This window comes from Anas acuta, chromosome 1, assembly GCF_963932015.1.
Source record: "Anas acuta chromosome 1, bAnaAcu1.1, whole genome shotgun sequence".
Taxonomy (NCBI): Eukaryota; Metazoa; Chordata; class Aves; order Anseriformes; family Anatidae; genus Anas; species Anas acuta.
The window spans coordinates 1,266,806-1,537,726 of NC_088979.1; the positions used below are offsets into that span (position 1 = coordinate 1,266,806).

General features: G+C 50.2%; 9 protein-coding genes and 4 long non-coding RNA genes across 21 annotated transcripts; 6 read left to right on the forward strand and 7 right to left on the reverse strand.

The window, feature by feature from the left end:
* Positions 1-328: 328 nt before the first annotated feature.
* On the forward strand, positions 329-17,272 carry ARRB1 (arrestin beta 1). Its single transcript, XM_068685386.1, has 16 exons — positions 329-479; positions 6,937-6,967; positions 7,713-7,773; positions 7,914-7,958; positions 9,114-9,310; positions 10,192-10,251; positions 10,499-10,566; positions 11,947-12,082; positions 12,177-12,261; positions 12,363-12,435; positions 12,849-12,986; positions 13,087-13,170; positions 14,344-14,367; positions 14,819-14,889; positions 15,135-15,186; positions 15,825-17,272. The coding sequence occupies exons 1-16, from the start codon at positions 460-462 to the stop codon at positions 15,934-15,936; spliced, it is 1,257 nt and encodes a 418-aa protein (XP_068541487.1). The 5' UTR covers positions 329-459; the 3' UTR covers positions 15,937-17,272.
* A 2,308-nt stretch (positions 17,273-19,580) lies between these two features.
* On the reverse strand, positions 19,581-24,202 carry WDR73 (WD repeat domain 73). Its single transcript, XM_068685513.1, has 8 exons — positions 24,035-24,202; positions 23,843-23,910; positions 23,397-23,485; positions 22,671-22,759; positions 21,902-21,969; positions 21,031-21,195; positions 20,477-20,851; positions 19,581-19,976 (listed from the first exon to the last, which is right to left on the reverse strand). Exons 1-8 carry the CDS (start codon positions 24,151-24,153, stop codon positions 19,738-19,740), a joined length of 1,212 nt encoding a protein of 403 aa, XP_068541614.1. The 5' UTR covers positions 24,154-24,202; the 3' UTR covers positions 19,581-19,737.
* A 5,437-nt stretch (positions 24,203-29,639) lies between these two features.
* Positions 29,640-51,541, reverse strand: LOC137850043 (disintegrin and metalloproteinase domain-containing protein 21-like). The gene is made up of 21 exons (XM_068670277.1): positions 51,472-51,541; positions 50,782-50,900; positions 50,492-50,556; positions 50,335-50,413; positions 49,646-49,722; positions 48,857-49,049; positions 47,673-47,747; positions 46,779-46,850; positions 46,167-46,336; positions 45,263-45,338; positions 44,092-44,246; positions 43,002-43,170; positions 41,485-41,577; positions 40,660-40,852; positions 38,389-38,494; positions 37,445-37,628; positions 36,293-36,370; positions 34,721-34,892; positions 33,182-33,383; positions 32,108-32,162; positions 29,640-30,431 (listed from the first exon to the last, which is right to left on the reverse strand). The coding sequence occupies exons 1-21, from the start codon at positions 51,539-51,541 to the stop codon at positions 30,393-30,395; spliced, it is 2,442 nt and encodes an 813-aa protein (XP_068526378.1). The 3' UTR covers positions 29,640-30,392.
* Positions 51,542-69,974: 18,433 nt separating this feature from the next.
* SLCO2B1 (solute carrier organic anion transporter family member 2B1) lies at positions 69,975-116,767 on the forward strand. Its single transcript, XM_068685603.1, has 15 exons — positions 69,975-70,145; positions 80,495-80,598; positions 88,291-88,428; positions 88,570-88,732; positions 89,986-90,213; positions 91,373-91,471; positions 93,143-93,273; positions 101,093-101,201; positions 105,997-106,161; positions 107,665-107,857; positions 109,797-109,950; positions 113,488-113,657; positions 114,688-114,752; positions 115,191-115,311; positions 116,052-116,767. The coding sequence occupies exons 2-15, from the start codon at positions 80,518-80,520 to the stop codon at positions 116,224-116,226; spliced, it is 1,992 nt and encodes a 663-aa protein (XP_068541704.1). The 5' UTR covers positions 69,975-70,145; positions 80,495-80,517; the 3' UTR covers positions 116,227-116,767.
* A 31,207-nt stretch (positions 116,768-147,974) lies between these two features.
* Positions 147,975-149,563, reverse strand: LOC137858266 (uncharacterized). Its single transcript, XR_011097621.1, has 3 exons — positions 149,443-149,563; positions 149,014-149,156; positions 147,975-148,798 (listed from the first exon to the last, which is right to left on the reverse strand). It is a non-coding gene; the product is annotated as an uncharacterized lncRNA (long non-coding RNA).
* A 414-nt stretch (positions 149,564-149,977) lies between these two features.
* LOC137858231 (uncharacterized) lies at positions 149,978-152,782 on the forward strand. Its single transcript, XR_011097592.1, has 2 exons — positions 149,978-150,178; positions 150,845-152,782. It is a non-coding gene; the product is annotated as an uncharacterized lncRNA (long non-coding RNA).
* A 13,842-nt stretch (positions 152,783-166,624) lies between these two features.
* On the forward strand, positions 166,625-168,736 carry TPBGL (trophoblast glycoprotein like). The gene has a single exon (XM_068686054.1). The coding sequence runs from the start codon at positions 166,804-166,806 to the stop codon at positions 167,875-167,877; it is 1,074 nt and encodes a 357-aa protein (XP_068542155.1). The 5' UTR covers positions 166,625-166,803; the 3' UTR covers positions 167,878-168,736.
* Positions 168,737-171,391: 2,655 nt separating this feature from the next.
* Positions 171,392-212,447, reverse strand: PGM2L1 (phosphoglucomutase 2 like 1). 2 transcript variants are annotated; one of them, XM_068685926.1, is made up of 15 exons: positions 212,372-212,447; positions 209,636-209,637; positions 196,153-196,320; positions 189,242-189,348; positions 186,967-187,051; positions 185,969-186,052; positions 184,197-184,390; positions 183,042-183,231; positions 182,718-182,815; positions 181,768-181,948; positions 179,802-179,895; positions 178,833-178,962; positions 178,112-178,301; positions 177,883-178,016; positions 171,392-175,838 (listed from the first exon to the last, which is right to left on the reverse strand). In XM_068685926.1, exons 1-15 carry the CDS (start codon positions 212,421-212,423, stop codon positions 175,736-175,738), a joined length of 1,812 nt encoding a protein of 603 aa, XP_068542027.1. In that variant the 5' UTR covers positions 212,424-212,447; the 3' UTR covers positions 171,392-175,735. The 2 variants fall into 2 exon arrangements, with proteins under 2 accessions (XP_068542027.1, XP_068541954.1); XM_068685853.1 differs by lacking the exons at positions 209,636-209,637; positions 212,372-212,447 and adding an exon at positions 204,675-204,941.
* LOC137858652 (uncharacterized) lies at positions 200,597-204,072 on the reverse strand. Its single transcript, XR_011097906.1, has 2 exons — positions 201,984-204,072; positions 200,597-200,871 (listed from the first exon to the last, which is right to left on the reverse strand). It is a non-coding gene; the product is annotated as an uncharacterized lncRNA (long non-coding RNA).
* On the reverse strand, positions 210,690-212,506 carry KCNE3 (potassium voltage-gated channel subfamily E regulatory subunit 3). 2 transcript variants are annotated; one of them, XM_068686382.1, is made up of 2 exons: positions 212,372-212,506; positions 210,690-211,414 (listed from the first exon to the last, which is right to left on the reverse strand). In XM_068686382.1, exon 2 carries the CDS (start codon positions 211,331-211,333, stop codon positions 211,043-211,045), a length of 291 nt encoding a protein of 96 aa, XP_068542483.1. In that variant the 5' UTR covers positions 211,334-211,414; positions 212,372-212,506; the 3' UTR covers positions 210,690-211,042. The 2 variants fall into 2 exon arrangements, with proteins under 2 accessions (XP_068542483.1, XP_068542399.1); XM_068686298.1 differs by having other exon boundaries at positions 210,690-211,342; positions 212,368-212,502.
* A 195-nt stretch (positions 212,507-212,701) lies between these two features.
* LIPT2 (lipoyl(octanoyl) transferase 2) lies at positions 212,702-215,334 on the reverse strand. The gene is made up of 2 exons (XM_068686177.1): positions 214,740-215,334; positions 212,702-213,408 (listed from the first exon to the last, which is right to left on the reverse strand). The coding sequence occupies exons 1-2, from the start codon at positions 215,233-215,235 to the stop codon at positions 213,176-213,178; spliced, it is 729 nt and encodes a 242-aa protein (XP_068542278.1). The 5' UTR covers positions 215,236-215,334; the 3' UTR covers positions 212,702-213,175.
* Positions 215,335-217,602: 2,268 nt separating this feature from the next.
* On the forward strand, positions 217,603-223,769 carry LOC137858526 (uncharacterized). Of its 6 annotated transcripts, none has more exons than XR_011097875.1 (4): positions 217,603-217,914; positions 218,981-219,102; positions 219,232-219,338; positions 220,951-223,769. It is a non-coding gene; the product is annotated as an uncharacterized lncRNA (long non-coding RNA). The 6 variants fall into 6 exon arrangements; XR_011097829.1 differs by lacking the exon at positions 217,603-217,914 and adding an exon at positions 218,276-218,442 and having other exon boundaries at positions 218,483-219,102; XR_011097855.1 differs by lacking the exon at positions 217,603-217,914 and having other exon boundaries at positions 218,273-219,102; positions 220,895-223,769.
* A 9,324-nt stretch (positions 223,770-233,093) lies between these two features.
* POLD3 (DNA polymerase delta 3, accessory subunit) lies at positions 233,094-260,434 on the forward strand. 2 transcript variants are annotated; one of them, XM_068686805.1, is made up of 12 exons: positions 233,094-233,292; positions 234,558-234,613; positions 236,382-236,484; positions 238,856-238,895; positions 240,484-240,616; positions 243,349-243,613; positions 244,934-245,006; positions 247,366-247,528; positions 248,843-248,955; positions 254,234-254,334; positions 255,060-255,141; positions 258,401-260,434. In XM_068686805.1, exons 1-12 carry the CDS (start codon positions 233,233-233,235, stop codon positions 258,604-258,606), a joined length of 1,395 nt encoding a protein of 464 aa, XP_068542906.1. In that variant the 5' UTR covers positions 233,094-233,232; the 3' UTR covers positions 258,607-260,434. The 2 variants fall into 2 exon arrangements, with proteins under 2 accessions (XP_068542906.1, XP_068542954.1); XM_068686853.1 differs by having other exon boundaries at positions 233,224-233,292; positions 234,558-234,617.
* Positions 260,435-270,921: the final 10,487 nt, after the last annotated feature.

Genomic DNA, 270,921 nt, shown 5'->3' on the forward strand with positions numbered 1-270,921 from the left:
CGTGTGCCCGCCCCCAGCCCTCTGCGTGCGCGTGTGCGCGCGTGTGCACGCCCCTCCCCGGCCCCGTGCGCGCGCACAGCACCGTGCCCATGCACGCCCCTCCCCGCGCACGCCCCTCCCCACGCGTGTGCGCGCCCTGCCCGCCGTGCACGCCCCTCCCCGTGCACGCCCCTCCCCGTGCACACCCACGCGTGCCCGCGCGGGGGCGCCCCCCCCTTCCCCGTCCCCCCCCCAGCCCGTTTTTCCCCCCCCCCCCCCCCCCCCAACAAGCTCCGGGCCGGGCCGCGGCGTTGCAGCGGGCGCAGCGCGCTCGGGGCCGGGCCGGGCCGTGCTCAGCGCCCCCCCCCCTTCCCCAGTGACCCCCCCACCCCCAAGACCCCCCCCCCTCCCCGTGTCCCCCCCCCACCGGGAATTTTCCGAGCTCCGCCGGCGCTGCCCGGCCGCGGCATCCGCGGGGCCATGGGAGACAAAGGCACCCGGTGAGTGCGGATTTGGGGAGGGGGGCGCGCAAAGGGGGGGGGGCGCAGAGGGGGGGGGCACACGCGTGCAAACACGCGTGCACGCAGCGCGGTGACAGCCGGGGGGGGCCGCGCCGGCGCCGTTCCCACGCCCCCCCCCCCTTTCCATGCACCCCCCCCTCTCCGTGCGCCCTAGTTGGGGGGGGGGCTTTGACCCCCTTGGGGACCCCCCCTGTGGGTGTTTGGGGTTCCCCGGGGGGGGGTGCAGGCGCTGTGCCCCCCCCCCTGTGCTCCCGCATTGGGGCGGGGGGGGGGGGCGCACGCGTGGGTGCGCGCCCCCGGGAGTGCGCACGGGAATTTGGGGGGTCCCTGGGGATGGGGATGGGGGGGGGGGGCTCAGCATCGCCTCCTGTGCGCCCCCAACCCTGCTCCTGGGGGGGCCCCGCTGCCCCCCCCCCACCCCGCTGTGCTGCCCCCATTTCCCTGCCTGTCCTTAATTATTTAGGGCCAGGTGCTGGGGGGTTTGGGGGGGGGGGCTCGGGGCTGCCGCTCGCCCCCCAGGAGCGGTCGGGGACGGCCTCATCCTGCCCCCGGCCCCCCAGCCCCCGCGGTGAGGTTTTGGGGTCCCCTGAAATTGAGGGCACCCCCGTGCCCCCCAGCAGCAGGGGAAGCTGGGGGCTCGGGGGGGGGCTCGGGGGGGGGCTCGGCCCTGCTCTGGCAGAAGCTTCCAGAAACGCTGCAGCCATTTGGGGTGGCACTGGGGGGGGGGGGTTTTGGGGACCCCCCCCCAAGCGCCGGGGGGAGGACGCGCCGCGGGGACCCCTGCTTTGGTTGGGGACGGCAGCCCCCGCGCCCCCCACCCTGGGGACGTGGCCGTGCCCCTGGGAGCGCGGTGATTTTATCCCAAACCCCCCCCCCCCCCGTTTCCATTTGGGGGGGTTTTGGGGAAGCCCCCCCCTTTCCTACGCAACGGGGACGGGGGCACCCAAGGGACCCCACGGCGAGCTCGGCTTCCCCGGGGCGCTTTTGGGTACGGGGTGGGTGCTGCTTTTGGGGCCTGGCGGGGGGGGCTTTTTGCATCCCACCACCCCAAAACCACAGCTCGGGGCCCTCAAATGCCCAGGAGATGAGGGATTGGGATGACAAACCCCAAATCCCCCCCCCCTCCCCAGCCCTAAACCCCAAAACCCTCGTGCGCCGTGCGCGGCCGCTCGGGTTTCCCGGTGCGCTCCGGCGGTGGCCCCATTGTTGTTCCCGAATCCCTGCGGGTTATTAAAAGGGTCGGGATGGAATTAGGAGCAGCTGGAGGGTGTGGGGAGCAGCCCTATAGGGCCGCCCTCCCTCTGAGTCATTCAGTGGGGTTTGGTGTTCCCCAGGGACCCCCTGGGGGGGTTGGGGCACGGAGCTGCGGCCGCTTCGCCACCGGGCTCCGGGGATGCCCCAAAAGACCCTTTCCACCCATCCCAATGTCTGCTTTGTGGGGTTGGGGGGGGGACACCCCGCTTTTAGCACGGTTCCCGCACCCCATATTGGTGTCGCCAGGTTTGGGGTGCGCCTGGGATGAGCCCCTGGTGCAGGAGCCGGCCCTGCACCCATGGGTGCTCCCCGGCACCAGCAGCCGCCTCCCGATGAGCCCCCCTAAATCCCTGCCCTACAAGGAGCCCGGGAAGGTCTCTATGGGGTCAGCACCAGAGCCCTACAGCCGCTGGCACCACCGGGGCTGCCCTGACCCCATAAGCGGCCGAGCGTCGCCTGCTTCTTTGCAGCATCTCCAAAAACCCGTGCGTCCCCCGGCACCGGTGCCGTGGTGGTCGTGTGGGGGCAAAAACGGAGCTGGGAGGGGGCAAATATGGGATGGGCGTCCCCAAAACCTCACCCTGGACCCGTTCCTACAAAGGTGTCATCCTGGGACCACCCGCTGTGGGGGTTTTTGGGGTGCTGGTGCCAGGAGATGGCCCCTACCCATGATGGATAGGGGACCATCAGTGGGGTCCTAACCCCAAACTGCGGCCCTAAACCCCGGAGAGCCTTTTGGGGTGCCTCCAGGGTTGGTTATGGGGTCAGGAACCGGGCCGGGGACCTCGGCCACTCGACGGGTGCGGGAACGAGCCCTGGCCACCGGCCCGGGAGGGGAGACTTTGGCTTCCTGGACTTTGTTTGGAGAACAAACTCCTAAATAACAGCGGGATCCAGACATCCCGGATCCCAGCGCGCTTCCGTGCCAAGGGACCCGAGCGATTTTGGGAGAGGATTTTGGGGCCGAAAACCCCCCCTCCTTTATGGGGTCGGGGATCTTGGAGACGCGCAGGGGGACCCGGTGGTTATCGGAGACCCCCCCCTGGAGCGAGTGGGTGGCAGCAGCTTGGCCCCCACCCCTGGGGGGATTTATGGCATCGCTGGTGGATCTGGAGGAGCGGGGACCCCATTAATTAGCGGCCACCAAATGAAGAGGTTCGTTAGGGCCGAGCTCGTTAACGAGCTCGTTAAGGAACCCGATCGATGCGGACGATCCGGACACCCCGGGCGCAACCCCACAGCCCCATGGCAGGGTGCTGGGGTGGGGTGGGGGGGGTATAGGGCTGCTAACCCCACAGCGGGGGTCCCTCAGCCCCCATGGAGGGGGAAATAGGGGATTTATAGGGCCAACGGCAGCTTCCTGCTCACGTCCCCAGCTCTCAGCACCAGGAAGGGCCGGGGGGGGGAGGGAAGGCCTCGCGCTTCCTCTTCCCTCCCTCCCCAGCTCGGGGTGGGGTGGCAGCAGGCAAAGGGGGGGCCAAAATCCTATTGTGGGGTCTGGGGGAGCCCCCACCCCGTTCAGGGTGTCCCATGGGGTCAGGCACCCCATCCCTGGTGCTATTCCCTAAACGGTGCTGGTTTGGGGCAGGGAGATCCCCCCCTAGCTTGGGGGGGCTGTGGGGTGCTGCACCCCTAGGATGGGGCTTTGGGGTCCCTGCACCCACTGTGTGGGGCTGTGGGGTCCCTGTACCCGCAGTGTGTGTTTATGGGGTGCTGTACCTACAGCATAGGGCTTTGGGGTCCCTGCACCCACAGTGTGGGGCTGTGGGGTGCTGCACCCACAGTGTAGGGCTTTGGGGTCTCTGCACCTGCTGCATGGTTCTTTAGGGTCCCTGCACCCACTGCATGGGGTTATGGGGTCCCTGCACCCACACCATGGTGCTTTAGGGTCCCTGCACCCAAACCACCAGGCTATGGGGTCCCTGCACCTACACCATGGTGCTTTAGGGTCCCTGCACCCAGAGCATTGATCTATGGGGTGCTGCACCCACACCATGAGGCTATGGGGTGCTGCACCCACACCATGGTGCTTTAGGGTCCCCACACCCCCAGGGTGGGGCCACCCCACGTCCCCCCCACCCCCGGTGCCGGCCATGCCCCGGATCGGGGTGGCCCCGCAGCTGCGGGCGGGTGCCGTGAGTAATTATTTCCTGCTCTGCCGTGCGCCGGGGTTGTGGGATCGGGGCCACCAGGAGGCCGTGGGGACTTCCCGGCAGCGGGACCGAGCCAACCCCATTGGGGAGAGGGCACCCGAGGGACCCCGATGCGCGGAGGGACCCCGGTGCCTTTATGGGGTCACCCTTGGGTGCCCGGAGACGGGCGGTGCCGGCGCTGCGGCGGCTCCGTTTGCACCCGGAAGGTGCCTCGCCCCGGTGGCCCTGCACCCCCCCGGTTTTGCACGCCCGTAGCACACCCTTTTTGCTCGCCCTATAGGGCCGTGACGCTCTCTATAGGGCCGTGACACCCAGCCCGTAGCCGGGGTCCCATATCCACCCCGGTCCCGTGGGTGCTTTGCGCCCCAGAGCGCACCCGGGAGGTCCCCGGGGAGCCCCCAGGTTGTGGGTGCCCCTTTTGGGGGGGGGTTTCTCCGTGTCCCCATTTCCCTGCTGCTCTTATAGGGTCAAGGAGATGTCCCCCAGCCCCCGCACACCCTGCTCGCCATGGGGTGGCCTTGGCCATCGCCCTGGTGGCCCCGTGTCCCCGTGTCCCCATGTCACGGCACAGCGGGCACAGGGACATCGGGCACGGGGCCAGAGAGGCGCAGGGACATCGGGGCAGGGATGCAGGACCCAAAAACACTGGGACACGGCTGTAGGGACATGGGGACACTGGGACAGAGCCCCCAGGGGACAATTATGGGGACGCAGGGACACGGAGCCCCTGGGGACCGGGGATGCTGGCGCACGAGGCCACCAGGACGCTCGTGGTCCCCTGTGTCCCCACCCAGAGCCGTGGCCGGGCTCTGTGGGGTCCCCCCCGCACCCCAAAAAGTCCCCGGTGGCACAAGGGGACCTGAGCGGGGAGGTTTTGGGGGCGGAAACGCACTTTTGGTGTTTCCCCCCTTCTGGAACCAAATGAATGAACGGCGCTTCCTGGCAAAAAAAAATAATAAAAAAATATAAAAAAACGGCGCCTTTTCGCCTGCCCCAAAAACGCGGGGTTTCGGCTCTTTTCTCCTTCCTTTCTCCCGCCGTGGGGGGAGCGCCCGGCGTTCGTTTTGGGATGGTTTCGGGCCCGCTGCTAATTTTCCAGGGCAGCTTTAATAGGATTTCACGGCCAGCGCGGATTATCCGGGGAGAGCCCATTACGGGGTGGCCGTGCGCCAGGGGGAGGCGGGGAGGGGCGCCCCCCCCCACCTGCAAACCTTGTTTTTTTTTGGGGGGTTCCCTTCGGATATTTGGGAATCCTAAAAAGCTGGGAAGGGCGAGGAGGGCTCTGGGCGTCTGCCCCCTGCGTTTTGCTGCACAAGGGTTGCCCGGGGACCCCCCCACACCCCCCAAAAGGGACCCTGCCCCTCTCTGCCCCGCTGTTCCCAGCTTGCAGGGAGCCCGGCCGTGCGTGGCGTGGCTCCTTGCACAACTCCTTGCACAACTCCTTGCACAACTCCTTGCACAACTCCCTGGGCTGCACCTTGCACAATGTCTCATGCTGCAGGGCCTCCGCGTGGCACCTTGCGTTGCGGTGGTGCTTTGCAGAGCACCTTGCACAGCAGGGTCTGTGCACGGCGCCTTGCACGGCTCTGGCACCTTGCACAGCACCTTGCACAGCGCTGGCATCTTGCAGACACCTTGCACAGCAGGGCCTTTGCACGGCACTTTGCACGGCACCTTGCACAGCACTGGCACCTTGCACAGTACCTTGCACAGCAGAGCCTTTGCACAACACCTTGCACAACAGCTTGCACAGCACTGGCACCTTGCACAGCGCCTTGCACAACAGGGCCTTTGCACAGCACTTTGCATGGCACCTTGCACAGTGCTGGCGTCTTGCAAACACCTTGCACAGCAGGGCCTTTGCACAACACCTTGCACAACACCTGGCACAGCACTGGCACCTTGCACAGCAGAGCCTTTGCACAACACCTTGCACAACAGCTTGCACAGCAGGGCCTTTGCACAACACCTTGCACAACAGCTTGCACAGCAGGGCCTTTGCACAATGCCTTGCACAACACCTTGCACAGCACTGGCACCTTGCACAGTGCCTTGCACAACAGGGCCTTTGCACGGCACTTTGCATGGCACCTTGCACAGAGCTGGCATCTTGCAGACACCTTGCACAGCAGGGCCTTTGCATGGCACTTTGCACAACACCTTGCACAACAGCTTGCACAGCACTGGCACCTTGCACAGCACCTTGCTCAGCAGGGCCTTTGCACAACACCTTGCACAACACTTTGCACATTGCTGGCACCTTGCACAGCGCCTTGCACAACAGGGCCTTTGCACGGCACTTTGCATGGCACCTTGCACAGCGCTGGCATCTTGCACAACACGGCCTTTGCACGGCACTTTGCACGGCACCTTGCACAGCACCTTGCACAGCACTGACACTTTGCACAGCGCTGGCATCTTGCAAACATCTTGCACAGAACCTTGCACAGCAGGGCCTTGCGTGGCACTTGCACAACACCTTGCACGTTGCTGGCACCTTGCTCAGCATTTTGCACGGCAGGCTCTTTGCACAGCACCTTGCACAACGCCCTGAACGGCGGGGCCATTGCTTGGTGCTCACCATAGCAGGGTGTTTGCACAACCCCTTGCACCAACCCCTTGCACAACGCCTCGCACAGCACCAGCACCTTGCACTGCACCTCGCTCAGCTGGATGGGGCTGGGGGGGACCCGTTGGAGCCCCCCAAAACCCCACACATGGTGCTGCCGGCACCAGGAGCAGCGCGGTGCCCAGCCCCGAGCGCTCGCTGCGGGCCAGCAGCTGTAAGGAGACACCGCCGGCGCGGCCGGATTTATAGGAAAAGCTTCCCTGGGGGGGAATTAAGTGGGAAAAACCTCCGGCTGCCAGCTGCGAGGCTGCCAGGAGCCGGGAGCGAGGGCACTGGCTGGATCCGGCCCCTTTCCAGCCCCAAGGGGAAACTGAGGCAGGGGCTGGGAGCTCGGCACCGTGGCCCCCACCCCATCCCCGTGCCCCCCTAACGCCCCTTCCCCTTTGTTTTTTTTTTGTAGGGTGTTCAAGAAGGCGAGTCCCAACGGGAAGGTAAGCGCCGCCTCAGGGGTCCCCCTGTCCCCAGAAGGGAAACTGAGGCACGGCAGGGTCTGGGGGCGCGTGCCCATGCCCACGGTCAGGGCTTTAATTTGGGGCTGGGGGGGGGCTTCCCCTAATGGGATGAGGCTGGGGTCTAACGAGCTCCAGCTGGGGCGGCGCAAATCGGATTTTGTGGGGAGGGCTGCGGGGACGGAGCCAGGCAGCGGCTGCCGGGAGCTCCTGGGGTTGCTTCTCCCTCCGGCGTCCCCTCTGTGATTTCGGGGGGGTCCCGAAATCTTTGGGTACCCCCGGTGTGATGCTCGGCAGCATCCCGGGCTCGGCACCGCTCCCTCCTCGCAGCCTTTTGGGTGCGCGTGGCGAAAAAGGATTGGGGACGGCGGCGTCCCCATAGGGGCCAAACCACCCCAAATCTGCACCCTGCAGCCCCCATCCTCACCGCAGAGCCTCTCCCAAATTGGGGGGGCACGGTCCCTGCGCCAGGGGGCTTCAAAGGGTCTGGGGCAGTCCCCACTGTGGGGTCCATAATGGTGCGTGCGCTCGGGGACCTCCCCATTGCGCCCAAATTTCCTCCTCCTGCCCGGCTCCGGGTGATGCCCGTGCGCCCCGTGCCTCAGTTTCCCCCCCAAAAAAAAAGCGAGGTGGGGACAGGGATTTGGGACAGGGATTTGGGACAGGGATTTGGGACAGGGATTTGGGGCAGCCCCCTCACCCCGCTGTCCCTCTCGTGTCCCCGCAGCTCACCGTCTACCTGGGGAAGCGGGACTTCGTGGACCACATCGACGTGGTGGACCCCGTGGGTGAGTGGGGCCGGGGGTCCCCCTGCTCGCAGCGGTGCCGGTGGCCCCCAGGGTGGTGACAGGGACGTGCCAAGGGTCCCTGCGTGTCCCCCCCCCCCCTGCTGGCACGTCCCCCCCACCCTGCTGCTCTTCCCTTGCAGACGGAGTGGTGCTGGTGGATCCCGAGTACCTGAAGGAGAGGAAAGGTAACCTCGGGGGGGGCCCTGGCGCTTGGGGACAGGGGGGTGGCACCCATAGGGGACAACGATCCCCCCCCCCCCCCCCCGTGTGGTCCCAGCGGGTGTTGGGGTTTGCAGGGCCCTTGGGTGAGGTTTTCCAGCCCCCCCCCTGCTCTGCGGTGGCTGCCCCGAGGTCGCGCCCCCGTCCCCATCCCTGTGCCACGGGGACCCAACCGGTGCCACTTGTCCCCAGCTCCCTGTCACCTCCCGGCACCTCCTGGGTGCCACCGCTGCGTCCCGGTGCCACCTGGGTTGAAACTGGTGGGGTTGGGGGGAGCTGGGGTGTCACCGTGCCATGGTGCCACCATGCCGTTTTGTCACCGTGCCATGGTGTCACCGTGTCTTGATTCCACCGTGCCATGGTGCCACCATGCTGCAGTGCCATGCCACAGTGCCACGGTGCCATGGTGTCACCGTGCCTTGATTCCACCATGCCATGGTGCCACCGTGCCATGGTGTCACCATGCTGCAATGCCATGTCACCGTGCCATGGTGCCACCATGCTGTGATGCCACCATGCCGTGGTGCCAACATGCTGGGGTGCCACTGTGCCACGCTGTCACCGTGCCTTGATTCCACCATGCCATGGTGCCACCGTGTTGGGGTACCGCTGTGCCACGATGCCCATGCCCGTGGTGCCACCATGCCATTGTGCCACTGTGCCACGGTGTCACCGTGCCTTGATGCCACCATGCTGTGATGCCACCATGCTGTGGTGCCACTGTGCCATGATGCCTATGCCTGTGGTGTCACCGTGGCATGGTGCCACCATGCCACAGTGCCACGGTGCCATGGTGTCACTGTGCCTTGATGCTACTGTGCCATGGTGCCACTGTGCCGTAAAGCCACCATGCTGCAGTGCCATGCCACCGTGCCACAATGACACCATGCCACAGTGCCACTGTGCCATGGTGTCACCGTGCCTTGATTCCACCATGCCATGGTGCCACCGTGCTGGGGTACTGCTGTGCCACGATGCCCATGCCCATGGTGTCACCATGCCATGGTGCCACCATGCTGTGATGCCACCGTGCCGTGCTGTCACCGTGCCTTAATTCCACCGTGCCACGGTGCCACCGTGCCGTGACGCCACCGCGTCCCCCAACTTTTCCCACCCCCCAGTCTTCGTGACGCTGACCTGCGCCTTCCGCTACGGCCGCGAGGACCTGGACGTGCTGGGGCTGACGTTCCGCAAGGACCTGTTCGTGGCCAACGTGCAGGCGTTTCCCCCGGTCCCCGAGGAGAAGAAACCCCTGACGCGGCTGCAGGAGCGGCTGATCAAGAAGCTGGGCGAGCACGCCTACCCCTTCACCTTCGAGGTGGGGACCCCCTCCTCTTCCTCTCGCCCCCCCCATATGGGGGGAGAAATCGGGGTGGTGCCGCTCCCCGGCTCGTCCCTGGGGCGCAAAATCGCCTGTGTGGGTGCTGGGTGCTGGGGCGCGGGGATTTTTGGGGCACAGCATCCCTGGGGGATTTGGGGTGGCCAAAAGGGTGCTGGGGTGAGGACGTGGTGGCCTCTGCACGATGCAGCCAGTGGGGAAACTGAGGCAGGGGCCTGGTGGCGCAGGGGGTCCGTGGCCAGGCGGTGGCACAGCCCCAGGGGGGTCCCCCCCCTGAGCGAAGCAGAGCCCCGGGGAGCCCCAAATCCCCGGGGAGCCGCAGGGGATCGGAGCCGTTCCTCCCCGCCACGCTTTAATTGCGGCGGTAATTAGCTGCGTTAATTCCAGCCTGGTCTGGGAGCCGGGGAGGAGAGGGAGGAAATTTCCATCTCAGCCCTCCCGAGCTGGCGGCGGGGAGCAAAATTTGGGGTTTTGGTAGATAACGGGGGGCAAATTCCACCCCCCCCCGTGGCGAGGGGGCACGGGCACCCTGAGCCCCCCCGGGGGACCCCGGTGCCGTTTTCCAGGCTAAACCCCCCCCGGGGATCAACGGGATCACAACCAGGCGCGAGCCCTTGCAAAACAACCTTAATTCCTCCAAATCCCCCGGATTAAACCGAAAAAAAAATAAAAAATAATAATAATAAAAAAAAAAAAGCGCATTAGCACGGCTCGGAACTCCTCGGGGTTTGGGTCTCCGGGGTCTTTTCGGATTAACCCTGACGCCCCCCTGCCCGTCCCCTCCCCGGTGCCCAGGATGCCACAGCCCCCTGGGGAGGGGGTTTTGGGGCAGGGGTCCTCACCCCCCTTTTCTGTTTCAGATCCCCCCCAACCTGCCTTGCTCCGTCACGCTGCAGCCGGGCCCCGAGGACACGGGGAAGGTAAGGAGCACCTGGGGTCACCCTGCCGTGTCCCATGGGATTGTGACCCCCCTGGGTGTCCCCCCCAGCCCTTCCCAGCAAAGCCCGGCTCTTGAATCGGGGTAAAACCACCCCAGGGAGCCCAAAAGGTGATGTCCCTGGGCTGGGGACACGTTTGGGGATGGGATGCCAGGGTGTCGTGCACGGGATTTGGGGTGCAGAGGGGGTTCATCGGCCTCCTCCTCTGCCCCCCCCTCCTGCTTTGCAGGCCTGCGGTGTGGACTATGAGGTCAAAGCTTTCTGCGCGGAGAACCTGGAGGAGAAAATCCACAAGAGGTGAGGGGGGAGGACGTCAGCATGGGATGAGGGTGCCCGGACAGGGGGCATGGGGCTGACAGGGGAGGGGGCTCCTGGCTCTGGCACCCCACAGTGGGTGGGATGGGGCTGGGATGGAAACATCTTTTGGGATGGAGCAGGGGTGGAGATGTCCTTTGGGATGGGGTGGGGATGGAGGTGTCCTTTGGGATGGGGTGAGGGTAGAGGTGTCCTTTGGGATGGGGCAGGGATGGAGATATCCTTTGGGATGGGGTTGAGATGGAGATGTCTTTTGGGATGGGGAAAGGATGGAGATGTTCTTCGGGGTGGGACAGGGATGGAGATGTCCTTTGGGATGGGGTGAGGATGCAGATATCCTTTGGGATGGGGCAGGAGTGGAGATTTGGAGATGTCCTTTGGGATGGGGTTGGGATGGAGACATCCTTTGGAATGCGGTTGGGATGGAGATTTCCAATGGGATGGGGTGGGGATGGAGATGTGGAGATGTCCTTTGGGATGGGGTTGGGATGGAGACATCCTTTGGAATGCGGTTGGGATGGAGATGTCCTTTGGAATGGGGTTGGGATGGAGGTGTCCTTTGGGATGGGACAGGGATGGAGACGTCCTCTGGGATGGGGTTGGGACGGAGATGTCCTTTGGGATGGGGAAAGGATGGAGACATCCTTTGGGATGGGGTTGGGATGGAGACATCCTCTGGGATGGGGCAGGGATGGAGATGTCCTCTGGGATGGGGTTGGGATGGAGACGTCCTATGGGATGTGGTGGGGATGGAGACGTCCTTTGGGATGGATTAAGGATGGAGATGTTCTTTGGGATGTGGTGAGGCTGGAGATGTCCTTTGGGATGTGTTGAGGATGAAGACGTCCTTTGGGATGGATTAGGGATGGAGATGTCCTTTGGGATGGGGTTGGGATGGAGACGTCTTTTGGGATGGGGTTGGGATGGAGATGTCCTTTGGGATGGATTAGGGATGGAGATGTTCTTTGGGATGTGGTGAGGATGAAGACGTCCTTTGGGATGGGGTTGGGATGGAGATGTCCTTTGGGATGGGTTAGGGATGGAGATGTCCTTTGGGATGGGGTCAGGATGGAGATGTCCTTTGGGATGGGTTAGGGATGGAGATGTCCTTTGGGATGGGGTCAGGATGGAGATGTCCTTTGGGATGGGGTCAGGATGGAGATGTCCTTTGGGATGGGTTAGGGATGGAGATGTCCTTTGGGATACAGTGAGGATGGCATGGCTGTGGGGCTACTGAGCGAGCCCCTTGGTAGGGCCAACCTGGGCCGTGTGAAAAGAAGGATTTGACCCCAAACTTGCCCAAAACGACACGGGGAGAGCTGCCAGCAGCTGGACACCCGTACCCTGTCCTCGTCCCCGCAGGAACTCGGTGCGCTTGGTCATCCGCAAGGTGCAGTACGCCCCGGAGCGACCCGGCCCCCAACCCATGGCAGAGACCACCCGGCAGTTCCTCATGTCCGACAAGCCCCTGCACCTCGAGGCGTCCCTGGACAAGGAGGTGGGTTTGGGGTCGGTGGTCCTGGGGGGTCACAACCCCATTGGGGTGGCTCCGGGGAGGGGTACGGTGCGCTCACATCCCCCGTTCCCCGCAGATTTACTACCACGGGGAGCCCATCAGCGTCAACGTGCACGTCACCAACAACACCAACAAGACGGTGAAGAAGATCAAAATCTCAGGTGAGGTTTGGGGACGCCCCCGGGGTCCTCCTTATGGGTTGGGACCCCCCCCCATATACACCGTGACCCCCCCTCCCTTTGCTCTCCATCTCCCACCCCAGTGCGCCAGTACGCCGACATCTGCCTCTTCAACACCGCCCAGTACAAGTGCCCCGTGGCCGTGGAGGATGCTGAGTGAGTGATGGGGGTTTTTTGGGGGGTTTTGGGGGGCTTTTGGGGGACCCCGTGGGGTGCCCAGTTTTTGGGGGTGGTCTCCTGCCCGAACTCAATCATTTGGGGTCAGCGGGGGGATGGATCTGGTGTGCGCAGCCTGGTGGGACCGGTGGGGAGATGGAAATTGTTATTTTTTTTTTTTATTATTTTTTTTGGCAAAATCTGGCCATTTTTGATGGCAAACTCCACCCCATGTAGGGTGCTCATGGGGGGGGGGACATGGTGCTGCCACACCGCGCCCTCAATAAACGAAGCAGAGCCAAAACTGCAGCGTTTCACCCCATTTCCCAACCTGCCCCGACCCCATCAACCCCCAGCCCTTCCCCGGGGGGGTTTCGGGGCTGACCCCCCCGTCCCCATTGTCACCCCCCCAGTGACATGGTGGCCCCGAGCTCGACCTTCTGTAAGGTGTACACCCTGACCCCATTCCTCGCCAACAACCGGGAGAAGCGGGGGCTGGCGCTGGACGGGAAGCTGAAGCACGAGGACACCAACCTGGCCTCCAGCACGCTGTGAGACCCCCCCCTGTCCCCCCCCTCGGTGCCACCCCAATAGGGGCAGACCCGGTGGGACACCCCCATGCTGATGTCCCCCCCCATCCCCTTCCTGCAGGCTGAGGGATGGGGCCAACAAGGAGATCCTGGGCATCATCGTGTCCTACAAGGTGAAGGTGAAGCTGGTGGTGTCGCGAGGAGGGTGAGTGTGGGGATGGGATGGGGATTGGGATGGGATGGGATTGGGATGGGATGGGATGGGGATGGGATGGAGATGGGGATGGGATGGGATGGGGATGGGATGGGATGGGATGGGGATGGGGATGGGATGGGGATGAGATGGGGATGGGGATGGGGTCGGGATGAGGATGGGGATGGGATTGGGATGGGGATGGGATGGGGATGGGATGGGATGGGGATGGGATGAGGGTGGGGATGGGGATGGGATGGGGATGGGATGGGGATGGGGTTGGGATGGGGATGGGGATGGGATGGGGATGGGATGGGGATGGGGATGGGATGGGGATGGGATGGGGATGGGGATGAGATGGGATGGGGATGGGATTGGGATGGGGATGGGATGGGGATGGGGATGGGATGGGGATGGGGATGGGATGGGGATGGGATGGGGATGGGGATGAGATGGGATGGGGATGGGATTGGGATGGGGATGGGATGGGGATGGGATGAGGAGGGGATGGGGATGGGATTGGGATGGAGATGGGATGGGGATGGGATTGGGATGGGGATGGGATGGGGATGGGGATGGGATGGGGATGGGATGAGGAGGGGATGGGGATGGGATTGGGATGGAGATGGGATGGGGATGGGATGGGGATGGGATGAGAATGGGGATGGGATGGGATGGGGATGGGGATGGGATGGGTTTGGGATTGGGATTGGGATGGGATTGGGATGGGATTGGGGATGGGATGGGGATGGGATTGAGATGGGATTGGGATGGAGATGGGATGAGGATGGGATGGGGATGGGATGGGGGTGGGATGGGGATGGGGATGGGATGGGGATGGGATGGGGATGGGGATGGGGATGGGGATATGGGATGGGATGGGATGGGGTGGATTTGGGATTGGGATGGGATTGGGATGGGATGGGGTTGGGGATGGGGATATGGGATGGGGTTGGGGATGGGATGGGATTGGGATTGGATGGGGATGGGATGGGGATGGGATGAGATTGAGATGGGATTGGGATGGAGATGGGATGAGGATGGGATGAGGATGGGGATGGGGCTATGGGATTGGGATGGGGATGGGATGGGGATGGGATGGGGATGGGGATGGGGATGGGATGGGGATGTGGATATGGGACGGGGAGCGGTGACTAATTTCCCATCTCATTTAACCCTCCCCAGCCTGCTGGGAGACCTCGCCTCCAGGTAACGCCTGCGTGTGCCACCCCACTCACCCCACTGTGTCACCCCGTCCCCTCTGTCCCCTCCGTGCCCACCCCAATCCCCCCAGGACCACCCCCTGCACGCGGCAGCCCCTTCCCCATGGCACCCCATGCCCGCGCAGCATCCCCCATCCCCTGGGTTCAGAAGCAGAGCTTTGTCCTGCCCCATCTCAGCTGTCCCTATACCCATGGGGGTGCTCAGCACCCCCAAATCTCCCCCAAACCCACAGGATTTTAGCCCCAAATGCCACTAAAATCTGCTAAAGGGCAGATTTTTGGCGCTCACCTCCCTCCTGCCCCTTTGCGCGCGCGCCCACCCTTGGGTAGCCGCGCGTGGGGAGCTCCTGGGGGGGTCCCAAACCAGAGGGAGCCTAAAACCACAGCCCCCCCGCTCTGCCCTACAACTCACCCCATCCTCGTCCCCCCCCTCGCAGCGATGTAGCGGTGGAGCTCCCCTTCACGCTGATGCACCCCAAACCCAGGGAGGAGCCGGCGCACCGGGACGGTGAGTGTCCGCCCTGCCGGGGCGCACGGGGCAGCCCCCCCCAAAGAGGGGTGGGGGGTCACAGAGCTCTGCTGCAACCCATTGGTGTGAATCCCCCTGGGGGTGGGGGATTTGGGGACCCCGCAGTGCCCCGTTGGCACTCCTGGAGTGAAAATTTTTGGGGAGGGGGCTGAGTCCCTGAGGGGTGCTGCCGGCGATGCGCCCCCCCCTCACCCGCGGTGCCTAACCCATGTGCCTGTGTTCAGTTCCAGAGAACGAAGCCCCCATAGACACAAACCTGATAGAGCTTGACACAAAGTAAGAAAAAAAAATTTGGGGGGGTTTGGGGGGGGGGCTGTGGGGGGACGCGTGTCCGTGCCATGCATGGCCCCATGTTGGCCCCGACCCCACTAACGCGTGCGGCTGCTGCTGACTAACCCCGTGCACGTCCCCCCTAACGCATGCCCTGCCTGTTTTTTTTCCCTTTTTTTCCTTTTTTTTATTTTTTTTTATTTATTTTTATTTTTTTCTGCCCCCCCCTCGCCCTCCTTGCCACCTCCCTGCATGTCTTTCCGAGCAGGACACTCACAGTAAGAAAGCGCCCACCGGGACCGCGCGTCGCGGTGTGTCCCCGCCGTGTCCCCATCGTGTCCCCCCCCAAATCCCCAAGGGTGGCGATGCTGCACCCCCCGGGTTAACCCCCACTTTTGTGCCCTGGGGGCTTCGGGGAGGGGGGGGCTTTGCTGCGGGTTTGCTGTCCCCGGGGAGCGAGCGAACCCCGGGGTCCCCCTGCGTGCCGCGCGCACCCCTAGGGATGCACCGAATTTTTTAGGGGGTGCTTGGAGAACCCAGGGCTGGCTGCTGACGATGGGGGTGGTTTAAGAGCCCCCCCCCAAATGCTGCTGCAAGCACCCGTGCCCCAAATAAACCCCCCCGGTCCCTTGTGTCTCCGCCAGTGACGACGACATCGTCTTCGAAGACTTCGCCCGGCAGCGGCTCAAAGGCATGAAGGACGACAAGGAGGACGAGGAGGAGCGCACAAACTCCCCGCAGCTCAACGACAGATAAGCGGCCCCCCCTTTGGACCCCGGTCCCCGTCTCCGAGCCACTCACCCCCCCCTTTTAAACCCCCCCCTCCATCCCCGGCTGGGCCGGCGTGCGCCAGTAAGCCCCCCGTGCATTCGGCTTCTTCTCTTTTTGTATGATGATTTAATTTTGTTTTCTACCTGTACCGGGAGCCTATGGATCACCCGATCGCAATTATAACCTTCCAGCCCTGCCGTCTTGCTCACTCTTCATCCAGCTGCCTGTGGGCACATCCCCTGGGGGGGGGCACGGGGGGGGTCTCAGCACACCCCCAGCCCACCCTCTCCATGCCCAGCCCCTTCCCCGTGCGCCCCCCCCGGAGCCCTTTCCGATGAGCTGCCTTCTTTTACGCATTTTTTATCGTCCGCTCTCAACGCCCGTTTGCTACGGGGAAGGATGGGGGGGGTGCAGCAGAAACTGGGGGGGGGGGGCTTTTCTAAGCAGCCTGCTCATGGGAAAGGGCACCCCCTGCGCCTCCTCCATCCCCCCCCCCCAAAACTCCTGCCCGCAGCCTGGCCCCGCTGCATGCGTGTCCCCCCCCACCCTGGGGTGCCCGAGCCTGGTTTGGACCCTCGGGTGCTGCCTGGCGCAGGGCTGGGGGGGGCTGTAGGAGCGCTCCCCCCTGCTCCCCACCCCAAATCCTAAAGCGTCCAGCCCCGGGGATTTGGTTCTTAGGTGCCCCACGGAGCCGTGCCGGGGCTGGGGAAGGGACCTGCAGCTCCCGTGGGCTTCCCCCCCGGGGATGCTTTGCCCCCACATCGATGCTTCTCCCCCCTCTGTGTGCCTGCATGGGTTAAAGCACCTTTTTGGGGCTGGGGGGGGAAAGGGGGCACAGCATTCGCTGCCCTAACCCGCGTTTCACCACGTGCTTGTGCCTCCCGGGTTGGGGGTGCCGGTCCCGGGGCCCCCCCTTTCCCCCTTTTACAGGACCCCAAGGGGTCCCCAGGACGGATTGTGCCCGGGGACCCAGCCCGTGCCATGGTGTCCCCCCCAAAATGCTGGGGGCTCGGGTCTCCCACAGCTCCTGGGAGACCCTCGCCACCCTTTTTTCGTGCCAGTGGGGTCGGCGTTGGCACCGGAGAGCCCCAGGGTGTGTGTGGGGGGGTTGGGGGGGCACAGAGCTGAGCCCCCCCCCCCCTTGTTTTTGGGTAGAGCCGACGGGCAGCGTGGTACTTCTTTTTTGTAAAGTGGTTTCTTTGTACTGTTCATGGATACCTGCTTCTTTGGTTTCTCCACCGTATCTGTGATGTTTCTGTGTTCTGTCAAATAAATTATTCTAGTTTATTAAACTCAGAAAAACAAACAAACCAACAAAAAAACACCAAAAAAAAAAAAAAAAAAGAAAGCTGAAAAAAAACGCAGTCCCGGCGCCTGGACGCTTCTCTTGGCTCAGGACAGGGGACCCAGCCCAGTCCTGGGGGGTCTTTTCCAGCGTGGCACCCACTGGTGGTGCTGGGGGGGGGAATTGGGGGGCTCCCTGTGCGCATCAACACCCACGGAAACCTCCCGCATCCCATGCTCAGCCCCAGTATTCCCAGTTCCCTGCCTCTACACCAGTACTGGGACGCTCTTCTGGCCCCCCACACTCAGCCTCTCCCTCCGCTGCCCCCCCCAGCCAATTTTTTGGCTGTAGGGCTGACCTTCCCGCAGGCACGTGGATGTCGTGGTGGGACCCGTGCCAAGGGGGCTGGAGGTTTTGGAGCCAGCAGCGGGGACCAGGAGGGGATTTTGGAAGCGAAGTGCAAGGCCAGGCGGTGCCCTTGGAGCGCGGGGGGCTGCTGGAAAAAGGAGCTGGCGGTGCCCACGGGCACCAAGAGCGAGCTGGGGACACTCCAGAGCCACATCCCCAGGAGCAGGAGACGTTTCCCAGCCTCCAGCTGCTGTGGGGAAGCAGGAAAACCCCAGAACCAGCCGTTAAACCCAGCCTAGGACAGCCCCTGCCCCGTCTTCTCCCCACAAACACAACCCCGGCGGGGTGAGGGAGCGGCGCAGAGCCACAAATCGCCGAACAAGCACGCCCTAAAAACGCCCAGGCGCCCTCCAAAAGTGCTGCCAGCAGCAGTACTGCAAGCAGCAGCCCCGGTGTTGCACAAGACCCCAGCTGCACAGCCCCACACGTGACAATTCCCTGCGTGGCGCTGGGCAGGCGTGCTGCTGGGGGGGGCAGGAGGAAGCAGGACGGGGACACAAACCCGATAACCCCCCCCTAAAACCTTCCCCTGCGCAGCCCCAGCTGTTAGCACTTGACATTTTTGGCCGTCTCCAGGCCTCTGGCGGAGCTGGTTGAAGCTGGACGAGGAGGCTGAAGTTATTTTGGGGGTTAAAAAAAAAAGAAAAAAAAAAAAAAGAGAGGAAGTTTAGATGAGTAAACCCTGCTGTTGCTTAAGCACCATTTCCCTAGAAAGCCAAATTTGCTTCCCTCTCTGCACCAGGGTGACGTGAAGCAGGCTGGGCTCTGCTGCTCCACGACCCCGAGGAGGAAACGGGGAGGAAGAGGAGGCAACAGGGAGGAAGAGGAGGCTCAGGTGAGCCCCTCCGACGGGTGCCTGGTGTTGCTGAAGACCCCCCAGGGGTGGAGAGGAGGACGAGGAATCCCTGCAGGAGCTCTCAGCTCCACCTGAGCCCTGCTGCTGGTGATGAAACAACCTCAGAGCTCCAGCAGGGAACATTTTGGGTGGCACCAGCCGGGAAAATGGGATGGGCTGAGCTGGGAAAGAGCCCTCTGTTTCCTCACCGACACGGGAACAAGCTTCGGCGTTAGCACCTGCAGGGAAAAAGCTGTTGCCAGGACACGGCGCAGGTCGGAACATCGCATCCCCAACCTCTCCTCGGCCCCGGCTCACCTCCCCGTCCCCACCTGCCTCGCCTGTCCTCAACCTTCCTCTCGCTGCTGCGGGGCAGAAGCCCTTTGCACCCCTCCTCTGAGGATGGGGAGCGGCAATTCCTGGAGAAATAACCAAAAATGGGGGTGTTTAGGGGCAAGAGGGGATGGCCAGCGCTGTTGCCCGCTCCAGCGTGAGCATCCCGCAGGGCTGGGGGGCTGTTTTCCAGGTGAGCACCCCCTGCCCACTCAAAACATCCTGCCCTTGGTGTTCAGGCACCGCCTGGTAACACGCAGGGACTGTACAAATCACCACCCGGCCTCCTCAGGCCCCAAAAAAGCCACCCAAATTTAAACTTTTTGATGAAAAGCAAAGCCCCACAAGCTACAAAGGTCTTTTTCGAGGCCGGGTGCTCTCTGGTGACACAGGGGCAGGGCAAAACTCGCAGCAGGCCGGGGAGGAAAAGCTTTTCCTGTGCGCTGTCACCAGCGGGCTGCCTCCACGCTGCAGCTTCCTGTGGCAGAGGCCACGCACAAGTGCTGAAACACCACCACCCCGCGGGGCGTGCAGCCACCCCAGCGGTGCCTGGGGACGGAAACCGGGAGGTTAAACGTGCCCCCGAGCAGCCCGTTTCCTCAAATTGTACTCGCCCTTTTATTTTTTTTTTTAATATATCTCTTCCTCGTCTGAAGGGCACGGCGCAAACACGACGTGGGCGGGGGGATGAGCTGACAGCAGGATGTTCTCTGCTAGTGGACGCGGCGAGAACTACAGGCTGGTAAACAGGAGGACAAGTGACACAAGCAGAATTCTTGCTATTTTATATAAAAAAATGGTTCTTTATAGTCGTGTCCGTTAGCTACAGCTGTCTCAGGACGGTGACTTCAAGCAAACAAATAACCTCGTAACCTCCCGGCCCGCGCAGGCAGGCAGGAAACACCCAGCTCACCCAAAACGTGACCTACCCACAGCCCCCGCAGGGCTGAACCCAGTCCCAAACGTGCAGGGAGCCATCGCTGGCTGCTGACAGCAAAGTTCTGGGTTTCTGCGGGTGCCACGTGTGCACCGTGACCCGGGGAGGGCCCTCGCTGCAATCCAGGCTGCCGAACGCGTGGCCTCTGTGGACGAAGAGCGGCTCTGCCTCCCGGCCAGAGCGGTCCCAGCGCCGCGTGTCGTACACCTGCACGGTGCCGTCAAAGCCTGGAATGAAAGGAGAGAGATGAGGGAGTCACCAGCTCAACCCCGGGCTCGCAGCTGCCTCCCCACGGGGCTGGAAGAGCCCGGAGTGACAGCAGAGCAGCAGGAGTTTGTCTGAAGTTAACAGCGGGCAGGGAAAACACGGCCAGATCCCTGAGGACTGCACATTCCTGAGTCTGGATTTGCCACGCTCAGGCCTGATGGATGCACACCCCATGGTGGCCAGGCTCCCGCTGCCACTAGCCGTGTTTTCTAAAGCTTAGGGCAGAATTTCCTAAGGGTTTGGGGTCTTTTTTTTGGAGAAAGGAAGCTGCGAGCCCCCTCGGAGCTGATTTGGGCTTTGGGGTCCTGCAGCAGCTAAAGGTGAGCCGCGGGGGCTATCAGCTCACCTCTCTGATGCTCTGAACAGCCACTCCCTAACCAGGGGGGGTTAAAATACAGCTGGGCTTGATGCAAAGCTCAAAACTTCCAGAAAAGGAACGTCTCAGCCTAACAGCACCTACCTGAAACAGCCAGGCAGCCTTCCAGGGCAGGAGCCCAGGAGACGCACAGGAACTCGGCCCCGCAGCCTGGAGAGGGAACTCTGCACGTGGCCGAAGCCAAAGGCTCGGAGATTTTCCTCACGTCTGCTAGGACGAGGTGCCCCCCACTCGAGAGGAAAGCTACGGGCTGGGAGCTTAAATCAGAGCCGGGGGGTCCGTGGCCGACCCCCGCGCACCACCGCTCGCCACGCGGCGCCGAGGGGACGGCCGCAGCCTCCACGGGGCTCTGGGGGTGCCGCACGTCAGCCAGCCCCAGCTGCCCCCTCGTGCAGCACAGCAGCAAGGTGTTGCAGTCCAAAAACGCCACGCCGCTGAGCTCCTCGCTGCTTCTGGAAGCTGGAAAAGATAAGATTGTGGATTTCCAGCTTCTGGAAGGATTTTGGGTGTCGTGAGAGCACTGGCACGCGGCTGAAGGCACCCCAGCTAAGGAAATGTTTGCCACCCGAGCAGTTATCCTCGCCTCACCCAAAATTCAGCTCTGCAAAGCCAGACTCCCTCAGGCTTGGTCTGGATACCTGCCACGTAGACGTTTTTCTGCGATTCCACCTCCGTGATCCGGACATTGTCGATTCTGGAGCCGTGAAGGACCCACGGGGCTTTGGTCGAAATCGTCGCAATTTTAGCCCAAGCCTGCCCGGTGCTATTTTCTGCAGGTATGGCACTTACAGGTTTGATAACATCTATTTCAAAAGAGAGATAAGCAGCTGTAAAACACGCCAGGAAGCGAGAAATCCGCAAGACCAAGTTGCTTCACAGAGACACCTTGCAACCTGCTACACCAACAAAAAAATCAAATTACAACTTTCTCTCCAGAATTAAACTACGTTTTCCAACCCATCCAGCAAGGACCGCCACCAAACCCTGGGAAATCGAGGAAAACCCATAAAAAGCTGTGAATCAAGGTGTTTATTTTCAGCAGAAAAGAAATTTGAGTAGCACTTTGTACTTCCTTTTCTGGTGGTGTTTCACAAGAAGAGACAGAACAACGTCAATCCTCTCCTAGAAGCAGGCGTGGAGAGCTGAGCTGGCTCACGGTGCCCCCCAAAAGGTGACGTGTGGGGTAAATTTATTTCTTACCCCCGAGTTATTAAGGGAATCTCGTGCTAAGCACACAAGCGGGATTTTTATTTACGTAAGAGCTCGCAGATAAGAGAAGGTGGAAAGCCACAGCGCCAGGCCAAAACCTCCTGGCTCCCTTCTGAGGTTTGGGCTGTGGGGTGAACACCTTTCCAAGCCGTCGTGCCGTTCCCAAACTCTGCCACAAAAGGACGCTCACTCGCTGAGCAGGACGGAGATTTTTCTCCCCGTTTTACCCCCGAGAAGCAGAGGAAGCTAGAGATGTTGACACGCTGAGAAACTACTCACATCAGAAGCTTGTTCCCTTACCCGAGTCCTCTCCTGACACCTGCCAGACGTGGAGGGAGCTGTCAGGCGGGCCGCTCGTCACCAGCAAGCTGCGGGAACAAAAAGAACCCCACAAGGCTCACTGGGGGCAGAGAAAAGCCTTCCTCCCCCTCCCAAACAGCCTGGTGAGGCCCAGCCTGGCTGTGCAGGAGCCGTCAGGACTGCAGTTTCACAACTCCTCACACCAGGGCGATCTGTGCAGCCCAGCCCCAGGCGATGGCATTTAATTAGCACATTTCCCAAAAGCTCTAGACTAGGAACGAGGCAGAGAGCCCCGGAGCAGCACCGGGGGCTGGTGTAGGAGGTGAAAGCTGAGGAATTGAAATGAATCAGCCAGGGGGAAGCGTGTTTGCTACAACCAGCACCAGCCAAAGCCTCCTGAACCTGCATCTGCAGGAGCAGAGGCAGCCACCACCTGCTCTGCCTGCTGGGCACCTCCAAATCCAGAAGAAAATGACACAAAAAGGCAGAGCAGGGCAGCCACGCAGCCCTCCCCTGCTCACAAGTGAGGCAGGGAGGGATCCCTGGTGACCACCACGATGTCAGCAGCTCCTGCTGCTCGCTTCTTGTAACCCAGCTCCAACATTCCAGCGGCCTGAGCCAACAGTTTCAGCTTCCCTGCTACAGGGAGTGCTCTAAAAGCACCCAGGAATGAAGAGGGGCAAACATTCGCCAATATTCCTCCTGGCAGAAGTCACCAGGCTCCTCTCCTCCACTGTTTTTTTCCTCTGCTAGGACCCCGTGTCCATACCTGGTGTCTGGCACGTGCTTCAGGCCGTACACCGGGCGGCTGGAAAACCCACCACATTCCACCTTGAAGTCTCTCTCTGGACACAGGCCCTGGAAATCAAAGGAAAAGTCATTTTCTTCAAGTTAATGCAGCAAAAACCCTTACAGTCAGTTAACACAAAAAAAAAGACAGAGGCATGAGAGGCATTCTGGCATTTTAGAGCTCTTGTCTGTCCCCTAAACGCTTCTTCCAACAGGAGCTACAAAGCTGAAGGATCCTTGATGATAGGGGAAAAAAAATACAGATATAAAAGCTGAAGGATCCTTGATGATAGGGGAAAAAATACAGATAAAGCTTGCGCCAAGCACTCTGCCTGGGTTTGCTGCTGGCTGTGCGTGCCTGCCCAAACACCACCTCTTCCTTTAGCTCAGTTACCACCTAATCACGGGGCAATATCGCTGTTCAGCAGCACGGTTCCCCAGGCTCAGGCATCTCAGCCTGTCCCTTCTTTGTTTTCTTTGTCTCCTCACCTCTCCCCTTTCTCCAGGAAAAGCTTTCATTCACACATCTGGAGATGGAGCTTCCACGGCACACGCTGTCTGCAGGGCAGCAGGATTTCACAACCAGACTGCCACCGAGCTGGACGGCAGCCGGGTGGTCTGCGTGCTTCAGCTTCTGGTCCGAAATTGCTCCAGAGCTGGCCAAAACACTCTGGGTTTGGGATGCCACCCCAGCCACAGCACCCACCTGGGTCTCCTTCGCCTGCAGCGTCGGCGGGGGCAGCAGCTGCAGGATCTCATTTCTGACGGAGCTCCCGTACCCGGCCACACAGACACCTGTGGGGTGAGGAACCAGGGTCACAGTGAGCAATCCCCTCACCACACCCACCTTGGGCCAGGCCCCCGCATTGCAGCACAGCCCCAGGATGAACCTCGGTACGCCCCCAGCCCCTTGTCTCCCCCTTTTCTCCCCCCAGGACCCCAGTGCAGCCCCTCTCCCACTTCCCCAGCCTCTCAGCCTGGTGATACAGCCCCCATTCTCCCCTCAGGACCCCAGCACAGCCTGGCCATGCCTCCCTCAACCCCCAGAACCCCTGCCTGGCCCCCCAGAACCCCTACCCGGCCCCCCAGAACCCCTGCCCAGCCCCTCAGGCCCCCTGCCCGGCCCCCCCAGCCCCTCCCCCCCACACTCACGGTTCCCCAGGGCCCATTCGATGACGCGGGTGGGAGCCTGGAGCTCGAAGGTGTGGAGATCCTCGTACCTGCGGGGACAGGGGGCTGCTGAGGGGGGGGGGGGGGGTAGGCTGAGGCCTGGGGGGTGGGGGTAGGCCGGGGAGGAGGAAGAGGCCTGAGGGGAGGAGGCTGAAGGCCCAGGGCCCGTCTCACAGGCGCAGGGAGCTCAGCAGCCATTCGTCTTCTTCTTCTTCTTCTTCATCTTCTCTTTCTCTTTCTTCCTCCTCCTCCTCCTCCTCCTCCTCCTCACCACCAGCCCCCGCCGCCTCCATAGCAACGCCCGCCCGTCGCGGCCCTGTGACGTCACGCCCCGTCGCGCGGTAGTGACGTCACACCCCGGGGGGGGGCGGGAGGCGGGCGCGGGCGGTTGGCGCCGGCCGGGGTGGGAGGGGCGGGGGGGGGGGGGTCAATCGGTGCTGCTCACAAACATGGCGGGATCTGGAGTTTTGGGGGCTTTCACAGACACCGCAGTGCCCCCAGCTACGTGTCCTGGTCACAGATAGTGCAGTACCCACAGCTTTATGTCCCACCATGCCCGCTGCTATGTGTCCCTTCACAAACACATCAATATTCCCCTCTTAAATAAAACACCACAGTGCCCCCAGCTATGTGTCCCTTCACAAACACATCAATATTCCCTCTCACAAACATCAATATTCTTCACAGACACCGCAGTGCTCACAGCTCTGTGTCCCTTCACAGACACCGCCATGTCCGCTGCTTTGTGTCCCTTCACAAACACCTCAGTATTCCCCTCTTACAAACGCCACAATGCCCACAACTGTATGTCCTGTTCACAGACACCACAGTGCCCCCAGCTATGTGTCCCTTCACAAACACCTCAATATTCCCCCCTTAGAAACACAATGTCCCCAGCTATGTGTCCCTTCATAGACACCTCAATATTCCCCTTCACAGACACCACAGTACCCGTAACTCTATGTCCCTTCACAGACACTGCCCTGCCCACTGCTATATGTCCCTTCACAAACACATCAATATTCTCCTCTTACAAACACCACAATACCCACAGCCTTCACAAACACAATAGTCACAGCTATGTGTCCCTTCACAAACACCACAGTACCCACAGCCATGTGTTCCTTCACAGATGGTGAAGACGCTTCCTGCAGTGCCCCCAATATACGTCCCTTCACAAACACTGCAATATTCCTCTCTTACAAACACCACAGTGCCCACAGCTCTGTGTCCCTTCACAAACACCGCAGTGCCCACAGTTATATGTCCTGTTCATAGACACTGCAGTGCCAATGGCTATATGTCCCTTCACAAACACCTCAATATCCACAGCTACGTTATATGTCTGTCCCCTCTTTTAAACACAATACCCACAGCTATGTGTCCCTTCACAAACACCCCAGTGCCCACAGCTATGTCCTCTTCACTGACACTGCAGTGCCCACGGCTATATGTCCCTTCACAAACACCTCAATATTCCCCTCTTACAAACACCACAATACCCACAGCCGTCACAAACACAATACCCACAGCTCTGTGTCCCTTCACAAACACCCCAGTTCCCACAGCTATATGTCCTGTTCAGAGACACTGCAGTGCCCACGGCTATACATGTATGTCCCTTCACAGACACCTCAATATCCACAGCTTTATGTCCCTTCACAAATACCGGGGTACCCACAGCTATACGTCCCCTCTTCACAACCACCACAGTGCCCACAGCTACATGTCCTTCTCACAAACACCTCAATATCCACAGCTGTATGTCCCCTCTTCACAAACACTACAGTGCCCATGGCCGTATGGCCTTCTCACAAACACCATGGTATCACAGAATCCCCAAATGGCCGAGGTTGGCAGGGACCTCCGAAGATCATCAAGCTCACGTCCCCCCACCAAGCATGATCACCTAGAGCACCTTGCACAGGATAGCCCCAGGCGGGTTTTGAATATCTCCAGAGAAGGAGACTCCACAGCCTCTTTGGGCAACCTGTCCCAGTGCTCTGTCACTCTCCCAGTAGAGAAGTGCCCCCTCATATTGATCTGGAACCTCCTGTGCACCAGTTTGTGCCCATTGCCTCTCGTCCTGTCACTGGGCCCTACTGAAAAGAGACCGGCTCCATGCTCTTGCCACCTCCCCTCAGATATTTATACACATTAGTGAGGTCTCCCCTTAGTCTTTGCTTTTCCAGGCTAAGCAGGCCCAGTTCTCTCAGCTTATCCTTCTGTATCAAGTGCTCCAGTCCTCTCATCACCTTCATAGCCCTCCTCTGGACTCGATCCAGTAGCTCCATGTCCCTCTTGTACTGGGGACCCCAAAACTGGACACAAAACTCCCCACCAGGGCTGAGTAGAGGGGCAGGATCACCTCCCTTGACCTGCTGGCAACACTTCTGAATGCAGCCCAAGATACTGTTGGCCTTCTTGGCCCAAAACAACTTGTGGTCAACCTGCTGCCCACCAGGACTCCTAGGTCCCTCTCTGCAGAGCTGCCCCCAGCCCGTACTGGTGCTCGGGGTTATTCCCCTCTAGGTGCAGGACCCTCTAGGTGAAGGTGGGGATAAATTCAGAAGCCTGCCAAGTCCTTATGAGCTGCAAACCCAGCGTAACCTCTGCCCTTTACACCAGTTCCTCTGTGTGTAATGTGAGGGTTATGCACTGGTTTCCAGCCAGCACTTCCTTACTGGTGTTGCTGTTTTTGTTTTTGACAAAGACGTCAGTCACCGTTAAGTACTTTGCTATTTTCCTGCCAGAAGTGCTGCGTGTTACCACAGGTTTTGGTGCCCGTGCCAAGAGGATGCTGTCCGAATGGAGACGGCCTCGCCGTGAGCTGACTGTGTCAGAAGATGGTTGATTTCTCCCCAATAAATTCATTTATTCAAGCACAAGTTCCGATCAGATGCCAGGGGTTTGGAGCTCGCTTCCAGCTGTGGGCTCGCCGTCTGTAGCGGTGGTGCTTCGGGATCACTCGTGATAATTTGAAGCTTGTTGAGCATACCGATTATTGTGCTTTTTCAGTCTTCTGGCCAGGGTTTAGCTGGCACGCGTGGTGCCGTGAGGCAAACAGTGCCTATTTTCTGTAATACTGCAAGGTGGCAGCCTACGGCTTCGGAGGTGGCTGTGGAGTAATCAGATAAACACTGCTTCTACACAAATCCATCTGAAAGTGAACCTTTTAATCTGTACAGTGTCTCCTATATTATCTGATGTTCTGTTGCCATTTATTTTCCCCTCGCTTTTCAGCACGCCGTCAATGCCAGTCCTGCACCAGTTGTCAGAGGAAGAAGGATGATTTGGGTGATTTTCTGTCCTCGGAGAGGTGGCAGGACACCCTGAGCGACACGATCCCTTCAGTCTGGGTGAGATGTGCCGTCTGAACTCTGTGCTCAGGGCTAATTTGGGGCTGTCAGTACAGAATTGAGCAAGAAAGAAGCAACAAGAGCAGGTAGAAAGGCAGAAAAGCCGTGAAAACAAGGACCGAAAGCCAGACCCCTGCCTTTGGCCAAAAGGCACTGCAAGCAGGGAGTGGATCCCATCAACAATTCTCACCTGTGGTTACATTCCTGACATCTCCACTTTGTCACTTTGAGATACACTGGTATTTGTTATATTTTGTTTGGAGAAAGAGTGGCAAGAATTCTCATGTACAGAGGAAAAGGTTGTTCATTCACATTATTTTTTGTAAAATATCCAAACAGTCTCAAATTCGGTAAGAACCTTGTCTTACCTATTCTTTCTACATGCTATGATTCAAGAATAAAAATTGGATGTAGCGTCTTGTGAAGAATCTGAAAGAGTACTCTGATTTTTTTTTTTTTTTTTAATTTTATTTTTTATATGAACCTGCTTAGATTAAATTTCAGTTAAAGCTGTAATAATATCAGCTGCACTTGAGAATGCAAGAGGTGCGGCAGTCAGTGGGTTCAGAGCTCATCCCTTCATCACCTTGTCCTATTAACTTTCTTCTCATTTGCATTTATTTATTTATTTTTATTTATTTACTTATTTTTATTTGTATTTATTAGCTGCAGGACAGGAGCTTAGCCTGAGCTGGACAACTGCCCACGTCGGTGCACGGTGCAATTCCAGCAGGACGTGAGGGCAGAGAGGAGGAGAAATGGGAAAGGAAAAAAAGGTGAGAGCCTGGCAAAGTGAAGGAGACTCAGAGCACACACCAGCTTTATCTGCTTCTCCCTGCCCACAGACTCAGCACTGTTTCAGGGTTTGGGCAGCCTCGGAGACACGTAGGTTGGGGAAGAAAACTGTGAAAGGACCCAGGAATGGAAATGCTGAGCGTGAGACCTGACATACTCTCGAAATGAGATGAGGTGGTATTTGCCTGCTGGATGTCGGAGCCGTTTTCAGTCTGAATGGTGCACAGCAGTTATTCACAAGGATAAAAATACTATTTCCAGTTACTATTCCTATAGAAAAGCCACCCTCGGAAGCTTGAAAAGAGGCACAGAACATTATTTGGCCTTAATTCCTTAATTCCCTGTAGCTTTTCCACACAAACAGGGATCTGTCCCCACGTGGAGTGCACACATGTCCACATGGACTGCTGCTGTTGCTGTACCCCAAAAGTTGCTTAAATTGGAAGGAATTGTGAAGGAACAATGCTGCAGGGTAACACCTTTTCTATTAATGAAGTGTTGCCCACTTGTGTTCCAGTTTTGGCACACCTGAAGCAAGGACCTTGGTGGCAGTGCCACCAGAGGAGTTCGAGCCTGCTGTGCAGATCCCCAGATCAGCCCTTCCTCCGAAGTGGAACAGCACGGGGGGAAATCTTCAGCTTTCATGGCCAGGAAGAAACACTAACAAAGCCAAATGAGCAGCTCTTGAGGGCTGGGTATTTCTGGGAAAACTCTTCCAGAGCTCGAGAGAGAGCCCTGAGTCTGCAGGCACCGTGTGGGATTCTCTGCCATGAGCATTGCCCCAGATGGCGATGCAGAAAACGACACGCATATGTGGAAAAAATCCTCCCATCAGTTAAACAAGGCTTTCCTGAGAATTGCTACTGTCATGCACAAGTGATATCTGTGGGCAGATACTCGTTTTTATCACACTTTGAGTGCGCGGGGGGAAGGAGCTTGGCAATCTGTGATCCACGTGCAGGATGCCAGCTGACCTCGAGGGCCAAACTCAGCTGCTGGGAGCTGAGCCTGGCTGCTGAGCCCCACAAAAAAAAAGCTCAGCGAACCCCTCCTGAGGAGTCAAGTCCTTGGTTTTGTGAAATCTGGAGCCGCTGCTTTCAGCTCAGTTCTCTGAACTCAAATCCTCATCCTCATAAATCACCGTTGCTGATTTATGGCTGAAGCCACCCATAGGTGCCTCCTATTTGTGTTTTTTTATGACACGGTTGCTGTTGTTTTACTTGCTCCAACATCTTCTAGTAAGCAAAAACTGACTTTCTTATTTTATTTTATTTTATTTTATTTTTGTATTTATCCAACAGTTAAAGATTTTTTTTTCCCGTTTACTACCCAGGAACCTTAAGAACATCCATGATTTGGTGAAGAAGTTCCTAAATGCACAGATTTCTGGGGCGCAGCAGAGGTGATGGCCAGAGGGGTACCATGAGGTACCTGCTGAAGCGAGCTGCTCCTCCATCTGCAGGTACTCAGCATCCTTTCATGCTCCTGTGGGCTGCACACCAAGAGTCATCACCCCTCCTAGTCCTTTAGCAACCTCGTATAGATGAATTATTGGGAAGTTTGGTCCACCTGCCTATTTGCAGGCTGGTTTTGAAACCAGGGTTTAGGAGCGAGGGCTCCTTCCTCAAAAAGGAAAAGTATCCGAAGGATTTGGGAGAAAAAAAAGGCTGGAAATATAAAGAATGAGTTTGTAGGTGCTTGTATGCTTTGCTCAGGAGCCCAGCCTGCGGGGGGGCTGCCTTTATGGGAAGCTCATCGGGATGCAGGACTGTAGTTGGTCAAATCTTCCATTGCCTTTTTGGAGACTGAAAGTCAGAACAGGAATTGCTGCCAGCAGTTCGTGTTGGCTCGCTCGTGTGGGTGAGGTGCAGGAACAATATTGCTTCCCCTTCTTTTGTTCTCGTTCAGCTTTTGGACTCAGGAGACCTCGTGGACATCCCTGTGGCCGCAGCCCACTGCAAGGCAGACCCACGCAAGGCAGCTGTGTGTTCAGGGGTGAGTATTTCAAAGAGAAATGCAGCATTTTTTGTCTTCTTTTATGCCTATGGGGTCAAATAAATGGTTGTTCTTTCTTTCACCTTCTCCAGGTCAGGACCAGAGACGGCTGGACCAGAGCTGGAAACCTCTGAGGTGCCTGGAGCCCAGCTCCTAGCAGATGAGGGATTTACCATCAACAGAAATCGGAAGGAAAACTGTTTATTTCAGTGGAGGTAATGTTATTTAAAGCGGAACAAAACCAAAACTAACGTGACAGGTTTGGGAAGCACGGCCAGTTCCCACAAAGCCAGCGGTACGTGGGGCTGCTTTCAGAGCCCTCTGGAGGCTGTTTCCATCCTTCTTTCGGGGGCTTGTGTCCTGCAAAGAGGCCCTGCTCTGGCTTAATCCGTAGGACTTCTGTCTGCCTCTGCCAGGCTCTCCTGAAAAATAAAACGTGGATGTCAGCGCAATTTATTCTACTTATTGGAGGTTATTTTGTTAAAAATTTATTTTAAAATAATTTTAATTTTAATTTATTTTGATGATACAGAGCTCGGTGTTTATATTTTAAGACGTATATAATGGAGCAGTTGTGTTTGTTGGAAAGACACGCTTCAGAGAGTGAACAAAAACCTTTTTTTTGTGAATTTCACAGCCCTGGGATCCACGGGAGGAGGAGCAGGTTCAGAGTGGACACGTTTTGTGGAGGGTGGATCCAAAAAGACCTCTGAATGAAGCAAGCAGTGGCCATCGGCAGAGCTCCTTGGGACAAGGATCAGCTGTTAGTGGTGAGGCTTTCCCCAGGCTGTGCTCGATCTGAGCCAGTTCATTGCTGTGCTGCGTGTATAACTCTTTATATGAGAGGACATTTCTTGGGATATTGCATTCCTCAGAATATTACAGGATATCACCTGCCAGGCACCTCCTGTCTTCGCTTCTGTTCCCTGGGCTGCAGTTTCCAACCTCTTCCCTGGTGCCTCAGTGTTTTCCTGGTATTCTCCCGTGTTTAATGGCTTTTCTTTCTCATAGTGTGCAAAATTGGAGTGCAATTCTTACACTGCGTGTCCTCAGCAGAATTTATATACATGCATTTTATCAAATCTGTCGCCTCTAGACTCCTGTGACATGTTTAGAGTCCACGTATGATGGATTAGCAACAAAGACAGCAGGCAGCATACCTTCCCTAGCCTCCCTTTTCTGCTCCCCTCTTGTTTTGTAGGTCATGCTCACACTCTGCTAAAATTTTGGTTAATCGTGTTTTCTATCCAGTCTCCTTTGCGCTATGTCCAGGGCTGGATTTCATCAGCATCTCGAGACAACGACTGCCAGACTTTAATTAACTATCGACAGAAAAAAAAAGTAAGTTTTCCCATCTGTGTCAAAGTTTTGCTTGTTCTGTAAGATGTAGTGGACTCTTCAGTGCAATTTTAAAAGAAATTCAGCGTTTTTTTTTCACTTTTTCCTACCCGAAATATCACGTGGCAGTTTAGTCACATCACTCCTTGTTCTGCCCACAATAAACCTAAAAAGTCAGGCCTGAATTTTGGTTGCCTTGGATGTAGGTGGGGCTTAGTACCCGATATAATCCCCCCTCAGTCACTTCTTCAAATGATAGGACCAGCATCTTCCAGTTTTTTCCTGAAAACCAGGAATTTCTGACCCCAGGGCTCTTCTCAGCCTCCTGCACACGTGGCTGGAGTCGAGGCCATCATGATTTTTGTCGTTTCGGCAGAGATCTTGTATTCGCTCCGAGGTGGACATAATTCTTGTTTTCTGACAAGCTCTGGGATTTTGTTTGGGCTTTCTGCAGCTGTGTTGTGATGCTGATGTCAGCCCTTGAAGCAATCAGTCTGAACACGCTTCTATTTGGAGGAACTTGGTATTTTTACATTAAACTGCCTTTTGACCTGAACCAAAACAAATTTCTGCAGTTACGCTGCTGAGCTTTTGAGCTTTGTTTTTGTCCTCCCTGGCACCTTTCAACATGGACTGAGAGAAGAGGGGGAACAACGCTTACTGAGAAAGGAAAAAGATGTGAGGAGAGTATGGAAAAGCTACAGTGCTCCAAACCCCTTCACAAATGTTGTTTTTAACTGGGAATGGGAGGACCTCTTACCTCTTTTGAAGAAGGAGTTGTTTCACGTCTTTTTTCCTGTCTTCTGAGCTGCCACCTATAAGGGAAAGTCAAATTTCTCAGGGAACAGAGCTTTGGGCAGGGATTTCATGCAGAAAAAGGTGCAGATACCTCATGAGAAACGCTGGCTGTTTTCCCAAAATCACGTTCAATGGCATGGATACGTAAAATGACAAGAGAGGAGAAGTGTGAAGATAAACCCCATCTCCTCCCCAAGACCCAGAGACACCACAGATCACTGGGACAAGGGGGGAAGCATTTCTTAGAGCTGCTCTGGGGACTCCAGCATGGGGTGGAGATACCCAAACTGGTTGTACTGGAGGGTGGCTGGGTGCTAGGCAGTCCCGCTGCCAAGAGCGGAACGAACTTCTGTTCATCCTGCTTCTTGGCACCATAAATCAGCCCGGCAAATCTGAAGCATGTGGATGTGCAGAGACCATCGAGGGGAATGCCAGCTTTCGTTTTCTGCTGTGGGATTTGGAACATTCTCCCCGCCTGTAGTCACATTCCCATATTCTTTCAGTTAAGCTTATAAAGCCATTTGACCTGGGAAAAATGTGCAAACCAGTAAGAGGATAAGACAGCGTTTATCCTCTGCACACTATTTTAAAACCTTTCTCTTTTTTCAACTTTTGTTTGCCCTTTTTTTCTTTTTTTTTTTTTTTTCCCAAACCTCAAAGGAAAAAGTAAATGAATTGAACCATAAATTTCAAGAGAGAAAAAAGGAAGAGCCACTTAGAAAACAAAACAAACAGAACTATATGAAAAATTACCCTGAAGTTAGACAATGATTTTCATTTCAAAACTTCTATGGAAACCTTTTAAAAAATGCCAGAATGGATTAAAAAATGTTAAGCTCTTGCTGCCATTTCTGGATACGAGGCAGCTGTGACAAGGCTTTGTTCCCAGCCCGGAGCACTCCCGGTTGCATTCCTCTGCATTGTCTTTGAAGCAAGAGAAATTTGGTTCTCAAGAGAGGTGGCCAGTATTGTGCAGGGAACAAAGAAATGCCGAGAACCTTGGTTAGAAATTGTTAATTTTTGGAGTGTCACCTACCTTCGGATGTAGTCCGCAATTTCAGCCCTCTTGTACACCAAAATGCCCGAAACCAAGAAGAGTAAAACCAGTGTCCCAGTAGCTTTACCCATATTCTTTACAGTTCCCCCTGATTGGAAAGGAAAACAGAAAGAGAGAACGTTACCCTCTGCGCACACCAGACGTTTTTGGCACAAAAAGGGAAGAAATGGAGAAGAAAGGGCTCAGGTCTCCGAGGCACCTCCACCACTGCCTGCTTGGGAGCCACCAGCATTTGGACCATTCTCAGAAACAATCAAAAGCCTTGAGGTAGGCAGCACAGGGGGTAAAATAACACTACATGGGCCTGAAAGCAAGGATTCTTTTTGGGACTGCGTGGTAAGGAGCTCGAGGATAACCAGCGAGGTCGGAAAAAAAATGGAAAGCTTCCAAGGTTGTTCCATGATAAGGGCGCACAGATGAGGAAATACCGAGATATAGCGGATAAGAAATTTGAGCTGAACATCTACTTCTGCTAATGGCTGAGGCTCCAGCCTGTAGCTAGTGTCTGGAGGAGAATGGGAAGGTGGAAAAGGTGGAAAAGGTGGAAAAGGTGGAAAAGGTGGAAAAGGTGGAAAAGGGTTCGCTCCTCCCAGCACGCCTGGGCAGCCACCAGGAAGACTCCGGCAGGATCCTAAAATTTGGCGCTGGCCTTTCTCCATGAATTGAGAGGAGCACGACGTTGCCACTTGGGCATCTTCACCGCCACACCAGCGGGTGAGATATCACGATGGGTTGATGTTTCAGGAACAGCTGATTCAGCATAGAAGCTGTTAATTGCCCAGAAGAGCTTGATTTCTGTAGTGCCACTGGGCTCGAGCGACTTGCCATCAGCCCGGCCAAATAAGCAGCAGAAAAAATCTCATCATTCTTCATCAGCAGCAGAACTGATGAGCAAAGAGGGTCAGGGAAGAGCCTGAAAGCTGCCAGCAGTCGGGTTTTGGAGTGCTGCTGAGTGACTGTGGCGTTCTGCTCATCAGCAAGTTATTGCCCATAATATATAGGAAAGCAGAAGGGTAAATCTCAGGGGTACGTGCCAGGAAAATATTTATTTATGCCCCGTTCTCCCAGGATTGAAGCTCGGCTGGAGATCTCTGTTAAGAGGAAAGGAAGATTCTCCTAAGAGGGTTCTGATGAGCTCAAAAGACACTCCTCATCAGCTGCCTTAATGAACCGTGGGCTGGCTCGTTGGCCCCTGTGCTTAATGGAATCGATCTGCAGTTCCTCTGGGTGCCCTGGGAGTAGTCAGAGAGAGGCAGGCAAGGCAAGCACAACTGGAGGGGTAAAAAGAAGTGAGATAAGAGGAAAAAAAAAAATAGAATATATTAGAATAGAATAAATTAGAATAGAATAAATTAGAATAGAATAAATTAGAATAGAATAAATTAGAATAGAACAGAATAGTTCAATTGGAAGGGATCTACAAAGACCAGCAAGCCCAAATCTGATGTATTTAAATAGGAAGGGAGAAAGAGATGCCTGAACCAAGCCTGGAATGATTTGGAAATACAGGTGGGGAACTTCTGAGCTTGTTCAAGAGCAAATAATGCCAAGAGAGGCAGTGTGATGTGCAGGGCTTACAGTAGTACGAAGGAGGTGGACCGCTGTCGACGCTGCCTCCAAATCCTTCCTGCTTGCAGTCTGGAGGGGCCCACCCAAAATCGCAGTGGCAGTTTTTCTTGTTGTTGCACACCTAGAAGAAAATTAATCAATATTTTAGGGCACGAAAGAGAGAGAAACACCGCGTGGCAGCGAAGGGCAGGATGAGCTCCACAGCCTGGTTACTCGTGCCTTTTTGCCAGCTTGGTAGGAGTGCTTTGTGCAATCCTCAAGCTGTTTGCGCTGCAGATTTGGAAAGCACTTTCGTCGTCTTTATTAACTGCAGAGCTACCCTGCTCTTGCGAACGTCCCTATTTCTGTCATGAAATGTCACAAACACATCCCAAGTGATTTTGTCACCTCCACGTGACTCAGAAATCAGGGCTTTTGAGCCCTGAATGAGCTTTTTTAGCCCTCTTTAGATGCTGGCTGGCTGATTTTGCACGGTTTGCTGTTAGCCGTGATGCTGTTTGGCTGTACAGACCCAGAGCTCTACTGCCCCATCCCAAAATTGCTCGCTTTCCCAGGTAAAGGCACAAACACAGGGGCTGGGCTTCGAGTGACATTTCTCTCCCCTTCCCTGTGGTGGCAGGGTGGAGGTTTGCTTTCTTCACTCCTTTTCTTTGCAGCCTGAGCCATACAGAGCAATAATTATTACATTTCGAGGGTGCTTAATTTGGAGAACTGCTTCCCGAGGAAAAAGCATGTGTCTTTTAGGGTCATAAACCCTTTTTTCTCCAGGGACAGCAAAAAGACATGGTTATTCCAACTACCTTTTACCAAAAACATAACTAAGGGTGGACCCAGCTAGCTGCAGCTCGTGGTAACAGATGAAAAGGAGACAACAGATTCCTCCAGCTGTGGGTTTCCAGCGTGATTTTTCTTACAGATTCCCCCTGATATTACAGCTAAAGGCCCCACGACAGCAAATCTTCCCCAGACTTTCCCCAGACACATCTCCTGCTCGCCTACAACGTCTATCAGGAAAGAGGGATGTGCACCCTGAAAGTGACATCACAGAAAAAAACTGATGTGAAATAATTCTGCCAGTATCAGTGCCCGAAATGTACGTTTTATGGAAGATGAAGTGCAGCCCGTGTCGTACAAAATCTGCCATTTCTCTGCGACTTGCGAGGAAAACAGCGTTGTATAACCGAGCGTGCATCTTTCAGAGGATCTCTCCAAGCCCAGCTAATTTAAATTCAGCAGCACTGACAGGTGCAATGAAGGATGAAGCGTTACGATGTAGAAGTCAGCTTTTACAACATCCGAGGGAACAAAGAAGACAAGAGGTAGAAGTAAGCGATGAACGCTGCTATCAAGGGCTGCGGACTGTCAGAGCACGATCTGGGAGGAAACCATGGGTGAAAAACAAAATATTTTGTGTGCTGCTGATCCGGAAACCTTTATGGGCTTCCACTGATGCTTTTGAGAGACAAATTTACATTTCATATATGCTGCTCTTTAAAGGATGCTTGGAGGTTTTCTACTTACCCCTTTGCCGTTGCACTGTTTCTCTGTGCAGTCGCTGTTGAGAAAAGCTGCACTGACACACGTCCTGTTTATACATATCTGCAGAAGGAGACAGATTTATTGCAGAAAGAAACAAATCTACGTCGGTGAAAAGGTAAAATGACAGATGCCAGGAAAGGGCACTGACTGCCGAATTCGGGATAAAATTACTGAGAAGCGGCCCGGCAAGTCTTCTCACTCATTTCATTTCATCCGAGGCTTTTCATTCCCTCTCTCCAAACAAGCACCGGGGGAATATAAAATGAAGGTCTTGGCTTCCAGGGTCAAGACGAACCAAAGAGATGGAACGAAAGACAAACAAAAGGGAGGTGGAACAAACCCACCGAGGGCTACAAAAGGCACCGAAACCTCTTCTAGCTCAGGAGTAATTCAGAGCTGAAAAAAAACCTGAGAGTTGTGCCAATTTTAGTAGGCTCCTGTCTCATCCTGTCCAGTCCCTAGGACATGAACGAGGCCTTGGAAGTACAGAAGGGGTTTTGTTTGCTCACCTGGAGCATCCTCATATCTCCAGGAGGCACCCAAGTATCTCCTCTGGGCAGGAGGGGACCGGAGGAGTTACACTTTTGGCTTTTTGCCTTGCAAATTAGTTAGTTTTGGGAAAACTATTTGCATTTGGTGGGTGGTATGAGCCCCTTCTCTCCTGAAAGGGGAACTCTGCTGAAGCCAGCACTGACGAGCTCCTTCCCTTTTGGTGGAACTCAGTGCCTGGGCTTTTCTTAGAGGTATTTTTGCTGCCATATGACAGCAGGAAACCGATCCTTTAGTCTGTCACCAGCTTGACAGGTCTTCAGCTTTCTGTGTGGGTCAAAGGGAAGGAGTGAGCCCTGTTCTTGGAAGAACATTTGAAATTCTTTTTTTTATGTACAACAGATAAACTTTGACTTTGGTTAGTAGCTTCGAAAGAAGAGGAGAATCTTTCATGCCTGAGAAGACGAAGAAAAAAGCCAAGAACAAAAGCCAAAGTGACGTGCTGCGATTTTTCCCCCTCTAAAAGGAGCCTTTAACACTTTGGGGCTTATCTTGGAGATCATGAACATTTTATTTAGGAACAAATCCTTCCATTTAACCTCCATCCTATTCCATCCCTGTATCCCCCTGGCTATCCATGGGTACCTTATTCCTCCCGCACGACGTGCCGTCTTTCACCGAGCCTTCGTCAGGCGTGTCCAGGGGCAGGTGGAACTCCAGCCCCCAGCACAGCTCGTTGTTCACCGTGGTTTGCACCACGGTCTCGCCGTCTTGCCGGACCGGCACTCGTTTAATGTTGGCACACTGCACTCTTCCGCAGAGGATGTTCCTAAAACAGGCAGACGGACAGACGGACAGACTGCTGCAAGGTTTGTGAAGACATCCGAGGATGTGCTGACCCGTGCTGCTGGCTGGCTGAGCACCCTGCTATGGTTTTGGCCTCTTCCAGCTCACACCCTTGGAGCAATTTGGGCATGGGCAGAGGTTATGGCTGTCCAGGGTCAACCCCTGTAGGCAATTCCCATCCAACCAACCCTTTTTGGAGGTGTTTGAGTACCACTGACACGGATCCCATGCTACCCAGTGGTGTCAGTGCCATGGGACATATAGGTGCAGCCCTTGGGTCTGTCTCTCCAGAAGCAGCAGAGACAAATCTGTTTGTCTTTCTGACCCTCAAATTTCACGTTTTGCCATTTTTAAAAACACTGTATGAGAAATACTGATATTTATGCCAGGTAGAGTTCCTCAGAAGCTCATCTCTGCGCTCAGAGATGGCAACAGTGAAGCTCAACTTCTGCCTGTGCAGTGGGAAAATAAGAAATTAGCTCAAATTCTGAATTTGCACTCTAGTGTCTGCTCTGATGATGGCAATGTCCCAGTCCTGGGTGAACTGCCAAGTGCAAGCATGAGGAAAGGTCAGGAAAGAGGGGGCTTTGGAGATGCTGCGCACGGCAGCAACAAGACAAGAATTAAAGCTAAAAGGCTAAAAAAAAATGATTATCCAATGGAACAGGGTGCTGGGGCTGCACACCCCTTGCACGGGGCGATGTCCTGCTCCCGCTGAGCAGCCAGGTGCTGGTGGCACTCACTCCTCCTTGCACTTGGTGTAGTAGGTCCCGTTCCAGCCGCAGTTCCCGCAGCGGTCACCTCGGATGTTCACTTCCCTGAAGCAGCTCAACGGGGCACGTTGGGCGGCTGCAGAGACAAAAAAAAACAGAGATGTTCATGGCGAGGTGCAGACCTGCACCCCTAACCCCTCCTGCTGCTCCGTGGGATCGTCCTGAAAGGACCTGCCACGTTTTATGGATTTTTCAATTTATTTTTTTTCCCCAGTTCTTTTTATGAACCAGGTTGGTCAATGTGAGAATGAAGAGGCTACATGAACACATCGGCCACCAAGAGATCAACCAACAATCAAACCGTGGTCATTTATCCAGAACAACCCGGAGCACAAGATGGGAATACAGACTGCAAATCTTCCCAAATCTATTTTTTTTTTCCCCTTTAATTCTAACTTGCTGTATAACACAGAGAAGGCTGAGATGGCCGTATCAGCCCTTCACATGACAGTTCCCATGTCGAGATGATGACAGAAATAATCTGCCTTATCAATATCCTTGCCTTTTTGACGTGCCCTTCATGGCGCTACCACCTTCAAGTCTCCAAACTTCTCATAAACGTGCCCAAATACAGAGAAACCTGGCTTAATTGACATGCATAAGTTCATAACGAGATCTACAACTGAAATCCTGATGATTGCTGCTGCTGTTGCTGATGGGGAAGGACAGAACGGGGCATGCTCTGGGGAAGTTGGGCACTTCCTACAGAACTGAAATATCTCGGGGAGGATGTGGGCAGGCATTCAAAAATCGCTTCAAGTTGGAACTGGGGGAAATTTGGATGCACAAACTGGGGGTGCTGTTGCTTTCAGTAGCATAAGGGTGTTCCCACTGGCTGTTGCCAGCACACCTTTACTTCTGGGTCTCTCTACGGGCAAATATCAGCCATTCCCATGGGACACAGAGCACAAAGTGGTCCTAAATGGCACTGCAACCACTGCTGCCTGAGAAAACCTCTTTTTTGTTACCCTAACTATTAAAAATATATATATATTATAGTATATTTATTTACATATTGTTTCATCTATACAGTTATGATATAAGAGTTGGACTTGATGATCCTTAAGGGTCCCTTCCAACTCAGGATATTCTATGATTCTATGATATAAAATCACGGGGTATTTAAAAAGTATTCTGTAATATTTCATCCACCGGGGAGGTTTGGGTTGGATATTAGGAAGAACTTATTTACTGTCCTGGTTTCAGTTAGAATTAATTTTCTTCCTAGTAGCTGGTGGAATGCTGTGTTTTGGCTTAGGATGAGAAGAGTGCTGATAACACCCCGATGCTTTAATTGTTGCAGAGCAGTGCTTATACTAAGCCAAGGACATCTCAGCCTTTTGCTCTGTCCTGCCAACGGGCAGGCTGGGGGTGCAGTAAGAGCTGGGAGGGGACAGACCCAGGACAGGTGACCCAAACTAGCCAAAGGGGTATTCCATACCATCTGGGGTCATGCTAAACAATATATAGGGGTGGCTAGCCGGGGGGAGGGGGCCCGACTGCTCGGGGTTAGGCTGGGCATCGGTCAGCGAGTGGTGAGCAATTGCATTGTGCATCACTTGTTTGTACATATTATTATTATTTCCCTATTATCACCATATTATTATTATTGTTATTATTGTTATTATTATTTTGTTATTATTATTTTCCTGTCTTATTAAACTGTCTTTATCTCAACTCACGGGCTTCACTTTCCATTTCTCTCCCCCGTCCCAGAGAGGGAGGGGGGAGGGTGAGCGAACGGCTGCGTGGTGTTTAGCTGCCGGCCGGGTTAAACCACGACATTTACTGAAAGGGTTGTTGGGCACTGGGATGGGCTGCTCAGGGTTCAGTCCCCATCCCTGGAGGTCTTTAAAAGACGTTTAGAGCTCAGTGATATGGGTTAGTGGAGGACTGGTTAGGGTTAGGTCAGAGGTTGGGCTCAGAGATCTTGGAGGGCTCTTCCAACCTAGAAATTCCATGATTCTGTGATTTTTCTGTGCGTATTTTCATAGAAAAATTGCTTCCCCATCAGCAACAACAGCAGCAATCATCGGGATTTGAGTTGTAGATTTGGTTAAGATCACCTATATTCTTAGGTAACCCCTCCAGACACCTAAGCCTGCCTAAATCACAAAGAGCAAACAATGAATTTTCAGGGACCGTGAAAAAAAAATCAAAAAATAAAAAGGACTTTTTCAAAGCAGAGGGCAGGGAGAAGGGAGGAGGCAGGGGCTACTTCTGGCTCGGGCGATGCGCTACCTTTGCCGAACAAAGCCTTGCACTGAGCCTCGTGGCTGTGGCACTGCCCCTCGTAGCAGCGGTCGTTGTCCCCGCAGGGCGTCCCGTCCTGCTTGAACACGTCCTCGGGGCAGGTGGCCGAGGAGCCGTTGCAGAACTCCGGCAGGTCACACGTGCTCCTGTATTCCCTGCAGATTTTTCCTGCGGGCTGAAACTAGGAAAAAAAAAAAAAAAAAGAGAGAAAAAAAAAAAAAAAGAAAAAAAAAAAGCACACAAAAGTTTGGAATTGATTTTTTTAATTATTTTTTTATTTTTTTTTTTATTTCCACAATGGCTGGTCCAAATTATTCGAATCCACGTGGCAAAATCTTAGGGAATGCCCCAAAAGTGTAAGATGAAGAACGATTTAAATTTGCAAAACGTCAGACAGAGCGAGGAGTGGTTTTATTCACACATTTCGGGCCGAACAAGTCAGAGATGCCTCTAGAGGTACCCTGCTGCTAGATTTTCCCTAAAAACTCTCTTTTTGGCCACTCTTGTGGCCGTGGGATGTCTGCTCCGGGACTGCCAACGCCTGTGGCTGGCTGCTGGGTGCGGTGCTGTCCCTGCGCCCTGGTTTGCTGCTCCTGCTGAGGGTTTTCCTCGGCCATAATTTCACTGTTTCGGAACAATTTGTTCTCTGCGGGAGCACGGGCAGATTCCAATCATGCTTACGCATATTTTCAGACCAAATATACTGAGAAATATGGGGAATAAACACGATAGCACCGAACAAACAGCTCTGAGGAGCAGCTAAGGCATTAATTACCCTAATTTCTAGTAGCAGCAGGTCCTGCTGTAACTCACCTGGCACTTGTGACAGCACTCGCCCCTGTAACAAGAAGCCCCCGGTGCGAGCGAGCAGGTGGAGGAGAAGCAGCATCCCGACTCCAGGCATGCCTGGGGGTGAGACACCAAAACATCCCGCTGTTACAGATGCTCCTCTCTAGCTTAAGAGACGTGAAATTGCAGGGAATTCAGGAAAATCTCTGCTGTTTTTCTGCTGCTCCTTGCTTGTGGAGCTCTGTGTCGCAGGGAACTGTTTTATTAAGGAATTTTAATTATTTAAAAGTTCAGATTCCCTGCCCCGAAGCAGTCAAGGTGTTGATGAGCTTTGTCCCATAAAGAAAATTAATTATTGAGGTTTTAAGGGTACCTGGAAGGTAGGGATATCTGCTTTGTAAGAAGAGCTGATGGATGGCTTTCTAGCATAATAACAATAAAAGGAGACGGGAGAAGCACTGAATTATCACACAGGCACACAAACCCCCAAAAAAAGGAGGTAACGGACAGAAAATAAGATTTTCTTTGGGCCTTCTGGGGAGACCAGGCTTGGAATGAGTTATTTGAGAGGGAAGGGAGGATGCTGTAAAAATTATTGTGGGGTATTTTAAGGGGATTGTGGGGATGTGCAAAAAGAGATGGCTGGGAGTGGGGGAAAGGGAGAGCCTAGGGTGGATTGGGGAGGAAAAAATGTGGGAAATAGAGAAGAGAGAGGTTAAAGGGGGTGATAAGAGGGGTTTCTGGTCAGCACACTTGTATGGTTTAACCAGGCTGCAAAAGCTCTGTACAAAAAACAACTTTACAAATTAAAAATGAGAGTTCTTGATGGAAAACACAACCGTCCTGGTGAGCCACAGCTGCACGTCCTAGCGTTATGGCAGTGGAGACACCAACACGCAAGTGCTCTTAAAAGCACTTCTAGAAAACTCCTCCACTGATTTCGGGGTAAATTTAATAGAAGAAAGAACAGGAAAACTCTGGTTTTATAGACAAGAAGAGGGCAAGTGGCAATAGTTTGCCTATAGAGCTTGGTGGAGGCAAGGACATGCCCCTTTTTGGGCTTTGACTTCTGACTCAGGGAGTTTTTTTTGTCTGCAGACCCCCATTTTGAAGAAAATTAGCACAACCAGAAGGCAAAAACCCTTCCAGGTGGACAAGGTTTGGAGTCATCTCCCTCCCAGCAGCTCCTGGCCAGCCCCTGGTAGCCAGAGCCCCCCTACTGCACGAGCTCGCCCTTAGCTCTGCACAGTCAGCTGGGAAAGGTCCCTCCACAGCTAGGAAAAAAAAACATTAAATTACCTCTAAATACCTTCTGCATGTACAAAAATCACGCATTTTCTGCACACAAATAAAGCCATGGTTGGGTAAACCCCCACTTCAAGGGTGTCCATGGAAGTGGAAGCCAACGGGCTCATTTGGACACGTAACCCTTCGGTGTTTGCTCCTTCCCAGGAGCTGGTGAGCATTTATAGTTGCAAAAAAAACCACTTTATTAACCCCATTCTATCCCATAGATTGCAATGAAATATTTAATTACTGACCTCGTCACTGCCGCAGTCACATTCTTCGCCTTTTTCCAGGATGCCGTTGCCACAGAGTTCAAAAAGAAAAGGTTTTAAGGATGGTATGTTGAACAGACAAGGCTTATTTTTTTTGATTACTTCGTCGTAATATTCTCTCATAGTGCAGTTACTGAATGCCAAGCAAGATCTGCAAGAAAAATATGGATTATATATATATATAAAACCATGAAGTAATTGGTGGGGTCAAAGAATAACAGAGAGATTAAGTAACAATGAGGAATATGGGAAATTTTAGGGGAAACAAGGCTTTTTTTTCTTTTTTCTTCCTTTTTTTCTTGCATAAGGACATGGGAGACAGCAATAGGTGCCTGGAAGAGAGAAGGAAAAGGCTCAGGTAAATGACATCGAGTGGTGAGCCATGCAGGAGCATGGGCGTGAGGATTTCCAAAAGAGAAGCTAAATCATCTGGTGCAGAGGGTTTTATAGAGAAGCTAAACACAGTTTGTAATTTTTATCTTCGTTATGGCTATATAACGAGGGAGCAGGAAAGAGGAGCAGCTCCTGCCCCATGCAAGGCAACTTTTCTGGGAGATTTATTTTCAAAGGCAGCATCCCTACAGAGGCAGTGCAAAAGGAAGGGTGCAGTAACCCCTGGATCTGCAGGAGGCTTTCAAACCTGACACGAAGAAGCCAACAGCAAGGAGTATTTGGAGAAAGCAGATGGAAAATTAATAAAAAAATTATTATGTCACCAGTTGGATCAAGGACGCCGAGTTTGCTGTGAATTTGTGGCTCAGGGAGAGCTGGAGTCCCTTGTCTCACCTAAAAACCTATTCTCACAACCTTGTTAAGAACTTGATAAGGAATGGTAGAGTAATTAAAATTAGAAGGGATTTAAATTGGCAGCCCCTGGCCCTACAACCTGCACAACGCAGGGCCAGCTTGGATGCCAGGTAGATGCTGAAAAAAAGGAATTAAAATATATTGTGGAGGAATGGGGCAGATGCATGCCCCTAAAGCGACCCAGAAGCTGCTCAGAGCAGGGCAGAAGGAGGCAATGACCCGATTTTCACCCAAAATGATGTCGGGAGAACCGAGCCGTACTCACCCCGGGGACGAGCGCATGATGCATCCTCTGTGGGTGCAGTTGCAGTTGCAGAATTGCTCGTAGAATTGCCTCGCGTCGTCGTGGTCGAAGCCCAGGCTGTGGCCGATCTCGTGCGCCAGGGTCATCACGTCGCTGATGGTGTCCTGGCCAGAAAACTGCACCCAGGGAGAAAAAAATCTCAGGTCCACACTTTCCTAAGCAGGGGATGTTGATGCGGACAAGTTCATGCCCAGAATTCTTGAATTTTGCTCAGTAATTGTACAATTTGTGCTAGCTGGGGGCTTGCAGAGCAAACAACCAGTTAGGGAAAACAAAACCCCTAAAGAGAATTTTTTCTGGGGAAACACTGGGGATTTGTTCCACCTCTTCTTCAAGCAACAACAAAAACAAGACCAACATCACCTCCTTTTGATGCCCTTTTTAGATGTTATCTGCTGAAAAACCTGAACCCAGGAGTGACAAGGAATTAAATCCCAGGGTTCACTGTGAATATGACAAGTTTATTTTTCCTCTTTTTTTTTTTCTTTTTTTTTTTTCTTTTTTTTTTTCTTGCTGGAACTGTGTCTTTTTACATAATAACACTGAGCAGTGATCACCTTTGCTGTGTAAGTTATCTTGAGCCTTACACTGCATCTGTGTACACTGATAGGCATTAAAACAACCCCGGAAAATCCACGTGCCAGCTGCTGGATGGAAATCACCGAGCACCTTGAATGCCTGAACGTCTTCTTTGCACCCTAGGAGAGGTGTCTGCAATCTGCCCAGGTGTCCTGAGAGATCTACGTCCTCTGCTACAGCAAAATCTGGGCATAACTCAGGTTAATGCTGATTTCACGGGGAAATTTGTGAATGGAAGGTGCTCTCCTTTAGCCATGCAGATGGAGCCTGCGAACACCGTTCGGTGTTGGGCTCAGGCTGCAGGATCCTGAGCTGGGGGACAGCACCCAAAGCAGCCTGGCACTTGTCGTGACTCAAATCCCCAAAAGCTGCTGGGATGTGGTGCTGGGACCCTCTCCGGGTGTCCCTGCTGGAGAAGGGTGGCTCCGGATGGACCCAGAGGTGCCTCCAACCTCAAACCCTTCTGGGATTCTGGGGTTCGGTGACATTATAGCTGCTATGTGGGAGGATAAATTATGGGGGCAATGTTACAAATTGTGAGGTCTCCCCTTACCGAGACGACACCGACGGAGTTGGGCTGGCACATCATCCCCTTCCAGGTAAAGCCTCGCTCTGCGTAATATTGGCCGCTGCAGCAGAGAGGTTGGGGTGTTAAAGGAAAGCAACAGCATCATCATAACAACGGGATACCCTGCGGGAATTACAGCTGGAAAATTATGGCTTCAGGCTGCAATAAACTCATTTCTTGAAGATCTATGCCAATGGGGATCTCCTTCCTTGAAGGGATCAACGGGGATCCCTTCGGCTGCCCTCTGAGCTCTGGGGCTGCTCAGCAAGGTTTCCCTGTGCGCAGTGACTGTGTTATAGAGTAAATGCATATTTATACACATTTATCGGAGATTTTAGCATGCAGAGGGTTTGTTTCCCATCAAAGGGAAGTAAAAGGAGCAGTCAGAACAGAAACAATGCACTAGGTGTTAAAAAGGGAATAAATGAAGTCCTTAAGTGAGTGCATCGGCAGTGTGAGATCCAAATTCCCCCTCCTAGCAAAACAATTTAATTCAAATATTTTGCTGTAAACCACACGCCGACGAATTAAGACGTCTAAAAATGAACGGCTAATCTATACAAAATGGTTCACATTAAAAACGAGATTATAATAATTCAGTTACAGACAACGGCATGAGAATTGGAAATGCGATGCACGCTCCGCATGCCTGGGAAAATACAAAAGAGGACAAGGAAAGGGAAGGGCAAAGCACTTAAAATCCTCCTTGTACCAATTTACATGACAAATGGGCGCTGATTAAAACATGGTCTGATTAATCTGAAACATTTTCCTCCGTGAGATACCACCAGGACAGAAACACGCAGGGTGTATGGGCGCAAAAATTGGAAGGGGAATGGGGCTGGAGGTGCCCCTGCTCCTTCTTATCCCTTATCCCGCGGGCTCTTACAGCAGCAGCTCCACGTGGTCGTACTCGATGCGCACCGCGGCGTCTTTTTGGCACCAGCTGGTGAAGACCTGCAGCGTCTGCTCCAGGCTGTGGGTGGCCATCACCTGGTCCCCCTTGGTCCACATCTCCACGGCGCTGATGACGATCTGCAGCTTCATGCGCTTGTACACCTGGGGGTGCCCAGGGAGGTGGTGGGGTCCCCGTCCCTGGGGGTGCTCGCCGAAACAGCCGAGCATTTTCTTTATTTCCATCAATTATATCAATTTAATTGGGCTTTCCATGCAGCTCATTTTGGGATGGCTGAGCTGGGGGCTGATGCCCCGGCACCCTGCCCCTGTGCTCCTTCCTAGGGCTCAGAGCAGGGCGATGATGAAGTGGAGATCATAATGAGCCACCAAGAAGCACTTAGCACCAAGTTTAGGTGCTAAGGATAATTTAGGTGCTTAGGGATAATTTCGTAATAATTTTTACACTGGCTTCACTCACGCCCAAAGGGATTTTTTAGGGGGGTGGGAGTTACATCACTCGGGAGCCCATCATTTCCCCATGAGAGGCTGAGCACCCGGCCCTTCCCAGGGCACCCACCACCGTCGGGACCGCGTGGGTGCTCACCGTGTTGAGGAGGTTGCTTATGGAAATGAAGAGGTGCAGCATCAGGGTTTCGTTGTAGCTGTTAGCTTTGAACTGAAAAGGGGAGAGGGGATGCGTCACAGCCTCGCGATGCCCGCGTGGGGAGCTCCCCTTGCACCTTCTGCAGCCCCCCGTGGGTCTGCACCAGCCCTTCCCCAGCTGAAATCCTAATTAACCACGTCGGTCAGAATCACGGTGTGGGATTTCTCACCCCACTGACCCCACTGGGGCTCTGTTATTTCGAGAGGATGGCTCTTGGCACCGACAGGAGCCCAATTGAATGGGTCCCTGCTCATTCGATAGGATGGTGCAGGGAGAGGCGTACTTGCCTACCTGTTATCTGCCTTCTTTAAACAAAAATTTGGTCCCCACGGAGCAGAGCTGGTGCCTTGGGGTGGTGGGGAGGCTGAATCCCCACCTCTTTTGGGATTGGAGAGGGGGCACAGCTCCTGGGTTTTGCTGCCTTCCCAGGATGCGTATTCCCTTGGGACCATTTTGCACCATTTCATTTCAAATAAACACCAGAGTAGCTTTCAAAACTCTCCAATTATCCCAGAAATGGCTGCTTGGGTGCGTCCCTGAGCGTGTTTCAGCAGTCAGACCTCATCACTTATTTCAAAACCATTTCTTCTCCCGGCCTCAAATCACAGCAGCGCCCACACACGGGGTGAGCACCATCATCTCCTTCCCATGGCGAGAGGCACAGGAATGTGCTTTGGTTCCCTCAGGTGCTGAGAAGCAGTGCCCCCTTCTCCTCTAAACACAGACATTGGAGCCCCCTGATTTCAGAAGTGGGGCTCAGAGCAAAGAAAAGCCTCCAGCACTGAGCAGCTGGAGCAGTATCAAAGCCCCACGGCGCTGAGTTTTGGCACTTACCAGCTCCTGGTTGGCGACGAGAGCCAATTCCAGGTACCGGGTGGGCACGGGCAGGCTCTGGAGCCCGGGGACCTCCTGCAAAAGATCAAATGGCACAGGTCACACTCTGGGAGGTGCTTTTTTTTTCCACCACATTGCAAAAAAAAACGAGGTGCTGTTACTCAACCCGGTCCATAATTTCCCTGGTGCCCACAGTACGAGAACATAGCAAATATTTTGGAGAAGGAAAAGTGGTTGCAGTCGGTTACTGCATCGGTATAGAGTCAAGGAATCACAAAATCATCTAGGTTGGGAAGGATCAGGGTCATCAGTGGTAGCAATGTCCCATCTCTGATGGCATCAGCCTACAGCCAAGATTTCACTGCAGCACGGGGACTTCCCAACCCCAGAATGGCATTTTGGGGTTCAAAAATTTTTGCTTTTAAGAAATTGAATTTATTCGTTGGCATGCCAGAATACTGCAAAAGCCTCTCTCACTGCACGGGGCTGTGGGGACCACCTGGATTTAGTAATTCCCTGAGAGTGAGAGGAGGAGGAAGAGGAGGACGAGGACAAGGAGGAAGAGGAGGAGGAAGAAGAAAAGGAGAAGAAGAAAGAAGAAGAAGAAGAAAGAAGAAGAAGAAAAAATGGCAGAGTCATGCATGGCTACAAAACTTCTCTTGCTTAAGACCCATTTAAGCGTGGGGACTCATCTCTCTTCTCCAATGAACAGACACCACTTTATTATTATTATAAATTATCCTCTCTCTGGCGGGTTCTCGGTAAATTCAGTGAAATTGTAGCAATTTAAAAAACTATATTTTTTATATAGCTGGTAAGTAATTCTTTCACCTAAGTGTTTCGTATTGTTATCAGAAGGCAGCATCTCCGAACGTCGCTCTATTTCTTTCACCCAATGCAATCGGAGCACGCTGGCATAAATAATAAATAATCCACACTTGTAGGTACAGAAATAACACTTTATCTCGGCTCTTTTGACAGCAGGGACAGCAACGACAAAAGTCCTCGCAAGCCCTGGAAGCGTTGGCAAATCAAAGCAAATCATTTTTATTTTTTTTTATAACCAGGGTGTTTCCGAAAATGAGCACATCAGTGAGGTCCTGTAATAAATGAAGCCAGAGCAAACTGATTTCCTCTGATAATGTGGAAACTGGGTTTCTGAACAGCGGATGGGGAGCTCTTACCTCGATAACCAGGATTTTCCTGCTCCCGTTTGCGATTTCTCCCCCTGTGCCCAGGTCCTGGTGCTCCCTGGGCACCCGGCAGAGCGGGGGCGAGCCTCCTGCCAGCGCCTTTCGGAAAATGAGGTGCTGGAAGCTGGAGGAGTTCTCCACCGGCTGGATCTCGTACCTCAGGTCTCCGAACTGCAGCACTCCGCTGGTAAGAGACGTGAAGGAGACGGCTTCTTAAATTATTTAAGAAGTGCAAAAAAAAAAGAAGCAAAGTGATGGAGGTGCGGGGCAGCCCTCGGGAGCTTGTGCCATCAGCTGGGAGCCCCAGGAGCATCCTCAGGGGGTTCGGGGCTCTTGGGACGAGCCAGCATTTTACGTGGTTTTGGAAACAGGGGATAGAAAAGGTTCCTTTTAGCTCTGCCAGACATGAAAATATCCCCAAAAATACCCCAAATGTGGGGTGCACCTGAGGAGGAAGGTGTCCCCAGCAGCATCTGCTCACTGTGCGTTTTTTGAGTGTCTCTGCAGTGTTTTGGCACGTAAATCCTGCCTACAGCCTGCCAGAGGTGTGCAAAACACACTGCTTGGCCAAATATTTCATTAAAAACTGATTTTCTAACAGTTTTTTAACTCTCTCCCCAGTTTTCTTTGATCTATGCATCTTTTAGACCCCTACGTTAAAATTTGCTCCTGTAGTTTCTCAGATTTGGGCGCTACCCATGGGATGGAGCAGGAGGCAGGCAGAAGGGGGATCACCTGCTCTGAAAAAGGACAAAAAAACCCAGCCCCACAGCACCCTACCTGATCCCAAAGCAGGTGCTGACGGAGACGATGGAGCCTGGGGAGCCCTCCACGAACCCCTGGTAGAAGCAGTCGTCCTGCAAGGGGCAAGCGGGGCCTCAGCCATGGGAAAAGCTCCTGAGACAGGGCTCAGAAAATGCACCCATAAAGGGAAACACGAGAAAAGAACCTTAAAAAAAATCTGTCCTTTCATTTGGGGCAGGATCCTCTTGGGCGAAAATAAAAGGTGCGGGAGGTGAGCAGGGAAAAAGCAGGAGGATGAGCGGGGTGGAGGAGGCTGAGGGAGTGCTGATAGAAAAAGGAGTATTTGGATAATGATGATTTTGGGGTGGTATTTTTTTCAGATTCCTCAATTTTTCTTTTGGTGGAGTTAAATTGTTAAAAAAAAAAAAAAACAAAAAAAAAAAACAAAAACAAAAAACAAACAAACAAAAAAAAAACAAAACAAAACAAAACAAAACAAAACAAAAAAAAACCATTACAAGTTGGAAAGGAAAATCAAGCGTTCTAATCAATCTTTTTTTTTTTTTTTCTTTTTTTTTTCCAGGTTTTAGCAACTTTTTGTACAATTCCCTTCCTTTTGCAAACAAATAGTGGAAAAAAAAAGGATGTTTTCAGAAACAGCATCCCCTCGGCGAGCAGCACTGCTTCTGTCCCCTGGGGCACCCCGGGCAGACCCCAACCCTCACCTGAACATACGGAAACTCGGTTATCAGCTCCCCCTCGGCCCCGTAAGTGAAAACCGGGAGGTCCTTGGCCACCAGATTTCTGGAAAATGAAGCAAAATTTCTCAGGGTGGGGGTTGATCAGAGCTGTGCAGGAGGAAGGGGAATCGAGGAGCCTTACTTTGCCTGCGTCAGGTGGACGACGTGGTAATTTCCTTCTGCCATGATTAAGTAAGCCTTGTCCTCCTGTAACACAATGCGTGTTAAAATTTGGGGTATTTATTTGTTTTCCATGGTCCCTGCCTTCCCCAGGGAAGCCCTGTCTTTGGGCTGATTTTGGGATCCGGAGCCACCCCCCTCCCATCTCTCCATCCCCTATGCAGCATCCCCCTGGGCAGAGGCAGGGTCAGGGCTGGGGGCACCCAGGGGCTAAAAAGAGTTTCCAAAATCATTTCCAAAACAGCGCCCGACCTCTGTGTCAGCCCCGTGCCTCGGCTCCAGCTGCCTCGGCACCGTCACTTCGGAGTAGATGATGCTCGACGCTTCAGCAAACCCTGGAAAGGTTTTGAGGTTAGGGAGCTGGGACGTGGCTCACCCCAGGCTGGGAGGATTTCAGTGCAGAAGGAGGGTTTTAAGTGGGAAATTTTAAAAATTTGACGTGTAAAACTTCAGATTCTTCAACGAGAGGCATAAAAGAGTGGGTTGAGAAGTTCAATGCTAATGCCAACTTTTAAAGAAGTTTAGGTACAAGAAACTCTGGAGAACTCTTAAAAAGGGGAAAATTAGATGATTTCCAGAATTTCAAGATTCAGAACCTAGTGCACATCCTCCTGCTCACGACCCCAGCCCATGTCTATGTCCCCTCACCCCCATTGCCCATCCCCATCCCACATTCTGAACCTCATCTCCATCCCCATCCCATCCCCATCCCATCCCATCCCCATCCCATCCCCATCCCATCCCCATCCCCATCCCATCCCCATCCCCATCCCCATCCCCATCCCCATCCCCATCCCATCCCCATCCCCACCCCATCCCCATCCCATCCCATCCCATCCCCATCCCCATCCCATCCCCATCCCGATCCCATCCCCATCCCATCCCCATCCCCATCCCCATCCCATCCCATCCCACCCCTCTCCCTGCCTCCCTTCCCCTCACCTGGGCAGAGGAGCAGGATCAGTCCCGCGACCCCCGTGCCCCTCAGGGGTGGGCACAGCCCCGTCCCCATCCCTGTGCCCCTCACGTCCTGTGGGGACACAGCGTCAGCCAGGTCCCCTCCCCAGCTCCCCCAGCCCCTTGCTGGGCTCCCTGAGCTACCAGCAGAGCCCCCAACCCCCCCCAGTTGCCCCCAAAGCCCCATTCCCAACCTCTCCCACCACCAGCCCTCAGTGGGGCCTCTCCGTGTCCCACCCCACAGGGACCCATTGTGCCCCCACCCCACTGCCACCCAGCCCTGCCTCCAACTGGCACCTGGAGCCCCTCCGCCTGCCACCCCAACCTGTCTCATCCCAAAATATCCCATCCCATCCCCCTCATCGCCATCGCCTTGGCCATGCCTTCTCCAACTGCCATCTGGGCCTGTTCCCCCACCTGCCACCACCCTGCCCTCACCTCCAACTGCCACCATCCCCCCTCCACCCGCCACTTGTCCCCGTTCCATCCCTTTCCCTCCAATACCACCCCCTCCCCATTTCCCTTCTCCTCTCTTTTCTCCTCCTTTCACCCTCCCCATCCCCATCCCATCCCATCCCATCCCCAATCCCATCCCCATCCCCATCCCATCCCCATCCCCATCCCATCCCCATCCCCATCCCCATCCCATCCCATCCCATTAATTTCCATTTAGCCATTAATGCCCAAATTGTGGTTGTTTGAACAGAAACTTCCCATTTTACATTTCCACCCCCTGCTCTCATCCCTCCATCCTCCCAGGGGCACAGGTGCTGGGGGGCCCTGTCCAGATTTGGCACAGCCCACGGCAAGGATGAATTTCGGCAAATCTTCCCTTTTTATCATTTCCAGTGTGAGAAAAGAGCAGATTCACCCTGAAAACCCCCAGACAGCCCCCAGACAGCAGCTGCCAGAGCCCCAAACCCCATAAAAACCCAACCTCATTGTCCTTTCCCTGAGTTCCCCCAGGTCCCAGCCCATCCACGATGTTCCTCTCTGGGTCTGGTGGCTCCTTACCGAAGTCCTGCAGAGCCCAGCAAGGTGCTGGGCCAACAAGGGTCTCAGTTTCCCTGTGTTTGGTGCAAAATGGGGCCGTTTGGGGATGATTTTCAATGGTTTGGTTGTCCACCAACACCGATGCGCAAGGGCTGCTCCATTGCACGGGGATGCAGGATTGGGGTTTTTGCAGACTTTGTGGGACTCAAGGGCAATGCCTGGCTCTCTTCCTTCTGATTTCCACCCCTGGTTTATAGGAGAATTTCTTGTAACCCATGCTAGCTTTCTTATATATACAAATATATATATATTTATTGGATTTGGGGGATATTAAAAGACAGATGTTCCTTAACATCTGAAAAATTAAAAAAGTTGGTTTAAAATGAACCACGGTCAGCAAATCTGATGTTCGCATGCTGAGGACTCCGGCGCTTTTCCTAGATCTTGTTTTAAATTCACCTTCGTCCTCCTGCCTTGGCAATGAATTTGATAAATGCTAGCTGGTATAATTTTCACCCAAAAAGTGACTCCTAGAGCCATAACCAAGGCTACGAAGGAGAAACCTGCGTCACCAACAACCGTGTCCCTGCATTTCCATCCCTCCAGCCTGTGGCTGAAGGGAAGATTGCATTTTAATTGCAGACCAAACCAGCACAAGCACGTCTATCAAGCAGAGGGCTGGCACTACCAACACATCCTAAATACACCCAAAAACAAAGTGCCACAGACAACCTGGTCACAGAGGAGTGGCTGAGAAGTGGCACAAAGACAGGGCGAGCTCACAAAGCTCAAAAAACCCAAGAAATTGGGGTCTGGGTGGTTTTGCAGAGCAGTAATCCCCTGGCATGGACACCGTGTAGCAGGATGGCACCAAGCAATTCCCAGAGCAGCTACAGGAGGATGCTGCTACTTTTTCCTGATGTTACATTAAAAGATGCCCCAAGCCCCATCCTTTCCAACTGCAGACGTCCGAGGATCTGGTTTATGATGAGACCCCTTCCGTGGAAGAAACAAGGACCAAGCCCTGGGCACGGGGCGTCCCTGCTCCCACCAGCCTGGAAGGAATAATTTGCAAAGGCAAAGTAAAAATTACGAAAATTAAAATATGAAAAATGACCTAAAACCATCAAGATGAGTTCATTCTTGCTTGCAGTGCTCGTGTTTCTTTGGAGGCTTTTGGGTGTCCCAAGGGGAAGGAGGAGCGGGTGGGCACCCTTGGGTGCTTTCTCCACGGAGCACCGTGGTGGGCATGGAGAGGTTTCACTGGGTGCCGTGTAAAAAGAAATAAGCCAAAAAAAAATGTAAAAAAAAAAAAAAATAAATGTATTTGGAAGTTTTTGTGTTCAATGGTGAGTATAAAGGAAATGGGGAGAAACCATGGAAAAAGATCATCTTTTGGCTGGAGAATTGAGCCCACGTGAACCTCATGGTCAAGGGGCTGGAGCACCTCTCCTATGGAGAAAGGCTGAGAGAGCTGGGGGTGTTCAGCCTGGAGAGGAGAAGGCTCCAGGGAGACCTTGTTGAGGCCTTTCAGTACTTAAAGGGGGCTTATAAAAAGATGAAGAGTGGGTCTTTACTTGGGTAGATAATGATAGGACAAGGGGAAATGGTCTTAAACTAAAAGATAGATTTAGACTAGACTTTAGGAGGAAATTCTTCACTCAGAGGGTGGTGAGGCGCTGGCACAGGTTGCCCAGAGGAGCTGTGGGTGCCCCATCCCTGGAGGTGCTCAAAATCAGGCTGGATGGGGCTTTGGCCAACCCGATCTAGTGGGTGGCATCATTGCCCACGGCAGGGGGTTGGATTTAAATGATCTTTCAGGCCCCTTCCAACCTGAGCCATTCTATGACTCTATGATGATTCCATACACCTATAGGTTGTTTTGGGTGTGAAATTCATCCAAAATGTGCATCTTGTGGGTTTGGGTGATAACCAACCTATGGAAAAACATCTTCCTGCAGATCGTGTCTCCGTGCTGCACTTGGAGTGTAGCCCAAAATACAACCTCTCTCCACAGACCAAGTTGCCTTGAGCTTTTTAGCACGGCAGGGCTGCAAAACCTCCAAATTTCAGCATTTAAGCCCCTTGTGACCCCCAGAGCATCCCCAGGCACCCTGTGGCTCACCAGTCCCCATGCAATCTGAGGCTTGGGCACCCTGAGGCTTCACAGCACCCCAGCGCGGGTCACGCAAGCCCTGATTACACCAGCCCTGGGTATTAATTATGATGGAAAACATCAATAAAGCCCCCAGGAGCCGCTACCGCCGAGAGACTAATTTGTGCTGTTTTCATTGGCATTGCCACCCAAGCGTAAGAATTAGAGCTTCAAAACAAACACGTTTGGAAGTGCAACTTTCCCCGAATGCTTACGGGAGTATTTTTAACAAGGGCGCCCAGGAGCTCTGCCCTCAGAGGCCCCACATCTCTTCAGATGGGATCAGAAATTCAAGTGGGAAATTGCTCCGGAAGATGTAATTTAGGAAATGTGTGGAAATGAGCGGAGTGGCTGCCTGCCCTGTTTGCAGGAACCCACAGGAGCCCAGTGGGACTCACAGAGCCCGGAGGAGAAGGGGAAGGTGGGAGGGGAAGGAGAAAAGTTGATGAAAATGGAAGTCTTAAGGGCTGTAAGCATTAAACTGAGCTGAACCAGCACGGGGCTTGGCTCTTCCACCATCCCAGCACAGGGTCCCGGCCACGAAGGGCAGGAGCTCTCCAGTGAAGGGACATGGACTTCAAGGGATGCCGTGGTCTTTTTTGGGAAGCCTGGTTGGCTCCTGATGCCCCAGTATGGGGTGTGTGCCCACCCCACAGCTGGCCAGGTGTGCTCCCACTCTGCTGAAGGTATAAATATTTGGGATAGAGGACACAAACTCCTTGTCCTCGCCCTGCCATGGCCACCCCAGCTGGGACAACCACTCCATGGTGGTGACAGCACCGTGGTCCTGGGGGCTGGTGTCTGATACCACCAGATATTGGCGTGGTCAAGACCATACAACACCTAAATCTGCATCAGTTTTTAGCCCTGATTGTGTGGGTGCTTCCCAGAATTTGGGCAATTCAGTAAAATTGCCAACCTGGAGAAGGGATCCTTGTCCCGTAACACGCTTTTCCACTGATTTGTTGAGAGAGAACAGAGCTTCGATAACCCCAGGATCATCTGTAGTGGGTATATCTGAAGCTTTTTGTAATTAAAACTCAAATTATTGTTGACAAGATCACAACTTGAATGATTTAACATCAGCACTGAGTTCCTCTCCGTGCCCTGACAGACACCTGGTTACCTGTTTTCCAACAAAAGTATTGGGACTAGATTTCCGGATGACTAAATTGAGGGGAGATTTTTTCTTATCCATAATCAAAGCTCGGGGAGCCACAGTTCTGTGGGTTTGTCTGCTTGGAAATGTGCTCCCACAGGCTCCCAGTAGGGTCGGGCACTTTCCAAGCCCCCAGGGATGCTCTGCAGCCCCAATCTGCCCCCCCCTTTGAGGGTTCATCCCCAGGGTAGCAGACCCAAAGAATCGGTCCCAAACCTGCATTTTGGCTTGTTTTCTCTTCCCAGGGAGCGTCCTGGGCAAAGTGGCCTGGAGGAAACCCCACCAGACCCCTCCACCAGCACAGCTCTCCAGCTCTTTCATGTATTAAAGACATGACCCCAATTGGGATGAACAGATGGGGCTGACGAGGGCATGGTTTTTGTTTTTGTGGAGTGTCTCTACATGCTCCTGGGGTGCAGGTGGGTGCATTATTCAAGATAAAAATGCAATCAAATCTTTATTTTTTTCTGCACGTCACCCAAGGATGCATCCAGCGCTGTAGCCACCTTAGAGCCTCAGATTTACACAGGATGGGAAGGATTTACCCCTTTCAGATCGCCACCCAACAGCTTTCCCTTAGGGATTTTTAGGGACATTTGTGTAGGTAGGTGGTCTGTAGGCTCCCTGCATGGTCAGTGCAGAGAAAAAGGCCACGAGGTGGCCAACAGACCCATCTGCAGCAAAATACCAGTGGTGCTTGGGTTTCTGCCAAGGGGAATTAGGAACCAGGGGCTGACCTGCAGCAGGGGCACCGGGGTTGTGCAGGGGGGGAGAGGGAAATGTCCCAATTCTGCGCCCTCCACAGCAGGACCCAGGCATTGGGAAGGCAATGCCATCGAAAGGGCTGGTGCTGAACCAGAGCTGGGCAGGAAAGGCTGTTTCCATCAAGGGTCATGCCCCAAACCCACCTCCACCACGCCATGAATTTTGGGAGGCAAAACCTCCTGCCTTGTTGCTCCGAATTACACAAAATTACACAAATCCGTCGTTGCTCCGGATTGCACAAAATTACACCAATTTGTCGTGCGTAATTCCCGACCACTGCGAAGGGTGGCGAGCAGCAGGGGGGATTCAGATCTGCCCAGGGGGCTATCAGGAGAATAAACATGGAAAATCAGGTCTTTTAGGAGAAGAAATGTGGAGAATTGGGGCTACCAGGAGAATAAAAGCTAGAAAACAGCCCCCAGAGCATCACTGGGGAGAGGGCTGGGAGCGGGGCAGCGCGCCCGGTGCCAGCGGATTTATTGCAGGGCTTGTCACTTGTCACTGAGGATGACATTAAGGAAGGGGCAGACCTTGTTAGAGCTTCAAACTGCAAGTGAGTTATCGCTGATGTTACTCCGTTAACACGATAATATTTTTTTTTTCAGCCTAATTAAGTGTTTCGTGTTGATTTACTTTTTTTCTCGTGGAGCCCGGGATGGAAAAATATGATTGTAATATATGTCAACAGGCTGGGAAGAATGGGAATTTGATCTACAGTGTCTGAAAACAACTTCAAATCAATGCTAATTTTAAGGGCATTACATGCTGGCAATTTTAATTCGATGCAATATATTATGTAGCTTTTTTTTTTTTTTAAATAGCACAGAATTGTTTGTACAAATTATATCCTCAGAGCTTACCAGTTTGGAAAAAAAAAAATAATGAGAAGGAGAAATGGAGATGGGTAGATTAGATGAGAGGAGAGAGTAAGCAAAATATCAATTGTATTTAAATCTCAATGGGGTAGAAAATCTATTTATTTGTAATATTAAATGGATCTCTTCTATATGGTTATGGAGATGACTTTCTGGGTGAAAGGTAAAACTATCTGAAAATTACCAGAGATTTAATAACGTTAGGAAATTGCTTGAGACCAGCCATCACTCTCAACTACTTGAGGCTAAGCACCAAACATTTCCAAGAGAACTTTGTTTTTCCTTCTCTTAAATTGGGATAAAGAAACCAAAAAAAGGCACAAAAACTTAATTAAGCTTCATTTTCATTTTTTTCTTTTTTCTTTTTTTCTTTTTTTCTTTTTTTCTTTTTTTTTTTTTTTTTTCAGTATAAACCTAATGAAAACAAGGGTGTTTTTTATGTGTGGGGGTTTATTTATTTATTTATTTTCCGAACATTATTTTGAGCTTGATTTTCCCGGTATTAGACAAAACAGATGCGTTATAAAGGAATTTGTGCCTATGAACGTGAAGCAGCAGTTTTGTGGCTCGAGCAGAAGACACCAGAAGTTTCCAAAATGCTGTTTTATTTTGCCACAGCAAACGAGCGTATTCCATAGGGCAGCATCGTCTTTTCTAATCTGCATTAAATCTTTATGAGCAACCAAGGAAGTATTTCTGTTGAGAGGAAAAAAAGTCCCTGTAACTCAGAAACCTTAAAACACCTGTGAAATAAATGGAAAACTGTGGCACGCACCTCCTGGCCTTTCCTGGGAAAAGCCAGGAAGTGGCACAAGCTGATTTGAATAACGTAATTGTAGGGTTATATGATGTGAAATAGATATGTAAGGGCTGAAAGCTGTCACGTAGCGTGGGCCAGGCCATCTGAGATGAAGGCGCTGACTGATACTCGTTCCTAGCTTTTTATTATCTCTAAAGTACTTCTTACTATAGTAAAAGACATGATGCTGACCTAGATCAGCCAAAAAAAAAAAAAAAAGATTTGAAAATGTCCTTGGTTTTATATCCCAAGAAACAAAATCAAAATTTTGTTTTGATTTTGATTTTTTGATTTTAATTGTTTTGATTTTGATTTCCAAATCAAAATTTTGATTTGGAAATCAAAAGAAATTCTGCATTTTGATGTGAATTTCAGCAACAGCAGCAGAAACCAACTGCATGAGGAATGTGACGAGCTGCAAGCAGACAACCAGGGGTAGCAGAGGTGTGATGAGAGGTGATGAGGGTGACTTTTGGTATCAAACCTTGCAGCATCCTAGCAAAAGAGGGGCAGGTGCTTTACTGCTCTGTAACTAAGTCCCTGAATTCCCTTATGGGAGAAAAATGGGCATTTTCGTAACGGGGCTCATCTCCTCCTCAGCACAGAATGGGGCAGAGGAGCTGTGTCCCCAGAACATCCCCCATGGACCAAAAAGGAGCCCAAAAGGAGCAGTGCAGATGGAGACCACACTTATCTGGGTGAGACAAGTCCTGCCCTTCATGTCCATGTTCTGCTGATTCGGACGTGACCATCATCATCAAGGTATAATTCAAATCACCTTAATTGCAGGCGAGAGACCAGAGGGGCTGAGCTGTGTGCTCGGCTCTCTGTGATTTCCCCGGCGTGTGCTTTCCTTGCAGAACCTCTCAGAGCTCCTCAGAGAAATGTGATGTGTTCCTGATCCCTGTTTCCTTGCGTCCCCTTCGTCCTTGACCCAGCCCCACCATGGAGAGCTGCAGCAGCAACGCTTCCACTAAGGACTTTTTCCTGGTGGGCTTCCCGGCTTTCCAGGATTTCCAGACCCCCCTTTTCTTTCTCTTCTTGCTGTTCCACCTGCATGAGCAACGTTGTCTTCTGCATTTTGACCCCCTTGCTGAACCCCATCATCTACACCTTGCGGAACAAGGAAGTCAAATCTGCGGTTAGAAAGTGTATCTTTCCAAAACCGTCTTCCCTGTCTAAAAAAAATAACTTATTTGCATAAAATTTGCAGCTCTGCGGAAGCCTCATGCTAGTTTCTGTTTCATTCCGCTGGTTAATTAATAATATATCATCACTTTTAGAGTCTGTTTGGGTCCCCTGAACTGTGGTATATCCTATGTTAATGTATTTCAGCCTACTTCTGTGAAGTTTTTAGTGTTCTTGCATGCAGGATTTATCATTTTCGTTTGGTTTATATCCTTCAGTGACTAAATCACCGATGCACTAAATAAAGCTGAACTGGAGTGGCACCACAGTTCCTTACACTTTTTTTTTTTCTCCAGAGCAGGCGGACAGCCTGGTACAAATGAGCTTCTGACCTTCTGAGCCATGCCTGACTTTTCCCAAGATTAACACACCGAAATATGTGTCTTTCCTACAGCATCCATTTAACAGACCCCTTCAAAACTCACCAATACACTGGGGTCTCCAACAGATATTTGGGGAAGACCTGGGCTGTCTCCTCACTCACTCTTCCATTCAGATGTTGAACTCAAGACTTGATTTGACCCAGACTCAACCCATTGCTTTGATTGACCGGGCAAGATAAGAGGGTTTTTTTCCAACAAACATCTTCCATGAACATATTAAGAAAAAGGTGGGGAATTCTTTGTCTCCACCAGGGATCTGGCAGACACACCATGGAGCAGAAGTTCAGGTGCCTGAAGAGCTTTCCTGGCACCAGGAGGTCTCAAATCCATTTTTAGGACTTCCAGAATTAAAGAATTTAAGACTTCCCTCCTAACAAAGTGCATGGCAGAGAGGACCCCTTCACAGCACCCAGTTAAATATTCTCTTTGCTTTCATTACTCTTAACGTTAAAAACCTGAGCCTTACTTAATGTTGAAAGCCTAAGCCTTACTTTGACGTTACTCATTTCCAGTCATGAGATACATTTCTTTTTTCATTTATTTTTATTTATTTATTTATTTTTTGGTCTGGCACCAGCTCCCTGTTGGCCACGTAAATTCACGTACGAGATGATCAAACTCTTCCCTGTGAAACGAGTGCCTGGAGGCTCTCGCTGCAATCTGTATTTTCCGAACTTGTAACCGTTCTCACGACTCTTCTCCCGGCCCTCCCTGTTTTAAAATTCTTCAAGGATGATCATTAAAAAATGATATAGTCATCCTGTATTGGCTGCTCCATCATCAGATGCAGAGCTTATCTCTGCCTGATGCTGTGCCAGCATTCCCCTGCTGATATGCCCAGAAGCCAGTCCCACATCTCCCTGTACCTGCTTTCAGGTGCTGCTGGGGATTTGGGGCTAGAAAAGGGTCCAAACCCCATTGAAATCCAAAGGATGACCAAGCATGGTCTGAGAGGTTGTGGGTGACCTTGGCTGGTCAATGGGAAAAGAAAAATTAAGCCATGGAGAAAAGGTGCATTCGGTTTCCCCCATTACCATGGGTAGGATGTTGCCAGCTGCCATAATAATTTCATGGGGGTCTTGGGTAATAATCATGCTCATTATGATGAAGCATAGTGGGAAATCAGCCTGGTGCTGGAGAAAAAAACCACCAGAGCTGGAGGGATGAGACGCTGAGACCCACCAGCAGCACCACTCCTCCTCTGGGACCCCAACTGGGGTGAAAATAAATAAAAATAAAAATAGAATAGAGTAGAATAGAAAAATAAAATAAAATAAAATAAAATAAAATAAAATAAAATAAAATAAAATAAAATAAAATAAAATAAAATAAAATAAAATAAAATAAAATAAAATAAAATAAAATAATAAAATAAAATACCCAGAAAGGATTTTCCTGAGCAATGCAAGAGGATGCTCAAGGGGAAGCAGAGACCGGGGTCAGCCCCAAAGGCTCCCTGCAGTCACCCGAGCACCTGCATTTAGGGGAAAGATTGCAGAGAGGCTTGCAAGCAGCATTGGGAATAACATTATGGAAAATAACTGCGAAGATAGGATGCTAAAGCCTTCTGCCCTTCCCTCATTCATCACATTTGACAATATAATCATTCTGCCTAACAGCTAGAAACCATTTCCAGCTAATATTATTTGTTATCTGCAGCAATAGCATTATAATAGTATCTAGAGGGTTATGCAGCTGCCTTTTACAAGACGTTGTATTCACATAATACGTTTTCTGCTCCAAACCTTCCACTGTTTTTTGTTTTTTTTTTTTTTTTATAAAACAAAAATAAGAATTACGTCGAGCATAAGAAACCGCAGACTCTGAGCATCCCTTTTCCAGATGGACCTAAGGATTGCTGAGCCACGGGAAGAGATCTGCGAATGAAAATGAACCCAAATCCTCCCCAGACCATGCGCCCAAGTTGTGTGCCAGCCAGAACAGCGCTGCACAGCACTTTGCTCCTCATCCAACTTCTCTTACCCAGTGCCCGGTACTGCCATTAAATGGCTCCAGGTCTCCACACCTCGCCCTTCTGCAGCCCTACCAGGGGCTGGACTGCTCTCCTTCCTCTGCTACAGACTTGCAGGAAAACTTTTTCATTTTACTTTATTTATTTTATTTTATTTTATTTTATTTTATTTTATTTTATTTTATTTTATTTTATTTTATTTTATTTTATTTTATTTTATTTTATTTTATTTTATTTTATTTTATTTTTCTGTTTCTATGTTTCTATATTTTCTCTTTCTAATATTCCTTTCCTTTCCTTTCCTTTCCTTTCCTTTCCTTTCCTTTCCTTTCCTTTCCTTTCCTTTCCTTTCCTTTCCTTTCCTTTCCTTTCCTTTCCTTTCCTTTCCTTTCCTTTCCTTTCCTTTCCTTTCCTTTCCTTTCCTTTCCTTTCCTTTCCTACAAAAAAAAAAAAAAAACAGAAAACAGGCAAGAAGTGGAATCAAATCAATCAGAAGATCCCAGGTTTTGCATCCCTACAAAAATATAGGCACCCCAAGGAGCTTACCAGAGCCCACTTTTATTTCCTGGTCTCCTCCTCTCCCCCTTCACCTGCTGCTTCCTCCTGCCCAAGGTGTCCTCCCAGTCAAGAGCTCATCTCTCATGGAAATTCGGCTCACATGGAAACAAAGCAAAGTCCGGGTTGGTTCAAGTAATAACTGCAAAGGGCATAAGAGTTAAAGTAACCTATTGGAGAATCAGAATTCTTCTACTTAATGTTCCTATAAAAATGGTCCTCCTCTGGACCCCATCCAGCAGCCCCACATCCTTCTGGTGCTGGGGACCCCATACTTCAGGAGGGGCCTCAGGAGGGCAGAGCAGAGGGGCACGATCCCCTCCCTCCCCTGGTGATGCAGCATCTCTTTGGATGCCATCCCTGCCTTCTGCTGTATCAACTGCACCGCTCAGCTTGGTGTCACCTGAAAACTTGCTGAGGGGGCACTCAATGCCATCATCTATGTCACTGATGAAGATATTGAACAGCACCGGTCCCAGGACAGACCCCCGAGGGACACCACTTGTCACCAGCCTCCAGCTGGACATGGAGCCATTGAGCACCACTCTTTGGGTGCGACCTTTAATCCAAATCCTTATCCACCAGGTGGTCCTCCCTTCAAATCTGCATCTTTCCAATTTAGAGATTAGGATGCCATGTGGGACCATGAAAAAAGCCTTGCAGAAGTCCAGGTAGATGGCATCAGTCGGTCTTCCCTTGTCAACTGATGCAGTCACTCCATCACAGAAGGCCACCAGATCAGTCAGGCATGATTTACCCTCAGTGAAGCCATTCTGGCTGTCCTGGATCATCTCTTTGTCTTGCCTGTGCCTTGACATTGCTTCCAGAAGGACCTGTTCCATGATGTTCCCAGGCACAGAGGTGAGGCTCACCAGCCTGTAGCTCCCCAGATCCTCTTTTCTACCCTTTTTAAAAATAGGAGTGATGTTTCTCTTTCTCCAGTCACTGGGACTTCACCTGACTACCATGATTTTCCAAATATGATGGAAATTTGTCAGAGGCAACACACTCCCCTGAGTCTTCTGGGGACAATGTACCTGTAGAAAACCTTCTTGTTTTTCTTCTCATCCCTTGCCAAATTTAGTTCTGTCACTGCCTTGGCTTTCCTGATCCCACCCCTGCACATCAGGACAGCATTTCTGTACTCTTCCCAGGGCAAATGTCCCTGTTTCCACCATCTGTGAATTGCTTTCTTTTGCCTAGGTTTGACAAGCAAGTCCTTATTCAACCATACCAGCTTTCTCCCTTCCCTGCTTGATTTATTGCATATGGGAATAGAGAGCTCCTGCGCTCTATTTGAGTTTGGAATAACAAACTCAACCTGCCCCATTTATTTAAGAGACCCCTGACCACACCACAGGCTTCAAACATCGGAATTTCTGGGCGAGGAAATGCTCGTTTCCTTTCATGCACATAAAATGCTGGCCAGCTACTCAATTCCCCCCCAAGCATGCACAATCGATTCTTAATAAAGCAGCTTAATAAGGGGAGGTTAATAAAATTGAGGTCCTGGAGTGATAATGCCGTGGTTAGGTGGGCTTAAATCAATGGAAACATGAAGACTGTTATGGGGGGTGATGTGAGGTGCTCCGAGGGGTCCCACAGATTTTGGGACCTCTGCTATTCCTGGAGGGGCTCCATGGCCAACCTGCATCACTGGGACACCAAAACCCAGAGCAAAACCACTGCAGTGAGGTTCCAAGGACTGTGAATTCACTCGGCACCTTGTGAAACCAGGTGCCCGTGGGGTGGGATGCGGTGGGGACCCCTCTCCATGTGCGGTGCTCACTGGTGCCAAGCTCTGCGCAGCTGTTGGGTCCCTCCTTTTGCCCAGCTCAGGTTTTCAGGTGATTTTTTTTTAAATTATAATTTTTAATTTATTTTTTATTTCCTCCCTTTGCCCAGGGGTGCGCGAGGAAATTAAATCCATCCTGGGGTGCTCTGGAGAGCTGCGGCTGGAGGATGCTCGGGGCTTGGCTGGCTGCGCGCAGCGCAAGGCGCTTCGCCCTTCCCTGCTCTAACACTGCCACCTCGCTGCGCGGCTGGACACGGCTCCCAGCGTCTCCAGGACCTCTCCTCTTTGCTCACAGTGCAGGTTATATGTCCATCCATCCTTCCATCCATCCATTTGTCCATCCATCCATCCTGAGCTGCAGTGGTCGCCACCAGCTGACTGCTCCATCACAGCTCCTTGCGCTCCCTCCAGCTTTCCAGCAGGCAAACAGCCCCCAGGTACTTATTTTTTGGGGATGCACAGCCCAAGGGACTGGCAACCCCCTTGTCTCAGGTGGATTTATGACTTACAATGGGCTGAGACCCCATTTTTTTACCCTCTTCATGCTCCCTAGGGCAGTGCTAGGAGACAAGAAAGGATGTGTGGGAAGGAGCTGGGGATGAAGTCGTCACTGCTATGCCTGGGGAATGCACCTGGAGGTGGAAAACTCCACTTATTTGGGTGAATCCCAGCCCTACAATGAGTTGTGGGCAGGTCAGGGCTCTGCAAACCCCACGTTCAATGCCTGAATTCATACCGTGACTCTGGGGACACCCAAAAAGGTGCCAGGAGATGCTGCAAAACAAAAAGAAGGGTCTGCATGTGACACCCCTTCCCTCCACGAAACTCCCTCCTGTGGGGTACTGCGAGTGCAGAAAAGGTGACACACATTCAAAGAAGGACTTGGGAGAGAAATCCTGGAGGGTTTTTAAATATCTGAAGCTATTTCTGACCCTGGGGAGCACTGAGATGTGGGTGGGTGTCCTCCCAGGGCTGCCGTGGGGCCACCTCATGGGCAAGGCAAGCTGCCCATCCCTTCAGGGATTTTCACCCCTGAAAATCCCCCATTTCTGTAAGCTTCAGCTTGGGTGCCCATAAAAATTTCCTCCACCTGGTCCCGCACAGCAGCGTTCATTTTCCTTGCCCGTCTCCTCCAGACTTGCAGCCAAATTCCCCCCATGGTCTGAATCTCCAAACGAACCCTCACCTCCGTGGCGGTACAGGAACATCACCTCTGTGCCATCACAGAGAGCAAAATCCCTGAGTTTTTTTCATCACCTGAGGATTTTCATATCTCATTTACTTCTAGAGCTACTTGTTTCCACTGATTTTCAACTGAAATTATCCCAAATGGACTTTTCTGTTGTAATGTTAAAGTTATTTTTAAATCACCTTGCACCTCTCCGTGCTGGCCCCCACAGCCTCGCTGTCCTTCCCAGTGACTTTTCCTTTATAGAAACCAACCAAAATTATTTCTCATCCTTTTAGGTTTGGGCTCAGGGGGATTACATTTCAATCGCGAGGTGATAGCAAACATCTTCAAAAAAAAATTGAGGTAGGAAAGTGTGAGGATAGTGGTGAAAATGGGAAAAATATCAGAGCTATCCTAACATTTGGGTGCACAGCAATTTATTTAGCCTGCTCTAGTAAAGACAAAATGTATTATTATTATTCAGATAGCTCCGAGGGCTGATAAAGGAACAGCTCTGAGGGTTTGGGTACAAATCCATGTGAAGTCTCACTTCAATAACAGCTGCAAATTACAAAGGCTTCCAAGAAGCAGGAAGCCTTTCAATTATTAAGCACCCAGCGGTGCCCACGTCGGGCTCGGCTGCGCAATCTGGCTGGGTGACTAATTACTTTTCAGTAAGATCCTCCTCCTGAGGAGAAACTCTCCCCCCTCCGCGTCGAGTTGCTGTTGGTGTTCAGGTCATTAGGAGCAATTAAGACTAATTCTGGGATCTATGCTGGTGCTCACCCAGCTGACACCCTCCACGAAGTAAGACTTGCTCAGGCTCGTGTGATAAAATTCATGAAAGAAAAGAGAAAAACAGATATTTCTCTGTGCATACTTGGGTTTTAGCTACTTGCCTCTAGATCTCGACCTCGGGTCTCCTAATTAACACCTCAATTAACGTGGAAATCTGGACGGGATGGCGGAGGACCAATTTATTCTCCTGGGTGTCCCTATATTCATTCATGAAAATTCAAATTTCGGTTGAATACAAGCCCTGAGATTTCCCTCCTCTGCTCCTATAGAAGAATTTCTTATAGAAAATAATATAGAAAATTAATATTTTTATTTTTAAAATTAATATTATCGGATTAATATAGAAAATAAATCGGATTGCAATCTTATAGAAGAATGCAATCGGCGGGACAACGAGGACATTTCTCCTTGCACTTGCACAGCCCACAAAATTCCTCTTTAGGACAGAGAGGAAAGTCCCTTGCTCGAGGGACAGGAACCACGAGTTCAGCCTCTGGTTTTTCCTTTTGGTCCTCGCTTTGCTGAGCTCTGGGGGTGCTGCAATTCCAGGCTGTGAGCCCTTTGGAAAAGCCCAATTTCTTCATTTTTGGGCATTTGTAATCTCGGACACATGACATTTTACAACCTCTTTGTACAAGATAAGGTCTGCGATCGTTTGCTGCTCGATGGTTTAATTGTTCCTCCACCACATCCTCCGGAGAGTTTAACACCATTGAATTGTCTGCCACGAGACTTTTCATTTTTTTTTCTTCCAGCATTTCACGTAGCCCTTACAGGTCTTATTTAATAAGAAATATTAAATTAAAAAAAAAAAATAAAAAAAATAAGATACATTAAGCTCCGCTTTCAGAAGGATTTATCCTTTTTGCTTCCATGCACCCATGACCTGCAAAGCAATGTGTGCCCAAATTTCTGGAGGCAGAAGGCATGAAGCTGAGGGAGCTGCAGGAAGGCTCCTGGTCGGAGAGCGGCAGCAGCGGGCAGGAGATGGCCCCGTGCTGCAGCCTCAGGGCTGGGGCACCTGCAGGGATGCTCCAGCTTCGAGGAACCCTTTTTTCTTTTTCTTTTTCTTTTTCTTTTTCTTTTTCTTTTTCTTTTTCTTTTTCTTTTTCTTTTTCTTTTTCTTTTTCTTTTTCTTTTTCTTTTTCTTTTTCTTTTTCTTTTTCTTTTTCTTTTTTTCTTTTTCTTTTTCTTTTTCTTTTTTTTTCTTTTTCCTTTTCTTCTTCTTCATCTTCTTCTTCTTCCTTTCTTTCCTTTTTTTTCCTTTTCCTTTTCCTTTTCCTTTTCCTTTTCCTTTTCCTTTTCCTTTTCCTTTTCCTTTTCCTTTTCCTTTTCCTTTTCCTTTTCCTTTTCCTTTTCCTTTTCCTTTTCCTTTTCCTTTTCCTTTTCCTTTTCTTCTTCTTCTTCTTCTTCTTCTTCTTCTTCTTCTTCTTCTTCTTCTTCTTCTTCTTCTTCTTCTTCTTCTTCTTCTTCTTCTTCTTCTTCTTCCTTTCCTTTCCCTTCCCCTTCCCCTTCCCCTTCCCCTTCCCCTTCCCCTTCCCCTTCCCCTTCCCCTTCCCCTTCCCCTTCCCCTTCCCCTTCCCCTTCCCCTTCCCCTTCCCCTTCCCCTTCCCCTTCCCCTTCCCCTTCCCCTTCCCCTTCCCCTTCCCCTTCCCCTTTTTGTCTACATCCCCTCCCTGCACAGCACGATGTGAATTTGCAGCCCAAGATGTGAGCAGCAATTTGCAGCCGAGAGCTCGAGCTCAGAGAATCATCTCAGTGAAGCTGCATCATTTTTATCTGCAATTGCACTGGATGTGCATCCTGCAAGCAGGAGCGCACAGAAATGTGCCATCACCTTATCTCCCCTATTGCTGGATTCCTTTCCCCATTTTCTCACAAAGGGGCCATGCAACATGCAGAGGGGTTCAGGATCAGACTGAGAGTTTGCAGCCAGCGGTGTTCGTTCCCTTAGAGCCAAATTTTGGCACCCCACAGCTCAGCGCTGTGCTGGGGCTGCTTGCACCCCATAAGGGCACCGTGCTGGGGACACGACGCACGTCTCCAGCCGGGGGTGTCCCAGCAAATGGCCATATTTTGGGGCAAAACAGAGCAAAACTTGCTGCATCTCACCCCAGCTAGAGCAAGAGGAATCAATAGATGGTGCTCTTCTTTCGTGCAACGCTGCAGCCGTGGCTGCTGGCAGGGGTGTCCACCTCCGGGCATGGGGTTGAGACCCCCGTGCTGATTTGGGTGCCTGCCAGCCCCAAATTAACCACATTTTGTGGGTCCTGGGATGGGGCTGCCTGTGCCCTCTGCAAAGCTTCTCTGGAAAGATAGGACTTAGGCAGCTGTAAAATATTTATTTTTTTTTTATTATTATTTTTTTTAAGATCTAATAACTCCTTCCTGCGAGATCGCAGAGCCCACGAGAGCTGATAAAGTTTATTTTCTCCGCAGTGCATTATCTGCCTGATGCAGCCCTGCCTGGGAGGAGGACAGCTCAGGGTCACTCGGGCGAGGAGCATTTCTGAGCGCACCGATTCGGCCGTCTCCGACCGAGCAAAATGCATCTCTGCTGATAGGGCTAATGAGGCAGGCGTTTTAATTATTATTTAACGAGCTCGTGCACGGGCGGCGGATAATCTCTTGCTTTGGAAACATCGAGTCCCTGTGCCCTTTGCGCCCCGTTTCCAGCCTGTGGGACCCCAGAAGGAAACGCCAGAAGGAAAATGTGGTCGTGGGTCTCCTGGCTGCTGCTAAACCACAGCCATGGGCAGGGAAAAATCCACGTTGGATTTTCCACCTCTTGGCTCTGGGACCTTGCTGAGGGGGCTGTGGGCACCCAGCAAGATGCTGGTGCAGCATTTTGGGCAAGCAGCAGGAGAAGGGCCAGGCTGGGACATCCAGGGCTCTGAAATCTTTAGAAAAACAGTTTTTTGGGGGGTCCGAGATAACTTGTCTGGTGTAAAGCTTTGCCACCCATGCAGTGCCTGATGCAGCAATTCAATCTCAAGGTGCCCACAAATGATTTTTGTGGGGACTGTAAGGTGAACATGAAAAAAGTGCATGCAGGATTAGGGTGCACAATTCATCTGCTCGTGGTGTTTTGTGGCATTTTATCCTGAAAATGCCATCTCTGGAGGCCGTGGGTTATCAGTACGACACCTTCGATATTAATTGCCCAGACCCAGCATCTCTCAGCAGCCTTGCTTTGCCTTCTCCATCCCATCTGAAGCTCAAAGAAGCCGGTGGCTGCGGCAGGGCTGCCAAACCAGGGCTCCCCTGGACCAAGGGCATCTCCGAGCCTCGGAGGATTTGCCATCACATCTCTGTCCCCAGCCCAGGGTGATGCCAAGGTGGCCAGAGAGGGAACAAACCCCACAGTGACACCAAGGAGAGGGGATCCCCAATGCCCCCTTGCAGCCGTCCCCATCCCACAACCCAAAACGTGGACACCGCCAGGACAAATCCCCTTTGAACCGGGGCTGCCTGTGCATTAATTCCTCGGTTCCTTATCTGAAAATGCAGATTAGTGCAAAAAAAAAAAAAAAAAAACGGTGCCAAAAAGTAAATAGCACGGGGTTATAAAAGCTCCCGATCGCAAACCCCTGGGCAGCACCACAGCTTCAAAGGCAGAGGCTGGAATAAGAACATGAATGTAAAAAAAAATAAAATAGAAAAAAAGAAGCTTGCTAAGGATGGGACCCTTGAGAAAGGGGGAAAAAAAAAAAGCAAACCCAGCTTGCACCGTGACCATGAAGAGTTTGCAAAGCCCTGCATCAGCAAACCACATCGGCGGCTCCGTAATCGCTCGGATTGCAGGAAAAGGAAAATAAAATCCTAGCGAAGGAGCCGATTGCAAAAGTTTGGGTTAAAATGTGCTCCGGTTTTTGAGACGGAGCCCAAGCCCCACCTCCACACACCCATCCCCACCTCCGGGCTGGGAAGTAAAAGCACCAAATGGCCGGGGCAGCTGCTGCCAGAGCAAAACTTTTGCTCCCAACCCAGCGGGACGGGACTCGGGGACACGGGGACACGGGGACACGGGGACGGGGCGAATCCTACAACTGTGAGTATGGCAGCGGTGGTCGGGCTCTTCTTGCGCCTGCCCCGCGCCTCGCAGGTTGGAGGCTGCGAAGTTCCTCACGCTGCTGGTTTCTTCGCTGCCTTCTTTTGCACGGCTCCAGCTCCTTGGACATGTTCGGTGTTCCTGGGCTGGGTTTGTCTAGTGGGATTAAAAAAAAGAAAAAAAAAAAAAAAAGGAAAAGAAAGGAAAAGAAAAGAAAGGAAAAGAAAAGAAAGGAAAAGAAAAGAAAGGAAAAGAAAAGAAAGGAAAGGAAAAGAAAGGAAAAGAAAGGAAAAGAAAGGAAAGGAAAGGAAAAGAAAGGAAAAGAAAGGAAAAGAAAAGAAAAGAAAAGAAAAGAAAAGAAAAGAAAAGAAAAGAAAAGAAAAGAAAAGAAAAGAAAAGAAAAGAAAAGAAAAGAAAAGAAAAGAAAAGAAAAGAAAAGAAAAGAAAAGAAAAGAAAAGAAAAGAAAAGAAAAGAAAAGAAAAAGAGAGAAAGAGAGAGAGAGAGAAAAAGAGAGAGAGAGAGAGAAAGAAAGAAAAAAGAAAGAAAGAAAGAAAGAAAGAAAGAAAGAAAGAAAGAAAGAAAGAAAGAAAGAAAGAAAGAAAGAAAGAAAGAAAGAAAGAAAGAAAGAAAGAAAGAAAAAGAAATAGGGGAAAAAGGGGGAAAACAGGAGTGATTGCAAATGTTTTGCATTGCCAGCTCTCCAAGGGCTTTCTGCACATTATTTTTTTTTGCTCCCTCTCCGCTCCCACTTATTTGAGCCTCTTTTTCCAGTAACGCAGCTCCACTTTGCACTTTCCTTGTCCCTAAGGCTTCCACTTATTTCTTCTCACTTTCCAGGGATTTTCCCTGTCCCCTATGCTGCCAGGGCTCCTTTCTCTTGCAGCTTTGCTCTGGTGTTTATGGGAACCCCTCCTCTCACCCCCTGTCCTGGCTGAATTTTGGGGAGCACTGCCGGGCAGCCTGGATCCCCGAGAGCTGGTGACAGTGGCGGTGGCACTTGGGGACCTTGCCCAGCCTGGAGCTTCTCAGGTTGGGCATTTTTTGGGAGAGGAACCGCTCTGCACCAATTCAAGGCATGGGTGCCTGCAGACGGGGCACTGGCTGCATCCCTGCTGCTCGTGATGGGCAATTTTGGCTCGTGAGAGGTGCCTGGGGGAAGCCCTGTGGGTCCTGGCTGGATCCCTGCTAAATTGCTATGGGGTAAAACACGTTTCTGGGGTGAAACGTGCTTCTTTGTGGGCTTGCAAATGGTGGAGGTGGTTTGTGTGGTCCCTTAAAGCCTTGGAGCATCCTTGTTCCCAGCTCTAGCACCAGCCCTTGAAAACCCAAAATGCTGGGAGAAGGCATGGTGCTTCATTTTGGGGTGCTTCGTTTTGGGGTGCTGCTGCTTCTTTTCCATCCCAGGAAGGCTTCAAGCCGTGCGCTGCTGCTCTTAGTGCTCCGGGTCCGTGGTGAGAAGGGAAATCGCAATCAAGGACGTTGGAGTAAATCAAAGGACAAGGAGAAATAGGACAGAGAGAGATGCTCAGGGCTGGTTGCGAGCAGCTGGGCAGCACCCAGGCTACCCAGCAATACAAAAAGGCCAGGGCTGAGCTGATTCGGGAGCTTATCAGAATCCAGGTCTATATTTCATCCCACCAGCCGTGTGTGATAACCTCCCGGAGCATCCATCCGAGGCAGCGCCACGCAGCTGGTACCTCTCCAGCGGGCGATGGAGCATCCTTTATCTGAGCTCCCATCAGGATATGATTTCTCACCCCTGGTCCAAGCCGTATCGATCTGCTCCCGAGGGCTTTTTATCAGCTGTCTGCAGAAATTTCATGCCCACGTGTTTTTTATTATTTTTTTTTGTTCCCACTCTCTGCCCTGCTCTGGTCTACGGAGTCCTGCGCTCGGGTGGAAGACATCAGAAAGGTGAAAAAGCAGGAGAAGAAACATCTTCCCCTGCTGTGTCCACACTTCAGGTCCAAAAGGAGGATGCTTGTGGCATCCTCCTGCTTTGCTGTTCCCCGAAACACATCCGTGCAGCCCTGTTTGCAGAGGCACATGCAAAACCCTGCTCTGCTTTGGACAGTTTGCTCCAAAAGCTGGCGAAGGGCTGAAAGGGAAACCCCTGGCACTAAACTGGTTGTGAGAGCCCTCCTGTTTCCCATCCTACTGGCTTTATTGGGTGTGATTTAGTTGTTTCATAACGTGCTTTAATTTTTCCTGTTTCCTATTTTCTCCTTCCATTTTTCTCGCTTTTGGTTCCCTGGCTCTGAAACACCTCGTCCTGGCTCCCCTTAGTGTTCCCGACCCAGCCGTGCTGGGATGTGGGGTGTGCTGCCTCTTCTGCATCATCCAGGGATCTCTGGGATCCTGTTTGGGCCAAAACCGGAGCCCAAATTCCCTGCTTTGGTCCCAGTGCTGCACCAGGGTCTGCACCGTGCAATTTGGCAGCCCGTCCTGGTTGCATCCTGCACCTGCTGCATGTGCCACATCCTGAGCCATCCCCAAATTCTTGTTTTCCTTCAAATCAAATTCTTGTTTTCCTGAGCCATTAACTCGCTAAATGTAGACTTGAGGGGTGGCTGGGGAGCCTCATGACCCACCTCGGGACCTGTCGTTAACCTCCAGGCTTAATTTTGCCAATTTTGAGAATGAAATCATAGAATTTTAAGCAGCACCGGTGCCAATACTGACCCCAGAGGAACGCCACTCATTTCCAATCTCCACCTGGACATTGAGCTGCTGACCACAACTCTTCGAGAGCAACCACCCAGCCGATGCAGAGGTGGTGTTAGAGCGCTGCAGAGCAGGGAATTTCTGGCTTGAATCGTGATTCAGACACTGCAGCCCTACCTGCGATGGTGCTTGGCTCCTGACCAGCCATGAACGACCCACAGAGGAGAAGAATTTGAGCTGAAAACCTGTGTCCTGGAGGCAACCAAGCTGAGATGTGGCCTCAAGCTTCTGCAGAGGGTGTTCTGGTGTGAGCAGCCCTTGGACCCTTTGGGCACGTCCAGGAACTCAACCCCAGGCTGAGCTTTTTTCTCTTGGGCAATGCTCCCAGCACTTATGGAACCATGAAATCAGATTTGGAAAGACCTCCAAGGTCACCAAACCCAACCACCAAGCTGACCCATGGAGTCCCATCACCAAATTGTGTCCCTCAGGGCCACGTCCTCGTTTCTCTTAAATGCCCCCGGGGATGGGGACACCACCACCACCACCCCCCTGCTCCGGTGCTCCACCACCCTCTCCACGAAGAAATTCTCCCAAATGCTCAGTCCAAACCTGTCCTCGCACCACCTGAGACCAGAGGAGCTCTGCTGCCTGAGTTTGCCCAAAATATATATATATTTTTTTTCCCCTTTCCCAGACTGGTTTGCCCAAAATTTTATTTATTTATTTATTTTTTCCCTTCCCTGGCTGGTTCTAGCACTCAGTTGCTGCACTGGGCTGGGGCTGCCCTCGCCACCAACCCTGCCTTGCTCCAACCCTTGCTCCTAGTCCCATCATTGCCCCGTGATATCACCAGTTCTCCCCACCCACGGTGTTTCCTCCTGGGTATTTATAAGCAGCTCCTCTCAGCCTTGTCTTTTGCTGGCTAAGGACATTTCTCACTTCTCCTAAGCTCCACTCTCACTTCCCTGTTCTTCTTCTAGCAGCATTTCCCTGCGCCTACCCCCTGGTGAATCCCTTTGGCACCACTCTTGTTGCAATCTCCCCCAAAATCTGTTTTTTTTTTTTTGGTGGTTAATCCATGAAGAATGGGACCATGTGGAAATAAGAAGGATTTTCTCTTGAACATGCTAAGTCAGGGGGTAGGAAGCAAGTGAGCTGGAGTGCAGGTGCTCCTCATGCATTGGGCTTCAAATCCACATCCAACGATGGACAATTTGGGGTCACTTTTAGGAATTATAGCCAATAAAAAAGGCAACATCTGGATTGCTCGTGGAGGACTGCTCCAGGGAACCTCTGCTCGTGCTCATGAGGTGTGAGGTTTTGCAGCATCTCCAGCTTTTTTCTTCTGCAGCAGCTTCCCCTTTGCAAAGCCGAGTTTTCTCATCGGAACACGTCTGCATCTGGCAGATCCAGAGCCCCTCTGGATGCCGGCTTTTTTTTTTTTTTTCGTTTTCACGCATTTCCTCCAGATGCTGCTTGCAAATAGAAATACTCAGCTCTTCAGAAGTAAACGCTCAGCAAAACTTCATCCTTTTTCTCAGTCTTTCCTCCTGCCCAAGCCTCAGCGAAGCACAGGGGAAATAACAAACAGCAATATATAAATGGCTTAAAAAGCCCAAATTTGGAAAACTCTGGCTTGGGATCGCCTTCCTCCAGCCTGCTGTTGTGTTGGCAGGTGTTTCTCTGCAGATTTGGGCGCTGTGTTTGCAGGAGGAAAGGCAGCTCCCGGGTGGGAAAGGCTTTTCACACCTCCCTCCTTGTCTTTCCTCCTACCCTGGGGTCTCCAGCTGCTTGGCCCCCCCGTCTGTTTGTCTCCCTGCAAGGGATTGCAAAGCACCTTTGGTGTCTGGCACGATCCAGAGGAGAGCATCGATTATCCAAAACGCTGCCTAAAAATTTCCAGGGTACAAGTTAACCATGCAAAGCCTGGTGTGGTGATTGCCTTGCGTGTCCTTGAGCTGAACTGCCCTCACCCCAGTAAAACTGCCAGCACAAACAAATGCAGAGTTCACGTGGCTGATGTGATTTGCTGAGATTGGAGATCTGATTTGCTGAGATTGGAGACCTGAGGACCCCCTGTGCACATCAGAAGGGGCTGGGGCTCAAGAGCCCACCTGGTCCCTCAGCACCCCTGGTCACATCTCAGCTTTCAGCACAGATTTTCTGTTTGTTCTTCTAAATCCTGCGCTTCTTAGCAACGCGTTTCCTTTTCCTTTGCTTCTTGGGTGCTCCCTGCCATGTGTCATCCCTGACACATCCCATTACAAAGAATCCCTGGGCCGGGCTGATCTCATTTTCACTTTCTTTTAGCTCGGTGGTGCAAGATGGATGCAGCTTTGGGGCGCAGCCACGCATCTGTTTCCTCCCTCGCTCTTGTTCCAAGGAGGGGATGATGTGTACACAACGCCTTTTCCTTCTGCTCTGTTGTAAAGCATCTTCCCACCCACATTTTCTAAACTATCTCCTCTCCGACATGGGCACACTCACAAGCACGCTGACCCCGTTCCTGTTTTGCCGCTGTTGAATGTAAATCGTGTAGAAATTCAGCAGGAGGAAGACAAATAACGGGATATTTGCTGGCATTTGGTCTCCCCGCTGGGCTCTAATTTGCTGTGTTACATTTGCCATTATTTATTGAAGCTCTGTGCTTGCTGTCCCTCGTTCAGCTAACAAGAGCTGCGCTGCTATGAATAAAGGCATGGGGACGGGGTTATGTCCTCGGGAGCAGGACGTGACCGGGGTGCCACAGACCTTGTCCCCTGCTATCACAGCCCTTGTGCAATTCCTAGAGAAATCGGTCACGTTTGGGATGTTTGGGGGTACTTCTGCTGCCCTGGTGTCAAAAAAAAAGGATAGTTTGGGGATAGAGGGAACATCTTAAGCTGTGTTTCAGAGGTCTATGAGATAATCTAAGGAAGCTTGGTACAAATGGAGTTTATTCCCCAGAATATAGCCCCTGCTCTAACCCAGGATCCCAGTGCTTGAGTTTGGGGGCTCCTCTGGCTCCATCTGGTCCAACGCCCTTCTCGAGAAGGGACACCCAGAGCCACGCTGGCTTTTGGAGATCTCCATCAGGGAGACTCCAGCAGCTCTCTTGGCAGGCTCCACAACCCCTCTGCAGGTTTCTGGGGCTGCTGATGAGGTGTTGGGCAAGCAAGGCTGTAATGAATGGCAATTTTGTGGGTTCTGAGCACAAACCCTTCACCCAGAGCTGGAAGAGTATCAGCCGATGGATCTGCCCATCAGACCTGCTCACGCTTGCGCCTCGCTGGGCTCCTGAGCCCTGCTGCTGAGCACGGAAAGTCCCCGCGTGCTTTATGGAAGGAGCAAATTGCTTGCGAGTCTACTTGCAGGCGTATGAGGAAGCAATTTTCTGCTTCGTCAGGGCACAGCGCTGGCTGGAAGGTCTTCGTGCACCCGGGGTCCTTGCAGTGGTTTAATCTCCCTGGAAAACGAGTTGCACACTCTTGTGATTTGGGGGAAAAAAGGGGAAATGTGCCACTGAGAGCTCCAACGGAGCAATAAATATCTCGCTGGGCTGAGACAGCAGCTCTACAGTGTGCTGGGGGTGCAAACGTGTGCAGGGGCTGCAGGCACAGGCACAGCTCCTTCGGACAGCCTCCAGACAGCATCCCCAGCTCGCCAACAGCACTACGTGACACTCCTTAAGCTCTCCACATAAACACGGCTTGTTGTGCAAGCACAGCCCGATTGCTCCGGGATAAGTAACTGGGAGAGGTGGGATGGCTGTTTTTGTAAATGGTGTTGCTGTTCTGCATGCACAGCATCTGCCAGAGCCTCCTCCAGCAGACCCGGGGCTGTTTCCTTCATTGCAAGGCTGTGGACACGGCATGGGTGCTTGCAAAAAAGGCCTTGCAAAATGTTTTTCTGGGAAGGCTCTTACTCACCCCCCAAAGCCATCCCTGCTCCCATCACCACCAAAACCAAGCACAGAGGCTGCAGGCAAGCTGGGGACCCAAAGCACTGTGTGGAGGCAGCTGGTATCGGTTCCCTGGCTTGTTCTTGGGGAAACTGAGGCTTGCAGATTGGAGCAGCTCGCTGGGAGCTGGTCCCCGTCCTGTGCCACAGCTGCTCTGGGACAGCCTTTGAGTCAGCCCCTGCAAAATCACGGGGTGGCACTCTGGGATTTGCTTTTTCTCACCATTTCCCATCGTGTTGCCCATGCATGCTCCCGTGCAGAAGCCCATGGTTATGAGTAGGGCTACCTGCAGCAGGGCAGCAATAACAATTCCTGGCTGTGCATCCTCTTCCCGACCCCTGGAGCATGCTTGGAACCCGCTGGGTTTTGCCCTTTCTGCTTTCCCCTCTCCTCGCTCTGACGTGGGTTTGTCTTCTGCTGTTTGCTGTCCCTCCCCTGCCACCCCCACCTGCAGGATCACAGCACGCTGCTATCAGCAGTTTGGGCTTTCGGTTGTCTTATCTGCTTTCGTCTTTGGACTGGTTGTTGCCCTTTGGAGATAAAAAGTTTTTTTCTGTTTCACTTTATTCTTAGAGAGTCGTTATTGGCAAAGAGTTTCTAAATGAAATTGCTTTTTCTCATTTTGAATGGCTTGTAAACTTTGCAGCATTTCAGACCTCCTTCCCCTTGGGGGTCTCAGTGGCTCACCGTGTTTAATAGGCACACGCTGCAGGGGAATAGGGAAATGCTAGCGGGACACCTTGCTGAAGGTGAGATGAAGGTGTGCACGGTGGGATGGAGTCCGACCTGGCTGTGCATCTGCCAAAATACTTCTACAGACCACAGGATCCCCTCTTTGCAGGTAGATTGGAGTGGATCTTTGGTGATGTGGACTTGCAAAAGCATGGAGGTAGCCAGGGAACTCGTGCCCATTGCTGGAAATCTGGGCTCATCTTTGCCACCCTGGCACCCCATTTCATCCTGCCGTGTCGCCCTTGAGCTTTCGGGAGGTTCCAGCAGCAAATTCAGAGGCTCTAAATAATTCATCACCGTGCTGCTCCGTCAGACAGGCAATATTGGATGCCGTGGTCCGGAGACAGGCGGGTGCTTTTGCTCCTGCACTGCTTAACTCCCCAGGGGTTCGGGGGAGCTTTTCACGGATGCTTTAATTTATGATCAGATTTACTTTATTGATCCCATCCTGTATTTCGCTGTAGCAATATCTCGTCTCTTGAGAGGGGGCTGAGGGCAGAGATTGCTTTTTGCAGAGGATGCCAAGGAGCTTGTAAGTCAGTGGCATGCAGGTCCCGCTCTTGGATTTACCTCTCCTGTGCAGTGCATTTGAGGGCTGTATAAGCACTACAATTAAGACAGCTTCTCCTTGCTCGAATTTACATCGACCAGTACATTTGTTAATTTGTTTGAGGTTACGATGCCTGCTCCTTTGCTTCTCATGTCGGGGAAAATAGAATTACACAAAAATAATAATAATGTAAAGCCTTTCACCCCATTTGCTGCAGAGCTTGCAGATGCCACTCTCGCTGAGATGGAAACATCTATTAGGGTGTACTGAACAACAAGGCCAAGCCTAATGGGTTTAACATGCCTGCAAACAATGTAGCTTCCTGAGCAGGAAGTCTGGGTACTAAAAAACCCCCGCAAAGACATCAGCCTCCAGCACATCACTCACTCCAATGAGTGGGGAGGGTCTAGGAACTGGTCTGAAGGGAGAGAGGTCAGCGGCGTAGGGAGAGGGAGAGGGATTCCCATGGCTTTGTGTTGTTTTGAGCAGTTAGATTTGGGTGGTTGTGCAGCCAGAAAGCGAGTGTGGGAAGGATGCTCCCAGGTGTGATGCAAAAACACTGGGTGAAAATGAGAGGGAGGGGAGGAGAGGTTTAATCCAGCTGAGAGCCACCAAATGGAGGATGGAGCTGCCTGTGCCTCCTGCCTCTAAGCCCATAGAGGGGTCCCCAAATCCACCCTTTTTAGGCAGAAAAACGACTGTCTGTAGCTTGCTGTTGGGAAGGCAGTTCTGCAAAGCTGCCTGGGCTCTCGCACACCCCTCGGTGCACCTCACCTGCTGCAGGCAGAGGGAGATGAAACCAGTTTGAGGCCAGGAGGACGCTTGGCAGTACATCAGTGCTGTGCTGCAACCGGTGAGCCTGGTCTTGCCTTGCTGTGATAGTCGTGTCCAGGCAGGTCCCTCACGCTTGGCCAAGCTCTGCTCCGGCACCATTCAGGAGCTGAGACAAGGCTCACCCGTATTCTTCCTTTTCCTTTCCTTTCCTTTCCTTTCCTTTCCTTTCCTTTCCTTTCCTTTCCTTTCCTTTCCTTTCCTTTCCTTTCCTTTCCTTTCCTTTCCTTTCCTTTCCTTTCCTTTCCTTTCCTTGCCTTGCCTTGCCTTGCCTTGCCTTGCCTTGCCTTGCCTTGCCTTGCCTTGCCTTGCCTTGCCTTGCCTTGCCTTGCCTTGGGAGGTCTGGAGATTCAGTTACTAATTGGGATCGTTGATCAGGGTGTGTGGTGATGCCAGAAGAAAAACGAGGATATCTTGCAGAGGACAAATGACGCATGGAAAAGATTCCACAGCCATAGGGTTGTAAAGTTGGTGTACTTGATTGGGGTGCACTGGGAATAGCTTCCCTCAAAATGCTGAGAACCTGCCCGGTCATCTCTAACAATTTTATACATGAATTTTATACAATTTTATACATGAATACTGTTATATATTACATGAGCCCTAGTTTATTAATTTCCCCGAAAAGGCGGACCTCTTCCAAGTACTCATTTCCATACTCCCTGCCCTTGGGCTGCACCTCCCCGATGTAGCCTGGTGGTCGTGGGCAAGGTTTTTTTCAGGATGAAGGCAATGAGGAAGAGGAGGTTAAACGTTGTACCTTTCTGGACTTCGACCTTCTGTTGGACAGTATTTAGGCCTTTTTTTGCTTATCTTTACCTTGTTTCCTGCCAACAAGTTGTTCATTCTTCCCTAACGAGTTGTTCGTTCTTCCCTCATCCGTTGGCCTTGAGCGATTTCTTTTTACATCTGTTTCTCTCAAGGTTCTCATCTACATCCCTATAATTGGGATATTTTTAGGTTCTCATCCACATCCCCGATAATTAGGATATTTTACCATATATGTTGCTAAATAGTAATTCGGATAAGTTTTAGCATCTTCCCCATCTCACAAATATCTTAAGTGTGGGAGACAGTGGGATTTGGCCAACCTCTTTTCAGTGTTTTGTGGGGACAGGACAAGGGGCAATGGCCACAAAGTGGAGCCCAGGCAGTTCCGCACTTCTCCCCCACTTTTGTGTCACTCATAAACGTGCTGAGGGCTCCCTCTGCCCCTTCACCCAGGTCACTGATAATGATGTTAATCAGTACTGGCCTGGATAATGGTTAAACAGCACTAACCCCAGTTGCCCTCTGGTACCACTGGGATTCACGAGTACCAGGATCCTGGCCCAGCTCTCGTTGCTTAAGCTGTTTGTGCTTTGTTGCTTTGAAGTGAAACAATTGATAATTCTGAACCTCCAGCACGCCCTCGGGATTCGCCTGCTTGTGTTTTGCACGCCGCTCCGCTGCTTTGCAGAAGTGAAGCACGGAAAGAAACGAAAAACAGGAATAATTAATAACTGCTTCCCATGACCCGTGTGCCTGTTCCGTGGGTGTTTGCAAAGCACGAGAGGATTTTGCTGTGCTGAGCAAGGCGGATTCGGCCGGAGCACTTAGCATTGTGCCGCGTTGATTTATTTTGGCAGGCCGATAAAGCAGACCTGACGGAATGACGAGCACCGCTACAAAGAGCAGCTACCCGGATCGGCCCAGGAAAGCACTCTGCAGGAACCCATTTCTCAGTATCAAGGTAAATACCTCCTGCTTTCTGTAATCCCCTTTGTGTTGCTGGCTGGGAAAAAAAAAAAAAGGAGGTTAGGTTCCTGCAGAAGGCATTGAGAGGATTTCCGCTTATCAAATGCTTGTGAAAAGCACTGGGGGTGCTCCCTGCGGTGCACGTGCTGTTGGAGGAGCAGCCCTCTCTGCCCTAAAGCTCGTGGTGGGACGGTGATGCACGTTTTAGCTTTGAGGTCCTGCAGTGTTTTTGTTCCAGCACTGGAACTCCATGTGCCCACAGCGGGCCTCCAGGAGAAACAATTCCCACAGCTACGAGCCTGTCTTAATTAAAATAACTTTTTTTTGGTGCAATGCTGGGGCCCAAAGCAGGCAGCCAGCTGTGTAGCATTTCCTAAACCCTTTGGATAAACTCCAAAATTTAGGTGTCTGGTAGCAAGGTGTCCTCTACCCTGGAGCACCCAAAGGGTCGAGCCACTGGGAAGCCTGGTGGAAGGTGCCTTCCCCTCTCCTTCTCAAAGCTGGAAAGAGTGTGAGGTTGCAGAAGCCGAAATTTGGCAACGGGGCCTGTCACCCATGGCTCTGTCAGCATCTTCTCGGCTCCTATTTGTGAAGGTGCTTGAAGTTGTTTGTGCAAGGAGGAGCTGTGATCCTTGGCTCACGGAGGTGGTGGGGAATCCTCTGCTGTGTGTGGTGCTCATGGCATCTTTAAAAAATCCCATGGTGTTATCATACCACTTGTGCAACTGGTACGGTTAGAGAAGATCCCGTTGGAGAAGACAGTGCAAAGACACTCTAAAAAGAAAAAAAGGCATAAATGTTTAGAGAAGACAAACATCTGCAAAATGGAAGCAATAATCATCACAGGCCACTGTGATGCAGGAAAAAGTGAGATCATATCTCTATCTCCTTTTCTGCAAAAAGGACAGGTTGGAGGTTTTGTGCTCTTTTCTCATGTCAAAAGAGGCAGAGAACTAAAACCAAGATAGCGATTTGCCCAGCTGGATGGCAATTTCTGTGTTCGGTGGAGTGCATCATTGGGCTGGTGAAGATCAACTTCCAAGACGTTCTTGTTTAGACAGAGATGACAGGTACAGAGATTTTTGCTAGGGGAATAGACAACTACAAAATGGGCACGTGAGACACGGAGGCCTGGGGGAGCTGAAGTTGGTGCAGCATGGCAGCAGATGGAAATCTCTGGCTGAATAATTGCACCTTATTCTGGCTGAATAATTGCACCTTACTAATTATTCTGGCTGAATAATTGCAATAGTGATGGTGTTATTGCCAATTTAAGGCTACGCACAGCGTAGCTGGACGTCAGTTACCATTAGAGTCTCATCGGGCTGTAGAGCAAAAGGCAGCAGCCAGTAGTGCTGAAGGTTTAAGATCTCTCTGTCATTTTTGTGGGGAAGGTTTGTTTAGCTTTGTGGGTTTCTTTTCTTTTTTTTTTTTTTTTTCTTTTCATAAATGTGGGTGAATTTAACCCTGCTCCTCCCTTGTGGAAGAGGCAAAATGAGCTCAGAGTCCCCGAGGCAGTGGGTTACCAGAAATGCATGGGCTGGAGGCGCAGAGGAGGGGAGCGCTGCTTGCTCAGTGCCACGCAGCCCTGAGGTTTCTCTCCCAGCCTCTTCTGAGTCCCTGCAGTTTTATTTCTTACATGCCAGCAAGAACGTCTTTAAAAATAAAGTCCCATTGATTTTTTTTTTTCCCTGCGAAGGTATTTTAAAGTGGTTGGAAATGGCAAAGATTAAAGGCACCGAGGTGCAACGTCAGCACAGGGCTATGAGCAGCGTCCACATCTATTTTGCTGAGTGAGATGTCTGTGGAGGCAGACGGACAGGAGGCTCTGGGATCATTGCAAATTAAAACCTGGCCAGCTCTCAAATTGGCGACGTTTGCTAAAATATTCCTGGAGGGTGCCTGGAGCCCACCCAGAGAAGGGCAGAAAGTGAGGGATTTGGGTGGAAATGGGTGGAGGAGACCACTTCTGCTCCTCGTGGACACCGTAAGGATGGTTTTCTGCTTGGAAAGATCAGCAAGGAAACCCTGATGGACCCCTCAGGTCTGAGCAGCACCGCAGGAGGCTGCAGGGATGAACACAGATGCAATCACTGGACCAACCTCGACAAAGTCCCAGCCAGGCACTGCCCTGGCTGCAGCCTACAGCAAAGCCTCTTCCAATTTTATGCTCCGCACTGAGCTGCTGTAGGACTTCTTCTAACCCCTTTGGCAGAGCTGACCTGACCACGCATGTCACCAAGTACACAATTGTACTTAGCACAGGATGTTTTCCTCAGACCTCTCTCTGTTTTTTTTTTGTTCTGTTTAGGTTTTTTTTTTTTTGGCTTTCAAGAAGTTAAGTCACCCTGTCCGGTTTCTAAATGAATAGATGACTTCCTTAGAACAGATAACTTCAAGACCAGGGCTTGAATGGTTCTTGCAGAAACACAAAACAGTTGCACAATGTGCTTTATGCATTTGAAGTGGCTGAGGAATGCCTTTTCTAGATGTAATATAGATCCTGGGGCATGAAAACTAATCGCCATGTGTCAAAATGCAACCGAGAGGCATTAACTCAAACTGTCCTCCCGGGGAATGCTCCCTGGGCTGATGAGCTATGAGCCTTTAAAGCTATCTGACATTAATTCCTGCAGTCCGTCAGAACAGATAATATCAGGTCTGCTTCTGCTTCCATCGAAGTCCAGCGTCTTGCCTGGGCTCCGAGCAGCGTTTTGCACCTAATGCCAAATGCTCGGGTCGGGGACGAGCCACTCGGCTGAAAAGCTGCTTCCCTGCAGGGCAGCACAAAGTGGAGAGAAGCACATTGGGATCCTCTGAAAGGCTTCTTGGAAAGGCTGCTTGGATGTATTTGAAAGGCTACTCAGACAACTGGAAGGCTACTTGGATATTTGGGGGCTGGGGATGCTGATGTGGTCCCTGCTCGGGGGTCTCACCCTGCCCACGAGGTGTGTGTGCCCCCAGGCATCGTGCCCGTGGTGGTGCTGAGAAACCCCAGGGAAGGTGAGCAGCTCCTCAGGGACCACAGGGTCCCACAGCCACGTTTTTTCCCTCACCACACCTTCCTTGTGGCCATTCTGCACAGTGGTGGAGCCCTGCACCCACTTACAGGCCACTGGTTGTGATTAAACTGGAATGAGCTGATTCCTCCCAGTCCCATTTCCTCCTCTCCGCAAGGTCAGGTTATCCCACTGGTCCCAAAGCCAGGCATGGAGGGACCCAAGCCTCAAAGAAGTCCTTGAGAAAAATAACTAGATGGCACAGAAGGAGGGTGAGGAGCAAAGCTGAGAAAGCTGTAGGGTGTCATCCGGGTCCTCACTTGTCCAGCTCTGATGGGTTTTTGCACCAAAAAAAACATGAGAGACCCCAGAGGAGGGGGTGCATAGCCCACCAGCATCACTACGGCTCCGAGGAAGCAAACTGGGAACCAGACGCTGGCAATTACCAGCTCTGTTTTTCATTCACTAAAATGTTCCCCAGCCTAAAAGTGCCCCACGGTCAGGGTGGGTGCCCACAACGGCTCCCTGAGGAGCAAGAAGGAGACTTGGCTTTGCAGAGCTTTATTTGCACGGCCTCCCACTTTGCTGCTGCAGAAAAGTAAATCCCCATGGTGGAGAAATGGGAAGCACAGAAATTCTTGCTGATTATGCAAAAAGCCAAGTTTTCTGGAACTTTTTTTTTTTTTTTTTCCCCAGAACAATTTGACTCAAAATTGCTGCAAAAGTTGGAGAAATTGCAGACCACGGTCCTCACATTCCTCACATTCCTGCTTGATTTTTCCTTCTCAACCATTTCCACCTTGATTTTGACTTTCTGAATGTTTTGGGCAGCACCTAGAGCCGTTGCAATCGGGTATGCAGGTTTCTGTAAACCTCTTTACTTCAGCATACGGGAACGGTGCAGAAATGTTAGACGTGAGCACCTCTCATGTCCTTGTTAGCAATCACGTTAAAATAGGCAGGCGTTGAAGAAAAGGGGTTGAAATGTTTAATTAAAGACCAAAGGAGCCCTTCTGCTATCAATTCCTCCATCTCAGGAAGCTCTGCTGGGAAGCCCGCAGGGATTTCCTTCCCTTGGCTTCATCCTGCTGGCTCGTGCTGGGGGGGTCACCTTTGTAGCTCTTCCACGGCTCCTGCTCCCTCTGAGGGGCCTGGGGCTTGCTTTGGCCCCTCCAGCAGCTCCCACTGGGTCCCTTAAGCTGCTGAAACCCCCCCAGGATGTTCCTACCCTTGCACAGAGCCAGGACCTGCAGTACTGCATTTCTCCTGCAGAAAACAGAAGGAGAAGCCTAGAAAAATGCACCGTGGATTGCAGCGAAGGAGCTCTGTGCACTCCAAATCTGGCTCTCTGTCCCTCTTGGAGGACATCCCCAAGCCTGAGCAGACCCTGGGGACACACGTAGGGTTTGGTCTGTGGGCTGCAGAAATAGCAGGATACCTGAAAATTGGTGTTTTCCCAATGTTGGCAGCAGAGAATGGCCCCCAGCCTGTTTTATTTGCAAGTACAGACTTCGCCTTTGGGATGGGACCAAACTCAGGCTTGCAGCTGGATTGGAGGAGACACAAGGGCTCGGTGTCACACCCCTCCTTCCAGCCTGTGTTAGGCTGGTAATGAGCTCAGGAATCAGGGGCTGTTTTCTCAGAGGTGTGAAGGGATAGGCTAAGGCAAGATGTTTGTTTGCTGGGAGCTCGTAAACAGAAAGAATTGAATTTAATGCCGTTGCCTTCCTCCTTAAGAGCACTGCTCTCTGCAGCTTCTTGCTGCTTCTGCTGGCAGTATGAAGGCTCAGCCTCTGCTGGCAGGGGAGGATTTAGTTGCAAGCAGGCTTTGTCTGCAGGGATATCCCTGCTGAGATCTCCTGTGACAGGAGAAATGCATGTCAGCCTGCCTGTGCAGATGGCCCCTGGAAACTGGAGCTGCTGCAGGCATTGATGCTCAGGCTCCGGAGCAGAGCTGAGCTGATGCTCTGCAGCTGGTAGTGCTCGGGGAGATCTCTCCCTTACAAGGGTCACGCTGCAGTCTCTCCTTCCAGGCGTGAAGAGCATCTTTCCAGACCATACAATTTAGAGAGCCAGATGTCTTCATCGGATAAAGAAGTGTAAACAAGCGGCTGTTGCTGCAGGACAAAACGCAGCAGGGACGTGTCCCTCCAGCAGATCTGATGTCCACAAGCCCGTTCCTTCTCCTCCTGGCAGATCACCAGCTGTGCTGTGATCTGGTGGCTAACAGCAAAAGTCCCCAGGGCCAGCAGCACTGGAGTCTGTGCCCAGTGCTGTCACCAAGCCACCGCGAGTCCTGTGCAGGCTGCTTTTATTTTTATTTGATTTTCTGTGCTTTCCTTTGCCCATCTTCAGATAGGAGGTGATAAAATACCAGGTTCCCAGCCACTTTGCCCTCCTGGATTGAAGATGTGGGGTAGTGCTGAGGGGCTGCTGAGCAGGGAGCTGATGTCAGCCGTGCTGTGAAGATCCTGGATTCGGACACCCGCTGGGCCGTGTGCTGGAAACAAAGAATTTGGCCTCAACTTTCTCAGCTGAGCTCATGAATGCAGAAAACAGTGCCTGGACACAGACAGCAAGGCTTGTAGGAGTTTTAGTGAAGCTGTCTCTGGGGAAGTTTTCCTTTGGCTGGGTGACATCTTTTGAGCCCCAGCACGGTCATGGTTTGCACCCTGCTTGCAGGATGATAACACATCACTGAAGGTGGTGGTACCCATACCCTGGTGCTCTGGTTCCCAGGAAGCCAGGAGGGCCTGAAAATCTTCCTTTTCCCTTTTTGCACTGCAAATGTCAGCCATGGTTCATGGAGCAATCCAAATTGGCAGAGGCCCCGCTTCAGCCCTGGATCAGATGGAGACACAGCAGAAACCCAGGCCAGGCTGAGCAGCTCCTCCGCTGAAACTCCTGCCTGGTGGGAGCTGGCTGCAAAGCTGTCAGAGCCAGAGCAATGCACAGCTGGGAAAACGTCTGCCAAAAGCAGTACCCTGTGGCATTGAGCAGTGTCCAAGGCCAGAACAGCAGGTCTGGAAGGATCAGGGACACTCAGGCTGTCCTGCAGAGGGATGAGCAATCCGTCTCCTCGGGGCATTGCGACAGTGAAGGATGCCTGTGGTGAGCCATGTGGCAGCAGGGAAAGAACGCTTGTCATCTCCCTTCCCTTGCTGAGAACTTTGCAGAGATGTGGATGAAGGGCAGGGGGTCTCCGTTCCTCCTGGGCCAGCTCATTCGGTGCTTGAGAAATGCTTCTGCACGAGGAGCAGGACGAGGGGTGCTGCCCTCAGGCTGTGTGGCTCGAGCCGCACGTTAACTTGGGCATGCAAAAATATGTCCCTAACAATGGAGGAGATGAGGTCAGTGTTGTTTTTTTTTATTATTATTATTTTTTATTTTATTTATTTATTTATTTATTTTTCTGGGAGCTGACAGTCTTTGACAAATTTTCCTTCTGGAAGTGAAGAGCTCTCACATTTTCCAGTACAAGATAACATCCTTGCTTCCAGATCTTTGCAAAAGCTAATGAAAAAAAAAAAAAAAAAAAAAAAAAAAAAAAAAAAAAGAGAGAGAGAAAAGGAAACAGAAATCTGATTTTTTTCTCCCTGACCTTTTCTCCTGACTTTCTCTGGAGATGCTGTTTGTTGCTGTGTTTGGAAGAAGGGCTCGTTCCTATCCCAGCAGATCTGCCAGCGCAGGGCGGCTTCGGTCGGGCTGGACGGGAGCGGGGAGGTTGTGCAACCTTCCACTGCTGCTGCTGGATGTCAGATCGAAGCCAACACAAACTAGCAGCAAAGTGAAACGATTTGTTTATCCAACCGTTTTCTGCTGAAGGAACTACACTCTCCTTACAAGCACCAACCCTGTTGTCACTTTTGGCAGAAAGCTACTTAATGGTGTGACCTAATTTCAGATGACCACCACTGGCAGGAGCGTGGCTAGTATTTAAAAAGTTTGTATCCCATAACCATGCTTTTGTGTAAGGGATCATAGAATCCCAGAATCATAGTGTCATTAGGGTTGGAAAAGCCCTGCAGGATCATCTGCTCCAACCACCCCCCTACCACCAATGTCACCACCAAGCCCTGTCCCCAAGCACCACGTCCAAGCTCTCCTTGAACACCCCCAGGGACGGGGACTCCCCCACCTCCCTGGGCAACCCGTCCCAAGGCCTGAGCGCTCTTGCTGAGCAGAAATGTCTCCTCATTGCCAACCTGAGCCTCCCCTGGCACAACTCGAGGCCGTTCCCTCTGCTCCTGGCCCTGCTTCCCTGTGAGCAGAGGCCGCCCCCCAGCTCCCCACCCCTTCCTTTCAGGCAGTTGCAGAGAGCAATAAGCTCTGCCCTGAGCCTCCTCTTCCCCACCCCAAACCCCCCCAGGTCCCTCAGCCTCTCCTCCCAGGACTTGTGTCCCAGGCCCTTCCCCAGCTTCGCAGCCCTTCTCTGGCCACGCTCCAGGGCCTCGATGTCCTTCTGGGAGTGAGGGGCCCAAAGCTGAACCCAGCACTCGAGGGGCGGCCTCAGCAGAGCAGAGCCCAGGGGGACGAGCACCTCCCTGGCCCTGCCGGCCCACTGCTCCTGACACAACCAGGATGCTGTTGGCCTTCTTGAATGGAAATGTATTTGTGGGGTAAAACCCCCACAGGTGGTGTTGCAGCTTGCAGTAACCATGCTGGGTGCTCTCTTTTTGTCTTGGCAGTTCTTTGTTTTCTGCCATGGGCTCCTGCAGCTCTCCCAGCTCCTGGTCTCTGGCTACCTGAAGAGCTCCATCTCCACCATCGAGAGACGATATGGCCTCTCCAGCCAGACATCAGGGCTCCTCGCATCCTTCAACGAGGTGAAAACCTGCTTGATCCCCTTGTCCACCCAGCAGACGCCCTCCCCGCGCTCCTGTCATTCCCTCGCCCAGCATTTCTGAGGTCTGTGTCCCTCAAACCAGAAATATTCTGAGCCTTTCTGGTTTTGTGTCCCGCTGCAGGTTGGGAACACGCTGCTGATCGTCTTCATCAGCTACTTCGGGAGCCGGGTGCACAGGCCTCGCTTCATCGGCTGCGGCGCCATCCTGGTCTCCTTGGCCGGCTTCCTCATGTCGCTCCCTCACTTCATCACAGGGCCCTACGAGTACGACCAGTCCGTTGCCAGTAGGTACTCTAGGAACTGATTTTATGCCTTTTGGGACAGATTAAGGAACCTCTGGTCCCTTTTGTCTTCTGTGCCTCCGTGCTGCTGGCAAGCTCCAGGTGGCAGGATGGTTTTCCCGAGCCGTCAGGGCTTTCATTTCCCACAACCCGTGCCAAGCCAACCTCACTCACGTCAGCTTCTTCCTTATTTTCATTCCCATGACCTCAGTAAGGTGTGGTGAACATTATCACCCGAAACCTTTTGCAGGAAGGAATCAGAAGAGGTGTGCAAGGAGCCCCGTTTGACCCAGTGGGGCAGCAGAGGGGCACCCCTCCTGCTTTGGGGCATCTCCCCTGGCTGCCCTGTGCACCTGAGATCTCCTTGAGCTTTGAAGTTTTAGACCCCATCCAAAAATCAGCCCCTCGTGGGAGACACACAGGTGGATATTGCTCATGGAGAACAGGAGCAGGGTGGATTTGGGATTTTCTTCCTGAAAGGTGAAGCGATAAGAAGAAAAGAAAGAAGGGAGAAAACATCTTTCATGTTACTCCCCAAATCCTGCCACAAACCTCCAGCAAATCTTTTAGAAGCCTCCAACAAATGGCTTTTCTCTGGCTCATCAGAGAAAGCACAGCTGCTTTGCTCAGCTACAGCCAACAAAGGAAGATTTAATAGTGAATAATTCGCAGATACAAATGGGATCAGATGCTAACGACAGTTTGGAAACAATTAGCCATGTATTTTAGGAGTGGCTGGTGCTGGTGGCCCTGTGTCAAGCGCTCAGAGTTACAAGTGATTTGGGGTATAACCATGGAAATCCTGCTATAAACACTTCCCCTCTGTTATGTAAGGGAGATCGGGATGCTACATGATCCCTAATCAGCGCTATCTCTCGGGCAGTTTTGTAATACATTTCTGGGTAAAATGCAGTCTCATTTCCTGAGCAGTGAGTTACAAAACCTGTAGTTTTTCTCACTTTATTGTGAGAAACTGGAAGCGATCTCAGCTCTGCTTTTTCCGTGGAGGTAGCTTGCCATGGCACGCACATCTGTCTCGCTGCGAACATCTGCAGAGTAACCTTTGCGTTGGTGCCATTTCATTGTGACCCTATCCAGTTCCCCATCCATAAGCATCTATTTGGTTTGGGATTTCCTTTCACCAACGTTTCCCACCCGACATCTGTTGCGTGCACATCCACGTGCTTGCTGCTGTCTCCAGAAAACTTGCTCTCTCCTGACTGAGCCCCTCAAACCCTCTCCCCTTGTCCCCACAGGCATGTTCAGCAACACCACCGACCTGTGCCAGCCCGAGGGGCTGGAGTCCCAGGGGAACCTCAGCGACACCGTCTGTGCCCCCCACACTGCCAGGGAGAACCACGAGGTGCTCCTCGTCATGTTCATCGCCCAGGCACTGCTGGGCATCGGCGGCGTCCCCATCCAGCCCTTTGGGATCTCCTACATCGATGACTTCGCTAGCGAGCAGAACTCTCCCCTCTATTTGGGTAAGGCGGGGGACAATGGGGAAAGAATTAAAAAAAAAACAACAACAATTATCTCTCTATAGCAAGGCAGGACAGCATTCGTTTGCACTAATGAGAGCTTGTTCTAGCCCTTCTGCTCTTCCCAGTACCGGGAAGGTTTCTCCAAATTAGTGGATCTGCTTCAAGCTTGGACAGACTACAGACACCAGTGCTGGGAAATATGATTTAGGGGAGAGTTTGGGATTACTGGGATTTTTGGCCTGTGAGTGAAAGCCAGAGAGAGACACACAAAAAAGTTTCAACAAGGAGAAATTAAATAATTTCCCTCTGCTCACAGGAGGCAGCTGTGGGCTTAAGATGCAGAAATTAAAACTTTGTTTAGGTATAGGGTAAATGGTAGGAAGCTAAAGCAGGAGGATCAATCATCTGGGAGGTGGACAAGCATCCATCAGCATACGGGGTGCTGGAGAACAGCTTGGGCAGCCTGCAAGGGATGTCACAGAGAGGTGGGATGGATGAGATGGCCCTTGCAGGTCCTTTGAGCCCTTTTCCAGCTGCTATCTGTCCCAGATAGCAGCTGGAAAACTGGATGGGCCAGCAAGGGTGGCTCAAAAGCATGTCATTACCATCAAGAAAGTGGAAGTACCACATCAATTTTTGCTCCAGCATGCACTAGAGACCTGTTCAGCATATTTAAACAGATCATCTGTCAGATAGGAGTGGAATCCTCAACGTGTTTGATGTCTTCATCAGTAATTCACAGAGGAGAGTTTGCTGATAACTTTTATCTCCATTACCCTGTAATGGAGGGTCAGTAAACTGTGATACTGAAGAAAGTGATTCAGACAGCGTGATGAGTTCCTTGAGCAACTTCGTGTTTCCCAGATTTCTTATGTCAAGGGGCACATCTTGTTTCTGGGTGTATTTCAGCTTTTTTAAGGCGCTGGAGGAAAGTAGCGGGAAAGATTTGAGTTTTGCAAAACCTTTCCTGCAAAGGGAGCCTGGGAAAGCACAGGTTTGTTATCCCCATAGATAGGATAGATCCCCATAGGAGGCAGGTCAGAAAGCTGTTTGGGAAACAGCCTGCACTGGGGGAAGGTGTTGTGGACCCTGAGCCACTTTGTGTCCCCCATGGTTTCTTTGTGTGTGGCTGAGCCCCTCTCTGTTCTCATCTCCGCAGGCATCTTGTTCTCCGTGACCGTCATCGGGCCGGGGGTGGCCTTCATGCTGGGCTCTGCCATGCTGCGTTTTTATGTTGACATCGACAAAATCACCGAAGGTGAGTGAAGGCACCCCTGGAGAGCCACCCATCACCCTCCCTGCTGCGTCCCAGTGACTGAACCAGCAGCAGTCCAGCCCCTTGCTGGGCATCCCGACCCTCAAGGGCTGAGGGTGCAACCCATGGGACATACTCTGGCTCCCTTTGTTTGTTGTCTCACCTGGGAAGTCACTTCCAGCACCCAGGGATGCTCTGGAACTGGTCTCATCAAATCTGGGGTGGATGCCCCAGATTTGTGTGTCCTTCCCATCCAACTTGGGTTGCTGGAATCCCGTATTCAATCATCTCATTCTCCTTCAGACCTGGAGGTCATAGAATATCCCGAGCTGGAAGGAACCCAAAAGGATTTCTCAGCCCTGGGCTGCTGCCAGGTCTGGTTAGGGGGATGCTCATCTGCATTGTGATACTAGAACAGACCTCGTTTTCACTCTTCTACAATTTTTATACCATATGCCAGAAAGATAAGTGGGAGCATCTTGCCTCTAGCCAGCACTGGAGTGGAGAATGGGTTACCAGGACTCAGATGGGAAAAAGCAGAGGGAAAGGTAGGATGGGAGGAAAGTGAAAACAAATAGAAGAGAAAAGCCAGGTAGTGCAGGAGAGGAGCTTGGAAGGGATTTCCTTTACAACCTTTGTCTCTCCCTGAGGCATGTTACCAAGACATTTTGTAGTCATCTCCTTTTTGGCTGCTCTTGGATGCTGGTCTGGAGCACAAGTGGATCTTCCCCAGCTATTATCACAGCAAACTCACATTATACAGCATATCCTCACGTGAGAAAAAGGACAACTGACTCCTTTGGGTGGTGACCAGAGCCCCAGCGCAGGGGGTGGATGGGCAGTGGGTGCTGGTGCTGCAGGTGAAGTTTTGGCTCCTTCTTGGAGCCCCAGGCTCACTCCTGCTCACAGATTTCACCAGAGACTTTTTTTTGCCTGGACTTTGTCGCTGTATATTTTTATGATGTTATGTTTTTACGATGTTTACAAAGTAAGAACATGGTTTACAATGCCTCCTCCTATCAGACAACCTCCAAGCTTATTACTGCAGCAATCCATTCCCCTCACTGGCTCGTGAACCTCAGAGATGTCTCTGGAGTCCAGACAGGTGAAGACTCCCGACCATGAACCCCAGATGCACTAAGGAAATCTGTGCGAGGGAAAACAAATTTACTATAAGTCATTATCTTTCACTTATCCCTTGCCACCCTTACAAAGGTGCCTGGGCCTGTGCCATGCTCTTCGCTGCAAGCTCACCACCACAGCTGCGTGCTCCATCTCTGCAGAGGTGATGGATGAGCTCTCCCCAGGCCACGTGCAGCAGCAGGGAGTGGGATTCCTTCTGCTGTTGAGCTGAGAGCAAGAAGCCAGGATGGACTTCATCTAGATCCTCTAGAATCACCTAGACCAGCCTCTGAAGGGTGAAGAAGGGGGAAGCTCTAGGACATCCTTATCCCAGACACTCCCATCTGAAGGGCTGAGTGAGGTTTTAGAGACCCTGGTGACACTGAAAAACGAACTGAGATACAGCAGCATGCCCCAAAACTGATAGTCCTCAAGCTGGGAGCCACAGCTATGGAGCACACTGGTGTCTCGGGTGCCTGGGGCCACCCAGCACCATCCCTTTGGGGTCCCTCTGGTCACCTTTGACTAAATGCTGTTCTATCTGTGTTGCAGACGAGGTGCAGCTCACGAACAAGGACCCGCGATGGGTCGGTGCCTGGTGGCTTGGCTTCCTGGTGGCAGCCAGCCTGGTGGCCGTGTCTGCGGTGCCCTACTTCTTCTTCCCACGGGAAATGCCAAAAGAGGTAGGAGAGGTGCTGCGGGTTGCCCTGGTGGCATTGCGCTCAAACACGCCGTGCCTTAAAGCCTGCTGCGAGCTGTGCTTTGGTCTCATCTCTGGGATGTGGTAATTGCATGGTGGCACACCAAAATAGCACAAAACTGTAGGAATATTCAGCACCAGGCAAGCCCAATGCAGACGGACGTCCTGCCTTCTCCTGGCCCACGTGGAGCTGGGACTTCCCACTTCTCTGGGGAGGCAATGGTCCTGCTCCTTCTGCCTTGTCTCGTTTGGGAGCTGGTGGCAGCTGTTGCACTGCTGGCCCTCGTTTCCCTTCAGGAGGATCACATGTGCTTGAGGATCAGCCCCATTTCGTAGGAAATATGAATAGTGCATCACCGGCCCTTCCTTAGAAGTGGGTTGTGCCTGGGGGTGTTTGAAATACTGAGGCTGGTGGGCAGTTTGATTTGTTCCCATTGCAAAAAAACAAAACAGAACAAAACAAACCACAACCCTTTTCAACCCTTTTCTCACTTGTCCATGGGGCTCCACCATCCAGCTTTGCCCATCACCTCTGCGCTTTCTACCAGGGTCTCGATCCCTTTGGAGCCTTGCTGAGTGTGTCAGGGCCGGTGCCAGCACGTGAAATGGCTCGTGAGCTTCCCAAGCGCTTTGCTGGCTGCAGGTCCTGGCTTTCTGGCAAACGGCGTGTTGTGGGGAATAATTCAAAACAAATTGTTGTTCTAGAGAAGAAGCCTCCCCTTTGTGGGAAGGTTTTGAATGCTGTTGGTTGCTGGAGCTCCTTGGATGCGCTTAGTTGGTGAAATTGTGTTCCTCTCCATGCCTTGGCCATGCTCCAGCCTGTCTAATCGCCTTTCACATATATTTTATTTTGGAACACTCTCAAGCTTTCTTGTCTAAACAAGTACGTGCACTGCCTGGTGCGCAATAATTCCTCATTTCTCTGAAATTTCTGCGGTGATGAGCGATTCTTATAAAGGTTTAAGGTTCACCTGCTTTGTACAATGCAACCTGTTGTGCCGTTTGCACTTCAGGTGAATACAGTGATCCACCCCTGGGTTTTACACACTCTCAGGTTCCCCTAACAGCTGCAGTCCGGTGAGGTTACAGGGTGGAAAATCATCCTTCACAGGATGAAGGTGACACTGAATGCAATGGGCTCGATTTGTCCTTTTGAAGCTTGGTTCACTTTAAAATCATTACGGATGATCTGTATGAGCAGAACCTGCTCGGTGTGCGATGGGGGCGCGCTCCTTATCGGCAGAAAGCTTCTTTATTAGGGCTGATGAGAATATTAATCTCATTGATGGCTCTCGAGGGAAAATAATGTGCTTCATATTAAACCAACTGTACTTTTACGAGTGCTGCACTCTGATCAGCGTGATCAGTTTACAGAGTTTTACAGATTGGCTGGATAATGATATAAAAAACAAACAAACAAACGGGAGTTTTTTCTGTAGTTATTGCAGGAAACAAAAAAAAAAAAAAAAAGTTAATATTGTTTTCACTTGCTTGCCCCTGCAGTAAATCAGTGTTCAGCTAAAGGTAAAACACGAACACTTTTCGGTCGCAAAGGGCAGCCACCTTTCCTCTCCAGTGAGCTGGAGGCAGCGACGTTTCTGAAGCCACCCAATTAGTGCACCCACCATTGAGCTCATTAGAGAAAAACTTCCCCTACAAAAGAGCATCAGCCGGGGATGTACCGCAAAACCCTGCAGGAAGGATGGGCAGAGCTGGGAAGAAATGCAGCACAGGAAGGAAATGTGTGTCTCCAGGCAAAGCTCGATGCTAATAAAGCATTCACCCCAAGTTTGCCTTCGCCTACCCCAACCATAGCACGTTGCTGTAGATGATGAAGCTGCCTGGGAACAATTTCTTGGTACCTTTCCCCGTGGCAGAGCCCACCAAGCAAGATCACCGTAGCAAAAGCTGGCCCATGGCTCTGTCCTTCTCGCTGCTGGAAGTGCTAATTCTCTTCTCTGATTCCCACCCCACCTTCATTTTCTTTTCTCCCTCCTGGCTCACTCGTTGTATCTCAGCTCAGCTCTTGGTGGTCTCCCCAAACCAAGGTCTCCGTCCTCCTCAGTGGGCATCATCCAGCAAACTGAATAACAATTCCTTTGGAGATTTAGTTTTCTCTTCCCATCAGCCAAGACAGATCTGTATTATTTATTCTACAGCCACATTTCAGCTTTGCCTTTACCTTCCAGCTTCTTCCTTTGAAGTTCCTGCAATGACTTTTGCGCTTCACATGAACACGTTTTGCACTTAATGTGAACAGAGTTCAGTCTTTTTGATCTTTTCTCTCATAAATCAACCACTCCTTACCCCTCTCTTGATCTTTTCTCATAAATCGATCACTCCAGACCCCTCTTTTGACCTTTCCTCACAAATCAATCACTCCTGACTCCAAACATTTTTGTTCCTCTGCTTTGAAACCCGTCAGCAAGTTTCTAGCACCGAAATATCCTGAATAACACGACTTGAGGACAATCACAGCAAAGCTATAAAATTGTCAGGATCTTGGGTGGAGGATGAGGGGAACAGGCTTTTATTGGACAAACTGCTTCCAGTCAAAACCAGTTTTTCCCTAATAATTCCAGTTTAAAGCTGTTTCCATGAGCCTGAACCATTTCTCAGGGTTTTGTCCTGGACTGTGGGGAACGACAGCCTTTGAATATTTTCCTGTGTAGCCAGTTTGCTCTGTGCTCCATCATCTATACCTGGGTTTGATGAGGGAAAAAGTGCCATCTGGAGCACCTTAAACAAAAGCAGAGGCATTGCCCTTGTTCAGTACCTGTGGCGTGTTGTGTCCATGCCCTGGCAATTCTGGTTTACTGTCACTCAGCCCCCTTCAGATAATGGTCCATTACATCAGCCCTCTAGTTGCCTAGGTTTTCCTGCTTGGTTTACCAGCCCCTCCTGCACGCACAATTCCCATCTTCCTTCTCTGAAGATGAATTCTTCTTACTGTGCTAAGGGGATTGCTGAAAATAGCTGGGGGTTCTGCACCGAACCACTAAGGAAGCCACTGGCACCTCACAGCAGCCCAGTCCATCCCTCTGGGATGCTCTGTTCTCTTCTTCTATTTAGCAATGTCATGTTTAGTCTCCTAGTTTTCACGTTCTCCAGTTTAACTCTTGTTTTCCCCTATGGTGCTGCACGTAGAGACCAGACTTACTGGGTTCCTTTACTTATTTAAACACTGGTGCTGTTGAAGGGGGAGAACAGGCTGCTGAGATCCACCCACCCCAACCCAAGGTTGCCCATCCAGCTGGGGACATGGGGATGCAAACCAGAAGAGATGAATGGGATGGTGCCTCTCTCGTGTTGGGTCCTTCTTCATCTCAGGGCTTCACGTGTGGTGCTTTGGCTTGGAGAAGTGCAAAAACAGGGCTGAAAGGAAGCACAAACATGGAAAGAACCACGTCACCACGTCACAGGAAAGCCACCAAAGGGAACCTCACGGTACAGCTGAAGACCACTCACTGCACATCTGTGGAAACTCCATCTAGATCAGCAAATCCAGTGCATTTAGGAGCTGCTCAGCTCCACAGCCAGCTGTGTAGCACTGTGCTCCCTGGTTTCTGCTCAGGAGCCACCGCTTGTGTTCTCCTGCTAGAGATGGATGGAGCCACCGTCCTGCTGCCAGCAGGTTTATCCCCCGTAAGACAGGATGGAAATGGCCAATGGATGAAATCCTTTGCAGAATGGAACATTTTGGGGGGCATGCAGGATGGGGGAGAAGGGATGTGAAATGTAGGAGTGCTCAGGGCATGCTGAAACACAATGGGCTTTGTGGTGACCCCCAAATCCCATCTGCTGGGATTTCGACTCCGTCTCTAGGGCGGATGAGTCCCCTGTTGTTCATCCCTCCAGGTTTTGCTTTTAATTCCCCCCAGATAGTTTGAGGAGATGCTTGGGGACAGAAGAGAGCACAAAGATGGACCTGCAGCCGCAATCTGAGCAGGGGGTTAGGAAGTCACCCCCATCTCCCATGGATAAACCCATCCATCTAGCACCTCACACCACGGGGCACAGAGCTGGCAAACCCAGGACAGCAGCCCGCAGACTGCATCAACTTGTTTCATCCCCAAAAAGCACCTGCTGCGTGGTGGCAAAAGCAGGGGGTGCATGGAGAAACCCTGAAAATGTGTCCTGGCTACCATATACCTGCAAGAGCTTGGGGTGGCATTGCTTGGCGAGGTTTGGGAATATCTGGCCCTCAAGTCCTGATGCAGAAGGACCGTGATGAGGAGATGTTCCCACAGGTAGAACACTGCCCTGAAGATGCCCCATGGGCACTGGTGCTGCTCTGAGCCATGCCAGGGAATCGTACCAGTGAGTTCAAACCTTCAAGGAGCTACAGCCTCGTGTCCTGCAGGCTGGGAGCTCCCCAGCCCACCGAGGGTACCTGCAGGGTGCAGACAGCCAACAGCTCTGCCTGGCGGTGGCCTCGGGCTCCGTGTGAACTTCCCAGGTCCCGTGTGGTGGGGTGGCAGTCACTCATCGTCCCTTCTGTGCAGCAGGGACGTTGTGCAACAGCTCCAGGGGAGGGGAAGTGAAAATAACTTCTCCAGCTTCTGGCTTGGGACAAATTGTCCTCGTTTATTCGGACCCTCCCACGTTGACCCAGCAGCGACCTGGCGTGCTCCCAGGGCGCACGGAAAGCCAAAAGGAAAATATCCCACAGGGAACTCTTAGAAGTTTGCTCCTCTTTGTGTTGCTGCCCGTTGGAGAACGGTGAAAGAAGCTGGGGTGGGGAAATCAAAGGGTTTGTCAGAAAACTTTGTCCCCAGAGCCACGGGGCTGTGCTGCTCTGAGGCTTCCCTTTAATAGGGAAACCCCCAAAAGCACCAGCAAAAACAGCTTGGAAAGACAATCTGGGGAGCATCCGGAGGCCAAGTAGCACTGGCATGCAGGTGCCTGCCTTCCTGGAACAGGTCGGGCTCAATGGTCGGATTTTCCCCAGGGAGCTTTAAAGACAGGCACAAATAAATGGCAGCTAAAAACAGCCAGTTTTGCCCGAGCGAGGCTGCGGGCTGGCTATTTTAACACAATAGGTCCTGGCGGGACCCACACGTGCTGGGAGAGGCATAAAGGAGCGTTTGTAGGGAGCACAACCTTGTCGGGAGGGAAATCAGTTTTTTTTCCGTCTACGAGGTTTTACATTTTGTTTGTTTAACGCAAAAATGGGTTCGCTGACCTTGTTTTTCACCAAGCCTGGAGCACGAGGCTCTGCACAGCCGGAGGGGAACTCTGCAGAATCTCCAAATTAAGCAAAGAATATTTCTCTATCACAGAGCAGACCTTTTATCCCTTCTGCCCGTGGTGTACATGAATTAAACCATGCTCCCCTTGTCGCAGGTGCCATATCCAGGAGCCCGGCTCGCAGCAGAGCCACCTTCATCCGCCTTTCCTGCAAAGCAGGTCCTGCTCCTCCCCTGGCTCCCAGCCCTGCTCCATTGTAGCTGATTTATTCAAGTCTGTGCTTGGAAGTGGAGGATTTCCCCCGGGCTCAAGGTCAGGCTGGGGATGCTCTTCCTAATGCAAAGCCCCCGGTGCTTGAGGAGCTGCAGGAGGGGATCTGCTCTGGGAGGCTCTGCTTGAGCACGGGGCTTCCAGATGATCCCCAGAGGTGCCTCCAATGTCAAAAGTGATCCAGATGTGATCACAGCCTTGCAGATCGGGGCCCTGCTGGGCTCTCGCCACCAGCTCCAGGCCTCTCTGGCCCCAGGAGCACCCCAAGGGGGGGCAGGATCCTCTCCATGCCCCTGCGGGTGCTGCTTTGCCCCATGCACAAACATCAGCTTTGTCTGGTGCTTCCTTGGGGTCCCAATTAAAGCCTCCCCGAACCCAGTGTGCCTCCTCCACCTCCCTAAATGTATACAGAAAGCCTTAGATAAAAAAGGCTTGCAAAAACCAGGAATGCAGTGCAGGCCCCTTCACTGAACCCTCCGAGGAACAATGCTGAAAAATCCAAGCGCGGGGGCGTTTTGCAAGGCGCTTCCCACACTCATTTGTTTTTTTTTTTGACAAGACGCTGCCGCAGACGGCTGGGAAGCCACGCACAACCAACCCAGTGCTGCTATTTCACCTGCCGACTCCGGTGTGCCAAACCACCAACACAGAGCAATGCCAAAATCCCCAGCTGCAGGAGCGCAGCGTGCCGGTGCCCGGCGAGCGGGCAGGATTTACCCTGTTCCCTCCTCCGCTTGCTTTCCCAGCATCCAAACGTGCCTGCTTCACCCTGCAGGAATGCATTTCCCGATCCATTCAGGCAGCAGAAGCGGGGCCAAGCCTCTGTGGGGAGAGGATTTTGCCTTCTCCTCGAGGGCTTTGCTTTGCGTTGCGGGGAGCAGCTGCTGCTCGGTGCTAAGGCAGCAGATGCGCACGGAGATGTCCTCCTCGTGCCGAGGCACCCCAAGCTGGAGGGTTTTGTCCTGGGGATTTGGGTTTTGTTCTGCATGTGCTGGCAGTGCCCAGCAGGCTGTTACCTCTCCAAAATGCCAGCAGCTGGCATCTGAGGATGCCACAGTCAGTAAGAGCTTGAATGCATTTTTGGAAAGCTCTGCAGTTTTAGCACCTGCGTTTCTGGTCCTATGAGACACCCTCGTGGAAAACCAAAAGGAAGCTGGATTTTGTCTTTGCCTTTGAAAAAAATAAAATATGAATCTCCAGGCTCCATCAATGACAACCAGGAAAGGAGCTATAAAAATCCCACCGCTGCCTTGCAGAGGCTCTTGAGAAGAGATTGTGGTATTCACAGCACGGGACATTTTGACCTCTCCAGTGTTTAATAATCATTCTCGTTTTCGGAGAACTAGAGCTCATTTTAGCTGATGAGCTGTCCAGTTCTTTGGGGGAATGAAGAACATCTAGTTTCTACTGAATTAACTCATTCATCTGACTCACGTTAAGTTTGTGTCAGGAGCTGCAGCTGAGCAGTGGCTGAGCTGATGTGGGATGTCAGACAGGGCACTGCTGGCTCAGGGCTTCTGGCTAAAATTGCACTGTGGGTTTTCTTTTTTTTCTTTTTTTTTTTTTTTCCCATGAAAACTACACTACCCTTGAGCACTGTATGCAATTATAGTTGTGTAGCATCACTTCTCATCTACTTAGCACCCTCCGAACAGTGAGTCCCCTAAAAGCCTGCAGAACAGGGGATCGTGCATCCAAAAAACCTCCCCTCCTGGCCTCCCACTTGCTGGTGCTGGAAGGTTGGAAGCTCCCCTTCCAAACGTCCTTTTTCTGGTGTCTCTGTGCCAGCGTCTCCATCCCAGACCCTGCACCTTTTTTCCTTGTAATTGCAGGCTGCTCTCCTTGCTGATACCAGGGGCAAAGGCATTTGCACAGCTCGGTAAGCACCGAGACTCAGGGGAAATGCTCATCCTCCATCCAAAACCGCAGTGTCCTTCACCTGCTTTAGGTGGACCTTCTCCCGCGCTCCAGGTGCATCTCTCCTGGAGTTTCTGCGTCCGTGGGCATTTCTGAAATGTGATTCAGTGCTGTGTGGGAAGGGGAGAAAGTTGCCTTTTACCCCTGTAACCCAGACGTCTGTGTGGATGCTCTCATCCTGATGGCAGGACGGGAGGGAGGACATCTGCCTGGCTTCTCCCAGCAGCCACAGATGCTGCTGGCAGAGCCCAGGACGTTTTAAGCTCCATCTACAAGAAGTGTGGGCTGCTGCCCGTCCCTCTCCCTTCAGCAGAGAGCCAGGCCATGATTCAGGAGGGGGATTTTCCCTTCTTTCAGCAATGCAGCTGCGGAAGAAGCGAGTTCAGTGGGAAGGCTGACAGTGACAAACTCTCTTCTGTCCCCAGGTGACGAATGGGAAGGAGAGTGGCAGCAAGAAGAGCGAGGATCTGCTCAGCCAGCTCAGGTCAAAGTCTGAACAAGTGCAAAACCTCTCTCTAGCCAAGTTCATCAAACGTAAGTCTGTGCATCCTCCTGCTTCGCTGGGATTTTGTTTAACATTTTGGTAATGATCTGGGTGAGGGAATTGAGTGCACCCTCAGTAAGTAAGGTCAAGCACCAGGACGAGCTGCCCGGGGATGTGGTGGAGTCCCCATCCCTGGAGGTATCTAAGAGATGTCTGGATGTGGCACTGAGGGACATGGTTTAGTGGTAGGACTCGGTAGGTCAGGTTGTTTGATGGTCTTGATAATCTCAAAGGTCTTTTCCAAGTGAAATTATTCCGATTTCTCTGCTCGCACACCCATCCATCCTGGCAATGGTCAGGTTGCAATACCAGCCTCTTCCTATACAAGCCCTCGGGACCACCCCGTGCTGATCAAAGCATCCTTCCAGGGGATCTCAGCACCATCTCCCCACCTGGGAGCAGTGCCTCATGTGGGCAGTGGGAAATGGGAACAAAAACTTAAACCAGAACCCAAAGCCAGGCAGGAAAGTGGGGCCCAAGCAGGGAGCCATGGGAAGGGAAAGAGAGAGAATCTCTGATAGAATCACGGAGTGATTCATGTTGGAAGGGACCCTAAAACCCCCTCAACCCCCCTGCCATGGTCAGGACACCCTGTCCCCAGCCCAGGCTGCCCCCAGCCCCATCCAGCCTGGCCTTGGGCACTGCCAGGGCTGGGGCACCCCCAGCTCCTTGGGTTAGCCTGGGACAGTGATGATCCTGTTCCAGATACACGACTAGAGCAGGGTTTGCAGCTTGGGTTCAATGAGATACTATTTCTCATCTTCCAGGCAATCACAATCCCACCCCAGGTGGCTCTTAGTCCCCAAAAAAAGTCTCCCCAGGTCCCATCCTTCAAGGCTGGTGACAATACAACAGCCTGGCTGCCCTGCCCGTCCTGCTGAGGATGGCCAGCGCTGCCTGGAGCCAGAGTCAGAGCAACTAAAAAACTAAAATCAGCTGCATCTTTGTGTAGAGTGGTGTTAATCCAGTGCAATGAGCTTGTCTGGAAATGAGGGGGCTGAGGAAGCCTCTTAGAGCTGAAAGGAATCAGCTGGGCTTTGGTTTGTGTAGGCTACGGCTAAGGGTCACATTTGTTTGAAAGAAATACTTGGATCTCTGGCAATTACTTAAGGCAAGGAGCCCTACAAAGCCAACCCATGTCGGCTTCCTCCATATTCCCTTCCATTTATTAGGAACTCCTTGTTTTAGTAAGGTCAGTGGAGGGCAGGCACAGCCAGACGAGCGTGGGCAGGTTTCGATCTTGCTCTTTGCGCCCTTTGCTCATCACAGCCTGATGCTGAGTTCGAGGAACAAGCCAGGGGGGCTGCTCCCCTGTCGAGCTTGCACCATCATTTAGCAAACCAGTGATTTTCACACCAACACTCTGCTCTCTGCCACTGAAAAAAAAAAAAAATGAATAAAAATGAGCTCTCCGTGCCTGGGTGCAGAGAAGGAAATACCTGCGCTCAGGGTTTGCATCCGGGCTGTGCTAATAAATTTGTTATTTCTGAGAATTTATCCCCTAAATCCCAGTCCGGAAAATGATGATGTGGCTGCAATTTTGGCCAGGAGAGCAACCTTGCTGAAATCCCTGGGGTTTTCTAATAGCAGCAATGACAAATCTCAGGGCTGGGACTCACCGAGACATGGACAGAGGCATAAAGGAGCAAATGTTTGTCCCAGGGCTCTAGAGGGCTGCCAGCATTTGTCATGGCAGGGCTCAGGCTTTGTGCCCACCAGAGTGGACTGCAGAAAGGAGCTTTTTGACCCAGGATTTCTTCACGACCCAAGGCTGAGGAAGCTCCAGGTGAGGCAGCCGCTGCCTGTTCAGGCTGTGATTCAGCAGGGCACTTGAAACTCCTCCTGGAGCAGTGAAAGGATGAGGAATGCCTTTTCGACTTCCTCACTTTCTTAAGGCTTGGCAGAGGCGAGCACTGAGTAACTAAGTTGGCCTGGAGGAGAAAGATGTTCAGAAATGCTGTTGAGTCACTTCGTTCGGCTTAAATGATGCAAAATGGAGCACGATTGTGGAGAAGGAAATGCATTTTGTCATTTGTTCTGTTGCTTCAGTGCACAGGGAGATAACAGAGCAAAATAAGGCTTCAAGGATTTTTTGCCACTTGTATTATCGGGAACAAAGCGAGGATGGGTTAGAGCCCATCCCGGGGGGTGCTTCGTGTTCTCCGTTTCTCTGCAAGCCACTGGGCTTTAAATTTTTTCTGGGACAAGGTGTGATGAGCAGCAGGACTACTCTGCAAAGCCCTGGGAACTGTGCTTCAAGGACAGGAAGAGCTTTTCCCCTCCGCAACCAGCAATAACAGGATGGAGCCGTGTACAGGATAAACACTCAGGCAAAGCACTGGGGACCTTTCCTAACAATGAGGTCGATTACCCGAGGAGTGAGCAGGCTCCGCTTGCTGGAGTGATTCAAAACTAGGAAAGTCAGAGCACCGTGGGGAATGGGCTTGGCTCCTGCACAGATGCGCCGGGTGACATTGGGTTGCACCCTGCTCCTCGCACTCACAACGTGCTCCTTCTGCAGCCCTGCTCACAGCAATCAGGAAAGTGGGATTTAGCTAGCTAGAAGTCATTTCCATTGCTAATTTTCAGGCTTCTGTTGAAAACACCTGGGAGGATGTTCAGCTTCTGTTGCACACACTGGGAATTAATCCATTAAAGGTGATCTTCAAAGCAATTAAAACCCGGGGCTTGCGACTTGTTTGTTTCTCTAGGATGCCTAAAGAAGGTTTCAAGGATTTTTTGTTCATTATTTTAAAGTTTTTTAGAACTTTTTTTCCACTTGTTTTTAGTATCTGGCCAGCTTCCTCCCTGGAGCTATAATGCAGACCAAATTTGTAAGGAGAGGGTGACGGCAAAGGGCAGCAACCTTACTGCCTCCCAACGTGCCGTGGGAGACCTGCCGGCTGTCCCAGCCTTACAGCTCTGCCCTGGTGACCACAGGGTAAAGACTGGAGAACTTTAGGTAAAAATAAATCCTTTTGTAGACGATTCTTCCGCAAAGAAAGCTGGATTAGCTCTTGGAGATCTTTTCAGCAAGAAAGTGGTCTCATATTTGCAACAGATTTTCCAAGTAAGTTAATTTTTCAACTAAGATTTTCCAGTATGCAAACTAGGCACAAATATGCTTCAAAAAACAAAGATTTCATTGATACTTCAGAGCAAATCACCTCCTTTTTTTGAGGTCCACATTGGTCCAGCACTGGGATATTGTCACGACCCCTTCCCTCCTTGCAGCCACCAATGGGTCTCTGCTCTACGTGTGACTTTTTGGGGACGAAAAGAGCTAAAACAAACACGCAGCTTGGGGCAGTTCCCAGGCGAGCCCCAGATGGTTCTCCCTGCCGCAGCCTCTGCTGGAGCAGCTAGAAAGATCGTCCCGATTGTTTGTGAGCTGCGGAGAATTAACGCCATTAATTTACGGCAGGCCCTCGCATTAATCCTCCCCGTTAATTCCTTATCTCTGCTCCAGCATATTGGCTTCCAGAGCCCTCGTCTGGGAAGCTCATCCGCTGTTTGTCTGGAAGTTGCCTTTATGCGTGCCCTTTGCTTGCGTGCTGCAAAGCCAAAGGAAGAGCACGGAGGAGGCACAGAATGAGGGGGAGCAGAGGCACGAGCAAAAAGGGGGCTCAGGCTCTGCACGAGGGAGAAATCTCTCCAGCTTGGAGAGCTGCAGCTGGCGGGTGTCAGAGCTCAGCAGCCTTCATCCCACGGGGTGGATGCCTTTGAGCAAAGAGGTCTTTGCTTAAGCAGCGAGGGTTCAGCCACAGGGGAATCTGCTGGTGTTTGTCTTGCCTGTAATCCCAAAAATGCGTCTTTGCCACTGAAACTGAAAGGACATTAAAACTGCAACCGCAGCAAAGAAATAAATTAACTCCTAACGACCTCCCAGCTCCTTTTCATTTTTTTTTTAATTTTATTATTTATTTTTTTTTTACAAGAAGCCATGCCAGAAAGTTTCCAGCCCAGGACTGTCCATCCTTTGGAGGCAGGAGATGAGCACAAAGATTCATCTGAGGCTGAAAAGCTACCCCAGAGCCACTTGGTTTCCTCCTAAGGCATCCCAGGTCCCTGGCAGCTCTAAATAAGAGCCCAGCAGGAGGTGATGCTACAGATTTGTCCTCTGCATTAGCAGATGCTCAGGGTTGCTCGAGCACATCGCCCAGGTGTCGAGGCCAGCTATCAGTTTTCTTGGGTCAGGATGCTTCACTCAGAGCTTGCTGACGCCTCCAGGACTTTTCCACAAGACACGTCTTGTTAGATGGCTGCTGATTACTAGAAGCAGCCAAAAATGCTCTGATGGGAAGAGTTTTCCCTTAGAAACTGCTCATTTGTTTACCCCAAAATGCCGTGCAGGACAGGATTTATTTTATCAACATTTTCAACATTTCCACATTTTTTGTTTTGCAGTGCTTGGGCGTTTGGTTTCTGTAATGTCCTGATGCTTTATCCTGACTTCTTCATGTCCACTTTGTCACACAAGCCTGAAATAGCAAATCCTGAAAGCACACATTCTGACCTTTATGAGTAAAATCTTTGGAAGAGCTCACTCCTCCCAAGTAGTTAATTCTGCACAAAAATAGGAATAGGAATAGGAATAGGAATAGGAATAATAATAATAATAATAATAATAATAATAATAATAATAATAATAATAATAATAATAATAATAATAATAATAATAATATAAAATAAATAAAAATCAGGGAAATTCGATGCCTTACCACGAGTAATACTTTGCCATTCGCCTCTCCTGGATGCAGCAGATTTCTCCTTTTCCTTTTTCAGACTTTCCTGTGGTCCTGCTGAGGAACCTCCGCCACCCCGTCTTCCTGCTGGTGGTGCTGGCTCAGGTCAACCTCTCAGCCATGGTCGCTGGTTTGGCAACGTTCATGGGGAAGTTCCTGGAGAGACAGTTCTCCCTCACGGCCTCCTTTGCCAACATGATCATCGGTAAGCGTTGCTGTCACGCTCAGGGGCTTGCCAGCTTCTGAGCTCCTCTTTGAAAATCATCTGGAGATGATTGAAGGAGCAACTCTCCCTCCAGAGCTGCCAGTCTCCTTCCATCACCTCCAGAGGGACACAGCACGAGGTCCCTGCCAGTTTCACTTCTCAGGCACTAGCTACCTTCTTTCCTTTACCTCCCACCTGGCCTTGCTCAAATAAAACCCGTTAAGACCTGGGAAATGCTTATCAAAAGCAGCTCACTATATTCAAGGAGAGGAGACGAATTCATTGCATTAAAGGAGCAAAGAAACATCGTGTGTGAATTGTGCACATTTCTATGGAAGGGATTACTTTGCGTTAATCATTAGCTATGGTTCTTTTCAAAAGTAGAGAGCAAATAAAATGAAAAAGAGCAAAAATCCACGCTTGCATTCTGGAGACACCTTGCAGCAAGAGACCAGCCTGGTTGGTGTGCTAATCCTCTCTAAGCTCTTCAAAATGTTTACTATCGTTGGACTAATTGCTCACAAAAGTTGGGCTAATTTCTTGCTGTTGGCATTGTTACGAAGGAAAGGGAGAAGTTGTAAGCAGGATATGCTCTCCTGAGACCAGACTGCTTTAACTTGCATTGCAATACCCAGAATGTTCGGACCTGCCTGTGCAAGCTTGTTGTGGTAACACAAATATGAAGCTTGCAATCCGCTGGAGCATTCTGAGGTCTAGACAACAGACAAAGAAATATTTTAAATGTATTTTTAAACAATGCATGCTCAGAGTAAGTATCTCCTAAAGTCTCTAACAAATAAATCCGAAGAATGTAAGCAGATTGGAAGATTACATGCTGCAGCAGTGGTTCCCAGGCTTGATTTACCCTTTAAAGGGTGTTACTTGTTAAAGATGTGCACTGAATTTCTCATGTGGATCTACCCAGTAGCTCTCCCAGCTACTGCTTCATCATTCTCTGTTATACAAAAAGCTTTCTGTAGCTGGAAATCCTTTCCTTCTGTGGGTATTTATGGGCTGCAGGCAACCTCCCTGTTGATTTTGTGATGAATTAAACACATTGCACCTTTTTAGTATCCCAATATAAGGTGGGTTTTTCAAAACTCCAAGTCCATCATGGAAACGTTCACAGTCTTCTAATGATGACAACAGAAGCAGCCCCATTATTATATCAATGGTTTCATTATGCAGAAATTAAATATCCTCTCTGGGTTTACTTGTTATTTCCTCCTGTCTGAAAAAAAATCACGTTTGCTGGATTAATTAATCACAGCTTTACACTAGCTCCTCCATCTCCTCCATGCACCGACACAGAGCCTGTTTGCTGCAGGAGCCAACTGTCCTTGCAAAGCTGCTTTCTGACCTTAGCATTACTCCAGCAGTCTCTCTGCAAAACCCTTGGTCCCCTCCAGATCAGTGATGCTGAAAAAAATAGAAATCCCACGATAAACCCTCTGGGCCTGAGACGGCTCGGAGGATGGACACCAAGGACCTGTCTTTTCCCAGGTGCCGTGAACATCCCTGGGGCGATGGTGGGCATCGTGGTGGGTGGTGCCATCCTGAAGAGGTTCCAGGTGTCCCTGAAGCAGTGCAGTGCCATGTGCGTCCTGGGCATGCTGCTCTGCCTGCTCGTGGCCTTCCCCCTTCTCTTCCTCGGCTGCCCCACGCAGAAGGTCGCCGGTGTCACCTACGGTGAAAGGTACTGATGGCACCAATGGGGCTGGGGTGGTGTGGTGTAAATGCCTGAAGTAACTAGGAAAATAGAACTAACATTCACATTTTAAGGAAAAGGTACAGCTTTGAAGAGGCTTTCAGGGTAGGGCATAACTGCATTATCTGAGCGTTCCCTAGGCTCCCAACCTTAGATGCTATCGCGCTGGGGAAACTTGGTGTGCTAGCTCTAAGGAACACCACGGAGCATGGAGTGGAGTGGAGACACCACGGCTAGGCTCTGTAATCAGGTGGGGCCTCGATTGTTCTTGTGCACAAAGCTGCACTTTTTGCCACCCTAAGCCAAAGACCTGTCATGTTTTGACAAATGCTGTACCCTAGTGTACTTTTTGCTCATTATAATATCATTATAATACCAAAACACACCTCCATCCCAAAAGCTACCCGCCTCCAAGGTGCGACCACCCCTCACTGAGCATGCGCTCTGAATTTCTCGGAGCCTATTACTTTAAACGGAGACGGGAAAACTTTACACCAATCATAACTAAGATATGCTTGACTAGAGCCACTCAAGCTCCACCTAAAAGATAGAAAATAATATAAATTGGCCCAAGAGAGAGGGGATGTTAGGGAAGATACCATCGTCAGGGGAGATACCATCCCGAGGACATACAACATCCTTAGGACCTCCTGACTCCTGGGATCAGTCAACGGGCTGAGCCTCTCTTCCCCCCCCATTGGGACGCCTTTGGGTGAGATCTGAATATTTGCTTATAAATCTCTATAGAGTCTTTGATCCTTTTAACGCGTTTATTTCTAGGCTGCGCACCTGTAACACCTGTGACACCTACAACACCTATAACACCTGTATAACATCTGTAACACCTATAACACCTGTGTATTTCATGCATACCAGCTTGCTTTTGCAGATAGTCACTATCACCGGCAATCCAAAAGAACCTGATTATCTGTTGCTGTAATAAACCATACTTGATTGCATTGTGATAGCTCTCATTAATGCGACTAGGGTGAGGGTGGTTATCCGTGATAGTTCAGTGTTCTGAATCTAACCAGACCCCCAGGTGGTTAATACGTTTTTGGTGAATGTCCGAACGGACCCCCAGTTTTGGTGAATGTCCGACTGGTTCAGTACTCTGAATCCAAACGGGCCCGTGACGGTTAATCAGCTACACCCCTTTAACGCGACAGGTGGGTGGCTGCTGGTGGCGGGGGCATCACTGTTGGACCCCCCAGCTGCATGCTTGGGGGCTGAGACGGGAGTTAAGGGTTATATACACCCAGGGCTGGGGTTATTCCCTCTGCAAAACGCTTAACAAGCTAGGAAATTTACAATTTTGTGAATAAAGCCTGCATCTGCTGTGTCCTTACTTGTTCTAGCTTCATTGATGGGTTGTGAAACCCGAGCGAATGCTTTCTTTGGCACAAATAGTGCAGGATCCAAATTTCATCCTGGAAAGCCTGGCGTGCTGCTCATGAGGCCAGTAACGTGGCCAGAGGCCAGCTTCAGGAGCGTGCCCTCAGAGCCAGGGCTTCTTCCCTGCACTGCCTGCCCTCTCAAAAGGATTGATTTGGGTTTCTACAAGCTGATCCGTGCACATCCCATAGTGAGAGCTGGCTCGAGCCCTGTGCTCTCCACCTCCCACAGCCAGGCATCGCAGCCCTACACCCTGCATTTAGGGCTGGGAATGCAGAACGAAGGAAGTGGGCGACTCCCACGACTATTGGTGGTCAGGATGTTTTTCCTGGGCATTGAGCAAAGGATCTGTGGCTTATAGTGGAATTTCTATGCATCCTTTTTTTTTATGGGGGAGCATTAAACAATCAATGTTTCTTTACTAATCCCCAGGTAATACCTCCAAGTAATAATCCCCCAAAATATCTCCCATATAAGATGCATGTTAATGATGCTCAGTACCACGCATTTATATTTATTCTTTCTGTTGTAGCTCTGACTTTGGGGTCCATGCCTTGGAGTGCAGCTTCCATTGTAACTGCCCCGAGAAAGCCTACAACCCCATCTGCGGCTCTGACGGTATCGAGTACATCTCGCCCTGCCAAGCTGGCTGTGAGGTCGTGAATATCGACAGCAATTCAGTCCTGGTGAGTTATTCCCACCGAGCCAAGGCAACAGGCAGAGAGCTTCCAGATATTCAGCCTCTGAGGACATCGAGGTGTCTGTCCCCATCCACTGCTTCACCCCAACTTGGGTTCTGCACCAGGAACCCAGCTGCAAAATCTCCCTTGTTATCCAGGAGCTTGAGTGGACTTTTTGCAGATGACACAAGGACCTTCTGCTTTCCCTTCATCCTAAATTGTGACCAACAAGGTCACCTCCTTTAGCTGCGTGTCCTGCACTGAGCGAAGGGCTGAGCACTTTGGTCACCCGGTGTGACACCTCTCATACTCAAGGGACGCTTTCTCCATGGGGTCAGCTGCCCCCACTCCACCAGGCTCCTGCTGTGAATTGGCTAATCCGCGTTCCTTGAGTAGGGACCTATGGAAACCAGGCTCCTAATTCAGGCATCAAGTTCTCTGAAACAGGTCAAGGTCTGAGTGCTTGCATTTTTGCAAGGTGTGAAGGCAAAATATCAATGCAGGTGGCACAATTTCCTGTGAAATATTAGCCAAAACCACACAGCTGAAACCTACACTGGGGAAAAATGACCCAAGTGTTTTTATCATATAGCTTATTTTAGTGGTGCTGCACACCACACCATACATCAGGCGTCTGTAGATTGTGTATAGGGATGAAGAGAGAAGAGGTAAATCTTACTTTTGGGGACTCTTTTAGCAATTCTGTATGCTCTGGGAAAGCCAAACCTAGAGGGACCATTGCTCCAGCTCACACACCGTTGACATTTAGCATGGTTTCTCTCCCATTTTCAGGCCAGGAAGACTTGTCCCAGGGCTGGGCTTTCACTGAGCCCTTTGCCTGTTGGGTCTCCAGGCAATACGGCTCAGCGAATGCATAATAAGGAAATCTCTGCCAGTTCAAAAACCTAGCTGAAAATTGTTAGCAGTGCATACAGGGTAAATGGGTTTCCGCCGTGTTCTTGGCACAGGATATATTAGCAGCGTGGGACCGCCTGGGCACTTTTTAGCTGCATTTTGTTAATTAACAACACTTCATTTTAATAACATTTACATTTTCTGCCAGAGCTTAGTCCCCAGTGTGCTTTTATGCACTCCCGTGCCTGCCTTTTGTGCAGCAGATCCTTTTCAACTGCTTCTTCCTTGGGAAAGACATCTCCAGCCCTTTGACATCCCCTGCTCCTGGACATCGCCCAGTCCTCTGGTCATTTTAGGCATTGTTGCATACAGCCACAACAAAATAAGGGCTCCCTTTACAGTGCCATGCAAACACTTTTTTTTTTTTGGAAAACCAGCAATATTCCTTCCTTTAGCACTTAGCCCATTTGCAAACAGAGCAAACCTCAGTCCTGGGCACCTGCAGCCTCCCGCAGGGTGCATCCTGCCCTGCCATCCAGGTCGTTCATGAATGATACCCAGGACTGAGGGTACCTTTGTGCCATGGGGTTTGTCTTTCATAAAACCCTTTTGAACCCCATCACGAATGGCCGTGGGTGGCGGCAGGGACATCCCTCTGCTGCCAGCTGGTCTGTGGACATCCCAAAATGAGAATGGCCGCAGGGTCTGAGCTGGGAATAAAGAAAAGCGAAGGGAAATTCATGCACAGTTGGATGGGAGCCTCTCTGCCTCTTAAGAAAACAATTGCCTGATGTTTTTTTTGGGCACACCGCCCTGACAAACCCGGGGCTGGCCGCCTGCCATCCAGCAGCCCCTTCCTGCCCAGATTCACCGCCCCGTTGTGGGGATGCTCTCGGTTTTCCTCCTCATCCCACTGCTCCGGTGGTTGTCCCAGCAGACAGAGCATCCTCGTGGCACCACATCCCAGACGATGACTCTCATGGGGATGGGCCACCCATGGCTTTGTGGTTTCTCCCCCCTGCTCGGGGGGTTTTGCAACTGGGCTCATGTTCCCTGCTCTGAAATCCTCCAAGAGTTCAGATGAGAGAAGCAGAGCATGGCTTTCAGGCTCCACTCCAGGCATCTACAGCCCTTTTTCTCCGTTTATATTTATGCAACTGCCCTAAATGTTGTGACTGATTCTCTGGAAAAGGTGGTGATCACACAGATCAACAGAGCTTTAATTTATCTAATTGCTTTTTTTTTTTTTTTTAATGGCTTTGGCCCAAACTCATCTCTCCTATCATGGGCACTTATCTATGGAGGGGTTGGATCATCCTCTTGAGACCCACATCTCCTTCGATGACTGCAGAAGGAGCCTGGTTTGGTTTAGCTCGCTTCAGATGTCTGGAAGAGATAAATCCTGGTCTTAATTTGAAATATTAAATCCTCTTTCCTGGAGGTGGGAGGAGGGGCTGCATCCCCTTTCATCCCAAATCTTCCCCCTGCTCTCGGCAAGGAGCAGATCATTGTGGATCCCTTGTACAAGAATCGGTCACGCTGCTTCCCTTGGCAGTGATGGGGAACGGGGAAGTCTGTCCCCCTCAGGGAACTCCAAGATCACACCCTCTTTATTTAAAGGTCTCCTCCAAATAATGAGTTATTCAGGGAAAATAAACAAGTAAATAAAGAATAAAAAAAAAAGAACGAGAATTATAACTAAAAGCTGGGGAAATAGAAGAAAATCTCATGCTTTGCCCGGGGCATCCTTCCTTTGCAAACAGAGTGCCGCTTATTTATGACCCTCTCTCAAAGGTGAGGTTTTGCATTTTCTCCCAGGAGCTGTTTCCTGGTTTAACACCCTGGTTAAAGCTCCCAGGTGCTGCAGGGGGGCTGCTCCTCTGCCCGTTTTGGCTGCCAGCCCTGCCCAGCATCACCCTGGGGTGCAGGATCTCGCAGCCAAACCCCCCTGCAGGAGACAAGCTGGGGATGCAGGATGGTGCCCGGCTGCTCCCCTGGAGATTTCTGCCCCCAAAATATAACGCAAGCCAGCGAGCTCACGTCAGGTTCGAGTGTTTTATCAGCTGCTGGTGAGACTGTTCCGTGCCAAGAATCCAGATTTACTCACGATGCCGGAGCATTCAGCTGACAAATGATGGCATTAAATAAACCCGTGCCCAAGCATCCTCGGTGCACAGCAGGCAGGGATCAAAAGGACTGGGAGCACAAGCCCAAAAGGATGGCTGCAGGGGTAGAGAGGCATTGCCGGGGCTCATGTGGACAAGGCAAGGATGTGTCAGGGTTGGGAGCACGTCCAAGTGTCCCTGGAAGCACAGACATGGAACTAAAACCCCACCGTGGGCCCAGCTCTGCTTCCCCATCAGCCAAATGAGCTCACACGTGCGACATCCTAGTGATGCCCATGGGATCTGGTGGGACTGGAGCTCCTTCCAGAGGGGACAGCGTGTTGGGAGCTGGATGTGGGGATGGAAAAATATGTTTCCTCATCCGCTCAGCCTGCTACCCTCTGTCAGATTCATTATTTCTTTTTATTTCCCAGCTCCCAGTAGTGTTGAGTGCTAATTACCGCTAATTATTTACAGACAAAACCCAAACACCCGCCCTCCCTCTGACAGCTGGCAGCGATCCCTGGCATCCCCACTGCCGTGATCGAATGAGCAGCCTCTGGTTTTCCTCTCCCCTTTGCAGAACTACACCAACTGCAGCTGCATCTCCAAAAACGGGCCGGGGGGCTTCGCCAAGCCCGGGACCTGCGGCACCGACTGCTCCCACCTCCTCCTGCCCTTCGTGGTGCTCTCCTGCGTGGCCGGGATCCTCGCCAGCACGTCCCACACCCCGTCCTTCATGCTCATCCTCAGGTGGGGACACCGGGGTGGCACGGGGCTGGGTGAAACCCCTGGGTGCTCCTCTGGGGGCGTGGAGAAATTGGGGAAACCGAGGAGCGGAGAGGAAGGGTCTCTCTGGGGGACTGGAGGGTCAAATCACCCCCATGCTGAGCCTCGTGCCCAGTTCCTCCTGCTGTTTTTATGGGGTTTTAGCACAGGGGGCTTCCCTGCCCCTCTCCTCTGGCTGTGCACGTGGCAGTCCATCTCCCCCTTTTGGTCCCGCAGCCATCCTGCTCCTTCTCCCCACCCACGGCTGATACTTCAGTAACGAGCCATGCCATTAATTAATCACTTTTTAATGCAGCTCTGTGTTAAGCTAGGAGGTTTAATTGCACATCATATATAAATGATACCTTCAAGCCCATTTCCATGGTTAATGCACTCAGAACAGTTGCTTTTCAGGGAGGAGCTGTGGTCAAAGCCTATTTTTACCTCGACCCCCAGGCAATATTAAATCACTATTTATGCTACAAGTGAACTCTGCAAATGCCAGAGAGAAAGGAAAAGGTGTACTGCCGCTTGGGGTCCTCTTGGTGTGACCCCAGCAGGAACCACAGCCCAAAATGGGCTGAAAAACCCTGGGGTGCCACCAAAATATACCCTGGGACAACACATCACAAAAAAAAGTCACATCCTCAACGGGTAAATCACTTGTTCAGTTACAGAAAGCCATCCTTGTTCGGCAGAGCCAGCAGCTATAATGTTTGGGATTTACTCATACAGACTCTTTAAATTAAAAGCAAAAATACTTGGCTGAGCTCCTCCCTGTTTCCTGCGGGGCTGGGTAGGTTTTCCAAGCCAAGAAAAGACTGCGGTGAGCTTCCAGCCCTAGTGAATGAACTGACCTCAGTGGGAACTGCCCCGGGTTCCTGGTGGTTGAGCTGGAGGGTGACTTTCTGGGTGGGGGTGCGATGCCAGGGAGGGAAATATCCATCCTTGCATAAGAGCAGCAGGGCACGCTTTCAATTTTATTTATTTTATTTTTTTTATATTTTTTTTTCAGGAGCATCCAGCCCGAAGACAAATCCTTTGCCGTTGGGATACAGTTCATGCTGCTGAGAATTTTAGGTAAATTAAAATCCGTTGAAATGCCACCCTGGAAAATCATGGCAGGTGTTTGGAATTTATGTGGGTTTCATCCCCGAGCTGTCCCAGGGCTGCAGAAATGTGCTCTGTGCAGGGTTTCACACTGTTGTAAGCCTCCCAGGCTGTGCGTGGTGGGGAGGAGAGGAGGCATCTCCATCGGGGTGCATCCGTGTGGCTAAGTGAAGGAGGGCAGGGAGTGAATTTGGGTCCAGGAGGACAGCCTCTGGCTGGGTACCAACACTCCCATGTTTGCCCTGGCAAATTGGGGTGGCTGCGAATCACATCCCCCAATCCCACAGGATATTTTTCACGTGGTGGGAATTCCTTTTCACCCAGAGGCCCCCAGAACTGCAGCCAGATGGGCTGGGTCTGTCCCAAACAGATGTTCCCGTGCCATAACAAAGCCCCCTCTGCTTGCAGCGTGGATGCCAGGACCCGTTCTGTACGGCAGCGCCATCGACACCACCTGCATCCTCTGGGAGAAGAAGTGTGACAGGAACGCAGCCTGCAGATACTACGACAACAACCTCTTCAGGCACAGGTAGGGCTGGTGGTGGGGGCGAGGGATGGGGGGAACGTGGCCCTTTATGCCATGGGATTGCCTTTAATAACGTGCTCTTATGGTCAGCCCTGAAGTGGTCAAGCAGTTGGACTTTTTATGGTCTTTGTAGGTCCTCTGCTAATTCACAGTGGTGTCCAGGAAAGGCTTGGAGGGAAATCTTTGGCAAGAGCCAAAATTATGCCAAGGACCGTGCCTGTCCCAACCCCTTCGCCACCACTCAGCACTGCATCACCCCCCAACGCTACCCACAAGCTGGTGCGGGGTCCCTGTAGGATGCTTTGCACCCTAGGGTCCATCTTCCCACAGGGAGACACACAGAGGACACCAAAACTGATTTGTGCACCCTGGAGGGGCTGGAAGGGAGCTGTAGGTGTTTTTCCATTCCCACTGCAAATTCATCCTTGCTAAACGAGTCCCTGCCCGATAGCTGCAGCAAGTCCTATTCACCCTCAGCCCCAAGACATATTTTTATCTGCCTCCTTTTTACCAGGAGATGTGATCTGTTAACGCAATACCAAAGAGAAGGGTTTGATGGCTATTCCTCTTCTTTTTGCCATCCTCCTTAGGAGCCCAGCTTGCAGCTGAGTGGGGCCAGCTCTGCCCGAGCAGCCCATCCCCATGCTCGGAGTCTTCTGGGTGCCTGGGGATGTCGAGTTTTGGTGCTTGGTTCACACAGCAAAGCCATTCCTGCCCTGATTGATTGTGTTTCCACACCACAGGTATCTTGGCCTCCAGTTTTTCTTTGAGGTGGGCGCTTTCCTGTGCTTCGTGACCGTGTACATGATCCTCAGGAGGCAGGAGATGGAAGCCAGAAACGCACCAGAGACAAAGACAGACCCGGAGAAGAAGAAACTGGCAGAAAGCACCACAAAGGGCCCAGAATCCAAAGTCTGATGCCAAAAAATGTGAATTGTCATCCGTGCCCAGGGAGGCGAAGCTGTGTGAATCACCCTGGACTCGAGCTGTGAAGGATGGATGCTCGGAGTGATGGACAATGGGGCTGCTTCCCACTTTTCCTCTGCAGTGCCTCGGGAGCCCGTCCACGCATGAGTGGTGCAGGTGGCACCTTCACAGGGGGTAGTCCACGCACATTAACCTTTGGACATTCCAATTTTCTGGATTTTTATCCTCCAAAGTGTTTGTTCCTGCTGACAGTCTCAGCGACGCCAGCACCGACCATAAACCAGAGACCTGAGAGTTGTTGGCTTTTTTTTTTTTTTTTAAATAAATGGTTTTTACAAAAAAAAGTGTTTTGTAGTGAACCCTTGAATGATGATCTGTCCTTGCTCCCCCAAAATGCTAATTATTCTTGTTCCTTCTGCTCTTGTAAGGTGTTCTCTATCCTTGAAGGCTTCACCCAGCTGCAGGCTTGTAGCACCTTGGCAGCATAGCCACATTTTGCAGTAATAACAATAACAACTTATTTTTGCCTTGTCTTGCCACAGTACCTTATTGAAGTACATAACGTTAAGGTTCCTTCCCATATTTTTGTTTGGGAAAAGCAAAACTTTTCCCAGGGGAGCCCGGCCCTTTTGCAGACTGAGCAGAGCTTGTGGTTAATGGGTTTGCCCACAGAGCAGGCAGCCTCGCTGTGCTCCTTGAAGGGGCTGCTGTCAGAGGCAGCCGTAATTACGAGGCAAAGGTCGAGCCTGGTATTATTTTGGTGCAGCTTCCCCTGTTTTCTGCATTCTTTCCGTCTCAGGGCTCCTTTCCACCCGAGTGTAGATTGTGTTGGTGGCCTCGTCCCATCAGCGTGCCATCACAGACCATTGGTACCTTGTAATTTTTGGCTCCAGAGTGGAATTCAGTAGCAAAACCAAAACTTCTAAGTTCACCCCAAACATGCAGAGGAAAAAAAAAATAAATAAAATACACCGTGGAGAAAATCCATTAACTCCTCACAGCCTGGCAGCTGGTCCTACAATAAGGTTTGGGGCTTAGCCCTCGCTTTCCTGCCTGGTTTTGGGCTCTGGTGAGGTTTTGTTCCCCTTTCCCACTGCCCACGTGAACCACTCCGTGACTCTGACCATGAGTATCAAAAAGCCAAATTTGGGGACTCTGCACTGTTCTTGGTTTCCAAGTCATGACCAGGTAAAATAAGCTTCCAAACCAAAACTGTTGGCAGGTGTGGAATAGGAATGAGGTTTTTTTTTTTGGACAGGAGGGAAGGGGCAGACCACGACATACCCTCCCTGCACCCAGCAGAGAAGGGTCTTTCCTGGCTAAGCACAAGTCCTCGGCTTGCAGGCGGTTTCCTGCCTCGTTCAGCCCAACCTCAAGCTGCTCCAGGGTACTTTCCAAACCAGAGCAAGCTAACGACAACACCATTTGTTTCATACAGCACCAAAAGCTGAGGGCTGCGGTGTGCTGAGCCAGGATTACCCCTGGACTGGGGCAGGCAAAAGGCACCCACACGATGGCCATATCCATATTTATCCATATCCATATTTATCCATATCCATCATATCCATATTTTCACATCCTACAGAGATTTTTTTCTCAAGCAACGCACAGTACAGCACAAATTCTGACTTTCTTCATAACCCCTTTATCAGATGAGAGCTCTCCATGGGTGAGCAGCCAAGGCACTTGCAAACAGCAGCTCTTAACTTTGTGATCAGCTGTAAGTCTATTATTAGTTTGTGTTTGTTTGGTTTTTTTTTGGTTGTTTGTTTTCTTTTTTTTTTTTTCTGCTGCAATTTCCATTAATTAGGGCTGGAGGTTCTATCAAGAGAAATGAAAGCACTTCTCCCCTTCTTCTCTTCTTTTAAGAAACGTGTTGGAAGTGGCTCTCCAGATTGTCCCCATCCCTCTTGAATTGGGAGCCCCAGAACTAAAATAAACCCCAAATTGGGTTTATTTTAGCCCAGGTAATGAACTTTATACCAATTTCTGGCTTGATTGCCTACTTGTCCGTGAGATGAGGCTGACCAGCCTGCTCAAATCTCTGTTGCAAAATTAACACACTTCCTCCTGCCCTTCCCTGGGGGACACAGGGGAAAACCTGGTTGTTCTCCTCTTGACAACAACTTTATTTTTATTTATCTATCACCCTTTGGCCTTCCCCTTTTTTTTTGGAGTCAGCAAGCCCAACAGATCCAACTTCTCGCTCTGGCTTGTGTTTCCTGAACCTTAATAAATTAATTTAAAAAATTAATAAAACCTTAAAAAATTAATAAATCCACCACTGCCACCTCGGGGCTCCCTCTGGTTCCTTCATGCGCAGCACCCAGCTGGGCACAGCTTCGCCTCCAAGCCCCCAACACCACAGAAACTCAGTAATCACTCCAATTTGACCCAATTTCACCGTAATTAAAGCCTTTGCTTGCGGCAGAGGAGCCCACACCCCAAACCTCCACCTCCATGAGGGTTTCCAACAAGTTGCATGCTGTGGACAGCAACACTGGTGCACTAGGCACGATGCTCATTCTTCTGGAAAAGAGCAAAGTTGGAGCTTTTAAATAATAAATAATAGCTTTTAAATTTTTTTTAAATAAACAAAATAATGGTTTTCTCCCCACGGTGCTCCTGGCCACCTCCCCGCGGCAATCAGAGCCCCCCAAGGGATTTCTCCTTCTCGCCTGCTGCTGTTAGAGGAGGGGGTTTTCCATCACGGGGGATACAGAAGGTCCCATGTGGGCTCACAAATCACATCAAACTTGAGAAAATCACATCCAACATTTAATTTCTCACCTCGCAGCTGGCCCACCTGGGGAGATATCTTGACTTCAGCAAGGATTTTGACCCTACCCCCAAAATATCCTTATAATTACCAGAAAGAGAGGGGGAAAATAATTACCAGCCATGCAGAGAGGGGGGAAAAGAGCAGGCGTAATTGGGAAGCTTCCCTTCCAGTCTCCTGCCTACCCAAAGGGATTTATCTGGCAGAATCTCACAAGGGTCCGTCCTGTCTCTGGCACTGATCAATAGTTTAATTAACGACTTGGATAATGAGGCAAAGAGGAGCTCATAAAACTCCTGCCTGAGGTCACCGGCGCTGCAGATGGCAGGATCAGCATTCAAATCATTCGTGGCGAATTGGAGAAACCTCCCGAAATCGATGGGCTGGGATTCAGCGCGGAGAGCAAACGGGGAAGGAACTTGATTGTAACCCCCCCCCTTGAACATGTCCATGGGGGGGGTTACAGACCCTGCGGTCCTACAGCAAGCAGAGGATCACTGAATCCCACCTATTTGGATGATCTGGTGCTGCTTCCCAGGTCTCGGGTTGAGGTCTTATAAAGAAATATTGTGAAGAAGGGGTCAGCTGCCTTTCCTGGCATCCCAAATGAGAGAAGGAGATAAGGGATTTGTGGCTTTGGGAAGGGTCTGAGCTGCTCCTCCTGCACCAACCCCAAATCTGTGCTTTCTACAGAGTCTCTAAAGAGCTCCATCTTCCCAAGGGAAAATTCCATCAACTAATTTAACGTCGATTAAATTAAACTGGCATTCACCAGAATTCACTTGCTGGGCTCTGCGGAGAGAAAAAAAAAAAAAATCCCTTGCACCTTGGGACAGAAAACTTAGTCCCAGTATTGCCAAATTGAGTGCGTTTCCCTACTTATTTCTGAGTGCCCTCCCTTCTTTTCTTTTTTTTTTTCCAGCTTTGCTTACTTGAAGGTCCAAGACAAACAGAGCAGAATAAATCAGGAAGCCTCTTCCGTGTTCGGAGACAGGTTGAGTAATGATTACTCTTGAAATACGAAATTCATCTTTTGGGGCTTAATGCACTCATAACAAACTCGTGCGGGAGCTTCGTGTCGAAGGCTTTGAAATCACTGCGGCGAGAGAACAACGTCCCTTATCCCCCAGATCTGATAAGGGCTGACACTGCGTCATTGAGAATATTCCCAGCTTCGTCCTAATCTGTTGCTTTCGGGGCGCTGAAGGACACGAGTGCTTTCAGACGGCGCCGATAAAGGCTTGTCATAACATTTTTAATCCCTCTCACCTCACTTTTCTAGTTAAAATGTCGTTTGCTAAGGAGAGCGGAACCTGAGATGGTTCCGAGCTCTGCACACCGTTATAATTTTCCAAGCAAAACTCAGGGGGAAAAAATAAAATAATAAAATAAAATAAATAAAATAAAATAAAATAAAATAAAATAAAATAAAATAAAATAAAATAAAATAAAATAAAATAAAATAAAATAAAATAAAATAAAATAAAATAAAATAAAGTAAAATAATAAAATAAAATAAAATAAAGTAAAATAAAATAAAATAAAATAAAGTAAAATAAAATAAAATAAAATAAAATAAAGTAAAATAAAGCAAAATAAAATAAAATAAAATAATAAAATAAAATAAAATAAAATAAAATAAAATAAAATAAAATAAAATAAAATAAAATAAAATAAAATAAAATAAAATAAAATAAAATAAAATAAAATTCCCCAGCTCAACTTGACTTTGAAATCTTCAGGCTGTTGTACGAGCTGTTAAATAAAGGTTTCCCTCCTCTCCATCCCCATCTCCTGCTTCTCCCAGCACCACGACCTCGTTGCACGTTGGGACTGGCCGTATCCAAAAGGCACCCAGGTGGAGAAAAAAATGCAAAGATTTGCAGAGATTTTCTAGCGGGCAAACTTTGGGTGCACCCTTGTGCCTCCACGGGGGTCCGTGGTGAGGATACAGGCAGCTCGGAGGATATTACAGCTTTATTTTTTTTCCAGGAAGCTGGAGAAAAACTGCAATTAACGGCTCAGCGTGCCAACGCCGTTTCCCGAAATCCCGGCTGCGAAGTGTCCAGGATTCCCCGTACCTCTGGGGAGCGATTGCAGAAAATATTCTGGGAACAGAGGGCCCAGAGCTGAGGAGCAGCTCAGAGAGCAGCAGTCAGCAGTGATTTGAGCTCGGTGCTGGCTGCAGAGAGCAGGCAGCCAGGCCAAAATTTGTCCCCACGGCACCCGGCCCCTCTGCGGTCCCCAGTGCCCCATTCCCAGCCCCACCAGTTTCAAGCCACGAGCATCTTTACTGGAGCTGGGAGGTGATTCAGCTTGTCCAATAAATCCCCTAGAGATGCCCAAAAAAAGTCTCCTAGTGGGAGGCGTCCCTGCCCATGGGATGATTTTGAGGTCCCTTCCAACCTTTCCATGCTTCCATGTCTCTGTGTGCTCCATTTTTGTTCTTTTTAAAGTCAATTTTCCTGTATGAATGTCGATGTGCAGTGTCAATTAAGACTTAATTAAGGTCTGAAATTTGTTCCATCCACCAAGGGCATCCCATGGGGACAGGCACGAGCAGCTCAGGGGAAGACACCAAAGGACCAGGCTGGTTTCTGTCCATTTTTCCCTGTGGAAGAGGGAAAAGGGAAGGCTAAAAAGGGTTAACGTGGAGCTGCCCTGCCTCCTTCCACCAAAAAAAATTCATGTTTATTTTCCTCCAGAATCCTATAATCATAATAAGGATTGTCTGGGTACCTGGGGGGAAGCCGCTCCTTCCGCTTGTTGATGGGCTGGGCAGCGAGAAAATTGCGCAGGCGATGGGAAAGGCAGGGGAAGGGGATGTTCTCCAGCACATCCCTTTCCGACCAGGAAAATATATCCCACTGCAGGGTGCCCCGAGCCCATAAATTGGAAAAAAAATTCATTATTCTTCTGCGTGACTCCTCCAGGAAGAGCAGCCAGCACGCGGTCCCCCTGCCTGTAAATACCCCGAGGAGCACAAAGGCTCTGCAGGCAGTGGGATTGAACCTTTCCAAAGACAACAGCACTGAAACGCTGCTTGTGAAATAAACAGCCAAGTCCCAAAAAGCAGGGTTTGGGAAAACACGTCAGATCCTGAGCGCCCTTCAGGTCACAGCACGCCAGGGGTGCTGGGGAGAAGTTTTGGGGCTGATCCCAGCCCTGGAGGGCAATGGGGGGCTTTCAGGCTCAGCTCTGATCCCTTTGGGTCCATGCAGAGCTGCAGCTTTAATTTAAAAACCCTTAATTAAAAAAATTAATTTAGTAGTAGTAGTAGTAGTAGTAGTAGTAGTATTGATATTATTATTATTTTTATTATTATTATTAAATTAATAATAATTACTATTATTATTAACTTTAATTATTAATTTAATTTTAATTATCATTGAATTAATAATAATTAATTCAATTATTTAAATATTTATGATTATATGATTAAATGATCATATAATTAAATTGATATTTATAAATGAATAATTGTAATTAAATAAATAATAATAAATAAATTAATAATTATATAATCAATTTATTATAATCGTGTTATTTAAATAATTATAATTATTTAAATACTTGTATTATTATTATTATTATTATTATTATTATTATTATTATTATTATTATTATTATTATTATTATTATTATTATTATTATTATTATTAAATTAATTAATTAATTAATATTAAATTAATAAATAAATTAAATTAATTTTTAAATTAAGGGTTTTTAAATTAAAGCTGCAGCTGTGCGTGGACCCGAAGGGATCAGAGCTGAGCTTGAAAGCCCCCCATTGCCATCCAGAGCTATAAATAATAAATAAATAAATAAATACATTTATTAATAAATTAATATAATTAATTTAATAATAATAATAATAATAATAATAATAATAATAATAATAATAATAAAAGTCAGCAGCAAAAGGATCAGGGGGAAGGGGAAGGGGAAGGGGAAGGGGAAGGGGAAGGGGAAGGGGAAGGGGAAGGGGAAGGGGAAGGGGAAGGGGAAGGGGAAGGGGAAGGGGAAGGGGAAGGGGAAGGGGAAGGGGAAGGGGAAGGGGAAGGGGAAGGGGAAGGGACCCAGCCAGCTGTGGAGGAGACGGCTCCAGCTCCTCCTCACCTTCATCTTCACAAGCAGTGGGGTTTCTGGCCCCATTTGGGGCACTTTATCCCATTAATAACCTCCACGTGCTGCTGGCTGACTGAGCACACCCATCCCTGCAAGGCAGAGATCAGAGATCTCTCTTTTACAAAAACCAGGCAGAAATGGAAGTTATCAAAGCCCCGGTGTGCCTGCATCAGGATTTCTGATGGAATTTCATGGAATCTCGGATTCCATGACTGGGGCTCTCTGCATTAAAAAATAAATAAATAATGAAATGAAATGAAATGAAATGAAATAAAATAAAATAAAAATAAATAATAAAATAAAATAAAATAAAATAAAATAAAATAAAATAATAAAATAAAATAAAATAAAATAAAATAAAATAAAATAAAATAAAATAAAATAAAATAAAATAAAATAAAATAAAATAAAATAAAATAAAATAAAATAAAATAAAATAAAATAAAATAAAAAAGCCACAGTGCTTTAGTGGGGTAGCAGAGTTACTGATAACGTGATAACCCCTATCATGGGACAACCCAGGGGTATGAACAAGCCTTGCCCCAGGACACCAGCACTGTACAGAGTGAAGGGATTTGGCTTGGACATCTTGGAGAGGAAAAGGTTGGGAAGAGAAACCCAGATGGCCAGGACCCTATGAGCCATCGTGCCCCGTTCCCTGGGATGGGGACTCGGAGATCTGCTGAGTTTGTGCCCAGAGAACAACAGTAAAGTCACCGCCAGGAAAAAAAAAAAAAATAAATAAAATAAAATTAAAAAAAATAATAAAAAAAACGCCAACCTGTGCCACAGGAGGAGCCTGACTTTCCTGTGCTGTGTGAAGCTTCAGCTATGTTAAATATTCAAAAAAAAAAAAAAAAAAAAAAAAGCTCTCAGGATTCAGCTTGGATCTTCCCAGACATCTCCGGGAAGCTCTTTTTTTGGTAAGCTCTTTTTTTTTGCAGGGGATGCTCTGCACTTTGCTTACCACCTGAATCCACCTGCATTGCTGTGGCCAGTCAGAGCCTCTGTGGCCAGGGCAAAAAGTCTCTTTATTTACTGCTTTCATCATATTCAGACTTTTTAATGAATAAATTCTCAGGGAAGTGATGACAATGGCTCTGCAATCATGGTATGGGTCGGGGCAGAGGATTTGCAGGGCTGGAGGCACTCACGGGCAGTAGCTTGCAATTTCCTCCCTTCCCCAAATTTCAGCTGTAGCCAACCCTAACCCTAAGTGCAGGGAATTTCTGAAGTGCTGTGGCTGCACAGAGCTCGGTGCTGTGGTTTATGCACGTGTGTGCGTGAAAAGCTTGGTGTAAATGCTGACCAGCCTGCTCCGGGGTGAATCCTCTGGCTCCTGGGACACGCAGTGATCCTCCTCGCTGGGAAATCCATCCTGAGAGAGCTTTTTTTTTTTTCTTCTTGCAACCCCTTTTGAAGTAGGAGCTGTGCTGGGACAGGGACACACGCACCATGAGTCTGATGCTCCCGGGCATTAAGGATGGAGAGAGAATCTGAAGATGCATTTTAACGCACACTCGAGTGCATAAAGCTGTCCTGCTGGAAAATTTCCAGCCTGCTAGCACAGGTTTTGGGGTCATTTTGCTTTGGGTCATTTTCACTGCAATACACTTCTCTGCTCGGGAACATCTGAACCAAATTGCACAGCAAAGGGTTTAATCTGCAGCAAAACCCCGGTGCGAGCGCCCTGACTCGCTGCTAAAGGCTGTGTCTCCGTCAATAAATAATGAGGGCGAGAGGCACAGCCTGGTGCTGGTAGCAGGGGGGAAGCTCTGGCCGTGCTGTCCTCCCAGCCACAAGCATGGTCCAGAAAAAAAAACAGAGAAGCAAAAAGGCAATAATTTATAATAGTTTATATCACTGGCAAAGCCCTGGCTAGCTGCTAGGGCAGGGAGAGCTGCGAGGCTTTGGCTTTGAGAAGGCAAATTTCACTTCCACATTTGCCTGCCATAAAGGGGAAGAAGCTTAAATAAATAAAAAATCTCTCTCTCTTTTGTACCATGGAAACACTGTGAGTTTTCTCGTCCTCTGGGATGCCAGGTCTGTTCCTCTGAGAATCACCTCCTTCCCCAAAGTAAGCTCCAGTCTCCCTCCAAATCAAGCAAAACCGGGTCTTTGGCCAAAAAACAAATCTTCAGGACTCTCAGCTGATGGCTCAAGCTCCAGACAGCCCTCACTGATCTTTAGGACTGCTATTATCGTTTTTTTATTCTTTTATTATTTTTTTTTCTCTCTCTTTTGAAACGGGGACATGAAAACCCCCCAGGAAAGACGTCCTCTTTCTCACTCAGATTCTCCTCATTTATCCTAGGGAGTGCAGGGAGGGCTTCCCAGCAAGCTGCTGACTCTCTGCTGCTTGTCTGCTCACAAAAGCACTAAAATATAATATAAAATATAATAATTTAATCTGGGATAAAGCTCTCAGCTGGTGCATCCACAGGGATAACTTTTGGGGGCTGCTGGAGAGGGGGATGCCACTCATTGGGGTGCTTTCCCTCTGTGCTCCAATCCTCCTTGCTTAATTCCTCTCAGATTTCCTCAGGCACTGAAATAATAGGTGGATTCACAGTCCCGAAGCCAGGAGTAAACCGTGGCATGGGGTGACATCTGTAATTGAGAGCTTTTTAATTGCTGTGCTTGATTAAAGAGAGCTGTTGGCTTTATACATAAAAGTTAGGAACTCCAGAAACCCGGGGGAGGAAGAAAAGAGGATGAGTTGATGGGACCAGAAAAAAAAAAATAAAGATAAAAATAAAAATAAAAAAAAGGATAAGAAAAAAAAACATCACAAGATCAAGGAGGAAAAAAGACACAAGAGAAATCTTGTTTAAGCACTAGAGATAAGAGGGGGACAGAAAAAAAACGAGTGCTTTCTCTTGTGACTCCCTCTGCCCCTTTGGGGCAGAAATACAGGGATTTGTGCTCTCCTGGAGTGAAGCAGCAGCTTTTTAACACCACAAAGCAGCAAAGATGAAGACAGCATATCAAAAAGAGCTAAAACTGACTGGGAAATCACTTTCCTATTGGGATAAAGACTCTCAGGAAAACCTTTTGCTAGAATTGTATGGCTGCGTTGGCAGGCAAGGCTTCTTGTTCAAACCCAGGGGGGAAAAACATCTCTTAGGGTGCCCCGTGTGAGTCCCAGGGGTGTCCCCTGGCCCCAAAGCTCCGTCCTGAAGGGGTCCATGGGTGGCTGAGGGACCCAAAGTGCCACCAGTTGTGGTGCTGGGGCCCTGCTGGGATGGAGCTGGGACGTCTCACACCAGCCAGTCCTTGGGATGGTGGCGAGGGCTGGGAATAAAAAAGAGCAGGAGCAATGGGGAAAAAAAATCATAAATAAATCCCATTTTGCAGGAGGTGGAAGAAATCTGTGTCCTTCACTCCCTGGGACCGTGTTATCCACCCATGTCAAGGCACGATGCTCTCTGCCAGCACACAGCTGCTTGCCAACCCCCAAGTGAGCTGATGGGAAAAAGGATTTTTTTTTGGTGTCCAACCTTAAGAAATGGATGGTTGCCACAAGAGATGAGACCAACCTGGGTGGAATTTGGATGCTTTTTGACACGACAAGAGGAAAAGTGCTCTGCTTCCTTCCACATTGGAGCCAACGTCAGCTATCACATTGGGGATTTCCAGAAATAAAAGTGCAGCGAGACCTAGAAACTAACCCAGCACAGGAGTGAAGGAAAATTATGGAGAAAATTATGGAAAAAAAAATATGGAGAAAAACAGCACTCAGTGACCCCTCAGATGTTTTTTTTTTTTGTATCTGATGACACCGGGACCTTTAACATATAGCAAATGCACCAAAAAGAGCTTAGAGTTTGGGTGTAAACGTTGACCCTTAGAAATATTTGTCTCAAGTAAAATCACTTTAAAATTGGGGGCAGCTTGTAAATACTTGTGTTTGTTTTTTTTTTGTTTGTTTTTTTTGTGGCTTTTTTTGTTTGTTTGTTTGTTTGTTTGTTTGTTTTTTGTGTTTTTGTTTTGTTTTGTTTTGTTTTGTTTTTGTTTTGTTTTGTTTTGTTTTTTGTTTTTTGTTTTTTGTTTTTTTTGTGTTTTTTTTGTAGATGTTTTGTTTTGTTTTGTGTTTTCTCCATTAGAATACTCCAGATATGAGACGGGGTTATCATGACAAATAGCGCGCCCTTCCCCACTCATCACTCTCCTCCGGCAGTCGCTCATAAAACTCCCGGATTCATTAGTTCCTTCCATCATCACCAGCAAAAAACTTCGGTTCAGTGATTCCTAATGGCTTCCCCCCGCGAAGAGAGAATTGAATCTGACCTGCATCATTTGTACAACTCTCAATCGCTTCTCACAGATGTTTTTTCTCCTCCGGGTCAGCGATGCCTGATTCTCTTTAAGCTTTGATAAATGCCAGGGCTTTTGGCACAGACGAATGGCACCTCACCCTCTCAGATAGCTCAGGAGCATCTTAATTGCCTTCCTTCCAGTCCCAGTAATTTCGGGACTGTCACCACAGCTCCCCGAGCGAAACTCGGTCCGGGAGACCCACAAGCATTTATCTCACAGCACCCAGCCTTGCTGGGAAGCCTGGTGGGTGCAGTCCCAGAAGCAAGATCCCCTTGCGAGCACCTGGAGCCTCACCCCCGGCATCCCCCAGGCCACTTTTTGGGGCTGGCACAGCGAGGAGGTGATGACAAAAGTGGCACTTTGCCTCTTCTCCGCTCACAGCCCGCTGGTTTCGACATCTCCCTTCAAGGACAACCCGAAGAGCGCTGGTGTGACAGCAGCGAGAAGAATCAGAGGCTGGGCAAACACGAGCTGCTGGGTGTCATTTAGTCCGGAAAAAGGGCGGCTGCCAGGAGACACAAGAGCGGTCTTCAATTATTCAAAAGGTCACTGCAAAGAGGGGGAAAATAGAGAGCTCCTCCAGCGACAGGGCAGAAGTCGGGGACTGAAATTACAGCAAGGGAGAGCCAGGCTAAGGCAGATTTATTTTATTTTTTTTCTGGAGGGAGAGGGAGGAAGGGTCTGTTGGTGGAGGTTTTTAGCCAAGCGTCATCCAGGAATGGTTTTGTTGCTTTCTTTGGGGCAGCACACATCTAGCTGAGCTCCCCCAGTCCCTCCCAGTCCTGATTTCTCCTAATCGGGCAGCTGACTGGGTCTTGCACACTCATAATGGTTTGCACCAAGAGCAGCACACCAACTGAGCACCACAAATTTGGGGGGGACCCAGCTCCGGGATGCGCTAAGGGGAAGTTGCGCAGGGACCAGGAGGTGCCACCAGCTGTGGCTGCACTCCCTGGGAAGTCCTTTTGAGGTGATGGGTCTGTTCCTGCACCCAGGGTCCAAAAAGGTTTAGAAATAAATGGGAGAGACTTCAGGGAAGGGGTACAAGGATGATTCAGGAGCTGGAAAAGCCTTTGCTACAGCAGGAGACAAAACGAGCCCTGGCTACGGAGATAATTATGGCAAAGGTTAAGAGGCTGTTAAATTGCTGCCCGTGCTTACCAAAAAAGATAGAGAAGGGCTGATACGAGGGAAGATTCCCTCTGGCCAGCTAGGGCCAGCAGACAGCCAGGGCCAGACGCTGCAGGCTAACGCCAGCAACATCCAAGCTGCAAGAAGGCACAGGGAGCAATTAGCACGGAGAGCAATTAGCCCCTCGAGCGGATCACTGGAGGAGGTGGAGATTTTCCATTGCTTCGTTGCTCTCAGAAAGCCACAATCGGTCTCCTTGTGACCCGTGCACAGCAGCGGGTCACACACCGATGGTTCGTCGTGGGCTGGAGGAAATATCCGAGCTCAGGCGCAGGGCTGGAAGCTCCGGGTTGAAAAAGGGGATTATGCTAAACCCTGTGGGGTGGCAGCATCACATGGAGGTGTCCACGCTGCTGAACCTCCTCCATGCCCAGACCTGAAGGATTCACCCACTTTTTTTCAGAGGGAACAGCCCTGTGCCACCCTGCCCCATGTCCTGGCATTATTTGGAGAAGATCTGGCTGGCACAGGCTGGGGGAGAGCCAGCAATTAAGCAGGGCAGTTAATTGCAGGTTGCATTCCTGAGAGGTCCGTGCAGAAAATGCTTCTTCCATCCAAGTCTGTTAGCACTCACTAAGCCTGAAGGAGTCGGGTATTTCAGCTGCAGACCTACACAAGCCCTCCCTGCAGCCCCAAGGATCCTTCTCGAGCGTCTTTTTGGCAAGCGCAGACGTTGGAAGCTGCGAGCGATGGAAATCCCCCGTGGAGGAGAAGGGGGGATCTGCTTCTGCAGGGAAAACCAAGGGCCAAGAGGCAAAGGGGCAGGGGACAGGGACAGGGAACGGCGTGTCTCTGAGAGCATTTGGGGACAGCATCACTGTGTGCTTGTCCTCTTTTTCTGTAGATGTTGCTTTTTGGACACTGGGCTGGGGAGAAATTTGGTCCCAACCAAATTTGTATGTTGGTGGGGCAGGGAAGAAGAGAAGGGCCTGGGGATGTGCTGGGATGAAAAAATAGCTTGGGTGGAGAGCCAGGGCAGGAGAAAGGGGCCTGGGGATGTGCTGGGGTGAAAAAGGGGCTCAGATGGACGGAGCAGACAAGCTGGGCAGCTGATATCTCGGTTTTGAGTCACCCCAGCCACTTCTTTCCTCCGCATCCAAAGCCGAAGAGGATGGCCCGGCAGCAGAAGAGAGAACACAACTTTGCTCGCACCTTCCTCACCAGGTTTTGCCTGTGCCCATCATTAATTAAAACGGAGATGAGACCCGCCAAAAAAGTCATTAGCAGTTTAGCAGAGGGTCAGAAAACAGGGCATTGACTTGCTTTATCACAGCTCTGAAATTCTCCTAAGAATAGAGCACTTTAGATTAATTGGGGGGAAAATGGATTGGAAAGTTGCAATTAAGTTGATGTCATAATTCTGCAAAAATCAGGTGCTCTGCTACAGCTGTAGCTCTCCTCCCCCTGACTTTAATTGGTGTTCCAGTCCCAATTGGCTGTATTGATAAAATGCTGCCCATAAGAAAAGCATAATTAGCATCGGTTTAAGAGGCACAAACTTTTTAAAGGAAAAATGATTAAGGACTAGACTAGCAGCAACACTTCTTCTTCCTTTTTTTTTTTTTTTTCACTTTCTAGAAGCTTTGGGTAACGTAGCCGTTCTGGGCAAGAGCGAGGTCAGAAAAAAAAATGGGGAAAAGAGCAAAAGGACACAGGAACAGTTTGGCACTGACCTCTCGGCTACGTGGGCTTGCACCAAGGAGCTCATTAGCTCCTCTGAGCTGCCCCATCCCAGCAATGTCACCGCTCTGGGTGACACCGCCTGTACCTTTCAAAGCACTTTGCGCAGCTGTCAGAGTCTCCTTGGCCATCACTCACTCGAGCTTTACATATTTAACTCTTTTAATCTCCCATTGATAAATCGCTTCCTTCGAGCCCTCAATCACTTTCAACGCCGTCCTCGAAACGCCTCGCAGCGAGATGACACTCGTCAGGCACCGAGTTAATTAAGAGATGACAGATAGATGGAAAATGGTTTGAAAAGTGCAAAGGAAAGAGGTGGCGAGGTTTTAATGTTTGATGGGGCAGCCACACCTGCCTCGAGAGGGAAAAGTGAGGAAGAGGAGAAGGCTGTGCTCATCCACCCATGAAGGTGGATGACACGTGGGGGCTCAATTTCCTGCAATAACCCATCTTTGGCATAATTCCCCTTCTCCCACCTCTGCTTTCTTTAGAAAAAAAAAAAGCTCAAAGCAGGGCTTGACAGCGTGGCAAAGGAATAAGCGGGTGTCACATCTCCGTGCAAGGCCAGGAATGGGGTAAGGACACCAGCACACCTACAGCTCACAGGAAGATTTATTAACCTCTTGCTTCCTTTTTTTTTTTTTCAGAGCTCTCAAAGTCACCTATGTTCTTCTGTATCACTTCCAAAAAAAAAATTTGCAGGTGCTGATAACATCTGACATCCCTCTGATTTAGCCACAAACTGCTGGGGAAAGAAAGCAGAGATAAAGGCAGCCAATTCATCCAGATACCCTGGAGGCTTTACAGAGCCTCGTGCCCCCTGGTGTAAATCATCCCAGCAGCCCGTCCTGTGTCACAGATTTTGGGCACAGCTCTGTTACGGAGCCCGTGGCTGCGAGGAAAGCCCCCGTGCCCTAATTCAGCCCCTCCATTCCCTTCCTTAGGGCGCACCTGGGCAAAGAGGGTCTCCTGCCACCCCATGGGGGTTGCAGCATGGGGTGGGAGGCTGCAGATGGGCTTGTTCCTCACGTTTGTGCTACGTGGTTGTCTGCAGTGATCTGAAATCCATGGATCTGGCCTCAAATTGCTCAGTATCTGAAGGAGAGATCTGCCAGGAACTGAGAGCACCTCTCACGGCAGCAGAAACAAAAGGATCCAGGTTAAGAGAAACCCAGCCTCACTCCAAATGACCAAATGCTGCCGAGGACTGGCTGTCCTTGAGCCCCTTGGTGGACACTGCCCACACTTTGGACACGTCCAGGGCAGAAACACGCACACCTTCCTCCTCTCCAGACAATATTTAACCAGGACAAACCCTCCCTGGCTTCTGTCACGGATGACACCAGCAGGTCCACATGCTCTCAGCTGTTTGCCTTTGACCAATATTTGCAAATGTCTCCGTGCCATCTCATGTCTTTAACCGGTGACCTTTCCCAATCGGGGCTGTGTCTCCTGATGGTTTAGGTGCAGGGCTACGGCTTGTGCAGGGGCAAGACGAGAGGCAGAGGAAGGCAGAGATGGTGATTTTGTGCCAGCCTCCCTGGTTATGACACCTCAGAGGTCATCTGGTCCAACCTCTGCTCAAGCAAGGACACCAAGAGTTATCCAGGTCCGTGTCCAGACAGCAAACAACACCCAAACCTCCCTGAAACCTCTTGCACTTGGGTGCCCACCCCTGGTTTTTATTGCCTCTTATTCCAGCTCCTGGAGGCAGCAGAGGAGGATGCTGAAAGCCTCTGCAGCACTCACCCTGCCCCGGGCATGCAACACCCCTGCCTTGCTGAGCGCAACGCCACGCTCCCAAGCAGGTCGCTTAATCCTTATCAGCAGCGGCGGATTTCATCAAACAAGCAGCAGAAGCGAAATGGAAATGCAAGGATACATAATTCATGAGGGAGCGGACACGATTTAATTGGCCGGGCAGAGGCGGCGTGCTCGCAGGCTCGCCACCTTGTTCTCCACGCTGGGGATGATGTCAGGTCGCCACGGGATTAGCCAGATGAGGTTTTCGGCAGCCTTTTGTTCTCCCAAACCCTCCCTGCACACCCAAGTCCTCTGCAGGCGTGCAGGGAGAGCTCTGCGCTTGGGGTTGCTTTGCAGGACCTGCTCGGTGTCGGAGAGAAAAGGGCTTATTTACACATAAATGAGAAAGGCAAATCTGCACAGGACGCAAAGGAGCAGGGTGTTATTGGCAGTTTCTTTCCTTTGCAAAGGCAGCGATAACCCTGGGCTTCTGCTGGGACAGGGATGGCAAAGCAAAGCACCTAATTCCTATCCAGGCTTCCAAATTCCCCTTCCTGAGCTCCTACATAGCCTTCATCAGCCAAGCAGACCCAGCAGATGTCTCCTTGTCCTCCTCACATGGATGGGATGCGAAGAACCAGGCTCGCAAGCCCATGGAAATGTGAGTCCCAGGGGAGCTGGCCTTCCCAAATCCTGCTTGGAAACCCACCACTGCTGCTTTGGGGCATTTTTTTCTGCATTTGGGGAAGCAATCACAGCTTTTTAGCCAGTGGGGAACATGAGAAGCAAAGTGATTGCCCAGGGTGACCCAGGAGGGCGTTGACTCCAGCTCCTGGACCATCCATCAATTACTCCCTGCCCCTTCTGCTCAGCCTCATCCCACTTTCCCATGGCAGGGCTCTGCTGCAAGCAGTTTTCTGCAGGGAAAAGAGGCAGCAGGATAAAAAAAAAATGGGATGAAGGGAAACTCCAGCAGTGCCCAACAACCCCCCCAGTGTAAAAAACCCGGTCTGGTATCCCCCTGACTCCCACTCAAAATACCACAAAAACCATCCAGGTTCTTCCCAACCCTGCCTGAGGGAGGGGGGGGGGGTTCCTTCCGTTGCTCCGATTTGAGCCAAAAAAGAGATTATTTCGCATTCCTGCGAGGAGAGATGGTGGGATGGGAAGGGGAGGATCCAGCAGGGTCCTATCCCACCAGAGCATCCAGACAAGCGCTCTGCACAAGAGAGCGGAGCTGGCAGGGCTTTTTCTTTCTCTTTTTTCCCCCCTTTATTGTGGAAAGCTTTAGAAAAAAAAAAACAACCAGGTGGAAATGGACTCAGCAAGGAAACCTGGTCGTACTTAATCACACTGCACCTTTCTGGCAGCAACAGGGACAGCATTTCACCGGGGACTGTCTTCCTCCCCAGCAGAAGTAAATTCCTATTAGCACCGTTGCTATTTCAAGCCGCTGATTCATTGCAGCGGCCCAAATGAGTTTCACAGAGTGGCCAAGCGCACATTTAGCATCCTTCCAGCTGCCTGTCTGGGATTGCTGAGGGCTCGAGAGCCCTCTGCTGTCCGCCCATCTGGCCCCCTAGGCTTGTAGCATGTGGCACTGGGTGCACACTGCTTCCCATCGGCTCTGGTCACCTCTCCGGACCCTGAAAGTGAAGGTCTAGGTGGAGAACGGGGTGCTAGGAGAGGTTTATCAGCTCCTCGAGAGCACTGCTTTAAAAATGGGTTCGGTACCTCTGAGATTGGCCAGGATTTGGCAAGGCAGGGGTGGAAGGACAGCGATGGGGCTTTTGGGTGTCCGATGCAAAACCCCCAAAAGCCACTGAGGTCCAGGCAGGTCGTTCCCCATCATTCTCCCTTGTACCCAGTCAGTTTCCATCACCAGTCACCTGCATCAGCTCTGCTCCAGCCATGCAGGATGCCCTACGACAAAGAGCACATGAACCTTTCTGGGCCATTAAGCTCATCCTGGGCAATGCATTTCCCCTTCAACGTGGAAAAGGCTCCCTCCATAAAGCAAAAGTGCTTCTGGGCTCCCCACTGAGCCCCAGCCACCAAGGCTTTCGTGTCTGGGAGTCTGCCTCTAATGTCAAGACTCAGCTGGAGTACTCCCCATTTTGCCTCATGCTAGATAATCTCAGAAATGATGGGAACATTTAATGTAATAATATCTATAGCATAGCATACGTGTGCAAAATGCAGGTGTTGCATGCGGGGTGCTGTGAAATTTGGATTATCTGGACAATTACCAGCACAAAGCTCATCATTTCATTATAGTTATTATTTTAGCTTATCTATACAAATATACAGAAACCCTTTGAGGGTGATATTGCTGGGGTTGTACTGGTGTTACTGCATGTCTTCAGCAGCAGAGCTCGTGGCTAGCTGGATAGCAGGGCAGGTTTGACTGGATTCAATAATTCATATCTATATAAAACTGGCCTAAATGGTGGGAGGGAGGATTAAACACAAAGTTGTCCCCAGAGCCAAAATTATTTGCTCGTGCTGGCTGTGTTACCTTAGACAGCGATGAGACTTTTACTGGTTGTTTTATTAGTAGTCCATAAAAGCCTCATTATACAAGTCCACTGGTAATACATTATTTAGACGTGACACCTCCTCATTTGGAGTGATCGGCTCCCTTTTCTGCCCTGTTTCAGGTGTGTGAGGTCTCTGTCCCTCTGGGCTATGGGGTTGGGACGTGCTCCTCTATTCCCAGAGACTTGCAGCAGGACACAATGGCTCCAGCCTCATGGCCAGGACACTTCCAGAGACTGAGTCTCCCAGCATCACTGGGGGGTGACAGGAAAAGTGCAGGGACAGCCCCCCTGGGTGCCCCAGCATCTCCTTTCTCCCATCCTAAATCTGGGCAGGATGGAGTGAGAATCCTTGCAGTGAAGCTTTGGGAATGGAAAATATCCATATTCGCATATGAATAGCAGGTTTATTTGCAGTTGTTTCCTGCTAGCCATGGAGAAGTCCTTCATTTTTATTAGGATTTTTTTGAGGGGGGGATAGCAACAAACTGGACCCCACAGCTGGTGTCATGCAGACAAACAGAAAGCCCACATGTAGGGAGTTTCCAAAGCCAAAATCCTCCCTTTCCTTTGCTTGTCCCTCAAACTTTGGTCTTGGTACAATGCCTCCCCTCAACATCATTTTTCCATTTGGGTCAGTGATGGGGGCAGGAAGGCTTTCCCTACCATAGGATCAGTGATAGTCTGACCTCTGGGCATCCACCCAAAGCACCAGCTGGCTTGTGTTCCCATTGGAAACTGGGGTGGGAGAATGGAGCTACGTGGAGCAGGAGGAGAGGCCACGAAGCTCAGCACCCCTGAGCTTCATGTTTGCATAAAAATCCATCTCCGATAGCAATTTTCCTGACCAAATTGAGCTTTTCCTAACAAATCATGGACACCCTGCCCATCCCACCTGGGCCATGTGCTGGACCACCATTTCTGAGGCTCACACATTTCTGAGGCTCTGGGCTCAGCAAAACCAAGCTGAACAGAGGGGAATTTTGCCTCTCCTGCCTCTTGCCCTGGCACTGTTGCCCACCACTAACCAGTAAGGTCCCAGTGAGCCCAATTAGAGCCACTGCTCCAGCTTGCACCAAATCCAAGCTCTGGCCTTCATTTGTAGGCACAACCTGGCCCATGGTGTGCAATCCTCCCTCTTGAACCCTCCTGGAGGTCTGTTCCCACCCTCTGCCTTCTCCTTCTCCTCCTCCTCTCCCTGCCCCTGCTATCCATCACCCACTGCCTATGGCTACCAACCAAATTTTGAGCAGTGACCCACAACCACACCACCTTACACCCCAAACAGCACAACGGGGTTTGGCACCTCATCCTCTGACCATTCCTGATGATGCATTTAATGCTGTTAATAAGAGCTGGGACTAGGGATGTGTAAACGAGCAGGAGATTCCCCCTCAGCTGAGGGTGCTTTACTCCAGGAAAAATGAAACACGTTGCAAAACAGACATGGTTTTGGGCTCAGATGCCCCCACAGAAGCTGCCACCAGGCAAGAAGCAGGTCCCCCGTGCCCAGAGCCTGACCCTGGCTTTGCTCAGGCTGCAGAGAGGAGGGGAGATAAAAGAGGGGCTGGGGGAGAGGAAAAGGAGTGAGCAGCTGTGGTTTGCCTCGTCTGAGCCTCGCTGATTAACGTTCACAATCTAATGAGACTGGAACGAGGATCTGTTCTTGTTTGTGTACCGTAATGGATGATGATGCCGAGGTGGTTGGATTCTGGCTGTGGAAATGGAGGGTTGTGGTAATGTGACAAGAATTAATGAAATGTAACCAGGCTTTCATATAATTAAAAAGAGGAATTGCTGGAAAGATGGCTCATGCAAAACAGTGGGCTGGGGGTGGGCAGGGCTGATTAAAACTGGTGACTGGCTACAAATGATTAGATTAAAATCAATTAACTGTAGAATTGCTGTCTGGCATATGGAAGGATAATTCAGTTACATAACTGGCAACAGGATTTGCACTTTGCAAATGTTGTTTCAGTAAATCAGACCGAGCTTAGACAACATGGCCATTTAACAGGACGCGCCGCTGATCTCTGATTTTGGGGAGGGGGATTTAGGAAGGCAACGCAAGGAAGAACCCGCAGCCCAGAGCAGCAGGGAACAAAGAGTGAGAAAATCCGAAGATGGCTACAAAACTCCGTGATACCCTGGTTATTTGTAAACAGGGGCTGTTTTCATTACACTTTTAAAGACCGGTCGGATTAAGGAAGCATTAGGGGAGCTCAGCGCGGGTCGACTCCATGTCCTCCCTCCTCTGAGAGCCTGCTGCTGGTGGTGCCCATTAGCGCTAATGCAAGCGCATTAGCACATTGAAAGGATTCCTGTGTTACCACGTCCCTGATGACTTCATTTCTTCTTCCTCCTTTAAACACCAGCAGAAGTAGGGGGTTGAAAGCCTGCAGGAGGAAAGCAAATAGCTGCGAGTAGTGGCGGGGTGAGTCTGGGCCACCAGGCCTCGTCTGGGCCACCAGGCCTCGTCTCCTGCCTGGACACCCTTCCAATTTTGGGATTGCGGGCTCACAATATCTTCTGTGTCCGAGGAAGCGTAAGAAAGGCTTAGACTTGTTAGAGCACAACAGATGGAGGCCACAAGGATGCAGCTCTGCTGTGGGGCCAGGCTGAGAGAGCTGGAGAAGAGAAGGCCCCAAGGAGAGCTGCCAGGGCCTGCAGGGGGGGGCAGGAAAGCTGGGGAGGGACTCTTGGTCAGGGCTGGGGGGCCAGGACGAGGGGCAGAGGCTGGAGCCTGGCAGGGGGAGGCCTTGGGAAGAAATTGGGAAGAAATTTGTCCCTCTGAGGGCGCTGAGGGCCTGGCCCAGGCTGCCCAGAGGAGCTGGGGGTGCCCCAGCCCTGGCAGTGCCCAAGGCCAGGCTGGGGGGGACTGGGGGCAGCCTGGTGTAATGGGAGGTGTCCCTAACCATGGCATGTTGGAATTAAGTGGGTTTTAAGGTCCCTTCCAGCCCACGCCATTCCGGGCTTTTGTGATTCTGTCATTCTGTGATTATACACAGGTGACCTCAGATGCTGTCCCACCTCCAAGGCTCCTCATGGCCCTGTGGATGAGCAACCAGCACTGGAAACATCCCTTGGAGGTACACACCCAACAGGCAGTGCTTGCAGAAGGGAAACATCGTGTTTTAAATCAGTTTTAGAAGTTTCTGTGAGATCATGGATTTGCTCATCTGGGATACAGCTGCACTGAAGCTGGGATTCACCTTCTTTAGACGTCTTACTTCTAAGCAGCCCCTTTGCCAGTTTCTGGTCTGAATTTCTCTTATCAAGCAAAGGCACTGTCACATCATGACACCTCTGTCATTGACACTGCTACAGAAATGGACACACAGGGACAAAGCTTCAGTTCGGGTATTTCTGGCAAGCTGGGTTCCAGGTTCATTTTGTCCCCAGAGCCTTGGGCTGCACCCTGGAAATGGCCACCAAAACACCAGAGCAGTGCAAGAAGATGTTCCAGTGGTGTAATAAGTCTGGCTCAGTTGTGCTCATGTCCTCAAGATGCAGTCTGATCTCTGGGAAGGGTCATTGTCCTTTCAGGGGTAGGGGATGGGCTTTGTCCCCTCCTTTTCCAGAAGAATTGTCCTGGAAGACCTCTGAAGATCTCCCACACCATCCAAAATATACGTGCTTCCCGTAGAAGAGGCTAGGGTAGATTTAGGTCAAAAATTGCTATGTATAGAGCAGAGAAACATCTCCTGAGCCATCTGCCATGCACCAAAGCCAAACTCTGCTTAGAGCCTGCTGAGGCTTTAAAAAAAAGCAGGTTGACTGGCTTTCATTCAGAGCATTCAAACCACTTCTGCTCTTTATAAGGCTGTTTAAACATGGCTCCACTAAGCTGCTGTCCATCATAAATAAGCTCTTGGTTCTTGCTGTCAAGAAGAAAATTAACCCCGTTTCTTACTCTTTTCTGCGCAAAGGCTGTGTCCACTCCTAGACTGGAGTCCTTACGTTTAGCAGCTCTACCAGGTGAGCACATCTCCCAGCCTCTGCTTCACTTCCAACAGGGTCTGGCAGGAAAACCTTTGCAAAAGATGCACATTTTATTTAATTGGTTTTGTTAATCTCCATGCAGGGACTGTTTCTCTGTCCTTTGTTTATCCCTTTGTTTGGTTATTATGCATTGGTGCAAAATCCCTCTTTCTGCAGCTCTTCCTCTGGGAACAGCACGCTTCCACTTTCTCCATGCCTCATCGATATCCCATCTGAATCTCAGCTGAGGTTCTTATTGCTCATCTTGCTTTCCCATGGCCAGAAGCATCATCACCACCCAAATCCCTCTTGCAAATTACCAACACTGCAGGCTTCAGAATAAAATCTTCCCCATTAAGGAGAGGATAATCATTTCCCTCCCTGAGTGAGATGAGTAAATTTGAGGCCAAATTTATTGGCCTGACTCAGCCAGCAAGTTTATGGGAAGGAAGTAAGGTCAAGACTGAGTTTATAAACTCTGTCAATATTCCTGCTCTAGGAGGTTTTCTTCTCTCTGACAAAGTAGTTCAGCAAGGCTGGTTCCTTGCTTGATGCCTTTAATAAAACCAGAAGGACGCAGATGTCTTGAGATAATTCACTCTTCAGCACTGAATTGGAAAGTGATCCACACCGTGGAAATGTCTGTGTGTTGTCGTGGCTGGTGCCAGAAAATTGCTCCATTCTCCCCAGCACACAGCCAGGCAGAACCCCAGACCTGGACAAAAATTATTTCCTTTCTCTTCTGCAGTTCTGTATGTCTGCAGTTTTTCCTGTCCAGAAACATTTTTGAAAATTTGTCAGGCAGCCAAATGATCTTGTTCTGCTTTTGATTTAGAGAGGACAATAAGCTGTTCTGGTTTGGGACTTTTTTGTATTTTTTTTATTTATTTTTTTGGTATAACATACTTAAATTAAAACCCCCAAAAGCAGTTCCAAAAGGGAAAATAAGCCTGTTCTATTTCAGCTTTGTAAGAAGATTCCACTCTGGGGACTTTTCCTGAAACAGCGATTTGCTGAAACTAAACATATCTGTAAAGCGTTGCTCGTTGAATGAGCCCAAATTCCCCTAAAGGCACAAGATCCTTATGAACATTGCTGATTAGCTCTTTCAAATTGCTGTATTTAGATGTAGTTTGCATTATAATGGAAATAATTGGAATGTTTCCTACCAGAGATGCAAAGGTCCAGCGGGTCACCTCGTCCCCATCTCCACCTTTTGGGACCTCGTCCTCCTGCACAGAGGCAATGTGGGGACATTTGCATTCTGCAGTCTCTTGGTCACCTCCAAGGTGGGCAAACTTACAGAACAGCTTTTTCCCAACTGGAAGGTGTCTTATAGAGGATATCTTTACTCTGGCCAGGACTTTGGCAGGGCAAAGACCTTTTCTAAAGCTACCTGGCCTTGAACAGGTCAGCGGGATTCATCCCAGGTGGACAGCCACGTAGAGGGTTTTTCTGGCTCAATGATACCCTAAGATAGATGCTTTGTAGGGGCTCTGCAGGTTTTTATTTCCAAGCCAAGCTGAAGCCCAAAGAGAGGAGCCCCATCCTTTTCCCGTTCCACCCCGGGACTGCCCAGGGACCTGCACCACAGAGCTGTGGCTGAAAGCACCCACTGGGAACAAAAGCAATTTCTGGCCAAATCGGGTCACGCAACCAAACCACCCCCTGCGCTGCACCAGGGACAGGGTGGGCAGCACGGTGAGGATGTTCTTGGCGAGATTTTCCAATGCCAGAATCCGTAGCTCACCATTAGCTCAAGCTGACTGTGAAACCTCACCTGGAAAGCAAGGGCTTGTTGCAAGACTAATCACGAAGAGAGAGAGGATGCCCCATCCCTGGAGGTGTGCGAGGCCAGGTTGGATGAGGTCTTGGGCAACCTGATCTGGTGGGTGGCATGGGGTTGAAACTAGATGATCTTTAAGGTCCCTTCCAACCCAAGACATTTCATGGTTCCATGATTCTGTGACTGTCTTTAGGCCAGGCTCTCAGCTTTAGCCCTGGTTTATTCTGAGACCCACCACCATGGACATCTCCCCTGCTTTTGCTCCCAGGCCACTTAGGAACATGCTTCTTCCTATTTATAGACATCCCACAACAGCTTGTGGGGAAATAAACACCTGACACGTCCCAGCTTCTGATGTTTGCTAATGATACCCTGGCAGCTCGGTGCCAAACAGCTCCGCCAAGGAGAAGCACACCTCTCTCCAGATGGCGAGAGCTGCTGTCAGCTCAGATCGGGAAAATCGCAGCTGAAATGAAGATGCAAACTGGCGTGCGGCAAGGTAGACATCAGAATTATTTGTGATCTGTGAGGTCTGTCACTACCTATGAGCAGCAGCCCGGTGATTACCTGTCATAAACCGGCCCCTGCTGAACTTAATTGCTAACCTGATCTAACATGTTTTGAACAAGGCTGCTGGCAGGAACAAGGAGACAGGCGGGCGTGCAGAAGTGCCAGCAAGCTCTCCGGGATGAGGGGACACCAGGTTGCTGAGGACTGCAGAAGGCTCCATGGAAGATGTCATTTCCAGGTCCCAGGCAAACGCAGGGCTGAGCCCATGCTGGTGGCTTTCAGGTTGGTGCAAGGTCTGCAGGAGGTCAAGCCCTTGGAATATTTCTTCTTGCCTTTTTCCATCCAGAAAGGCTGAGAAGAAGAAATGAGGCAAAGCTTGCTTCTACTTTTACTCTTGGATATCTCTATCATGCTTAGCATGTACCTTGGACACTGGGTGAAGCACAGAGCTCTGATTTCCCAACATGATGCCAGGGATAGCCTGTGATGTTCAAGAAAATCCTAAGCCCTTCTGACCACCTAATGTGCTGTGCTACCACTTTCTGCCTTCTCCTGCAGGTGCTTGATTCCATACCCAGTCCAAGCCTTTGGCATTAATGCACTGCTGTGAACGCTCCTGGAGGTTTTGGAAATTTGAAAGAAATTGCAAGTGCAATGGAAATAATATGGGATGAGGTTGCAGTGATGGGGTAAGGTGGGCCGAGACACTTTCTTATCTCCTTCTGCCCCAGACAAGTGCTTGCAGAGGAGAGGACGCCCATGGGGAGGAGCAGAGCTCCAGCCAGGGAGCTCAGCACACGTCTGAGATGCGACTGTGCTCTCTGTATGTCACGTCCATCATTTCAGCCTTGCTGGATAGCTCTGTATTTAAAAGAACGGGATGAAAAAAGACCAAGTCTTTTATTTATTGATTTATTTTGCTACCATTGCGATCTCCCTGCAGGAGTTCAAGCCATATGCAGAGCCCATCGTGCGGCCGCGGGCTCGCAGGAGGGAAGGCGCAGGGGGCTTGCAGCCCAGAAGGACTCACAGAAAGTGTCAGCCAGCTCCAACCCCTCTCTTTTAAGAGAGAATAGGTACTTTTCTGGCTGCAGAGCAGCTCTCTGATATGGTGACTCACCAGCCCTTATGTTACACTTCTTATTTACACTCCCCTTGTCACACTTAACAGCTCACAAGGTACTATTTCATCTCCTAAATATACATCCCCATTGTGCTGCCTGAACTCCCTTCGTTATATCACGGGCTGACTGCGGGCATCAATCACGGCTCTGATAAACAGAAACTGCCCTAATATCATTGCCCAGGCTGCGAGCAGTCAGATCGCAGCTGCGCTGGAGCCAGATGGAAGAGGGAGCGTGGAATAGACTTGCTCTCTGTTAAATATACGTGACATTTAATTATGATTGCAATAGTTTGTCTCTCATCTAGGGTAACTGGAGACTGGATTCTGCAAATAACAGGAAAAACCTCGATAATACAAGCCCTGCTGCTTTCCAGGCCCTGCCTGGTGCATTCTGCAGCATGCTGTGTTCCCAGGGGATTTATCATCTCAGGTGCTGCATCATGCAAACTCAGGGAGCTGCAGGGTTTAGCCCCACCAGGATGAGCTGCCATGAACCAGAGAGGACCATGGACCTGTGCTAGAGTTACTTCTGCTGTTGGAGTGCAGAGGTGTTGTGCACATACTGGATGGAAAAGCAGCGCTGGTTGCAGGGACAATGTCCCAGATGGACAAAGGTGGCATCTGCAGCCAGATGGAGGCAGGTTTGGTCAGCGGTGGGAGCTCTGCTCCTGCATCCTTGAGAGCCCAGCTGCTGTCAGGACTTCAGGAGACATCATGGGTTGGGATTCCTCCAAGGGGGGGATTCAGAAGAGACCAAGGAAGAGTCTGCTCTGTAGTTTTTGCAGAAAAGTGAGGGAAAATATAGAAGAAAACCCTAATGTGCCCTAATCACGGTTATGAATCAGTGCCAGGTGATCAGGTCTGGATACGTCTCCCAGTGGTGGGGACAGAGGTTGCAGAGCATAAATGTGGGAGAGCAAGAGTCCCTGGGGCTGGGAACTCAACTTTTCTGTGGTCTGGGGCCACGAGCCCCTGAGTGACACTTTCTCTGAATAACACCTGGAATTATTAATGCATTTTTTGGCTTTAGTGCTAAAGTGGGGCCAGTGACATCTCGTCTCCCAGCTTCTCCCAGTTTATTCCACCTCAGTCGCCTGCTTGCAATAATATCTGCTTAATGAAAGGTTTGGTGCTGGGAAAATACAGCACGCAGCTAGAAATCTTGCTGGCAGGTTTATATTTTGTACCGATATTCTTTGTTAAATCAAGGTCTTTTGTGCCAGGTGAAAAGCATGAATATCAGCAAACAGAAGCCCACTTAATACCAGCCTTTGAGGAACGGATGAGCCTGCATCCAGCCCTTAAATTCTGATAATGATCTCCTCCCTCAAGCCCTGCTTTCAAAAAAAAAAATCCTAAAGCTCTTTTCTCCAACAGTGTGGAGCTTTCAGGCAGCAAATGATGGCTTTATGGGTGGAGGGGACATAAATAGGACCGATTCGTTTCGTGCCTGGGGGTTTATTTCTTTTCTGGCAAACAAGCATCAGGGAAGCACCGCAAGCAAGCACGGCTTTCCTGCATGTGGGCTGCTTCCCTTCCCACCTGCCTTTGTTAGGAACAGCTGCACCTCATAAATACTAACAGCCCAGTCCACTTTTGGGGCAGGGACAACATCGTATTTATGGGAAAATGGAGACAGAAAGGATTTCCTGAAGGCACAAGGCAGTGCCCTGCAGAGATGTCCTGGAGGAGCTATTTTTGAGCAGGAGACCATTAAAACCAGCCTGTTCCCACAAATGTCCATGCCCTGGGTAGGGACATGAATATCAGATGAATTTCCTCTGTTTCTGGGGTAGCAGGACTGCAGATGAGGAGGGGACAGGAGGGTTGCTTGCCACCCATGAGCACAACAACTTGAAAGGTTTGGACTTTGCAAAGGAGCTGCTAAAATTGAGCGTGGTGGGGAGCAACCGAGGCTGCCCGTGCTGAATCCCCATCTCGACGAGGAAAAGCTTCCACCAGCACCTGAGCAGCGCGTGCCGGCGGATCCGAACAATACCCGAAGTCAGAAATAAAAGGGCTGAATAATTTAGCGCACTCCGGAACATGGGAATGGCAGAGCGCATCGCCAGAAATAGGAAATCGCCGCTAATAAAGGCAAGCGACGGTGGAAAATTCATTAAACATGTCTCAGACGAGAACATTTTGCCACTCACGGGGAAAAAAAAAAAATTAAACTAGAAATGAGGGAAAATTTGTTCTACAGATTTCTTTTTTTGATAGGAACTACATAAAAAGCTGAAGCAACATTTGATTAAAGATTGGGAGGGAAAAAAAAAAAAAAGATGTAAAAATGAGAACATCCTGCAACTTTCATTTCAATTTTCTGAGGCCAAGATCCATCCATTTGGGTCTTGCCTGCGTAAACAAGTTTGGGATGGGTGGTTTTTGGGGTGGAAAGGGTTCCTGGCCCTGAAGGCAGCTGCCATTTGGGGCCCGTTGCTTGCAGACTGGGCACCCTGCAGGGACCCTTCCCCACTCCATCTCGCACCCTCGCCTTGCCCCCGTTCCCTGCACATCCCCAAGTGTTTTGCCACCTCATTTATTAAGAACAAGCCCCTCGTGGTGCAGCACCTTGGGCTGATAAACCCAACGTCAGGCAGCGCCACGAGCCCCACCAGCGCTCCCGCTGCCATGCAGCACTGCCAGGATTTGGGGCAGCCAAATTTTGTAGTATCATTTAGTGGGGACTAAAGATTTACATTTTTAGAGGCCATGAGGTTTATTGGTGAAAACCCAGGAGCTACTGGTGCTTGTGACTGATGGCCAAGGTCAGTGCTGGTGGTATATGTGAGGGACCTGCTCCTCCTTCTCCCTGGTGACAAAGCCCTTCAAGAAGCAACCCAAAACCTCCCTCATCCAGCAGCCCCCCGCAGCCCAGTGCCATCCCAGAAGGGAATTGTGCTGGTAAAATCCCCGTGTTTTTGTCTGTCTCTCCCCCAGGAGAGGTTCCTTCTCCCAGCGGAACCAGCTAAACCCTTCTCACTCCCCAGCTGCCCCGAGGGACCCCAGGTCCCTCACCCTGGGCACAGCAAATCCCAAATGAAGTCTAAGGGAATTCAAGGCACAGCAGCAATTCCCCCGAGACTTTTCGCAGTAGGAATATGATTTCAAATGGAAAAAAATAATAATAAAAAAAAAATTAAAAAAAAAAAAAAAAGAGAGAGAATTTAAAACACTGCAGCCCCCACCCCTGGTTGCTCCCGGAGGTCCTTCCCCAGCCTCACCCCGTGCAAACCAAACCCCAGAAGGGGCTGAAATCTCCTGCTGGCATCCCACGAGGGGACAGCTTGCACAATTTGTCCCTGGATCTGGTGGCGGATGGTGAGGGCACCCATCTGCTTGCTCTGCAGTGAAGGACGGGTTTGAAACCAGAACTGCCTGACAGGGTGACAACGCTGACAGCCGTCCCTTGCTTCCAACCTGCTCGCTCGTGCCCTGATGCTAACGCAGCGTATGGTCCCCATCCATCTCTCTACCAGCCCCAGACCCAGCTGGCTGCCTCACCAGCCCCTCTCCATCTGTGAGCAGCCTCGGTGGGCTCCGGGTGGTGGGGTCAGATCCAGCCCCTTCCTCCCACTCTCATTTTTCAGCCACACGCTGCTGCTCTGGGATGGCACAGCCCCAAAATAATGACAGATCTCTGCTGGGACACGTCTCCATCCCTGCAAGAGTTATTTTTGGCTTTTATCCCCCAGAGGATGACCCTGATAGAAGATATCCACCCACAATAACCCCCCCTGGTGCTTCGGTCCTGCGAGGGGTCCCAGGTTTAACTGCAGAGGTGGTGCTTGTGCAGAGATGCTCTGCTGGCAGGATTTGGATAAAAGGATGCCTCTGAGAAATTGGTTTCTGAGGCAGGGCAGTGAATAGCTTTGGAGCTTTGCCGTAGCACCTCACAACCCCTTTTTCATGAATTATTTCCCCATTTGGATGTGCCTCTTTTTGTCAGTAGCTCACCAAACTCTCCTGCAAGCTCCGTCCCATTGGGGACACCCCAGCACCAAGGGGCACAAAGCAATGGCAGGACCCTCACCACCTGCACGCTCTGCGTCTGTATTTGCCACCTGCATGGGTGCTTCTCTGGTCCATCATCAACTTTTCCTCCGTGTTTGCAAAACTCCACTGATTTCTTCTGACATTTAAGAAAATAAATAAAGAAACCAGACAAAAAAGCTTCTGTTCTGTGCAGGAATCGTGATTACAAGGGACTCCCTGTGACCAAAATATGCATGAATAATCCTAAATGTTTGCTGGCAGCCCTTTAGAGAAAGAAAGGGTACAACTAGACCAGGTAAATGCAAAAAAAAAATGGAGTAATATCACCAAAAGGCAGGAAAATGGGTCCCCTGGGAGCAATATATTCTGCTTTTGTGGTGGGAGGACAGAGGAGTTCATCTCAGCTGTGGCCGTGAACTTCCAGGAGGCCGTGGTTTGTGGAAGGGGACAAGTGGGAGGTTTAATTGGCTGCAGATTTATTATTTGGGCTGACCTGAGGGAAAATGAGACTTTCCACCCCTTGGGAAATCCCGACACCCACCTTCAGCCCTGATGGAGATGTCAAAATAGCCAAACTCTCCGTGAAGGAGGAGGGCAAAGAGAAAATATTAAGCAATATCAGAAAGTTTGTTGTTTGCTTCTCCAGTCCAGAACGAAGCGTGTCTGCCTGCTCTGGCAAGTCACAAGAATGGAAACTCAGGGGTTTTACAACTATTTGGGGCTTGTCTCTGCTTTCAGAGACGAGTCCCACATCCTTCTGGTGCTGGGGGTCCCAAACCTGGATGCAGGACTCCAGGTGTGGCCTCACGAGGACAAATTTTGTCCACTAAAGACGCCCTAAATAGGTCGCATCCCCCGTGGAGCATCATTAATGTGCACAAGGAACCCAGCTCGAAAGCAGCCCCCTCCCGGCCCCCTCCCATCCCATCCCATCCCATCCCATCCCATCCCATCCCATCCCATCCCATCCCATCCCATCCCATCCCATCCCATCCCATCCCATCCCCATCCCCATCCCTCTGCTGTGCCCCCAGATTTGGGGACACCCCTTCCCCTCCTCCAGTATCCCAGGGTCCCCTCTCTCCACCCCACCTCCTGGTGGAGCAGCCAGTGCATCTCACCTTTTTTTGAACTTTTTCTGAGGAAAACTGATCTCGTGATACATTGATAAGGGGAGTGAAGGAATTGAGGGCTTCTCTCAGCTCTGCTGCTGGCAGTGGTGGAGCAGGGAGAGCTCTCCTGTGCCTCCTGGTATCGGGGCTGCTGGCAGCCCTCTGCAGATGGCAATGACTCAAAACCAAACCAAACTAACAATTATGCCTTTTATTTTATTTTATTTTATTTTATTTTATTTTATTTTATTTATTTTATTTTTTATTTTAAATAAAAAAGGAGCTCTATATCCTGGATGTACCCAGGAAAATGCCTTCTGGGCAAGCAGGAGTCCAGGCTTGTGGCCACCCCATCCCTGGAGATGTTCAGATCTGGGCAGGACAAGGTTCTGAGCAAGCTGGCAGCTGGCCCTGCATTGTCCCAGCCTCACTTATTTGTGGATATTGTGGATATTTGTGGATATTTCCACCAGGATGCCTGCCCCCTTGCCTGCTGATGGCGGTGCCAAAAGCAGGATGCTGCAGCCCCAACCATCAGAGGGGACCTCTGTGGGTTTCCCTCGGAGGAGACAAGCAGAGGGAAAGCCAAACCACGCTCCTGTGAGCTGGGAGGAAATACTGCCCCTTTCAGGTGAAGTATTCAATGTCCCTCCCCGAGCCAGCTCCCCTTGTGGATAGCTATTTGCACACCGATGGAGGTGGAAATCAGAGCTCTCCATCAGCAATCAGCCAAACCGCTCCTAATTCCTGAGCAAGGAATGGTGTGGGTGGAATTACCCAGCCGTGTTCCCATCGTGGGGCTGCTCCCACCCATCCCAAACCAGTTTATCCCACAGAAGAAGACTGAGGGGTACTGGGAGCACTCGAAGGGATGTGCTGGCTTTATTTGGGGCTGGTGGCTCTCAGCTGTATGGATGCTGCCACCGTGCCCGCCAGCCTTTACAGATAACGAGGATTTCCTCTCCAGGTTCTCAATAACTCTAAATAGCTCCTGAAGAGTTCCCCTCGTGCTGCCTCAGAGCACGCCAGGCTTGCTCAGCACCAGGAACAATGCAGGGTTACTTCCAAGGACCAAATGTGGGTTGGATGCTTCTCCCACCTCTTCCTTTGTCAGCAGCATCCCCAGGTCTGGGGGATGGTGGGAGCCTCAGGATGAGGTGTGGGAAGGAAATTTGGCCTCATCCAGACACAGTTCTCACTGGGAAGTGCAAAGTGAACTGGTGGGACTGGTCAGTAGAGGACCAAGGGATGCCCAGCCTGGAGGAGGCAGAGTGGGATCCAGCACCAGGAAGGATGCTGCCTTCACCAGGACGTGCAAAGCAAAGCGTAGATGGAGGATGGTGACCCCCATCTCCTTGCTCCCCTCGTGCCACCACCACTATCAGCTCCTGGGAGGCCTCTGGGTGTACAAGATCTTCCCCAGCACTTCACAAGGGCAAGAAGAGTCCCTGCTCCACAAAATATCCAAGCCACCCCTTCTTTCTTTGTCTTTCCCTAGCCCAATCAGTGATGTGCCATTTTCTCCTCTCCCTCCTGTTTCAGAATTGCAAGAGTTTTTTTATTTTTTTTTTAATTATTATTTTTTTTTTAATCCAGGTGATGGCCTGCAGCAGAGCAAAGAAGAGGCCCTGCTCTGGGCTTGCTGCAGCTGAAGGACTCAAAATAAACCTTGAAATGAAATGAGAAACAACACCAGGAACAGATCAGTAGCGAACACCAGCTTGAAATTTGCTTTATTTTCAGTTTTTACAAGCAGCCACCCCAAATCCTGACCTTTCTACCCAGGACAGAACCCCCCATCCAGCCCCAGAGCTTTTAACCCCTACGTGTCCGGCTGAAACATGCACTTGGCTCTTTGGCTTTGCTAGGACTTTCTCTCCTACCTGCTAGGGGAAAAGCACAGCCAGAAACGGCGACGAGAACTTTCCACGGCAGGTACATTGAAATGCAATCTTCCTGGCCATAAATCACGGTTTAATCTGACACAAGAGTACACCTCAAGTCCTCATCAATTTGCCTTCCTGAGCTGCACGTGAACGTGAATAGAAAGGGCTCCTTGATTTATCCAGCCCGGAGGAGCTGTGCGGTGTTTCTTTTAATAGCTGATGCTTTATCTATCAATTCCCCACTCCCCCGTGTCTACTCCTGAGCAGGTGATTAGAATTTGTTCGAGATCTATACTTCACCACAAAGCAGACCCACTTCCCATTACAGTTCTAATGCACTGGCTTTTATCAGGGGAAAATGCAAATATTTATCAGCCCCCGGATTTATAGGCACCAGAAAAAAAAAAAAAAAAAAAAAGACATTACCATTTTAAAGCTCCTTTTCATTGCTTTTTTCATGCCATCTTTCAGCACTGCTCACGTGCCTGTGCTGCTGCAGAGCAGGGGAAGGGCTGATCCCACCCAGACCCAAGCACAGGTCCCTGAGGTCCCATCCAGAGGGGTTTTAATTTCAAGGGGCCCTTTTGCAATATGCAAAGCCAATTAACTGATTAGCCGAGCCACCTGCTCACAGAGAGTCCCCTTCAGAGGCTGAGCTCAGGATAGAGGTGCAAAAGTTGTTTTGGGGGGATTTAGCCTGGATTTCCACCTTTAGCTGTGAAAGTGCTCACCCACAGCTCCTCCAAATCCCAGCATCTTCCTCTCTGAGATTTGTATTTAACCCCAGAAGGGCATCCCTGGGCAGATCTTTAGTGATTTTTGGACATTTCTGGGTCGGTCCCCATCAAGGCACCTGCCAGAAAAAAATAGGATTGCTGGGGACTCCCCTGTGTCCCATCCATGCGTCGAGGTACATGGTGTTCAGCTGTTATTTCTATTACCCAGCATTTAAGTCCCTCATTAAGAGGTGTTAACTCTCATTTAATTCCCTCTCAGGATGGCAAGTGTTCGTGTTTAATGAACTTTCTGCAGAGCCATCTGGGGAGATTTAAAACCACCCCTCCGGCAGCTGGTCGGGGTGTGATTAATGACGGCTGCGGACTCGAGCAGAGCAGAACCAAGGGGGCAAGGCTCCTGCAAAGAGGTGCGAGCTCAGACCGTGGTGAGCATCCTTTGTTCCTCCCCAAAAACAGCACAGCTCACGGCGAGGAGCCCCATCAGCCTTTGACTTGGAGGAGAGGTCGAAGTCTTGCAACAAATTATTTTGGGACTGTGTACGTGAGAACTTCCAAGCGATGGAGATGGGCAGATCCATGCCAAAGACACTTTCAAGCCTCCTTCTGTTTTGCTGCCCTGTTAATCTTTGCATCCTGCCCAAAATCCTTAAACAGTCCCCGGTGCATCGGTCTCAGGAATGAAACTGCACAGAAATAAAAAAAAAAAATAATAATTGCTGTGCTCTTTGCTCAGGTTTATAATCAGTAATCCCCTCTGCTCCGTGGCTGTCCCTTCTGTATCCCCCTCCTGGCAATTAACCAGGGAGGAACCAGGGTTTGCTGAGAGCATCTTCCAACCTTGCCATCATTTGCAAAGCTCTGACAGAGCCATCAACAGAACGAGAAATAATTTGGCAATAATCCCATGTCACAAGCAAAGATGACAAAGCTGCAGCCAGCTCCCCAGCACTTCCCTGACAGATAATGTAGGGAAATTCATTGAGCAGCTCAAGGCTGCTTACAAATAACTTCCCCAGGACCGGGGGCACGCTCTGAATCTCTCCACATGCACACGAGGCATTTATCAATTTTATTCTTTTTTTTTTTTCCAGGTTGAAGCACTCTTCTCAGCTGTTCCTTGCTGCACCACGTTGTCTGTAGAGCAGCAGACCGTGGCCACGCAGCCCTGCTGCTCTTCTCCAGCCACAGCCTGCAGGGGCTCGCAGTGCTCAGCCGGTGGCACCGGGCATTCCTGGGGACACAGGACATTTATTTTTTCAATACGTTGTGGGCTGCGTTAGGTTTTCTGCTGCCTGGGTGAAGCCCCTTAAATCTTGCTCCAAGTGACAGCTATACGACCGCCCCTTGCTTTCCGGAGAGGTCATTCGACTTTAGCAGCAGTGGCATTCACCCAGCGTTTTGCCAGGGGAATACTGAAGGTCCAGCGTGTCACAGCGTTATGTAAGGCTGTAAAAATATGGCTTTCCCCCGCGTAAATCACATTTCTATGTCAGCAGCCAGCGAGCAGGAAGGGAATTTGTTTAACCCTGCCGTGCCTGGCAGCTGGGTCACCTTCCCGCAACGCAGCCACGAACCCAAGGGGAATCATCCCTGCCTTTTCCCTTGTGGCCCCAAAGAGTTTGCCCCCCGTCCTTGTGAAGGAGCTGTAAATCCTTTCAATCCACTTATCTGCTTCTTCCTCCCCTTCGTTATTCCTGCCTCGTGCACATCCAGGCGTGCCCCTGGCATCGCATCCATCCATCACCCGTGGCACTTCTGGCTCTCCTCCCCTGGGACCCATCACCATCACACTTTGCGCCTCTCCTTCAGTCCACAAACCCTCTCCTCACCCTCGTTGTCTGTTGTCAGAGTCCTCACAAAGAGCAGCAATCACCGAGGAGGTGGCCAGCACAAAGCAGGGGTGGGACGGATGGGGATAATTCAGCCAAAGACAGAAGGAGATGGACCACAACCAAGCTTAACTCGATGCCACAAAATTCGCAGTGCTGTGCTTTTATACGGGGATCTCAGCACAAAAGGTGACCCTTGGGTATCTCTCCAATGCAGCTGTGTCCTCCTGGTGCTCCTCTTGCACTGCGCATGCTGTAGGGAACACGATGAATGAGGCTCTCATACGACACCAGCCCCAAGGACTATTCCAGGCTATGCAGGACAGCTGAGAAATGACAGCAGAATTATTCCCATTTTATAGGTTAGGAACTGGGTCCAGACTCTGACCAGCCCACTGACAGAGCTGGGAATGGAAATTGTACCTCCTGAGCCTCCTGGCAGAGCTTTATTTGCCACTACCCTCCCTCTGTGTCTGAATATTTGTTTTACATCCATCCCTTGAGCTCATTGAATTCTTGGCTCAGGGTGGCTTGCCAACAATTTTGCTCCAAACTGGTGGAGGAGTCAGGACTAGAATTACACTTTGTGTCTGCTTTGTGTGCACCCAAAGGAGATTTGGCATTAAAGGGGTGCTGGAACAGCTGGGTACCACTTCACGTGCAGTCTGGAGCACAGAAATGGAGCTCAAAATCGAGCAGAAATTCCAGGCTGGGACGTGCACAACCTCCCCCCATGGCACCAGGGCATCCTTTCTGCAAGGGGTTCCCTACGGTGAATTGCTGCCTCCTTCCTCGTCCCTCTTTACGGAGGCCTTTTTCATTTCCCCTCGGTTGCTTATTCAGACCTTAATGGCACTTTTATTTTCAATGGGCTCTCACAGCCCTCGCCTGTGCCTCCTCTGCAATGCTATCAGGCTTCTCAGCGCTCCTCTGCTCTTTAAACAACCTTTTCTGCATTTCCTGCGGAGACATCTAACTGCGCCGGGGTTACACAGCTTCTGCCGGCGTCCCCATCCAGCAACGAAGCCTTTGAAATAGATAAAAATTCAGATCCGAGTCCCTCGAGCTCTTTGTGTCGGCTGCACCGAGGAGGGAAATTGGGCATGGGTGCTTATCAAGCACCGGTGCTGAGCTCCCATCGGCTTCAGCCGGCCTGGAATTGCTTTTCCCCTTCCGAGGTGAAGCTCAACACCGTTTAATTTTACAGGGCACCGGTATGAGAAGCAGTGAGGGGAGTGAGGTGGGTGGTGGTCCCTGCTGGCCTGCGGGGAGCTGCAGCACCTCTGCTTTCCTCCCACCTGCATAAACTGAACCCAAATTTAACAATTTCTCACCACGGGGGTGAGAAACGAGCCCTGTGTCCGCCCTTGGACGTGCCCACGGATGTTGTTGGTTTTCGGTGGGGCTGACGGGAGGGGTGGAAGGAAGGAGAGGGAGATCCTGCAGGGACGGCTCAGAGACCCGTCTAGATTAATGCGACCTTAAAGCTTACTCCTTGAGGTTGTTTTTCAGTGCCCGCAGCACAAATATTTTAACTTGCTCCTTAATTTGCTCTTAAGGCAGTTAGCAAAATTCCCGTTATCAATCAGCCCGTGGCAGGCCATCCGAGAGGCACGGCCAGGAACTGCGCATTAATTGTGGATGCTTTGCTGAATTTACTGCACGGCAGGACCGAATTTTTCACTCCGGGATGAAGCATGGAGGCGCCGTCTGACACAATCAATACTTTTCTAGATTGCCAGGAAATTATTGGGGCTGCAGGACCCACGTGTGGAGCGTTATCACCTCTCTTGGGCAACGCGCAGAGATATATCAACTCTTTCCCTGGAGCGGAGCATCCGTGGCTCAGCATGGGAAATAGGCTGGGGATAAAAGGCGACACCTCCCTGCCTGCAAAAACACCTCTGTGTTTGCCGTTCCAGACCCAACGAGACCCTCACCCCTCCCAAAATTGTGCTGTGCTGCTCCAGCACGGCTCCCTGCCTCCCCATCGCGACTACACAGCTGGATTCCCAACCAGCAAACCGAACCAAATCCTCTCATTTTTCCCCAATTCTCCCAATAAGTTTAAGTTTTATGTCCGGTGTAACACTGGACCAGCCCTCGATGACCATTAAAACCCACATGAGGTGAGAATCTGAGCAGTGGTTTAGTAACTTTTCGGGGAGTTTATCTCAAAAATAAACTTTTGATAGATCCATGGGAGATGTGGTTCCTGGGAGCATCCCAAGCAAGAGGCAGAGAGTCAGAGAACCTGCTTGGCCACGTAACGAGGATCATTTCCACCTTGCTTGGATCCAAGGAAGATGTGCAGAGGCACCTTGTAGAGCTTAAATTTTTTTTTAGGTGAGGGAGAAGCTGGGCTTTGCCTCCCTGCAGCTCTGAACCCAATTTTTTGCAGAAAAAAATCTCCCACTTGCAGATTTTCTCTCTGAACAGATTAACTCCTTGTCAGGCCTCTTCGTAACAGCCTTTTCTTTTAAATTAAAAAATCTTTAACTTAAGATTTTAAATTAAAAATTTTCCATCTTTTTCCTTCTCATATTTACTCACCGCTTGCCTGCAGTTTCCATCCAAGGACCAAATGCAAATGGATTTTCTGTGGTCTCTATTGGCTTGTGCTATGGAAAATTCCCCGTTTCAGGCAAATTTTTTTTCAAAAAAAATTAGATTGCAGATATCGAATATAGAAAAGAAAAAATAAATGGGGGAGAGGAAAGAGAGAAGGGTGTGGACAGGTGGAAAATCCCATTATATTATAGTATGGGTAATTAGTGCAGGGATATAATAGGCTCAGTGCTACAAACTGATAACCAGCATCCTCCCAAAAACCTGCAGCTAAAGGGACCTCAGCTCTGCCGTGGCTGTCCCTGGTGCTGCTGGAGGACCAAACCTTGGGGTCCCTAAAATTCATTGGTTTGTGTTATGGGGAGCAGGTTTGTACTGCAGGTCATTGTCCCGAGCTGGTGGCCCCAACATCAGGAGATGCACAGAAAAATGGGCTTGGTGCTGGGCCACCAGGTGGGTAGGAGACAGGCTAAATGCACAGACAAGTCCCTGCTATTTGGTGTGTAGATTAAAAAATAAAATAAAATAAAATAGAATAGAATAGAATAAAATAAAATAAATAGAATAAAATAAAATAAAATAATAAAATAAAATAAAATAAAATAAAATAAAATAAAATAAAATAAAATAAAATAAAATAAAATAAAATAAAATAAAATAATAAAATAAAATAAAATAAAAATAAAATAAAATAAAATAAAATAAAATAAAATAAAATAAAATAAAATAAAATAAAATAAAATAAAATAAAATAAAATAAAATAAAATAAAATAAAATAAAATTTTATTGGCACTGGCTCCAAGAGGCTCTGGCACCGCGCTGGGGGAGCCAGGCGGAGAGGTGAGGTGCCCTCACTGTTGGGATTTGTTTGCTCTAAAAAAAGGTTTAATTAACAATATCCATAAATTCACACCAAGAGGTTAGTGCAGTCCCAGGGGGGGTTGTTCACGAGGTTTTACAGGAGTGTTTCCCAGTTTGTTTCTCACCCCAAGTGCCACAACTTCCCTCCTCCCAGCCTCTTTCCAGAGGGATGGCCACTGATGGGGTTCAAACCTTTTTCTCCCCCTTTAATCTGCCCAGCATGGGGAGAAAAAATAAAATAAAAAATGAAACTCCCTTTAAAGCAAAAAGTCTCACTGCAATCAGTTTCCTGCACTGTGGTGCAGGTCTGGGGGGGATTTTGTAGGGTTTGGAGGCACCGCGGTGTGGGCACCGCTGTGCTGGGCACGTGCTGCTTTTGCAGTCCTTCTGTGAAATCTTCAAGATTTTAAAAGCCAAAAGCTCCTGGATTTAAGATATTTCAGGAAAAGCATGGATAGGAACGACAAGATCCCAGCAGCAGCTTGGAAAGAAGTCATTTTTTGGGGTATAAAGAAGTCTCATTTGGAAGCTTCCACCCTGCAATTGCCCTCAAGGCACCAGAAGTAAAATAAATTATTGGTGTGAAGCTGTAGCACGGCACCAAAATCCCTTGGCCAGATTCAGAAGCAATATTTCCTTTGCAGGATAAAATAAATATATAAATGAAATATTAAAATAAAATAAAATAAAATAAAATAAAATAAAATAAAATAAAATAAAATAAAATAAAATAAAATAAAACAACGATCAAGCTCCACTCTGCCCTGGGGAAAAACCCACATGGGAGCAAGAGGGGAGGAAAAATGGGGACTGGGACCTGGGAGGGAGTGATGGGGACACAAAGGGGACAAAAGGGGCTTCCCAACAGATTCTGGGTCTCAACAGAGGCAGGCTTCATTTCTGGCTGAGCCACTAGACAAGGTTTTTAGGTCCAGTTCTTGAAGGAATAACCTGGTTTTGGGGTGCACCCACTGCCTTAATACCTGAAGGATGGGTCCTCGTGCTCCACAGGTCTCTGAGCTCTCCAGATGTTTCCCTTCTCTCCTGGTTTCTGGAGGTTGGTGCTTTGCTCTTAGTGCTAACGAGCCCAGAAGGCACCTGCAGAGGTTGAGTTTTGGCACTCAGATTAAATTTTAGGAATAGATTGAAGCTCTCCAGCATTTATTTTATTATTTTATTTTATTATTTTATTTTATTTTATTATTTTTTTATTTTATTTTATTTTATTTTATTTGTTTTTCCCCAGGGCAGAGTGGAGCTTGATCGTTGTTTTATTTATTTCATTTTATTTTATTTTTTTATTTTTTTATTTCATTTTATTTCATTTTATTATTTTATTTTATTTTTTTTATTTCATTTCATTTCATTTTATTATTTTATTTTATTTTTTATTTTTGTAGAGGAAAGAGGGTATTTTCCCTTCTTGCACAAGCTGAGAAAGGGAGAAGCTTCAGCAATCCCTTTGCCCATGTTGCAAGCACAGAGGCTCTTCTTGGACAAACAACCAAACTGACTTCCTACAGACTTTGGGGAAGAATTGGTGTTTTTCAGTGAAATGCTGCCTTTATATATTTATTTATTTTATTTATTTTATTTATTTTATTTATTTTATTATTTATTTAGGGTAGAGGTTGCAGAAGCTCTGTGGGTTAGGATAGTTGGGTTCTCACGGGTTTCCCAAAGCAACCACAAAATTATTTGTGGTCCTATTGCAGGTCCTCACAGCTCTGCATGACCCAAGCCCAAAACCTCCTGCTCTTCCCCCAAAATTTTGGGTGTCACAGCCTGTGGAGTTTCCAGTAAACAGAGCCCTGATCCAGGCTTTGAAATAATTTCTTGCAGCCTCCTAACTCGCACCAGGTTAAATTTAAGCCCTTAATTTGATGGTTGATCTGGGGAGCAGGAAGCAAGCCGGGCCTGCCAATTAGGAGCCATCTGTTTTCTCCTCATCCTTTGCAGGCTCCAGACCAGCAAAAAGCGACCACCACGGTGGGACCACCGCTTGGAGACGACCCCCCCCAGCTCTCCGTGAGATTTGCTCAGCACCAAGCGGCTCCTTCCAGCCCTGGGGACCACGGCGAGGTCCCATGGGGGTGATTTGGATCCCCAAAAACCACGTTGGGCAGCGCTGGAGAGGGGGTTGGAGCCATGAGATGATGGAGATTGATGTTTTGGGGTGTACCTTGAGCCTTGATGAAGAAAAACCTTCGGAGGGTGGGTGGATGGAGAAATTATTGTCACGGAGGGGTGGCAGATCCCTCTCGTGGAAATACCCATTCCCCAAATCCTTCCATCCCCATTCCTTCCACCCCCAACATCCCATGGAGGAGATACCAAGGAGCACCTTTCCTCACCAGGGTTGGCACGGGGACCTTCCCCTCGCTTATTCCCCCCATGCAGCCCCCAAATGAGGCCAGATCCTGGAAACCAGACCTGGCTCTGCTCCCGAGCCAGCCAGTCCCATGCCCTTGGTGCATCACCAAGATAATAATAACTCTGGATGCGATCGCATCAGCCTTGCTCATCTCCAACATTGCGCAGCAGGACTTTTTTAGACCTCTATTATAAACTATTTAAGGGGTGCTGAGAGATATCTGCCCTCCGATACGGGGACCCCATGGAGATGACATCTCCCACGCCATGGGCAGAGCCCCCCTTGGGGACGTGACCCAGAAAAAATATTTTTTAAGTCAGAATTTGGGGGCTCCCTCCCACGCAGCAGCCTGAGAGCAGCCCTTGCTCTAATTGTCGGAAGGTTTCGCCGCAACCTTGATGAGGCTTGGGGTTTTTGTTTTTTTTTTTTATACGCCAACCATTAAACAAAAATAAAACAGCAATAACAGAGGGATCGTTTGCCAGATGTGATTGCCACCCTCGTCTGCATTTTCTCCTGCAAAAAAAAAAAAAAAAAACCTTCTGGCTGCAGCGTTTCGCTCAGGCATCGCATCCTGGGGGGTGATTTCCCTGTGCCCCCACCCCAGGTGCCCCCAAAAAGCTGGGGGCTGCTTGCTCCCCGTGCCCCCCACAACCTCCCCAACTCCTGCTCACGCTGGGGGGAACCAGCCCAGGGGCTGCCCCAGCCCTGGCAGGGGAAGCTCTTGGGGGGGGAGGCTGCTTTGTGGGTTGTTTGTGGCTTTGATTCATGGTGCTGGAGATGCTCCTGCGGGAAATATCCCGCTGCTGAGTCACTCCCTGGCTTTTGACAGCAATCCCTCCCTGCAAACACCTTCCCAGCCCAGCGGGAGGATGGATCAGTGCCGGGGGGGGACCTGGTTTTGGTGGCCAAACCCAGAGCCCCCCGGCTCTCCGTGTGCCCATCCTCTCTTTGGCACAGTCAGGGGTGCACCGGGCTCCATCCAACACAACCTCCTGACACCTTGCTCCCCCCTAGACCTCACAAATGGGATTTCTCAGCGCAGCCCGGGATAAATCCTAAAGTTTTTGGCCAAGGACAGTGCAGAAATGTCAAGGAATGACTCGAAGGTGCCTTGGAGAAGGTCCCAGGGATGGATAGATGTAAGCGTGGCTCCACGAGACCTTCCCATGCTGGGCTGCCGAGGCAGGTCGCCCACCCAGAGCTCTGTGCAACCACTTGGTGACCCCCCCAGGCCACCAAGCACCCCTCTGGGGCAGGATTGATCCCCCCAGAGAGTTTGCATTGCTGGGCTGACCCCTGCCCATGACCACGCAAGTGCAACACCTCCTTTTTCCACCCGGACACTGCACCTTTATCCCGAGTGGTCCCCTGGGGAGAAGCTCCTGAAAAGCATCCCCAAAACACCTTGGTCCCCTTCTGACATTGCCTTCACCCTTTTTCCCTGGGTGGGAGGCAGGGGCAGGTCTGTCCGTGTTGGCTTTGTTCTGTGAGTCCCCTAGGACGCATTTCAAGCTGGCAGATCCCTGCGGTTCGTAAAAGGAAACGGGATTCGTTTTTCTCCCTTTTTTTTTTTTCTTTTTTTTTTTTTTTTTTGCTGGGCTTTCAGTCCGCAGTGCCAAGCCCAAGCCCTCGATGTTTTACAGCTCTCACTGATGCAGCGGCGCTTCCCAAAGCAAACTGTTTGTGAACGCGCCATGGCAAGGAAGGAAGGGGGAAGGTTCCCCACGGCGAGTTATTTATAATCCCGCTTTTCCCCCGAGCACCTCGTTCGGAGGCTGGAGGCAGGAGTTTTCAAGCACACAATTGGCTCCGTTGTCCCTTCTTGCTCAGAAATCACCACCAAATCTCCCCAGGAAGAGTTCACCATAAACGTTTTCTGCGGAGCTCGGGTTCATCGCAGGCGAACCACTATATAGCCATTATTCATCCCAAATTCAAAGCAGCCTCAAATAGCCCCAAAATCCTGTTGTACACAGGAGAAGAGGAAAAATCATGGCCCAACTTCTCAGCTATCCCTTAGGGTCTCTGGGGACCGCAGGACACTCAGGTCTTGTGCTCCCTCTCCATTGTGGACAGGGACACCAAATTTGGATGCCCACCACCAAGCGCTCTGGAAAAGCCCAGCTGGGACTACACAACAGCTCCATCCCCACCCGTGCTGATCCCCAGCCCCATGGCACAACAGAAGGAGGTTCGGACAGGGACAGGGGACCTCCCTGTGTCCCCACCTCTCTCCGTCCTCCCCATTTTGATTTTAATTTCTTGAAGCAGGACAGAAATGGATTTGCAACAGCTTCCTGCCCATCTGCACCCAGTGCTGAGTGATAATTTCAATGCTCTCTGCTTCTGATGTGCCTGCCCATCATCACCATCATCACCATCATCACCATCACCATCACCACCACCACGACCATCACCACCACCATCACCATCATCGTTACCACCACTACCATCAATACATCGCCAACACCAACACCATCACCATTACCACCACCACCATCACCATCATCACCATCACCACCACAAATATCACCACAACCATCATCACCATCACCACAACCACTGTCACCACCACCAGCACCACCACCACCATCATCATCATCACCACCACTACCATCACTACCATCACCAACACCAACACCATCACCATTACCACCACCACCATCACCATCATCACCATCACCACCAGGAATATCACCACAACCACCATCACCACCACAAATATCACACAACCACCATCACCACAACCACCGTCACCACCACCAGCAACACCACTAGCACCACCACCATCACCACCACCATCATCATCACCACCATCGCCAACACCAACACCATCACCATTACCACCACCACCATCACCAATCATCACCATCACCACCACAAATATCACCACAACCATCATCACCATAACCACCGTCACCACCACCAGCAGCACCACACCAGCACCAGCAGCAACACCACCACCACTAGCACCACAACCATCATCATCACCACCAATACCATCACTACCATCACCAACACCACCACCATCACCACCACCACCATCATCACCATCATCATTACCACCATCAGTACCACCACCACCAGCAACACCACCTCCACCATCACCACCACCATCACCACCATGAACATCACCAGCACCATCATCACTGCCATCACCACCACCATCATCACCACCACCACCATCAAAACCACCACCACCAGCAGCACCACCATCACCACCAACACCACCACCATCACAGCGTGGTCAGCCTCCTCCACACCACCCCCCAGCCTACAGAGATGGAGAGGGAAGCCCCCAGGAGTAGGTGGCACCAAGCAGATGTCCCCATAGCACTGTCCCATCTGCCAGCCCCGTCCCCAAGGATCCCCATCCCACCCCCTGCCCTCACCACATGCACAGGAGGAGCTCCAAGTTTCCCCCTGCTATTGGACATCAAAACCAGGACTCCCAGCTCCATGCCCAGAAGCCGCAGACCCAAGCTTTAATTAAACATTCTCAAGGTGCCGCACGCTGCCGTGGGCGAGAGTGTAATTTGTCATGTCTCTGTTATTAATTGTCGGCACCGATATGGGTAATTTCAGCCCCCCGGTCCCAGGAAAATTTATGGCTTTTTTTTTTTTTATGGATGCTGCTCACCCCCCTCCTCCAGCCCACGTCATTAACGCGCTTTCCACCCAACTCTGGAAATGGATTGGACACCCTGAAAAGCATGAAATAATATTTTTTTTTTTTCCTGCAGTGGTGCAAAAAGATAAACAGGCCCTGGGGGTGTTTCTGCAGCAAGGAGAGGCACGAGGCACTCGGAGCCCTTTGCCTAATTACCCGTCCCACGGCATCGGGCAGATAATTCTCCTCTGTGGACAACCTCCAATAAAATTGACTTAAATATTAAAACCTGGAAGGGAAATCAGCTTTTCTCACCCTTTTTGTTACCTATTTTGTTTATATGCTAATGGCCCGTGCCACTTTATTATACATGGACCCTCCTGGTGATACAGATCAGTACGGGCTTGGTGACGGGTGGAAGAGCTCCAGCAGATTGAGTGAACATGAAAATTCACGAGGAGGTTCCCATCCTCATTTTTGGGCAGCTTGAACACACAAGCAGGAGCCATTAGGGTGCTCCATGGCTCAGAGGAGAGAAGGAAAGGAAAGGAAAGGAAAGGAAAGGAAAGGAAAGGAAAGGAAAGGAAAGGAAAGGAAAGGAAAGGAAAGGAAAGAAAGGAAAGGAAAGGAAAGGAAAGGAAAGGAAAGGAAAGGAAAAGGAAAGGAAAGGAAGGAAAGGAAAGGAAAGGAAGGAAAGGAAAGGAAAGGAAAGGAAAGGAAAGGAAAGGAAAGGAAAGGAAAGGAAAGGAAAGGAAAGGAAAGGAAAGGAAAGGAAAGGAAAGGAAAGGAAAGGAAAGGAAAGGAAAGGAAAGGAAAGGAAAGGAAAGGAAAGGAAAGGAAAGGAAAGGAAAGGAAAGGAAAGGAAAGGAAAGAAGAGTTCAGTTGGAAAGGACCTTCAAAGACCATCCAGTCCAACCATCCAAACACCTCAGGGCAAAAAGGTCCACCCAGACCCCACCACATGCCCATGTTCCCACTGAACACATCCGTCTTTGCATCTCCCATCCCCTTGGTGTCCATCACCAAGTTGTCATCTACACAACCCCATCCTCCCATCCATGTCCCACCTGGGTGTCTCCACTCTGTCCTGGGGGTGTCCAGCACCAGCAGAGCACCATTGGCTTTTCTTTGGGATCACATCGCTCCTTTTGGTGCAGGGCAAGCCCCTGATGTGCAGACCCAGGCTGGAGGGCTCTGATCAACCCCAGCCCACAATTATCCTGTAATCTCAGTAATAGGGTCCCCCTCTCTCCATAAATGAGCACCATAATGAAGCCATCTCTTCCCTCTTAGCCCCACAGGTGGGTGTCCAGCTCACCCCATCCACCCCATCCATCCCTTGGACCATCCCCATTCAACCCCATCCCTGTAGGGCCACATCCCCACAGTGCTGGGGCCACCCTGGAGCCATGGGGTGGGTGACGTGTGACAGATTCCCATTGCCCCCGTGCCCGAGGGGGATAAAACCTCCCAAATCTCACAGCTCCTGCAATGGAGGGCACGATGGAGAGGACTCCGACTCCTTGGGAGGGTCAGCAGGGAAAAACGCTGACGCAAGTAAACCCAGCTCACCGTTGGGAGGAAGACTGTGCCCTCCGGACTATTTTTGGCTTGTTTTTCTTAACGATGGAGCCACTGAGCTATGATATTGTCACTGCTGTGACTAAGGGCTCTGCAGTCGGAATCGCATCAAACGGGAGTTGGAAAGAGGGCAGCGCGGGTTCCCGGGGGACCGGTAATGGGAGAGAGCCCTTCACCTCCTGTTTACACTTTAATGCCCATGCAGGTAATTCATTATTTATTGCTAATGTATTTATAGAGCATTACTAGCACGCACGGTGCTTTGCAGGCATCTGGGGGAAAGGTTCCCCCCTCCCTCGGCTCTCGCGGTTAAACAAAGCCCCGGCTCTGCTGACCCGTTGCCTTTGTACCAAAGCCCTGGTGCTTTCTCCCCGAGCCGGAGGAGCCTCCTCTCCTTCCTGGGCTCTGTGACATTTCCAGAGGTGCCTTTTTTTGCTGCTGGCTCGCTGCAGCATTTGCTGCGTGCATGCGATGAGCAGGGCAGGCACCAAAGCCAAGCCTGGCCGCGGGCACCCAAAGCGCCTGCTCCTGGCACCTTCCAAGCTTCAGCCTTGTTCTCAAAGCATCAAACAGCATGGGTAGGACCAGGATTTCATTTATTTGGCATGAAAAGCCACAGTGGTGCCTACAGAGCTCGCACCCAGCTGCTCCATGAAGTTTGCAGGTCCCAAATTGCTCCAGTGCCTCTGCCCCTGGCACCTCTCCATCTGCAAACAGATTGCGCACGACTGCCCCAGCCCACCTGCCTGCAAGTGGCTCTGCAAGCCCAAAAAAAAATCATGCAAAATCTTTGATACCACCCTAAAATATGCACCCCTTAGCACAACGCATCCAAAAACATCTTTAAACCCAGTGGCCAAGGGATGTGGGTGCTGCCAGTGATGCAAAGAGGTCCCAGGTCACCGCTGTGCCCAGGATGAGCTCGTGCCAGCAGAAATAAGCAGAACTCAGCCTCCAGGACGTGCTGGCCACATGTTTTGTCTCCCCATCCCCACTGCCTTTTATTCCACATTTCTTATCTGCACCCACCGAGCCAGGGGAAGGCTCCTCAGGGACATCCCTTGGCCATGGGCAAAGCACAAAACCTCAAAACCTTCCCCCGGGTTCTTCTCCCGCCTCCCGAGCTGGGCTAAAAGCTGAATTTTACAAATTTTTTTTTTTTGTGATCCAAGCAAGAAAGGAAGGGAAGTCACCTAGGATGAAGCCAAAGCTGAAATAAAATTTTAATTTCAGTGCCAGCCCTGTGCAAACACAGGTGGAAGGGGTTTTTCAAAGTGAAAGACGAGTTGTTAGCAGCGGCTTCACCTGGAAAGGTCACGGCACAACACCCCTCATTTTCCAGCATTTTTCTAAGGAGCCTTTTGCAGGGAAAGGAGCAATTCCAGTGGCACGGGGGTGGATTTCGGTGGCATTAAAATGTCCCAGCTCACACCGCTATCGTGACTGTCTCCATCCCCAAAGCCTTGCACGAGGCTCTGCACCTTTCCCCGTGCAAAAACTCCCTCTTTGCACTCATGGAGCAAGACTTGAAAATGTGCCCAGGAGCGGCACAAAGGCCATAAGATGATTTTTTTTTAATTTTTTTTAAATTAAAAAAAATAATAATAATCACTTTTATGCCTTTGGATCTTCCCCTGTAAAAGACAAGGGGCAACGTATGTTGCTGATCGCCCGTTTAAGGCTGGCCAGCGCTGAAAGTGTTTCTACGACACCTCCGGTCACAGAAACCTCAGCCCAAAAGCGCTGCCCACAAACCACGAGGAAAAAGCAAGAAAACCCCATGGAGAGTCGGATTTGGGATGTGTGGGGAGGAGGAGGAGAGCCTTCAGCCTCGTTTGGGGGACCCCGAGCCTCCTGTGGACGTGCTGTGAGCGTGAGCCAAAGCCCTGGCTGCCCTTTTATTCCAGCCCTTGCTAAAAAGCCAAAAAAAGCAACAGTGGTGGCAAAAATTGGGCATCAGAGGGCTCCAGGGCTGGACCCACATCCCTGGGATGCAGCCCCCAAAATACCATGGGCATCATCAAAGTGGGGAAGGGGAGGCAACGCCGCAGAGCCGGCGGCTACGTGCTGGTGGCACGAGCCTTCAGTGCTCTTCGGAAGCCTTGGGAAGAAAATGTGATGGTCCAGATTGATTTATTGGGAGCAAATTGTAGCAATCCCAACCTAAATCTCATCGCAAGGACACGGGGATGCTGTGGAAGAGGACACAACGGTGCGCACAGATCATCCACCCCAAAGCGCCCCATCCCTTGGGGGATGGAGGAGGATGGGGGTGTCCTTGGGGTGCTGGGGGCTCAGCTTTGGGGTCTGCACCTCGGAAAAGCTTCAGCCCAGCTGGAGGGAGGCCAGGGAACAGCGGCTGCAAAAGGAAAGAGGGGAAAGGGTGAATTCCACACCCGCAGCTGGGTCCCGAGCTGGTTTGGGGCTGGGACATGCAGGCTGCGCATATCGGGCTCCCCGTCCTTCGGTGCCAGAGCAGACACAGCCTCGTGCTTAAATAATTCATGGCATAAAATTTGATGTGTTCCTGAACCTATTCCTCCCCTGCCACCCCTCCCTGGCTTTCTCTGGCTGCCGTCGTTTGCTGACACTTTAAATATAGGATTTGTCCTTCCTGACAGCCCGATGTAGGGTGGTCGGGAGCAGGCGCAAGGCACCCGCTCACCCCGGCATCCAAAACGCACCCGGTCCCTGCAGAATCCAGGGGACGTTCAGGGAATCCCGATGGGGAAAAAAAAAAAAATCCTTTGGGGAAAAAGGATTTTAAAAAGTGGGGTGTGAGATCAGGGGAGGGAAGAGCAGAAAAGACAAAAAAAAGAGCAGAAAAGCCAAGAAAAATGGAAATCTGCCCAGGCTGGGGGTTATTATTGCAAGCCCAGCTCGGGTCCCTGGAGGTTTTTGGCACCCCAAGGGGTTCAGCACCCACACCCTGATCCCTGGGCTGCTCGGCTGCCTCTGCACCCCAAAAAATTGGTGTCGATCCCAGAGCTGTGCCCCATGGCCAGGAGCTCGCATCCCCCCTCCCCGTCCACAGCAGCCCCCCGGCCCTGGCAGGACAGAGGCAGGCTTTGCAGGCAGGAGCTCTGATTAGAGCAGCTGATACAAGAAGGAAGGTGGAAAATAAAATAAATAATAAAATAAAATAAATAATAAAATAAAATAAAATAAAATAAAATAAAATAAAATAAAATAAAATAAAATAAAATAAAATAAAATAAAATAATAAAATAAAATAAAATAAAATAAAATAAAATAAAATAAAATAAAATAAAATAAAATAAAATAAAATAAAATAAAATAAAATAAAATATAAAATAATAAAGCCGGGAGGAAATAACAGAGCCTGATGCCAGCTTTTTTTATTCTGAGTGCCCGGTGGCAGCCGCCGCTCTCCGGGCTGCGGAGCTCGGGGATGCTGCGGGGACCTGGGGACACCCCCGGGCGGAGGGGACCGGGGTGGCCCCGAACCTGTCCCCCCGGCTTGGAGGGGGCCGGGACAGCCCCCGGCAATTCCCTGGGCTGCGAAAACCGGGACAGCCCCAACCCTGCCCGCGGTGGAAAGGGACAGGGACAGCCCCGGGACGATCCCCGGGCTGGGAGGGATCCGAGCAGCCCCGAGCCGAGCCGGGCTGAACCGAGCCGGGCTTAGCCGAGAAAAGCTGAACCGAGCCAGGCTGAGCCGAACTGGGTTGAACCGAGCCGGGCTGAGCCTAACTGGGTTGAACCGAGCCGGGATGAACCAAGCTGGGTTGAACCAAGCCGGGCTGAACGCAACCGGGCTGAGCCGAGCCGAGCTTGACCAAGCCAGGCTGAGCCTAGCCGAGCCGGACCAAGCCACCTTGATCTGATTCGTGCTGAATGGAGCCGGGCTGAGCCGAGCCGAGCCGAGCCGAGCAGCAGCACCGCACCCCCGACGGCAGCCGCCCGCCGCTCTCCTCCGCCCAGCCCGCAGCCCCCCCGTCCTCCCCCCACTCCTCCTCCTCCTCCTCTCCTCCCCCTCCTCCTCCCCCTCTCCTTCCTCCCCTCCTCCTCCTCCTCCTCCTCCTCCCGCCCCCAGCCCGATTTGGGCAGCGGCGCGCCCGGCGCTTCCAGCAGAGCCTCCGGCTGCGCGCAGCGAGCTGCGGAGCCTGCTCGGCCCCGGGGGGGCAGGAAGGGAGGCAGCTCGGCTCCCCCCCCGGCCCTGCCCTGCCCGACATCCCCCCCTGCATGCCCGGGTGCCGAGCATGGCCCGCAAGCAGGCGCGGGCGGCGGGCGGGCGCTGGTTGCCCTGGCTGGGGCTCGCCTTGCTGCCCCTGGCCGTGCCCCCCGCCGCCGCCCCCGGGGGCTGCCCGTCCCCCTGCTACTGCGTGGCCACCCCCGAGCTGGTGCAGTGCCGCTACGAGCGGCTGGACGAGCCGCCCAGGGAGCTGCCGGCCTCGGTGCACAACCTGAGCATCACCGGCAGCAACCTGAGCGTGCTGCGCAAAGCCGCCTTCACCACCACCCACCCGCTGCCCGACCTCCGCCTGCTCCGCCTGCGCCACGACAACATCCAGGCCATCGAGGACATGGCCCTGCAGGGGCTGCCGGCCTTGAGGACCCTCGACCTGAGCCAAAACCCTTTGATTTCGGTGGCTCCGGGCGCTTTCTCCGGCGCCCCGCTGCTGCGCACGCTGCAGCTCAACCAGGCGCTGCTGGCCGCCCCGCTGGAGGAGCAGCTCGCCTTGGCGCTGCGCAACCTCAGCCTGCGGCGCCTGGAGCTGGCGGGCAACCGGCTGCAGGAGCTGCCCTTCGCCCTCCTGCCCGCCGGCTTGGAGGAGCTGGACCTCCGCAACAACTCCCTGCAGCGGCTGGCGGCCGCCGAGCTGCGGAGCTTGGAGGCTCCGGGCTTGCGGGGGCTTCGGGTGTCCCTAGGAGCCAACCCGTTGCGTTGCGATTGCGCCCTGCGCCCGCTGCTGCTTTGGCTACGCTCCTCCGCCACCCGCGTGCTCGACGCTCGAAGCCTGCGCTGCTCCGGGCCTCCTCCGTTACGCGGCACCGCGCTGCTGCGCCTGCGGCCCGAAGGGTTGGGCTGCGGGGCCTCGGAGGGTGGAGAGGCCGGGAGGCTGGAGACGGCCTCCTACGTCTTTTTCGGCATCGTGCTGGCCCTCATCGGCATCGTCTTCCTCATGGTGCTCTACCTGAACCGCCGCGGCATCAAGCGTTGGCTGCACAACCTGCGGGAAGCTTGCCGAGACCAGATGGAGGGCTACCACTACCGCTACGAGCAGGACGCCGATCCACGCTGCGCCAGCACCGCCGGCACCCCCGGCCTCTGACAGCACCCCAAAAATCCGCCCAACGCTGCCCCTCGACGCCTCCATCCCCGGCATCCTCCTCGATCCCATCCCGGTGCCGCGGCGCCGCTCCGGAGGCAGAGCCACCCCTGGGGGTGCTGCGCATGCCCGCGTTGGGGTGCGTCCGAGTGGGCAGCATCCCACTTTGGAGGGCTCCAAACTGGCTCATCCTGCGCCCTGCTCCATCCCATCCCACTGGAACAGATCCTCTCCCCCGTCCCCGTGCACGTGTGGGCGAAGCGAGGGCCGGGACAGAGCCGTGGTGGCCCCATGGATTTGGAGCCGGTCCCCGTGTCGGACTCGCAGCGCACACGTGAGTTTTGGGCACATCCCGGGGAGCTGCGGGCCGTACCTGAAACTGTCCTGGACGTTCCCAGAGCCCGGACTCGACTTTGACCATGTACAGCTCTTTCCTATTAGATTTGTATTTGACTAAGGCAAAACTTCGCTTGGTTTCTCTTTTTTTTTTTTTCTTTCCCCTTTTTGTTTCTTGCTCCGCACCTGGAGGAAAAAGCACGGGCCGGCTTCTCTCCCCGCGTAACAATGTGCTTTTCCGAGCCCATTGACCGCTTTTCCTTTCTTTGGCACCAAATTCCATCTCTTCCCAGGCACAAAACGACGCAGCCGTGTGGGAATCGCCTCCGCGGGCTGCGTGCATGTTCCCCGGGGCACGCGGGGGCAGCTCGTTTCGGACCCTAACCCAGCTCCTAGACTAGGCTGCCTCACCACTTCGTAATTTCAAACGAGCGAAGAAAATGCTCCGGCTCTAGCGCACCTGCCCGTGTTTGCTTTAGAACCGTGCCTGTTACTATATCCTACAGCAAATATATCAAAAGCTGCATCCTTTGTATCGTCTGTTCTCTCTCAAGCTTCTTGCAGGGGGTCCCGGATACCCGCTGGTTTTTGCGCTTGGTTCTCCAAAGGCAGGCAGCAGCCGCGGGCTCCCTGGAAGCGCTGAGTTTTGCTGGCGCCCAAAAACTTCTTCTCCTGGGCTGCTCGGGGGAGGCAGGGCGCTTTGGTGGGGTTTGTGCACGGAGCCAGCCCTGGTTAGGGAGGCAGGGGCTTGGTAAATCATCCGGAGAGCAGCTTTCCGAAGCGATTTTGCGCTCTGGAGCGTTTGTTCCATAATTCATGAGCACCTAGAGCTGCAGGGAGAAGCAGCGCGGGGCTGCGACTCGCAGGGTTTCCAAATGAAGCCAGAGCTCGTGGGAAGTGGCTCCTTAAAATTCTGTGCCCGGAGGCTCAGCATCCTCGGAGGGCTGGGGACACCCTCGGTGCGTCCTCGGTGCCCGTATCGCCGGCTGCTTGGGGATGCCGGGCAGCACTGCTGGTTTGGCAGGGTTTTTGCAGGTACGCAGCGTGTCGGGCTTAAAAATAAGGAAAAAAAAGCAGCTGGGGTGTTTTGGGGGCTTTCTGCCCCCCCTGGGGGTGCAGTGTGTGTGCGTGCACTCAGCTCCTGTTCATCCAGCAGAACTCTGCCAAGGGGCAGCGCAATTTTTTCTGTGCCCAGAGCCCCGGGAAGGACGGGACCCGGCGCAGGGTGCTTTGCGTTTCCTCCCTTTGCATTTTCTCCCTTTTTATTTTCCCCCTTTTGCAAGCCCGGCGCCGAGGCAGGTGAGCCGGCAGGGACAGGAGAGGTGGTGCAGAGAGGGTGGGTGCGTGCTGAGCCAGGGAAAAGGCTGCGAGTTAAACCATCCCACCACCCCGCCCGATGAATTACCGGGGAGATTTGGAGAGGAGAAACCCCAGCCCTCGTTCCTTGTCCACTTTCCCACCTCATCCCATTTTCCCACCCCTGCAACCCCCCCTTGCAACCAAAACACGGTGCCCGAGCAATAAAAGGGGCAGGAGGGTGGATTTGGACACCTGGCCGCAAACCCTGCAGGGCAGCAACGACCTGGTCCCCCCCCCGATTTTGCACGGGCTGCGAGCAGTTGTGTAATTAAGCAGCTGGAGGAGCGTAATTCTCGTGTCTCGTTACCATGAACGTAATTCTGCACAGCTCATAGCCCCCCGGTGCCAATCCAGGAGGATTATCCCATGGCCGGGGCCTGCTGGCAGATCTTTGGATTAGGGAGATGGAGACTTGTTGGCCAAACGAGGCTCAAAACGTGTTTTTTGGTTGCATAAACCCAGAGGTACACCAAGAGGGCTGGAATTGCTGCAATTTTTCCGCATGGGCTCTGCGAGGCTGATAAACCCCCCCCCATGGCTCTCAGCACCCCAAACCTCCACCCCCAGCTGCTCTAAGACCCAGCAAAAGCTCCCAAATTTGGTTTTCCTCCCTTTTTTCCCCCCAACCCCATGTGTTTTCGGTGCTCGGGGCTGCAGGGTTTGGCAGAATCTCTGCCCCAAGATCTGTTGTAGGCAGGGTCAGGAGTTGCCCCTTGCTGGCTGGCTGCAAGGCAGGGCCATGAAATGGGGCAAAAAATGGTGCTTTTGGAGCTGTCTGTGTGGATCCAGGATGGGACCCAGGGAGGTGTACAGGACAGGACAGATCGGGGCTGTCACCATGTGCCCAAGGCCAGCGCAGCAAGGAAAAGCACCATGGGGCAGGAAAAAGAGGAACGGTGACAAATGGGATGAAAACTGCTCCCCTTGCTCCAGAGGATCATTAATTCTTTAATAGCCCCATTCCTGGGGCTAATTTTGGTGAGCTAGGGGGAGGATGGAGGCCAGAGCAGGGAACAGAGGGGGTTCAGCCTTGGGAAGCAGGAAAAAAAGGAACAATTCCTTGGCAGACTTCTCTGGGATGAGGTCTGCAGCTGTCCCTAAAGGGATGCAGGAGCCCTCCTGGGTGTGATGCTGTGCCCCTGTTTTATACCAACCTTCATGGTTTTAAAAAAGCCTTAAAATACCGAATTTGTACAAATTTGTGTTTGTACATTACGCAATTGTAGCCTGCAGGCTCACAAACAGCCTCACCCTCCTCTCGCCAGCTCCCTGCTGGGAGGTTAAGGTTCCTAGGACAAACTCACCCCAAAACATCAGCTTCTTAATTGCCCTATGGCCCCAAATGTCCTCCTAAGCCTGCACCTGATCAATTTGCATCTTTCTTAGGAGCACGGTCCCCTCGATCTCCTTTTTGTGCCATATATCCCAGCCTTTCTCTCCTGCATTTATGAAGACAGTGTCTTAGGTTATCCCGAGCAATCAGGAGCTGCAGACATGGGGAGCTGTTCCTTCCTCTGATTCCTGCCTAAAAAAAAAGAAGGAAAAAAAACGTGGTTCACAAATCCTACACCATCAGGAGGGGGAAATCTCCCACCAGCTTTAGGAAACGCTGTTGTCCGTGAAGCTTGGGGTGGCAGGGACCCACCTGCAGCTGGGTAGGAGGATTTGAGGATTTCCCACCAATATGGGGCACAAATCAAGTCCTCCAGGTGGCACACGGTCCGTGTTCCTATTCCAAGGTGGGAACTGTTACCTGCCAGCTGTTTTGGGGGCAATTCCCTTTGAATAAATAAAAAAAAAAACACACAGGAAACAGGAAGGATTGCTACTACGAAGAGAATATTTTATTACCTGTAACACTTCATTCAGCTAAATCCACGTAGCAATACACACAGAAATACTTCAGAAAAGTGCAAATTCTCACTCTATTCATAATATGCCCTAGTTTTACAGGAGAACAGACACTGGGTAAACGAGAGCACAGATCCAGAACCCGCCAGGACTCGAGGCAAGGAAGGGAACAATGCGACTTTGGATACTTCAACCACCTGGTACAAAGCTACTACCGAGCACGCAAAAAGGGTGGGGAAGGAGAGCAAGCGTCCTGTGCACCAGGGGTCTGGTGGCAAGACGGGTTTTAATCATCCACGTGTCACCACGCAAACAACCCTCCTTGTTTAAGTGGGGAGAACAGAGGGGAAAAGATGAAATAATGACAATAATAGGGTTAAGATTAAAAAGAACGGCCACTTAAGTCTTTAACTTTATTCACCAGGGCTCACCGGTCCCGGGAAATATCTCATTTCTGCACTGGGCCCAGGAAAGCCTGGTTCTGAGGTGTCCTGAAACCACACCAAATTATTTGCAAAGGGTTTCATCTGTTTCTCAGACACAGGAGCCCCTGTTTAAAGCCTCAGTGCAGAGCTCAGCATCACTGCGGTGTTTAAAACAGAAACCAACCTCCCTAATGCCTCAGGAGCCAAAGAGGAGACACCGAGTGCTACCTGAGTGCTGCTACACCAGGGAGCAAGATTTCAGCTTATCTTTAGTTGGAGGATACCTGCAACAGAGCTTGAGATCGGTCAACAACTGCCCAAGGTGGGTAAAAGGCCTCCGGGCAGCGGGCACTGCGTGTTGTAAGTCACCTCTACGTCTGAAACAGAAAGGCAACGAATTTTAGTTCTTATTTGCATCGTTTGCAGTGTAAATTAAGTATTTCCCCTCTTTAGAAAAAGAGTTAGGCATTTAAATTTAGGATATTAGGGGATTGACTCAGGCAAGATGCCAATTCCCTTTCAGCCTAAGGAAAGCAGTCCTGGCTGCAGGGAGGGCAAGCAAAGCAGACTGCCCCCACCTCATTTAAACAGGATCCTGTGTCAATAGCAAATGCAAAACGGGGGCTACACAACCTCAAGCTTTATGTGGACCTTCCAGTTGAACTCCCCAGGGTTAAACACGCTCCTTCCTTCTTTTCTACATGAGCCTGTTTGACTCATGCCATGGAAGCATCCTTTAGAGTTGCAGAAGGAGAGACATGAGAATCACTTGAAGCTATCCAAGCCACAGACTGCACACTATATCACAACTAGAATAAAAAAAGTTGGCTAGAAGCTCACGGACATCCAACTTCGCCTGGCAAGTTCCCTGTACTTAAAAAGTTCCTCTCCTAGGCCCTTGCAAGTACAATTTTACCCTATAACTGAGTGAGACAGGGATTAAGCCTGTCTCAAAAAGAGAAAACAAAAACAATCCCCCCTAAACGCTAAAAAACAATCAGCAGGATGATTGGAGGTTAAGCTGATGACTTGTTGTAGACCAACTTCTGAAGAGCTGCATTTTAACTGGAAGCACCTAGTGAACCACAGCCAGAACGCATTTGATCGCTCACCTGCTTCCTACTCAAGTTTGAAAAGCTTTTGTTCTTGCCCGAAAAGGACAGCCAGCAACTGAAGAAGATTGTGCACAAGCCCAACAAACTCTGACACGCTGTACAAGGAAGTTACAGGACACTGAAATAAGAGAATTACAGTCCTTCACAGTAAAAGTAAGGGAAACGAGGCAAAAGGGAGGAGATAAGGGAAATAGTTCCTCAAATGGAACAGTATAAATATATCAAACGGTTCAAATACGGGAGGAGAACGAGGGTAGCAGCAGTTTAAGATCAGCAATAGTTACTATACCCTTAAAATACATTCAATATCTTGTGCCTGTCGCTGTCATTCCAAGAGCACTACTACATCTATAACTTACTGCTCAAACCTATCGACGAGGAGAAACCTAGATCCTTAACTCCCTGTGTTCATTTTTTTACTAAAGATATTTATCTTTACTACAGGTATTTAGCTCATGAACAGTAGCCAACTTCTAAGAGCAACGATTTGAAAATATACTCACAGTTCTCTTCCACACTGCATTTATAACTCTTGCCTACTGATAAAGCAGACCTCTGGGACCCTGCAGATTCCTGCACGTTGTAGGAACACAATTATTAACTCACAAGACAACTCCTAACGCTAACTGCTACAACACACGCACAGCTGGCCTCAGGTCACACGTTATGCTTTTTACAGTTCTAACCTTTACTCGTGTTCCAAGCGACTTGTTCTCTTTGAACTGCTCGTAGGGTATTTAACAGCAAAATCCAAACCATCCAAGGTTTTGATTCTGCTGCTGGGCGAAGAAATGGCAAGACCTCCTTCAAATTCAGTGCAGTCAGAGCAGGAGCCGGGTTCGAACCTTTTTGTGAAAACTGAAGGCAAAGCATCAAAGTCATGCCGTCACGCCTCCTGATACCTCCCCAGAGCTGTACAATACAAGGAGTTATACTCTAAGTGTAAATGCTTTCACCCATTTTCCTCATCGCGTCAGTCACACGTACAATCAGGAAAAAAAAAATAAAAGAGGTTTTTGGCATTAGATACATTTCACTCCATTGCAGAACATTTTGGAAACGTTTCCTCTTAAAATAAAAAATAAATAAATATCGGTGGTAAATAAGAATTTGTGCAACACAGACTTTCTGCGGTACATGTACATTCACATACAGCAAAAATACTTCTCCACGGTTATAGTGCAAAGCTTCTATCAGCATGAAATACCCGATACCCGCACAGACAGAGAAACCTCGGTGCTCTTTTAAAGCCGTCTGGGTGCAACACATACAAAAACCACTCTGCACGGTCCTACGGCGTCAAGCTGCAAGGGACAAGGAGATGGAGGATAAGTTTAGATATTTAACAGGGGCAAAGCAATGGTTTTAAATTAAGTGCATCTTGGGTTCTTCTCACGTAACCTTCAGTTCAGTTTTTAATCTATTTCTTTTCTTTAATTACTGTAAAGAGAGCGGACAGATGTCCACAACATCACTGAGTTTATTTTGAAGGCTGTCAGCAATTTAGTAGCCAATGTTAATGAATATTATTCTCAGTTAATCAATATCCAGTTTTTCCTCAGTGTTGTTTCACTTAAAGCATCTTCAAGAGCTTTCCTATGCCAAAACACGGCTTTTGTATTTTGAATTGGTAGACACCTACATGTTTCTGTATCAGTATTATTTTTTTTTCTTTTTAGAAAAAAAGTGATTTAAGAGGATCACTTTCTGCTCAAGCAAAGATAGAAAACAGTGAGAAGTAAAAATCGTGCCTTAAAAGAATACAGAAGGTAGTTAATAAGATGTGACAATAAGATTTAGTAAAAAAAAAGTCTGACCTCCATTCTCCCCCCTCCTTTTGTTTCTTTAAATACACAGGCATTATGACTTCAAGCCATCAAAACCAAAAAAGTTCCTAACTGGAATTTTCATACAAAGTTACTGAATTTCTGAAACCTTTAATAAAAATAACAATCAAGTCCCTTCAAAGATATGGGACTGGAAAAAAAAAAAAGCTATAAAGCCTGTAGTAGTTACAGCAGGCAATTTAACCAAGAAATGAACAAGTTTCTACTCCTCTGGAAGCCTTGGAAAGGCACCACGGAACTCAAAGAACAGCCTGCAAGTGGAACTGCATGTGTTGCCACTGTCGTTTCACTCTCTGGTAAATATTTTAAGATACACACAGGAAAGAAACACCACACCAAGAGCACCTTTGACAACAGAAGGATACTTAAGTAGCTGAAAAACGTTGTATCGGAACAACTTGTCTAAACAAGATATGCTAAGCACTGGGTTCTACTTCAACACAGTCGGAAATTAAGACCTGTAAGAACACCACCAACATTCACTCAGAACAGCTAGGAAGAAGCAGGCTCTTTTTGTCAGCTTGGGGTGAACGCTTCCTTCAAACACCGCGACTATTCCATTTTAAAGCCTTTTCACACGAGAGGGGCTGGATACCTGAAATTAGTTTAAGACGAGACCCCAACAATTACAGAGAACTGTTTTAAAGCTGCTGTGGCGGTTCATCTGCATTGGTGCAGGTCAATTAGCCTTTTGGTCAAAAGAACAGGAAAGTCTAAGTAATAAATCCCATCCGTCTCTTTTACTTCCTCTATTTATCCTAGTTTGCTAGCCCAGAGTTCTGACAAAAGAATGCTTCTTCGTTATAGAATAAAAATGTAGCTGCTTGTTTAAACACACACACACGCACACATATTCAGTCAAGTCCTGTTCTTGGTTCCTTTGTTTGACATAACGCAGTGCAAGCAGTCACTTCTTTAACCAGGAGATCTAAGCGGAGCGCCAGATCAGTCCGTTCTTATCAGGTTCCAGAAAATTCTCGATCAAAGCCCCAATAAGCTTCTGAAGTTCTTCTTCCAGCACGGCTCTGTCACTAGAAAGGGAATAAGATGTCAGAGGTTAACACCAAGCATCTATTTAAAATATAAATTAAAAAAATAACAAGATCTGTTGGTGATGGAGTAGCTTTGTTACGTTTCCTACATGGAAAGGCTCCAACCTGCTTGCTTTAACAAGCTCCTTTCCAGTAGCTTGGTAATTCTGGTGGATTTCTGGCTATTGCCACTAGAGGGTGATAATTTTCCCAGCCAAGAGAGCACAGGAACAAACTGCAGCAAAGCCCATGCAGAACTGCTAAGACACTGATTATTCATTGATTTAAAAGTTAGAAAGAGATACTAATAGAAGGGGGAGGTGCCCTATGTTCTTCTCTACATGGATTTCAGCTGCCCTTCAAGGGTACGTGACTGTATTTTGACTGAAATTTAAATTCAGGGGATAGAGTAATCAGGTGAAGTGTCACTGCTCACAATACAACATCCTAATACACTGATCCTTTCCCAATTTAAAGCTGTGTACTCCCTTTCCTATCCTGAAAGTCTCATAGGAGGAAGGGGAACTCAGCTTCTTCTTAAAGAGGCAAAACAGGCTTTTTATTTACATGGGCTTTGCTCACGTACAGAACTTGCAACACATTGGTGCCCTTCAGGTCACCACCTCCTTTTAGAAATGCACCCCAAAATGCTGCAACAGAACTGACATTCCTGATGCTCAGCTTTTAAGAATAATCGATGAACTCTGAAATATTTGCAAAGCAATTACAGAGAGAAGTATGTTTTGAAGCACTAATGCCTTGAACCAGGGAAGCTTGAAAGCTTTTCAATTTCACATTCCAGATTGTGATTGCTATTAACCAGCAGCATTATTGAAATTAAAGGTCATTGTATTTTGCTGACGTATCAGAACAAACAGCAGAAGCCCAACAGATGCAAAGCATCACCAGTACTGTTTCCCTATCCACTTCCCCTACTTGTCCAGCCCTCTGTTAGGTTAGGGGTCATACTGTCAGCATTTATTCCTTCCTTGTTGGTGCAGCTGTTTGCCTCAACCATACCTTATCTTTTCTTCAGCAACTGACATCAGATGGTAGCTTGCCCACTTCCAAGTTTACAGAAGCACGTTCCAACTGAATTGAGAATCTCCCTACTCAAAGTGCATTCCTAGAGCAGACAATCAGCAAGCTCTCTTACCAGAAGCTTGCATTTATTTGCTACGAGCTGTCATTCAGGAAACTTCTACCACTTCTGCTGTTATTCCATACTCAATTCAAAAAGCTGATTCAGAAGATGGGCTCTAGCTGTGTTGGACACTTCATGTAGCAATTAATAGTGTTTTAAAGAGTAATTCAGCATCCTCTGGAAATTTGTCTAGGCACAAACTTGTGCATCCACACACACGCACATTTTACAAGCAAAGTTAAACTTCCATTATCCACTGCCTGCCTATAACTGCATGTTTTGGTCAGAGACAAAAATATGTTCATCCTGAATTCCTGCCCATAAGTAGAAACAAATACAGAATCAGAGGCTCCTTCATGCTATTTTCAAGTTATCTACTCTATCTCAGCTAGACTGAGAACCAAAGATACTCATCTGCATCTGTTTACAGCATTTAAAAAAGTGTAATTTCAAAAATTTTTTTTTTTTTTTTTAACTGAAGAAGCTAAAAAGCCATGTGGTTATCAAAAGGCGACAGACCTCTAATTACTATCCAGTACCTTGGAGCAACACAGCAGACTCCCAAATGCAACAGGAATCCAACAGGAGTTTAAGTATGTCAGCAGCAGCACAACTTTGCTACGTATTAATTCCAAGAGAACGAGCAATTGGGTTAATAAAAGAAGTCTCCTACAGTAGCAGATGCTTAAAATTTGTTTTTTTTTGGCTTATCCACTACAAAGGGGATGTCTTATGAACAGGAACGTGCATCACTCAGGCCAGTTAACAGGCTGGAACAGCCAGCTGAGACCTCTAAGGAAGCAGCAGAGGAATCCCTCTCCATGCAGGAATTGATGCCTGAGTGTTGTCTTTTCAGCCCAAAGACATTTAGGAATGCATGCATGCAGTCCTGCTACTGACCTCTGTTCGGGCAGTGCACACATCTCGGCGTAGTACTTGATCTTTGGTTCTGTTCCACTTGTCCGAAGGGTGGCAACACAACCATTTTGAAATGTAAAAGTGATCATCTGACTGCTTTTACTCACCGGCAGCACCTACACAAACAACACAACTGTATTACTTCGGGTGTATTTAACTTCCAATCTCTTCAAAAACAGAACCTCTCCTGCAAAAATTCTTTGTAACTCACCGATTTCTTATTCGGCTGGCTGCTATCATAGCCAGTGGTAACATCTCGCACGTGTAATATATTGTAAATACCACAAAACTTTGGGTAAGACTGAGGGGCATCAAAGTTCCGAAGCTTCTCAAATATCCTCTTGATAGTAGGAGGATCGTAGCACAAGAAATAGGAAGTCTTTGATATGTGATATCCATACCTACAAGAAAAGATGATTTTTTTCAGTTAAAAAGTTCAGGAGTTTCCTGCACATTTGGTATCTAAAGTCAGTCCCTGTTTGGAAAAACAACAGAAAAAGAATTCAGCTCTCACAGCTGTGGGCACACAGATATTTATAGGGAAACATTTGGCCTCTGAAGCAGATTTTTTGCATTACTCTGAACATCTCAAGGTATTTTTGAATTCCAGTACAGGCTTCAGTTACAAAGAAATAAAAGCCAATGGGTTAGAACTGAATTGGGGGTCCCTTTCAACTGAACTAAGAACATCAAGTCCAAGTGCCTGACCACTTCGGGACTAACCATAAATTAGAGAATATTATGAAGGGCATTAGCCAAATCATCCTCTTGAACAATGACAAGCATGGGGCATCAACCAATTCCACCAGGAAGCCGATTCCACTGTTTGAGCATCATCACACTGAAGAATTTTTCCTGGTGTATCTGAACCTCCCCTCACGCTGCTTTGTCCAAAATAGCTAAAGAAAACATTAATGAAAATCGCAACTTACGTTTCATATACCTCAATGAGCTTCTGTGCCAGCGACAGGTTCTTGCTTTCCAGGTAGGCTGCCATTTCGGCTATGACCACAGCTGCGCTTACACCGTCTTTATCCAACACTGATGTGCCACACATGAAGCCTAGAAACAAAAACCTGATTGTGGAAAACTAAGTTGACATACTATTATACTGATTTACCAAGTGAAATTTTAACCTTGTTTCACACAACTGAAAATTGGCCAATATATGTAAGCTTTTTATTACTGCATATTGTTCCCCTCTATGAAATCTAGTTAACTTCAGGGTTAAAGGGATAGAAGGATATGTACTGTAATCAATTGAATCCAGACTGATAATATCTGTTGTCTGAGAGGATCTCTCAGAGTACTCTGCTAGACATATCAATTTTCTTGTTCTGTGCAAGCACTGCAATATTGCAAAGTCTTGCCAGTAATGTAAACCAAAGGAATCCTATTGATAGATTTGGTAACCTAAAAAACAGCGCTCCACAGTACTGCCAGTCTGCCTTCTTTCTGAAGGGATTCACGAGCAAGATCTTAATTCTGTATTGTTAAAAGCTTCTGGAGTTTTATGACTATGGGAGAAAACTGATATGGAATACACGCTCTCTTCAGGAAAGGCTTCCTTTTCAAATGACTTACTGTATGTGAGTATGCTATCCTAAAAAGCTGCCATTCATCCTAAGAATGGAAGAATCCCTACAGCTGAAATGTTCACAGTGTAGTTATGTAAAAACACTATCAGGACCAGAGATCTGATGGGATCATCAGTATTTAACAGCATTTACTACAATAGTTGTCAAGTTGATTTGATGAGAGCAAAATACCAGTACTAGTAACAAGAAGAATAGAGAACAAACAGTACTTGTGTGTTTGTTTTCACAACTAAGACCACTCCTTTTTAGTTACAGTTCTGCTGCACAGCCCTTGACATTTTAAAGTGATAGTCATATACATACCGATAGACTCTTCAAAGGCAAAGAGAACTTCTTTTCCATTATCTAGGAGATCTTTTACTCTACTTCCAATCCACTTAAAACCAGGGAGTGTCTCCTGAAACAGAGAGGGAAAAAAAGAATGCTCTATATACAAACTCTCTACTTAGTTTCAAGTCAAACAAAAGTGTAACCACTGGTCCCTTCACCTCCAGGATACTTCCCTGAATTGCAACCTTTCATGTCAGCCTTGGAAGTTCAGAGAAGAGGGAAAAACACTGGATGCATTCAGGATTTTAAGGTCAAAGGGAAAGTCTGCTGAGTCAACACACTAAAGCTGAAGGGCATTTTTCCTTCTTTCATGGAATAGCTTTCCTGAATTTAAACCTCATTAACTGATCAACAGAATAAGGACAGTAGACAAGTCAGACCTTCAATTTAGCTTATGAATCTAAGGCAAAGTGACACCAGATAGCATACTAGTAAATACTCAGCTGGGACCTGAATATTAAGTTAAGGAATAAGCGTGCTTGAGAGACTGCTGTTATCTGCGAGATCTCTGATAAGTGCTACAGGAAGGAAGATCTTATAATACGAGAGAATCATGTAAAGGAAAATTTACAGCAGTTTGGGGGTGGTAGAAGGGAAATGCACTTATGCTCTTCAAATCATGCAAAAGCAGTGAAAATTTTAGAAACTGATCACAAAGTAAAGGAAAGTACAGAGAGAGGAGGCTCTCAGAGGACACCAAGGGGTTCTATAAATTCCCAGCTGTTTTCTGGTCAAATGTGTTCCTTGCTAGAAAAATAGTATGAACGTTATTTAGTGCGATAATGAAATCCTCTATAAGGCAACGATACTCATCCGGATTAATCGTATTTGGAAAGTCAAACAAAATAGCTTTCAGCATCGCTTCAAATTCACTTTTTAATTCCTCATTGTTTGACGAAACATTTTTTCCCAACAGGTTTAATTTCAACATGTGCACGAAACAAGACCTGAATCTTAGTACGTTTGTGCTAAGCTTTAGAGTATTTGCATCTCTTGTGGCTAACATTCAACAGCCCCAGTAATCAGAAGTACTTACTTCGAATGCAGGAACTAAAGTAATAACTGTCAGTCTGCAGGGGCAGCACACATTTTCTTTTTTTTAAGCTTGAGTCAGAAAGAGTGTGGCCAGCAGGGCCAGGGAGGTGCTCGTCCCCCTGGGCTCTGCTCTGCTGAGGCCACCCCTCGAGTGCTGGGTTCAGCTTTGGGCCCCTCGCTGCCAGAAGGACATCGAGGCCCTGGAGCCTCTGCTCACAGGGAACCAGGGCCAGGAGCAGAGGGAACGGCCTCGAGTTGTGCCAGGGGAGGCTCAGGTTGGCAATGAGGAGACATTTCTGCTCAGCAAGAGCGCTCAGGCCTTGGGACGGGTTGCCCAGGGAGGTGGGGGAGTCCCCGTCCCTGGGGGTGTTCAAGGAGAGGTTGGACGTGGTGCTTGGGGACAGGGCTTGGTGGGGACATGGGTGGTAGCGGGTGATTGGAGCAGGTGATCCTGCAGGGCTTTTCCAACCCCAATAATTCTGGGATTCTATGAATCAGTGCAAGGTGATTAGGTCTGGATACATCCAGCTGTATAGGACAAGAACCTATAGAAAAACATGTCAGTATATGTAATTAAAGTTTTGAGTTGCCTACTTTACAGATTTTGAGTTGCCTACTCTACAGATTTGCAGAGGTTGATACCATAGCTTGCATTCACTGAAAGGTGCACTGAGAAACAAGCTGCAGATGCTAGTCTACCTGATACTGAAATCAGGCTTCTCTAGGTTAAAAAAGAGCATTCTCTGCATATTGGGATGCAGAAACAGTCCCAGCCAGAGGCCGGAAGTTATTTTTGTATTTTTCATTTCATTAAATTGTAAGTGAAGGGCTGAGAGAGAGAAAAGAAAGAATACTGCAATCAGATTTTACTCTGCAAGATGGCATGATTAAAACCCACACATACTTCAAAGTGAAATCCTTCTTTAAGTGCAATTGCCCTCAAAATTTTTGAGGAAACTGTGGTCGCTAACATGTAAACATTCTTCACATCAGCATCTTTGGAGCAGTTTTCCTTCCAGCACGAAAACATCCACCACCCAAACAAAGCTGCTAGCTCGTTGCCAGTGAACACTTTCCAGCAGCCACTGTAAACAAAACAGAAAATAGAAAATTTAAGCGTTCTTTCAAGTTTCCTGGGAGCATGAAGATGTTTTCTGCAGTCACTGGATCAATCAGGATCTGAGCACACTACTGACGAGCTGCTCTACACAAAGCCATACTAAACAGGACTCCACATTCATCACATTTCAATGATTTACAAGCACAGAACGTTCTATTTCCAAGCAAGAGGTATCAATTAAGTTATCTTACTATCAACTTGCAAACACCTTGTAATTTATTGGATGGAAGAATAGCAATCTATAGTCTATGCACTGCAGTCAGGCAATGCCTGCACAGCTGTGCACTACAGACAGTTACTACTTACACAATTATTGGCATTTTGGCCTGCTAGTGGAAGAAAAATAATTTATATTCAATATAAAGAAGCCAGGAAAAAAAATAACTAACTGTCCCAAGATAACATTTATTTGCCTGATAGAAGTGAAAAAGCAGAAACTGCTTTTCCTACTTAGATCTATCTTTAGCAACCACTGAACTTTTCACTTAAGTTTTACTTGGCCTTTTACTGTACCTCTAGTATTTCAGCAATTTTTTTTTCCTGTGTTAACTGATTTTATTTAAAACACATCACTGGAGTTATACTAAAACAGGAAGCTAGCATGAAAAATACCCACACAGCTAAGGCACAACCAGAAAGGGTGGATTTAAGGTATGTGTCTATCACTTTGGGTCATTCTGCAGCATTCACTACCTGTTCCTCATTAAGAGAAGTAAAAAGGTCCCATTACTTACTTCTCCTGCTGTTCTGCCACTGCTAGTCTATCCGCATCTGGATCGGTGGCCACGACGACTTTAGCGCTTTCTTTCTCTGCAAGCCTCAGTGACAACTCCTAGAGGGAGATAGGTGGGGAGCAGGAAATGAAATAAATGCAGTCTTAGTTAGTTTACATATAACACATAGAAAAGAAAATCATGCAGATTGCCCAGTGAGTAAACACAACTGAAAGCCAGGTACTCCCTGTTCCTTCCCCAATTGGTTTTTCATCAAAGTATTGCATCTAAATGAAATGAAATCCCCAGAAACACATAAATCTGATGAAGTAGAAACTAAAATACCAGCACAGATTCTCCTTCCTCAGGATTTGGGCATTTGACAGTAGAGAAGTCTGGATCTGGATCTTTTTGTTCAGGTACTGGAATGGGGGGCTGAAAGCCAAAGGCCTTAAAAGCCGATTGCACGTAGTCATGTCCAACTCCATGAAATGAGGTATGAACAAACTTCAAATTTGTTTGCATGTTTATTTCCCTAGTAAGGAAAGGAAAGAAGAAATTCAGTAAGATCATATTTATTTTACAAGACCACTTTCATGTCAGAAAGCAAGAGCAAAAGAACGATACAACTACATTTTATCCTAATTCCACTGATTTCTGCATTAATTTTAAAGAAAAAGTAAAAGAATGCTCATTTGGACCTTCTCTAAAAATTGTTGGCTTAAAGCTCCCCACCTCCTGGAAAGTTAGATATTTACCTACCGTTGAGCTGGCTGAAAATCTCCTACAGCCGAACCATTCATTTCTACATCAAACTCAAATCCTTTCACCATCCTGAAGATCTTATTCCCACTCTACTTCACCGAAGTTACTCATCCTCCTCCTTTTACTCATGTTCTGTCTAACCTTCAAACTTAATCATTTTATTCCATTTCACGCATGTACACTTCTTTACTCTAAATTACTGTGTTTTCTTCAGCGTTCTTTGAGCATTAAATAAAATGGCTCACATGAAAAATTATCATAGCCTAGTGTTCAAAGGCAGGGACCGGACTCGAGTCTGAAGCTAGCTGCTTTACATGGTTCTGTTCTGATCACAGCCACCTAATTTAGTGACACATTGGAAAAGGGACTGGGTGAGACAGAATGGGGAGATGACTGAAAATTCTTTCCACCATGAAAAGCACAGGACAACTGCCTCAAGCAGGCAGCGATGTCTGTGGCAGAGTGGAGCTCCTAATTTCTGTGAACCATAAAGGCAGAAATCAAGGTACTGATCGAGGACAATAACAATTGCTACTTCCAAGTCCAAAACCATTAAAATTTCGGAAGACAATCCATGCCCTCCACATCTCCCCAGTAAAAAAAGTTTATTGTATGGCAGCAGCCTGTGCTATATCATTAAGCATGAATCGTACCTATCAGCACTCAATTTTCCACACTGTAATCCAGAGCTTACTTAAAAACATAATTTAAGTACATTTTATTTTTATACAATACCTATGATAACAGATCTTTTTCAGATCTTCCATGTAACAGTCACAAATTTTCTTCAGAGGATCCTGTCTAAGAGGACTGGTATCCACTAGATTGTCGTTCCAAGAGCCGTTCCATGGTTCAACGCACTCTTCTATACATTTTATGATTTCCTTGTCATGAGGAGATGTGATCTGTGCTCCATTTTCCCAATAAACCTGATAAAGGTTTAAAGAAAACAAGACAGTTTGTTTACAAATATTATTAACTTCATGAGTTCTCTTATCTACAGCATTCCACATGTTTTCTGCATCTTAATCACGGATAAAAGCGTAGAATCAGATTCATCCAATTCTCAAGTCATTTTGGATCACAGTTTATGGCTGCATTTATGTAACACCAGTTTCTAAGCAAGCGACCTATTTTCAAAAAAAATTATTCATCTATTACGACTGAAGTCATCAGGACATGAAAAAACAAAACTGGGAAGCCTACACTTAACATTGTTGTGCTCAGTGGAATAGAAATAAAACGTTATCTTCTGCATAGCCTGGCATTCTTTTTGATAAAAACAGCTTGTTTTCAAACTAAAAACAGATAAGCACTGTGTCAAGGTACTTGTTCTTCCCATAACTGAGCAACTGTAATCTTTCCAGCTGGAAACACTATCAAACCATGAGCTAAAAGAAAGTTTCTGTCAAAGAATTATATAGATGACTGTTTTCTTGCAGTTTTTCCAACATCATGGTTAGATTCACTGTGTAGACTTTCTGTTCAGACCAATCAGTCTCTTTTCTTGGTCACTGGCTTTCATCAAGCACATAGGTCCTCAGCATCAAAACTATTGTTTTATCAGGTTTGGTTAAAATTGTCCAAAACCTTTAGAAGCTGCTTGAATTGACAGGAGAAACATTGGGAGGGAAAAAAAGTGAGAGACTAGAAAAAACACTGCTGAAAAAAGTGAAGTATTTGGTATCAGAAGACAGAAACAATAGTTTTTTGATATAATAAGCACTTAGAAAACCGATGAGGCTTATTTTCTTATTCAGAGGTAGGACTAAGCACACGTAAAGGCTGAAGTACTTTGCAGCTTGTCCCACAGAGGACAAATGCAGTACAATCACCTGCAAGAGTCACCTCTGTGCACAGTGACGCTGGTTTTGCTATCATTGTCATTACTCACTGAGCTGCTACTGAGCTCCCAGGCAGCCGATCTTAAAGTTTAGATTCTTATAAAGTTAAGAAAGGAAATAACATGTTACAACACTGTATAAGTGGAATTCCTATTATGATTGTTATGCTGCTCTGAGCTTTCAAAAACAAAGCCATCTGTCTCACTGCCCAGTATAACAAATCTCACACAAAGAGCACAAACTACTACAGTGTTATTAATCAAATATTAAACTGTCACCAACTTCAGCATCGTTACCTACTGCGTTAACTAATTAACTCACTTAAGTTCTAGCTCAGTTTTAAGTTCATTTTTAAACCTGAGAGGTGAACTGATGAGTTGTTCAGGCATTCCCTGAGCTGCTGACTTGACTCTACACAATGCCACAACACACTTGTGCTCAAGACACATAAGCAGTGTGATCTTTGGCTCTGGTCTCAGAAGAAAATGCACATAATTTGGAAGGATATAGAATGAAGTGTTACTTGAAATTGTTTTTTCTTTTAATGCACAAGCACGCGTGCTGCAGAAGAAGCCAAAAATGCCTCCCAGTGCACCTAAGGCTCACAGGTACTACTGGAAAGCAGCTCACTGATGCGTTACAAACCTCAGAGTTAAGCTTTACCTTATATCCATTGTCCTCCTTACGGTTGTGGGATGCTGTGATCATCACACCAGCAACAGCTTTCAGCTGCTGAACAGCATAGGGCTGAAAAAGACACCCAGAAATGTTGGTTTACCCAAGAATTCCGCAGCTAGCACAAAAACAATATATTGTTAGGAGAGTTATGCAAAAGGATGCTACAGAAATAGCTCTTCATGTTTCACCGGCTTATTTGAAAAGTATTTAAACAAATGCTCACCATTCTGTTCTCTGTAGCTAGCAACAGAGAGATTGTTCCGAATATTTCTATGCTGTTGCACAACAACATGATTCTATTTCCCAATTCCATAAACACAGTTGTTAACCAGCCAACTGAAGAAAGCCTACACTTAGATTACATTAGCATTGCGAAAGAGGAAAAAGGTTGAAATAGAATGAAGGAATTCACCAAAAACTTGCTGAAAAACAAGTATTTGGAGCTAGAAACTGGATCAGCAGCATCCATAGCAGACTAGAAGAGCTCGCAAAATAGAAAGAGGTGTAGAGCTCTGTAAGAATAAGCTTCTCTGACTAGAAGAGAAAGCTTTGTGTGAGATATTAAAAGTGAATGCAGGCCATTTCTTCTGCTCTAAGCAGTGGAAGTCACGTTTTTAAACATACTATGTATGTGTATATAGTCACACACACACACAAATATTATGTTTGATCCCTAACCACACTCGGATGTTTAAGCACAGAGTAAAAACAGGAGAATGCTTCACCTGTAGCCTGCAATGCCTCAACTACAGTGACCATTGTCCTAGCTGAGCAGCCTAGGGTGAGATGTGACTGTGACTATCTGCACTCAGAATTCAGCAACATTTTTTCTACAGTCTCCCTGAAGAGCCAAGTGTACCGAGCATCCTCTGTTTTTCCATTTGAACGCTGGAATTTGAGCAGATAATTGCTAGTTCACGTTTTCAGTAAACTTAAATACTCCCTTAACTGCAGGGTTCAACAAGATGAAGGAGATGACTCACCACAAAAGGCGTAGGGACGTATGTCGAGAAGAAGTAGACAGGTACATCTTTAGCCAGTAGGACAGCTGCAGTGAGCTTTGCAAGTCTACCAACACAAAAATAAGACAGTCAGGCAACCCAAGTCCCCATGACAACCAATAGCTACAGAGCATTATTGTATTTTTCATTTCACTTGTTTCTTAAATCCCTCTGTTTGTCCTTTGCTTACATAAATAGCTGCATCCTACAGTTTGTACAATCAATGTCATACAGCTTTCAGGTTGCAGAACCCAAGAGAGCACTTTTATTTATTGCCTGAAGAGTGCCAGGCACTCCTGTCAACAATGTAAATAAAACATTGATATCCCGTCCAAAAAAAGTACAGAGCCTGCTGGAGGAGTGACACTTTTCCTTAATTCAAGGATTGAACCAATCTCCCAGAAATACCAAAGTGCCAAATGTCAGCAACAGCAAATTCTGAAGAAAAGAACTCAGGAACCCACCCAGTGAAGCTTGTTCAGCAGTTTCAGGTTATTTCCTGAAACTAGATATATTCCTAAAACATAATTCTGCAAACCAGCATGCTTTTACCTCTAGAAAGATAGAAAGTAGCTGTGTTTTTAAGCTTTGCCTTTATACTAAACTTTTCATTTCAAAAAGCAGGGAAACTCATCCTCTTTTACGAAGCAGAGTTTGATATGAAGCTGTTCCTTTCAAGGCAGGTACACACAGCTCAACAATTAACAGTGGGAAGTCCTGCTCTGAGTCAAATCCAATGAGAAGTTAAATAAAATGTTTTCTTTGCTCACTTATTTTAATAAACAAGCACTAACACTTGTTTATCTTCCCATTAGGGGTATATTGCAAGTCTGTTTTAAGAATTCCGTACTCAGAATTCCACTGATAATAACCTGATACCACTTAGGAGTTTGAGAGCTAAGCGTGCAGTTCAAGCCCCTGAACTCTTGCTCCTGTAACACAATAAAGTCCATCAGCTTAATTACAAGATACCATCAGAACTCCTGCCATCCCCCTCCACACTGGAACTGATGCAAAGGAAGGTGCGCTACTGCTCACACAGAGCCAGATGAGCGTGTTGATTGGGCTGAAAACACCTTTTTGGGGAGGTTTAATTTGATTTTAGAATGATTGGAACTATGAGACAGTTCAAGGGGACAAAGGCAACATAATTGAGAATTGATTTGCTCCTTTGACACATGAACCATTAAGACTGTGCTGCCACCAAATCCAAATTCCAAGCTTTGCGTGGCTGAAAAGGGATGTTTTCCTAACACTTCCACATTTTTAAATTGTGTACAACAGAGGCAAATTGGGAAACAGCCTTGCAAATACAATGTAAGGGGTAAATTCAAAACCCTAATGCCAATGCCTGGAGGATAATGTGCTGCACATCTCCATGGCAGACAGAAAGGTGTGGAGATGCAGGCTTCATGGAAATGGAAAAGCTCTTAAAAGATAGTTGCTTCTTTGAAGAGTCACTAGTTTCTGTGCCCTGCAATACCAAGAACTTTTACATTCCTACAACGTTAAATGTGGACAGAAATAATAGTTAAAACAATTAACCACAGTAGCCACATGAACTACAATAATAAACTATAACTAAATAATGATTAACTACATTATTGCTTTCTTTCATAAACCACGCCATTACAAGCTTTGTTGCCCTAATGAGAAGGAACTACGATTCCTCATCAAATTTAGAAAGCAGTTTTTAGGCATCACCCCTCCCCTTTCCCTGCAAACAGCTCAATTTGACATCACGAGAAGTTTATATTTAATCATCCTGTGTAAGACAGTCCTGGTGTGGAAATATTGAGATTACAGAGCAGCAAAAGGGCATCAAAATTAAGGGTTACAGTAGGCTGAAGGCAGAACTCTTCTCCCCCAAGCAAGTTTCAATCAGATGTGTAACGTGAAAGACAATGTTAACAACAGTGCATTAATATTTAGTGACTTCAAGCTAGAGGTGTTAGTACTCTGAATTTACCTTCACATTTAAAATTTCTCTCCAGGCTTAGCAACTTCTTAACGTCTGCCTAATGTTCTTGTGCATTTATGCTGTAAATTCTTTGGTGAGGCGACTAGCCTGACATCCCACACGTGCACAGCAAGTGGTATTACAAAGGCATTAATCCATGCCTCTCTTCCTTACTATTTACTATTTAGGGGAGGGGAAGTGTGCACAGTTCACGACATTAAAATGTTCTGATAGAAGGGAACGCATTCAAAGCCACATTTTAATTTCTAGTCTTGCAAATGTAATCAATACTCATACTTCTTACTGCTGCAGTTGCTGGTCACCTGACCTCGTGTGTCATATCCAACAACAAAGCCTCTCTGCTTAAAGTCTGAGAAACTCCTCTCCAGATACTTGTAGATCCCCTGAAAAGAAAAGAGAGAAGGGAAGGATTAGCTCAAGTGCAGCGTACACAAACATTAAGGATGACCTTTCACATAGGATATATTTTGTCAGTAGTCAGAACATGCCTCAGCAAAAACTGAGGTCACCAAAGCAGCACATTTCTAACCCCCAAAAAAAGTATTCACACAAAGAAAGCAACCAAACAGTTGTGGGAAATAAAAGCAGCACAGTAAGTGACCAAACCTCAGAAACAGACAGTAAAACCCTCAAGCAGCAAACACTTGTTTTCCCTCTGTAGCATGGCTTTTTTTTTTTTCGGGAACCAAACTATCTTTTTAAAGACCCAGTAGAAAAAAATAAAAAATACAATTTTTGAAAATCCGTCCCCTCAGACAACACAAGGGCAGCGTTAGTCAGTGCTTGCCTTTATCCTTTTGTTCACAACACAAGTCACATCTTTCAGTGCTGATTCTAGAGTGTACGTTCTAAATTTGCATAAAACTGATGTTTCATCCTTACCCACGGTTTCAAAAGGAAGTTTTTGGCTTCTGACCTGCTCCACTAGATTAAAGTCACCCATTTATATGCAGATAGTGCAGCACAAATACAAGCTGTCTTGTCTCCTGTACATCACAGCAGAACATTTCCAATGGCAAGACATCAGAGAAGACCCCAGTGTGGGGAGAAGAACGGGGAAGAGATGAAGGAAACAAGTTGGTTTGTTTTAACCTGAAGGTGTTGAAGATTTTTCATGTTTTTAAAATTGATGGTGAGGAAAAATATACCCTGAAACAGACACAGGAGGAAAGCAAACTGCCTCTCAGCCAGCAGCTCCTTCTCAAAAAAAAAGGTTGGGGTGCTCTCTGAAATAGTTTGTTGCAGTGTTCCAGCTTCACCTTCACATTCATTCCCTTCCCACCTCGAATCTCCACCACAGAAACAAGGATGGAGCAGCAGCTTTAAACAAGAAGATGGAAGCCCTGTTGTCAGCAGAAGTTTCATAAAATCATTAGGGTTGGAAAAGCCCTCCAGGATCACCTGCTCCAACCACCCCCCTACCCATAATGTCACCCCCAAGCCCTGTCCCCAAGCACCACGTCCAACCTCTCCTTGAACACCCCCAGGGACGGGGACTCCCCCACCTCCCTGGGCAACCCGTCCCAAGGCCTGAGCGCTCTTGCTGAGCAGAAATGTCTCCTCATTGCCAACCTGAGCCTCCCCTGGCACAACTCGAGGCCGTTCCCTCTGCTCCTATCACTGGTTATCTGTGAGAATTGCCGTGTGCTACAGCTCATTACCACCATTACAATTCACTAAAACAAACACATCGCCGTGAGCATATCTTGGCCAAGTTTATCTTGACAGAGCCACCTCTTACTAGGACAAACTCCCTCTGCATGGGGGAGGAAGAGGGAGATGTCAAGCTAGACTCAAAAGGATTTTTCCCCACTGCAAAGTGCATTTATTTGCTACGTCCTTACCTGGATCTGACTCCTTATCACCACGGAGCAAGCTCTTGATGGGAAAGCCAGACTCCTACCTGTGAAACTCGGCTTGGCTGAACTCTTTAAATAAAAAGATGAATGAATTTGCAGCAAGGAACACAGGTTTCTCTTCAGAGAACCATTTCAGCCACAGCTGCAGTGTTACTATAAAGGGATTAGTGGAGAGAGAAACACTTGGATCAATTCTTGGCATGCCACTGGAGCCAGAAGCTGGCTGATGGCACGGTCACCAGCTGAAGTCACCTTCACAGCAGGCCGATGTGTTGATCCACAAACACGTTCGCACTGCCCCGATAACTTCAGGAGCTTTCACTCCCACTTGTAAGCAGATATGAGACAGAGGAATGGGAAAAACTTGTTCACAACGTGAGCAGATTGAGTAACATTTAGGGAGATGAATGGCAGGTTTCTGACCGAGATACCCTCGTGCAGGCTAGCGGGATCTAGCCTGAGGTCAGGGCACGCCGCAGGGTTTATTCTGAACTAGTTCCTCAAGCACCAGGAAGTTGCACAACGAAGCCAGGATTTACAAACGAAGCAGCAGCACGTTGGACAAAGCGGTGCTGGTTAGGAACAGGAAGCAAACAGGGCATGGAAACTTCTCCTTCAAGGTAAGTTCCAACAGAACAACCACTACCCTTCTGCGCACAGGAAAGGCATCAAGCTACAAAGCACTCTTTACAGACGTAAAACCATCTCATAGCATTTCTGTTTCATACTTACCCCCCACAGCAGCTTTCCCTCTCCCTCCTGCACCCCTGAACCTTCTCTTCTGGCAGTTCTAGGACCCCACACATCAAGTTTCTCCTTCCCAGTGACAAACACCATAAATATATTTGCTTTTTGAGTACACAGCAGCCACTCATGCCAGCACCACTGCTTGTCTCCCCGCTGTATATCCCTCAAATGGAGAAGCTGATTTATTTTTATTGCAGAGCAAGGGCCTCTATTGATCTCTTAAAGGTTAGATCTTCTGCTCTTTCTCCCCCGTGCCTCAGGCCAGCTATTTCTGCCTGAGCATTTCTGGTAGCTCCTGGTGCCGCTGGCAATCTCACTAACACCCCTCTCAGGGGGTGAGGCGGAGTATTTCCTAGAACCACCTCTTAAACCAGCTTTTTTTAAGACAGTTTTGACAGAGATCAATGACACCAAGAATTCTAAGAGGGACACGAGGGCTTTATGGGAGTCCCCTTTGACCACAGCACCGTCGATCACAAATGAGATCCCATCTCCCCGTACCTCCCAGCACGCCGTGGCTCCTTACCAGTTGTTATACTGGGCAGTCAGCTGTCCTCCACCCAAGTTCACACCTATTTTCTTCCAGGTCTGATTCTCCCTTCCTCAGAGAGAATCAATAAATCCAATACCTCTTGGGATAAGCCCTTTCCTTAAAAAGTTTCTCAATTTAAAGAGCTTCTCTCTCCTTTTTACAAGACTCAGGTTTTGATGGCATCCTCATCTAACTCCTCCTGGGATTTCTGAGTAGCTGCTGCCAAATTAAAGACATCCGAGTCAACACCTTGCCGCTACACACCTGGTGATAATTAAGAACTCATTAGCAAGCATCAGCATAGGAATGTATAACCTTCCCTGTGGACCTGAAAAATTCTCTTTGGATGCACTGAAATATTGCAAATATTTCCACAGCTACACAGTTCAGGTGATTCCCTTTTATAAATATGGGTCCGGTCTGCTTCCACTGCCATGCTTTAAGTAATCCTCTTGCTTGTCCAATTCTCTTTGATCAATTTCAGGAAAAGTGAGGGAAAAGCGATGGTATCAAGAACAGGAAGGAAAAAACTTTGGCTGATGATTCAAGAGATAGTAACAGCTTTATGAAGTCTGCTATTTAAGTCTTTCAACTCCTATATTTAGCTTTTCTTACACAGCAGGAGGAAACTCAGAACAATGATGCAAAGGTGACACTATTTTTGTCCCTCTAGAGGTCAGTGAGAGTGAGTAATAAAAGCAACTGGTCACAATATTTGAGCAGGAAAAATGTAGGCTTTCTGCACAAGTTACGTACCAATGACCTTCAGAAGAGTCTAAAGAAACTCGTGGATATCTGTGCCCTTCTGTAGCTGAATTGTGATGATACCGATAGAATCAGTAAGTGAAATCATAAATGAATTGCACACCGAGGTCTCTTTTGAACAGCCTGTAGCACGTAAGGAGAGATTTAGAGAGACAGAGTTGCCTGTTTCAGGTGAGGCTCAGCAAACCTCTGTCAACGGCAGTAGCTTCTGGAACAAGACCACTGGAAGTACTCGAACACATTAAACACAGAGAAATTTACTTCAGAAATAAGTTTTGATCTGATTCTCAGGATGTTTTTTTTTAAATTCGATATGTGGCTTTGATAAATAACCATAAATAGAAGCTGAGCAGAGGGAGCAAGTGACGACTGGCCAGTTTCTTAGCTTCAGAAATGCGTAAGGCTCATAAAACTGAACTCACCAAGAGACTCCCCACTGACCAAAACAAAACTTTCCACTTTCTGCCAACAACATGCATCAGCCAGCCGACCCGAGCTTAATCACGCTTTCACGAGGCTCAAAACACAAAGGCAGCATGCAATCCTCAGGCGCCTGGAGCATGACCGACTCCAAATCCAACACACTGCGCTGGCCAAGAGGTAAGGTGACTTTTATTAACTTCCTCTGCACTATCTAGGTGTTTACCCTGCTTCAAAAAAAGGGGATTGTTTAAACAGCTTAAGTAGTCTTAACATTTTCATCCCTGACAGCATGTTATTAGGTTTTGAGCTACTGTTTTTGTCATCTCTTCAGCTCATTCCCACCATACAGCTCTCGTCCCGTTACTGCACTTACAGCTCACCACTTGGGCACCCAGGAGGCCAGACCTGAAAGAAGCACCATCCTCAAACGTATCCTATTTTGAGCTCAGAGACCTAAAGCAAGCTTTCTAAGCCTAAAACGAAACTGAAAAAAATGAAACTGAAAAGGAAAAACGATCAGAGATAAGGCCAGGCTTCAAGCCCTACAGATAAGCTCCAAGATGCTACTTCTCTGCTTTTAAAAGCCCATGAGATGAGCCATTAGAATTTGTTTTCCCTACAAAAGTTTGGGCTCCAGCTGGACAAGTGGGACATCAGCAGTATGTTTAAGCAAGCCCAAGCTGTTCCAAGATCTAAGCGTTTCCACTTTGCCCTGAGCCAACAGACAAAGTGGTTTCAGTCGTGTCTGCTGAGGGACGGGTTTCTGAGAATTAGCTTGCAAAGAGAGGAATACTTTAAAAAGTTTAAGTACACGGTATTAAGAGAGAATTTAGTAACCCTTTGTAAATCAGGTATTAAAATACCTTTTATCTTAAAGCTGAAGCACCATTTGCAAAAAGTAGTCAAAGCAGACAAGTTTCAGCAGGCTTTTCATAACAAAAGCTTGTTATTGGTGTCTGAGAACACCAAATGGTGACAAATGCATCAGTTTATTTCACGTTCAATACTCAAGAGTACAGGCAGGGACAGCTAAGACATTTAAGTATATTTAATACACGCAGTCCAAACCTTTTTGTATTTTGTATTTTCATAAGGAGAGGAAATACAGACCAGTGTTCAGACTTGTCTTATACAAGATCAGCACAATGGCAGATCAATTTGAAATGTATTCTCAATTAATTTACGTAGCTTAGTTGTAAAGATTAAATATTTCACTACCTGTTTAGAGGAATAACTTTTCAGAGGAACACTTCAGCTGAAAATGGTCCTGATACTGTACAATCAGTACATTTAAGTACAAAGTCACTATGAGACAGCAATCCAGAAAAGGAGCACAGCTCCTTTGATCAATAACTAAAACATCAGCTGTTCCTTCCAGGAGACAGACAACAGGGGAACAAGTTCTTTGAGAAATATTTAATCTGTTCTTGGACAAAACAGGGCAGCAAGGAACGGCAGAGATGGTTACACCTTACACTAATCAATAGGTTGATATTTGGATAAATAACATAACTCGAACATTGCTTGAAAGAGAAGCAGGGATGGAAACGAGGAGGCTGATCATTTTCCATCCCTCTTCTGGCATGCAAGACCAAAATCAACATAGAAAAAAATGGTGTAAGACATTGAAGGAACAAGTCTGGAAGTTTTACACCTGTACTTTTGCTAGTCAAAACAACCTAAAAATCGGCTCAAGGACGAGATGCATTAGAAGTGAGGAGCCTGCCACCAGTCCTGACCACCACACAGCACTCCTATCATCCACAGCAGCCTCTAGGCAGCTCAACTCCACCCAACAGCTTCTGCGCCCCGTCTAAACATACTCCCAGCACCATCACAGAGCCTAACCTCTAGCAGAGGAACAGGAAATTAGGACTAAAGCCTCCATGGCCAAATCTTTACCCCACATACATGCAAACATACATCCTATAAGACCCTTTCCAACAGCACTGCATTCCTTGAACCCACTACACACCTATCAAAATGGCAATCAAGTTCCAAGATCTCCCTGTCCCTGACATTCGTATCAGGAAGTCCATCCCAGCACACTCCGCTCCAAACTTTGGAAGACCAACACCTGCTTTTTTACGATGTTTCCTTAGCAAGTAATTCTATAGCAATAAATCTAACCCAAATACGTAAGTACTAAATTATAAATAAACCATGAAACAGCTTCCTTGAAGCAGTATGTAACGTAAAATTCGCAATTTGAGGTCCAGTTCATTCTCTGATTCAAATTAATTTCCTACTTCTCCATTTTAAAGTTTTCCAAGAGCTGCAGGAACGCAGGTGCACTTCACCACCATACTCCCCCCTACAACTACTTGAACTCACTGTGAGTAACACTCCCAACCACTGCTAAGGGAAGGTTATCCCAGAAGCAACATACACCACAGATGTTCTTCACTCAGCCTACGTTTGCTTTTTCAGCTTACTTCTTACCGATTTCTCTAGCAAAGCCTGTTGGTTTTGCATACTTAATCACAAATTCAGCTAAAAATAGAAGAGAAGGGTTGTTTGGTTGGGGGTGGTTATGCTTATGAGGTTGTTTTTTTGTGTGCTGGAGTATTTTTTGCAGAATACTGAAGGTTCTTATGACAGCTAATGATTTCCACCTTCAGAGCAGCGTAACAGACTTTAGCTACTGGCCAAATTCCAGCCAGAGCGATTACACTCTGCCTACTAGGATGTCCAGTTAAACCTGTTCCAACTATTTTATTTCCTTCCAGCCCTAAAACATTCCACGCTATCACTATGGCTGCTGTGTTTTGCCTCCAGCTTGTGTTTCAGGGCAACATTCCCCGACCCAAAAGCTTCCTGTGAGCTTGCTCAGTTCTCTGGTACACAACTCCCCCACGTACCTGCGTTGACTGGATCACCGTTAGGTCATTGATGTAGCAGAAACCAGCTCCCATGGCAGAGCGGAGCCCGGCAGTCCCAAAGGTCAGCCTGCAGCAGAGACGATCCCGTAACTCCTTGTGCTTCCCATTCTGTAACAAGTTCTCGATCTGCTCTTTTGTTTTTTGGTTCTGCAAAAGAAGATTCAAGGTCTTCGTTTAGTACTTGAAATCAGGACTGAAACTATACATGTCCAAGAATTCATTAAAAACAATACAAGTCCTTCCTACCCTATAAAAATCTCCATCTACATGAACTAGCTGACATTGTAATTCACATTTCCATCAGATTTTTTTCCTGTTTCATCCTTGTTTACGAAGCATTCAGCCATCAGTGTGCCGATGTTCAGTTACCCACACACCTTCCAGCTATGTCAAGCCCCTAAGTGAGGCACACAGACTTTAGAGCATGTTTTTCCAAGGCAGGTAGCACAAGTTAGCTCGCAATCCATGCTGCTGGAAGGCAGACAGAAATCTTAATTTCAAAGCCCTATTTCCTTCCTCCCCACCTGCGGGAAAGGTCTGCAAACAAGCCCAGCAGAATAAAGCTGACACTGTAAAATAAAGCTTGTCTTCCACAATAGAGCTTCTCTTTTCAATTACATTAACACTTAGCGAGGCAGGCAGGAGAGAGTGAAAGCCTCCATTTGTCACAAATTCTTACAAAAGTTGTGCATTTGTCCTGCCAGAAAAGCCCAGTCATATTCAGTGGGGCTGAGGAAGGATGAGTGCTGCTCCACCAGAAGGTAAATGCCACGTGCATCGCTGTAACAGCAACTGTAGCTACTCCACAAACTTCATTTTTCAAGTTTATTTAGGAAGGTCTGGATTTTGCCAGTTAAATACACAGAGTTAAAGCAACTCCAAAACTTCTACAATTACTGAAAAACTCAGGAAAAAAAATAAATAAATAAATTTAACACACAGTACATGATACAGCCACTATGCAGGGAAGTCACTGGGTTTAAAAGCTGGCATCTTTCCAAAGAAAAACCAATTCAACTCCCCAAAGCAGCAGTCCTATCAGTGAGAAGTAACCTTTTTTCAATTTTAGAGACCAGGGAGATTTATTTCTTATGGCAGGAGTTCTTGACCTGCAAAGAGGGCTTCTGGTACCAACAAAAGGGATATAAACACCACCCAAGTCAGGACTGGACACCAGGAAAGTTGTCATCCCGTGCCTTCAGCATCTAAAACCCAAGACTAACAGGGATAGACACCTGAGAAGGAAGGAGGTTGGCCAAATAAACCAGTAGGAAGCAATTCTGATCTGACACCTACTCATTGTTCAACATTTATTGCCTTTACGAAGAATGACAGCTTTTGTTCCCTTCATGTATAAAGAGAACATTTACTACCGCTCAGAGTCCAGCTGAGGGAGCGATCAGATATTTCTCCAAAAGGCTGCCTTCAAATATTTACCTTCAGGCCCGCACGGAAGGGAAAGCAACCCTACAACCCTACAAACGCTTTGAAGTCCGCCACGTGCAGCACCCAGCACATCACAGGGCAGGGCAGGATACAACCTGCTCCTTGTTGAGATCTCCCCTCTGTCCCTACAGATCCGTTCTGCATTATCACAGCTACCAACTCCCAAGGGTACAAAGTGCACGCACACAAACTCCTTTCTTTTTTTTTTTTTGTGGTTAACCTGCACCCTCAGCTAACACCAAGGCTAGGGGGACAAGGAGGGAAATTTTAATATTAATTATTTATGATCATGAGAATTAAACAGTCACAGTAACACGAATCCCAATGCCCTGGGCATGTGTAGGGAGAGGAGAAAGTCCTCTGGGACGAAGAGAACAAGGAGAGAAGAGCAGTGGTGCCAGTCCTTTTACAAGATGTACCTGCTGGTGCATCCTTTTACAAGTTGATTCCTGGTGGAAGCAGCTCACCCATCGGCTTCTGTCTTGAAGCAGCGGATAAATAAGCACGAGTATTTTATAACATAGGATTTTGAGGTCTCTATGAATTTATCTGGTCATCAAGAACCTCAGTCCTGTCTCCTGGCACCCAGTTTGGCCAGGACATAATCCCTGTAAGCACATTGCAACCTCGTGCAGGCTTGTTGAGGACACAGCCCGGGCAGAGCCATCAGTGCAGAGCATAAAACAACAGCTCCTGTGACAGCCACAACACAGGGCAGCTCCGGCTGCACAAAACCTTCTCCAAAACCTCCTGCTTCCAGCCGAGCCCCACAGAAGGGTTAAGGAAGGCAAACGGAATCTGGAAGGCGAGGGTGAGACACCCCTGACATTTAAAACAGAGGTCAGCCAGAGACAGCTCCCACCCTGCCTCCGTGGCGCTGGGGAACTTGCTCTGCACGGAGAAAAGATCCTCGGGAGGGTTTGGAAGCGCTGGGAAAAGCCTGCTGGAATCACCCACACCGCCTCGTCCGGGGAAGAAAAGCTTCTGTAAAGCTGGTACAAAAACACCAAACGATTTCCACTGCTCGACTTGAATCCTAGCAAAATGAGAGACGTGAGCTTAAATTAGATTTTTAAGGTTTTTGTGCCTTAAAATAAAAGGTAAGCCACTGCTGTCAGGGCTCTCGGAGGGCTCTGCAACCAGAGCGAGCCGTTACTCACAGCACTGCTAAATCAGGCCCCAAAATAAACCATAAAACAATGGGGCACAACTACGAGGTCCCCGACATGAAAGCCTCTTTTAGCTGCTCGGAGGCAGGCAGCCAGAAAACAAATGACTAACGCGGAAAGAGTTTGAGGCAAAAGGGGCTGAAAGCCTCATTTCACACCACCAGAACTCAACGCACGGTTCTGCCTTAAAATAAGGTTATTGAGCATCCTTGACAGCTTTTTAGGATACACCCTATTGCTCACCTGCAGGAGGAGAACAACACGTACCACACCACCCGTTTCGTGGCCCTGAGTTCTGCGAGGCTGGGGCAAGGCTTTCCTGAAGCCACACCACCACTGTTACAAATAGATTAACTGCTTTTTTTCTGCCTTATCGACTCCCCGGGGAACAAAAAACGAGTCAGCCAAAATAGCATCCTGACACCGGGGAGCTAAAATTTCCTGCGATCGGAAAAGAAAAGGAAGGGGAGGAAAAGCTACGAGCTAAAGAAAAAAAAATCCTAAAGATGGACCTGAAACCGCTTAGAAAAGGTTTTGCTGAGCTTTGGAGGCCAAGCAGGGCAGCAGCACTACGTTGGCACTCAGTTCAACGAGCTCAGAAACACAAACTCAGCCCCTGAAGTGCCCCCTCTTAACTGCTGCCTGGATCGGTATCGGTGAGCTCCGTCAGTCCCAGCGCAGAGCCCTGGAGAAATTCCTTCACAATTAGCAAGCGTTGCACTAGGATTTTCCTAAATATCCTTTAAAAACAACAAACCAAATCCCACAACACCACCACCAGGCTGCCGGAAGCCTTTGAAGCAGGAATCAGCTACGCTGTTTCACACAAGCCAAGCCTTGAATTCATCTCCAAAGCCTCCGCAGCTTTTTGGACACGCCGAGGGCAGGTGCTCAGGACCCCGCAGCACCAGATAAGGTGGCACAAGGAGGCTGCAGATAAGGGGACAGCAGCCGGGAGGGCCCTGCAGGGAAGAGGCTGAAAATGCACCAAAAAAGGGTCAGGGAAGGCAAGAGGAGCCTCAGGCTGGTGATGGGGCTACAGCTGGGTTTCTGAGCGTGGCTCTTACCCTTTTTGGCGTCTTTTTTTCCTCTCCTTCTCCCTGTTTGGTCCTTCCAGCCCTTTATTTCTCAGCTGCCCTGCCACAGAGGGGTGGAGAGGACAGGCAGGAAAAACAGCACCAGCTCCGAGCCCATCCTGGTGCCCGTTTGAAGGGCTCCCTCCTCCCCGAGCACAGCTTCTCCCTGCTGAGTGCCACCTCCCTGCTGCTCCTGCCCCCCCGCCAGCAGCCAAAACCGCGCCGTGAGCGCCCTCAGATGCGCTAAGCCCCCACCAAGATGTAAATTCGTGAAGAGCTCTCAATCAGTAAGCGGCTCGGAGCCTTGCAATTTGATACGTGGGAAATAAAGAGCCACCGGAGCCAGGCACTGTTTTCTTATCCCCATCTCAAGCAGACTACCAAGGAAGCCCGGGGAATTATCTCCTTCTCACAGGTTTTGCGTTAGCAGCAGGCAAAACTAAAGAGAACGGGGCCATCAGGAGCTCGGTCAGAATTTCAAACCCAAATATTTCACATAACCTCCACCGTGAGTCCCGCAGAGCCAAGTGGCTGCAGTGGATTTTAAGAGGGAAGGAGATGATCCTGTTAGGGACATGAGGTACAGCTTCAACAGCTTCCCAAAAACATTTTCTGCCTGAATCCGATGTACGACAGAACTTTGGGGTCAAGCCCCACAGCAGTCAACGCCCTGCAACACCATGTTTAAGAAAGGCTGGGAGTTTTACTAAAAAAATCGTATTTTCTGCAGAATTCAACATTATGCTCCTTTATTTTCAGTTCTGTACGGCACAACTCCCTACTGAAAGGGAATGGCACCCTCGTGGTGTAGCTCAGTGGGACACAAGCTGAAACAACTGCAGAATTAAGGTGCGAGGGCACGGAGTATTTCTCACTGATCGTTTCACTCCCCATCACGTAAATAATGTTTGCTGCCAGGGTTAGATCTCAAGGCGAAGGTCCTGCCAGCAGAGCTGCAGTTCACAGCTCTCCCTCCGAGCAGTCTTGGTGTTGCAGGCACTCTTTGCCTGGAAACAGGGATAAAAAAAAAAGAGAGAAGTCAGATTTGCTTCGCATTCAGAAAGCTGACAGCCACAAACGAAGCGCACCGAGCTCTGCCTGCCAGTCTCTGGTTTTCCATCAAGTTTAAGCTTTTTTAAAGCAAAATCAGGGTCGGTCCCTTAGACCTAAACCCAGTGGAGTACATCTTTATAGGGTCTCCTGCCCAGCAGATGCTGCACTGCCTGTGGCGTAGCTGATCACCGTGCAGCCATAACTGAAGGCCAGCAGCAGCACCTGCCGCAAGTTTTCATTTACAATTTCCCTTCAAAATTTGAGGCTCTCATTTTTTCCTCCTTCAGCAAGAAATGTTTGTTTTCTAGCCAGCCATTTTAACCAAAAAAAATCAGTCAGGTGACTGTAGAGAGGCTGATGCTCAGGGTAGCCTGTGCCTGCACAGTGGGGTACACTCACATCCTCCTTCTAAATCCTAAATCCTGCTCCTGCTACCAAAAGCAAAGAGGCCCCAAGGAAGGGAGCTGCACGTCCGAAGTGCTCCTTGGTTTGGTGACGGGACTCAGGAGGCCAGGCTGATTTTGGGACTGATGACCTTGAAGGTTTTTTTCCCCAAGGTAAATGATTCCATGAGCTCAGACAAGTGCTACCCAGCACAAATGGTGCTGGAGGAGGGTAGCAGGCCACAGACAGCTTGAGAACCTTAAAAACCCTTCAGATAATAAAATCCAACCACCCATCGAACACAAGCCCACTGCTAAACCACGTCCCTGAGCCCACAAAGCCTTCCCACCCTCGAGCACATTGACGCTCCCGCCCAGCTCGGTGCCATCTGTGAGCCCACTGAGGGCACGTTCGATCTCCCCGTCGATGCCATTGACAAAAATCCTAAATAAAACAGGCCCCAGAAGCGAGCCCTGGGGAACACCACGGGGTGAGCAGCTGTGGAGCGGATCAAAAGCCATCCATGGCCACCCAGCCAGGATTTTCCCTGCTAAACTTCACAAGCCACAAGTCCTGCAGGTCACACCGAGCCATCCCCAGCCTGTCAGCAGAGGCAGGGTCACCTTCTGGGCATGCCTTTAATTTTATTTAATTGGGAATTAACCAAGATCCTAAACATCACCTTCAGTCAGCTCCACGAGCAGCTTCCTCCTGGAGTTTGGCCTTCAAACCCACCAACCTCAGCAGCAAGCAGCAGGGCAAAGCTAAAAAGGGGGCAGGGAACAGGGTCTGCTGTTGTCCTTCTCTTTTAGAGGCAGGCAGCCCCAGGAGCCCACTGCACAGCCCAGCGGGGAAGCCACCTCTTGTGTGCTGGCCCAAAATAAAACCAAAAATACTTACAGAAATGCTCCTTTACACATCTTTCCTGCGAGTCTGAACATATTAGAACAGTTCGGTTGGAAGGGGCCTGCAAAGATCAAGTCCATCTGCCTGACTTCAGGGCGTGTTACGAAGGGCACTATCCAAACAAAAATTTCCATGCACAATAAAACCCACTGCTGCTGAAGGGGAGCTCTCACCTTCATCCCAAAGCACCCCGATTAATGTGCTGGCACAAAACCCATCTAACCCAGAATCAGCTGTTCCCATAGCTCGCAATATCCTACAGGTTTTAACGTTTGAGCTTGCGATGAATGCAAGTTATTTTTGGAGAGCTTCTCTTTTCATCCATGGCCACCTCCTAGGCTTTATTCTCTGCAATTTTATTCTTGGAAATTCGCTGTAAAGGCTTTGTAAAAAAATAAAACTGGTGAGTTGAATGACAGGAGCAGGCCACTGGTCTGTAATTACCAAGTCCATTTCCTCCTCAAACATCTCAAAAGCTGCAAAAATTAAGTGGCAGCAGTCAGGAGCACTCCAAAAAAGCCCCTGAAAGCTTCCTCTGCCGTGCACGACTGAGCACACCTCATTTCTGTCCTGCTCTGTGTCATATCCTGGCCACTTTAAAGCCTCCTGAGATAAGGGAAATACTACAGACAAGGTTCAATTTCCCGAACTGCTCTAAACAGAAGCAGTTTTTTTGGAGACAACTGCTCTGACAGCTTTCTATACAACGCAGATGCCTTTAGGAGACTCGAGACAGTTATGGAAAGACAATAACAAGACAATAATAAGTCGGAGAGTGAATGAAGAGCGATTAAAGGGAGAAAATAGAAAACAAAGACTAATTGTTCAGCCTTCACTCACAAGCTGTGGGAACAAAAGCGTGTGCCTGGTGTCTCGGAGCAGAAAGTAAAGGCAGCAATCAAGGGGAGAGCAGGGAGAATTAGTGAGGCTCCTCTGAGCCAGTCGCCAGCAGCATTAAGGAAGATGCCCAGCAGTGGTGAGACGGGAGAAAAGCAAAATGATCGTCACGCAGGCAGTTTTCTTCCACCCACAGCCCAGCCTTAATCACAGCTCGTTTTAGAGGAGGTGAGCGCGTACACCCAAACCAAAGGGGACGACAGCGAGGCACGGCTCGAATTAATTACAGCGAGGAAATTTCAATCAAGCTTGAGGACAAAAGCTCCCCACAGCTAAATACAGCGAGGCGGGGGGAAAAATAGCACAGGCGTTTTGCTTTGATCGGAGGCAGCGAAAGTCCCCAGGGCTAAGGAAGCCGGGGGTGAGACAGAGACCTTGTTTGATAACAAGGTTTGTTGGCTGATAACAGCCAGCCTCTGGAGACCTCGTCTCCTGGGTCTGCGATGCGATGAGGAGCTTCTCCTTGCAGCTTTCCCTTCTCCTTGCAGCTTTCTCTTCTTGCAGCTTTCTCTTCTCCTTGCAGTTTTCCCTCCGTCCCCTCCTTTGTTTACATCGGGTGCTGCTGCACTGCCCGTGCCCAGCCTCCTCCTCCTGCTGCAGCCCTCCTCCAGCTGCTTTGGAGCCCCAAAATTCACAGGGCTCCTTCAAAACCTCTCTAATTATCAAGCTCAAGCCCTGGAGGAAGCGTCACGATTGTCACCTAGAGAAGCTGGGGGTGAACAGGTGCCTCTTCGGCTGCTATTTGCGTGGCTAATTTCGGTTTGTAGAAATGTTATTATTTCCCTAGTGCTGGGCTTAATCAGCACTATTTTTTCCCCTGGTAGCTTAAGGTTTAAAAGGCGTAAACCCTCCTAGATCACACCCGTTTGGGATCAGCACACACCGAGCTGTTCGAGAGCCTTTTAGCAAAGGAAACTCAGGATCCAAAACCGCTCGGTGCTGGAGCTCGGCCTGGCTTACCAGGCGTGGCACCACAGATGTTATCACCTACCTGCACTCCTCGCTGCTCCCAGGCACTTCCACGGGCATTTGGTGAGCGTTAGCCTGACAAAAAAGGAGGCAAAAGGCCCCAAAATATCCCCCCTAGCACGCAGCTGGCTGGGGCAGGACCACAAGGAAGCCACCAGCAGCGAGGTGCTGCAGCCTGTGGGGGTGTTTGGGTCCCTCCCCACCCCCAGGCGATGTTTTTCAGCCCAGCCCGTGACGTTTTGGTAAAGAAGCAAAAAAAATAATAAGCCTTTCGGCAGCGGTTTGGGGAAAATAACGCAAAAAATAGCATTATTAGCTACACGATCCCTCAGGGGAATTAGCACTGCGCTAACACAGCCTGCAGCCCACCGGGTGGGCTCTCAGCCCCCCGTAGCCCTGAGGGAGGGGTAGAAAGAGGAGATTTTGGGGGAAATAAAGGCGAAAATGGTCAAAACGCCGGTTCCTGGGGCACCTCACACCGCCGGGCCGGGGGTGCCTCAGCTCGGGTAGGGGGTGCAGGGGGGCTGCCAGCATCGCGCCCCCGGCCCTCAGGGACCCTCAGCAGCCCTCAGGGGCCCCATCCCGGTCCCGGTCCCCGCACCTTGTCCCAGCTCAGCCACTGCCACACCGCCCGGTCCAGCTGCGCGTCCCCGGTGCTGCGGGCGGCCGTCAGGGGCACGTTGGAGTTCACGTCGCCCATCTCGGGTGAAGAAGGGGAAGGAGAAGGAGGAGAAAGAGGCGGCGGCTTCACTCCGCGGCACCGGGCATCGCCGGGAGGGCTCCGCAGGGACCCGAGGGGCCGCAGCCGCCGCCCGCTCCCCTCAGCGCCGCCCGCCCCGCTGCTTCTCCACAGCGAGGCCCCGCCCCCGCGCCGCCCCGCCCGCCAATCAGAGCCCGGGATTGCCGCTGGAGGGGCGGGGAAATGCGGTCCCGCCCGCCAGCTTCCTGTCGGGAAGTGTAGTCCGGTCCGGGCAAGGCGCGCAGCAAAGTGGATTGGTTGTTGTCAGGGAAAGAACTACAAGTCCCAGAAGGCCTCGCGGCTCGCCGCCTTGTGCCTCAGGGGGGCAGCGGGCCCTCTGAGGGGAGCCGTCACACGGCGCTGGGGCCTCGGGGGCTGAGGAGGCTCCTTGGGTGTTCCTTGTTTCCACTTATATAAAAATAAACAAATAAATAAATAAATAAATTCACTTACAAATAAAGTAAATAAATGTATATGTGTGTGTGTGTTTGTATTTAGGATATCCCGTGCCGCCCCACTGAAGGGGCGCGCTAATCCGTCAGGGTGATGCACGCGAGCAAAAACCTAAAAAACCTAAAAAATCTCCTTAATTATGCCCCTATCAGCCCCAAGCCAGCCTCCAAGCTTCTCACTTTTCTCCCTCTGGAAGGAAAATGGCATCAGTCCGCCCTTGGGCAATGAGTCCCTGTTTTTGGGGTGTTCCCGGACAGGCTCCAGCAGCAGTTAAATTGATGTGAGGGGGGAAATAACAACCCTCACCCCCATCCCAGTCAGCCCCAGTCCTAACTGGGTTGTCCCCCTGTGTGCTCAGCCCTGCTGCCATCCCCAGCAGCTCTGCTGAGGTTGCCATAGCGATCGCAGGCCCTGAGGCGAGGCTTTGGGGTCCGCAGGGCGATGGGACCGAGGTTTTTGGGGTCTGTAAGGGAATGGGGACACAAACAAATCCTCTGGTCCAGAGGGCTGGCTTGGTACGGGGAGGTGAACCTATAAACTGTTGCACGGGGCTGCTGGTAGGCAGCAGAAGAGGTAAAGACAGAAATAAATCGGCCTGTTATCACTGAAGGGCTGTCCTACGGCTGTTTACGGTGTAGAAGGAGAAGAAGATGAGTCGACACGAGACACAGCTTCTGCTCTTCATACCTTTGCTGCTCTTTTCCACTCCTTCATGTTTTATTTTCGAGGAAAGGCCCAACATAACAGAAGCTCCAGTCTATAAAAACTTCATTTTCCCCCAAAAAAAGGATAATGCCTATGTTAAATGCCTCTCTAATGCCTGCCGAGCAGGAACGTTTCTTACAAGATCTCTGTAGCTCTTTGGAAAGGCAGTAAGAGAGGCTCTTAAAATTAAACTTCATATTTCAAATGCTTCCATTCGTGGCTACATTTTTTTTTCCTTATGCTCTTAATGAGAGCTTTAAATTATTCTGAAGAGTAGTCTTCTGCCAGCAGAGCAAGCAGGCTGTTTCTTTCTATGGCACCCTGAATCTCATAAAATATTTTCACACAAGACAGGGGCAGCCGTGCCTGCACCCCACGTTATCAGTGCTCAGCTTCCCGGCCCCAATTAAAAGCAGGATTTGACCTTCATCGCTGTCGCTTAAATAGGATCAGTCCTTCAGCTATTGGGGATCCTCTGTGATTATTTCCCTGAAGAAAGATAAGGCAGCCTCATAGAAGATAAGGATCTGTGTGCGTGTTATTTCTTTCTTGGAAATAACCACAGCGCGGAGGGGCTGAAACTTCTCTGCGGGGTATCCTGTGCTGGGAGATGCCAGCGCCACAGGGATCGTGGCTCAGCTGGAGGGAATGACTTTATCCTAGCCAAAATGAACATCTACATGTGCCTATGTGTGGCTGTGTGTGTGTGTTTTAAGGGAAAAAAACTGGTGCTCCCTGTGCTGCTCTGACACCCAGAGTGCCCCCACGTAGCATAACCGCAGCTACGGGATGGCAGATAGCAGCCCGTGCCCCCCAAACGAGAGTCGTCTTTTAACATAGACAAAACAATGCAAGTTAAAAATGACTTGCTAATAGCACACAGCTCCTGTTTGGGGTTTAAATTTACGCACTGCAGGGGTAAAGGTGGTTAAATGCACCCGTCAGGGCTGGGCTCGCAGCGTCTCAGCAGCGTTCCCCCGAACAATGCTGCACATATTTCGCTCCTACCAACGCGCTCCCTGCTTTTTCGGCAGAAGAATGGCCGAGCGCACGCTGATGCCACTGCAAAGCAGAAATAAAAACCGTCTGTACGGTCGTGTGAGCATCCTCAGTGACCTGGCAAAATCCTCACCCGCAACAACCCGGATTAGCTCTGTTGCTTACACAGAGCTGCCCGGCCCCGTGCCGGAGAGCCTCAGGGCTGAACCCAGAAGGTGCAGTGTTTCCATGGCAATTTTGCCGCACGTAATTTATTCCAAATAAACCTCCGAAGGGCCCACGGCTCCTTCCAATGATATTCTGGGATTCTGGGCTGTTTTTTTCTGCCCCCTGGTTCCTGCGGTGAGAGGAGTCACGCGGGATGAACCCAGCGCGTCCTTCCAGCTCGCTCGGCAGGCACTCCGTATGCCCTTGCTCCGTGGCACGGCTTTTGTTTTATTATTTATGGATCCTGAACAGCCTGTGCCTCTTGGGTTACCTGGTGATCATGCAGCAACTCCCATCCTTTCATTTGCCTCGCTCGGAGCACCGTAACGCCAGGCAGGCAGCGCAACCCTAAACCCGGGCAGCGATAACACCCCTGCCAGTCGATAGGGTGCTGTGTGGGGACGTGCCTCTGTGGGGACGTGCCTCTGCGGCCCCAAATGCCATTTTTAACCTGATCTGGGGTCCAAGCAGCTGAAGTCTTTGTCCTGAAGAAGAGCAGGCTGGCAGGAGGGAAGGACACAGCAGGAACCACCGAGGCTGGGAAGCGGTCAGCGGCTTGGTGCTTCAGGGTGGGAGCCTTGGGGGGGCCTGATCGTGCACCCCCCAGCATGGACAACATCCTGTTTGGTTTGCTGAAGGCTTCAATGCCCTAAATAACCCGAAAATAATCAGAGCTGCTGGAAAACCTCTGCTCTCAGCCCAACAGCAGGGCTGGGTCCTGGGGTGACAGCCCCTGCCAAAGCCCCCCCTGGGTGTGCCACGTTTTGTACCAGGCAGAAAACCCACGACAGGTCCGGTTCTGCCCACAGCAAACACAAAGAAATTCAGGCTCGTCGCCTCTCCCCACCCTAAATTGTCGCCCCGATCTGATAAAAGGGCATTTTATAGACTCCGGTGAAGGAGGTGGGAAAGCCACGGCGAGCGTGGGGGAAATTTGGGCACCTCCTGCTCGCTCAGCTCTCCGCTCGCAGCACCCCAGGGAGGTTGGATTCGGACGCCAGCCCCCTCGTATATCAAAGCCTGTCCTTTCCGAACCAGACCCGGTTATTTTTAATCCTCCCCTCTAGGTATTAATAGCCCACACGCGTGCTCCGCCGAACGGTTCAGCCACATCCATCTGTGGAAAAGATGTGCCGGGCCCGTCTCCTCCGATGGGAGAGCGTGACAGGAGCGTGGCAAGATTTTCACCCCAATTTATCCCTTCGATTAATCCCAAACGAGGGCATAAATGGCGTGGAATTGAGAAAATCTGTACAGAAAACTTCCTGTAAGGGGAGAAAACCAGATCCCAGCTGGGATTTCCCAGCTGTCCGTAAGAATAAATGTTGCCTCGAGCTTTATTAAAAAAATCTGTGTTTTTTTTTACCCAAGCTGCTTTATTTTTTATCCCCTGGTGCAGATCCTGCAGGTGCCTGTGTGGTAGGAAAGCTGAACTGAGCTGCCCCGTGATCAAACGGTTGGTTTTATGGCCAGGCTTGTGATAAATTCACGGCAGCTTATCACCAGCCCATGCAGATTGTCCTGCCGGGACTCACCCCGGCGCAACCAAATGTTCCTGGGTGGCTTTGCTGGGGGAAAAGGGGGTTTTCCATCGGGGAATTGTAAAAACAAACTCAAAAAATGGATTATTTGGGATGGGTGAGAGCAGGAGCTGCGCCCAGTGCTTGGATTCCCACCTCTACAGATGGACATCCAACACGTCGGGGTGATAAAAAATATAGGGCCATGAAGGATGTGAAGCAAGCTCAGCTGAATTTTGCTTGTTTTTTGCAGGTGTATGGTTCATTTTCTCCTGAAAATCAGTGATTTTGGGGAAATGGATGATGTGTGACGTGCCCAAGGACGGGGCAGACGGCTGCAGGTGTCGTCTCAAAAATAAATAAAATTAAAATAAAATAAAATAAAATAAAATAAAATAAAATAAAATAAAATAAAATAAAATAAAATAAAATAAAATAAAATAAAATAAAATAAAATAAAATAAAATAAAAATAAACAAGCAACCAAACGCATTGGCCTTACGCGCGCCCTGCGTCTTTCTGGCTGCAAACCCTGATGCGCTCAGCTGCAATTTGCAGTTCGATTTGGTGATTTACCAAAATTTAGTGATTCCCCACAGCCAGTGCTGCCCCAGCTCTCCTCTGTGCCCAGGCGAGCGCACCTCTGTGCTGTTCCACCCCATAAGCATCACCCATAATCACGAGCCCCTAATTAGCCCCTAAATCCACCCCCGGCAGCTGAAGCAAACCCATTTGGGGAGGTTTCCAGTGTATTCCCCGTGTCCCCGAGCATCCCCCAAGGCAAAGGCCACCAGGTGGCACTGGCACCTTGTCACCCAGCCCGACGGTGGCTTGTGGGGACACCCAGGGCACCCCCTGGCCTTACACAGACCCTGATCCTAATATAATTATGGGGACAGGAGGAGGAACCAGCAGAGGGGAAATCGGGAGGGTGACAACCTCTGCAGGATCTTGCTCTTTTAGGAGGGTTTTTCCCCTTGTAGGGTCTTCCCTTCAATGGGAAAGCCACATCCTGGGGGGTTTTGGGGTGCCCACCAGGCTGTCCCATCCCGGGGACCCCACAGCAGGTGCTGTGGGTTTTAGGGGAGGTTAAACACCGCGGAGGTGGAGAAAACCCAGAGCGCAAATCCACCCGGAGGAGGAGGAGGATCTCATCCCGGCTGTGCCCGCCCGCTCTGCTTCCCCGGAGTTATTTGCAGATAAAGGGTTTTGTTTGCCTTTCCCAACGCCGTAACCACAAGGCAAACACCCGCGGAGCCTCTCGAGCCCCCTCCTGCCTGGTGCCAAAGGACAGCGGTGGCATTTGCTCCGGCTCAAACCCTTCCTGCACCGCATGCCCAACCCAGGAACGGCAACCGCCCCCAAAACGCAGCCCACCGGGGACCCCAAAAACCCCTGCAGCGGGTTTCGTGCCCGGAGCGGGGCTGAAGGCTTGGGAAATCCCAAATTCCTGGGTGCCAAGGTTGCCAGCTTTCCCCGAAACGCCGTGGTTTGGCGGCGCGGGCGCAGGCGCCGCGGCGGTGTTTGAGTGCAGGAGGAAGGTGCCCTATGAGCCAGACCAATTAGACAGTAATTAAGCCCTAATAAGCAGATTAAGACGTCCGAGGGGCCGCTCCGGGCGCCGGGGCTGGGTGGCTGGTGCTGCCCTACACCGTACCCTTGCAGCAGGCTCTTTGGAAGGACGGGGACATTCGCCACCCCATGGGCCAGCCCCAAACCCAGCTGGGGACGCAGGCGAGGAACCCAGGAGGGTCCCAAGCCCGTCCCCTTCCCGTTTGCCCCTTGGCAAACACGTTTGGGAGCCGAGGTACAAAAGGCCAAAGCTACAGCCGGCAGCACCCCGCAGGAAGGAAGCAGGAAAAGCTCCAACATCATCGGTTCAGAGCCCGGCCGGACCCTCGGGGGCGCAAATCCCATCGCAAAGCGATTTTGGCCACCGCGGAGCCCTCGAGGGGCACCACGCTCGGAGAAGAAGCAGACACGAGCCCTCGGGAACCGGCATCTCCTTTAATTCCCCGCCAGCAAAAGCCCGAAACCGTTTTTGCAGTGACAGCTTTTAGCACCGGGAAAACCCACGAGCCCACGTCGCCAAGCTCCTGGCACCCCACGGCACGCTTTGGAGGGCGATGCTGGCCGGTCTGCCTCATTTTTTTCCCAAATTTTCCTCCTTTAAAGGCCGTGCCAAATTCAGCAGGGCATGGGAACGGTGGGAAAGGAGCCGCCCCTGTTGTCCCTATATGTCCCCGTGTCCCCATTTGGGATGGCTCCACGGCACCAGGACCTGCCCGCGGGTCGCGCCAGGCACGAGGAACCCGGTTCCCGACCCCATTTTGGGGCTTTTCAAGCTCAGATCATGGAAACCCGGTTCTTGATGTAGACGTGGTAGGGGTCGCTGCGCTTGTCCACCTTGCGGGAACGGGTGTAGCCCAGGATCAAGCTGCCCACGGTGGCGGCGAAAAGGGTCATGACAAAAAGGATGTACATGTAGGCGTTGTCGTCCCGACCCCCGGCACCGCGGGCGCTGGCGTTTCGGGGGGCTGCGGGGCGCAGGAGGGTCCCGTGCAGAGTTTGGTTCAAGGCATCCAGCATCGCTTGGAGGCTCCGGTGCCACGGCTCCGTCCCGTTCTCATCCTCCATCTCCTCGCCCTGTTGGATGCCGTCAGCCCCCGCGGTGCGGGAGCTTTGGGGTGGACCCAGGGGTGAGCCCCGAAACGGTCCCTGGAGCGCAAGGAGAGGGGGAGGAGGGGTGTTTTGGTGGAGGAGGAAAACCCCAAATCCAGCCCCGTTCCCGTTAGCAGAGCCCCGGTGACACCCACGGGAGCTGGGGGCACCCAGCTCGGGTCCCCCCGTGCCCTCCCAGGGTTTAAAACGGCGTTAATTTGGTGCTGCTCCCTTCATCGACCCCAAAAAAATTAGAGGGGGGGTATTTAATGCTTCCCATCAAAGCCACTTGAAGGCAAGTCGGGTTCAGCACCCCTTGCACGTGCACGGATGCCTGTAGGATATCCTCCGACGGACAGACAGACGGACGAGCCCCAGCCAGGCGCTTCCCCTACACAAATAGGTCCCGACCCCAAACACCTCCCCAGGCTGGCGTCACCTTTGTGCCCAAGGGATGTCCTGGGGTCCCCCCCAGCCCCCACCAGGACCTGCCTGGGGTCCCCCACCCTAAAAAAAAAAACAGCTTTGGGATTGATCCTACTAAACACCCACCCCAATCACCCCAAGCAGCCCTAGCCAGGGGGGCTCAGATCCCTGCACGCCCCCATGGACCCATCCCAAGGGGTGTTGCTGCCCCAAACCCCCCGAAATTTCCATCCCCACACATAAACTGGGTCCCAGACCCCCTCCAGCCCCCCCCAGGACATGGGACCCCTTTTCCAGCCCACCCAAAATCCCCATGCACAGGCAGCTGCCTCCCCCCTAAAAAAAAATAAAAGGATCCCCCAAATATGAGGAGGAGGAGGAAGGGGTTGGGGGGGCACCCGTGGACCCCATTGTCATTATAAACACCTGGAAATCAGGGAGAAGCCTGAATTTGGAGAATTTCCAGCCAAAAAATGAAGTTTCTCCCCCACAGAGCCCTACAGCGGGGTGCACCCCCGGGGAGTCCCTATCTTATAGGAGGTGTAGGGGTGGGAATTATGGGGTGTGGGGGGGGGGTTTGGCACTCACCGGGTGCTCTCGGTGCCTGCACGGCCGCCAGGCTGAGCCGGGACTGGAGCATCGCGGCCGGCAGCCGAGCTGGGAGTGCCGCAGCCTCCTCCCCTTCCCGGGGCAGAGCCACCTGCCCCAAAGCCACCCAGCCCCAATAGGGCCACCACCAAGTCGTCCCCAAACCCTCAAGGATCCCGTCGTGGCCCCCCCTGAGCCCGGATGCCGGTTTTATAGGGCCGGGAGAGCCACCCAGCTTTGAGCTTCCCAACCCCGCCACCACGCTGCCGGTCACGCTTTCCTGTCCCTCCTCCCGACAAAAGGAGCAGCAAACATTCCCAGAAAGGGTTTTTTTTCCTATAAAATCTGCTGATTTCTGTGCACCAGGAGCAAAGACGGAGACTTCAGCCACCCCAGCCTCTCCAGGGGTCAGCACGCATCCACCCCGCTTGTGGGTTTTGGGGGGAGGTCAGCACGCATCCACCCCAAATGTGCATTTTTGGGGAAAAGAGGAAAAAAAAAACCCAAAAGCTGCAATTGGGGTAATTCCCACAGTGCTACCAGTTCCAGTTGAGGCTTGTGGGATCCGTCCCCGACCCCAAGCAGCATTATTTTCACAGCACCTCCAGGAGCCCCGACCACGGGGGGGTCCCAGCATCAGCACACCCCTGGGTGCCCTATAGGGCTGGCGACGGCGCTTTGGCGACCGGGACAGCCCCAAAACCCAAACTCCTGTCCCAAAACCAAGCACGGGGCAGCCCCATAGGGGACACAACGTTCACCGCCAAGCCCCCAGCTGGCATCTGGGACCCCCCCGGTGCCTTCCTAGGCTGCGGGTTCATCCGAAAAGACCAAGGAGCAGCCGAAAACCTCCTGGAAGCAGTGGAGGAAGGGTTGTAGGACGTCGGCTACGGGGACGTGGCGGCCCAGCTCGCGGCTCAGCGAGGTCACCCCCATCCCTTCCAGCCCGCAGGGGACGATGTGCTCGAACCAGCCCAGGTCGGTGCAGCAGTTCAGCGCCAGCCCGTGGGAGGTGATGTAGTGCCCGCAGTGCACCCCTGGGTGTTAGAGGGGGGGACGGGGATGTGATGGGGGGGCACCCGGCAGCTGGCAGCAGCCCCAAGGTGCCCCTCGTGCCCTGTGCCCTCCCCCTTGCACACCCCATTGCCCACCCCATTACACACCCCATTACACACCCCATTACACCCCCCTTCCCCACCCCATTGCCCACCCCTTCCTCCCCCCTTGCACCCCCCTTAACCACTCCATTGCTCACCACTTGCACACCCCATTACCCAACCCCCTTGCACCCCATTACCCACCTCATTGCCCACCCCATTGCACCCCCTTCCCCACCCCATTGCACACCCCTTTCTCCCCATTACACAACCCCCTTGCCCCCCATTCCCCACCCCATTCCCCCTCCATTCCCCACCCCATTCCCACCCTATTACCCACCCCCCTTGCCCACGCCATTACACCCCCATTCCCCCCCTTGCCCACCCCATTGCACATCCCATTACACACCCCTTCCCCACCCCATTGCCCCCCATTCCCCACCCCCTTCCCCACCCCATTACCCCCCCATTCCCCCCACCCATTCCCCACCCCATTACCCACCCCCCTTGCCCACCCCATTACACCCCCATTCCCCCCCCTTGCACACTCCATTATACACCCCATTACACACCCCTTGCACCCCCTTCCCCACCCCATTTCTCACCCCATTACACCCCCCTTCCCCACCCCATTCCCCCCCATTCCCCCCCCATTGCACACCCCTTTCCCTACCTCATTACATACCCCATTGCACACCCATTACACACCCCTTTCCCCACCCCATTGCCCCCCCATTGCCCACCCCCTTGCACCCCCCTTGACAACCCCCTTACCCACCCCTTTACACACCCTCTTGCCCACCCCATTGCACCCCCCTTCCCCACCCTATTGCACACCCCCTTGCACACTCATTACACTCCCCCTTCCCCCATTGCCCACCCCCTTGCACCCCCCTTGCCCACTCCATTACACCCCCCTTCCCCCCGCACTCCCCCCTATTCCCCCATTACCCACCCCATCCCCCCCATTCCCCACCCCATTGCAGCTCCCTTCCCCACCCCATTACCCCCCAATTCCCCACCCCCCACCCCATTCCCCCCCCATTCGCCCCCCCATTCCCCACCCCATTACCCCCCAATTCCCCACCCCCCCACCTCATTCCCCACCCACTCCCCCCCATCCCTCTCCCATCCCCCCCACCACCCCACCACCCCACTCCCCACCCCCTTACCCCCCAATTCCCCATTCCCACCCCATCCCCCCACCCCATTCCCCACCCCCTTACCCCCCAATTCCCCCTTTCCCACCCCATCCCCCCCCCCCTCCTCACCTATGGCCGCCACCTTCCCGTCCCCCACCCAGACTCCGGTGAGCGGGGGGGGCCTGGATCTCGCAGCGGGCACCCCGAGGCGGCGGCAAAGCCTCACCCCCACCTCCTCCAACCCCCCCACGAAGCCCCTCAACCCCAATTTCCGAGCCCTCAGATCCAAAACCACCAAAGCCAGCAGCTGCCCGGGCCCGTGATATGTAACGTGCCCCCCCCGCCTCACCGCTTCCAACCCCGCTCCTTTCTCCCTTAATTTAGCCGCCAGCTCCCCCCCGGGGGCTCCCCTCAGCCCCCAGGCGTACACGGGCTCGGCCGGTTCGCTCAGCACCAAGCTCTCGGCCGGCCAAAGCTGGGGGGGGGCTATGGGGTGGCTCTGGGGGGGGCTCACAGCCTTTAGGGCCGCCGCCCGGGCCGCCCCCACGCAGCGCTCCTGGACCCGCAGAGCCAAGGAGTAGGGCACGGGGCCCAGCAGCAGCACCCGCACGGCGCCCCCCGGCATGGCGAGGGGTGGGTTTGGGGTTTTGGGGGGGTTTTAGGGGGTTTTGGGGTGGGTTTGGGGTGTGGAGGCCGCGGTAGGCCGCGCGGGGGAGGAGCTGAGCGCGGCGGGGAGGGGAATGGGGACGGGGCGGGGAATGGGGATGGGCGTGGGGATAAGGGGTAGGAATAGGGACAGGGGAGGGACAGGGGGACAGGGGATAAATATATGGGGCAGGGAATGGATGTGGGGACAGGGGACGAGGGACAAGGGACAAGGAAGGGACAGGAATAGGGACAGGAAACAGACATGGGGACAAGGGACGGACATGGGGACAAGGGACAGACATAGGGACAGGGGAGGGACATGGGGACAGGGGACAGATATATGGGGATAGGGGACAGACAAGGGGACATGAAGAGGGGACAGGTATATATAGGGACAGGGAACAGACCTGGGGACAGGGGACAGATATATGGGAACATGGGGGGATGGGTATATGGGGACAGGGAACGGACATGGGGACAGGGGACAGGGACAAGGGACAGGCATGGGGATAGGGGATGGACATGGGGACATGAAGAGCAGACAGGTATATAGGGACAGGGGACAGACATGGGGACAGGAAGAGGGGACCAGTATATGGGGACAGGGAACAGATGTGGGGACAGGGGATGGACATAGGGACAGGGGATGGACATGGGGACAGGGGACTGGCAGGGGGACAGGAAGAGAGGACGGGTATATGGGGACAGGGGACAGACATTGGGACAGGGGATGGACATGGGGATAGGGTCAGGGGACACATATCTGGGGACAGGGGACAGATGTGGGGACAGGGGATAGGCAGGGGGACAGGGAACCAAGAATAGGGGGTGAAGATAGGGGACAGGGGCCAGGTATATGGGGACAGGGAACACACATGGGGCCAGGGGCCAGGCCGTGCATCCTTCAGGAGCGCCCCGTGTGCCTCGAACCGAGGCTCCTCACCCCTGGTTCCGACTTTTACCCCTTTCTTCCCCCAAATTGGCGGCATCGCGTCCCACACTCAGCCCCCCAGCTCCCCCCCCCGGGGGCTCCCCTCAGCCCCCAGGCGTACACGGGCTCGGCCGGTTCGCTCAGCACCAAGCTCTCAGCCGGCCAAAGCTGGGGGGGGGCTATGGGGTGGCTCTGGGGGGGGCTCACAGCCTTTAGGGCCGCCGCCCGGGCCGCCCCCACGCAGCGCTCCTGGACCCGCAGAGCCAAGGAGTAGGGCACGGGGCCCAGCAGCAGCACCCGCACGGCGCCCCCCGGCATGGCAGGGGGTGGGTTTGGGGTTTTAGGGGGGTTTTGGGGGGTTTTGGGGGGGGTTGGGGTGGGTTTGGGGTATGGAGGCCGCGGTAGGCCGCGCGGGGGAGGAGCTGAGCGCGGCGGGGAGGGGAATGGGGACGGGGCGGGGAATGGGGATGGGCATGGGGACAGGGCATAGGAATAGGGACAGGGGAGGGACAGGGGGACAGGGGATAAATATATGGGGCAGGGAATGGATATGGGGACAGGGGACGAGGGACAAGGGACAAGGAAGGGACAGGAATAGGGACAGGAAACAGACGTGGGGACAAGGGACGGACATGGGGACAAGGGACAGACATAGGGACAGGGGAGGGACATGGGGACAGGGGACAGATATATGGGGATAGGGGACAGACAAGGGGACATGAAGAGGGGACAGGTATATGGGGACAGGGGACAGACGTGGGGACAGGGAACAAGGAAGGGACAGGAATAGGGACAAGGGATGGACATGGGGACAGGGGTCAGGGACAAGAGACAAGGAAGGGACAGGAATAGGGACAGGGGACACACATGGGAACAGGAAGAGGGGACCAGTATATGGGGACAGGGAACAGACGTGGGGACAGGGGATGGACATGGGGACTGGGGACAGGCAGGGGGACAGGAAGAGGGGACCAGTATATGGGGACAGGGAATGGACATGGGGACAGTGGGCAGGCAGGGGGACATGAAGAGGGGACAGGTATATAGGGACAGGGAACAGATGTGGGGCAGGGGATGGACATGGGGACAGGGCAGGGGATGGGTATATGGGGACAGGGGACAGACATGGGGACAGGAGACAGATGTGGGGACAGGGGACAGACATGGGGACATAAAGAGAGGACAAGGGACAGACACGGGGACAGGGGACAGGCAGGGGGACAGGGAACCAAGAATAGGGGTGAGGATAGGGGATAGGAGACAGGTATATGGGGACAGGGAACAGACATGGGGACAGGGGACAGACGTGGGGACAGGGGACAGGTATATGGGGACAGGGAATGGACATGGGGTCAAGGGACAGATATGGGGACAGGGGACAGACAAGGGGACATGAAGAGGGGACAGGTATATGGGGACAGGGGACAGATGTGGGGACAGGGGACAAACATGGAGACGGGACAGACTTGGGGACAGGGGATGGATATGGGGACAGGGGACAAGGAAGGGACAGGAATAGGGACAGGAAACAGACATGGGGACAGGGGACAGGCAGGTGGACAGGGGACAGATGTGGGGACATGAAGAGGGGACAGGTATATAGGGACAGGAGACAGATGTGGGGACAGGGGACAAACATGGGGACAGGGGACAGACTTGGGGACATGAAGAAGGAACATGTATATGGGGACAGGAGACAGACATGGAGACATATAAAGGGGACAGGTATATAGGGACAGGGAATAGACGTGGGGACAGGGGATGGACATGGAGACGGGGTGGGGGATGGGTATATGGGGACAGGAGACAAGAGACAAGGGACAGGTATGGGGACAGGGGACAGACATTGGACAGGAAGAGGGTATAGGGACAGGGAACAGACATGGGGACAGGGGACAGGCAGGGGATCAGGGGACAGGTATATGGGGACATGAAGAGGGGATGGGTATATGGGGACAGGGGACAGATGTGGGGACAGGGGACCAAGAATAGGGGCTGGGAATAGGGCAGAAAGGATAAGTATATGGGGACAGGGGACAGGCAGGGGGACAGGAAGAGGGGACCGGTACATGGGGACAGGGGACAGACAAGGAGACGGGACAGGCAGGGGGACAGGGCAGAGGGGACCAGGAATAGGGGCTGGGAATAGGGCAGAGGGGACAGGTATATGGGGATAGGGGATGGACATGGGGACAGGCACAGGGAGTAGGGCCTGAGAATAGGGGATAGGTGACAAGGGACAGGTGTTTGTGGGTAGGGGACAGGCACGGGGACAGGGGACAAGGGGCCAGAGAAGGGGGACAGACATGGGGACGGGGGATCAAGGGCAGCGAACAGGGCCTGGGAATAGGATAAAGGGCTGTAGGGCTCAGGTGACAGTTATATATGGATGGGGACAGGGAAAGGGGACCTAGAATAGGATCTAGGGGCCAGGCACGGGGACAGGGAATAGGGCTTGGCATGGGGCCAAGGTAGGGGGACAGGGGATCGAGGACAGGCAATAGGGTCCAGGAATAGCTTGGGGTCCTGTGCTGGGGCCTAGGGACAGGGATATAGGGACAGGACCAAGGACTGGGGGGAGAAAGTCCCAAAACAGGGGACAGGGCTTAGGAGATAGGGGGCAGGGGTGGGGAAAAGGGTGTGGGGATGGGGGATAAGGTACGGGGACGAGGAATGGAGCATGGGGGTGGCCTGTAGGGCCCAGGGCTATGGGGTACAGCACCTATAGGGTGGGGAACACGGGGGAAAATTCCTATTCTAAGCATGTTCCTTAGGGTTTTATTGGATAAAGCCAGCCCTACAGACAGCTCCATGCTCGCCGTCCCCATCCCTGAGGGGATCCTGCCCCAGTTTGCTCCCCCAAACCTACTGGGAGCGCTGGTGACAAACGGGACACGGGGGTGGCCCCGCAAGGCCAGGCCTTGGGAATAAAGCCTCGGGGACGAAGGCTGCACACAGCCTGCCGAGATCAATCACGCCGCGGCTTCGGGAGCGATAAAACCTCCCCTAAAACCTCCCCACCTTCCTTTTTTTTTCTTACAGATGTGGAAAATAACGTGGGGCCCACGAGGCAAACGTTCCCACAGAGCAACCCGTCCCCAGAGCCCCCGGCGCAGGTTATCAACGGGATTAAGGTTATGAGAGCCTTGGTAGGTGCGGTTTGATTTTATGGAGCTAATAAACCCCGTTTTTATCAAAAAGGCACCGGGGCTCTGCTCTGCTCTGCTGAGGCCGCCCCTCGAGTGCTGGGTTCAGCTTTGGGGCCCTCACTCCCAGAAGGACATCGAGGCCCTGGAGCGGGGCCAGAGAAGGGCTCCGAAGCTGGGGAAGGGCCTGGGACCCAAATTAGGCTTTTTTTTAGTTAGGCTGAGATGAGATCTGATCGTGCCATCTTTTGGGAACGTTACAACCAAGTTGGAGCCTTTGATTTGATGGATGCTAAGAGGAAGTTAGGAAAATATAGGATTTTTTGGATGTGTTTCACTGGGAAATGAACCATTTCCCTACAGAAATCTCCAGCAGCAGATGCAGGCAGCGCCCTCCTGCCTCCAGCTGACCGGCTTCACTCAGGTTTCCTGACCAGGACTCAAAAACTTCCCCCGGTTTTGGGAGTTTTGGGGTTCGGGCTGCTGAAATGCAGCCACGCTGCAGCCCCCTCCTTAGGAAGCTCCCCCGGGGCCAAAGCTGGGGGCACACTCCCCTTTCAACATAATAGGGGAAGATTTGAGTCGATTTTTACAGCTTTGGGCCTTGAGGTGGTGTTCTGTGGGGCTGAGGCATCCCCCCTCATGCTCCTGTGCTATGAGGAGTGAGGGAAGGCTCATGGCCCTACAAGAGCCCCCAGACCCCTTCCCTCTTGGGGTTTCCCAAAAAGTAGCAAATCCCTCAAATCCCTGTCCCACAGGACACGAGGTTATTGCCACCAGGAACAGCTTCAGGAAGGCGCAGAGGAGGGAAATCCACAGCAGGGCAGCGCCAAACTCCCACATGGCCTGGTGTGAGCCCGCCATTTTGGGATGCCTCAGCACCAGCGACCCCAAAGCGAATGCTTTGAGAAAATCTTTGAGTAAAAGACCTGTGAGGAGCGGCTGAGGGACCTGGGGGGGTTTGGGCTGGAGAAGAGGAGGCTCAGGGCAGAGCTTATTGCTCTCTGCAACTGCCTGAAAGGAAGGGGTGGGGAGCTGGGGGGCGGCCTCTGCTCACAGGGAACCAGGGCCAGGAGCAGAGGGAACGGCCTCGAGTTGTGCCAGGGGAGGCTCAGGTTGGCAATGAGGAGACATTTCTGCTCAGCAAGAGCGCTCAGGCCTTGGGACGGGTTGCCCAGGGAGGTGGGGGAGTCCCCGTCCCTGGGGGTGTGCAAGGAGAGGTTGGACATGGTGCTTGGGGACAGGGCTTGGGGGTGACATTATGGGTAGGGGGGTGGTTGGAGCAGATGATCCTGGAGGGCTTTTCCAATCTAGACGATCCTGTGAGCGCCAGAACAGCTTGTAAAAAAAGGACAGCCTGGGAAACAGCACCATAAAACCCACCGGGGCGTTGTGTCAGCACCCCATGGGCACATTTCACATTTCTACCAGCTCCTTTGGGTCAGGATCACCGCTCAGGGCCCTACCGCCGCCGCCGGCGCCCGCCCTTGGCAGGGGAGGCTGGCGCTCGGCACCAACATTGTGTGCGGCTCCAGCTATTTCCTTTTCTTGTGATTGAGTCCTCCAGCTCCCGCTGGGACATCAAAGCCCGACGCTCTTCCTTTTTGGCACGCAGCGGCGCTGCCTGCGTAAGAGAAGTGTGTGCCACCGGCCCTGCGAGCCTCGGAAACGGGACGAGAGAAAGGAGCGTGGGGAATTCCCTGCCAGCATCCTGCCTCACGAGGAGGATGAGACGAGAGAAGTTTGCCTGGAAAGGAGCCACGGATGGCTCGGGTTTTATCCTCCATTTATCCCCATTCAGGGCTTTTTGGTCACAACACTGCTCTGTGTTACCTTTTCCCCGGGACACCTTGCACCGCAGCCGAGCTTCTTGAATCCTCCCCAGCTCCTTGGATCGCAGGAGCAGGCAGGGCTCGTCCTGCTGGCACGGGGCTGAAGGACATTGCCCCTCGGGGAGCTCTGGAGCTAAGGCAAACCCGGGTTTAATGACAGGAAGAGGAGGGGAGGACAAAGGTGGGGGCTGTGAGACAGGTGCCTGGCAAGAGGGGGGCCGCAGCGAACCACGGGCGGATGCAAAGGGCAGCGTCTTGGCTCCGGGAGAGCCCGTGACAAAATTCCTGTTGACTTTGGCAAGGCCAGGATGTCACAGAGAGGTGACGGAGCTGTCCCGGTGTCACGGGCAGAGCCAGGAGCAGATTGCCCTGCCTGGGGTGCCCCTCACACTGCCGGCTATGGAGATATGGAGACCCCTCCCCATGCAGATCCCCTCCTTTTTTTTATTATTATTTCATGCAGGTTGTACCAAACTGGCTCCTCTTACTGAAATTTGTGCCAAGGGCCACACCAGCACAGGTGCTAACTGTTCGCATTAAATAATGATATGAAGTTTTTGAAGCATGCAGGAGTTTGGTGAGTGGGCTGGAGCCCGGCTCTGCTCGGGGCTGCACGAGCTGAGAAGAAAAATCCCACCCCGAGGAAAATCAGAACACCCTGAGCTGTGCTTCTGGACCCATCGCCGCGTGCCTCTGTTCACCCATCGGGCTGGAAGGAGCCCAGAGGTCACCTCCTTGCCCCAAGGACCCTGGCATCACACGAGTGCTGCAAGCACAGCCCACCAAACCTGAAGTTATCTGAAGGACGAACATTTTCCCTCTGGCTCATTCCCTAATAAACCTCTCACTCGAGCTGACGTCCCCGGCTCATTCAGCCAGGATCTCGGGGGACGTGACCCACGGCCAGAACCGCTCCTGCCCCCCTTATTTATTCAATGACTCAAAGAAACGCTCCCGAGGCTGTGACAAAGGGGAAGAAAAACAAGGAAATGCACGTGTGAGGCTGTGCTGCGGGCTGCACGCACCGGGGGTGCATTTAGGAAGTAGTTAAGGAAGCTCCTTGCTGCGCCTGGGGATTGGGGTCGGAGCCGGTGCCAGGCCCCGTGTCTGTCTGCCTTCCCCCAGCAGCAGGCATCCTTTGACCCATTTTGGGGTCTGCATTTCTCCTCCAGGCTCTCCTGCTGATGTTTGTGCCCACGAAGGAAAGGTGCAGCTCAGATGAACCCCCTGGACCTCGTCGATGCTGGTGGAGATGTCCCCATGTCCGCTTTGTCCCCAGCTGCTTCCCAGCTCCCCTCTTGGCACAGCTCCGCATGCAGCCAGTCCTGAAACCATCCCAGCCAGGCTGAGCACTCCCCAAAGCACCTTTTTTTTATGAGAAATCCTCTAAAAGAGCTTGGTTAGGGAGCAGGCTGGCGTGCTGGCAGGTCCCTGGAGGCAGCAGCCCCAGATGGGGCGCTGGGGACACCCCTCAGGGACTGCAGTGCCACCTGCGAGGGACGTGGTCGTAGACATGCTAATTTCCAAATTTCACCTGCCACATTAAATAGCTTGTGCCTCAGCTACCTGATCCTAATACCACGGTACGAGCTGTGTGTAAAGGACCAAAACTCCCCGTGCATTTTCACAAGGGCTCCAGGGGTGCTCAGAGGGGCTGCCATGGGAGGCAGAGCTCCTTGTGTGCCCTTTAGGAACCTGGTGTGCCCTTTAGGATCCTCGTGCGCCCTTTAGGATCCTCGTGTGCCCTTTAGGGACTCTTTGGCACCTACAAAGCCTGTTTCCTTGACTCATTTCTTTTCACTGCTTTTCATACTGACTCATCGCTTTGCATACCGAGGGGAGCTGGCACTCGAGCGTCATCAGATTTAGCAGGACAGAGGAAGAAAAAGGTGGGGTGAGCGCACGTGGCACTGCCTATTGACAGACCTGCAAGTTGCTGGGAGATCAGGATCCGTTTTAGCAGTGGGAAAGGAGAGGCAGAGAGGAATCGTGCAACAACCCAGGGCCGGGAAGATGGCACGGACCTGAAGCCAGCAGCTCGGTGTCGTGGTCCTGGCGCGCAGAGGTCTCCACACCCAACTCTCTGCTCCCTTTCCTCTCTATCTGACATGAATTTCAGGGAACTGTTGACTAGATACCGCTCTCTTTGTGCTTGATGGAAAGAAAAAATACGTGAAAAGTGACAGTCGGGATGGTAAAAATGGCTTTTCCTTCTGTTTTTCCCTGCTGCTGCCAAAAACCTGCCAGTTCGGAATGTTTTTCACAGGCTCATCTCCCAGGAGAAGCGAGCTATTTCTGATGGAAGCAGCTGGTTCTTCTAAAAGGTCTTATTGCAGACACCGGAATGGAAAAAAAACAACAAATAAAACACCATCTATTCCCACTCTTTGGGGTCAGATCTTGTGTTTTTGTCTCCTGTGACAAGGGGCAGACGAACCTACAAGTCTCTGGACAGGAGCTGCGAGCTGCAGCGGCCAGAGGGGAACTTTTTTTTCAGCAGACATCGCACAGACCCACTCCATTTCCACTGGCACAAGTAAATATACAGCAGCTGCTGTTCTAGTTGTGTTTAAATCAATAAATATTATTTTAGAATATCAAAGTGGCTGCATTTGGCTCCCTCCAGGTGCAGGTTTCGGTTTATGGTGCCCACGCAGCTCGTGTCCGAGTGTCGCTGGAAGGAGAGGGGGGCTCACATCGGGGTGATAAAACACTTCTTGGTCCCCAAACCAGGGCTAAAGTGGGGCTCAAAGACCAGGAACCTGCACATAGGGAGGAAAATAAGCCAGGAGGGGGCAGGAGATGTGGGAATTTGGGACCCGGTCTGGGCAGGAGGTGAGGAAAGGGAGATCTGGTAAAAGCCATTTGGCTTTGTGGGCCTCCTTTAATCGCGTGTGGGGTGGGGACGATTGTGCTTGACTTTGTTTGTTAAAGGCTTTGAGATTCTGCATGGAAAGGGCTTTAGCACGGTGACAATGTTTAGTATCTTCGAGGCCTTTTTAAACTCAACAGCACCAACCTTCGGGCATCTTTCTTCTCCATCTTCGGCACCGGGGACCTGCTGCTTCTCTCCTGCACAGGCTACAAAGCAGGAGCCACAGAGGTTTGGGGGATGAAGATTAGGTTGGAAGGGACCTCAGGAGGCCTCAGGTCTGACCTTGTGCCCAAAAAAGGGTCTGGCCTGAGGCTGGGCCGGGTTGCTTAGGGCTTTATCCCATCAGATCCTGAAAACCTGCAGGAACGGAGACACACAGCAGGAAAAAGCTTCTCCTCGTGTCAGTCTGAACCTCTCTGGTTTCAGCTTAGACCCATGTAGTTACCTTGGAGCATAAAGCAGGCGTGAGCGAGAGCAGAACCAGACCCTGCTCCCCGTTTTTGTAGAAATAAAAGAAATCCTCAGCTAGAAGGCCTTCAGCGAGCTCATTCGAACCCTAAGAGCAGCCGGAACCAAAAGGAGGAAGAGGATGCGAGCAGCTTTGGCAGCAGCAGCCCAAGAGACGCGGTGCCAGCGGAGCAAGGCGATTGTTGTGGCCGCTGGAGAGGCACCCGGCACACTCTGGGGCCACGTGCATCACGTGAGCTTATTTTAACACATCGAACGCGTGCAATTTCCTTCCCTGAGCTTTGCCAGGTGAAAAATTGACGCAGTCGAACGAGGAGCCGCATCCGCTCGGAGCGGGTGACTTCGCCGCGGAGCGAGGTGCTCCCCGGTTCAACGGGGCTGGCAGCATCCTATTCCCAACGGGGAATCTTTGGGGTTTGCACCTGGTGGAGCTCAGCAAGGCTCTCCCTGAGCCCTGTACATCAAAACCCTTTTTTTTGGTTGGTATTGGGTTAGTCTCAGGCCCTCTTTGCTCCCCAAAACACCGCAGTGGGTTTCGGTGGTGCCAGCGCAGCGTGCCATGGGGACGAAGGGCGGCGACCCCACTCCGGCCCCACTTTGTAGGGGCTGCTGTGGGGCTGAAGCTTGGGACCACCGCTCCCCCAGCTCCTGTGGGCGGTGGGAAGCGGGGGCAGAGCGAGGCATTGCTCACAGCAGAAGCTCTGCCCTGCGCTTCTTACCCTTGCTCGCCCCAGCACCAGCAGCAGGATTTAGGATTTAAAAGAAGCCTTGGGGCTTCTCGGCAGGAGTGGTGCCGAGCTGGCACCTGCTGACCGAGCAGGGGAATTGCACAAAAAATGAAGTTTTTGGAGACGTGGGGCTCGTCCCCCTGGGTAGCCAGACATTCATTCCCCTGGCTGCAACCGTGGTGGCACCTTGGCGAGCTCTGCCGCAGTGGCTTCTCCAAAACCGCTATTTTTATTTATTTTTTTCCTGACACTAACCAAATCCTCTTGGGATTTTTTTCCCCCAAATCAACCAACCTGCCTTTTTTTTTTTTTTTTTTTTTTTTTTTCGTAAAGATGCCAGCCCTCCTCCAAGGACCCCATCTTCTCCCTACACGCAGAGCTCAAACCTCGCAGCGGCTTAAACTTCGTGTTGCATTCTTTGGGGTACCAAGGGGGGAAAAGGGAAGGAGTTTCCCCATCCTGGGACACCCAAGGTAGCATAGATGAGCTGATACATATTTTTTTTCCCCTTATCTCCCTCCCTGCTCGGTCTCGGCACGCTGCAGCTGTGCACCGTGCTGTTTTTGGGGAGATGTTTTCCTGCCCGTTCTCATCTCTGTTTTATCCGTAGTGGTTCTTCGGAGAATTGTCATTATTTCCTAGCTGCAACTCTTGTTTATCTTCTTTAATAGCCTGTCTGCTGGGGAAACCGATCTGCAGAGCTGCTAGAAAACAAGCTGTTCTGCCCCAGCTCCTTCTGTGCCCATCCTGCTATTGAATAAATGTCAAATAATCCATGCTGAGGCACACTAATTACCTTGAAATAAAAGACATCGGCAACAGGAATCCAGAGGGGAAGCTTTCCATCAATCTCCCCATGCAAACAGCCCCGAGAACACACTCGGAGCGAGATGTGCACATCAGTCAAGAACCTGAAGTGAGAAATGCCAGCTACCACCGTGGCTCAAGCTGGGAAATTCTCCTGATGCTTTTGAAGCCATTGATGTAAATCATCTTTTTTTTTTTAAAGATGTGACAACTTGTACTTGGGGGATGGAAAGCTTATATTCTTTTTGCCAACACATTCCCAGATGGCTACACGTGTTTTGTTTTTTTTTTTTTTCAACGACAGTGCTTAAATCTTACATTTTTATTTTTCGAGAAAGAACTTTTCATGCAAAAATACAAGAAATCCTGGCACAAACGTCTGTACAAGGCACAAAAGTGAAAGAAATCTATCTGTTCATGCCATTAACCATACAATATTCCCCCCCTGATGATGCGTGATGCTGTGATGTGCCATAAAACAGGGGATGCAATCCTGCTTAGGTATTCTTCATCCCCCTGAGCCTTATCTCAGGAGTTTTTCAGGTGCCTCTCCCTTGTTGGCATTGTTGCTGCCTCGCATTTTTTGCATCTCAAAGTTTTTGGTTGCGAATGTGCAGGGTGTTCAATCCTCTTGCACTATGTGTGCAGCGTGTTGCTTCTTGCAAAAAGTTATTTTATTATTATTATTTCTTTCTTTTTATCCTTTTTTTTCTTAATTTGCATTGCAAATCTGGCAGCACCCAGTAATGTCACTCTGGCAGAGTGTTCCTACCTTTCTGGGCTTCCTTCTTTCAGTGGACCTACACCCACTTTTAGGGCTCAGCAGCCTCAGACACGGAAAATATTGTCAAGCCACACGGACAAATGCATCTGTCTCAATGCAGCGATCTCCTATGAGATCAATTTTCATCCCAGTTTATGGACTATGCCTGTACTGATCCCACCCCTTGCAACCCTACAAACAAAATCATTCCAACTGCTTTTCTGGCAGCGTTTGACCCCAAGTCTTCCAGTTGTGCTTATGCATTTTGTCTGGTTAAGGAAGGAGGCTAAAATCCGACTCACCCACCCCACGGGACTCCTACCAAAAAGACCCCATTAATTCTACCCTGTTTTTTTTTAAGGCAGCTTGGTATAAGAAAAGAGGAGGATCAAACTCTGTATTTCCTTCTGCATGTCTTACAGGTTTATTTTATTGCTCAAACCCTCTGCTTTTCTTCCAGATGGGATGCATTTCCACCCGATCTTCAGCAGCCTCTGATAGAATTAACCTGACAAGCTCCAAAAGGAAAAGGGTGTCTGCACCTAGACGAATTTTGGACAGATTCAGTTAACCGTGCATGGACACCCTCCTCTGTGTCTCTAAGATCTCCGTGTCCCTGTTCTCCCTTCAGCATTGCTCGGTCGTTCGAGTTTCCCCTCATACGATATTAATTAAAACTTCAACAGAACTCCTTTCACTCCAACTCCTCCTCAGCCAGATGCTTGCCAGCTACTATATATAATAAATTTCCAGAGGCTCTGCCCATTCTTTTTTGCCTGTTTGGAAAGCATTTAGTGAAACAACCATTATTACGAGCCTTTGGGCTTGGTTTCTGCCGGTGCTGGTGGTTTTGGCTGGGGGAAGCTTGAAGTACAAGACATTTTGTTACACACAAGCAGCGTTTGAAAGAATCTTTTATAGAGCTTGGAGAACGAAGGTTTGAGAGTCAGGATACTCGGGCTTTACACCTGGGAGTATTGAAAGATTCTTGGACGGATCACATAACCTCTCTGTGTCTCAGCATCATCATCTTCGAAATGGGGATAAACCTCATCTGCTTCTTGGAAGAGGAACTCGCGTTTAACTTACATTTGTCAGAGCCTCGTATGAGAGCACTGCAAATTCCATACAAAAGAGTATTATTGGGTCTTTTAAGGGAATGCTCCCAAAGTATTTTCAGATCCTGCACTAGGATTGATGCATCTTGCCTTTGGCAACCACAAATTTAGATGTCTAAACCTGACACGGTTACACTAGATTGATTTTCGGGGCATTGAAGAAAAACAGACTCCTCTCGGGGTCAATACCAAAATAGGTGTCCTAGGAAGGTTCAGAGCAATGCCCCCTGGAAGCGCTTCAAACATCTCCAGTTATGCAACAGGAACCCCAGGCACATCCCCTTCAACATCTATCCGTTTGCTGCATTACAATGAGAATATTTCTCTTGCTCCCATTTTTCCTTTTCTTTAAATTATTTTAAGTGTTTCATCTGTGCAGGACCATTTACAAGTGTTACTCTCCAGGACAAGGAGGCAGGGTAAGTTCGAGTCTTCAGCCCTTTGGCCCCAATTTCATGGGCCAGTCTGCAGGAATTGATGCCATTGTAGAGGAACCAGCTCTAATGTGATGTGTGAATTAATGTGTGAACAGTCGCTGTGCACCAGAAGGATCCCTGCAGCTCCCCTGCCAGCCAGTCCTTATGCTGTTTCCAAGATCAGTGCATCATCCAGTAGATTTATGATGAAAAAAGAAGAAGAAGAAGAAGAAAAGAAAAAGAAAAAGAAAAAGGAAAAGGAAAAGGAAAAGGAAAAGGAAAAGAAAAAGGAAAAGGAAAAGGAAAAGGAAAAGGAAAAGAAAAAGAAAAAGAAAAAGAAAAAGAAAAAGAAAAAGAAAAAGAAAAAGAAAAAGAAAAAGAAAAAGAAAAAGAAAAAGAAAAAGAAAAAGAAAAAGAAAAAGAAAAGAAGAAACAATTATCAAAGTTGCAAGACGTTTTAAAAATTATCTTGTACCTTTACAGGTGTTGATGCTGAAAACTGGGGGGTTTGTGTGCTACCAAAATTATTACTGCACACTCAGGAGAATTTTCTGGGTCCCAAGGAGCGCAGCACAAGGTTTGTGTGTGCCCGCTGCTGCGTTTCTTTCAGGCTTTGCCATTCTGGATATTTCACAAAAATAAAGCAAAGGAACAAAAAACAGTGCCCAGGTGCTCAGAGGATAAACTGGAACTCCCCAAAACACCAGGGCTGAGAGGGTACCTAATTAGTTTACAACTGAGATTGCCGCTGTCTACAGTGATGTTAGGGACATGTCCCTGGTTTACACCCTGGGTCCATTACGTGCAAGCCAAAAAGAGCAATATTTGCCAGGGCCAAGCGCAACAGGAGAGATGATAACAGACAAGAAGCCAGGTTTCATGTCCCTGGTAAGCTCAGCTGGAGTACGAGGACCACAAGTGTGCAGCTGCGATGCTGGCTGCCTTCAAATTACAAGGCTTGTTTGATCTCCCCTGTTGACTGCAATGTTTGTAGGGGAATCAGAGCATTTAGGGCATAAAGTCACAAATGGGATCAGCACACCTTGGTTCTTCTTCTGCTTCCCGTACTGAGCTGATGTGCATCCCCCGCGAAATCTCATTGCTTATTCCAGGTCTCCTTGCATCCATCTCTGCAGTGCTGCTTTGGGAGTTTCAGTGGCTCTGTCACATCTTCACTTCTTTTTTTCTTTAAGAAAACGGTAAAAGGACATTAATATTCAACTGTTCCATACTTTGGTTTCAGGTTGTAGTTTTCATTTCATTGTCGATCAGCTGCTGTTTTTCAAGCACCATTGGATAGGAACATTTTGCACAACGGTTCGACTCACGAGATGAAATTGCAAAATGCCTCTCTACCAGCTTTGGGCAGACCCGGGGACCTCTCATACTACCGACACGAATATTCAGCGAGTCCCAGAATCTGCAAAAAAAATCATTGCCTTTTCATAACAAAGAGCAGTATGTGAATAATGATTTTGACCTTTCTCCTGCTCCTTTTAAAATCAGAAATAAAACGCCTGACTTCAGGGAGTTAAAGGTCCTTGCTCAGCTCTTGCTGATTAAATGTGTACTTTGCAACATCATTAATATTAGGGCTGGTGTCACCACCTTGGGCACCCAAAGGAAGATTATTCCTCGAGTGTTAAGGCTAATTTTGCAATCTTTCCTTTCAAAGCAGCCAAGTCTATCTCTCCTCTTCTCTGTTACAGCTCTCAGTACCAATAAATGAATGCATTCGAGTTACAGACCTCACACACCCAAAGTTAATTTGAGATTCTCCTGCTGCATGGTTCAGCCCTGGCACTCCATTTCAACCTCTCAGTTTTCTGAAGCCAGTATTCCTGGAGACATAATATAAATCAGAAAAGGACCCAGTGCTCATAGAGGTGACATTTCAGTGAACTCTCCATCAGACCTTGCTTCTGGCCCTAAAAACATATTTTTCAAGCTCAGTGCTGTGGCCCACCTGAAAATACTAAGAGCAGAAGGAAACACGCATCACTTCTCTCCCACAGAAACAGGTGTTGTGGCACGGTTAGAGGCTGAGAAGTTCTTTCTTTTGTCTTGCTTTTAACTCGCAGTACAACAAAGAAAAGCAAGCCACCTGCATGCAGTGTCGGGGCTTGCAGGTTGTGACTCTGTGCATCCCAGCCATGATGGTTTTATTTTCCCAGCAAAAGGTCTATGGAATTGGTTCAGGGTGGTTTGATGCATTATAGTTTTTTATTTGAATCATAGACTCAATTTACAGGTAACAGTTTACTAACCTAAGTAGCCGGTATATAGAAAAGAAGTGGTTCAGGAGGCTGAAATGGGCTGATAAAGGTGCCAGAGACAGGGGGATTGAGGTAAATGGGATGCAGGGAAGGTGGGAGAAGCCAGACGTCCCTTTCCTTGCAGCAGCAATCGCCCAGACCCAGTTAATCCACATGTGGGGCTATGCTATAACCCAGCCAGGAGAGGTAAATAAGAAGCATAGCAAATAAAATTGAGTATAGTTCACCTTGGAAGGAGAAAATAAATAAATAGATAAATAGATAAATAAATAAAGACACTCTGTAGACTTTATGAGTTTTTAAATTAACTGCATCAGCTATGGAGAAGCCCTTGGAAATCAGAATTGGTGTATTGATAAAGTCCTCGGCTTCCTGTGAAGGTGGATTACAAAAGGGATGTAAATGCAGTGGGATGGGGGACATTGTCTTCCTGCATTTGGTATTTATCGAAAAAAAATAAATAAAAGAAACCACGGAGTAATATTTAGCACGTGTTATGATAAGTGCTGGACATCAGCACCAAGCTAGAAGTTCCCCGGTGGAAACTTGGGGAGGGTTTATCCTGGATTAAGAACAATTTTAAGCCGCCAAGACGAGGCATCTCCATCACGTAACGCCTCACCCTGCCCTTCAGCGCTGACATTTCCCTGGGGCAGGGAGCAGAAGGACTCCAGACTCCAGTTTGGTTCCCCTCTGGCATTCCAGCAAGGATCAGGTAAGCCCCAGGCAGGGCTGATAAAAAAGGAAAATGGGTCATTTCCAACAAGTTTGTGGTTCACTTTTCCCTGCCCTGGGTGTCTTCTACCAGACCGAGAGCAAGGATGGGGACAGGACTGCTGGGTGACAAGGACTGGGGTGGTAGGAAGGCTGCAAGGACACGAGGGGACATGGTGGGGATGCATGAGGGGACAGCATGAGGCTGTGGGGACAGGAGGGGACACTGCAGGAATATGAGGGGATGCTATGGGGACATGTGGGGGGACATAGCAGGGCTGCAGGGACATGAGGGGACGTCATGGGGATGGATGTGCCAGGGGAGGCTCAGGTTGGCAATGAGGAGACATTTCTGCTCAGCAAGAGCGGTCAGGCCTTGGGACGGGTTGCCCAGGGAGGTGGGGGAGTCCCCGTCCCTGGGGGTGTTCAAGGAGAGGTTGGACGTGGTGCTTGGGGACAGGGTTTGGGGGTGACATTGGTGTCTGGTGGTTGATCCTGGAGGGCTTTTCTAACCCCAATGATTCTGGGATTCTGTGATGAGTGAGGGGACAGTGTGAGTCTGTGGGGAGGGGGGGAGATGCCATGGGGATGTGTCAGGGGTGCAAAGCTGTGGGGATGTGAGGAGACACGGTGGGGACATGTGAGGGGACAACATGAGGCTGTGGGAATGTGAGAGATCACTTAGGGGATCTGTCAGGGGACAGGGCAAGGCCACGGGGCCATAAGAGGACACTATGGGGTGGCACAAGGCAGCTGAGATGTGAGGGGATGCCATGGGGGCATGTGAGGGGACAGTACAATGCTGTGGGAACATAAGGGGACACAATCGGGATGTGCAAGGGGACAGCATGAGACTGTGGGGATATGAGGGGACACAGTGGGGACATGTGAGGGGCCAGCACAAGGCAGCTGGGATGTGAGGGGACACCATGAGGACATGTGAGGGGACAGTGCAAGGCTGTGGGGATCTGTCAGGGGACAGTGCGAGGCCACGGGGCCATAAGGGGACATCGTGTAGATGGCATGAGGCAGATGGGATGTGTGGGGACACCATGGGGGCATGTGAGGGGACAGCACAAGGCTTTGGGGACATGAGGGGACACAACGGAGATGTATGAGGGGACAGCGCAAGGCCGTGGGGATGTGAGGAGACATGGTGGGGACATGTGAGGGGACAACATGAGGCTGTGCCGATGTGAGGTAACACTGTGACGATCTGTCAGGGGACAGGGCAAGGCCATGGGGACATAAGGGGACACTACGGGAGTGGCACAAGGCAGCTGGGATGTGAGGGGACACAGTGCGGACATGTGAGGGGGCAGTGGGCATGTGAGGGGACATGGTGGGGGTGTGCAAGGGGACAGTAGAAGGCTGTGGGGATATGAGGGACCACAGTGGGGACATATGAGGGGCCAGCACAAGGCAGCTGGGATGTGAGGAGACACCATGGGGACACGTGAGGGGACAGTGCAAGGCTGTGGGGATGTGAGGGAGTCTGTCAGGGGACAGTGCAAGGCCATGGGGCCATTAGGGGACATTGTGTAGATGGCATGAGGCAGATGGGATGTGTGGGGACACCATGGCGATGTGTGAGGGGACAACACAATGCTGTGGGGACATGAGGGGACACAATGCGGATATGTGAGGGGACAGTACAAGTCTGTGGCGACATGAGAGAACACAGTGTGCACTTGACAAGAGGGCGCAAGGGCATCACAACGGGAGGCAAGCACCCGCCGGGGCGGGTCATCCCCAAGCCCCTCCCGGCTCCTCCGCGCCCGGCGCCATGTTGCTGTCCCCGCGCGGCTGCCGTCGCGTTGCCATGGCGGCGGCCCGGCCGCCTCAGCGCTGAGGTGCGCGGGAAGGGCGCGGGGAAGGGGCCGGCCCTCATCCGGCCGCCATGGAGGACGAGCTGTACCTGGAGAACATCGACGAGTTCGTCACCGACCAGAACCGCGTGGTGAGTCCCGATACCTGCGGCTGGGCTGGGGGGGAACCCTCCGTGCCCTGGTTCAGCTCCCCCCAGACGAATATCGGCCGGTGGAGGGGGTGGTGGCGGAGTTTTTCCACAGGTCGCCGCTCCACAGGTTGCCATGAGTGCTGATTTCCACTCACAAGGGGCCAAAAATGCTTTTTTTATCAGTTATTTTCACTCTCCCGTAACAGTTTGGTGTCTCTGAAGGGAATCAGTGATGGCATTATTCCCATCACGGGAAAAGCAGCTCTCCCCAGCCTCCTTATCCTCCATAACCTGTTTTTTTTCTCCACAAACAACCCCAAATCGCTGTTGTGACAGCAAAATTTTACCTCAAAAAAATAAAACTAGTGAGTGTCTGGAACCAGGAAGGGATTGAGGCGGCCCTGCCCACCCTTTCAGCTACTGCCGGGTCAGCCTAAAAACAAATAAATTACCATGTATCACCTGTAGCATCTTGAAGCCTTGTTACTTGTAGGAAGGTTCAGAAACACAGTACCCGTGTCTGGTTTTATTTCAAAATAAAAACTTAGCCTGGAAACCCATCCGGTAAAGTTGCCACATCCTTGTGGCTGTCAAGGATTTGTCTTAACACGAGCTGCCTCTGTCATTATAATTTATTTCCATAAAATCCTAGACTAACAACAACTCAATTAACTGTTGTGCTTGAGGCAGGAGAGGCCCTAGTCTGAGGTTTGATGTAAAAAAGAAGGCAGAGAGGGAGGAGAAGGAGGTATAAAGATGTGCCCTGTTCAAATAGAGCGGCAAGTCATGGAGCTGCTGGCTCCTGGAGGGCTGTGGTGCAGCCAGAGATCCCTGGTCCCTTGTGACGGGGAAATTTGGGAAGTCCTCGGTGGTTTGGGGTGAGCAGCGAGTGCTTCTCACAGCCAGGTGTTGTGCTGTTCCAGTTCCTTCTCTGTTGTGAAGCTGAGCACTGAATGGCTTTGTCTGTGCAGTGGCATTTCAAAAAGGTATTCATAGAAACACACCTATTAAAATATAGTCGTAAAAATGCTCCTTTTAGGGTCAGGAGATCGTTCAGGTCTTGGGGGTTTAAATCTATTCAGTGTAGCCCAGAAGGAGGGCGGGTGTCCACATGCTCTCACTTCTAACAGGTTTTTGTGGTGGGTTTTCTGGAGAAGGGGGTCTTAAAGGGTTTGACTTACCCTCGGGAGGATGTGTGAGGTTTAACAGTCAAAAGAGTGAGGTTTTCTTAAAGTTTTTTTTCTTCTTTTTTTTTTCTTTTCCAGGTGACATACAAATGGCTGAGCTATACTTTAAAAGTTCACGTCAACCAGGCTAAACAGTAGGTATTGGTATATCCTGCAAGCATTTGCTTTTGTGTCAGAACCTTGCCATTACTGTTTCCCTGCCTGTGGTTAACATATGAAAATGATCTCTCTGGATGATGGGGAATCAGCTGTACCGTCAGAATATCGTTTGCTTCTCCAAATTTTGCTTAAATGTGTAACTTTGGGTATATTTAGGGGAATAAAAATTACTGCAACCTTTTAAAATATTCCATAAAACAAAGTATGAGCTCTCAAGGATTCTGGGGTTGTTTTTACACAGCCAGGTAGGGCTAAGCAGAGTTAAGGATCTGAAAGTCGTATGAGCACATCAGGTCCCATAATATAAATCCTTTTTCTCCTTGTTCCCACCCAGAGCTGGGACCTAAAGGAACATTCGTGGTGTAGCTTCAGCTGTTTTGTCCCAACTGCTTGAACATCAGCTTGGGCATCTAATGTGCTGAAAGATGGGTCTCTTTCCTCGGTGTGTGTTGAACAATTTAGGTGACGGGTGCAGACCTGGGTGGAGAGCTTTGCTGGAAACAAAGCAGCTTGGGACGGGGCAGGACAGCTCCTGTGTCGTGGGATGGAAGGACATGGGCTCTGTGGGAAGGACGGGCAGGGGAAACGAGGAGAGGACGTCCCCTGGATGTCAGTGAGCCTCATAATCCCAAGCCCTGAGCCTCTTTGGGAGGCTTCAACCAGGAAGGTTTGATCTTCAATCCAGGAGCTTCCAGGAATGCACTGCTGGCAGCTTCCTTCTCCAAGGGATAGAGGAGCCGATGCAACCAGGGCTGCAGTGACCACGACATTGAGCCATTTAGGATCCTGAGGGCAGCAAGGAAGGAGCACAGCAAGCTCTCTACCCTGGGCTTTGGGAGAGAAGACTTTGGCTTCCTCAGGGATCTGCTTGGTAAAGTACCACAAGACAAAGCCCTGGAGGACAGAGGGATCAAGAAACCTGCTTAATATTCAAGGATCACCTCCTCCAAGCTCAGCTTTGATGCATCCCAACAAAGAGAGAGTCAGGCAGAAATGCCAGGAGGCCTGCATGGATGAGCAAAGAGCTCCAGGCCAAGCTCAGACAGGAACAGGAGGCCCACGGAAGGTGGAAGTGAGAACAGAGAGACTGGGAAGAATACAGAAACGTTGTCCCAGTGGTCAGGGATCAGGTTCAGAGGAGTCCAGAGGTGTCAGCAAAGATGCTCAGGGGCTGGAGCAGCTCTCCTGCAGAAACAGGCTGAGGGAATTGGGGTTTAGATTAGACACAAGGAAGAAATTCTTGCCTCAGAGGCACTGGTGAGGCACTGGAAGCTTGATTCTCAGCTCAATCTCCTCAGCACTGGTCACGCTCTTTCCTCTTGATGCTGATCATCGTGTCCATGGTTATGTTTGGGATTGGATGTGTGCTCCTGGCAATGTCCTCAAGCACCAAAATTCCCAGCTCCTTTGTCGGGTGGTTCATAATGCTGCGTTGTAAAAGCATTTCTCAAAGGGAAACTTTGGAATAGGGATTTGAGACGATCTGCAAGCATCTATTAAAGTTTTGAGAGCTCAAATTCATTTCACCTTTGGTTAATGTTGCTGTTGGACCGTGGGATTCTTCAGGGTGGCAGGGGAGGAAGGCATCCCAATAAGGTTAATTTAATCCTGGTTAAAATAACTGCGTTTATGTAAAATGTTTCCATGTCAGATTAGCTCTGCTCTTTTTACATAAGCTTCACAGACAGGGTGGTGATGAGCTCTTTCTTTTCAAGGTGATTAACACTGGTTTGTTTTGTGCAGGATGCTGTATGATTACGTAGAGAGGAAACGAAAAGAGAACTCGGGAGCTCAGCTTCACGTCACCTACTTAGTAGCAGGAAACATCATCCAGAATGGACACGTTGTGAGTGTTTTGTTTCTCGAAAGTGTCTAAGAGCTGCTTGTTCTTGCCTTGTTTTCTCACCTTTTGTAACCTTTGGGTCTGAAGCTGAACTTAAGAATTTATCAATTTAAGGATTGAATTTATCAATTTAATTTATCAAATTAAGACTCTATCAATCTTAAGAATCCTATCTCTCTACCCTGTTGTTATGACTGGACAACAGATTTTAGAAAATAGTCCGGAGAGGCCCTTGTGAGATCAGCTAATCCATTTTCCAGGATCTGCTGTGGAGTAGAAGTGTGCTAAGTCATGTTTGGAGAGAGCTTGGAATTCAGTTAAAGTTGTCTTTGTTAAATAAGGTAACTATTTATCATGGTGTACAAGAGAAAAAACGTTTTGTACTCAAAAATAATTCGGCCTGCTAAGCAGAGCAAATAAATACATTAACTCCTTGTAGTCAATGTATTTATTGTTTCTTGTTCCTGCTTGTCAGATTTTCAAAAATGTCATTCATAATTTCAGGTAGGTACCTGAGGAGGGTTTTTTTTAAAGAAAATGAGTGAATTGGTTGCCTGCTCCCCTTTGCTCTCATAAGAGTTTATTAAACTGAACACTAAGTGCCTTTAATATTCAACCAGGTGTCTATTCATACCTTTAGATACCCAAACATCTTTTAAAATGCAATCCATGGTCTTCGTTTAGGATTAGTCCACCTCAGGGTGCCCTGGCTTTTGTCAGCAGACTGGGGAGAGAAACAGCCACCATCCTTTTCATTTTTTCTAAGTAACTGACGCACAGGCATAGGATACTCTCTTTACATCTTCAAATTTGCCTGAAAATGAAGGTAATTATCCATTGTGTGAGCTCCATACAATGAAATTTATTTATTTTTTTAAAGCTGTACCAATGGTGTCCAACCTACAGCTTGAGTTTAATGTATTTTTCCCCTGGTTTCTTTTGGAAACAACGAGGTAGAGGCTCTTGGCTCACTAGAGTAGGTGAGAAGTTCATAAACACGCAGTTTTAAACTCCTTAGGGCAAACTTAATAATAGCAATAAGTGAATTCTGATGTAGGATATGCAGGATACAGGATTTTTATTTTTATTTATTTTTATTTTATTTTATTTTATTTTTATTTTTATTTTTTGTACTCAGTCTTAGCAGTACTTTTAAAACAAGAAAAACTTACTAAGGTAAATGCATAAAGGTCACTTTTTCTTCCTCCTCACCTCATTTTTAAATATTTTGATTTTGAACCCTACACAGTCCCAGTGACTTCTACTGCAACAGCAGTAGTTGTAGGGGCAGAGATGGAGCAATGCAAATTCAGTGCTCCTGAGACTGGGTGCCTGAGGGCTACCTGGAGCTGGAAAATCTGGCAAATGCTTCCAGAAGGTGTGCAGGCATTGGAGTAGCTGATGGGTAACATCTGGCACAAGTCAATTATGGGGAAGAAACCGATGAGAGTGCTTCAGATCCAACCCTGTGCCTGCTGGGCACCCTGCATTTCTTTCTGCTGTCAGTAGGGGTAGCCACAAGGCTGTGGATTCAACTCCAAAAGCTCTCTGTTGGGAGACAGGACTAGAAATCTGTCAGAAAGAATTCTCCTCGGGGCTTAAGCACTGCTGTGTGCTTGTCACTTTATACAGCCTCAGTGGGGGACCAAGACTGCTGATCTTTCTTTATTTTTTCAGGTTGCCTGCAGTTTCTTGTCTCTTGTTCTTCTGCTGGATAGCCTGGTATCAGTTAAACACACAATTGATGGATGGATTTTGTTGATCCTGTCTGTTTTGGATGCTCTCTGTACTCACTGCAGCCTGTTGAACGTCAGAGAGCAGATCCAGTCCTCGAAGACTGGAAAAAGTACAGGCTGTAGAGCACATTTCTGGAAACATTCGTTTCTGGCTGTTAAATTAGTTGCTTATCTTTTTCATTGCATCTTGCTTCTCTTTTGCCCTGTCTGTGCTAGATAATGCTATGTTAAATTTCATAGCCAGTCTTAAGATATGTGGCTACTGCATCAGCTTTCCAGCAGTTGGTCTCCAGCTGCGTTCTTTTGCTTTTCTCAGCTGTGCTGCACGATTGTTTTGTTCTCCTTTTGTCCATATCTCATCTCCTGGTGTCAGGAACGGAGGACTGAGCGTTTCTTCTTATCTGTGAAGCAGTGCAGTAGGAAAGCAGGAAGATACAGCTGGGAAAACGAACTGCTGAGGGTGGTTTAAAGGCGCTGGCAGAGTTCTGTGAAGCTGCACCTACAGTCTGCAAGCTTTTTCATTCAATAGATAACTGAAAATATTAGTGAAATATATATATTAGAAAATATATAATCTGAAAATAACAGATCTTTTCAAGATTTAAGATTAAGATTAATAAAATTTATTTTTTTTACAGTGCCACAAGGTTGCAGTAGTGAGAGAGGATAAGCTGGAAGGTAAGCAGATCGTGAAAATTATGCTTTTTTTTCTTTGAAAGAACAGCAAAGTGAGTAAAGCTCAGAACTTGCCATCTGCACATAAATGCTTAGTCAAGCTGTCGGCTTCAGGTGTGTACTTTTTGTACTAGCTTTTTCTCAGAATTTTGAGCGTCTGAGCCAACAGCTGGGTAACTTTACAGGCTTGTGATTTGGGTCTGATTTCTGGGTTGCACATTTGAGTCGACAGGGATTCTTTTCCAACTCCCTGCCACTTGACAGACGGCTCCTCCTTAAAGGCAGCAGTAAATGAGCAGGGCACAGCAATGTCTCACGGCATTTTAGACCAACTGGGAGCCTTCAGGCTTCCAACGACACTGAAAGAGATGATTCTTGTTATTGATTAAATGCAAGATCTCGATATTAATTTAATATCCTGTGAGAATGTTGCCACTTTTGTCTGAGGTATTTGTTTTCACGGGAAAAAATGTTCAAAAAAAATCAAACCAACAAGAAAACAGCAAAACTCACTTCTGTAACGCTGCTTTCCAAACTGCTCCCCTTGTATTTGCCAGTTGTTTTACTGTCTGTTTCCACGTCTGGTCCTGCTAATGAGATCCAACCTGTAGCAACTGAAACACGTCTGCAGGCTCCTCATCACTTTCAAGTAACATCTTTGGCGTTTCAGAACGTACCGTGGCGTTTGTGACCTTTACCATCGATATTAATGAACTAACTTTGAAAGACTCGTGATATTTTCCTTTTTGAAAGCTAACCTGAAGTGGATTTCTAGCTGAGTCGTCTTCATCAGGGCAGCAGATTGTCAAGCAGTGCAACTACTGCCTGTCATGCTCGTTGAATTATGCGCGCTGCGTAAAGTTCTGCTTTGCCATGGAGGAAAGGGTTGTTCGTGTTTTTTGTGCTAGAAGACAGGCCAGGGGTATGACTGAGATTTGGAAGAGGCTGAGGACTGTGATGGGAGCAGGGCTGCGTAGTCTAGGAATGGCCCCAAGAAATGATTGCCGTGTGTTTTTGCAGTGCCTGGAAGTTCTGCCTCAACCCAGGGCTGTGTGGAAAGAGCGATACGAGCAGTGAACAAAGAGTTCCTAAAGAACAGCTCTTGCCTCAAGGGGATTGCAGCCTAAACAGCATAGAGGAGATAAAACATTGATTTCAGCAGCTTATGAAAGAAAACACTGCAACACTAGCTGTAACAGCAGGTGCTGCTTCAGTGGCATGGGGAGCAGTTGCAGCAGGGTTGAGGTATCACCATCGATTTTCTTCCTCAGCCTTAGGTAGTCGTATAGGATGTTCTGAATCCCAGACACTGGATGTTTTGAAGGTAAACACTCAGAGATTGATCTTAATTCAGTTGTGTACAAACCAGGTGTGTACAGTGGAAAACACATTTATGATGCTCATGGAGTCTGTGACCTTGAATTCTCAGTGATCATTAGAAGAAGGTACAATTATGTCTTAATTTGCAGGTCCTTGCTGTCACGGGGACGGACTGTCAGTGTTCATCAGAGGCAGAGCCTAATACTGAAAGTTGCCCCCTGATTCTCTAAAAGCTGTGCTAACAGGACTTTTCTTCTTTTTCCCCTCGCAGCAATGAAGTCTAAACTGGCCACGATTGCAAGCGTGCACGTTTACAGCATCCAGAAAGCCTTGCTCAAAGACAGCGGGCCGCTCTACAACACCGACTACGACATTGTCAAAACAAACCTGCACGACTGCAGCAAGTGAGTTATGGCTCGGTTTTGCTTCTTACGCTCCGTGGTTGGAGATTGAGATGTTGTTACGCAGGGCGCTTCAGCAGGAGTCAGCGGTTACCAGACATGCCTGAATTTTTAGAAAGCTAGAAGAAGTCATGCCAGACCCGTCCCTAGACAATAAATTGTATCATTGTTTTATAAACTGAGCTATCTCCAGCTTACGGTCGGTTCGCTTGCTCTCTTACTCCAGCAGTGTTCCAGTACTTTTCTTGTCTGATGGCTAGAAACATTTTTCTTATCTCCAGGCCACGCTGAATCATGATCGTTTTTATCCAGTTCCCTGTCACGCAGCAAGAGTAAATCGAAACAGACGTACAAAGACACGAGCGATGCGTTCAGAAAAGCACTAACCTGAGCTTGCCTTCTGTTCTGTGAGACTGTGTCTTCATCCACTGGTCTCTTCCACCTCTAAAAGATGACTTTCAGAAACCCGCTCTCCATATTTAAGATAAGAGACTGGAGTGTAAACAGACCAAGCAGCACAAGGGTCGAAATAGAGAAAGGTTGTCTTAGAATTCAGAGGGACTTCGGTCTCCAGAGAGCATTGATTTGCCTTCTGAGTGGTGCCTGGCTGCTGGGGCTTTTCATTTATGTGTGTTTCCACCCTGACGGCTTCGTCTTGATGCAATCAGTAATTACGGTGCCGTGACCAATCTGCTTTAGAAGCGGGATGCCTGAATGCTGTGTCACGGGAAGAGTATAGAATAGAGGAGTAGAAACGTAGCTGCCTTACAAGAGGGTGGTTGGGAAAATAATGTTCTCGAAGCTGTATTTCAAATACGAATGTCAATACTGCAGTAAGAGCTAGAAAACCCAGCTCCAGGGAAGATGTGTGCTATGTCTTTGGCCGTAGTTTCCTTGCTGTTTGTGCTAAGGCACCCCTGCGTGGTGATACTCGTGCCTCAGAGGAGCCTGCCTTTCAGCTTTGTACATCCAGAAGGTTTAGACAATTCTGAAATCGCTTTCTGAAGCCTACCTTTAATTCTCTGGCTGGATTTGGAGCGGTGTTTCCCAAGCAAACTGAGAAAAAGGCAGCTTCTTCATTTGTGGCCTGGCTGAACTACATCCAAACCGACCACGTTCCCTCTCCCTGGGACTTGTCAGCGACGTGAATCGCCTCTTACAGCCGGGACAAGATCCCCGCAGTACCTGCGCAAGACAGAGGTCTGCCTATGTGCATGTTTACAGCAAACAGAACCTCCTGGCTTCTTCTGTTTCCCTCTCAGTCCATATATCTCCGAAGCTCTGGGGCAAGGATTTTTATTCTCTTCTGCGTCTGTATGGGACCTCTTATGCTGCGAAGACGGAGGAGGTGGCGAGCTGTACTGGGATAAACAACGGGCTTTGATGCATGTCACTAACGTCAGCTTTCCAAGCGGAAGCAGCTCCTTGCTTGCAGAGCCCAGTCCAAACATTGCTTGTTTTTCCAGCGATTATTTAGTGAATTTTGGATCGAGCCCACAGGTTGTAGCCGCGCAGCAGCAGTAGGGCAAGGTAAATTCCCAGAGGCCTGGGATGTGGAAGGTTTGTGTGTGCTAACGGCACCATCATTACAGACACTGACAAGAAAGCATTAATTGTAATTTGGGGAGTTGGTGGTGTTGCTCACGAGTGTCTGTGGAGCAGGAGCAAGGGATTTAGCATGCTGTGTTGACCGTATTGAGAACAGGCTGCAAGCAGAAAGGAAAGCAGGAATATTCCCCTTCAATGCCTCCTCTCCTTCCATTAAAGGTTTGGATGTTGAGGGATTGCTGCTGCAGAGGTGTTGTTTGCTGATCCATTTCGGTTTCTGACCCGCGCACAAGCAGGCTGCATGTGAGCTGCTAATGCCGAGGCACGGCGATTAATTGGCAGAAAACTGATTTATTTCTTACGCAAATAAAAATTACGCTATGCAATTCACTGGCTTGGAAGGCGTGAGTCTGTGCTCTTTTGTGGCATTTCTGTAGGAAATCTGGAAAGCCTTGCCTGTGATTTGCACAGTGGGGAGCAGAATTCGGTTATTTTTAGGTACAGCTATTCCTGACTCTCAGCGAATTGTCTTGTAACTGTGAGCACATCGTTTCATTCTTGTATCTCAGTATTCCCCAACAATCACGTTTCAGACTGCTGCAAGCTGAGATGTCTCTGCCTACCAGTGACTCCATGAAAATGCCTTTATATAGTTAAGTCACTGAATGTCGTGGATGTCTTCTGAGCCCTGTGAGTAGTTTACTCGCAGTTGTAATTTACTTACCTGGCTGGTGAGGTTGCAGCTGCTTGCTGCAACAAGAGTGGACCCTGTCAAAGCATCTGAAAGTTGTAAACGTTTTAGATCATCAGACAGCAACACTATTCATGCTGTAAGCTTTGGAGAGTGTAACCAGTTTAGGAATAAAATGCAGTTCTCTCCATCCCCACCCTGGGTGTGGAGATGGGCTCCCCCCCTCCACGAAATCCCAACAGCTTGTTTTGCATTTGAATGCTCTGGCTCTTGCTGACAGGTTCAGCTGATCTTTTCAGTCGAGGTCTCCATCGCTTTCCCTCAGTGCCAGCCTTTCTTTCTCGTCCCCATGCACAAATTAAATTGCTCTTTTTTTTTTTTTCTTCCCCATAACAGGAGAAGGCAGAACCAGCGAAGTACGGCGCTGCTGGGGAGGAAGCCGAGGTGAAAACTAAGAAGTTAAAAGGCTAATTAAATTTCTCACTCCGTCGCACAGGTTTAGTGCCATTCACTGCGCCGCCGCCGTCCCCAGGACGCCCGCCGAGGTTTCTCAAGCACAGACGTCGGCGCAGGCGGGTGCCCAGCCACCGAGTGACACGGGTGCTGCCAGCGCGCCCACGGTCAACGGCCACGGTCCCTCAGCCACCAAGCAGACCTCGCAGCAACCCAAGGGCATCATGGGGCTGTTCGCAGCCAAAGCCGCTTCCAAACCCCAGGACACGAGTAAAGAAACGAAAGCAGAGGCTAAGGAGGCCCCAGGTGTAAGTTACCTCAGACCCTTCGGGTTAACAGCCTCTGGCTTTGTGCTTATTCAACCTCACTAACCTTAACCAGCCGCGGCGTGGCTTCATCCACCGCCTCTAGTGCTAAATTTGCTGTCCCCTGGGAGCGCTCAGGCAGCGCTCTTGTAAGCATTTAACCGTGTAGTGCAGTCGTGCCTCCTGTCATCAGAGGGGAGAGCGTTGTGCCACGCTCTTGACCCCGCCGCAGAAGTGTAGCTGCCGTGCCTTTGACACTTTGACGTTCCTCCTTGAGCCAGATCTCCAGCTAGTATAAACCAGCATAGCTGCATTATTGAGACAATTGTTCCATTGTCTTCAGTTATGCCAATATATACAGCAGTGGAGGATCTCGCGCTCTCTATTGTGCTTAAAAGGATTTGTTTTGAGCAATAAGTGAAATGTGAGAAGCCCAGGTCTTAAAAGTATCAAGGTGTTTAAACTTGGTCTGCGAGGGAGGTTTCAGAGCCTGACCTGTGCGAGACTAAAATGTTTATCTTCCCAGCTGCTGTTTTTTCCAGCACAGGGCTGTGTTTTAATTTTAATCAGTACGAGTGTTTTTAAAGCAGATCGGCCAGTAAATGGGTATTAAAGTGGTAATGTTCTCTGTATACGGTGTAGCCTTTTTTTTTATATAACAATTGAGTACATTTTGGTTCGTTTTTCTGATTTTTATAGTGAATTGAGAACTGACGAAACGTGCTTGTCTGAATGCTTTGGAAAGTTTAGTGTCTGGTTGCCTTTTTTGCATGAAAATAAATGGGATTAAGAGGCCAAGCTTTCAGGCTTTCTTTTTTGTGTGTGATTTTTCATTTTGGTGGTGGCTCTAGTAATGGAATCGAGCAGTGATTTTTTCTTTTTTTTTGCAAACTGCTCAGCAGAACAGCGTATGTGCCAGAGTAGCTGGATAAAGTCTTCATGGTTTGGCCAACCTGTGTTCTTTCCCCTGTCGGTTACTGTGAATTGAGGCACTGATATTTTGTAAAAAGAACAGTTCTTTACTGGGAACTGACCCAAATCCCAACCACTTATTTCAGTAACGCTGTCAGCCATCACATGGGAATGTGACCTAGGTTAGATTTGAAGGCCTAGCTTAAGGGGTGGTAACTAACTTGCTCTCAGACTTTCAATCCACGTATTATCTAGCATTTTCAAGTTCTCCTAAACAGATGTTGAAATCCAAGACACCGACTAGTCAGCTAATTATACGTATTTATTTTGTTTGTCCAGAAGCAGTGCTGTGCGTTTCGAGGGCTCTGTTTCATGAATAATTCCTGTGGTTACACCTCTGTTTGCTTCCAGGTGTCTGCAGTAAGCAGCAAACCACCGGCAAAGGGCAACATAATGAACAACTTCTTTGGAAAAGCTGCCATGAGTAAGTGCTTTATAACCTGCATCAGTTTTCAGAAACCATTGTGGTCAGGGACCAGTCCTCTGTAGTTTAAAAAAAAAAAAAAAAAAGTCCTGAGGGACATAGAAAATCAATTTTTTTCCACTAAGTAACAATTAAAAATAATCAGTGATATCAGGTGTCTTGCTATACAGCTGTGATGGGGAGGCATGAACAGAGATCAGGGAGTAGAACTTTCCTCTTCATTCCCCCCGAACTTCAAGACATGAGGCTTGCTGGATTTCCTTTATATCCCTTCTTTTCTTAAGATCATTCATTTGAACTCAGAAGGGTTAATTTTTTGATTTTTGTTTTTGTATGCAGCTCTTAAGGCAAGAATTAGAGAAAAGTAGAAAAGTTGTAAGTGGAATTTTTCAGACAACAAGCTTGCTGGGTGGAGATCAATTAAAATGACGTGTTTGTGCAGACTAACCCGGGAAGGATTTTTAGTGCAGAAGAAATCTGATTTAAAGTGAGTACTTTTGGCTGGAAGATTAGCTATTGGTAAAGCGTGTGCCAAAACCTGTTACGCAGAGCACGTTAATGGTGCTTGTTTTTCATCACAAACCACTGAGGAGTTGTCTATAGTTAGGTTTAGGGTTAATTACTGCAAATTGGAGAGCTAATGATCAGCGTAGAAAAGTGAGGGGTGGGCTTCCCCTCTGAGGAGGGGTTGGAATAGATGGCCTCTGGATGCCACTTCCAGCTGAAATTGTCCAAGTCTAAGGAAAAGATGCAGAATCTTTTGAATACACATCAGAAATTATTCAAAGATGCTCTTACAAAGAACACTAGAGAATTCAAAGAGTTACTGGGTGAGAGCAAACAGCAAAATTCACTCTCTATGAACCAACTGTTCAAGTCTGCGGGATACAGTTGTCAGAGAACACACAGGGAGCAGCTCTGCTGGACATCTTTGAGTTCCTGCTTTGTTGAAACCACACTCGCCGAGGATGCTTTCAGCGTAGGACTCAAGTCTAAGGGCAGGCATTACAATTAGCTCCGTTAAATTCTTAAGATCTGAGAGGAGCCCTAGACCAAAGTTCGTATTCTAAAAACCCAGGAAATTGAAATTGCTTGGTAAACATAATGCAGTGGCAATAAAAGAAAACTTTGGATGAGTTTCCGTGACTTCCCATGGGTCTCAGTCCTCTGCTCAGCCCTCTCAGGGAGCTGAAACTTGCTTGGTGACTGCAGGGAGGGAGCAAATTGAGCAGAACTGGAAATGATTATATGTATAGAAAATACAGGGTGGTTCCAGGAGGAAGATTTATTCCCTGCATGTTGATCTGTCTCTCCTGGCTTCAAAGATTTCACCGCTGCCAGAAAGTCCTGAGTTTAACAGTAATTGGGTCCTTCAGCTCTGCGCTATTGATCATAAATACGATAGCTGTCATTCAACTTCTTCCTTCTGAGATGTTTTCCCTCGCTCGGTGAAGCAGCCAGCCTGTTTGCCAGGCGGGGTCAGAAAGGTGTTGGCATGAAGTCCCGTAGACCTCTCAGCAGTCTCGTAGCCCTCTCAGCAGCCTCTGTTCCTGTTGACAGTGTAGTTGGTCTCGCTGAACAATGCTTCACCCAGGCATCTCATGCTTGGGATGATACAGATTTCTAAATTGGCTCTGCCTGTGCTAACAGCACCACCTATCAGGTTGATAAATCTATTATTTGATGAGCACTCCCCGCTTATCTCTCTCTTCTGGTACTAGATCGAGGCTTTGCAGCAGAGTTGTCCTTGTGTGTGGTGCTGTGTAGGCAAAAGGGGCTGGTTTTTGGTTGGAGTTAGGGAAGAGACAAGCTGCTACGTCACTAAAAATACTGATTGTGGGCTCTAACCTTATGGAGGCTGCACACAGCTCTCGTTGCTGTTCATCAGTCTCAATTCTTCTGTTTCTGGACTTTTCAATGCTTGATTAAAACTCTGATTTGGAAGGGGTCAACTGGCAATAAAGGTGGATGTGGTGGTATGCCAAGGGGGATGTGTAGAAGATGGGCTCATGATCCTGGTGTGGTGCCTTAGATCCTGGAGACCAGGCAAGCTTCTGCCATCGCCTCCGAGCCTTCTCTGCAGAATTTATGAGCTGCTGCAGCACACCTGGCTCATGGTGTGTTCGGGCTGTGCCATCAGGAACAACGGAAGCAAACCAGTAAATCAGCTGGAAATGTAAACATGCCCTTCTTTCATATGTGACATAGCTTGGTCAGTGCAGATCCCTTAATGCTTTTACACATCATCTGTCGCGTTGTCGGTGCTCTTGGTGCATTGTTCTGTTTAGCCAACTCCTTTATAAGTTGTCATTCATTCTGAATGCCCAGTGTTCTTTTTTTTTTACTGGTTTCTTCACAGATAAACTCAAAGTCAACTCCGTGCCCGAGCAGCCAAAGGAAGAAAAAGAAGTAGTCAAGACTTCAGTTCCTGTAGCACAACCAGAGTCATCCCCTAACGCTGTCGTAGAGAAACCTGGGAGGAAAACAGAGCCTGCTAAAACTCAACAAAAGGACAAGAAGAGGTGGGTCAGACAGTTCAGGGTCCCTGTAAGCTCTTAACCTGTGTGTTGATGGCCTGCACGAAGCTGGCTAGTCATATGATGCTGGCTTACGTGCTGTTTTCAGCTCCTAAATTGCACTAAATGCGCCTAAAATTATCTTTCTTAGAATTCTTTCTCAATATTTCTTTTCCACGGAGTGCTGTAGGTGCCTCAGGGCCATTTGTGCCATCCCAAACGGGGAGGGACACAGTCCAGGTACTCTTCAGTGAGTGGGGGTGGCGTTTGGTGAGACAACCTCGTGCTGTGAGCAGGCTTAGCGTGGACCCCACAGGCAATCTGTGGGGGCTGGCAGGAGCACCTGTGCTGCAGGGAAGGGTAGCATATTCCCAAGCTCGTATGTACACAGCTCCCAGCACACAAAGTTCTGCTTGTTGATTTCCATAGCTAATGTGCTGCTGCTTTCAATGCCGCTGGTTTACTTTGGGCTGCGACTCCAAGGGAATTTTCAGTTCAGCCCTTTGTGTTTAATCCAACCCAAACTGACAGAGACAAAAAATCATTACAGCCTGATGGCTCTCTGGTGGCCTGTGAGTAATTAATTGGTGGTCTCGATCCGTTTTTAACCGAAGAGGTAAGCGCACCGCCCAGCCCACCATCGCGGCTGGTGCTTATTGATAGTCTTACTCAAAAAGCAAGGGGCCTGGAAACTGCGTGTTGGCAGCGTGGTGGTGGGAAGGCCGCTTGGGCTGTACCAGCTCCGTGAGGATACGTGGGCCTTTAGCCTCCAGGCTTGTTAGTCTGACGCGTCTCGCCAACAGTAAAAAGAAAGAAGCTATTTTATTTTTCCAGTAGTCTTTAAAAATGGCTCCAGGATTCTGAGACACTACCTCATAGGCAGTCAGTGGCGAGCAGTCTGTCAAAAGAGCTTCTGAACGATGCTGTTGGGGACATTGGTGTTTGGGAGCCTGAGCTAGAGAGACAAGATCAGGAATGTGCTCTTGCCAGCTTGCTGTGGCCAAGCTAGGTGAGGTGCTGGGCAAAAACTGAACTGCAGAGGGGCTAAAGAAGTCCTCCTTGTTTTGGAGAACTGGATATGGGTAAGGTTGAGAGGCTTGAAAATGCTCTTGTACCGATGTCTGATTGTACAGGTAAGCATACTTCAGCTTATGTGATGCTCGTATGTTTCTGAGAGGTACAGAGGTGTTTGATTTCCTTGCTAGCAGTAATTCTATCAGGAACATACTTGTTTAAATGCGTGCAGCATTTTCACACACACACACACGAGGGATAGCAGGTTTTCATTCCCTTTTTCTTCTCCTCATTTCTTTGCGGCAGTAAACTGAAGAGGTTGGACAAGTCGGATAACGAGGAGGAAAGAGAACCCGAAAACCAAAAGAAAAAGAGGAAGCGAATCAAACAACTTGAGTCTGACAGCAGTGATGAGGAAGGTAAAAGACACATAAACAACCAGACATGTAGGTCGGGCCTGATTTTGGTAACATTGCTATCCAAGGCTGTTGGTGAGTGGCCGAGGGAAGAGTTCAGAGCACTAAGGACCGTGCAAATGTCTGTAGCTTGAGTTTTCTGCTTTCCTTGTGCTGCATGCACTTCAGCATACCATTGAGATGCCTCAGTCATTCAGTCTTTGTTTTAGCTTAGCTCAGATCTGGCCGTCTCCTCACCAAGTGTGCTGCCAGTCACCCTGACGTGTGTGCAAAGGAGGTTCTCGAATCTCCTGTGAAAGATATCACGCCTTTCGGAGTTGTGGGGCTGGTCGTAACCAGTTGATTTAGTGAGTAAACACTTACAAAGTGACCCTCCCCGTTCTCGGGGTCATTTTTAGTATCTTTATTCGGTCTGTTTATAGAAATGGTTTGGAAGATGACAGCATTGGAAGCAAGACTTCCAAAAAAAAAAAAAAAAAAAAGAGAGAGAGAATAGAGAAACTGGAGGCAAACAGTTGAGCCATATCCGATGCGACTCCGCGTCTCCTCGGTGGCTGTTGGCTATGATAGGAGCAGGGTGCCCAGAACGTCGCAAAATTTGGGCTTATAATGAGGAACAGCAGAGCCAGATTCCAAAGAATTTGGATAATTGAGGTGACAAATGCCGTTCAATGTAGATAACTGGAAAACAAGTTGGGAGCCGAGCTAGGGAATACGTGCTAAATGGAGCAGTCATCCAACGAGCTGATCGGGAGAAGAATTTGGAGATCATTATGGACAAATAATTGAAACCACCAGGATAGCGTAGAGCTTCAGCAAAAAAGGTGAAACAGCTTAGAGGTTGCACTAGGCAAGGGATGGGACTCCAGCAGGAGAACTGAAGCTGTTTGCTTGCTCAGTGTGGCTAACCCACGAGAAATAACCATGAGATGAAGAGAATCTGTAATAAAAGTTAGGGATGCGAATACTGTTGGACGTTGTAGCAGCCTCCATGCCACCTTAGGCCTATTTTCATGGTTTCTCTCTCGCCCGGCATAATTTCAAGTGATCTGTGTCATCAGGCATCCGTCACTTCTACTCGAACTATTCCACGGAATGATAAATCTCTCAGGAAGCCGTTCTTCACGATCGGTCTTAATTTCATCACATTCCTGTGTGCGGCTCCCTGTTTAGCCATAAAAACGACGTATGCCCACGCTCTCTGGTATTTAGTTCTTTAAATGTTTGTAAGCTATTATCTGGTCTTTCCATTTACTCATCACCCAGCCGACTGACGAGCTAAGCTGCGTTGTTTTGCTGTGAAGAGGGAAGATGGAAATCAGCCCGCTTCAGCCACTTGAAGCGCTGCTCCGTGCCGGGCTGGAATCTCTCAGCTCATCAGTTCTCTGCTAGCGAGCAGGCAGCAACGAATCCTTTGTTCCAGGCACGTGGTAGGGACGAGCAGGGAGGCCGTTATTTGAAGGATGAAAGCTTGTTGCTTTGGCTTTCTTTTTGCTGCCAGAAGTTGGGGAACCCCAGCGGTGCCCTGAACACGCAGCGAGCTGAGGGGCGACCCCCCAGTCTGCTTTCCTGCTCTCATTCTCTTGGAGCTCTTGGAACATCGTGGGGCTATGGGCAGTGCCATGAGACCTTCATAAATAGAGGAGCACTTTCTCTAGAGTCCTCCAAACTCCTGCTTGCTGCACACCCACTGCTGGTTTTGAATATCAGAGCTCTCTGGTCTCTTGTTGAATACCTGTGTTACGTTGGCATATGCTGATTCATGTTTTCATTTATTTCATGGTGTGATCCAGAAACTCTGTGTACACACCAAATGCTCTTAGTCATTCTCCTTCGGTTCATTTATGCTCTCAAGCTTGAGTTACCTGGTTTTGCAATCAGAAACCAGGGATCTGGTCAGGTTGGGGGCTAAGTTAACTTATTAACCTCTCTCTCTGTAGCTTCAGTCATCAAAAATGGTGCAAGAAAGCTTCCCTACCCGCTCCTCCGTGGGGAGAGTAGGTTTATGTTTTACCCATTTTTAACCTACTGGAGATGTACACAGAAAATTTGGCTTTCCATTTGGAGGATTTTCTTGTCACTGCTCTCGCTCCTCCTGCGTCATAGCCCTCTTTGTTCTTTCCATTATGTCGAGAAATGGCTTTGTGCTACACGTTAGAATTGTAAATTTATGCAAATCATAGCTTGTGTATGCAAATTTGTGTATTACACGGATTAGCTTTGTGCTGCTCCCTCTTTCAAAAGGGAAAGATTAGAAATGAGAGAGTTTCCATCTTTCTTTTTAAGCTAATGACTCTCTAAACCACCCCGATTAGGTCTGCGTTCAGTGCTTTGGTTGCTTGCCCTCCTAAATCCATCTGGACGAAAGAAGATAGGCTGGGATTCTTTGAAATGCTCAGATTGAAGCCAAATCGATAATGTAGGCAATCTTACATCCTCTAATCAAGGATAAAGACGTAAGCTGGGTAGAACAACTTTTAAAAAAACGTACGGCAGCTGGACTTTGAGAGCTTCTACCCTTGGAAGGATTGGAAAGAGGTTTCTCCGGAGAGCAGGGGCAGTTTTAATCAGGAGCATTTGGAAACCGCTGCCAGCCAGGGCTTGGTTCATGCAGCACCTGCAGAATTCACCCACAGACAATCGAGGGGTGAGTTTTAATCGTGCAAGATGGGAATCCAAACCTCCAGGGCGGTTACCAGAGGCAAAGAGCCGAGCTGCTGCTTCCACTGACACATCGAGCCTGCCGACCTCCCCTGGTCGCAGGGACACTTTGTGGGTTTGAATCCGGGTCTGTACAACCCGTGCACAGCTCTCAGGGCAAGTCGTTTGAGCTGTTCTGTCTTAGTCTGCAATTAATGCACCGAAATTAGCCCCGAGAAAGCTCTTCTTACCCGAGTGTCAGCACGTTGTACCGAGGTGAAAATGCAGAGAGGCCACAAGGCACAATCATCTCCATTTAAATGATTTTTTTTTTTCATTAAAAAGTTATATTGGTTTGAGGGTGCCTTAGTCACTGCAGGTTGTTTTACTCCCAGTGCCAGAATAAACTACACAAGTGTGTCCACAGAGGACAGGAGGTTTTGGCAGCCCCAGCTATACCAACACAAGCAGACTTTCGTAGTGTTGACAAGTGTTTTACAGCCACTTTGGAGGGTGATTTCAGTGGCACTGTGACCTACAAACTCTATCAGTTTCGGAGAGCCGCGGCAGAAGCACTAAAGCTTCTCACAGTTTTTCCAGGCAGGGTCAGAGCAAACCAAACAAAGCCAGGATTTACATCTTTGGTACATCCAATTGCCCAACTTGTATCCATTTCACGCAGCTGTTGCTGTTGAGTAAACTGTGGGCAGCAGCTCGGGGTTGACTCAGGAGTTATCACATGTCAGAGGGCTGTGCTGGCTAGGGGAGGATAATAAAGCAACAGAGATGCAGCTCCATGGCGGTCTGAAACACGCTGCCGTGGGAAGGAGGTGCCTTCTGCCTGCCAAAGCTGGGGCAACTCCTTCTAAAGAGGCTAAAAAAAAATAAAAAAACAAATTTCCCCCAAGCAAGAAGAGCTGAGTTGACCCACGGAAGGTCCCTTAGGAGGCTCTACTCGAGCGTGGCACAGCTGGCAGGATTTTTCCCAGCCTGGTTTTCAGCCCTCTTTAAAATAATTTGTGATCAGCTTGGGTACTCCACGAAGCAGGTTCGGTGCTGCACAGTCTCGGGGCGCTTCAGCCTGCAGTTGCTGTGAGACTGGGATAAATATTGAGCATTTTGAGCTCCCCAGAGCTCCTCGCAGGCTGCCCCAGCAGTTCGCACCTTCGAGCAGCCCCGTTGTTTAGTTTTATCTCCGCCGAGCTGCCAGAGCCAGCCCTCTGGAGCAAGGTGAAATACCGAGTCATGTTATCCCGCTCTGTTTGCATTTCTCTGCCTCGCTTACTGAAGTAGTTAGGAGGCTGAGTCCTCGTTTGAAGAATGTAATTTATTATTTGGCCTTGGCAGCCAACCACTGTTTCGCTTGAGCCCTTCTTAACCTATGAAGGTCAGTTGGCCGCACGCCTGGCACAGTCATAACTCTTCACACTGACCTAATCGGCTGGGACAGCTACAGATCCAGAATTCGTGTTACGACGACAGCATGAATGCAGGGCCACGGCCAGCAGAGCGGGAGGAGAAGCCAAGCAGGCACTCTGGCCTCCCGGCCAGCAGCAGCATTGTTATTGTTAAGCAATAGGTCAGCTGAGGAGTTTCTTCCCCCACCTTCCCAGCTTCTCCCCCACGGCTGAGGGCCTGCATGGCCGTGTTTTGCTCTTGGGCTCAGAAAGGATTTGTTAAAATCACTTAAATTAGTCGTGGAGCCTGCTGCATGGTGCAAGGTGCTGCTCCTTCTCCCTCCTCGCCCTGCACCGAGTTTGTTTCGCTGTCACAGCTCCGTCCTCCTGCCAGCCCCACGGAGGAGTGACCCCAGCTTTCCTACACCCTGCTAGACTCACCGAGGCCCTGCTGACACTGCCTGAGAGCTTCCAGAGCTGGGCCTCGACCATTGTGGTCAGTTTTTGGTGTTGGATTCCAGGGTTTCGGTCACTGCATCAATCTGCAGCATGAGAAGGAACGTAGACGATGACTGGACTTCTTTTTTGGGGGTGGTTTGGTTGTGGTTTTTCGTTTCTGTGGGTGTTTTTTTTCTCAAATGAGGGGCTGGGTGTCCCTGAAAATCTTTTAGGGTAGGTAGCTTAATTTTAGGCACTTAATTATTGGACCAAGGTAGTTTCAAGCTAATAGCATCGATCGTTTGGGTTTTGTAGCCTTGATTGTGAAGCAGTGGCTCTGCTCTCCCAGTGGCAGCAAGGTAGAGAGACTGAGGGATTTGGGGATACGTAGTCTTAACCCTCACTCTTCTAATCTCTAAACAAGTAATGATCCCTCTTTTTAATGAATGACTGAAATGCATGGTTAAACCATTCAAATTTCTGTGCTTTTTTTTCCACGTTTTGCTTAGTGGAGCTGATGGAGGCTTCCCAAAAACACCCTTCTCCCATCCTATCCCACCCTCCAGCATCCTTTCTGTAGGAACCACAGCACGTAGCACCTCTGTGCCAGGTGAGCTGCCAGGCTGGAGGCTTAGAACTCGGTGTCCTGACCTGAACTAAACAAATCTAAGTTACAAGTTGTAAACCTCGAGCTAAATACAGGTTGCAGGCAACTACTCAGGGTTAAATAGATGATCTGAGGCAACGGTAGCCACGGGGGGACGTTGGACTGGTGTGCTATCAAGATGTTCCTCTGTCCTTCTTAGTCAATGTCCCGCTGTCTCCCACACCTGAGGAGGAGAGAGCTCCATCTCCACCACCTCCAGCACCTGCTCTGAAGACTGAGTTGGAGCCTGCATCCAGTGAGGTAAGAGCATTTTACCCAGCTTCAAAGAGTGTCATGTTCACAATTTTGTTTATTTTCAAGAACAGACCTTTATTTAAGGTTTGGTTTTTCTGCTGACATAGCTCAGTTTTCTTCTTTTTTACCCTGCTAATGGTTCTATGAATTGCTGCTCACATTTGGACCCCCTTCCTTCTAAATCTTGGCCTCGGGAGTCGAGGCAGGGCCAGAAATGAAACCAGAGAGCCTCAGCGTTCAACCTTGTATCACAGAGAAGCTGCTGCGTAAGGCTGGTGGGCTGTGGTTGGCAAGAAGTCAACCTCTGAGCTTAAAATTTACACGTAGAGTTACTGGAAGTGCAGCTGTTCATCACAGCACGTGTCCTGATACCTTGCACACCTTGTTATTTCCTCATTATTCAGAGGAATGATGAAACAAGCCCAGTGCCACCTCCTCACACAAGTAAACGCATTTCAAAAACGTCACATGCCTCAGGAGAGGAATGTGACCCCAGGGCTGGCAGACAGTGAAGGTTGCAATCTGATTTAAGTTGTTCTGCCTCCCTAAAATTTGTCCTGGTAGGATGGGGGGAATTGTGGCATTAATAAAACGTAGACTGCAATATCCAGAGAAGGGACAGAATTTACAAATCGTGCTTAACCTGGTTAGAGACCCTTGGGGTTGGTGCTTTTATGACCTGAGTCTGTGCATGGGAATTTAACTCTTGATTTCTCTGCAATGTCCTTCAGGTTTCAGCTGGAGGGAAGAGGAGGAAACGGAAGCGGGTGCTGAAATCCAAAATGTTTGTTGATGAAGAGGAAGGCTGCATGGGTAAGACTGTCCCACACACATCAGTGGGGCTATTTTTTATTGCAGTTGTGTTGAAGGTTTTTGCAGGTCAGCCTCTCACACGCCGAGGAAGAGGTTCACAATATCACTTTATTTTGCTCTACTTCATGCTCCCAGCCTCAATAATTCACCATTTTGGTGAAGGCCTGGTAGGGGTTTATGAAACTGTGCTTGAATCCTAATTCTTTTTGATTATTCACGGATTTTTCTTCCAGTTCTTCTCCTTTCCCTCCTGCCAGTGTGAGCACCTCCTTCATTTGCTCTCCTTCCCAAAGATAAAAGCCTTTTAAAATGATGCAGAGAGAAGTCCAAATTTTGGGATAAATTCTATCTGGGATAAGTTTGGTTTTTTTTCCCCACTTATCTTTTGAGGATAAATACAGGGCTTGTGCAACACAGCTTGATAATGTTAGTATAAATTTCAAGTATCCCAGATAAACGAGGAACAAGCCGGGATTTAAATCCTAGAAGAGGGTTTCTGTTTGTGATAAGGATGGTTCTGCTCTCTGAAGGGAAGAGAGTTCTTACAAGAGTACCAAGAGCCAGAGGCTTCAAATTCCAGCCTGACTGGACGCTGCTTCCTCGTGTGACATGTAACACCACGTAACACCACCGTGCTCTTTCCTCCTCTCTATCCTGACACTGAAGCAGAGCTGTAGGAGATCAGAATGTGCTTGGTGTTTTTTTTAAAGGTTTTAAAAATTTAAGAGGATGAAATACGTTTCTTTGCAGTGCTGTTGTCAGCTAAACTGTACGAGATGCTTAACATTCTGCAGCCTTCATGATCCGAGTAAATGTCGAGGGAGTTCAGCCAGTTCTGGAAGCCCTCTTGCCATTGTGCAGGTTTCTTGTGCACAAATGTGGAGAGATGCAGGCCTGCTTGGTCCGGATCTGGAGCTGCATGAGCCAGCCTGTTTGCACCTGTCTGTATAGTTGTATCTTAAGTTTCCTGTTAGTTTTATGCATCTCCTTTAAAGAAACAAAGCAACCAAAACCGAAACAAAGCGCTCAGCAACCTCTTCTCCCACCCCAGAGGTTTAGCAGTCCCTCGTGAAGGCCAGACCTTTGGTTTTACACTTCATATCCACTCCCATTTTTTAAAAAGGGAAACGCAAGCCCCTCTTGTGCCTCAGGGCGAAACCCCTGGGAAGGTGAGAGGGATGCAGCTGGGATGCTGAGGGACTGGGCAGGGAGAAGATTCTGCCGTCCGGACTGAAAACTCAACCACTTCCCAGTCTGTTGGGCAGAAATTGCTGTCTGGTTATTGTCCAGCTTCTCCCCTCCTCTACACGCCCTTTCCAGGCACAAACCTAATCATCTGAAGGCTAGATAACTTGCAAATCTCCCAGGCTAATATAAATTGTTGTTCTTCTTGGAAATACATTTTTTTTTTCCCTCTTCCTGCTGTGCTTTTTATTTTAAACAAGGGCTAGGTTACAGAGCTGTTAAATCCTGACATTAGGGTTAGGCTGCACCTCGTATTTCTCCATGACTTGAAGTGATCATTTTCACAATAGCTGCAACAGTAAGAAATTGGTGGCAAAAAGCAAAACTAATTTAGGGATTAGCCCTGAGGGAAATTGAGCAATTAAAGTGTCCGTGGAGTTTAACATGAGGCATGTCACCAGGCATCAGCAGGGATACAAGCGAGTGCATCTTCTTAGTCTGCTGTGGAGGGGAATTAGTGAGGTTTAAGCTAAAGCATTCCTACCTTGCACCTTCTAAAGCCTAAAGTCCACACAGACTTCGATCCTGGAGTATGTCTACTGCGTTGCAGACAAATTTGTTTTACATTTGCATGCCTGTGGCTGCCACAAATACAGAATTTTTAAGTTCAGTTGCAATCTCAGTAAAGAAAGTTAATCTAAGATATATTGTTTTGTAATTGGAGGGGATTAAGCACATGCTTCGTGTTACCAACAGTTGCCACCAGGGTGACAATGCCATAACTTTTTAAAGCTCAACAACTGGCCGGCAGTCTGTTAAAACTGCTCCCTGAAAAGCCAGTTGCCTCTGGAGGGAAGTTTTAACTTGGATTTATAGTCCCCATTTGAGCACCCACTACCAGCGAGGAGCAGGATTTCATACCAGTCCTCTTTCCCGTCCGATTGCGTAGAAACCCTGCGTGATTTGATGCATTAATACAACTGAGAGCTAATTTCCCAGAAGAAGAGGCGTTAAGACGTGTGTATAAACGAGGACAGTTGCTAAAGAAGAATGGTTTACTAGAAGAATACCAGAGCAGTGCTGGGAAGGCTGATACAACATTTACTAGTATCTAATAATGGCTTTCGTCAGTGGAGCCGACTCCAGTTTCGGTTCAGCGAGTGCTGGTTTCTGTCTCTGAGCTTTCCCTCGTGGGATGCTGACAGTAATGAGCCAGCAGGCCCATTCATTAACACCCCTGGATTTTGGTGATGAGTTTGGTTTTATTTCTAAGGGATTTCTTACATTGCCTGTCTGCGGAGCAAGGAGCTGCCACCTGAGTGCTGTGCTCCTTTTCTCACCTCAGAGATGGCTTCATTTTTCCCCAACCATCCGCCCACAGCGCTGGAGAGGGAGGACAAGATCTCCTCTGGGTTTCCTTTGCCCTAAAGTCTGGACAATTAAAGTCTGGACAATCTGTCTGATTGCTTGGGCTCCTGCTGAAATCAGACCGAGTCAGAATGATGAGTTTTGATTGTCCCATCCTCTGATGCCAAACTAAAGATTTTGATTTCGTTCAGATTCATCACTTCTGGGTAGCTGCTTGTCAACCTGTGGCAAGACGAATTGATGGTAGGGACCTGCTTTAGCTGTGTTTTTTCAGCACAGTCAGCCCTCGTTTCTAGAAGAGGGCAACACTTGACTAGATTTGGAACAGGAATTGTCCTCTTGAGTGCTTCCCAGTGTGGAGCCTTGGGCTGCTGCTGTGTGAGGTGTACATACAGCCCATGAATGAACATCTGTGGGGACACAAGACATTTTTAAAGAGCAGGATGATGTTAATGCTCCCAGGTTGTTAGCCTCTCTTACATTTAAGAAAGAAGGGATGCAGTCTGACAGAAAACCAGCTCACTCATCTGGATCTAGCGCGTAACCTCGAGCGTTGGGCTTGACCTCTGTACCTGGCTTGTACTCCTCGAACCCAGAACTCTTGTTCCTAAAAATACAGAGGGAAAGCTGCATGCAGGGAGGAGGTTGCTGCTCTTCAATTCGCAGTCTTAACCATTTCCATTTGTTCTTTTTCTCTTTTAATCAGTGACGGAGAAGGTTTACGAGAGCGAGTCCTGTACCGACAGCGAGGATGACTTCGCTAAGACCAAGCCGCCAGCTGCGCCCAAACAACCTGCACCGCCCGTGAAGAAAGAACCAAAGGAAGAAAAGAAAAACCCGAAGAAAGGGGCAGCCACCGCCGGCAGAGCCAACAAGCAGGTCTCCATCATGGGATTTTTTCAGAAGAAATGAACTCGTTCTTTTCCTTGGTCCCTTTGGCAGCTTGGGAGCGGTGCTCGTTTTGAGTGGCTTACTGCAAGCTGCTGCACTGGAGGAGGACAACATGCAATCTTGTGTTAAGTAAGATATCTTGCTTACTGTGTAAGTAAGCCCTCTGGACTAGATTTTGTATTGGAAAAAAAAAGAAAAGTTTTATCTGTTACTGCAATAACTCAGCCCTCTTTACTAAGCTGGATGAAAATCACCACCTAGACGGAAAATCTAGAATGAACTCTTGAAAGACTCTTCGGCTACTTCCATGACATTTTATTTTTTAATAGGGCTTTTTACCAGCTCAGTGCTGAAGGCCTGTTCCACGAGTGGTAGATTGACTGAACGAGAAGTCAAGCTCTGGAATCTTTTTTTTTTTTTCCCCCTGTTTTTACATTCCCAGCTCTCCAGATCGATCTAAATCTTCGTGTTGGTTAGAAGCTGCAATGTAGCAGGTCTTCAGGCACACACAGACAAATATTGAACATCTGCTTCAGCTTGAACTGAATGAAATGAATTTAATTTTCCCCCTAAGACCGGTAAAATAGTTCTTGCTCTGCCTTTCATAATCCGTTTTTGGACAAAGCAGGGCATATAAAATTCTCTTACTCTTTTCTTCCTTGAACGTATCCTCTGTAAATTGCTCAGATGCCTAATTATAGACGAGGACACTGGTGGTGCTCTGTCTCTGCAAAAACATCTTAGGCTTCCCACACAATTGGCTCCAGTGTAACTGGGGGAAGGCTTTGCTGGTGTTGGGAAAGCAACTGCCTCTTTAACCTTGAAAGTCAACGAGTCAAAGGGGACAGTGTTCAGAGGGCTCTTCCGATAACCCCAGGCAGGTGTCCTTGTCTGTGAAGAACCACACGCAGCTTTTTGATTTGCTTTCCCTGCTGCAGGTTTGTTTTTTTTAATTTTAACAGGCACAAAGCAGACACCCCAAGAGTTGTTTTCTAGGACATCCAGTCAGCTGCCTGCTGGAGGAAGCGTTGCAGCAAATGGTTCTGAGAAAAAAAAAAAAAGTTATTGGAGGTGAATAAAGCACTGCAGTCCTGTCGGTCAGAAATAACTTCTCCTTTTGGCTGCCTTCTGCTTTTTTGGTGCTAAATTTTATAGACTATCTTATAAAAGGCCCCTTTTTTTTCTAAGAGGAGGGATGCTCAGCACTTCTGAAGCTCGGCCTGCTGAGGGCTTTCATGTGGGCAACTGCTGTGAGCGGTGGTCACTTCTGGGTGGTGGTAGAGCAATGTCTGTGTGTTGAGATGTGCGTGCAGGTTGGTATTTAGAGCATTTGTGGTTGGCACAAAGGCAGAGCAAGTCTGAAGGGTTTGAACCAAGGACGAAACGCCTTCAGGTGCCCAGCTGCAAGGATTCTGACCTGTGGGCAGTAAAAGGGCCAACTAATTGTGTGGACGCAGTCATTCAGGCTCAGAGATCGAGTAACTCTGGGCTTTGAAGTGGAAGCTCCCAGGAAAAACAACGGGAGGAGAGGGGAGGGCAGGCAGAATTAGCACCAGCACCCACAGCCACCCTCAGCCAGAGCCTGCTGCACACCCTGAAAGATGTTTGATGTTCTCAAGGAGTCTTTTAGTGATGTGGGCAGCAGAAAGCTGTGGTGGGAAGGTAATGAAGGAATTTGTGTTCACTTTTCTGAAGACCACGGCCTGGTCCAAACTAGAGCACTGTAGCGTGTTGGTTTTTCTCGGTAGAAGTGGGGGGTATGTTACAAAAGGGAATGATAAGTAACTAAATGTATTAAATACAGATTTGTCTTTTTTTTTTACTGATTAAAAGATGTGCTCCATCCTCATTTCCAAAGCTCGACACTTGACTCCACCCAAGGATGTCGCCACACTGACATGGACAAAGAATTCTTCCATCAAAATCGGGGATGCAAGCACCAAACTGATTATTTTAGGTCACCGAGGTGGCAAACCCCTCCGACCACCGAGCTCTGTGTTGAAATCAGCCCGCTCCAACGCCTCCTCAGGTGCCAGTCCTCTTTCTCTTAACGATTTTTAGCCAGGACATGGTGTCCCAGCGTGCTGGCACCTCACCTGCTGTGGGAGAGCTCGCCGCTCCGCCCCGGCTCCCCGTATAACCAGAGCAACGTCATAAGCAGCTTCCTCAGGAAAATGACTTAACGTCTGCAGCAGGACATAGGCGAACTTCAGCCTTCCAAAAATCATGAGCTCATGCTCCCCTTCCTGCGTTTCGTGGCCTGCCAGCCCCCCAGGGGCCTCGGGTCCCTGGATGCCCCCTCGGAGAGGCTGCAGCATCCCCCAGGTGCCGCGTGGGATCCAGAAATGTGATTTAGGGCTGGGTCCACGGGCTGCTGGTTAAAGGGAGAAGGTTCCCTCTGCGTCGAGGCAGGGATCTGGCAGATCTCAGCCCCAAATCTTCCATCCTGCATGGGTTTTACCTAATCAGGATGCTTTGCAGTCAGATCAAGGTGAGATACCGATGCTGCTCAGGGTCCAAAACCTCACCCTGGAGATATGGAAGCATCGCAGATATTTCCTCTCACCCTCCAACCACTTCTGCACCCTCAGGAGGACAAAACCTTAAGAGAGGCACGGGGAGAGGATGTTTGTTAGTTCTATCCTTTCCTAAACAGCAAATTTATCCTGTTTTTAGCTGGAAATTCTTTGGAGGTGGAGAAAAACTGATGAATTTTCACCATCCAATACTCAGGTGCAAAACCATCTCGGCCACGGTGCCTCTGACCCAGCAGATCCCCGCGTGCCCTGCCTGGAAACGCTGCTTCTAGGGCTGAAAACTCCCCATCCTGTACGAGAGGAGCTGTAAATCCCCTTCCCACGCTGCGAAGCGAGGCAGAGCCTGCTCGGAAAAAATACCCCGGAGCTGCCCAGCCTTTATCTGGTTAAACAAACTGCCCCATGAAGGGAAAAAAGGGGCAAAGAGAGGGAGCTGAGGGCTCCCAGTCAAATAAACCTCGGGGCAGAGGCGAGCAGCGCTGCGGGGCCGTGGCACGGAGTTGTTTTGCTCTTCCAGCCCCATGCCAGCACGGCCGCGGCTCCGAGCGGGGTGCACGGAGCTGCAGGGCCTTAAAAGGAAGCAAAAAAACGGCTCAAAAAGGAAGCAAAAATCAGCTCGGCGAGGCCGAGGGGAGAGCAAGCGCTCGCTGGCTCCGGGCTGTGCGTCACCACCTTGCCCGGGGAAGCTCCCTTCCTCCTGCGGGTCCGTGGGGATGGCACCGGGCTGGGTTTGGGGTGCCCCAAATCATGGGGGCTGCTCCAGGGGTGTTTGGGTGCTGATGCTGAGATCCCCCCCCCAGGAGCAGAGGCTCCAGGACCCACCCGGACGGGTGTCAGAGCCTGTGCTGTGGTGGATGCCACCACCCGTCCCCTGTCCTTGAAGATTTAAGGAAGGTTGGGGGTGATTTTGGGGGTGCCAGAGATGCGGAGTTTTGGAGATGCCAACTTTCAGCACCTCTTCCTCCAGGGGTGCTTGGTGCCGTTATTTAACATTTTCATCCCCTAATTATTTAACATTTTCATTCTCTAAATATTTGACATTTTCATCCCCTAATTATTTGACATTTTTGTCCCCTAATTATTTAACATTTTCATCCCCTAATTGTTTAACATTTTTGTTCCCTAATTATTTAACGTTTTCATCCCCTAATTATTTGACGTTTTCATCCCCTAATTATTTAACATTCTCATCCCCTACCAGGAGCTCGCTGCCTCGATTCACAACTTGATTTAAGAGGTTTCCCATTTGCAGCCACTCCTCCCGCAGGGCTCAGAGGAGAGGGTCAGCAACGGGATCCCCCACTCCGGGCTTCCCCACGGACCAGTTGGCCGAGACCACCCTGGCACCAACCCCCCAAAAGGTCTTTCAGTTACTTTTTTTTCCCTCCTGGGTCACCGAAGCAGCTGGGAGGAGCGGAAAGCTGCTCACAAAGCCCTAAATCTTGCGGGGAAGCTTTCTGAATCCCCCCCACCCTACAAGGAGATGCTTGGGATGGAGAAATTCTGGTGGGTCCGAGCTGGAGACCCTGCGGGGCTGCAAGGGAAGGGCGCAGCGAATACAACCAAGGATCGAGGGATGAGCACGAGGGCGCGAGCAGCACCAGGACCCTAAAAGTAGTTGGGTTTGGGGGCAAAGCTGCAGAATATGATGAGAAAAAGCATCTGTGGGATTTTAGAGGCAGTTTTTCAACGCCCCCCTGCCGTGCCGGGTACCATCCCCGTGGCACCGCTTCCTTTTTGGTGCACGTCCTGAGCAGCCAGGGCGAACCCATGGCACGATGGGGGAAAAAACTCAGTTTATTGCTGCATTTTGCTTTTTTTTTTGCCCTCTAAGAGCACCTTGGCACCCACCCCTGGGTGCTGAGCACCTCTGGGCCGAGCACCCGGGACCCCTTTGGGGCTGAGCATCTCCCACGGTGTTGAGCACCCCCAAGCAGGGCTGAGCATCCCCTTTTGGTGCTGAGCCTAATTCCTGGATGCTGAGCCTAATTCCTGGATGCTGAGACTAATTCCTGGATGCTGAGCATCCCCCCTGGGTGCTGAGCACCCCAATTCAACGCTGAGCATCCCCTTTGGGGCTGCGCATCCCTGTTTAGGGCTGAGCCTCCCCGTTGGCACTGAGCCTCCCCGTTGGCTTTGAGCCCCGCAGCCCCACATCTCCTGGTGGCCACGGCCATGGATTTGGTGGCCCAAAACGTCCCCATCCCCACGAGCCCCCCTCGGAGCCGTGCTCCTGCGCCGCCCGGCACGTCCCGGCTCTTGTTTACTCCTCGCGTCCCGCCGCGGCGCTTCACCCCAGCGCTTCCTGGGCTGGTGTCTGAAAATAGATATTTTTAACCTTTTAAAAATAGAAAGTCTCGCGGAACGGCGGCTCCTGTTTTTCCATTCCCTTTCTCGTTTTCGTCCTTCACGGCGAGATGAGGAACCCGGGCTGGGCGCTGCCGGGGGGCCGGTGGGAGCCCGGCCCCATAAACAGGCTCCCACAAAACGGGCGCTCGGGCTGGCGAAAGGGAAAAAAAAAATCAGAACAAAATCAATAAAAAGGCCGTCCACCTTTTCGCACGGAGCCTTATTTGGTATTTTCATGAAAAGTTATATCTTCACACTGTAAAAAGTGCCACTTATTACTCATACTTTACTAGGTAAGTGTATTTTCCTTGGCATCGAGTGCGTTTGGGGTGGTTTTATTTATTTATTTTTTTTATTTCTCTCTCTCTGCTCCCGTACAAACTATTTCGAAGGTCTCATTAGTTGCTCCCTCAGAACTGGCACTTTCTGCCGCTGTCTGGAGGACCCAGCCTATTAAACCCGAGACAGAACCTCTGTTTGTTCGCCCAATATTAGCCTCGACTTCGCGGGACTGTAAAATCGCGGCGCGGGTGTCCCGATACGGCGCGCACAGGGCAGCCTTTCAGCACCGGCCCCGTTAAAGTGCCACTCAAAACGCTGGCCAAAGGTCCGCCTTACTGCCCGCTTGGATGGTCCAAAAAATACCTTTTTCCTTCTTTTCCTTGTTTTTTTGGGGATCGGCGTGGTCGGGGCAATTCGGGAAGGTGTTTTTGGGTGCCGCGGGAGGCTCAGGGGGCAGATCGCCACCCATCCATGTGTCCCCAGCCCTATAGCGGTGTCCCTGCGTGCCCGTGGCCATCACCCCGGCCACGTGTGGCCGTCAGCTTGTCCCCATGGTGCACGTGTGGATGTCACCCTCTCCCTGCTGTCCCTGCACACAGGTGGATGTCACCCGTCCCCGTGGCACCGCTCGTGCACGGACATCGCCCACCCCATGGCGCACACGTGGCCACCATCCCGTCCCCATGTACCTGTGCACGGATGTCCCCTTGTCCCCGTGGCCACTATGCACAAAAGAACATGCACGTCACCGTGTCCCCAACGGTCCCAACACACGGCCACCACCCTGTCCCCATTGATGCCACCTCGTCCTGGGGTCCCCCGCACACCTCCACGTCACCAAGACCCCCAAGGGCACTCAGAACCCTCCTGCCCTGCCCAGGGTGGCCACGGAGGTGACAATGGGGCCACCCACTCTTGTCCTGGCCCTGACGGCCACCGAGGACCACTGACGGCCACCGAGGGCCACCGAGGGCCACCGAGGGCCACCTCCCTCCGCCGCCCCGCGGCCGCCTGGCCCCGAGCCCGGGGCTGGGCGCGAGCCGCAGTTCCCAGCGGCTCTAAAAGCCAGCTTTGTGTTTTCCAGCCGGGCCCTCGCTGGCATACGATTTTAATTAGAGTCTGGTTACACGGCTCGGCAGATGTGGAATGTATTTCTTAGCCCAGGTGGAATAAATCTATTGCCGTAAAAACCACCGCGCGCGCGCGCGCACCCCCCCCTCCCCGTTATTAAATTCGCCCTTCTAAATGGCCCAGTATTGAGCTCCGCGGCTCCCCCCCCGGCTGCCCTGGCCCCCGCCCCAACCCCCTCAATGCAACTCCTTCTCTAAGTGCTTAATGAGGTTTAATTTTATTATATTCCCTGGCTGTATGAAACGGGCTTCTGGGCCCGGCGCAGGTTCCCGGCTACCGGCCGTGCCGCGAGCGGGGGCAGGACCTCAGTGCGGGGGCCACCGCGGCCCCCACGGCAGGAGGTGGCTTTGGGGGGGTTTTGGGGGGCTTTGGGGGATGCTCAGGGATGGGGTTGGCTCCTGATGGACCATCGTGTTGCGACAGGGATGCTCTTGGGGACCGGTGTCCCATGGTTTGTTCCCCTTTTATGAGACCCTGGAGCCCCCCCATGTGTTGCCAAGTGGGGAAACTGAGGCACGGAGGCTCTCTGTCCCCCCCTTGCCCATCCTGTCCCCACTGCTTCATGTTCTGGACCCTCTGGCACAGGTGTTTTGGGGTCATTTGGGTCTGGATCCCATGGGTTCCCCCCCCTGCCCCAAATCCCATCCCTGGGGAATTAAAACTTCCCGACCTCCCCTCCACATTGTGGGTTTTTTTCCCCCAAGGGACACACGTTTGGGTCCCTGTCATGGTGCTGTGCATATCATAGGACCTGAGCACCCTAAATCTGGGGTCTTGAGGACTTTGGCCCCTTTATCCAAGAGCAGACCTCATTTCCTCCTTGTCCTTATCCTCATCCACGTCCTCATCCTCTTCATCACCATCCTCATCCTCTTCCTTCTGTCCTTCATCCTCCAGCTCTGCTCCTGCTGAGTCCTCCTCGCCCACCACCACGAAGCTCAGGCAGCCACCCCCACCACCCATTTTAAATAATAAAATCCAAATAATGAAACAATTCCGAAAATAATCACTTTCTGGCACTCATCCCTTTCCACGTGGCCGTGCGCACACCCAAGGGGCCGCATCCCCCCAGCGCTTTATCAGCACTCCCCGTGCCCACTTGTGCTGAACTTGGGGCTGCCATTAAGGACTTTAGGAATAAATTTGGGTGGGAGGGGGCCCTAAAACAGGGAGAATGTGTCAAGGCAAGGAGAGAAAAATTAGGAAGTGTTCTGGATGGGACCCACGTCCCCGTAAGCACTGGGTGTCCCCCAGCACGTTGAGTAGGGGAGGATATCGGTGAGCACTTTGGGATGGAGGAGGATGCGGGTTCCACTTCTTGCTCCACGCTGGTGGCTGGAGGAGATAGATTTATTTTTTTTTTCTGTTTTTCCTCAATTTGGAGAGCCAAGGCAGGTGGGAGGTGTCTGCCCGGGGTCACCCATCCGACTCACACAGCACTCGGGGCTCAGGGACGAGCACTCCCGTCCATCCTCAGCAGGGTGAGGACTGTAGGATCTGCCCCCTTCCAGCATCGCTGCTAAACTGGATCCATTGGGATCACGGCACAGAGCTCAGGGGTCACCCCCACCACCTGTGTGCAACCACGGGGAAGAGATAAGGGGACGAGGTGGGACCCCATCATGGTCCAAAACACCCCATGGTGAGGGAAAGCCACAGACCTGAGATGCTCTCCTTGCCTTGCAGACCTGCCCAGAGATCTGCTTGGGATGAATTCAAAACTCAATAAAAATAAAAATAAAAATAAAAATAAAAATAAAAATAAAAATAAAAAAAATAAAAATAAAATAAAACAAGGGACAGCATCTGCTCCTGAAGAGCCCACCTCGCCCAGCATGGACCGTGGGTTGGGGAGGGGACCCGTTGTGTCCTGCCCCCAAGTAAGGGCTGGAGCCCACGGTGGAGACCACAGAGCTTGATGAACAACCACAATGCTCTGCCAAAAAGCTGTAGAAACCCTAAAAAAGCAGAGAGAGGGTAAGAGAGGAGGACACAGGAGAGGAGCACGCACAGAGGCAAGGTGCTGCCGAGTCCATCCCACGGGGCCACCAGGACCCCATTCCCAAACCTCCCTCTGCCTTACCCGGTGGCCCCATCCCAAACCAAGCTGCCTGAGGACCAAAACCTCGGGGCGTTGCGGTGCCAGGAGCTGCCTCCTCCCTAATCCTTACCTCGGAGCAAAGGGAACGAGAGCAGAAAACCGCGGAAAGCGGCGGCCGAGCCCTCCCCACCGACTCCCAGCGGGGAGACTTGGCGCTGTGCTCGCCCCGTGCGTTTTCCCCCAGCTGGCCTCTTTCCTGGCCTGCTGGCTGGTATTTTGCAGCCGTTTTCGGTGCCAAGGAGCTGTGTTGGGTTGGAGATGACGTTATCCCTCTGCCCCAGGCCAGGTGTGGGGAGCACGGCCGCTCCCCGGGGCCCGCAGAGCCTCGTAGGGGAGGAGGGACCGTCCCCAGGGGGAACGGCGCTGGTGGGACCTCACCCAGAGCTCATTTTGGGGTCCCAGGCAGAGATTGGGTCACTCTTCTCCTGCTCATGTCACCGACACGAGGAGAAGATCCCAAGCTGCAAGCCCCAGCTCCCATCGCTGCTCCTCTTGAAGCCCAGGACCCAGTTCCCGTTTCAGAGAGAAAACCTCCCTCAAAACCCTTTTTGAGCGCGTAGGGCTAAACCGTAGCCAAGCCAACGTGAACAAAAAAAAAAAACCTCTGATTCCCCAATTTTGTCCTGAGCTGCTTGGGTCTGCAGAACAAGCCCAAGGTTTGGATCCACAACCAAGCAAGAGGCAACCAAGTGCCCTGGGGCATCCGATCATCTCGGGCTAGCCTGGAAATCCAACACCAGCTGCAGATCGACCCTACCTGGAGAGCTTGTTCCAGCAATTTGGGATGTCTACCACCAGTAGACATCCCAAATTTGCCCCTGTCCCCTTCTGAACCCAAACGAACATTTTTGGCCACTGCAAGGGGTTGCGGTGCCCATCCCAGCCCATGGGTTGAACTTTATCTCAACCCAACCAGGACCTGCCCCTTCCTAGGGCAGAGAAGTGAGCTGTTTTCTCTCATCCACCCCAAATCCACGGTCACCATGGCGGTCACCATGCTTGGCCCTGGTCAGAGCGGTCTGTCCCACTAATTAAGCCCCATTTCCTCATTAAGCCAACTACCAGAGAGGTGGAGGGGCCGGGGGGCTGCCTGCTGGGAAGGTCCGTGTGGGGCGTGCGTGGTCTTCCCGGGGTGGCATCTCCTAAAATATATGACCAGGGAGCATCACTTCTCATGTGGACACCCTGGGGGTGGACTGTACACCTCATCCCCAAATTTCTGCGGGCTCTGAATGCCTCTTGGGGTAATTTTGGACACGGAGAGTGGCTCCTCACCCTTCAAAACCAGTGGTGCCTTCCCATGCCATCAACCCAACCTGGAGAGCCCCACATCCAACCTCCAGCCCCTGCAAGAAGCTGCCCAATTTCTGAAGGGGCCCAAGCCCCTCTGGGAACCAGCTGGGACCTCTGCAAACCCCAAATCTTCCTTTGGGGTGCCTCAAGCTTTGTCCTCTCTGTCTCCATCCCCAAAGCCCAAAGGGATGCGGAGCTTTGCGCAATTTGGGCAGGGGGACGAGCTCCTCACCCCCATCCCCTCCGAGGCCACCACTTTCCCATTTGGGGACCCCAAATGTGTCTCAGAGGCACATGGCCAGATACAGGGGGATTTTGGCCATGAAGACCCTGTGTCCAATGGTCCCACTGGGTTTATTTTCATTGTCAGTGCAGCTGGGAGGCAAAACGGGGCGCCTGGGCCAAGCACTCCTTCTTACTTCATTTTCAACTGTTTTCAAAGCCCCCGATCAGACGACCCAGATGGTGCTCAATGGCCATGAACACCCTTTACACAGTGGGTTATTGTTGTGCTCATTGAGTTAGATAATTGTGATGGGCCTGAACTAATTAATTTCTACCACCCCAAAAAAAAAAAAAAAAAGGAATGAATCACGGTCTTTTGGCAGTGCTGGTGAGAAGGACTCGTGAGCAGTTTCCTTCGGATTTACAGGCAGGATTCAGCCCCTCACCAGCTCCCACGGGTGAAAAATGAGGCCAAAAACCAGAATCCTGGCATGGAGGGGCAGCAGAAGGCAGCATGAGCGGTGCTCCTGCATCCCACCGGGCAGGAGGACCGCGAGCACCACGCGATGCTCTCAGCTCCTCCAGCAGAGCCCTTTGGGAACCCCACGCTGGTGATGGCTCATGCACAGGGCACGGAGGTGAGAGGAGGAGTCTGATATTGAGATATAGAGGCGTAGAGATAGAGAGGTAGAGAGGTATAAAGATATAGAGGCATAGGGATAGAGAGGTTGAGATATAGGGGTGTAGAGATATAGGGGTGTAGAGGCATTGAGATATAGAGGTATAGAGGCAAATAGATAGAGATAAAAAGATATAAAGAGAAATAGAGATATAGATGCATAGAGATAAAGAGATATAGAGATATAGAGATATAGAAGTATAGAAGGACAGAGATAATGAAATATAGAGGCATAGAAATAGATATAGAGATATAGAGGCACAGAGATTTAGAGATATCGAGGCAGAGAGTTATAAAGGTATAGAGATACAGAGATATAGAGATACAGAGGCTCACAAATATGAAGATATAAAGATATAGAGATATAGAGGCACAGAGATGTAGAGATATTGAGGCAGAGAGATATAAAGGTATAGAGATAGAGAGGTATAGAGATAAGGAGATAGAGGAAGATGGAGATAGAGGGAGATGGAGATAGAGAGATAAAAAGATGCAGAGATGCAGAGTTACTGAGATATAGTGAAACAGAGATATAAAGATACAGAAATACAGAATTATAGAGATCCAGAGTTACAGAGATATAGAGATAAGGAGATAAGGAGATAAGAAGATGCAGAATTATAGAGATATATTATAGAGATACAGAGGTGCGGAGATGCAGACAGATCTATAGTGCTGCAGCTCCCTCCTGGGCGATGCTCAGAGCTGCCCCCCATGGTCCTGGGCGCCCTGCTCCTGGTGGCCCTGCTGGGCTGGGAGCAGATGGACCAGCGGTGCCTCCGCCCCGTGATTTTGGGACAGGGCCCCTGCAATGCGGTCTGGCCTCGCTGCTCACGTTTCCTCCCTCTCCAATCCCTCCTCGGGCTCCGGCCCTGCCGGCTTCGCTCTCCGAGTCTCCGAGGATTTCCCTGGTTTTCTCATCACCCCGTTCTCCTCACCCCTCTCACAGGCAGCCGGGGTTTTTTTCCAGTGTCAGCACCGTCCCAACGTGCTGGCAGAGCTTTCCGGGGAGATTTTTTTGCCTCCAGGTTTTGGGGGTGTCGGGCTTGGACGGAGCCGGAGGCAAGGAAATGTGATCTCGCTTCCCCAGCTTCGGTACCTCCTGAGCCTCTCCAGCATCCAAAAAGGTGCAGAACCCAGGGAAGGGAGCGATTACAGACGTGTTTCTATGCGAGAAGAGACAGGAAATATTAGGACTGTTTAGTCTGGAGAGAGACGGGCTCGCGGTGGCAGCCTGCGGGCTGAGCAGCCTGGACGCTGCTGCTTTCTCCATCCCTCACCCCTGGGAGAGAAAAGGGATGCGCAGGGGCAGGGTGGCCACGGGGACGGCGCTCCCCCAGCGAAACACGAGGGGCTGTGCCCCTGGAAAAACCCCATGGGAGAAATCCCATCCCTCTGGGGAGCGAGGAGGTGAGCTGGAAGTAGCACGGCCCCGTTCACCTGCGAGCCGAAATTCCAACCATCCCCAGAGCTCCGGGACCCACCTTGGGGTTTCACGGCAGCACCGAGCCCACCCGAGCCCTCTTTGGGGTGGCAGAGCCCCGAAAGCATCGTGACACTGGGTTTGGGAGGCAGGATTTGGCTTCCCCTCCGCTCTCCAGCCGCTGGGAGGGAAGGGGGGTTTCGTGCAGATGAAGGTGAAAGCGGAGATTTTGCATGACTGAAAAGCCGAGGCAATGGAAAACAGCGGGAGCCAAGGAAGTGAGCGTAGCTGGCAATTATAGGGACGTATAGTTTAG

Bases quoted from the DNA above. Each gene is read 5' to 3' on its own strand.
- PGM2L1 (XM_068685853.1), bottom strand. From the start codon at position 204,773: ATGGGCGACGTGAACTCCAACGTGCCCCTGACGGCCGCCCGCAGCACC. The intron at 183,232-184,196 runs GTATTGTATAAA...TTTCCTTACTAG, and splicing joins AAAAAGATCTGTTATCATAG to GGAAATAAACATGCAAACAA. The intron at 178,302-178,832 runs GTAAGTTGCGAT...CTTTTCTTGTAG, and splicing joins CTCATTGAGGTATATGAAAC to GTATGGATATCACATATCAA.
- KCNE3 (XM_068686382.1), bottom strand. From the start codon at position 211,333: ATGGAGGATGAGAACGGGACGGAGCCGTGGCACCGGAGCCTCCAAGCG.
- LIPT2 (XM_068686177.1), bottom strand. From the start codon at position 215,235: ATGCCGGGGGGCGCCGTGCGGGTGCTGCTGCTGGGCCCCGTGCCCTAC. The intron at 213,409-214,739 runs GTGAGGAGGGGG...TCTAACACCCAG, and splicing joins CGGGAAGGTGGCGGCCATAG to GGGTGCACTGCGGGCACTAC.
- TPBGL (XM_068686054.1), top strand. From the start codon at position 166,804: ATGGCCCGCAAGCAGGCGCGGGCGGCGGGCGGGCGCTGGTTGCCCTGG.
- WDR73 (XM_068685513.1), bottom strand. From the start codon at position 24,153: ATGGAGGCGGCGGGGGCTGGTGGTGAGGAGGAGGAGGAGGAGGAGGAG. The intron at 22,760-23,396 runs GTGGGTGCTGTG...TTTGATTTCCAG, and splicing joins TGCAGGCGAAGGAGACCCAG to GGCCTGTGTCCAGAGAGAGA. The intron at 19,977-20,476 runs GTAGGTGCTGTT...CTTTCATTCCAG, and splicing joins AGGCTGCCTGGCTGTTTCAG to GCTTTGACGGCACCGTGCAG.
- ARRB1 (XM_068685386.1), top strand. From the start codon at position 460: ATGGGAGACAAAGGCACCCG. The intron at 7,774-7,913 runs GTGAGTGGGGCC...CTTCCCTTGCAG, and splicing joins CGACGTGGTGGACCCCGTGG to ACGGAGTGGTGCTGGTGGAT. The intron at 12,262-12,362 runs GTGAGGTTTGGG...CTCCCACCCCAG, and splicing joins GAAGAAGATCAAAATCTCAG to TGCGCCAGTACGCCGACATC.
- LOC137850043 (XM_068670277.1), bottom strand. From the start codon at position 51,541: ATGGGGACGGGGCTGTGCCCACCCCTGAGGGGCACGGGGGTCGCGGGA. The intron at 50,557-50,781 runs GTCGGGCGCTGT...ATTGTGTTACAG, and splicing joins GGCACGGGGCTGACACAGAG to GAGGACAAGGCTTACTTAAT. The intron at 34,893-36,292 runs GTAAGTAGAAAA...ATTTTCTTCTAG, and splicing joins AACAGTGCAACGGCAAAGGG to GTGTGCAACAACAAGAAAAA.
- SLCO2B1 (XM_068685603.1), top strand. From the start codon at position 80,518: ATGACGAGCACCGCTACAAAGAGCAGCTACCCGGATCGGCCCAGGAAA. The intron at 114,753-115,190 runs GTAAATTAAAAT...CTCTGCTTGCAG, and splicing joins CATGCTGCTGAGAATTTTAG to CGTGGATGCCAGGACCCGTT. The intron at 115,312-116,051 runs GTAGGGCTGGTG...TCCACACCACAG, and splicing joins AACAACCTCTTCAGGCACAG to GTATCTTGGCCTCCAGTTTT.
- POLD3 (XM_068686805.1), top strand. From the start codon at position 233,233: ATGGAGGACGAGCTGTACCTGGAGAACATCGACGAGTTCGTCACCGAC. The intron at 245,007-247,365 runs GTAAGTGCTTTA...GTTTCTTCACAG, and splicing joins CTTTGGAAAAGCTGCCATGA to ATAAACTCAAAGTCAACTCC. The intron at 254,335-255,059 runs GTAAGAGCATTT...AATGTCCTTCAG, and splicing joins TGGAGCCTGCATCCAGTGAG to GTTTCAGCTGGAGGGAAGAG.